This window comes from Stegodyphus dumicola, chromosome 12 (assembly GCF_044657685.1).
Source record: "Stegodyphus dumicola isolate Sdum_Otavi_A_Nest chromosome 12, ASM4465768v1".
Classification (NCBI taxonomy): domain Eukaryota; kingdom Metazoa; phylum Arthropoda; class Arachnida; order Araneae; family Eresidae; genus Stegodyphus; species Stegodyphus dumicola.
Genome location: NC_140779.1, coordinates 107822037 through 108071393, shown reverse-complemented (window position 1 = coordinate 108071393; position 249357 = coordinate 107822037). Strand labels below are relative to the sequence as shown.

The 249357-nt window shown below is 33.5% G+C and overlaps 2 protein-coding genes across 8 annotated transcripts; one reads left to right on the top strand and one right to left on the bottom strand.

Moving 5' to 3' along the window:
* The first annotated feature begins 24262 nt into the window (after positions 1-24262).
* LOC118204959 (cell division cycle 7-related protein kinase-like) lies at positions 24263-118590 on the top strand. 3 transcript variants are annotated; one of them, XM_085806774.1, is made up of 11 exons: positions 24263-24397; positions 24617-24665; positions 24833-24916; positions 40584-40719; positions 60501-60594; positions 62637-62779; positions 68200-68416; positions 87686-87897; positions 95337-95419; positions 107166-107315; positions 116612-118590. In XM_085806774.1, exons 2-11 carry the CDS (start codon positions 24653-24655, stop codon positions 116911-116913), a joined length of 1434 nt encoding a protein of 477 aa, XP_085662900.1. In that variant the 5' UTR covers positions 24263-24397; positions 24617-24652; the 3' UTR covers positions 116914-118590. The 3 variants fall into 3 exon arrangements, with proteins under 3 accessions (XP_085662900.1, XP_085662898.1, XP_085662899.1); XM_085806772.1 differs by having other exon boundaries at positions 24264-24397; positions 87683-87897; XM_085806773.1 differs by having other exon boundaries at positions 24287-24424; positions 87683-87897.
* A 4087-nt stretch (positions 118591-122677) lies between these two features.
* LOC146993724 (uncharacterized) lies at positions 122678-144427 on the bottom strand. 5 transcript variants are annotated; one of them, XM_085806768.1, is made up of 3 exons: positions 139999-144427; positions 129693-137732; positions 122678-124540 (listed from the first exon to the last, which is right to left on the bottom strand). In XM_085806768.1, the coding sequence occupies exon 1, from the start codon at positions 144338-144340 to the stop codon at positions 140192-140194; it is 4149 nt and encodes a 1382-aa protein (XP_085662894.1). In that variant the 5' UTR covers positions 144341-144427; the 3' UTR covers positions 122678-124540; positions 129693-137732; positions 139999-140191. The 5 variants fall into 5 exon arrangements, with proteins under 5 accessions (XP_085662894.1, XP_085662892.1, XP_085662893.1 ...); XM_085806766.1 differs by having other exon boundaries at positions 129693-144427; XM_085806767.1 differs by having other exon boundaries at positions 122678-124537; positions 129693-144427.
* Positions 144428-249357: the final 104930 nt, after the last annotated feature.

Genomic DNA, 249357 nt, shown 5'->3' with positions numbered 1-249357 from the left:
TGAAAGTCAAACCCCTAGATTTATTTCTAAGAGAAATCAACAAGCGCTTCTTTCAAAAAGCTAGGGAATGCGAACATTTTCAATCTCCAATATTTTCCATTACGTCATCCTAACTGAAGATCGATTTCTTAGGCCACACGCCGTACATCATGATGCCTGTAAATATGAACATTCCTTCAAAAAAGCATTCGAACTCTGACATCCATTCAGAAAACACAAAAATGCATAAGTATGCTAGGAAAAAATGATGATCGTGACTTTGACTTCTTGGAAGAATACGATATGTTTTCTTTGATTTCTCATCTATTTTCTCCCAACTCCAAGAGGTTGGTATTTTTTTAAAAAAATATAATATACAATATATATTTTGTTTTCTTCCCAAATCCAAGGTTGGCATACATATATATAATTTAATATATTACGTATATTTATTACATACATAAATCAATACGTATTTATTAATACAGAAAATGTATTAATAAAGAGAATTTTTGCGCAACATACACGCAATGTATTATAAAATTTCATACTACTGCTCGTTTCGTTAAAAGTTGGTTCTCTGTTGGACTAAACTGTAAATTTGCAAGTCTATATTGTTATAATCATCATCGTCATCAACAACAACATTATTAATAATATTCCTTATTGTCATAATAAGGAATGATATTGCAGACTAGTTTTTCCGCGTCTGCACTAGGCAATTGATCCATATTATATTCATCAACTTAATTCTCCAAAAATTGTAAATCCATGTAATCATCTCACAGTGGTGTTGTTTATGATAAATTCGACGGTTCATTCAACGGGAAATTAGATAGGATCATTCTCAATGATTTCACTGGTGTTGTTGACCGCCTTCAGATAATGAATGGATTTGGAATAATTCCTGTTGCTACTGTACGGGGAACATCGGGTCATACATCACTCATTCTCTTGTATCAAAAAAAAAAAAAAAAAAAAAAAAAACATAGCTATTGTTGTTGCAGTTGTTCCTGTTCTTATTCTTGTTGCTTCTGCACACATTCAGTCATAGACCAGTCAAAGTCAAAAGTAAGATCTCCTAAGCTGGATCCATTCGCAGGTTGTGCAGTCAAAGGTATTTACTTCCTACCCTATTTTGTTATGGGAGTAGTGATGGAGTCATAAAAGATGCCATTTCTTCCTGCTGCTGCTGCTGAGAAAATGGTTCCTGAGGTAGCATGATAAATAGGAGAAAGATGAGGACCGTCTTATATTGTAATCTTTGTACTGTTATAAGGTATTTCTCCCGCCTTCTTAGCATACCTTCATGGTGTAGTAGTCAGCACGCTCGATGAGTATTCGAGAGGTCCATGGTTCGAATCCCGGAGAGGGCATTGCTCATTTTTCCCATTTCCTGCTTCCAAAAAAAAAACCTAATGTCTCTTCACTGTTTCTTACTACATTTTGTTAGGATCTGTTGTTCTTGTAAGGTGCCCTTTTTTTCCTCCTCTTCCTGTTTGAACTGTCCTTGAACCCTAAACGATAGGGATGGAGAAGGACCATCTGATATCGTGATGATCGGAACAGTCTTACTCGAATCAATTTCTGGTACTTACGTATTAACGCAACCAGGCCAAAATTCGCATAAATTGCCAAATTTGGCTACCCTACTTACGGCAACCCTACATGTCATACGTTGTTTTGTAAAAAGAGCATGTGGAGATTCACAAAATTTTCCTGCATTTTCGTGCAAATTTTTGTAATTTATGAGAAAATAGCAGTGTACATGGATAAAGTCAAGAGTGTGCGCAATGCAATTTTTGTGCAATTCTGGGATGTTTTTTTAAGTAAAAATAAGTCGACGTGTACATGGTTATGGCGAATACGGTTTTCAATCAGTGCTAAAAGCAAGAGCCAAAAGATTTCCGCCGAAAAAATAATTCTGCAACTTATTCAAATTCGAAACCGGAAGGGTTTAATTGCTATTTGATATTTTAAAACAAAATAATATAAAAACTGTATTAAAAATTATCTGTAATTAATAAATGTACATTTTCTTTCTATTCATACTTTTTTACTCAAACTTACAAATAGCGCCAACCTGGTTGCGATAATACGTAAGTACCCAGTTTCTTTTTGGAGATTTGATAGAATAACAAGTTTCCCTTTAGATACATTATCTATATTCGTGGAATAGTTTTGCGTCTGTCGTGGTTTATTCGTTTTTTACAAATTGTTTTTGGCGCCTCATAACAGTCCCAGCATAAATAGCAAAGCTGAAACAAGTTGAAATTGTTCATGATCGGCGCTATCCGTTTGACGAGAAGAAAAAGGATTCAGCGTCATGAACCAGCGTCATGTATACGCGACGCAACGATTCCACTCCTACCAGCTCAGCGTCCCGTATAGTCGACGCAACGATTCTGTTCCTACCAGCCCAGCGTCGCATATACGTGACTTTATAACGGAAAGATTTATTTCAATTTTTAAAAGCAAGTAAATGGAGCTAAGTGGTAATTGTTCTCACATGGATTAATTCATACGACATTTGACCTTCATGTAATGGCATTAGTTTCTATTTTCTACTTTTGGTTTTGAGAGATTTATTGAAATAAACAAACTGGAAATCACGGCTCTTTATAAGTGTGCCTGTGAATTAAAGGGCAACAGGCGTTTTTGTTCTATTTCGTTAGGATTTTATTTATTTATTTATTTTGAAACTTAACATAAGCTTTCTTGGTTAATTAAAAAGTAACATGACAACATTATTACAGAAGGGGAAAGACTATCAGCTTTCTTAGCCATGGCTAAGAGACCTTACTCAAAAACTTAAAAATTTGCCCAAAATTATCGGACACTCCACCTTTCCATCTAACTGGAAGACAGTTTCCGAAAATTTACGTTGACAGAAAAGGTAAAAAAGGTCGGTCGCGGACACCTAGCCGACGGGACACTTAATTGACACCAGTTAGCCGACAAGACATTTAGCTGACAGGGCCACTTAGCCGACAGGGCATTTAGCCGACACAGACACTTAGCCGACAAGAATACTTAACCGGCAGGACACTTCGCCGACAGGACACTTCGCCGACACGAAGTTAGCCTACATTACATTAAGCCGACAATGAGTCTCGCTCTTCCCAATGCTTTTAGATTTCTAATACTTTCACATTTCATGACTACTTTGCTCAACACATCACACTACATTCATTCCCATATAAAGTCGTTTCGTTCCTCCCACTAATGAAATTTCCTTTCCCTGTCAGGAACTAGAGTGATTCGCGCTACTCCTCGCCACACTGGAACTACTTTTTTATCTAAAATTCTATTTACACCCTCAGAATGCTATTTACAGGTTAGGCATCGCATATTTATTAATCTGGGATAGGGCTCCGGCACGGGAATTCTTACCTCGGGGCCTGCGGCCACCTAACAGAAGTAGGTTTGGTTTATGTAATTACGGCAAGGCCAGAGGGCTATCTGCCTAAGGGGAGAGATACCTTCGTGGAGGACTTTCTAAGGGAAACTGACTCGTATACATGTTTCACATGCGAAAAACCACGAAAACACCCATGCAGCCTGTCTGTTCGCGAGATTCGAAATTCGGACCGAACTGCCAGTGTTCAGTGACTTAACCTCTCGGCCGCTGCTGGGCCTAACAGAAATAGAGTGACCGTTTTACTTAATATATAACCAGTCTCTTCCAATGAAAATTGCCTTTTTAGGCTAGAATTTTATAAATGCATTCAGGAAAGTGGGCACCAAAAATTTCCCTATTACCATGTAGCTAAAACAAAAACGAGAAAGAGAAGGAATGAAAGAGGGAAAAAAATTAAATTAATAAAAAAACTTAAAATGGAAATTTATACATTTTTAACAGATATTGAGAAAGTTACATTTTATAAGAAAAACATGAAACAAAATAACATATTATATTGTAAATTACACATCGCGACTTTCAAAACAGAGAACATAATATTATCTAGTTACATGATTGATCTAGTTAAATCTAGCATCGATAGATGGCACCACATTATGGTGACTTTTCAGAATGTCTGGCTTTGCTCCGCCCTGTTTGGTGCCCCTTCTTCTGCAGATTTCTCCGATTTCTCTTCAGAGATTTTCCCACGCCCTGAATTTCATATCAGCAAAGTTTTCGATATATGAAGAGTGAAAAACGTAGTTTTTGCAGAAATGTATTTAGTTATGAATGAAATAAAACCTTAAAGAATATTTTACTTCTAAATTAAACATAATGCACCAGTTTAGTACTATAAACATTAACCCAAGTAAGTATTTTCAGCGAGATGCGTGGTCAATAAAATGTTACAGAATTTTTATTTCAAGTATGGTGGCATCAACAGCCCATTATAGAGGTCAATAATTTATACCTTTGCTTTTCTTAAAAATTCACTTTTTAAAATTGTTTCTAATAACAAAATAATAGATATTTCGAAACTAACCCTTCACAACCATATGTTTCTATAAAAAGTATAATTTAAGAATAACAATAATTTTTATTGCATTATCCAGATTTTTCATGACAGGGAAAGGAAATTTCATTAGTGGGAGGAGCGAAACGATTTTGTAAGGGAAAAAATGTAACATGATGTATTGAGTATAATAGTAATCAAACGTAAAGGTATTAGAAATTTGGAAGGGCGAGATTGGAAAATTAATATCATTAAGTAAACAAGAAAAATTATTAATAATGCGAAAGTGTTCAAAGGAACCCAGTTGATTAAATGAAGAAGCTTTACGGATAATTTTTGAAGATCCCAAATGTAATTAAGTGACCTCCGTAGTTAGCTAAAAAAATTCTTTTTTCCTTCTGAAATTTAATTCATATTCCCTGATAAGAAATTTCAGCGCTTTTTCAATTTGGCCAATATACACCAAACAGCACGCTACATGTCAAACAATGCTAAATTATCCCAATGATTAAAAGCACATATGACATCTTTAAGAATCGAAAAATGAATTTTACTGATAGGTGAAAAAATAACGTAAATATTGAACTTATGGATAAGTCGAGAAATTTTGTAATTCATAGCAAGTTAAAATAATTATTAGGCTGTCGACATCAGTGACGGCTTAGTGTCCTGTTGACCAAAAAATTTGACAGTTAAGTGTCCCGTAGCTAAATGTCCTGACGGCTAACTCTCAGTGTTGGTCAAATGTCGTGTCGGTTAAGTGTCCTTGTCGGCTAAATGTCCTGTCAGCTAACTGTCCGTGTCGGCTAAATGTCCTGTCGGCTAAGTGTCCTTGTCGGCTAACTGTCCGTGTCGTCTAAATGACCTGTCGGCTAAGTGTCCATGTCGGCTAACTGGTGTCGGTTAAGTGTCCCGTCGGTAAAGTGTAACGGACCCAGTAAAGGTAGGAGAAAATGCGTTGTGTGCGCTAAAACCAAGGAAAAGCGAAACCAAACAACTTATTTTGAGTGCGAATGTAGGAATAATATGCAATGTAGGACTTTGTGTCGATCCTTGTTTTGAATTATTTCACACACAGCAGAATTTTTTAATTGGAATTTAATTACCTATAGCTAATTCTTGTTTACTTTTTTTAATTTTGTATTTTTAATTTTTTTTCATGTTTATGGTATTTATTTTTGTGTGCATAATTATGATTTTATTATTTTGCCAGTTTAATTTATTTCTATTAATGTGATATTCTTTATGTTAATACACATTAAAAACAAGTACATTAAATACGCAACTTCAAAAATTGAAGCCATAATATCAAAATGCTGATTTTATACGATTTTGTTTTTTGTAAAATTAGGCTTAACTGCTGAAAATGCGCGATCCGGTGGCGACAGTCCATTTCAGCGGGTTCGGTCATTGCCTCCTAGATATATCTAGGAAGCAATGGTCCGGTCCTGCGTCTTCGCTTCGTTTTCCCGGTGCTGGTCCTTAAGAGGTTAAATGTGAAAAAACTGTTCCTAATCCAGCCATTTCCTTAATTTGGCTTTCCGGATATTATCTTCCTCCTCATCCTGATCATACTGATACTGCCTTTTCGTCTGCTGCTTTTCCCTCCTTTTCCTAGAAGATGGTAATATCAAAGATTCCTTGTGACAAGTCCATTCCATCATATTATCTAAATAATTCACCGAGGACGGAAGATAGTACGGATAATCGTTGTTTTGTTATTGCTTCTAGGTGTGGTTTTCACTTTGCTATAGCTGTTGCGGTGTTTTCTTTCTTCTTCGTAAGTATCTTCTATCTGAAATGACTGACAGCTCGTAGACTTTCGGAAGACAATATAATAACCGCCTAATTGCCCTTTGTTATAATTCTTGGACGAAGGGTACTGGGCATGGATCTGCTGCAAACAGAGGTTTTTTGCTTCGTCAAGATGTTGCTTGTTCAGAGGCTGGAAACAGTACCCATGCGTCCGCATGAGATATCTTTGAAATTTCGTTTCATCCGTACTAAAACGTTACGTTCAAACAAGGAGGCATAGGTAGAAATTTCCTTAAGTAAACAAGTTCCAGTACCTCAAGTAAACATGATGTGAAGTATCACATAACAGCCAATGGGTTGCCTGTGCATTCACGAGCCCGTCCACTCGGTCCTGAAGAACTTTCCTTAGCTAAACAATAATTTCAGTTCATGTTGTAGAAGGGAATCATTCGACTATCAAAGTCTCAATGGGCTAGTCCGTTACATTTAGTCAGTAAAAAGAACAGTTAAAGCCTGGACTATAGACGAGGGACTATAGACAATTAAATGACCAAACTATATCTGAACGTTACGCGAATCCCAGAATCGAAGATTTTCATCTTATCTTGTAGGGTAAAAGTATATTTTCAAAGACTGATTTTGTAAAAGCATACTATCAGATACCAGTCGCTGAAGAAGACTAATCAAAGATCGCCATAATTACCACTTTCGGGTTATTTGAATTCAATGTTATGAGTTTCGGACTCAGAAGTGTACCAGCTAACTTTTAGCGTTTCATTAACGACGTTTCCTTTGGTTTGGATTTTCTATTCCCATATTTAGACGATGTGTTAATAGCACCATCATGTGAACACGAACAACATCTGCAGATAGTGTTTGAAAGACTGAGCAAATTTAGCCTTCGTATCAATGTATCGAAATCCATTCTGGGAATAAACCAAATTGAATTTTTGGGTTACCTGATTACTGCTAAAGAATCATGTCGTCTGTCTAGCAAGGTCCAAGTCATCTTAGAATACCCACTGCCTGTGACCCTACAAGACTTGCCTACCTTCTTGAGTATGATAAATTTTTATCGCAGGTATATGAGAAATCCTGCTGAAACACAGGCACCACTGCATGAGTTTTTAAAGAGTGAAAAAAAAGAAAGGTAAAAGAAAAGTCCCATAGAACAAAGAGGCAATATAACAATTTGAAAAATGTAATCATGATAATGCTGTCCTTTTATGTTTCCCATCACCTAGACTTCCATTATCATTGTGCACTGATGCATCAGACTGGGCTATTTGCTCGGTACTGCAACAGTTTGAAACAGGAAACTAGAGGCCAATTGCTTTTTACTCAAAGAAATTGAATGACGCTCAGAAATCTTACAGCACCTACGATCGTGAACTCTTGGTTATATACCTTTCAGTGAAACATTTCAAGTATATGATAGAAGGTAGAGAATTCTTATTGTAACGGATCACAAGCCATTGACCTTCGCTTTTAAGCAAAAAAAAAAAAAAAAAATGAGAAAGCATTCCCGAGACAACTGCATCAACTACAACAGATTTCGCAATTCACCACAGATATTCGACATATTAGTAGATAAGAAAACGTGGTTGCGGACACTCAGCTCTGTTATTGATTATGAATTGATTATAGATCCAGAATTGAAAGATCTAATGGAAAGTGGCGAGGCACTTAAATTTAGCCTGTCCGTACTTCCATCTTCAAAAGTTTATGGTGTGTTACTTCACAAAAGAAGATTTGGCCTTGTATTTGAGTTAGTTTCAGGAGAAAAGATTTTTGATCAAATTCATGGCTTTTCACACTCTAGCATTAAATCTACCACTAAACAGAGGAATCTATACTGGCGAACATACCCCGATAAAGCAATGTCCAAGACGCCTACCGTTTGCTGAACAGGAAGAGGTAGGAAAACTTCTAAAGGACATGCTAGAAAGCGATGTCATCAAGGCTTCAGCAAGTGCATGGGCATCTCCCAACGTCCAAGTGAGAAAGAAAGACTCTTTAAGTTTGCGTTGACCATCGCCGGTTCAACGAGGTTACAAAGAAAAATAGCTACCTTCTTCCTAGAATTGATGACATTCTGAAAACTCTTTCTGGAAGCAAGTGGTTTTCGACACTTAATTTAAAGAGTAACTATGTTTGGACTACAAAAGTTATTTTATTTCAGCAACTAGAAAATTAGTGGAACTGGCGCTGCGATCACGGAGGGTGGAGACAGCATCTTAGCATAGCTCCGAAAATGTTTTAATATGTGTTTCAGTAAATGTTTTCATTTCAACAATGTATATACTATGCATAACTACATATATTCTTTGAATGACCCGTTTACTACTCATCGTATATGTCCGGTTTTTATTGCTCATCATAAAGTCGCCAAAAGTAGCCAAATCCCGTGTGCACTGGATACTAGGATTAAACCCATGTTTCGATTATTATTAAGTCTTTTTTGTCACATCTGGAAAGAAAACAACATGACATTGTGATATTTTTTAACATATTTATAAAATTACATAAAAAAAAAGAAAATCAATACTTACAAGTGAATAGTAATCCCAGGAATATTTTTCGAAAATCTATTAGTGCATCCATATGCAACATAAGCTGACATGCTTCAAAACGAAAAGGAAAAAATGTTACAATTACAGACTTCCTTGCACAAGTCACAGCGATAACAGTAACATGGCCGCCAAGCTTCACCGTTTGAGTTGAACCTTCCCTCCTTCTACTCGATATCGCGAAAGCTTTTGACAGGGTATGGCATCGAGGCCTTATTTACAAACTAATCACTCTCAGGTCGCCGCTTTTTCAGATGGCCCAGACTTTCCTTTCCCCAGGACTTAGAAGAGAAGGGCTAGTTCATAGAGCTTTTCCCCCTGAAGCAGACAGTGAGAAGTGATGTTGTAGTCATGATGACACTGAGCGCGCAGATGCAATTCACAGATTGATAATTAGCGTTTTTGAACCAGCGTTTAAAATGAGCTGTGTGTGAAAGATAGCTATAATTTGGAACTGCTTTATGTTACTGCTTTATGCATTTTAGACTGAACCATTAAAAGAATTAATAATACATACTCAATTAAAAAATAATACATAAAATGTGCTACTCTTTTAACATAAAGTTCCGTGGGGTTTTCTTATTTTTATTTGCAGGTTTTTTATTAAATGCACGTTTATTTCTAATCATTTCTTCATCTGCATATTAACTGAGAGAATTTTTATACTGCTTCTAAGATAACTATAATAGCAGCTATTTAAATTTACTCAAAAAACAATTTTACATTGACATAGTTTTAAACATATATGACATATGGCAACATTTCTGCTAACCTACGTTTGATTTTTTTGCCTAATTGTAAATTTTACATTGTTATAATTCTCTTCCGATTCAATATAATAATAGATATTTTTAAAATAATTTTGTAATTTATACTTATATCTATATTACAATTAAATAAATGTATGTAAGATGGTTACCTTAATTTTGACAAAATTTCTTTATTCAGAGTATCTAATACAGTACTTTCAATTTTTCAAAAGTATGAGTAAAGGAAGCAGGTCTTTTTATGCCAATTACTCTGATGCTTTATACTATTATATTTGATCTAGAATGCTAATCTAGCACAGAATCTAATCAATAATTAGTTACAAAGGATACAATAAGAATAACTTTAACAAGTACTTAACAAAATTAGTTTGTTAAATACTTGTTATTCTTGTTGGTACTATTTTGGTACTATTCATAATACCGAAGATATTATCAATTAACTCATAGAAGTCAGATGCTTTTTGATTTCCTGTGGGGTGGAGTATACCTTTTGCGGTACTTTTTGAAAATAATGTTTTCTCTGGAGCGACTTTTTGTCTCTCGTTTCCCTTGGCCATTAAATAATTCGCTTTTAGTTTGTGACACAATTTGATTTCTTCTCAATCTCTATTTAAAACCTCTTTAATAATATCAAAATTTAAAACAGTTCCATCTTCTAAAACAAATCCTTTATCTAAAACGTGGTTTCTCAGTAATTTGAGGCACAGCGCGAAATGAGATCTCTGATTAAAACAAACTGCACATTTTGAAAAGAACCGAGAACTTGGTCCAGTTTAGAGTCATAGCAGAGTTTTCAATCTATATGCATTTCGTCGAAACTGAGAACGCATATTTTTTCTACAGAATACAAATATTCGCCTCTTTCCTTCTTTAGAGTAAGAACATTACTTTGAATTCTTGAACTACGCTAAAATTTAGCGCCCCATTTCTTTAATTTACTAATACTAGGTAAAGATATTCCAATTTTTTTCTGAATTTTTTTTTCTTTCCAAAAATCGTAGCTTTAAGATGACAGGGCTCTTATGACAATGCAACGTGAAATTTCTCCACTAGTCCACCTGATTTTTTCCTTCTTTTTCAGTAATACATTAATCTGCCTCTGTATAAAAACAGGCTTTAGACATTTTTCCAAATTCTCCGATTTGTGCTTCCCCCCCAAAATTTCGCTATTTGAGATTTTAATTTCTGATACCAATTTCTGTCTAGATGTCGTCCACCTTCTTTGCCGCTGAACAAACATTCTAAAATTTTTCTTTTCTCTATTTTTCAATATTTTAATACAATATTTTCTAAGGATATTATTTTGTTCTTCAAATTATCAATGCATTCTTGTTTATCCTTAAACTTAGGGCATTCAGGAATATCTACATTTTTATTTGTGAGTTTTATTTCAAAATCATTAAAATTTCATTTATTATTGTCATAATCAATTTCGATTTATTATTGTCATCATAATTTACTTTCGGCACAGCATTTCATTTCAACAGTTTCTTTTTGTGGCTATCCAAACAAGCGATTTTTCATATCATCCTCATAAAAACTGCATAGAAAATGTTCGCTGCAGATTTTTCCGCTCTTCACATTAATAGAATCTTGTCTTTGACATTTGTGTATCTATTCTTTCGTCAAAAGCAAAATCTCATTTGGATCCTTTGGTCCCATGAAATAAAATATATCATCCTTTCGTACTTCTGTAAGTGCTACGGCACGTTACTACAGCGCAAAAAGCTATATTACGTAAACGATACTTTACAATATAGAATTTAAAATAAAAACTAACTAAAATTACATATATATAAATTATTTTAAATATATACGTTATTAGAAAACAGATATATATATATGATTAAAATTAATTTGGGATATGTAACCTCTAGAAAATCGTCTCGCACCTGAATGAAACTAGTTTTAAACGCGGGAAATCAGAACAGGTGGCATCACAGTGACGTCAGATTACTGCCTGTTAAGTCCCCCCATTAGGCTCACGTCGGCGAGGAGTTGAACAAAGAAATGAGCTAGCCCTTTCTATTTATCTCTGCTTTTCCCCATCGATGACGAATAGCTGATAGCTTTGCGCTTTGTAATCGATTACGAAGTCTCGATACTCTGTTTACGTTTTATGCGGAATTGTGGTAAGGTTGTATGTGGAAAATCTTGCGGAATTGATAAGGGCCGCTCTTCATATTTAATTTTTTTTCTTGCTGTATACGAGAGTGGACGCAATACGAATAAATCTCTATGCTACAGTCAATTATTTCCATTATTCGAATTAATTCATCGTGAGAACTTTAAAAGTCTTAATAAACAGAAACTTACTCATATTGCTGATACAAAAGTATTGATATGCTTTGTTCAATTCTCTTGTTAATAAAAAACAGCAATTGTGCATGTAATGACAGTAAAAAATAGTGAAAATTTATATATATATCTGTATTGTTGTCTAAGTAGTAATAATGCATGATTATAAAATAAATATTAGAATCTATTGAAGTAATAACCATAATTACATATGTTAGAACACAAGAAAAGAATCTAAATTTTTATTTATTTTAGTGATCTGTATTTTTTTAAATTATGTTCACAGAGTTCTATTTTAACCCTCCAGGCGGCAAGGCCGTATATATGCGTTCGAAAACAATGGCTCTCATAGCGGCAAGGCAGCATATATGCGTCCAAATATTTTGGTCCTCATGGCGGCAAGGCAGCATATATACGGCCTGTCTCAGAGTGCCCTCCCCTCTCTGCTCTTAATGTAAACTGACAGGTGATAATTTTTCTCTGCGGGAGATAATTGAGGAGAGGAAACTATCTATTCGCTAGGGGACAAATGGGTTTTATCGTTAGGTTTTGAATAACAGCTCGGAATAAATAGCTCGTTCAAAACTTCCAGCTGTTCTGTGCTTATACCAGCTATAGTAAACTTAAATGTTTATGTTCGTAAAGAGAATTTTCATTTTCCAGCCTAATTATTCTCCAAATTTTAGATGCAGTTTGGCAAAATGTAATTGGAATTAAAATTAAAATTGCAAGAAAGTGCAATAATATTTTGAAATATGTGATTTCAATTATATTGCAATTGTAATTAGCTTCGCAATTACAATTAGAAAGTAAGTACTTTTTAAATGCAACAATAATGTATGTAATTGCATTTTAATTCTTAAGTCTTACAATTACAATGCAATGATAATCACAAACATTATAATTATATAATCTAATTACAATTACAAATTTTATTGCATCTAATCACAACTACGGTAATATTAGCTAATTACAACGTTATTTTAACTGCAATTGCAGTAGGTAATTATAACTAAGTAATTAGGGAAGTAATTGTCTCTGATAATTAGAATTACTTAACATAGTGAAATTATGATCATAATTGTAATTCTAAGTGTAGTATGCAATTGTAATAAAATTATGCAATTACTAAGTAGTTATAGTTAAAAAGAAGCTGTTTTTTTAATTACAATTACAATTTACGTAATTTCATTTAAATTACAGTTACTCTATATTTGTGAAATCCAATTTCATATTCAATGCAACTGCAATCATATAATCTAATTACAATTACACTGTCATTGTAACTCCAGTAAGTAATTATAATAATGTAATTAGGATAGCAATTGTTTCTGATAAAAGCAGTTACGTAGCCCAGGAAAATCATGATCTTAATTGCAAATGTAATTGCAGAATGCAATTGAAAACACATAGTAATTGGAATAATATTATGCAATTATCTTTTAATTAAAATGTAACAATTTTTAATTACATATACAATTTACTCAAATGCATTTTAATTAGAATTGCATTTTAATTGTGAAATCTAATTGAATAAACTGTAATTATATAATCTAATAAAAATTACAATGCAATTGTAATGACCTCTTAATTAAAATTGCGCAGCAGATGATTAACTATTTAATCAGAAAAACAACTGATCCTTATAATTTCAGTGCCATAGGCTAAGGAAATCGTGATAATATTTGAAAATTACAGTCAATAGTATTATATTCGAAATGTTTCTGCATTTTGGATAATGAGTTTTTAAATAATACAACCGGATAATCACCTATAAGAAAAATATTAATATTTTCTGTCATGTCTTCTGAATCATCTTACATATATTGTAGTTTGTGGTACCAGCATAAATAGGAGTTTATTTAAAGGAAATATTTTATATAGACCGAAATGCACATAACGTTAGTAAGCAAATATGTATGTTTATGATCTTCGATATACATGTGAACTTAAATTACAAGATTAAGGGAAAGCAAGCAAAGAGTTTATGCCAGTGCAAAGGGATGTTTTCGCAAAGGATTTGTTACGGGACGCTTGTCTTGTTTACATTACACAAGAAATAAATCATAAAAATTACATTTATCCTTTTCTTTTCAGAAAGGAGATCATAAAGGACTAAACTAAGTCTCATAATTTTATTTAACCTATTGCTTTAGCTGGTAAAAAAGGATTCTGATCAGCAATCAGTATGCTTAATTGCTGTGTGTATTAGACATTTTACTAAATCGATTTATTATGGATTACCGCCCAGACAGTAAAGCGGTTCGTGACTCTGGTTGCCGTACCGAAGAGCCTGGGTTCGAATCCCGGATAGGGCATGAATGTAATTTGTTCGTTCTCTTCATAGGTGGCAACGGTGGCCCACGTATTAGTTCCCTCCTTAATAACATGACCGGCCTTAGTAGGGATCAATGTCTATAAACGGTTACTACCTGCCATTCGAAAAAAAAAATTACGAATTGGTCTTTTATTCAACATAACACCCATTTTCCATAAATAGTTAAAATGCATTATTCAGTTACAAGTGAAAGTACTTGCATGAACTATTTTCCATCATTGTTTCACGTAAGAACAAATAAAAGTACAATTTTCTTATGCACCTGTGATTGTCATATTATTTGGATTACGGTAAAGACTGCAAAGATGCTTCTGTGGAGGACTTTCTAAGGGAAACTGGCTCATGTTCATATCACCCGTTAATAAAAGCAGGAAAAGATCTTTATTTAATTGAATGCAACGAAACATTTAAGAAGAATGCTGTACTCATAGAGAACTTTCTAAAATAAAATGATTTGTATTCATGTTACACATAAGGAAATCCACGGAGCTATCTAAACATTTAGATTGTTTGCCAAAATGGGCATCCGATTTGAACTAGTAGTATTCAAAAGACGACTTATTACTCTGCTGAGCGAAAAATCTAATTGCTTTTGAAGTTATATTGTAATTCGAACAATCATTGTATTACAATTATTATTTTTCCCCAATGGCAGATTGGGAACAGTTACAGTGCAACACAGTCCATTAGTCTATACAAGACCAGAAGTTGCAGTCACTTTATTATGGAGGCATCTAATATGTGGGCCACTATCGCCTCCTATGAAAGGACGAACAGTTAAAGCCATGCCTTCTCCGGGATTCGAACCCAGGCCCTTCGGTATCGCAGTCAGGCTTCCCTAACCACTATACCATCTAGGCGGCATAATTACAATTATAACTGCGTTAGTTGTAGTTTTAACTACAAAGTAACTATAATGAATTACCAGCTTTTCTCAGTCAATAACAGATAGCTTAAACTTTAAAGATAAATGAAAGGTCTTATAATTTGTCGAATGGCAATATTCTAAGAAAGTGTAGTCTCCAGGATGGTCGAAGTTTAATTACAGTCTTACATTTCGCATACTCGCAGCACTTGCCCAAAGGCTGTTCCAAGATTATTTCTGTTCACCTCATCCATTAATTTTGGAGACAGAATCATGTAGAGACATTTTTTTCTGAGGACAGTATTTTATATAATAGAAAAAAAAATAATAATAATGCGTCTCCCTCAAGGTGCAGAAAACAACGAGTACTGATAAATTTAATTGAAATTACAATTATAATTCTAGTTAATACAAATACAATGTTACTTTAACGGTTAGAATTACATTATAGTTCTAATGGCAAAAATATCAAATGAGTGTTATAGATTAGTATACTTTTACTTATCACAATATTAAACTTTTAATACCGTTTTATTTTATTTAGCTTATCACAATATTGAGCTTTTTAATACCGTCGGTACTGAAAAAATGTTTTTTCTACTGTCATAAAATGTATATTCGATAATAGTTTCTCATTGATGCTTTTCTTATATATTTTTCTGCATAATTCATAAATGTTTGCAATGGAAATAATTCTGAGGCTTTTATAATACTTCTAAATTTTCATGAAATAAAGTTCCATTAAGGTTTACTTGAAGCAGACTCTCAGTGCAAGCACTCGAAAAGAAGTTATGCTACATTTACATATTATGAAATGGTTGAATGTACAGTATTTACTTGTAACAGCAGTGCTCAATATATCGCGTTTTCTGAAAGAATGCATATGTTGCCTAAAACCGAATTTAAATCACTATAATCAGAATAATTGGCTAAAGTATTAAATTGTAATTTTTACAGCATCAATCGAATTCGTGGAGTTTATTGAAGATAAAAATGTGTTGATATTGACAAGCTATATTAGTTTTTGTACTATAATGAATGCTAGCTAGTAGCTATATGAATATAATGAATGTACTATAATGAATGCTACCTAGTAGCTACTCTAGCTAATAGCTAGAGTAATTCAGTAAAAATCAGAAAACTAGTACCATACTTATAACAAAGCAGGTTATCTCAGTAAATGAAGGGAATTAAGTACCGGCGATGGCAAGATTTCCCATGGTTTGAAGACTAAGTAATTTATTCCTTTCAGAAAATTTTCTCGGAAAGCAAATCATCACTTACGGATAGAAGAATGTTCTAAGAACTACTGGATAAATTTACAATGGGAATAAAAGAATGAAAGAAATCGGAAACTCTTTTCTAGTAATCATCTTACTCCTCGATATGGTAACTCAGGATATGGTAACATTAAATAAATAAATAAATAAAATTAAAAAAAAAAGAAGAAGCAGAAAACAAAAGCGAAAAGGAACTGAATACATTCGGAAAGAGAAGGCTTACTATGGTGAAACATTAGAAACATGTAGACAAAGTGTTAATACTATATGTGAGAAAATACTAAGGACAAATTGAAATACATCATAGCTACGTTTGGTGCTTTCTATATTATTTGTATCAATATTAATATAAGTACCGAAAAATACTTAAAAAATAGGTATTTTCGAAAATTTAAAGGAACAAAATTGCAGTCTGAAAATTTATAGCAGCGGAAGTTTTGAAGTAATTTGATGCCTTTTGAAGGTCGCCATGAACATAACAATTTATAACTGTCAGCTTTTACAACTAGGAATCAGATAAACTCTATTGTTTGGTAAACCGGACTGTCTAGTAATGTTTTCGGTACTGTCTAGTTTCCGGGAATGGCGATGTATGCAAGGTTTTTCCTCTTTCTGCCCTAAGAATAAACAGCTCATAGGGGAATTCTGAAAAATATATAACCCTTTCATATATGTACTCAACCCTGATATTCACAATAGCGTTTCTTTATTTAGATAGCTTTGAGCATGCAAATTCAGTAAAAATAAGAAAACTAGTACCATACTTATAACAAAGCAGGTTATCTCAGTAAATGAAGGGAATTAAGTACCGGCGATGGCAAGATTTTCCCATGGTTTGAAGACTAAGTAATTTATTCCTTTCAGAAAATTTTCTCGGAAAGCAAATCATCACTTACGGATAGAAGAATGTTCTAAGAACTACTGGATAAATTTATAATGGGAATAAAAGAATGGAAGAAATCGGAAACTCTTTTCTAGTAATCATTTTACTCCTCGAAAGTTGGTTTCAGTATCACCTTTTTAAGGAAATGATACATGAAATGGATTTCAGAAACTGAATCTCGAAATCATCAATAACTATCCAATATTCTGCATTTGTAAAAATTTGTTTAATTTGCATTTCAACCAAATGTTGAAAACAAAGTGGAAAAAAATCTCCTTACAAAAGGAAAAAAAAAAAAAAAAAAGATTCCCATTCTTTTACAGTGATATTCCATTAAATTATATCAGAAAATCATATCACTGTTGGATGCAATAAATACTAATTTCAGACATGTTGCCTGTTTATGTTGTTAACTCTCTTTTGCAACTGAACACAGGTAGTTCTGCCTAAGTTTGAATTCCAGCCAATGCGTTTGTTGCTTGGTATTTTGTTGAATTTTAGGTTGAATATACCAAACCAGTTTCCCTGAAAAAGTCATCTACAAACGCATCCTTTTCCTCAAGCAGGTGCCCATCGTATGCTGCCTGACGAATGTTCAAGAATTTTTCTTCTTTTACACAGCTTTCATAATCACATATTACCCACCAGCGGCCGAGCGGTAAAGACGCTGAACACTGGTAGTTCGGTTCGAGGTTCGAATCCCACGAACGAGCTGGCTGCATGGTCGTTTTCGTGGTTTTCCCCATGTGTAACGTGTATACGAGCCAGTTTCCCTCAGAAAGTCCTCCACGAAAGCATCCTTCAATTTAGGCAGATAACCCTCGTGTGCTTTGCCTTGAATAGTACCATACCAATAATACCGTAATCACATATTATATTATTGAACATTTTTAATTTGCAAAACTATAAGTTATGGAAAACTCAATGACATATTTATTTAGATTAATAAAAAGATAAAAATTAAATGCGTCATCGGCATCATTTTGCTAGTAATATCATTATATAATCTATTGTACTTTTTTTTTTTTTTTTTTTTTTTTTAGTGTACTGGGGAATTCAAAAAAATTTCTCAAAAGTATCATCATGTTTTCGTAAACTGATATGTAGTGTTAAATTATTATATTAATTTTCAGTTTATTAAAGCAGAAATCGTAAATAGCTGCATTCACTGAGCTTTCGGAAGTCAATCTGCGTCCATCCGCATAATCGAGAAGCAGGTCGATTTGTTTCTCAGTGCAATCGCTGTGGGATCTTAATTCTACTGACCGATGTTCTATAAATTTAAAATATTTTGCCCTGCCTAAATTCTGTAGCTCTCTACATTCTAAAACTTTTGCCGTTGTCAAGTGCCAAATTCTTAGGATTTCGCCATCCCTGAATTTTCTTGTTCGATGCCTCTTTAAATTCTAAGAAATTTTCAGCCATTAATCTGTCTCCTGGCCAGACGTGTTTTTCGATGCCACATATGTCACTGAAAAAGGTTGAAAAATCGGAATTTTAAAAGCAAACTTCCTACTTTTCATCAAATAAATTTTATCGATTATGAGTGCTGTGGAAGCATTAAAACATTTATGTAATAAATACACAAATACTTCAGAAACATTTTTTTCTCTCTACTGAAGAAAGGCCTGTCTCTGATTACATGCGAATTTGATTAAGTTTTATCCAAAATCTACGTCAAAGCGTTTCTTTTTGGCCTAATATTAAATTTTACATTGGCATGTTCCTGTCCCTGCTTGATGTTGACAAGGTTTATTCAAAACTTACTGTTCTTATTTTTTATTTTAAAATAAACAATTTAAATGGAAATCCTCAGCTTGCTTTTATTTATTTAAATAATAACATTTGATAATGTGAATTGAGATCTCTAAGTAATTTGCGTATTTGAACCAAAAAAAAAAAAAAATGTTAAACACTAATTTTGAAGTTTTTGTTTTGGTTTGCTTTATTTTTCCTTCAAAGCACGCGAGAGCTATCTGCCTAAAGGGAGGAATGCCTCCGTGGAGGACATTCTAAGAAAAACTTACTCGCGCCCACATTATGCACAGAGAAAACCACAAAAATTCCACTTTGAAAGATAAAAGTGTCTAATTTTTTAGAGCGAGATTTTCCTAACAATTAATTTTAGCAATTTAATACAAGTGCTATATTTAATTAAGAATTAAAACAATGTTCTTTTGTGATTAACATAAGGTAACTTTTTCTGTCAAAAATAATCATATGAAAATGCACCGAATTTCAGTACCATGTAATTTAGTTCGGAAACTGAGAGGTATCTGTGACATCTTGTCTATATGTAGAAAAATTTTAATAAGGTTATTATGACTGAAATTTGTTTCAAAATATTCAATATTTCATAACTTCTATCAACCAATAAATGCGATAAAGGTAAACTCCCCTTTTATAAATATGAAACAAGATAAACGAAATAAATTTGTGGTAAAATGAATTACAAACATTATGTCGAAATGACTGATACTGAGCATGGGTTTGTTATTTTAATAGTAATTTAATTATCAATTACATATAGCTTTCAATAGGAATTAGGTATTTTAAGCCTCTTATAAATTTTTTCTTAGCGTTAAAGCTCGATAACATGAATCAATCATGAAGCGTGTGATATATTTTTGTGTATGTGTACTTGATAATGTTTACATATATATATATTTTTGTTTACCATTGGAAATAAAAATATATGCATTACAAATCTGAGTTATTAAGCACATTAAGGCTGTTTACACCTTTCGTTCCAAAACAGATATTCAAATTAAATACATTAGGCAGTTTGTGTTTATTTACATTTGTTTCAATAATAATGTTTTTGTTGGCATTAATTTCTCTATTGGTTGTTTAAGGCCATTTTTTATCCATTCATTTATTGAAATATTTACATTTATTACTTTTCTTCCATTAGATAATCCAAGAATTTTATATATGGTATAATTTATGGTATAGGCTTGTATATATGCAATATGAATATTTTCTTTTAATTTTCCAGAAGAAAAAAATTCTTATCTTCTATTTGTGATCTCATTATCGGATTGTGCTATAAGGTATTTCTCTTGCCTTCGTATCATATCTACATGATCAGCACACTCGGCACATATTCGAGAGGTCCATGGTTCGAGTCGCGGGGAGGGCATTGCTCGTTTTTCACGTCTCTCAGCTTCCAAAAAAAATCCTAATGTCTCTACAGTGTCTTCTTCAAAATAAACAATCTGATGGAATGAAAATATTTTGGTGATTAAAACTTTTTAATCACTGCTGTTTACATCTACATTTCTTTTTTTTTCGCATAATTTGAAGTTTGCAAGTAGTTTGAAGGTTTTCAAACTATGATTAAGAGAAATTTCATACTATGTTCTTTTTTTCACATAATTTGAAGTTTGCAAGTAGTTTGAAGGTTTTCAAACTATGTTTCAGAGAAATTTTAGTAATGAAATAATGATTTTCTTTTCACTTTCTGCATAAAATCCACAAATTTTGTATTTCAATTCTTTTTTAACATTTATTTTTCTGAGGATGGAAATGCTTCTCTGGAAAAATTTACAATTTTAGAGTTTTTTCTGATTTCACATATTTGAAGACAGTTGGATAGAAAAGCCACAATTTTTGAAATGGATGAATAAATACAGCGTTGGCTTTTGTTATGTTTTATGCATTTAATAAATTTCCGCCCGACTGTTTATTCTTTAATTCTACCTAACACAATCAATCGATACTTGTTTCTAATATAGAATTTTAGCATCAATTCTACATAATAACATGAGCAATCTTTTTTAATTGAATTTTATCATTATTGACAAAATACTTTGGCACTATGAACTGAGAATTTTTTCCTTGACTTTTATCTTTCAATACTTTAGGAACTGGTCATTGATTTACATCTATAATAAAAGATATAAATGCTTGCATGAGTTTTAACATATTGTTAAAAGTGCAATAAACCTTAGCTCCTTTGTTCCGTGAATAATGTTAAACTCCCTGTTAAGTATTTTTTTAGCATCTTCTATGTAACAGTGTAGACTCCATGATTATTCCTTAAAATTGGAAGTATCAGAAATAGATGTAAATATATATTGTCTTCTGCATTAACATTCAAAAATAAAAGTGTGAATATCTGAATGCAATTATATAGAGAGCTACAGGACGCTACGTTTTCATGATGGTCATTCCACTATACTGGAAATATTAAATCAAACAATAAGTGCAGGAAATGATTCAGTAAGAGAATATACTTTCTTCTGAAACAATACATTTTACAGTGTAAAAAAAAGTAGTGGAAAAATGTTATAGTCATGTAACTGGGCTACCATATATAAAAATTAAGCAGTGTTATCAGGTTCAATGTTCCGTCTTACTTTCTTCGGGAACATGCAAGGACCTGACTCGGAACAGAGAGCTTACTAAAGCTATGTTCAATAACTGTGGGAAGTAGACAGGATACACAAGAAGGATATACAAAACCCTTTATTTTTCTCTATTTACAATAACTTCCGTACTTCGGAATACAAAGACCCACTATTTGTGGTCTAAACGTAAAAATATAAAAATAAAACTAAACTCTAATTTAACTTTAAAATAATAAACGTGGAAGATTGGCCTTATATTAACAGGAAGCCGTATGTAGTACAGAGAACTGTGAACACTACAATACGTTTAAAAATTATCAAGAGGATTAAACCTCTGGCCTGGAAGGCAACCAGCAACTGAGTAAAACTTCTAAGGTAAGCGGCCTGCTTCGACTAACTGCTTCCTCTCTCTCGCTTGGCAAAAAGCCACAACTTAAATACTTGGCGCTTGCCAGACAAACTTTGCATAAATACGTTAACGCTTATAATTCTGGCCGGAAGTAGAAAATAAGAAGTGATAGTAAAGATTTAAAATAAAATAAACGTTAGTAAAACTTAAGATCCTTACAGTGTTAAAAGTGTTTTTATCTTAATTGCCTGTTACAACCAAATAACTAGATATGAGAAAGAACATGCAGTGTCAGTACAGCTAGATGATCCCTTTTATAGAGTTGCTAATTTGAAAACAAGTTAACCGGTCAAACTACCCTTCATATTAGTTTGCTTTAGATTCATTTGGTAACAAATATGCCATTAAAGTCTGCACCAATCAATCAATAAATCTTGTTGCAAGCAAGTTTTTGTTGTCAGGATGCTGTTCATAATTGGTTTTCTTTTGGTGGTATAGCAACAGCGAAGGGAGAAAGATTCTGGGTAATTTAAATTCAGCTAACATAGCAAATTCCATTTTTCTGTAACTTTATAATTTGATACAGCTTTATTTTTCAGAATTTTATTCATACTACTATTTCATCCATAGCATACAAATTCCACAAGTGCATATTTTAAAATTAATTTCACATTTAAAAGAATATGATTTGTTTATAAATGATTTGTTATTAAAATAAAAGTGAGTTATAAAAAATCATTGTAACTTGGACAAATACACACAAAAAAGGAAAAAAAAAAAACATACAAAAATGGTGATGCTGCTTATTAAAAACGGAAGAATTTTTATATGCACATACACATGGTTGACACAGTTTGGTGCATATTGCGAAATTTGTTGTGGTAATATGGTAGCAAAAAAAATTTTTTTTGTCATTTTGTATTAAAATTATTAAGGTGTTGATGGCTATGCTAAATTACACAAAGCAAGGTAACGTACAGTAAGAGCTATGTCCCTTAGGTAAAGGGATACCTTTGAGAAGGTATTTCTATGAGAAATTGACTTGTATTCACATAATACATGAGGAGAAACAGGAAAATTCCCATGCAGCTATCCCATTCACCAGTACCTGGATTTGTACCTGGATCAAACATCCAGTGTTCAGCTATCTTATCTGCTAGTCTACTGGTGCCAGTCAAAATAGACAGCAACAGTAATGTAATATTATACAAGCTAAGTAGCATTGACTTATACATCACTAAAGAAATAAATACACTTCAGAAAACTTTCCTGTTTTCCGAAAGTGTCAATATCTTCATTATTAAGGGAAACATGAAATACTATCCTCCACCCCCTGAAATATTTGACGAAGAAATTGACTGGATTAATGAAACCAAATACCTTGGAGTCACCCTTGACCAAAAACTTACCTTCAGAACCCATTTCTGGTCCGTAGTACAAAAATTTTAAATCACCACAGCTACTATGCGACCTCTTCTTGGTAGAAAAAGCAACTTATCTACTACAAACAAATTAATTCTATATCGCTCCATACTGCGCTCAGCTCTCCTTTATGCAGCACCGATCTTGGGACATGCAGCTAAAACCAATATTAAACAATTACAAATTCTACAAAATAAAATTCTACGAGAAATTATCAATGCTCCTTGGTATATTCCCAACATCTATATTCACAGAGACCTTCGAATCGAACTTATTCAAGAGTATATTAAACGATTAACTGTCAACTTCTTTTATTCAGTACAAACTCACAGTAACAACATTATTAGCACTCTCAGACACTCCCCGCATCCCAGAGAAAAACATCGTTACCCAAGTGACATCCTTCCCACATAAGAATCGCAACCTTAATTGACTCATTCACGCTAAACTGACTCTGCGGTTTTAACACCTGCTGCTACATCTCATAACGACACTGAACTTGACACCCCCCTTTTTTTTCGCCGCCGCTAGTGCGGACCTCACTCTCTTTCATCCGCCTCCCACTCTCCTTTCACCCTTCTCTTTCTCCCCCCACCCGATCCTTGTCAGAAGTCGAGTGAAAAGATGTTTTTACATCTTGACAAACGAGAATTTACTCGAGAATAAAATACGATCTGCGTGTGTGTGTTCTAACCTCCTTGATATGAACACAGCTCCCCCCTTTTGTCTACACTCATGGACACAATCGGATTTTAGGATATTTTCTACTTCCTTTTCTTTTCCTTCTACAGGGCCCCCTTTTTTTTCTTATCTCTATTACATTTGGGCCACTTATTTAATTTTATTTTGTCCCATCGTTTCGTCCTGCCCTATCGAACTGATATAAAAAAATGTACGAAATTCCTTTTTATCCTCCTCTGAAATACGAAATTCCTTTTTATCTTCCTCTGAAATACGAAATTGTCCTTTATCGCACCTAAGCTTGATTTTTCTACCCTTTGGGCAAAAAGACGTAGTGGGTGCGAAACAACACATCTGTCTTCTTTGTCCGTTTTTTAATATTAGTTTGTCAATTTTATATTTAATTACCATAATTCAGGTTGTTTGTATCCAATTTTCGCGTACGTATTCGTAGAAAACTGTTAATGGTATTTATTGAAATTTTTGTAATAGATTCTGTGTGTAAAGTTCAGGCATCTTACGTTCTCTAAAAAAAAAAAAAAAATTTTTTTTTTTCCTCATAGATGTAGTCTAACATTTTTAAAATATTCATCTCTTCTTTGTACTGTTTTTTGTAATATTGCCTGGAAGTACTGATAATATCATTCTTTCCATTGCAGGAAATACATTTCACCGTCTGTTTTTAAAAGACACACATGTCTCGTTCAGGCAAGTATTGAATTTTTGAACGGCTTGAGAACTATAATAGTATATCGGTAACTAATATAATATTATAACTACTATAATAGTATATCAGTAACTAATAGTATATCGTTACTGATCCTTTATTTTTCATTATATTATTAATTTATAGTATTTTATATAAATTCTTTCAGATCACTCAAATGAAATCTCTAAAATGCTACAGTTTATTCCTCAGATTGGAGATATATTTGAGGTCAAAGAAAAAGTTGGAGAGGGTAAGCTATAAGTTTTAAAATTTGTAATGAATGAAATTAAGTTGTAATGATATATAGTAACGTATTTTATTTAGAAATTAGAATTTCCTAGATGATAGGGATGGTGCCTGTATAAAAAATTATTATTCATTTGAGCAACCAACTCTAGTGTTGCCTCAATGTGACAGAAGCTGCTATTGATTTATTTTGTCACTCTTCCAATGACTATTTTGTATCTAAATTGCAGGTGATAGCTAAACAGGATCCGGAAGAAGTTAAAATGTTATCCAGCCAGTTTCAGTAATTATCTCCATAGCAAATAATGTAACTGGTACTCAGACTGTTGGCCAGTAGTACGTAACGGTAAAAGTATATTTTAGGGTACCCTTTGGTGATTTTTGGCGGTACATGGATACCAATTTTGTGCAATTCTTTGACTCGTTATTTTGGCTTGTGAAGCGGCGATTTTTGTGCCAAAAATAACAAAGTAAAAAACAAAGCCAAAGTAACAAGACAAACAATTGCACAAACTCAGTATTCGTGTACACATCGACTTATTTTCATTTAAAAAAAAATTCCCGAATTGCACAAAAAATGGCATTGCGCACTCCTTTGACTTTATCCATATGCACGTCGAACTATTTTCACTTAAAAAAAATCCTCGAATTGCACAAAAATGGCATTGCACACTCTTTTAACTTTATCCATGTACACATGACCTATTTTCACTTAAAAAAAGTCCCAGAATTGCACAAACTTGCATTGGGCACTCCGTTTACTTTGTCCATATACACATCGATATATTTTCACTTAAAAAGTCAAAGGAGCACCAAATTCTACAATATAGGCAAACAAAAAATACATAATCTCAATAAAATACATTTTAAACCAAACAATAAAATAACATAAACAAGGAAAAACATGTTATACATTTAAGCACTACCAAAAGCAAATATTCACTTACCATTATTTTCGAGTTCGCTTCGTACCCCCAGAGCTACGTAAAAATCAAAATATCAATCATACTCAAATGACTTTTTTCAAACCAGGTACTCTTTCTGATCGAACACTTCACATAGTGACCATCTGAACCTTTCTTCCTACAAACCCATTCAAATCCATCTAAACAGTTTTTACGTTCGACTAGACGCATATCCTTCCTACGTACAGGACACTTATAATGGCTACTAAGTAAACCTTCATTTACACACCAGTCAATTAAAGCGCTTTTCCCCTTTTGCTCTAAATCAGATAGAAACTTCAAATTTATCTTACTACATTTGGCCATTCTACCGTCTAAAAAATCAAACCAACACACACCACAAAAACGCTTACAAAACATCCCATAATACAAAATTTCCCAGAATCATGCACCCGATTATGTCACAATAGGTTTTCCATAACATTCAACTACTCAGGCTACCATAAATGAAACAATTTGGCGATAAATCAAACAACAAATTCGCCATAATACAAGGGTACCTTAAAGTCTACTCTACCCGTACGTAACATATGGTTAAAGCAGTTTCACTTGCTGCGCAGTAATTGATTCAATTTTTTTTAGCAATTCATGATGGGAACAAAGTGGTCTTTTTTGTCCATGAACTTTGTTGGGTAGATTGCCAAGCTTTTAAATGGGATAGGAAGAACATAAGGATTAATTGTTACATTTTTAGCTGTTAGCAGGGCTAATCTTTGGAATATGGTAACAGGTATTTTGGCGACATTTTGGTAAGGCGATAAAGGTTACTAGCTAGGACTTTAGCAGTGTACATGGATAAAGTCAAGAGTGTGCGCAATGCCATTTTTGTGTAATTCTCGGATGTGTTTTTAAGTGAAAATAGGTCAATGTGTACATGGATACCGTATATGTGCAATTCTTAAAAACGCGGGAAGCAGTGGGCGATTCTGCACTTTCTCCCAATTTCGCGCCTAATCTTCATCATGATTAAGCACTTTTGTTCCATAAAAGTTCTAGCTTAAGCGTAATTCGGTTAGCAGATTGTTGGAAAAAAATGTTGAAAAAAAAAAAAAAAAAAGCCTTTACTTCGTGAAAAAAAAATGGCGTCCAAACAAAAAATAGGAGGTTGCTGTAGCAGGGTTGGTCGCCAAATTTTCGCCAAAAAATCGCCAAGTTACCATAATCCAAAGATTAACCGTTATCAGAAATTACAGACCAAGGTTCTTAACCAGGGTGTAATTTCACGGTTTTAGGCGGGAATGCCGTCAATCTTTTATTTATTGTTAAGTACAGTACAAAGTCTGAAATCTGGATGCTCAAATCCACCAACAATGTTTTTCTCGTAGGCTTTGCGCATGTGCATTTAATTTCCCCCTCCGTGCATAATAAAACATCTGGAGAGTCCCAATTCTTAATTTTACTTCGACACTAAATAAAATAGCTTGTTATTGAAGAAGCAAAAAACCTTCAGAAAGACCTTCTTCAGAATCTGCCTAAGAGGAAAGGCATCTTTCCTCTTAGGCAGATTTCTTTCCCATGCTTTGCCGTAATTTAAACAAACCAAACCCAACTGATGTATGTTGCGAAAAATTTTAAAGTCCACATTTAATAACATTACAAAAATTGCAAATATGGTCTTAGTTAGATCATTTTAAATGCAGGTATTTATATTAATTACACTAATTGCATATATTTATTATATGAATATGGTTGATCTTTACATTATGGTAAAATGGCGTTTTTTTGGCGAAAATTTGGCGACCAACTCTCCTACAGCAACCCTCTATTTTTTTTCCCGCCGCCATTTTGTCTTCACGAAGTAAAGACATGTTTCTTTTCTTTTTATCTACTGAACACTTCTTCCAACAATCTACTAGCCGAATTACACTTATGCTAGAAATTTTATCTAACAAAATGCTTAATCATGACCAATATTCACTGCAAAATTGGGAAAAAGTGCACAATATCATACTCCTTACGCGTTTTTCAAAATAACACATACACATTAACCATGTACACGGCGACTTACTTTTTACTTAAAAAAACATCCCAGAATTGCACAAAAATGGCATTGTGCACACTCTTCACTATATCCATGTACACTGCTTTTTTCTCATAAATTAGAAAAATTTCACGAAAATACATGACAATTTTCTCAATCTTTAAACCCGGTAAAAAGAACATATATGAAATTACCTGATCGCGAAAAAGTATTTACCCTTTCCAAATATGAACATTTCCACATATAAAATAAATAAAATATCCAAAAACTTTTACCTCTAAATCAGCTATTACATTATACACGTCACCAACGAATTCATACCGCAACCATTACAAATACTTATTGTCAGATATTTAAATTATTTCCATACACGTTTACTTCAACTAAAACGTATACCAAATTCCTACAAATGTAAAATTCACAAAATAACATCATTTAATTTATCATTTAAATGATTTAATTAATCATTTAATTAAAATATAATTAAATTCAAAAACACTACTTAAAATATAAATGAGCACATACATTAAATTAATGCATACATAAATACCCATTTCGAATTCACTTTAGTTACGGCCATGGGATCCAAAAATTCACGAACACTGTTTCACACAACACAGAATAAAGCCAAATACAAAATTTCCAGATTTTTTCCGGATTTCCCCCCTTTTCCGATTAAAGAACTGTAATTCGTCCATTAATATCACATGACATATCCCATGATCTCTCATTTCCCTTACACAAAATAATGCGTAATCGGAACTGAGTACTGCTCACGTTATTACCAAAGTGCCAGGTAGTAACCTTTATCGCCTCCAAGATGTCGCCAAACTACCAGTTACCATATTGTAAAGATCAACCGTGAATATTTTAAATGTCTATTTTATCATTAATTATTATAATATATTTATGGACGACATTTCTTTTTTGATTGTGCCGTGCAATTTATCTTTGATTTTAATTTCACTTTTAAATTTTCACACCATAATTTTATTAAAGTCTTCTGAAATTTAGTCACAGTTTCACTCAATCAAATCTGACAGATCATAGATGCAACATACACTATGTCAAATATCAGTCACTAAGGGTGTATGGATTAGGTTTTTCATTCCATCTGTTTTGTTTATTTCATGCTTATGACTGCATAAGAAGACTTACGTGAAACAAATGTTGTGTCGCAAGCAGTGACACCGAGATGTTATTTCACATATAACTGAGAAGTGCAGCACTAATTAGCACTGTAATTATTAAAGAAAGTATCCTAGCTTTTAAAACGCTTTACTGCATGTAATGTGAAATTAATTACTTTATGATTTTAAGAATAAGAAGGATTTTTGTGTTTATTTAATTCAATATGCAAAGCATGTCAGGGCTAGCTGAAAAAGGGCAGGCTTTTGTGAATATATTCTAGGGTAAATAGGCTCATACATACATCACTTAAGGTAAACCATGAAAATGTCACAAAATTCATAAAACGCATGCTGAAAAAAATAAGTTTAATCTTTAGATTATGGTAACTTGGCGAAAATTTGGCGACCAACCCTGCTACAGCAACCTGCTAGTTTTTGTTTAAATGCCATTTTGTTTTCAAGAAGTAAAGGCATGTTTTTTTTTTTTTTTACTCAACATTCTTTTTCCAACAATCTGCTAGCCAAATTACGCTTATGCTAGAACTTTTATGGAACAAAAGTGCTTAATCATGACGAAGATTACGTGCGAAATTGGGAGAAAGTGCAGAATCGCAAACTGCTTGCCGCGTTTTGAAGAATTGCACATACACAGTAACCATGTACACGTCGACGTATTTTCACTTAAAAAAAATCCCAGAATTGTACAAAAATGGCATTGCACACACTCTTGACTTTATCCATGTACACTGCTAAAGTCCTTGCTAGTAACCTTTATTGCCTTACCAAAATGTTGCCAAACTACCTGTTACCATATTCCAAAGATTAGCCAAAAATAACCTGCACAGCCAGCTTGTTTGTCAGGATCTGAGCCGAGATTGAACTACCAGTAATAAGCCGTCTTAACTACTTGTTAAACAAATCTAAAGAAAAACTCGTAATATCATGTAATCAAAAGTTATCTATGTGTTGTATGGTAGGATTGCTTTCTCAAGTACCAAGGTAGGGAATACATAATCTATTCCTTTTTTTTTTTAAGTGTTTGGTCACGGTATTAATCATTACACGTACTTTTCGTAATTCATATAGAATACTAATATTTCTATTAAAAGTGTCTTTTTTCATTTTTAGGTGTTTTGCTTATTGATACTCTCAAAATTGTATCTGATAATTAGAGTAATAGGTATAAATACAATAGACATATGTGATAAATCAGGTGTGGCCCAACTTTATGTCAGTGAGAGCCACAACTGCATATTTACATCATTCTAAAAGTGGTGAAATAGGTTTCAGGCAGCAAGAAATGTCCGAGTCCAAACAATCATTCAGTGACAGTCTTCAATAAGAGCCATGCTGCTGTAATAAATTAATGAATGCATAGCTTTTAATACATCCATTTAACATAAACAGGTTTTCATTTTTTTCCCCTCAATATACTTGCAAACAACTTTAAGCATTTTATGTTAAAACAACTGCCTGCCTTTTTTCATAATATATTTGTCAGTACCAATAATCTTCAAGAGTACTGAAATTCTCTTCAGTAGCATTGTTAATAAAACTAGAAAATTGTACATTTTATTATTTTTTAAGAGTCATTTACACTTGGATTCATTACACAAGTAGTGGTTTGCTAATTTTGATGACTTTGGGGATCCATAAAACTATTTTGTCACTTTAGAATCAAAATTTTTTATTTCAATTTAATCATCTAATTGTGTATCACACCTGAGATCTTCTCAAAGGTTATTGTTGGAAAAGCATTAACAATATGTTATCTGGTTAAAGTTTTAAGCCATCAATATTGTTTTTCTCATTATTTTAGATGACAATAACCAATAATAAAAATAAAAACATTACTTAATTAGTTATTTAACCCTTAGCCTGTCGAGTGCTTTTCTGCGAATCCCTTTAAAACTGTCGCTAGTTTTGGACCGAACTTCCCGTAAAATGTCGCGAAAATAACCCTAAACCTCTGAAAATTGTCAAGCAGTTCTTTTGTTATTTCCCATCCCTCCCAGAATTTTACTTCAATGATTCCGCTAAGTGAGATTGATTACACTAGATATTGTTCGGTAGATGTGAGCTCTCAAGAGAATTGCAAAAGGCTAGACTCTCCGTGATGACCGTCTTAAGGGTCAGGGTACAGCTGCGAAACTTAAAAGTTTCCTTCCCTTAAACAATCTTATCTCTACATATAATAAAAGAAAGAGTCTGTCTGTGTGTGTGCCTTTCGTTCGAGCTGCGCGTAAGCTAATAGACCCACGGCTATGAAATTTGGTACATAGGTACATCTACACAAGAGCCAGTGCACTTTGAAGCGATTTTTTTTAATTCAAATTTTTTTTATTTCATGTTTTGTGACGAAATCGTGTCATTTTGATACATAATGGGCTATAGGAAAGCGAGATTTTACTCTACACACTCCATTTTTACATCGTCATGAAATGTGGGCACTTAGCTATTTTATGAACTTAAAATAAATTTTGTGTTTCAATAAATCGATTAAATACGAATTTATTTAACAAAGGGAGCTTAACACTTTTTCAATGGGATTTTTTCTAAAAAAGTTTATTTTTGAAAATGTACAGTTTATTTTTCTTTGATTTTTGGACACGTTAAACTTTCATCCTTGCGAATGCTTTTACAAAAAGAATTTCGGAAAAATGATAATATTTTGTATTTTTAAAAGATTTTTTAAATGAAGCTTCTGAGTACACTTCTCGCATCTCACGTCTTTAAAAATGTGATTTTGGCAACAATTTTCCTGTCTTAATGTTGTTGATAGATTTTTGATGAAATCGCATCATTTTGAATAGTTTCATTCTTTTAGAAATATGGGTTTGGCAACAATTTTTCATCGTATTTCTTATGTCACTGTTTTTAAGAGATTGGTATATTTCATTTTCATTTTTATATAAATATAATATATTTTTATTGATTTTTTTTTTTTTTTTTGATAAAGTTGTTCTGTGGAGTAAAATTCTGCGCGGAATTTTATACTTTTTGAGTTGCTTTCATGTTATTTTTTGCTTATTTCCCTGTTTATAAGATATTGAAAAGTTTTGCATGATTTTTGTTCTACGGAAAGTTGGTTAATTTTTTAATTAGGATAATTAATATTTGTATTAAGAGATACAGCTTGTTTCATTGTAATTTTTTCCCTTGAAAACATAAGATAAAATATCATTAATTATACTTTGCTTTTCAGAATTTTTTGTTTTTTGCATTCCTTTATTTTATTTATTGCTCATTTCACTGTTTTTAAGATATTGAAAAATTTTGACTGATTTTTTTAGGAAACAAAGTTCTTAACCTCCTTTATACCATTTGAGTTCTTAAGATTTTGCAAAGGGAATTTGGTTAATTTATTTATTAGGATAATTAATATTTGTATTAAGGGATATTGCTTATTTCATTGTAATTTTGTTATACATAATAACTTTTTTTATGAAGTTGTTCTGCAGAGTAAAATCCTATGCAGTTTTTTAATTTAACGTTTGGAGTTCCCTTTAGCCATTTTTCCGGTACATTAAAAAGCCAGACGAAGTCTCGCAGCGAATCTGCTAGTTTTCAAATAAATTGGTTTTAAAATTTACCCGGTTATATTTTAAATTATTACGCATTTTTAACCTAAGTAACCTAAATCTGTATGTCACTGATTATCACATGGAATTTCAATGCAGACTGATTAAACTGCTATCACTAAAATTATATTCTGACAAATATCTGATGCAACTTTCATTCCTTCTAAGATATTGCTGAAACATTTCGTATTATTTCCGATTTTCTGTATTTTTGTCATTAATTAAAAATCTTTAAAACCTTCAGCATTTTCCTATATTCTTCAAATGCATGCAACTAATAATTATTTTAAATAATTTCTTTTTTCCTTAATTATTACGTAGCTTTAAGAGAGTAATAAGCGAAACATTTGGGTGTTTTTTAAGGGAGATATTATTAATATTAAATTTGCATTTTACTTTTTCATATACATTCAAGATATTCAGAAAGGGAATTATAACTTGAAACCGTTTTCAGTGTATCGTAAATTTATTGATTCAAATTAAAAATTCTTGCTTTCCTGTCCAAGAAACACTAGTAAATTTTATCTGAAATAGGAAAGATGAGACTTATTAATAACAAACAAAGCAATTAATTTGGAAGTCAAAGAACAAAAATCAGCGTTATATTTTCAAATTTTCACAGGACTAGTTTCGATGGTTTTACCGAACCATCATCTTCAGCTGCAAAAGCGCAAATAAACGAGATAAGATATAATGAAAATTAGATTGTGAAAATTTGAAAATATAACGCTGATTTTTGTTGTTTTGACTTCCAATTTAATGTTTGTTCGGCTTGTTATTGTATCTTAATTAAACAAAGCAATGTTGTTACTTATTAGCTTACAATATAATTTATTCAATATGGTATTTTTGTAAAGAAAGAGTGTTGCTGTACATTTGGTAAAGTAAAAATAAGGATTTCATTTAATAATTATAAAAGTTATTAATTATTTAATAATTAATCATAAGAATATGAATAATTAAATATTTTTTCGGAGATATATTTTCCGGCGATATTTTTTTCTAGGGATCCCAGCATACATTTTTGAAGCATTATGCTCTAAATAAATGTCTTGTTTGAACATAGCATTTATTGTTGACAAATCTCCAACCAAAGGAAATACCTTACTAGGGAGGATATTCAAACAAAAATTTTTATTAGAATAAATATTTTCGTTATTTTATTACTACTAATAATATACAAACATTAGTTTAAGTTCACTATAGTTGAGTGAATAAGATTGCTGGATGTTGGTAGTTTGTTGTTGGCAACCGAACAGTTTAGATGCTTGTGGTCTTTATGATTTTCCCGATGCGTAACGTGAATTCAAGCAAATTTTATTTAGAAAATTGCCCACGAAGGTGTTCTCTTAAAGCAGATAACCCATGACTTCTTAGAAACTGTAAAATATAATGTGTGGATATTTTCCGTTATATGATAACACGAAGAAAATGATTTCCTATATGAAACATATGATCAGCGCTGTTATTGCACGCCGTTTAATTAAATGCATCCATCTTATTCCTTACAATTAATTTTCCTTTTTCAAAGAAAGTTTGATTTCAGTAAAATGTACTATTTACAATGTGTCATTTTATTTTGCTCGTTTTTCATGCAAATATTCAAATTCAGATAGATATTGCGTAAGTTCAGAAAGCCAACTAGTCTCCAAGCAGTAAGATAGCCGAGCACCGGTAAATTCTAGCGGCTGCATGGGAGGCTTAGGGGTTTTTCATAAGTACAATTGATTGTGAATTAACAGCTTGTTTGCCACAAAAAAAAAAAAAAAAAAAAAAAAAAAAAAAAAAAAAAAAATCTACCCTGAAGACTTCCTTTTTCTTAGACAAATAGGTCCTGTGTGCTTAATCATAATCCAAAATCTTAAGCGTATAAATCTTTTATCATAGCCGATGATGACGATGAAATATTTTCTATCTGATGTGTCAAGTTATCATAATTGTATATTTCTAATGAAAATTGTTTGGCTCATGTTACCCTATATTGAAAAAAAGATTCAAATTGGTTTTTAGCTCAAACAGTATTTTCATTATTAATTATATCACGAATTTTATCAATAGTATTCTTAGTATTTATTGCAGGCATGTATTCAAGAATATAATATACACAAAGCTGTGTCTAATGATTATGGTTAATTTTTATATAAAATTTTATAGTATAAAAATTTAGGTTCGTAGGTCAGCCATATTTGAAAGAGTACTTGTGTATTATAAGAAAAGAGAGAGAGAAATTTAAGAATAAAAATATTTACCACGAAGTAATATAAAAATGCACTAGAATACAAAAGAGTACAATACTATTTCATGTTTTGTGGATATACTTGAAGACAGAAACATGTTTCAGCTGTATTCGTTCATCGGAGAAAAACTTTTCATATGAAGCTATTTTTTTCAAATCTTTCACTATACAAGTAATACAAAAGCAGTATAGGAATTTCTTTTCTTAATACCCAACCGAAGAGCTGAGGGGACGTACAATGATTAACATACAATGGGTGCCTTGAATTATTTTGCTTTACATGCAGTTTCCTTATATATGTAAAACAAAATAAACTTTCACCCATTCCAAGATTTCAAGAACTCACAGGGAGAGAGAGAAATATCTATAACAAATTTTATTGCTGTTTGACTGATTGCTTCGGGAACGTCTTCCAACTCAAGCTTTCAAGCTTCTAGCTATTCAAATATGAACGCTTCTCAGCAAAGCCATTTGGACCGCATCTGCTTTGTTAAAGAAAACCTTTTGGGGGTAAAATCATCCACTTCATCGGGTTTTTCAAACAAAGCAGTCAGTGGTCCTGTTACTACCTGCTGACCTAGAGAAATTTCTCAGAAACTTTTGTTCGAAAAAAAAACGAGTTTTATATTTTTAAGAATTTCCATTCTAACAGCAAAATTTTGTTATTTTTCATATATCGATGAAAAGAAACTAATTTGTTTTTAATAAAGAAGAAAAAAATTAATAAGCTTATTTAAATTTTTTACACAGCACTGAGAAAGGAGACGAAATTTAATTTTCTTTATAAATATTTTTCTCAGACAATAATTTAGTGTTTTTCAAATTACGAGAATAGTGCGTTAGTGCATGCATTTTCAAATCAGATTTATTTAATTAATATATATGGATATGCCGAACAAGCACACTTTCGCACACATACACTGTATATTAGTACATACATAAAAATGAAATAAAATTTGAAAACAAGCAATTTAAAAACTACTGTATTGAAAAATTATTGAAAATTTGTTTTTACCTCATTTTTTTTCGTTATATACATTTACTTCAGTTTTTTTATATGCATTTACTTAATTTTATTTTCTTATATGCATTTACTTGAATTTTATTTTGTTATATGCAACTGTTAGTCTTTTTGAAAAATTTTTAGATTTTTTGAGTATGGCAAAGGAAACGAGACCTATCAGCCGAAGGCAATGAATGTCTCCATGGACGACTTTCTAAGTAAAACGTACTCATGTTCATGTTACACATAGGGGAAATCACAAAATTCAACCAGTTCGTTTGTTTGGGTTCGAATATGAGTCGAAATAGCGATAATCAGATATCTTAGCCAGGAGGCCATTGATTGGGTTTGACAGATTTGGAAACCTAATAAATAGTATTTAATAAATATAATGTTATTAAACGAATCGGATTTATATAAACCAAATAAAATTCTTATATCGAACACAACTAAAACTCGATATAACTTACACTGATAAACTGATGTGTAATAACACTGATAAATTAAAATACTAAACGGAATATACATTAATTCTACATAGATAATTTTTTGTAATGTATTTCGCTGGGAATGTCTGGCCGCAAAATCCTGATTATATATACTCTTATTTTAAGGTTGTCACATATCTGATGGTTTGACTTTTACCTCAAAACACAAAGAATCCACAAAATTCAGTAAAATTAATAACTTTATTTCCCTGTTGAAAATTCTCTGAATCTTTTCAAATATAAAAGCACACGCGCCAAGCAGTTTGCTTTAAATAAATGTATGCAGCAACAAGAAGATACGCTTTTGACAGCAACTCGTTTCGAAAATCGAAAATTTTTCTAAATGTAAGAGATTTGTTGCTTAAATTAATTTTTCATTAAACAAAAAAACAAAATAGAATCGCATATTATTAAAAGAATTTTATTGATAATTCAAATTCTGAAAACAAGAACATTGTTGTTATAAAAAACAAAGAAAAAATAAACAACATACTTCATTCAACGGGGGCCAACTTTGGCGCATAAACTTTTCAACATAAAAATATTTGAAGCATGTTATGGATAAAGGTTTATTTGATTATGGCAAAGTACTCGATAGTTATTTGCCTAAGGTGAAGGATGCCTTCGTTCGAGGACTGCCTAACGGAATTGGCTTGCATACATGTTACGCATATGGAAAACTAAGAATATCATCCTGGCAACCAGCCCGTTTGCCGGTATTCGAACCCCGGACAGAACCACCAGTTGTTCCGTTAGACTCCGCTCAGTCGCTGGTGGGCTGTCCGATAACGGAAAAGTTCAAAATTTCATATTAGAGAAAAAGTGGTAGCATAGTATAGTTCGAAGTTATTGCCATTTCAGTAATGTGAAGAGATTTCAAGAATGTTTAATTATTTTATTTAGCTTATGATAAACTAAATAAAATAATTAAACATTCTTGAAATCGCTTCTCTTAACATACTGGTAGTTTGACCTGCATTCAAACCCCCGTGAACAAGCTGATTGCATGGGCGTTTTTATGGTTTTAACTTTTTGTTGTGCGAGATTGTTTCCCTTAGAAAATCTGTCACGAAAGCATACCTTCCCTTAGACAGATCGCCTTCACGTGCTTAATAATCTAACAAGCCAAACCAAACACAACCGAGCAAGGACTCGTAGTCAAGGCACATCATCATGGAAAGCTAACTAAAATTGGCTCATATTCACATTAAACATGGGCAGCAAAAATTCGCTAAAACTGGTATGCAGGCAATCCATTCGTCAGGATTTGAACCCGCTTCAAACTATTAGCATTCAACGATTTTACCGCTACTTCGTTGGAGGCCTTTTGTAGTATCTATAAGAAAAGTAATCGCAAAGACACAATCATTGCGTACTGACGGATGAATTAAGTTCGGAATTTAAAGAATAACTTTCATTCGTGCTATTGCTGTTAGCATTGACATTTGGACAGATGTTAATTTATTTTAAATTCTTTTAATGAAATTAATTCATATCTTTAAATAATTGATCTTCTGACTGTAATTTTTTGTGCGGAGTATATCTAATCCTTCCGTATACTAACTGTTTTAATTCATTTACACTCCATTAATTTTAAGAGATTTTATATCGATAGATTTCTTTCCAAAAATGTTTCAAGGATTACATATTTTTTCTTTAGATTTCAAAACATTTTGGATTTAAAATCTTAATAATAAAATTTTTAAAACAAATATTTCTAGAAATTCCTTCGTCGTATTCATTTATTCCATTTAGTTGAAGTTTCGAGTAGAATATCTTCCTTTCAACATTCATATAATTTTTATATGTCAGTTCGCCATTTCTACGGAGCATAGAGCCACACATACGAGTGCAAAACTCAGGCATGCTGAAAGCACAGTTTTAACATTTAAGAATGTAAAAAGAAGAATATACCATTATAATAACGCGCATTTGAAATACGAAGGCAAACAAGAAAGCTGGTTGTAACATTTTATATTTTTTCTTGACGAATCAGAAATTGTAATCATTTTTCAATACAAAAATAAAATATTTGATTCTATAACATATAGGCATAAAGGCGTCCTCCGTTACAATTCTCATTTTTTCTTGTTTCTACTAAAATTCGGCAATGTACTATAGCAACGTTGGATCCTGTTTTGACTTTCATTTGTATAAAGTACCACAAGGCAAACAATTGTAAAACGATTTATCTTCTTTCGCAAACTTTTAGTCGGCACACACATACTTGCTGTCTGACAAAGATACTTCACTCTAAGGACTTTTTCCTAAAGTGCTCTTTTCAAAGAGACTTCACACCCTATTAAGACCTTTGTGTCAACTGACAGCCGCCTGCAGAAAGGTAGGGGAAGGAAGACCAGATCGCGTCATCTAAACACGTCTTAAGCAATCTTCGCGAAATTCGGGCTTCGTGTATACACGTCTTGAGCATTTTTCGTGCGATTTGAAATTCGTGTAAAGACGTTTTAAGCATTTTTAAAGAAATTCCAAAAACGTTTAAACACGTCTTAAGCAGTTAAAATGCATATTTTGGCGGCCCACAAAATCAAAATATTTTAGAGGTTGGAAACCTCATGGTTCAGCGTGCTTAACGCTACGTTAACAGCCGTGTTACCAATTATCATTTATCCCCTCCCGCGAACCAGCATTTGTCACCGAAACCTCCTCAATTATATGAAAATATTTCTATTTATTGTTAAAAGTTCATAAAAATAGTGTGAAAATACGAAAAAAATAATAAATAAGTGAAGAATAATTTAAATCGGCAATTGCGAACAACGACGGTCATAATTCAACAAAATGAACGTAAGAGGAATGGTTGCAACTTTCGAACAAGCGAATAGGTTGAATCTGCTGGGTTACCAAGTTTGATCTATTATCGCCAAAATTGGCGATGTTTACATTTACCGGGTTCTTTGCAAAAGGGCTTCCCTTTTTCTTGTTTAGTTTAACGTTAGTTAATTAAAACACATTAAAGTATAAACAGCTTCTGACAATGCCTATTTCGCAAAGACCCACTTTAAAATGGGTTCCCGCTCACACAGGGATTCAAGGCAATGAAGCCGCTGACCTACTGGCCAAGCAGGCAGCCAATTGTACGGATATATTAGAAAGACCAACTAAACTTCCTTGGTCTCATATTAAGCGAACAACTTTGACAAGTCTGCTACAAAATTGGCAAAGTAGATGGACAGAGGCAGAGGTAGGACGAAGGACATTTCGCTTACTGCCAAAAGTTAACATGGAAATAAAGACCCACTGTGCTAGCCTAACACAGTTCTTGACAGGTCATGGACCATTCCCAGTATACCTGAACAGATTCAGACTTAGGGATACTCCTTTCTGCGAATGCGGAGAGGAAGGCGACACGGACCATTATTACTTCCATTGTGTACATACAAGAACCTGGCACTTGAAGAAACCAGCGGACTGTGCCTGGGCAATGTGGACGACTAACACACTCAAAAACGGAATAGCCCTTGATAAAATAGAGAAAATCTCAGAACACTGCCTAAGCAGAAACAACCGTGGATAATATTATAATGTTTCAAAAGTTCAGAACTTAAAGCAGATAACCAGAATAACGCTTAGTGCCTTGCAGTTAACAATATGTAAAAACTGTTATTAGTTTATAATATTCAACCTTGTTACTCTGGAGTCTTCCCCGCCGTGATGGTATATAATTCCGTTTGGTTCATGTCCGTGGTCGGAAGCCATCATAGCGGTGCACTCACTCACTCACTCACATTAAAGTATAATCTAAAATTTAAAGAAGTGTATATGTATTTTTCGAGTTTTTCAAAAAAGGAGGGATGATTGTCTAGCAGTGGTGAAAGAGATGTATGGGGCAAAAAAGGTTGAGAATGTTATAGACATAAAAATAACAATTTAAAAAAGTATTATAACTTTTTCATGAAAATATGTGGTGTATTTCTCATGAAAATATGATAGATATTAGGGTGTGAAAAATGTACAGTGTAGTTCACATTAAAGGGGAAAAAACTGACCATATCATATAACTTGACTGCCAAATTGAAGAATTCTGAACTTTAACAAAAGTAAAGTATAGTAAATTTTACTAATACTCAGAGTGTTAGTAAGTTTTTCTTTTATATTTTCCCTCATTTTCCATGCAATATATTTAATTGTTCTAGAGAGTTTCTAAATGCTATATGTTGATTAAATGTTTTATTAATATCATTTTAAAAATATAAACTTTTGTTATGTATAAGCATTTATGTATTGTATTGAATTTTATCTTTATGTTTGCATGTTTTTTATAACTAGGTACCTTTAGCAAAGTATATCGAGCAATAGTTAAAGGGGACTTAAGTAGAAAGCAAGATTATGCTCTTAAATATTTAGTGCCTACCAGCAGGCCTTCTCGCATAGCCAGTGAACTTCAGTGCCTAAAAGAAGTTGGGTAAGAATTACATTAGTTTTTTTTTTCTTTCAAATATGTAATAATGTAGTGAATGAATAATTTGTAAAGTAGATGAAATATGATAGATATTATTTATTTTGGAAAAAGGGATAATGTTAAAGTCTGATAGATACATAGTATAGGGGAAAATTCATTGTATTTTATAATGTCTGTTTAACTTACTTTTTGTCATCAATTGTAGGTGTGATTCTTTACAATGAGTTTTTCTTTGTATTTATATATTCATTTCTTTATATATGATTCTTTAAAGTCACTCTAGCCTTGTATTGTCTTTTATTACATGTTGTCTTGTTTTGTGTATTTCCTTAAATTTATGCAGCTTCCAATCACAACTTTCTGCTTTGTTTGTCAATGGTTGTTACTATTTGATCATTTTATACTTATTTATTATTATGGCCTCATTATTTAAATAGTAGTGTAAAGCCCTCTTTTAGTTAATTGCATCAATGTGGCAGATCTTAACAACATTAGAATGGAATATGCAGTCCTCACCTCAGTGTTGAGGTATCACCGGAGCCATAGGCTAAAAAAATTTTTTAATCCAGCAATAGCTAAAGTGTTATACAAAATTTTTAGAAAGATTTAAACCTAACATTAATTTTGAGGTTCGCTGACTAGAAGATGTATGGCCCTTGCCAACGTCTTTATTGATATTTAAATACAAAAATTACAATGATCAAACTATATATCAAAGATAAGAGATAATAATCATATAATAATACAAAAATTATACAGATTCAAAAATACAGAAAAGTATGAAATACAAACATTACAATTCGTTACATTTTAGATTAATACAAATTGTGGAATTATGCATAACATTTATAAGCCGTTACATTGTAATGTTATACATAGATTGTATTTTCATTAGAATATAAATATTCCGTAAGTTTAGATAGTTGAATTTGACCTTTTTCCAATAACATTAATTTACACAGAAGATCGAAGTTTAGACTTTGAGGAAATAGTTCTTGTCATTTACTATCCAAACTCGGGCACTCTAAAATCATGTGGAGTGCATCTGCTGAGTCTAAGCTGCAAGGGCAGCGATTTGGTGGATTTTTGATCTTAAATCTGTTAAAATAACAGGGAAAGGCTCCATGATTCGCAAGAATCTGATTAACGAAGAAATCATTAAAGTGTCTTCTTTCAGATATTTTAGGAAGGATCTTGAAGGTAGATCTACCGGTTTCTTCTTCTTGCCATTGGCGTTGCCACAGGATGAGAGCTCGCTCTTTGGCTTTATGCACTATATTACTAAGTGGAATTTTACAATTAATTCTCTCCGTGGAAGATATTCCTTTTTTAGCAAGTTCATCTGCTTTCTCATTTCCTCTGTAACCGCGATGGCCTTTTATCCAATGTAATTTTGCTTTAGTAATAAAGGCGAGCTTTTTAACTTCTATGATTTCTGAATTTAAGATGTCAAACTTTGCCAATGATTTTAATACTGCTTGACTATCTGTATATAGATGGGCTTTATACTTATGATCTTTTAACCATTGAAGAGCTGATTTCATCGCTTGTGTTTCCGCTTGGTATACAGAACAATTTTTATCCAATTTGTATGAATATTCAGCTTGTAAAGTACCTTTCCAGTAGACACAGAATCCTGCTCCTGTGCTTTCATCATTCTTTGATCCATCCGTAAATACTTCATAATCTTTATTAGTTGGAAGATGGTCATTCCATTCGTAGGTCTTAATCCGTGCAGGGTTAGTATACCATTTATGCACTGGGAAGTCGAGAGCTTCTTGGGGAAAATTAATATTTTCAAAAGAGAAGTCTGACCACCCTCTTTTAGTCCTCTGACTTGCACTCTCCTGGTCTAATTTGATGTCCAGGCCTGCTAGAGTCTGCAGGGCCAAAGTTGGGACAGTTTTGTAGCATTTAGTCATGGCTAATAAAGCCGCTCTTTGAATAGTATTGGCTTTGTTACGCATTTTAACTGTTGGTGGATACCACCAGGCTGCACAAGCATAAACTGCAGTCCTTTCGATTGCTCGTTTATAGAGTTCTTTCATGACCGCTTTGGATAAACCAGGAAATTTCATCAAACTATTAATTATTTTACAAACCTTGGTTTTTATATAATCTAGATGGGTAAGCCAAGTCAGGCACTCATCAATAATAATTCCTAAATATTTTATATGTTTTTGACGTTTAATTGTTATGCCATTCAGTTTAATTATGGGGGCAGAGTAAGCTGAGCCTCTCTTTTTAATTGTAATGAACATTGAGCTGGATTTCTCCGGAAAAAAGCTAAGTTTGCTTGTTTTTGCCCAATCTGTAATTCTAGTTAATGCATAGTTAGCTCTATTTTGAATCTGTTGATGTGTCGATCCCGTCACTATGAACAGTACATCATCCGCGTATGCTTGGATCTGAACACCTTCTCCATAATCTATTCTTAAAGCTGTGTTCATTACAATATTCCAAAATAGGGGTCCAGAGTTTGAACCCTGAATACATCTTTTCTCTTGAACATGATGGAAATGCTCAGTGTTAATTTCATAAACTATTTGACGATTATCCAGCATAGATTCAATAACCTTATATAGGTTGATAGGACATAAGAGAGATCTTAGTTCATTTAATAAGTGAGGCCACCAGATATTATTGAACACACTTTAATATCAAGAGATATAATATTCGTGTAACAATTATTTCTCCTATTTTTTTCGACCGTATTTATAATATCTTTGATTGCATCCGTGGAACATACTCCTACTGTAAATCCATATTGTTTTTGGCTAATTTTGCCGTTAGAGAAGAGATAGTAATTTAATCTGTTGGTTATCAACTTATCGTATACTTTGCTCCACGTATTTAAAAAGCAAATTGGTCTGTATGCTTCGGGGAGTGCGGAATTCTTTCCTTCTTTGGAGAACAAAACGAGTTTTGCTGTTTTCCAGCATTCTGGGAAGATGCCTCGTCGTAAGAGTTCATTATAAAGTTCAGTATGCAACGCTGGATTAGCATAAAATGCTTCTAAGATGATCTCTTTTAGAAGGTAGTCCAATCCTGGAACTTTACCATAGTTTAAGGATTTAATTGTATTTTCTACCTCCTGTGTAGTAAATGGGAGATCTTGTTTGGTTCCGTAGCTGCTTTTCAATTGAGTTCTGATTAACATGTGTTTCGAAGAATCTCTACTACTGTTATCTGCTGGAAAGTGTGATGTTCCAGAAGAAGTTTTATGGTCTCGTCAGTTGTTTGAGTTTTGGTATTGTCCGGTTTTTGTAACGCTTTAATTTGAAATGGTAAGGAAATATTTCCTTTTGCAATATTATAGTGCATTCCAAAGGATGATTTAGGATCGATATTTTCTAAATGATTTTTGCAGCATGTTCTTTTGAAATGCAGTAATTTACGTTTGTATTTTGCTAAGTCCTTTTTGTGAATTTGCTTATATTGGGCTCTTAGGTCTTCATCTTGAGTGCATCGCTGATAACGTTTTCTTTCAGCCAATATTCTTTTCCTCATTATAGATAAGTTTTGTGTCCACCATGGGACTCCTTTATGCTGTGTGTTAAGGAATTTTCCTTTGGCTTTTATTGCCATTTCACATATATTTTGTATTTTTAGAGTCCAAGTTTTTATGAGTTCGTTTAAGTCAACCGTATCTTTTATATATTGCGATTTTATAGTTGAAAAATAATTGCCGAGTTTTTCTTTAAACAGTAGCCAGTCCATTTTTTCCAACTTATACTTTCACCGTATAAGAGGATCTGTAGTTTTATCATAAGAAATTTCAAAATAGATATAGCAATGATCACTTAAAGAGAGGTTGTCTAAGACCCTCCAGTCACGAATCACATTTCCCCGACAGGCTGTGATATCGATCCAGCTTTTACCTCGAGAGCAATTATAGGTTGGAGGACCATTTGGGTCGTTTTCTACTATGAATTGTCTCGAAACTAAAAATTCTCGGACCATTCTTCCTCTGGGGTCCTCGAATGGAGAGCCCCATAGTTCACTCTTACCGTTGAGGTCACCTAATATGATATTATCTGATAAGTTTCTCTCAACCAAGTCTAGTAGAGAAGTTAAGTCTGTGAGATCAGTGACTGGTGGGCTATAACAGTTAAAGATCAATAGTGATCTTTGTTCTATTTTCAGAGTTATAATGTTCAAAGTTGGAGTGGTAATAGTATTCAGCACCGTTAGGCGGGGATTCATGACCACTATGGCCGTCTTCGGAAGTCCCTCCGGTGTTGAGATAACTTTAGTTTGTATTGGGAAATCCACTGGTTTATTATTAATGCAGTGCAGTTCTTGTACAAAAACCAAGTCGTAATCAAAGATGTGAGTTTTCAGTTGTGCAGTTGCAACATGAGATCTGGCTAAGTTTATTTGTAAAGCTCTTATGAAATTGTTACAATTGGAATTATACATAATTAATGCGCTTCAAGAGTTCTTCTATTTCTAGTATACGACATGGACAATTTTTATCGAAGCTTGAATGTCCTTCGTCATATTGCTGCTCGTTGTTTGCATTTCTTTCTGCACAATTTATGCACTTAAGAGTTGAGCTATCGCACTCCTTATGTGAGTGGCCTACTTCACACTTGAAACATTGAGTTGGTCGGAGATATTCTTTTAGATTAAATCTTTCCCAATTAATACAAACTTTTTTGATTTTAGTTAGTTGCTTGAATATATTTGGGGTGGTCTCACACACCCAGTGATTCTTATGTTTTTGTTTGATTGGAAATTTTACTTGTAATCCATCACCATCAAGTCCTTTGTTTTGAGCCTTTAAAGCTTCCAGAAGCTCTCCTTTAGAGATATCCTTTGGTATATCGTAGATGTTAATTTTTGGAGAACGTCTGAGTGGTCTCACGATTTGGACTTCCTCCTTTAATTCTGGAGCAGAACTGATTTCTTTTTCTAAAATTTCCAGGTCATTTTCTTTATTTGTTTCAATTAATAGGCCTCCTTTCGAGACCTGTTTAACTCTTTTAACTCTGATGTGGAGTTTCGATGGGTCAATGGTTTTCAATACTTTTTTCTTTAGCGATTCAGATTTATCCCCTTCCTTTGTGGGGTAAAGGATAGTTACAAACTGTTTTTCTGGTTTTTTCCTGGATCTAGATTGATTTCTAATGGGGCGTTTTATCACGTCCGCATATGAGTCCTGTTCTTTTTCTTTGTTTGTTAAAGCTTGTATTTGGCCTTCTAAGTGGGCCATCTCAACACATTGTTCCATTAATAAGTTGAATATCAGTTGAAACTGATGCCTAATATCTGCGGCCACATTTCTATTTCATTCGCTGGCCTTATTTTTAAGAATTGTTTCGAGGTTGGCTACATAGGCCTGACCTTTTTTAAGAATGTCTTTTGAGTCCATGGTTATAGATTGATCACTAAAAATTATACAAATATATACAGAGTTCAAATGCTAGGGTGGCTACTGACTTGGTACCCTAGGGTTCTCACTAAGTCAGCAAAGTAGTAGGCTGGTAAAGCTCAGGATTTCGGCCCTCTTTGATGAGGGAGCCCCCCGACCATACCAAGGTACCCGAGCTCCTGGGAAAGCACAAGAAACAAATATCAGAAAGTATGAATTCTAATCGCAAAAATCATGATTTTATTCACAAATCATTCATATATAAATCACATTTCTAATCGCTTATCAGATCGGGAGCAGATCTTAACAACAGACAGATATAGTCCATCTGTTACAAGAGCAGCTGTGGGTATGCAAGTTATTTTGTCCCTTTGTATCACATGCCTTTGTGGTGTGATTAAAAAGTATATCTGGCTAGCAAATGAAATGTCTGGAGTTTGAATTCTGATGAGGGCATTTGCTCAGTTTCTTTTGTTTTCTGATTGCTAAAAATTCTCAATCAGTCTACAGTGGCACCTGAACTAAATGGTGGCGGACAATAATTAATCATATGAGGTTTTGCTGATTGGGTCTTCACTTCCCCAGTCACTCTTTAAATAGCGGTGAAGGTAAGGTATTTTCTCTCTCATCACGGCATGCCTTCATAGTGTAATTAGAAGTCAAATTTGGCTAGTAGTTGGAAAGCCCAGATTTTCAGATCCTAGCAAGGGCATTACACATTTTGTCGAGTGTTGGCATTGTACTTTTCAGATTCATGGCCTCAGAAAATTATAATTGATGCTACAAACTGCTACTTTGGTGCACCTCATTAAGAAGAGGGCTGTTGGCACCATTTAAGTAATGGGGCTTGTAATAATAAGTGCTGATCTCTATGAAATTAATTAACTGATAAAATTTGAGCTCTTTCAAAATTGGTTATATAATTAGAAAATTACAATTCTGACATTTTAGCAACTTCTGTTATATTTTACTGCTGTCATACCGTGTGGCTTTAGAAATTAATAGTCCATATGGTTAAAATATTGTTCTAACAGTAGAGTAGGCAATTGTAGACTGGTCAAAATACCATTTGTAAATGCAGCAAAATAAAAGCTGCTGTTTATAAACTTTAGTTTTTATGTCACGCCCTAATGTAAACTTGTAATATCACATGGACTAACTTTATAATCATAAAAAGGTACTTACATCTTAATGCAACCAACTTGGTAGAAGTTGCCAAATTTTCAAAATATGCCAAAATCGGCCAACCATGCAGATAACTATTCTTATGGCTATCAGGCTCATAGTAGCCATTCAGTCTAGCAATGCTGCCATTTTTGTACGTGTAGGGATTTTATTTATTTATTTATTTATTATTTTATTTTATTTTTATTTTTATTTTTATTTTTTTTTTTGTATTCTACATTCTAAGAGTTTGTATAAATAAATCATGATAGTTTTGTGCCTTAAATGTAGTTTTAAAATATGAGCTTGTGGAAATTGCCGAAATGGAAGGAACTGCAGTAAAATTTCTGCAAGAATGTAGAATTTTGGTGAAAATTTTCTATAAAGAACAATGAGTAAATGCATTTCCTCGATAGCTGCTTTTGTCGACAGTTGCATTCATCCAAATCTTTGCAATTCTCTGATTATTTTAAACAGATTGCTGTGTGAAAGAACAATCTAATTATGAAAAAGAGAAATCAATTCCAAATCATGGAAAGAGGGGACTTGCATCGTCATCTCGCTAAAAATATTGAACCGAATGATCAGAAACTGGCTCTGAACCATCAAGCACAAATATTCCATAGATTATACTTGATTGTTTTACTGATATTACTCTTTTAATGTGTATTTTGCTGTTCTTTTTTTTTAATAATTTAATTAAAAATAAAGAATTTTTAAACATAAAAGAGCATTTAAGCATTTTTGTTTTTGGCATTAGTCATTTCAGTTTTAATAAAAGGGATGTACTTACCTTCCAGGGTAAAACTAATTTAGTTTGTATGTCAACTGAAAAAATTAATTAAAACTTTTGCTTTTTGTAATTCAGGAATCCCCTGTCCCATACCGTAATTTATAGGATTTTTCGCTCCTAAGGGACGAGACAGCTTTAAAAAGGTTGAGAATTGCTGGTTTAAAATATCCAACGGAATATGACTAAATGTTTAAATATATAGTATTGTTATGAATTTTATACAAAGATAGATGATTTTAGTGCAGTTATTTGTGAAATTGTTCTATTTTTCCCTGTACAGTCAAAAGTCGTTAATTCGGACACCCATAATCCGGAATGATCTATAATCCAGACCTCAAAGCTACAAACTTTCTGCACGTGCATCGCGTTGACGCATGCGCATAGGCGTTTACGTGTGCGCGTAAGACCTTTACGGCTGCGAATATGCGTGTGCGCATAAAACGTTTACTCGTGCGTGTTTAATGTATAACGGACGGTATAAGCTAAGCTAAAATTATCTAATTCAGTTAATGTTGCAGATTGCATTGTTCCTTAATCTTTGAATTGGATCCGGCTTATTATTTTTTGCAGACTGTTAGAGCAATTTTATAAAAGTAAGCTTGAACTTTGGATTATATCAAATAGAATTTTCGATATATATATGCTAATATATAAAGGATCTAAAGCGAAAGTATGTTTCGAAATCTGAAATCTGTTTATCAATTTCACGCTGCTCGGTGGGGGGGAACGCCGCCGCGTGCAATGAATTGGAAGTTGATCTGTCAACACTACCCTTATCTTCAAGGCAGATGTTTTTATTTTATTTGGCTTATAATTCCTTACTAAATGTAGTATTTCATCTCGATGTACTCCATCTTTGATATGACTTAAAACAAGCTCCTCATCATTATAATTCGCTTCCAATAGTGAAGAAAGTGACAGAGGTTATTGAAAATGAAAAAATTTCGATTGACAAATTAGTCGGTATTCTCGACACAGCAATTATAGGACTTGAACAGCGGAACTTTGTAACTAAACAAGAAATTATGTGTGTTTAATAGAATTAAAGAGAAAGTATTATCACATGAAACGAAGCAACTTAACTTACATTGAAAGAAATGTTTAATAAAGTAAACAAATAAATATTAAGCTTTTTCTTTTTGTAAATTTTGATACCCTTTCATAATTGTTCTTTATTTCATAAATTACGTTTTCATATTTTTAATTTTGTAATTTCTGCATGCCATCTTACCAGATTTAAACTGATGATCTATAATCCGGAAAAATCGATAATCCGGAATCGCCGAAGTCCCGACGAGTCCAGATTAACGACTTTTGACTGTATAATGTAACATGAAAATCTAAAGAAATGTTGCTCTGCCAGAAAAATAAGACTATAGGGGCAAACCTATTTAACATTGAGTAAATGGATGTCTTGTTAAATTGGCAAGATATTGCCCAAGCTGGTGATGGTTTTGGTGACTAATTTTTATCACCAAATTTGGCAAGAAATCACCAAGAATAGTTAGACTTGGCGACATTTTGGTCTCGTCCGTGTATCACTGTAATAGGTATTGTAGAGCAGAGGTAACTCTGCCGCAAAACCAGAGGTTAGACTCTATCTGGGGCACATTTGAGCTGTGCTTTGGTGAAGAGTATTTAAGACTATAGCAGGCTTCATTTGAAATCTTGCCAACAGAAGCCCATGGAATTGCTTCAGGAGCTTGCCGCAGATGTTGAAATGCTGTCTCATCTTGCCTTTCTGGACTGCCCATCAGAAACAAGGGAAATCCTGCAGTACTTCATCGATGGCATCTGGGATCCTGAGGTACAAAAAGCACTGCGAATGGTAGATGTCAAATATTTAAAAAGCCCAGCAAGCAACTCGTAGAGACTGCCACTCAGTCAGAGCTGCTCAAATCCAAGAGTCAGTGGATCATGTGACTGCTTGTCTAGACGATTTAACCAGACCAAGTCAGTGCTTTGATACGGAATACGAGTGACCAAAAACTACCCCTAAAGTGTTGGAACAGCAATGCTGAAGGCCGCGTATAAAGGAACTGCAGAATATTTCAAGGCACGGATCTCACAGAGCGGAGATTACCAGATATTGGAGAAGCTATATTTTAAAGTGCTTCAGATTTCTGCAGTGAATGGCTAAAATAATGGATTCTTCATCATGAGACACACCAGTGGAGTTTCTTGCAATATGAGCCAATGTTACCATCATCTGAAATGATTTGGCTCAGGAATTATGAGGTTAAATTTTGTCGGTGCTGCCTTGCATTGCCCTCCAGACTGTGTTCAGGGATAAAATCAACATCTATGGAAAATTAAATGTAAATCATCAGTAACAATGTAACAAATAAACAATCATAAACGTTTGGAAGTGCTCCCTATCATTACATTGCATATGTGGCAATATTACAGACCCTTGCTTACTCGTATTAGATTTTCTATGGAAATATAATTTTTACTTGGACTTTCCTTGGACAGTGGAATAATTATTGAACCAATGGTCTTCCAATCTCTGTTTCTTCGGAAACCATAATATCAGAGTTATTGCAGAATGCACAACTTAAGCATTGAAGAGAGGAGTGCTGCTAAACGTGTCATTGAAGAATTTCAAGTCGTTTTCTCTCATTCATCTTCTGACGTTGTTCCGGCGATTTTTAAGTGGACTGTAACTCTCAATTAAACTAATTTTCAAACTACTTTGTGACATATCTTTATCTTTATTATACTAATTTTTGACAGACGCTCAGGCTCCCACAATCACTCTCTGCTTCGCCATTGAAGCCAACTCCAAAGTAATTCACATTCTTTTCGTAAACAGTAACGAATGCAGCGCCATCTGGCTTCAGAAGGATTTAACACTCGCCTGGATTGAAATTACAAAATTTCAAGAAATTATACAAACATTCTTAAACAAAGTTAATATGCTTATAAACAACATAATATACTATTACTATAACTACAGCTATTAACAATACTATAACAATACAATACATATGCAAAAATATCATTTCAGTTTTCTATCAGAAGAACGGCGATCTTTGTTATCGCTCTTTTCAATTCTCCTGATTTTGTTTTGATTTTAACCATTCTTACTTTATTGTCAGATCCATGATAGACTTTAATAACCCGACCTAATATCCATTTGCAAATTGGCAGATAATCCTCCTTAACGAGTACCATAGTACCAACAGAAATATGGTCCTTCTCTATCATCCACTTGTTTCTCTGCTGCAGAGTTCCTAAATAGTCATTTGACCATTTCTTCCAAATAATTTGAACTACTTTCGTTGTTCTCTGCCACCGGCTTAACCGATTTTCATTTACGTCTATTATCATTGGCTCTGGAATCGTCTGTATTGATCTCCCTATTAAAAAATGACCTGGGGTCAAAACGTCATAACAATCAAAATCATTGGAAATAGGTGTAAGAGGTCTCGAATTTAGTATTCCTTCCACCTGCACAATTATGGTTTCAAACTCCTCATATGTAAAACGCAAATTTCCTATCGTTCTCTTTAAATGATACTTTACGGACTTTACACCGGCTTCCCATAGCCCTCCGAAATGAGGGGACTTGGGAGGTATAAAGTTCCAGTCTATTCTTTCGGATGTGAAATATGAGGCCCAAAGTTTTATCAGGAAAATTAATTACATTGTAAAATTTCTTCAACGGAGAATTTGCTCCTACAAAATTAGGGGCATTATCAGTGAATATTTTTGCACATTTGCCACGTCTGGCCATGAAACGCTTAAGAGTGGCAATTAAAGCACTAGAAGTTAAATCTGACAAAGGCTCAAGATGAGTAGCTCGTGTCACAAAACATATACATACACAAATGTAAATTTTATTTAGCACGCCCTTTCTCTGATGCTTGTAAGTCACATAAAAGGGACCGCATAGATTCAAACCTGAAACACTAAATGGGGGTGATCTATTAACTCTCTTGTATGGCAAATTGCCCATAATCTGTGAAGACAAAATCAGTTTGCATTTAAAGCATGTCACACAAAGATGTACTGTTTTTCGTGCCAAATCTCTACCACCTAATGGCCAAAATTTTAAACGTACTGCATTCAATAATCCTTGGGGACCAACATGCAATAATCTTCTGTGCACACTAGAAAAATAAATCTTACTTAGCTTAGAATTTTTTGGTAGGATTGCAGGATATTTCTGAGAAAATGGTAAAGAAGCTTTTTCAAGATGGCCACCAACGCGAATTATTCCTTTACGATCAACAAAGGGATGTAAATTTTTTAAGTTACCTGTTATGTCCTTTTTACAAAATAGAACCTTCTGCTCATGCTTAATAAGCATTTCCTCAGCTATTCTTACCTCCTCTAGTTGAAGAGGGCCTACCTTTCTTGATTCACCTTTCCTGCAATTACAAATAAACCTAAAAATATAAGAAAGAACATTAATTATTCTATAATAATTGTTACTAATATTCAAGAGTTCGTCTAAAACGTTAGAGTTTATGTCAATCAACATAGTTCTCTCAGAAATGTCATTAATGTCACTAGAACTTTTGCTTTCTTGCACAAAGGACTCCCTTTCATTTGGTGTTAGGTTCTCAACCTCTGGAACTATTGGTTATAAGCACTTGTAGGGAAGATGCGGCTCTGTAAAAAATTCTGCACAAGTCCACCACTTAGAATTGTTCACTAGAGAAGAGGCACTAACTCCACGCGTTAGAAGATCGGCTGGATTGTCTTTGGTTGAACAATAAAACCATGAATCTGGATTAGTCAACTTCTGAATCTCGTCGACGCGATTCTGAACGAAATTCTTCCATCTCCTGCTTGATCCTTTGATCCAATACAGTGTAACTTTAGAATCACTCCAGAAAAAGATATTAGATGAACCTTTACGATCTAAAACTTTATTAACTTCCGTTCCCAATCTTGCAGCAATCAATACACCCAGCAATTCAAGTCGAGGCAAGGAAACGTTTTTGACAGGTGAAACTCTGCTCTTGGAAGCCAGCAAATTCACAGAAATTTTTTCTTGATTCTGTACCTTTACATAAACGGCTGCACCATACAACCTTTGACTTGTGTCAGAAAAAACATGGATCTCTATATTTTCATCACATGAATCCAAAGCAAATCTTGGAACACTAATGTTACTAAGTTCTGAAAGCTCGCTACACCGAGACCACTCGTCGTTCAAATCAGAAGGAAGCTCTTCATCCCATGGTAATTTACGTAACCATAGCTTTTGTAGTAAAAGTTTTATTCTAACAGTGAATGGTGTGATGAGTCCAAGAGGATCATATATTTTTCCAGCTGTTTGGAGGATGAAGCGTTTGGTACTTTTCTTTCTCCTCGAAATTTTCGTCAAACAAGAAGTCTCTATGCTCAAACTATCTTCCTGAATGTTCCATTGAATTCCTAATACCTTCAGTATCCTTTCATTTGAGCTTAGGGGATGAATATCAAAATTTTCTTCTTCCCATTTTTTAGCTAAATGATAATCATTCGTCACCCATTTGCGTAGATTCATCCCAGCTCCACGCATAATTTCCTTTGCTTCCCTTGAAGTTTTTAAGGCTTTTGATACATCATCTGCTCCTGTAACAAGATCATCAACATACATGCATGTATCAAGAATTTGAAAGGTATCGGGATACACATTTCTGTACTTTTGGATATGCAGCTTTATAGTTGCAGCTAACAAAAAAGGACTGGAATTAACACCAAAGAGCACACGCTTAAATCTATACACTTCTAGCTGATCGTCGGTATTCTGCAAAGGTGTATCAATATTCTTAACAAATAAAAATCTAACTGCATCTCGATCTTCCTCAGCTAACACGATCTGTAAAAATGCTTTTTCGATATCTCCTAAGATTGCAACTCTGTTAAGTCTAAAATATATCAGCAAGTGAAATATATTTTGATTCAGATTAATACCTGGCCACAAACAATCATTCAGGGACAGACTACCTATTTCATGTGAGCTCGCATCAAATACAGTACGCAATTTTGTTGTAATGCTTTCTTCTCTATAAACTGCCTCATGCGGCATATAAAAAACTGGCTTGTTTACTGGTTTCGTAGAATCTAATACTCTTTCTATTATCCCTTGATTTAGGTACTCTTCTAAAGTTTCTCTATATTTCAGGTATAATGTATTATCATGCTGCATTTTTCTCATCAGGATTTTTATTCTTTTTTCTGCGACACCAAAATTGTCGCTTAAATGTTCCCAACATTTCTTCCAAGGCAGACTAACAATATAACGACCATCTTTGAAACTAACAGTTTTGTTGAATATCTCTAATGCTTTATCTTCATCGTAAGAATTGGAATCATCTCTGATACCAATTGATTCCAAATCAAAAAACTTCTTCAACTGTGCTTCGACATTGTCATAAATTAACCCACAATGCATTAATTGTTTCTCATGTGGTAAATCTTCAATGCTACCGCTTACCAAATACCCAAATGCTGAGTTTTGTAACACTAAATTTGTATTTGGTACATAAATTTGCCCGGATCTTATCAAATCGAAAAATATTTCAGATCCTAAAAGTAACTGAATTTTACCCGGTTTGTGAAAGTCTGGATCAGCTAACGTAACTCCTTGTGGAATCTCAATATTACAGACTTCAATTTGTCTAGAAGGCATTAAATGAGTAATTTTCGGAATTACGAAAAAATCTAGTTTACGACTGTATGTATTTCCTCTATTTAAAATAACCGCACTTATTTTTGATTTCACCATTGTTGAAATCTCAGATAAACATCCTACTGATAGGTTTACATTTTCTCTTTGCAAATGAAGCTTCTCAGCTAATTCCGATGAACAAAGATGAATCATACTTCCACTGTCAAGCAAAGTTCTGGCTGGAAATATTTCTCCTCCATTTCCCTTAATATAAACAATCGCTGTCGATAGTAGGACTCTATTAACTGCATTACAATTTTTATTTACATTAGCTGTCATAAAACACTCGTTATCCTTATTTATAAATGGCTTTGCGTGAGCATTCAGTTTCGCTACTTCCGTAGACGAACTGGCGTCTGACTTTTGATCCGACAGAGAGGCGATTTCGCAACTCTCTCTATTTTGGGAAATCGAAACTTTTTCTCGCTCATAACACAGTAACGAATTGTGCTTTTTTCTGCATAGCCTACAAGAGTAACTTGAAGGGCAATTTCTCACGCCATGATTTCCAAAACAGCAGAAACATAAGTTGTGCTTTTTAACATACTCGACTCTATCCTTTAAGCTGAATTTTTGAAATTTAGGGCATTTAAATAATTTATGTTTCACATTACACAGTTTACAAATTAAAGCACGTTTTTCAGTCACACATGAAACCATTGAAGAAACCTTTGATTGACTTACTGAAGCTTTTGATTTAGACATTACTGGAATTCTAGAAGCGTTTAATGTCCTCGCGTGATCCTTTAGAAATTCTAATAACTCTGTAATGTTCGGTATTTTTTCTTTCTTTAAATTCCTTTCCCACAATAACTTAGTATTCTGATCAACTTCCGGCTAAGAATAAAGGCAAATATAGCGGATGAAACCCCATCTAACTTTTGTTCTAAACATTCTAACGATCTTGCAACTTCACTTGTAACATCAATTAAATTTAGAATCGCAGAAGCTGACTCGTTTTGAATAACGGGAATACTCATAAATCTTTTAAGATGAGCATACACTTGTTCTCTAGGATTCGAGTATCTTTCTTCAAGGAGAGACCACGCTAACTTATAATTATTATCCGTTATAGCTATCGTGTGGATAATTCTAAATGCATCTCCTTTCAGTGCTGATTTCAAATATTGCAATTTTACAGCATCTGATAAATTTGGGTTTTGATCAATACTCGCTTTAAAAATGTCCTTAAAGGAAAGCCAAGAATGCATTTCTCCTGAAAATGTTGGTAACGAAATCTTAGGTAAATGCACAACAGTATTTTCAGAAATTACTGCATTTTCTACTTTATTTTCTTTAGCAACATTCGACAATCTATTATTTATTTCAAATTCTATATCAATAATACTACTATTGATTTCATCTTGCTCACTGAAGATTTTTTCGATATTTTCTTCACTACTTAAATTGATAATAGAATCAAAAATATTATTGAATTCATTTTGCAGATTGTTAAATTTAGTTTTTAGCAATTCTAAATCACTAACACTTAAATCTGGCTCACAAAGTTTCTTTTGCAACTTCGATAAGATAGTTTTTTGTTTTCTCTTTTTAGTGAGAACATCTTTCAGTTTCGTAGCCATTTTCGCTATACTTATTAATAATAAATTATCACACAAACTTAATTCAGAATTTACTAAACGCAACAGTTAATAATGAATAGAGTTTCAAGGGTTTTTTACTTACCCCTTTCTTTCAGCAACTGGCTATAATCCACAAACACAAATTCCATTGAAACAAAATGGCAAACTCACTGTTTTACACTAGATTATTTATTTAGCTGATATCTCTGCGGCTCTACTGGACCACTCAAATGGTCCGGCGATTTTTAAGTGGACTGTAACTCTCAATTAAACTAATTTTCAAACTACTTTGTAACATATCTTTATCTTTATTATACTAATTTTTGAGAGACGCTCAGGCTCCCACAATCACTCTCTGCTTCGCCATTGAAGCCAACTCCAAAGTAATTCACATTCTTTTTGTAAACAGTAACGATGGCAGCGCCATCTGGCTTCAGAAGGACTTAACAGACGTAGGTTGAACCTGTTTGATACAGCATAAAATTAATACCAGGGATCATCTACCAATCAAGCAACATTCAAGATGTCTACTGATTGCTAAACAGGAAAAGGTAGGAAAACTTCTAAGGGACATGTAAAAAAGTGGCATTATCAAGCCTTCAGCAAGTCCATAGGGATCTCTCATCATCCTGGTCAAAAAGAAAGATGATTCAACTGGATTTTCTGTTGACTATCATCGGTTGAAAGAGGTTACAAAGAAAGACAGCTACTGTGTTCCCAGAATTGATAACATTTTGGACACTTTCTGGAAGCAAGTGGTTTTCAACACTTGTTTTAAAGAGTGGATATTGGCAGGTAAAGGTACAATTGAATGACTGAGAAATGATAGCTTTTGCTACCAGATAAGGACTTCGGTAGTTCAAGGTGCTGCCCTTTGAACAATGTAATGCATTTGCAGCATTTGAATGCCTCATGAAGACCGTGTTGAGAGGTAATTTTCTATGAAGCCTGTGAGGCCAGGAAAGTGATGCACCTCGGACATGTCATCTCTGCCAAAGTTGTATTTGTGGATCCAGAAAAAGTGTTTGCAGGTAAAGACTGGAGATACCCCAAATATGTCCATCAGCTAAGATGTTTTCTGTGTCTTTCCACCTGCTATAGGAGATTTGTGAAGTTTTCTTCCATCGCAAGATCCTTTCATAAACTGTCAGATATCAACCAGAAGTTCTCATGGACAAAAGAATTGTGAGGATGCATTTAACAAATTGAAGGAAGCTTTAATATCTGTGATGGTTCTGACTTATCCTTAGCTCGAAAAACCATTTATTTTTGACAGAGATGCGAGTAACGAGAGTATCGGTGCTGTTTTGTACTAAGAAATAAACAATCAAGAATATGTCATAGCATACTGGAGCAAGTATCTATCTAAACTGAAGAGGAATTACAGTGTCAGTGCTCACCATATTTAAAGCCATAGAACGTTTCTATCATTTTCTATACGGCAGAAAATTCCAGCTCTGCACAAGATCATGCATCATTGTCCTCGCTCTTAAATTTCAACAGTCCCAGCCCGATATATACAGAGACTCCAGGAATAGGACATAACTACCCATCATAGGAAAGTGTCATTGCACGGAAACACTGATGCTCTCGCCAGAAGACCGTGCACAGAAAGCTGCCGATATTGTTCCAAAGTGAAACATGACCAGCTTAGTCTGGTCGTACATCAAGTTACAAATTCAACATTGTTTGATCCAGACCCATGAAGTGGCGATGAAATCAGGTAGGACTTGTTAGGAAATTGCAACATTAAAACCATAATTGATTTAATAGAGTCTTAAAACAGGAAACCTAACTGGCAGGTCATTTTGATCAGTAGTCCTATGACAAAACAAGATTGGGCTCACTAGAACTCACTCCATATTCAAAACAATCAAGGAAAGAAGTTCATTAAAGAACTTTGCAAGCTACTTGCCATCGAAAAATACCCAAGCAACACCTTTACATCCCCAACCAGGCGGCATGATGGAGAGGCTTAATCAAACCAGCCTAATAACCTCTTGCAGGTGGTTTTCAGAAACCAGTAGGTCTGGGACAAAAAGTTATCTCTGTTTCTACTGGCCTGTCACAGTACTGTTCATGAGATGACTGGCTATACCCCATCCCAGATGATCATTGGTCATGACCTTCGTGTGCCTTGTGATCTCTTCTTTGTTTGCCCTCCGAATGTGCCTTCATTGCCTGAGGAGTACATCCAGAATCTCCAGGCATGGTTTGAAGTGATGCATAGTTTTGTGCAAGAGCGAATTAGCTTGGCGATGGAGAAGATGAAGGTTCGATACAAGACAAGAACTACAGGACATCAGTTCAACAAAGATTACAAGGTGTGGTTATGAAATCCGATTCAACGGAAAGGATTCTGTCTTAAACTACAGTCACTGGGGATGGTCCTTACATAGTCCTAAACAAGCTGAACGAAGTTGTAGATTGATCCGTAAATCATCAAATTCTAAGCCTCAAGTCATTTATAGGCTTGCCCCTTATAATGGCCATAATTCGTAATACCCTTAGTGTCCTGTAATGTAAATAGTATTCAAAGACTATGGTCCAATTTGTACATCAGTTTGTAAATTAATACATTTTTTTTTGGGTTAAGATTTGATTTGTTTTATATCATTTATTGTAATTATTGTTTAAGTATTGCATTAATTTGCCTTAATATGGCTTCCTGTCAAGGGACTGTACTGCCTAGAATGTGCAGTCCTTGGGAAGGGGACAATTTTATGAATTTTGTGCATAGATGATTTTAATGCAGTTGTGTAAGAAATTCTTGTAGGTTTTTCTGTATAATATAACAGGAAAATTTAAAGAAACCATGCTCTGCCGAAAAAATAAGAATACGAGGGCACGTTTATTTAACATTGAGTAAATGGCTATCTTGCTAAATTCGCAAGGTGTATTGATGTATTGTATTGAGAATACGGCAAAGCACACTAAGGCTATCTGCCTAAGAGGAGAGATGCCTTCGTGGATGACTTTCTAAGGGAAACTGGCTCGTATACACGTTACACATGGGGAAAACCACGAAAACGCCCATGCAGCCAGCCCGTTCGCGGTATTTGAACCTCGGACCGAACTACCAGTGTTCAGCAATTTTACCGCTCCGCCGCTGGTGGGCCTAAATTTGCAAGACATCACAAAGTTGGTGATGGTTTTGATGACTAATTTTTGTTGCCAAATGTGGTGAGAAATTGCCAAAATTCGTCAAACTTGGCGACATTTTGATCCGGTTCCTAGATAAAGGTAAAAGGTAATGTAATTGTATAACTGTAATTGATCTTCTATGTAGATGTAACTGTATTCAGCCCTCATATGTCTTCCAGTAATTTCAAGGAGCAGAAAGTACTAGAAATATCTTGACATTTGAGTGAAAACTATATATGACCAGAGAGAATATCAGTTTCTCAATTATGAGTTCAAAGCAACTTCAGAGTATTGAGATATCCGTGAAAGCTTTGCCTTTTAAATACACTTTGCATTGCTTTGTTTTTAACTTTCTTAATAATTTGAAGTATAACTACTGATTGTACTCTGTGATACTGTGAAGAATTGTACAACTGTTTTTGTGGAAAGTTCCAGAATTGTGCATTGGTACTTTTGGTAAAACAGAGTGGATTATAGCTCACTGTGTGTATTCAGTTTATTACAAACTTATACACACGCAACAGTATGTTGGAGTTTTTTAATTGTTATATTATTAAATACCCATTTTATTAATTAATATGGTTTATTTATTTAATATCATTTTTATATGTTTTCTTTAGTCCATGTCAATCCATTGCTTTAATTTTTGATGTCACATTGAATTTATAGAATTTCCACATAATATGAGGAGAAAAATTATTCTTTTGCCTTCTTTAAACAAAATTTGGCAGTTGAAGCTGTTCACATAATTTGTTTATTGTTTTATTAAATCAGTATGCAGGATCAGAAATATGCATTGCATTTGGTTACTCTTAGACTGTTCTCTGAAAATATTTTTCAAAAAATAAACTTTAAAATTTATGCTTTATATTTAAACTGTGTTTAAAAATATCTATGTTATAGATATTTTTCTTTTTGCCAGTCTTCTAAAATTAAATGAGAATAAAAATTGTATTTGTAAAAAAAGTATTGTTATGATATACTTTTAAAATAGAAGCAATTTTTTTATGTCTATATTTTTTTTTTATAGTAATGTCTGTGTTTAAATTATAGGGGATCAAATAATATTGTTGGCATTGAATTTTGCATTATGAATGATGGACATGTAGTAATTGTAATGCCATATTATCCACATCAACGATTTTCTGTGAGTATGATTCCTCTCCTTAAAATTTTGTCTGATTAATCCAAATTAATTAATTTTTGACAAACTGATATGCAATTGCAGTGATTTAAAAATTACTTGTATTCCTTACTAGTTTTCTGTTTATGTAGATATGTGTTTGTAGTTCTGCTGTTTTAAATGTACAAAAAGACTTTAAAAATTTTGTGGAATTATTATATTATGTATGATTAGAATTTGGAAATGTTAATGACATTATTCTTGTATCATTATTTTCTTAATCTCAAAACATCAATTTTCTTATGATTTGTATTTTGCATTAAAATGTACCACATGGAGTAGGAACAGTGTCTGGAAAAGTACTGAGGGTAAAATTTGCAATGTTAGAACATATCGCATGTTTTCTTGGTTTATCTTGAATTGATTCTTATTTTTTTACTTGTAATCCAAATTGAACAGGAAGCAGTTTATAGATCAGCGTTTCATCTTAACTGTGACACATCATAAAGCATCAGTTTGTTGAACATGGGTAAAAATGTGTACTATAGAAAGAATTATTTTGTAGGAAATGAAAGTCATTTTACTGTGGGCTGCTTTTCTAAAATAAATTTCAGGAACATTTTTGAAGCTACCTTGTATATTTATGGCTGCCAGTTTCAGAATTTAGTATGTTATGTTTTTATTCATTAAGTTTTTATGTGTGTGATTGAAATAGTATTGAGAATGCACATATCAAAATTCATAAGTTTTAATTTTATAGATAATTTTGCTTATAAACTGGAAAGCACATATATGTAAAATAAAAAGATCGATAAGATAAAATACAAACTTAACTTTGCAGTAGCTCCTCAAATTCTTTTTAATTATGTAATTTCCCCTTCTTGTCCTAAAAATAGTTATAGCACATCTCTGTACTCCACACTATTTCAAGATTGATCCTTCTTACATAATTCTAATGATGCAGATACTTAATACTTCAGCAATATTAATTTTAAATTTTGTAAATTTGAACAATCAATCAAAACAAACTGAAATTCTAACTGTGTAAAACCATCATTTGGAAACTGCATATTCTTTCTCTCGCTTTGCTCCTGCTAACTTTTCGTCAATCTCTGCTGTTCTTTCCATCGAAATTAATTGTTGTAAAGATGCAGAAAAGGCACAGATTTGATAAAAAAAATGAGTGTGCAGAGCACCCATTACTCTATGTAAGTCATTAAGAATGTATTTCTCAATTATAAAAAAAGTGTTAAATCAGCCACTATGATGACTGATAATTTCCATAATCATGTATCTGCATCATCTACCATTGGAAATAATTTTTATTACATACATATAAACAATTGTACTTAAGATTTGTAATGAAAATAGGTACTGTCTGATTATCCACCCCTGAAAAGTCTTATCCATCCCTGAAAGTTCCCCACTGAAAAGTGGGAAAAATGTATTCCTGAAGGCAAAACACCTCAGGAACCCAAATAGTTATGTCATCAAAATAGTTATCTGGCAACCCGCAGTGTCACCAAAATGTATTTACGTAGCAACAAAGACGTGTACATAGCATGTAACTGTTTTGGCCAGTGTGCAATACTAATGTTGTACAATGCCAAGTTTTAGCAGTTATGTTTTTTTTAAAGCGAAGATAGATGGCTGTGTACATAGGGAGGGCAACAGCATAAAAAAGAAGGATTTCTTGAAAAATGTAGGTGTTTTATTCCTAATGTTTTTTGTTTTTTTAATTTTACTGATTGATTGAATGGAATCAATAAACACACTTGTATGGAATTTTTCGCCTGCGATCGTTTTGAAAATGGCAATTGCCTTTAATGCATTAGCTCGGCAAAACATTAGTTGCCAGTAAGTTTACAAATGCTTTTCAAAGTTGGCAAAAAGTTTGCAGCTTTTCAGTGGTGGTGATATAGATAATCAGAAAATGCCAAAAAATATTCAAATATACATTTAAAAGTGGAGAATTGTTTAGATACAGTCCCCCCTCCCTCTTTAAAATTTTGGAATATCTTGTTGGGAAAAGTGAAAATGATGTTGAGTATTTGTTTTATTTTTAGGATTATTTTCGCCTATTGACTGTCAATGATATTAGAGATTACATGCGAAACCTTTTTATTGCATTATCTAAAATACATGCTCATGGCATCATTCATCGAGATGTGAAGCCAAATAACTTCTTATATTGTAAAAGTCAGAAAAGGTGAGCATTTTTGAGAAAAAAAAAAAAAAAAAAATATTATGCTTTCAGAATTTATTTAATTTTTTGAAAATTCTGTACCTTATTATTAAATGTAATGATAATGAGCCTTATTGTTAATTGTAATTTCATGTTTATAGCTTAGGTGATTTTGCATTTTGATAAGCTACAGTACAATCTTTTCACTTTCTGTTCATTATCTTTTATATTTTGTCATTTTATAATAATTTAAAAAAAAATTTTCTGTGATCTCTTTAAAACTTTAGAAGTGTTTTCTTTAGATACAGTATATGATCAAAAGTGTCAACCCCTGTAAAGCAGTGGATGTGCCTACATATATGAAACAGGACAAGCTTATACAATTATGACAAGATTATGTAGGAGTTCACAAAAGTTTGCCATGGAAGTGTAGAATATACAGATTCACTGTATTCAGTAATGTGATTAAATGTGACAGTTTCAAAATATATACATAGAATTTTCATTTTCATTCATATACCCTTTTATATTATAAATGATTATTAAGGAAATAGAAACATATAGGTTTATTAAGAAAATACAAATTGTCTATGGTACAAAAAGCTGTGACCTGGTTGTTCTGTGTCTAGTCACAAAAACAATTTGAAACAAATTTCATAATGCTTGCAGGTGCTATATCTGCATTGTAGCAGTTGGTTGAGAATTCTATATTGGAGTGACAACAGCAGATGGTTCTTCATGGTCAAGCAGCTGCATATGAATCACATATTAACTTTTGTGAACCACATTTGGGGAGTCCCTTAAGAAGACAATTGCTATTTACTGTAGAGAAAAGTCTTACCTTAGAATACAGGTGCAATGTGTGCATGCAACCTTAATAATAATAATAATAATTATAATAATAAGGTATTTTTCATTTCTTGATTTCCAAAATGTGCTCTATTCATTTTATCATACTTATTTTTTTATTATTTTATCATCTTTATTTTTCTCTTTTTACTTCCTTGTACGAAGTAAAAAGGAAGTATTGTAATCGCGAAAGGTTTCAGGCAGCATATTTCAATGAAAATATCCCATTTTGACCTCTATCAAATGCAATTTAACGATATATTTCCATGATATCTGTATGTAAGGACAGAATAAAACACTCTTTTCCTCCAAAATAATTATAAAACAGCTTTAAAATTAATTCTGAAGAGAATTTTTCGTGGCGTCTGTACGAACGTATGTACGTACGTACGTATCTCGCATAACTCAAAAACGAGTAGCCTCAGAACATTGAAATTTTGTATATAGGACTGCTATAACACGCAGATGTGCACCTCGTATTTTGGTTGCAATTGGCTGCACCAAACATATATAAATCTATTTATATATATATCCACTCTGTTACCCGGCTCTGTGATCTCAGTTTCTTTACTCTTATATGTTTGTAAATTGTACATTTTTTGCTTTAAAAATGATTGAATTATGTTGTTCTTATCTTCTGGTTAATGTTTTTATGCCTTTAGTAAATCTCTATGCAATATTTTTCGAATTATCAACAATTTTAAAATTGTTTAAGTGCCGCTAAGCTTAATAAAGATTTTGATGACGGCCATTGCTCTTGCTTACATTTGAAACAGCAGGATAGCGGATTTGTTGCCAATCTAGAGAAACTTAGCTTCGCAATAACAAAGATAACGCCTTCATTTATTATTTAAATCATGTTTAATCCTTTCTGGAATTTTTCTAGGAAATAAGCGTTTAAAATTCACTTTGTAATTTTTAATACAGATATTTTGAGTTTTTATGTATTTTTGCCTTGTCGCGAAGTGAAAACTGAATTAATTGAATGAGAAATACTCAATTGTCTGTGAAAAACTGTTTCTTTTTCGTTTTGTTTGCTTAATTTCTTTTATACATCGTTCTACGAGGGCTATCCAGAAAGTAGATTACGTTTTGGAATAAAAAAATAAACAAAGTATAGGAAACAAATTTTATTATATACAGATGAAAGCCACACTCAAATACTACTTTTCTACATAGTCACCATACAAATTAAGGCATTTATCGTAGCGATGTACGAGCTTGGAAATTCCTTCGTCGAAAAATTCGGCCGCCTGCGCCTTCAACCACTTCGTTACCTCTTCTTGCCTTCCATCTTGCACAAAACTTGTGGTAACCAAGCTTTTCGCTGATGATTTCGTGCAACAAACTTCGCGAAATTTGTGGAAAACTCAAAGAAAGTTCCGTTATTGTGAAATTTCGATTTTCACGGACTTTAGCATCGACTTTTTCGAGAAGTTCGGCGGTCACTATGCTGGGTCTCCCACTTCGATCTTCGTCGTGAACATTGGTTCGGCCATTTTGAAATCTTATGACCCACTGACGCACTCCACCTTCAGTGATAATGTTGTCCCCATACACTTCACGAAGCTGCCGATAGATTTCTATCGGTTTACAGTTTTTTGCAGTCAGAAACCTTATTACTGAGCGCACCTCGCAGCTCGCGGGATTTTCAATTAACGCAGACATTTCAAACCGTCACAGTATCTGAACGGAGCACAGCACGAACCTCTCACTAGCACGGCTAGATGCAGACTGAGCTGCGCAACGCTCTGACCCCAAGATGGTCGCGCTAGCCCCGCCCCTAGCGGACACAGACGGAAACGTAATCTACTTCCTGGATGGCCCTCGTAGCTTTGTTATAGTATTTGAATAGAACATGTGGCAACGATTAGAGAATTCTTCAAATGATATAAATTTTGTGCATTCTGAGTTATAATATGAAAGAAATATAATACTGTTAAGTAAACCTAGCGCCAGAGTGTCGCTGTGGTAAACAAAGTGAATTTTAAAGAATGCATTTATTCTATTGTGGTTTATGCGCTGTCGGCGAAGTATGTTTAATTCAATCTAATAAGTTTAAATGAAATGCAAGAAAAAATGCGTATAATTTATTATTTCGTACAAGGAAGTCATGTGCTGTACACATCAGATTTTTTGAAAAGTAACAACGTTTGTGTTTAAAACATAAAGGGATGTTCACCTCTCCTTTCCAAAGCAGTGTGATATAGTTCTTCTATCATATGTTTCTTTGTTTTGTTATTTTTAAGGAAATATATTTGATTATAATAACCATGTTAAATATCTAGTAGATACTCAGAATGAAAGAGGGAATTAAAAAATTATGTATTGTCAACTGCAAGAAAAAAATTTGTTTTCTCTGAATCAAATGAAGATGGTTTCAGTATATATGACTGGTCACTTGTAAACAATATTTATCCTGATCTCTTAGAGCTTCAAGATTAAATTATTGCATTATATCACCTGAGTTAGGTTTTATATGTTTAGAGCAAATTTTGTATGGCAAAATTTATTAAATACTTTTCAGTTTTATAAGCAATTATTACTTTTTGAAATCTTTCAGCTTTTAGCAGCAATGGGAGTAAAGAATTTATGCCTATAAACACAGTTTTCAGTTCCTTAGAAAGTAAATAATTTTCTAGCATTTCAAAATCGGGAGTTTTTACCATTTTCTTTAAATTATGCATAGTGACAAAAGTTACTAGACAGATGGCAGCATGTTACAGAGTGATAAATCACAGTAAGTTATAGTTATGAATGAGCCTGAAATTTAGAAGTGGAGGCATTATAGTGTGGACCTCGTTTTTATGGTTGGGCTTTGTGAAATTATGAGGTAATAATAAGTGATAATAAATGGCAGCTGTTATAGCAGCCAGTGGACATTTGTCATCTTAATTTACTTCTTCAGAGGAGAAGGCAAGTAGCAGAGATGGGCAAAACCACTCCTTCAAGGGATCAGATCGGAACCTTTCTCTCGCTGAAGTTAATCTGTTCTTTTTAACGATTTACCACTCACTAACAATAACCTTGATGAATGTGTTTGGAACAGGTGTGGATCAAAAGTGATATGCAAATAAACAATAAAATTCTGGAATAAAAAAATTGCTAAATGTTAAAAAGTAATGAAAACTAAACTCATGTTCCTTACAGATTGCATTATTTTATTACTATAATTGATTTTTGTTGCTACTACAGGGTAAAAATTAATTTTTAGATTGGAAGCATATCCCGAAGAAAAGGAAATTTTCTGTTGACAATACCGGCATTTTCCTTTTTTTTTTTTTCTATTTAATTTGACAAAATGATACCAAATATCGCTTGAAGTTGTTCTGTTCGGTAGGATAAATATTTTGTTCTGCAACCTTGAAAAAATGCATTAGATGAGAAAAAATTATGTTTATATTAATTCTAAAAAAGATTAAAGAGAAAGTCACAGCTCTTGATCATAAGATGTTAATAAAATAAGTAAATAAATAAAAATGTAATTTATTATTTTATATAAATATTACAGTAATATTGTATAAAAAAGTTAATGCCTAATATACATAGCTATACTATACACAGTATTCAAAGAATCAAAATGGAACGCAAAGGAACAGCTTCGAGGAAACAAAAAGAGCAAATAATCAAGACTCTGCAGGAGCTAGATTTGAAAGAGCAAAAAATAAAGATTCATCGAAATCAGATCCAATCACAACTCCGAATAGTGTGGGAGTGCTGAGAGAGTGAATCTGAGGAACTATCTAGATTTGAAAGAGTGAATAATGAAGACTCGTTGGAATCAGATCCAATCACAACTTCAGATAGTGTTGGAGCGCTGTGAGTTGGGAATCCGAGGAACTAGTTCCTATAAGTTACATACTTTAAACAGATCCTCGCACTGCCAGATGAGAAAAAAAAAAAAAAAAAAAAAAACTCCATCCCATTTGCACACAGGGGTGATCTGTTTCGCTGAGATGTGTCAGTTTATTTAATGTTTTGTTTTTCAATACTGTTTGGAACATGACAAGCTAAAAGCACACATATATGCATACATAACACACATAAAAAGGTCAGAGACATTTCTGGTAAATGTTTATTATTTATTATAAAGGAAAGACTGCTAGTGTTTACATTAAAAGGAATCAAATTTTTGGCACACTTTCCAATAGCTTTTGCTGAACTTAAAGAACTGCCATTCCATTTTCGCTGGAGTGCTGATCATTCGTTCAGTTAACAACATTGGTTCTTTCAGTGGATTGTGGAGCGTATCGTGCATTTCTAGTAATACCTAGCCATCTGATACTGTTTACCATACAGTGTATATATTATCTGGTAACATTACTTATATATAAACTGTTTTATGTCTTGAATTCAATCTCTTTTTGTACTTTCTTTCCATGCTTAATAAGATTTAATATATTGCAATTTTTAAAACTCTTTTTAGGTTGTTTTTTGTGCCATTTGTAGTAAAGTTACTGAATTTAAGCATTATTATGAAAATGTAGAATTTTTCTATGTGTAATTAAGCATAAAGTTTGGTATCTCACTTAACAGTTAATTTATATTGAGTACTTTTCTTTTTAAAAGCAGTTTTTATTTATTTATTATTACAGTTACATTCTGGTTGATTTTGGTTTGGCAGAACGAACAGATTTTTTCTCCTCTAAGCATTCCGAGACTCGGCAACCTCTATCAGACTCTACAGGTAGACTAAATAAAAGTGTACAAAACATGATTGAAAATTCTGCAAACTTTGATAAGCAAGTGCGAGAAAGTATTCCATCTTCAGTTAATATTAGTAGATATCAAGCAATGAACAGTTCTAAAAGAGTAAGTATCAAAGTAAATAATTATAAAAAAATAATTATTATAATAATAATAGAAGCTCCATATGCTTTAAATAATCCTTCATTATTGGATCACTGTGTTATTCTACATTCTACATTCTACTCTGTTACAGAGAGTAGATCTCTTTTTGGTAATTCAACATATTGTATAAATTTATCTACAAGGAAATACTTTGTTTGTTATTTGAAATTTATACTTAATTTGAAATACATATTAATTATTAGAAAGGGACCAAGCAAATTCTACTTTTTTACATTTTTTTTTTTTTTTCCTATTGGCAGGACAGTTAAAAGTAGGCTGTAACTTCCTTAGAACATTCTTCCACTGCACTCTTCATTTAACCAGACTTTTCCATTTAGTAACTTTAAAATATTTAAAGTCTGAGTGAGGTCCAGAATCTTTTGCACTTTGGCAATTCCAAATTCTGGATTTTAGAATTTTAGATCAGTTATTCAAATCTATTAATATAATGTAGATAAAATTAAAAATATGAAGTGGGTATTTTAGAAATAGTAAAGCTTCAGGTCATTTAAGGAACAAAAATTGACACGTGTTTGCGCACACACACAAAAGGAAAAAAAAACTCATTGTTAACAATTATTTTGTTTTATTAAACATTTCTTTGAACCAGAACTTAAATTCAGTTGGAGCCTAGCTGTGGTACTCCTCAGTTTTAATAATGATAAGTAATATTGGTAATAATTTCAGTTGGAACCCCAAATAAAATGAGCACTTTTATTTCATTTTTTAATTACTTATGGTGATTAATTTATTTATTTTGTATTTTTATTGATATATTTATATTTGATTTCATGTTAATTAATAATTGTGCACACCTGTTCCTCGATTTACATGGAAGATAGGTTCCGCACAAAACCGTGCAAATCGAAATCTTGAATTTTGCTATGTAAAACGAAAAACACACTAAATGTGCATAATTTAGTTATTTTTAAAATGTGCATTATTTAGTTAAAAGTAAGACATCTTAAAATAAATAAAGTTGTATTTCGTTCATAAAATAAGAAATAAATGTAGGTAGTAGAAGTACATATTTAATTTATTTTACGTTAGGAAAATGTGTGGGAACTGTAACTGTAACTAAAATTATGTAAGAGCTCCATCTAGATTAGGGTGTGGTCAGACGAGATGAGACGTGAACGATAGTGAGGACAGACGTGTCCAAAAATGTTTTAACAATGCTTATCATCAATCCTTTCCCATATTTTGGTGTCAGAATTTTCGATTCCATGCCCATAAGTGGATTAAGTTAGATCACCTGTGCTATATCCTGATTACCATCCCATCTGGATTTATAAAGTTAGCCTATTTTCGTAAGGATTACAGTTGAGCAATTAACATTTATCAATTTCATTATGACTGTATAATTGTTTCAAGTAAGAAACATTCAGAAGAAAATTTTGAAAAGTTAAAACGAAAGCATAGTTTTGAAAGAAGCAGTATTACTAAACTAATTTCAAGAATTGATGTTGCTTTAGCAGATGAAAATATTACATGTGATATCTTAGACGAACATCTAGAAGTTTTAATAGAAAAAAGAATAAACTAAAGTCCTTAGATAGTCAAATTGAACATTTTATTGATGTAAACTTAATTGAGGAAGAAGTAAACACTCTTACTGATTACCAAGAAAAATGCCTCAGGTATACTAACAAATTTAAATGTTTATTGAAACGGACAGAGAGTTTTACTAACTCGTCGACATTTGAAAAACTGTTAAGTACTCCGAATGATAGTTTAAATTTACCCTCTTCAGTTAAACTTCCTAAGTTAACAATCAAACCGTATTCAGGAGATCCGAAAGTGTGGAATGAATTCTGGAATTCATTAGAAACCATTATCGATCGAAATGATTCACTTTCGAAAATTGAGAAGTTTGCCTATTTAAAAACATACTTGACTGGAGGAGCTTTAAGTGTAGTATCTGGTTTTCAATTAACTGATAAATATTATGATGACTGTGTAAAGTTACTTAAAGATTGTTTTGATCAAAAAGATATCATCATTGATTCTTGCATGAGTAAACTTTTAAACTTGCAAAGTGTTAAAAATTCTTCAAATGTTCCAGCTTTGAGAAAGTTATATGATGAGCTCAATATCGCTATACAGAATTTAAATTCACTGCAAGAGGATTGAAAATCCTATGGTCAACTTTTGATTTCAATTGTTCTCAATTTATTGCCAGAAAATCTTGTTTTAGATTTTAAGCGAAACACTTGTTCAAAATGCGATGTAACAATATCTGACTTTCTTTCTTTTTTAAAATGCGAAGTTCAATCTTGTGAATCTACATTTTTAGCTTTACATGACGGAAAAGTTTTCTCGGCAAATTCCAGTAATTACCAGTCATCGAAATGTTATAATTGTAATGGATTTGGTCATTTATTTAAATTTTGCCCTGACAAACATCACGGACCCAAATGTTTATCTCGTGGAAATTTCGGTCATAAATCCTTTACCTGTGTTAAGAAAACTCTGAAGCAAATTGTTAAAAACAACACTTCAACATCTGAAGAAAAATTCTGCTTTAAGTGTGTTTCATAATATGCTCACTGGCTTTGGTAATGGCAAAATTAAACCAATAGGTTATTTTACATCTGATATTTTAATAGATACAGAATTATTTACAACTAATGTTTATGTTGTAGACAGTAATGTAATGCCATTTGATGCTATAATTGGCACGGGTATTCTTAAACAAGGTGAAGTTAATATAAACAAAGATGGTGTTCATATTTCTAAACATGTTGGTAAAGAAAATGATCCGGAAGATGTGTACATCAATAATAATTCCTTTAATCAAATATTTGAACTAGAAATAGGTCTTACTGCTACAAAAGAACAAGTTATTGAAAATCTTTTCTTCGATTACAGTCCTTTTAAAACCAAAACTACGAACATTGAGATGACTATTCAAGTAAAAGATAAAACACCTATTTTTCATAGACATGGATGATTACCTTTTGTTGAAAGAGACATTGTAGACAAGCAAATTCAAACTTGGTTAAAAATAATTGAACCTTGTTTTTCGGAATATTCTAGTCAAGTTGTAGTAGTACGAAAAAAAAAAGTTTGTATTGACTATCGGAAATTAAACAAGAAAATAGTTAAAGATCGGTATCCCTTACCCTTAATAGAAGACTTATTAGATAAACTACAAGATGCTCGTACATTCACTACAATCGATTTAAAAAATGCTTTCTTCCATGTTAGTGTCGACAAACACAGCCGACATTACACTTCATTTGTTACACATAATGGGCAATATCAGTTTCTACATGTACCTTTTGGTCTCTGCACTTTTCCTTCTGTATTTTAAAGATTTGTAAATTCTGTTTTCAAAGATTTAATCTTGCAAGGTCATGTTTTACTGTATCTAGATGATATTATAATTTCTGCTAAAGATGAAGATTCAGCATTTAAAATCCGTTTTCTCAGTTGCATCTGCTTATGGACTCGAAAAATTATTTTAATTTTTATTATTTTTATGACTTAAAAATTTAAATTTAAAAATTTAATTTTAAGAAATTTAATTTTTTAAGTCATAGAATTGAATTCCTTGGTCATGTCATCGAAAATGATCAACTGTTCCCATCTCCTCTTAAAACAGCCGCTGTTATTAATTATCCTGAACTTAAAAGTCACAAAGACTTACAAAGTTTCCTTGGTCTTACAGGATATTTTCGTAAATTTATTTTCAATTTTTCCATAATTGCTCAACCATTAACTGATCTCCTTAAGAAAGATAATGAATTTGGTGACAAGCTTTCAATCCTTTGAAACAACGTTTATGTGAAAAACCCGTACTCAGCATCTATAATCAGCGCAGTGATACCGAAATACACACTGATGCCAGTATCCATGGGTATGGTAGCATACTCATGCAAAGATCTATGATTGATAATTGCCTACATCCTATTTATTACATGAGTAAAAAGACATCTGATGTGGAAAAGAAATTCACCAGTTACGAACTTGAGGTATTAGCTGTAATTCAAGCTTTGAGAAAATTTAGAGTTTATCTTTTAGGAAAACACTTCAAAATTATCACTGACTGTAATGCGTTCAAAATGATAATGAACAAGAAAGACTTAAATACACGAATAGCATGTTTGGCATTGATGTTAGAAGATTTCGACTACGAAATAGAACACAGAACTGTAGCACGAATGACACATGTTGATGCATCATTTTGAAAATACGAAAGGCTCAACAGCATAATAAATGATCACATCCGAGCTATCAAAGAAGTCTTAAAAGTTAAACCTTATGATGACTATTGTGTTAAAGCTGATATACTTTATAAATTTGTAGATGGTAAGGAATTACTTGTTCCAGAATCAATGCAGAGTGACATAATTAAGGACACACATTTTCGTGGACATTTCACTTCTAAACGAACTGAAGAACTTGTCAAACAAGAATTTTATGTTCCTAAACTTAAAGATAAAATTGATTCTTTCACAAAGTTTGTATGGCTTTACCCGACAAAATCTACTGATAGCGCTGAAGTAATATCTAAATTGGAAAATCAAAAATTTGTCTTTGGAAATCCTTCGCGTATAATTTCAGATAAAGGCTCAGCATTTACATCAAAAGATTTTCAAGATTATTGTTCAACCAACAATATACAGCGCATTCTAATTACTACAGGACTGCCTCGTGCCAGTGGACAAATGAAAGATTGAATTCTGTCATAATTTCTGTTCTTTCCGAATTATCGATTCAAAATCCGTCAAAATGGTATACACACGTCGGTGAAGTTCAGCAAGTGATCAATTCAACATACGAATGGAGTATCAACACAACTCCATTCGAACTCATGTTTGGAACTAAAATGAAATCTACTAATCATGATAAAATTGCAGAGCTGTTAAATGCAGAGATCCAATCAGATTTCGTCAACGCTTGTGATGATCTTCGCAAGGAAGCTAAACACCATATTTTGAAAGTCCAGGCTGAAAATTGTAAAACTTACAATCTGTGACATAAACCATCCTGTAAGTTCGAGCTTAATGATCTAGTGGCAATCAAGCATACACAATATGGACCTGGTCTTAAACTGAAACCCAAGTTTCTCGGACCCTATAAAATCGTGAAAAATCAAGCCAAATAACACTTATGATGTTGAAAAATATGGTTTTTCGATGAATGTATGAAAACAAGCACTTGCGCCGAATTTATGAAACCTTGGACTTCATTAGAATATATTACCTAAACTTTAGTGTTTTATGGCCAGTTAGTTACTCATATGAACTGCTTTACACCTTTGGACTTTAAATCCCATCCATCTTTTCTTTGATTATGATTACTAACCATTATTTTTTTCTATTTTTCTAAGTGCTGTTATTAGAAGATTCTGATAGAATATTATTTTAATTTATCTCTTTAATTTAGTATTTTCATTTATAGTTTAACAGTATTAGTATTTTTTCTTTTTACTTTTTATATGTTTATATGTTAAATTTGACTGTTTGCTCTTGTCATCTGAGGGCAGATGACTATGTCGGATGGCCGAATTATGTGGGAACTGTAACTAAAATTATGTAAGAGCGCCATCTAGATTAGGGTGTGGTCAGACGAGATGAGACGGGAAAGATAGTGAGGACAGACATGTTCAAAAATGTTTTAACAATTATTTTTTTTTACTTTTCTTTCAATTCTAATGTAAATAAATAAATCCTAGTTTAACTTCATGAGTTGTAGTTATGCTTATCATCAACCGTTTCCCATAAATACGAGGGTTGAAACTTTAATAGTGGCAACACAGCTGAAAAAATGCTACGCAACAAAACCAAAGAATATCGCGTATACCACATGTGAACTACATACCTACCTTACCTCTCAGCAAAAAGACTTGTCTTGCCTACGTCACACGCATGCAGAATGACGCAAAGAACGAATCCTTGTATTAGCTCGCGGTCTAAAGTAAGTGTTGTCAGGATGTTTTCAAAACAAGAACAACGATGTTGGATAAAAATTGAATGTGCCAGAGGTGTACAGCACGACAGTGTCTTCAAGAGGCTTGCGGGGAATCTGCATTGCCTTACAGAACCGTAGCAAGATGGGTAAAAGCATTCAATGAAGGACGCCAAAACGTGGCAGACATGCTGCGGCCAGGTCGTCCGAGTGTCAGCGATGCAGACGTGCAAGCTGTTGCTGCACTAATGGACAGTGATCGCCGCCAAACGATTCATCAGCTGGCCGGACAAACAGGATTAGCGCATACGACTGTGCTGCACATTCTGAAGGAACGCCTGTCCATGAGAAAAATTGCTTCACGATGGGTTCCACATCAATTGACGAAATGCAAAAATGGCTACGATACGATGCTGCCCAAACCCACTATGAGCGTGAAGGAGATGCTCTTTTACGCCGTATCATTATGCTGGATGAGACTTGGGCCCGATCGTACCAATCAGAACTGAAACGGCAATCAAACAAATGGCGTCATCACGGGTCACCACGCCGTTCGAAATTTCGTCAGAACCCCAGCAATGTGAAAGTTATGGTGATTCTTGTGTACGACTGTGATAGTGTCATCCTAATGCATACTGTTTCCCCACAGCATACCGTCACTGCGCAGTATTACTGCTCATTTTTGGAGCACAATATCCGACCAGCTTTGAGGAAAAAACGGCGACACTTTCTGCAGATCGCTCCTCTCATTTTGCATGACAATGCTCAGCCGCATGCAGCGCAAGCTGTGACTGATTTGTTCAAGCGATGGGGGCTGGGAAGTGCTTTACCATCCACCATACTCCCCAGATCTAAGCCCTTGTGACTATGACTTAATTCCTAAGATGAAGGAACCACTTCGTGGCATTCGCTTCCAAACTGTTCCTGAGATTCTTGCGGCAGTAGACTGGTCCATTCAAACTATCAACAAAACAGGCGCTGGTACAGGTATTCTGCGACTTCCACATCGTTGGAAACGGGTTGTACACAATGCTGGCGACTATATTGAAGGACTGTAAAACATGGTGACATAAATCACTTTTGTATTCCTTGTAAATAAATTGTTGCCACTATTAAAGTTCCAACCCTCGTATAAGATCATTAAAAAAATTATTATAAGTTTTATCACTGTCATCATTTTCCTGAACTATTAGTCTTTTCTTCTTGATTGGTATGATGTCATTTTTATCACTTGAGCATTCTTGATAAGATTCTGCTTCAATGATTGACGAATTAGAGAAGATCTCAGATTCACAAGACTTTCTAGTGAAATCCATAATTAACAATTGTCTAGGTTTTTTTTTCTAAATCTTTGTAAACCTCCTCATATTGATTTTAGCACTTACTAAGTTTCATTGGAATCAGAGATCTCGTTCAACATTCATGTCATATTGTATAAAATGATTATCTAATTTTCTTCACAATTCAAGTCCTACGCTGATGACTCTTGCTGTGAACGCAACTGGTTCAGATTGCTCTTCATCAGAATCATTGTCTTCATCATGTTTATTTTTTTCATGAATCATCTTAACTAACTCATCCTCATTTAGTTCTTTATCAGCCATTATGTCTTCAGTATCTGCCTGAGCTAAATCTTCAAAATCTTCTCCATCTATTTTTTGCCAATTTATTTGATCTGAGAATATTCATGCTCTAATGGTAACCTATCATTCTCATTTTTAGCAGCATCTGGCCATATTGATTTCCAGCATACTTTGAGTGTTGATTGTTTAATCTGAGTATATGACAGTCCAACATGCCTAACACAATCTAAGATTGTAAATTTCTTTTAAGCATTCATAAGAGTAAGAGATTCATCTTTCTCCATTTGTTCTAAAATATACCTGAAGGTTTGTTTGATGTACAATGCCTTAAAAGTCGAAATCATTCCTTGATCTAACAGCTGTAATAAGAAAGTTGTATTCATTGGTAAAAAGATAACTTCTACATTTTCATGTTGTAAATCTTGAGTATGACCGTGTATATTATTAATTAACAGAAGAGCCTTAAAAGGCGATCCTTTTTTACTTAAATAATTTTTGGCATCTGAGGCAGACCTGTTACGAAACCATTCATTGAAAGCTATTGCAGTAACCCATGCTTTCTTATTAGCCATCCAATAAATGGAAAGGTTATTTATTGTGGCGACACACTTCCTTTCTGTGGCAACCCTAAAGAATTCGTCTGTCACGAGGATCACGTGCCCAGATGCATCATTACGTCTACGTCTGCTTTTCTGTTTGATAGTTAGTTGCATTTAAGATTTTGTAGAATTAGAAATGGCGTGAAAATAAATGTTGGTGTTTTTAAAACGTGTCGGCTCAGATTTTCGAACCTATGATTTACTTGTTAAGCAACGAATTTGGCGAGCCAGCCAGAATGAATGTCACAGGGTGACATTATCGATTTCGACACTTCGATATTCGACACTTCGATTTCGACACTTCTATCGATTTCGACACTTCGATTCAAAAGTATTACGAAAATAAGAGAAGTTCCTAGGTGCAAACATGGGTGATTTAGAAACACTAAAACAGAAGCGGAAAGCAATTAGGAGTGTATTTACGAAAACAGCTAATAAGTTAGATGAACTGATACAATCAGATTTTCCGGATTTGGACGATTTAGAAATTTATTTAGATCAAATTTCAGAGAAGTATAAAACTTTACGAAATACGGATGACTCTTTTTTGGAACTTCTACAGAAAAAAGGCTGTACTGAAGAAGAATACGAAAGAGAATTTAGTGCAGCTCAAGAATATTACGATAAATTATCTACAAAGCCAACAGGAAAAAGGATAAGTGTTCACAACCTTCTACTGGTTCAACGTGTAGCGGTTCTTCATCCGGAATAGTTACGGCCGCAAAACAGAAATTGCTGGAGATCGAACTGGTGAAGTTCGATGGAGACTCCCGAAAGTGGTTGACGTTTTGGACGAGGTTTAGTAAAATACATGAAGATACTCGCATCGACAAGAGAGACAAGTTTCATTATCTACTACAATCTACGAAACCTGAGACTGCGCCAAGAGCAATAGTGGAGAGTTTTCCTGCTACGGAAGAAAATTACGAAAAAGCTGTGGAGTATCTCAAAGAACGATTTGGAAATGAAAATGTTTTAATTCAAATTTATATTAGAGAGCTATTAAAACTGGTAATCAATGACAAACAAAAGATAGACTTATTAACTCTTTATGACAAGTTGCAAACTCAACTACGCGCATTGGAAACACTCGGTTTAACTAAAGATAAATTTGCAGTTGTTTTATTTCCTTTAGTGGAATCAGCACTTCCTGCTGATTTAATACAAATTTGGGAAAGACAACGAGGTATGTCACCTGAAACAACAGGTAAGAGTGATTTGGAGTCACTGATTGATTTTCTAAAAAGGGAAGTAGAAACTGAATTTAGAGTTAAACTTACCCGTGATGTTTTGGGTTCTGCTAAAGTAAGTAATAAGAAAAATAAGTTTTTTGACACAAAACCTGTTGTTCCAACTGCATGTGAACTAATTAATGCAAATAATAGTAATAGTAGTAAGTGTAATGATAATTTTCAAAAGTATAAAAAGTCTGATACTTGTATTTTTTGTGAAAAATCCCATTTGTCTGAAAGTTGTAAAGATGCATCTTTAATGAGTTTAGAATGTAAGAAAGATATCATTAAGAAAAAGAATGTTTGTTTTGTGTGCCTTAAGAAAAGCCATAGAGCAAATCGGTGCACAGCTAAACATAGGTATACCTTATGTAAAAATCGACATTTTGTGATTATGTGCCCTGTTTTGCCTTCTAACAAAACAAAAAGTGTCACAAAGTTAGGGAATGACGAAAACAAAACAGGCATTCTTAATAACTATGTTAAGGTATCAGATGTATATATTCAAACTTTAATTGTAAAAATTCAGAATGGTTCTAAAGAAATGTTTGTACGAGCAATATAGATAGTGGTTCTATGAAATCCTATTTATGTAATGATGTTGCTCAAAGGTTAAATTGTAAGTGTATTGGTGAATCAAAAATTAAGCAATTTCTTTTTGGTGGAGTTGAGACTTCAGAAAATGTATATAAAAACTATGTTATTGAAGTAAGCAATATATATAGTAAATATAAGTGTAAATTAGAGGTACTTGGTCAAACCAAAATTTGTTCTGAAATTAAGCAACTCTCATCTGGTTCGTGGTTACGCGAACTTAAGTCACATGGTATCAAATTAAGTTATTTATAAAATGGTACATATAAGGTAGATAAAGAGATAAAATTACTAATTGGTGCGGATTTTGCTGGTAAGTTGCTAACTGGAAAAATTGTTCCCCTTACGTGCTGCGTCAGCACGGTGCATACGCAGTTAGGCTGGACTTTTATGGGTAAATTTACTGGAACTGAGCCAACTACGATAAATACTGCATCCCTCCTAATTTCTTCTCTGTTAGTGAAGGGTCAATGTATTAATGATCTCTGGAAGTTAGATGTTTTGGGTATTAGTGAACCTTCCGTAAGTAAAACCAAAACTCAGTTACAGGAGGATACGCAAAAATATTTTGAAGAGACTCTTACGGTAAATTCAGAGGGAAGGTACGAAGTAGCATTACCGTGGGTGTCGGATAGCTTGCTTTTACCCAAAAACAAAAAGATAGCAGAAAAATGTCTTGTAAGTACTAAAAAAAAATTAATGACTACGGGAAATTTTGATGCTTACGGAGACGTTTTCCAGAACTGGTTAGCACTCGGGATAATTGAAAAAGTACCGGATAAGAATAAATATAAGGGTGTACATTATTTACCTCATAGAGCAGTTGTTAAAGAAAATAGTAGCACGAGTATAAGACCGGTGTTTAATGCAAGTTCTCATTCGCTTGGTTACCCATCATTGATTGTTTATCTACTGGACCAAATTTAATAGAAATTATACCTTCGATTCTTAATCGGTTTCGCAAGAATTACGTTGGTGTCACTTCAGATATAGAAAAAGCGTTCTTGCAAATATCTATAAGGGAAAATGATCGAGACTTTTTGAGATTTATGTGGTTCAGTAGGGATAATCAAGAACAAGTTGAACTGTATCGGCATGGAAGGGTAGTTTTTGGTATTACGTGTAGTCCGTATTTATTGGCCGCTACAATACAATATCATTTGAGTGTAGTTCCCGAAAGCTTAAGTCATACAGCGGAGATTTTGAAAACACCCTTTTACGTAGATAACTGTGTGGCTAGTAAGAATTCAAAAATAGAAATGAGAAAGTTTGTAAATGAATCACAAATAATTATGGCTTCGGGTCATTTTAATTTAAGATTCTGGAAATCCAATATAAGAAGTGTTGTGCCAGAGGAAGATTCCTCCACGAAAGGAGATGTGTCGGTTTTGGGCCTTGTATGGCATACAGTTACAGATACCTTATCTTGCAAAATAAGTCAAGATATAAAATTGGATGACCCAGTTACTAAAAGACTAGTTTTAGCAGTAGCTCATCAGGTGTTTGACGTTATAGGGCATACAGCTCCTGTAATGTTAATTCCAAAACTAATTTTACAGGAAACTTGGAATTTAAGTCTTAAATGGGACGATATTCTTCCCGATGAATTAACCAAAAAGTATAGGTTTTGGCTTAAAAAGTTGTGCTTGCTATCCAGTATCCAAATACCTAGATGGGTAGGTCTCAAATCTATTAATGAAGCTGTGAGTATACATCTCTTTTGTGACAGTAGTAAAAGTGCGTATGGTGCATGCGTCTTTTTAAGAGTACAGAGTGGCAAAAAGGTGAAGGTTAGTTTGATACACGCAAGATCGAGAGTAACTCCTTTAAAACCTATTACGATTCCTCGATTAGAACTTCTTGCTTGTAATATTGGTTCTAGGTTATTGTCTTCAGTTGTTAATGACCTTGGCCTACATGAAGTTTGTATTCATTGTTGGACTGACTCCTCGACGGCTTTAAGTTGGATACGGTGAAATCAACGTTGGGGAGCATTCGTTTTTAATTGTGTACAGGAAATCAGGTCGTTGACCTACCCCACTGTATGGCGACATGTCCCTGGTAGTCTCAATCCTGCTGACCTACTTTCTAGAGGTTGTTATGCAGATCAATTAATAGAACGAAAATGGTGGGAGGGACCTGATTGGTTACTGGAAGATGAGGCAAATTGGCCTAAATCTAATGATGAACCAGATGAGGATTTGGTTAATTCAGAAATACGTAAGACAGTTATTGTTACGTTGGCAAAGAGTGATAATTGTATTGGGTGGTACTATAAGTATTTCTCATCATTTAAGAAAATTGTAAGAATGTTATCATGGATATTCAGATTTTTTAATAATGTACTTAAGAATAATAATAACAACCATTCTAAGGATTTGACTGTATCTGAAATAGAAAGGGGAGAAATAGCTTTAATGTTATTTATACAAAAAGAGTCATTTAATGGTGAAACAGATGATAAGCTAAGACGACTCAGACCATTTGTCGATAGCCAGGGTCTAATAAGAGCTAAGTCTAATGTTGCTTATCGTGACGACTCTAACAGTTTTAAGTTTCCCATCATATTACCTTCTGACCATCCAGTAGTCAAATTATTGATATTAAGTGCACACAAAGATTTGTTGCATGCAGGTACTACATTATTGATGTCGCATTTAAGAGAAAGATACTGGATCTTAAAATCACGTAAAACTATAAGGAACTGTATAAGAAAATGTGTAACATGTCAGAGATTTAAGGCTAAAAGAGCTGAGACAGTCCCAGGCGTTTTACCAAATGATAGGGTTCGTGATTCAGCCATTTTTGAAATCGTAGGGTGTGATCTTGCAGGACCCTTGCATTTAAAGGATGGACGAAAATCGTATATTGTGCTCTTCACCTGTACGGTTTATCGTGCTATCCATATGGAACTGGTTACCTCATTAACAACTGAATCATTTTTTCAAGCTTTAAGGCGTTTTATCGCACGTCGTGGACGCCCTACCACCATATATTCCGATAATGGGAAAAATTTTGTGGGTGCAGAGAGAGTTCTGCAAACCATTGACTGGGACAGCCTCTGCTCTAAGGCTGCTGAAAAGAGAATACAATGGAAATTTAATCCTCCATCCGCCGCTTGGTGGGGTGGATGGTGGGAGCGTTTAATACAAATTGTAAAACAAATATTAAGAAAAATTTTAGGTCGTGCTTCTCTTGGTTTTGAAGAGTTTCTCACTGTCTTGTGTGATTGTGAAAGAATTGTCAACTCAAGACCACTTACATACGTGTCTGACGATATTGAAGATCCCTTGCCTTTAACTCCAGAAAAATTTCTGCATGAAACTCCACAGTCGGGTGTACCTGATATTGACAATGTGGACAAAGAAAAATTGAGTAGAAGAGCGAAGTATCTCCAGAGAATGAGAGAATTGTTAAGAGTGAGATTTCGCTCTGAGTATCTAGGGCAGTTAAGACAGCAGTCTACCAGAAATTACAAAAATAAACCTCTCTCTGTAGGAGAAATTGTCTTGCTGGAGGATCAAAATAAAAATTGTGCATATTGGAATTTAGCACGCGTTATTCGAGTGATCCCTGGTCGAGATGGCAACATAAGAGTTGCTCTTGTGAAAAGTAATAATTCAGAGTTCTTGAGATTGTTTAGATTGGAACTGGATAATATAATAGATAATACTCAAAATGATCAAGTTCCTTTCACCACCAGTAGTGGTAGAATTGTAAAATCACGAATAATGTAATTTATGTCTTTGAGTTATTATAATTTAATTTTTTGTGCTATTATTGTCGTATTATTCCTCAGTATTAATTTTGTTTTCAAGTAATATCATTTAAGTATTAAGTAATTTATTTGTTATATAACCATCATTTATATTGATGTAAGTTTTATGTTTTGAGTGTGTAGCCATCCACTCAAAAGGTGGGAGAATTGTGGCGACACATTGCCTATCTGTGGCAACCCTAAAGAATTCGTCTGTCACGAGGATCACGTGCCCAGATGCATCATTACGTCTACGTCTGCTTTTCTGTTTGATAGTTAGTTGCATTTAAGATTTTGTAGAATTAGAAATGGCGTGAAAATAAATGTTGGTGTTTTTAAAACGTGTCGGCTCAGATTTTCGAACCTATGATTTACTTGTTAAGCAACATTTATGTTTATATCTTTAAATGAGCATAGTGTTTTTGATTTGTTAATAACCAATGGTTTCATTCTATAATCGCCTGAAGCAATGCAACAGAAAATAATTGTTATATGACTTTTCGCTACCTTATGACCATTAGCTGATTTGCAAGCTTTAATTAAATAGGTTCGTTCTATTAGGCATTTTTTTCCAGCTCGTCAGCATTGAAGATCTGATCAGAAGTGTAGGAGTTGGCACCAATGATTTCAGCAAATTTTGCTGGATATTGTTGTGCTGCATTCAAATCAGCAGATGCACTTTCTCCTTTCAATATTAGATTATGTAGAGAATGTCTTTGTTTAAATCTTTCAAACCAACCGTGACTTATGGGAAAAGATACCTGTTTTCATCTGATGAAGTTGATGGTGTCTGGTGCTTTAAGTGCTTTGTAAATCTTTAAAGCCTTATTTGTAATAGCATTAGTATGAATTGGAATCCATTTTTGATTTTGGTTTCTTATCGATATCACTAATGCCTTTTCCTTATTTTCCATTGTATCATGTCTTATATATGAAATTGTGCTCTTACTGCTGCACGTTCCAGCTGCTACACTTTTTTCTAATAAAGTCTTTATTTTTTTCTAATTGTCCTTATTGTGGCTTCATTCATGGAGTAAAATTTAGCAACATCTGTTAGTCTTTCTCTATTATGTAGATGATCTAATATTTTGTTTCTCAAGAAATATTTTTTTCTTTTTATTTGATTTTTTTTCAGATCTTTTGACATCATTAAATCTTAGAAAAATTTACGTAAATTATAAAAATACAACAAAAAATATAAATGTTGAAAACTTACCAGTAAACATTCAAATATGTAGATAAAAATTATGTAAGCTGCAAAAATACTGATACTGCACTAGCTTTGCTGCTAAAATACTGATACTGCACTAGTTCACGTGAACCAAATAGCTTTACTGTTGTGAAATACATATACAGACTAAAGGAATTCCTCTTTTACAAGCACGGGGAATCCCCATCCTTGCTGTTGCCACCAGTGTTACCAAAGGAATGAGATTATAGAAACCTTTTTTTAAAATAAAAAATTCAGCAACGAGAGACTTGTGAAGCTATGGCAAAGCATGTATTCTTTAAAATGATTTTAACATGGTTTTATGTAAACCTGATAATTTTTTTATGTGGCTTTAGTTTTTGTGAAGAAGCATAAAATTAAGTGCAATTTTTGTATTTTTATCTTGCATTTTGAAAAATCAGTAAAATTTAGGTCTTGTGCTAAATGGACCAGCATACAACGAAATATTTATGAAATTGCATGGCATACCCTATTACAAGAATTTGAAGTTTTTTATGTATCATTATCTGTAACTTGCATCTTAACTAAATCGAAATTTATTCTTTCGAACCTCTTCTGGAACGAAATTTGGTGAGGGATCTCTGTCAACATTCATAGTCGACATGTTTGATAATTGAATAAGGTACTTTAGTTTCATTTGTTTAAGGCCTATGAAAATATATCTTCTTTTATTTCTGAAATGCATTTTATTATCTAAAATCTAACATAATGTTAAATATAGGATTTTGATATTGAAGCTGATAACAAATAAGATAACTTTTTTTAAAAAAGAAATTTAAAACAGAAATTTCTTTTCCCATTCATTTGGCTTTTCTGCCATGAGTTGCATTTTTACTTCCTTGTACAAAGTAAAAAGGAAGTATTGTAATCTCGAAAAGTTTCAGGCAGCATATTTCAACGAAAATATCCATTTTGACCGCTATCGAATGCAATTTAACGATGTTTTTGCATGATATCTGTACGGAAGTACGGAATAAAAGACTTGTTTCCTAAAAAAAAAAAAAAAAAAAAAAAATTATAAAACTGCTTTAAAATTAATTCTGAAAAGAATTTTTCGTGGCGTCTGTACGAACGTATGTACGTACGTATCTTGCATAACTCAAAAACGAGTAGCTTCTGAACGTTGAAATTTTGTATATAGGACTGCTATAACATGTAGATGTGCACCTTATATTTTGGTTGCAATCGGCCACACCAAACGTATATAAATATATTTATATATATATCCACTCTGTTACCCTGCTCAGTGATCTCAGTTTCTTTACTCTTACATGTTTGTAAATTGTATATTTTTTGCTTTAAAAATGATTGAATTATGTTGTTTATATCTTCCGGTTAATGTTTTTATGCCTTTAGTAAATCTCTATGCAATATTTTTAGAATTATCAACAATTTTAAAGTTGTTTTAAGCGCCGCTAAGCCTAATGAAGTTTTTGATGGGGGCCATTGCTCTTGTTTACATTTGAAACAGCAGGATAGCGGTTTTGTTGCCAATCTAGAGAAACTTAGCTTTGCAATAACAAAGATAACGCCTTCATTTATTATTTAAATCATGCTTAATCCTTTCTGGAATTTTTTTGAGAAAATAAGTGTTTAAGATTTACTTCGTAATTTTTAATATAGATATTTTGAGTTTTTATGTATTTTTGCCTTCTCGCAAAGTGAGAACTGAATTAATTGAATGAGAAATACTCAATCGTCTGTGAAAAACTGTTTTTTTTTTGTTTTATTTGCTTAATTTCTTTTATACATTATTCTAGCTTTATTATAGTATTTGAATAGAACATGTGGCAACGATTAGATAATTCTATTCTTTAAATGATATAAATTTTGTGCATTATGAGTTATAATATGAACGAAATATAATACTGTTAAGTGAATCTAGCGCCATAGTGTCGCTATGGTAAACAAATACTAGAGTGAATTTTAAAGAATGCATTTATTCTATTGTGGTTTATGCGCTGTTGGCGAAGTAGATTTAATTTAATCCAATAAGTTTAAATGAAATGCAAGGAAAAATGCATATAATTTAATATTCCGTACAGGAAAGTCATGTGGTGTACACATCAGATTTTTTTTATACATGATACTATCTGCAGCTTTCACTAGCATTCAGCATTTTTGGACTTTCCTTAAAGCTGAGCTCTTATTCTATGTAAATGTCACAATTAAAGATAAAGGTATTTTAAGACATAAGTGAAGGAAATAGAACTGCTTAATATTTTCATGTAGAAGCCAAGAATTTTTGCAACTTCTTTCTGAAGTTAAATTACAGGGGTCAATTTATATAATCTTGGAAAAAAACATAGGTATTTTTCCGTAAGCCGGGTGCAAGTGATAAATTGCTAAATATCGCACTTTTTAATTTTTTTAGTTTATATTTCTTAAGTTTATAAAAGAAATGAATTTGAAATGAAATGATATATTTGTTTTATGAAATTGAGTTGTTTTATGTACGAAATTTTTTATAACGCTGTTTTCTTGCGGCATCGTCTAGTTCAAAGATATGTTGGCAAAATTTGCGCTTACCTTTCTCCACTTTCAAATTTGTTTTTCATATACAGAGATTTGTCAAGCAGGCATACTTTTGTTAAATTTTCAATAAACGTGATCATGTGTAATTTTCCGTATAAGAATTCCTCTTCCTGCTCGCCCTTCAGACAAAAAATAAAATGGTATAGAAAATAATGTAGCACAGATACCACAGATCGCACAAAAGCAAATGACTGGAATAAATATGCTAGCTTAAATAGGGTTACCAGAATTAAAACTGTTGTCATTGCTTCCTGGCATTTTACTTTGCAACAATTTGATTGGCAAATATTCCACTCATTTTGCATGCTTGGCAACATTCTCACTCTCATGTTGAATGTTGCAAGATTTTTTATTTTGTTTATTTATTTTTTTCATTTTGTTTTATATAAAGATATTGAATTTTGGTTAAATGTTTGTGCAAAATACGCACACTTGGCTTATATACAAATTGGCTTACATTCGGAAATATGCTGTGTTTTACTTATATTCCTACAATTAAAACATACTTTTATCTCATGCAAATCTTTGTGAGGTAATGAAATTTTAATATATTATCAATATTCTAATATCATCATAATAAGATTATTATATTTGTCAAAGAATTTTTTATAAAATTTGATTGAATAACTGAATTAATTTTTTAAAACAAATTGGTCTTAAAATCACCAAAATGTTGCTCACCAGATTTAGCAAATCACAAAAGATTTCGTATGCCAAGAAGGAGAGTGTTTTTGATATAATAAAGTGGACAAATTCAGATGGTAACCCAATATCTGCCAAGAGTATGCACATAAAATACAAATCTGGCAACAAGTTGCTTAACTAGCATAATTTTTGGTACTCTTATAAAAGACTGCAAAATTTACAAGAAAATAAATTTTGAAAAGCTGGTTGATACAAGATAATGTGATAAATTTTGCCTAATTATGTATGTCGGCATGTGCAATAAAATATTCAATGTAGTTTTTTTTTTTTTTTTTTTTAGTAAATCAATAATAATGATTTCATTTTCTAAGAGATAGTTCAGTTGCTACAACATGAAATGGAATCTGTGGCAATTTATATATAAACTAAAGTTTCATGAAGATCTGTCCTAGAAATTTTCTGTAAATTATGATTACTATAATAAAAATCGCAGAAAAATGTAAATTGGTTTCTGTATCTGTAGTGGCTTATTAAAATTGCTATCTCCATTTTTCTAGTGAAAGTTATTTATAATTATGATGTGAGAAATTCAATTGCTGCTTGATAAAATAAATCATAAACCTATGGAATTTTGTATGCATTTAAACAAAGTTGTAAAAATAAAGCTTTTTATGAATCGTACTTTGATAGTTTTGAGCAGTGTCAGTTTTATAAAATATGATTCTGTTTATGATGTTAAAAGTTATAAACTAAATAATAATAATGTGAAAAAAAATTTTTTTAAATCTGTTATCTTTTTCTGAATCCTTCTGAGAAAATGAAAATAAAATTTTAGAAGTGTTATGAAATTAATAATGTTAAATGTTATGAAAATAAAATTTTAGAAGTGTTATGAAATTAATAATGTTAAATGTTATGAAAATAAAATTTTAGAAGTGTTATGAAAACTTTGAAATATTTTACAAAGTTATTTTTGAAGATAATTTATCAAGTTGTTTTAATAAATTTTATGGAATTTAATGTATTTAAAATTATGTATAGTTAATTTAATAAAATTTATTTTCATCTCTAATGATAAGCTTTTTCTCCCGTGGAAATCTTTGAACTATTTGATTATGCTTTGAATTTATTTTAGCAGGAAAATGCATCTAAAAAACGAAAACTTGCACCTTCTACAAGTACAGCCATTAATGAAACATTACCAGTCGTAAATGCTCATACGAAGTCTTCCATTAAGCAATACCCATTACATTCCAAACCGCGGGATGGATCAAAGCATTCTAAGAGTAGTAAGGGAAAAGAGTGTGGATGCTTCAGGAAACCAACTGTATGTAGTATTTGCCTTGGGAGGTAAGGATTTAAATTTTTGAAAATTGATACTCTGTTTGTTAAATGAAAAATGTTATGATGCTTAGGAGTAAAGAATGTGATAATTGCAAGATATGGTAGCTCAAAATTCTGCTGTTCTTAGAACATTTAGGTATTTAACTCCTTCGCAATGGCATGTTGCTGAACTGAAAACCGTATGCAGACAGGTATGCCATATATGCATCAGTCCCAAATGTCGTTAGCAGCTGGGTGACGCACTGATGCATCGCACACTGTGTTGCACTGGTGCAATACACCTTCTCCGATGTGAGTTCCACTAAGTGGCATGCCATCTCGTAAGAGGATTAGCTGCTGATGCATATATGATGCACACGTCCTGAAGGGGTTAAAGGAAGAAGGAATTTATTACTCTCATAGCAGATACAAACTTTCCATTACTACAGCAGAATATGAGGAACTTAGCTTTAATGTTTAGTAAAGATGTTTAATTTACTCTGAAAATCAAATTCGGAACCCCTTTTTATTTTTGATTTCCCTAATAATGCTGCAGAGATTTTGTGCATGTAATTACTTCAGTTTATGGCAATGAAATTTGACATGTCATATTGTTTTTTTAAATTGCTTATTCCTAAGCTGTCAGCTTTTAATCTCTCATCAGTTACTGGCAGGTACAGGCATATAAATAATTTTACTTAGAGCTACAGAAACATGAAATATATATTTTATCTTAATGTTATTCCAGAATTATATTTAATTAATTAATTTCATTGATTTTGAGTTTTCTTTCGTAAAGTAATAACATGATCATTCACTTTTAAGAATGTAACTTCCATTTTAAATTATTACCATAACAAAAATTGCCTAGTTTGGTTACTTTATATATAAAGCTGTACTTGTTTCTTGGCTTTTTTATTGCTGTTAGAAATATTTAAAGAAAGCCTTTAATATATTATATTAAGAAAAATCTGATGTGAATGTGACTTCTTTGTACGCCCTTAAATTTGACATTGTCAAAACATGAATATTTTCATGAGGTAGACATGTCTGTAATTAGAAATGTATGACTATGACCAATGATTGCGAAAATGAAGGTCAAGTAAGGACTTTTAATCCGAGTAATGGAGGTATGTATACATATATATGTATACACATATACACACACACATATACATATATATATATATATATATATATATGTGTGTGTGTGTGTGTGTGTGTGTATATGTCATAATAAGAGCAAAGGAAATGACGGAACACTGTAGATGCGGTGATCTAAAGACCCATATTGAAGAAGATTTTTGCTTGCGTAGTATTTAAAGAACTTGGCAGTCGAGGCAGTTTTAATTCCATTTTTATTTCCAATTGATATTTGTGGCCACAATCACTTGGCACTCTAATCATACCTTTACACAGAAGATTTACATTTTTAATATTGTTGAGATAGAAAGCAAGCCAGCGAAATTACATCTTAGCACAGTATAGAGCTAAAGCTGAAGTGCGTAGTTATGAAAGATGGAAGCATGCGAAGAGAAAAGTTTTGGTTTACAATTCAGTGATTGGTCGTCAAGAGGCATCTGGTATTAACGGTTACGTAAGATCTCATGATTAATTTGAATGACGCAATGCAGATAAGTTATTACGATTTTAGAATAAAGAGGAAGAATTAATGTTTATAGTTATATTATAATTCTGATTAATACATTTTTATCTTACACACACACACACACACACACACATACATATATATATATATATACTTTTTTTACGCATACACACACATACATATACATAGTATATATATACACACAAACACACATATTATATATATAACTTTTGGTACTCCCAATTCCAATGAAGAAAAAAGGTGCACAACTAAATTCTATGGCTACTTGTTTTTGAGTTATGCAGGATACATATATATATATATGTACCTACATACAGATATTACCCCCTCCCCCCAAAAAAATTGGTTTTCAGTTCGTTTTGGAAAAAAAAGTCCTTTATTCTATGCCTGTGTAGCAATGTCATGGAAAAAAATCTTCCAATTGGGTTTGGGAATGGTCATAATGAATATTTCTGTTAAAATATGCTACCTTAAATTGTTCATGGCTACAATACTTTTACTGCATGCAGGGCATTAAAAAAGGGGAAAATACTCAAGGAAATGGATTATGTTAAATCACTCTTACCTAGTTTATAAGATACATCTCATAAAATTTCAGGGTACTTTTCCATTTCGCCGGCGCTAATCTCGCCAAGCAGACTTTATTGGCGACAACAAACAGTATACACCTAAAAAATTTTAACAAATGTTAGTTTTTAAGAATTTTTTTATTTTGAAGGCATAAACATTTTAATATCGTTTAAAATTTTGTAAAAAGCCAATAAATGAAGAATATAAATTTGTAAAAAGGCATTAATTTAAGAATTTACTATGCTTACATGTTTCAACATCTTGATTTGCCGGTTCATATCACGTGACCCCATCACGTAAACTACGCTACAAAAATCTAATTCTCTCAGTAATTATCTACATTAATTTCAAGTTAAATCTTAATTTGGAATACAAGTTTAAATGCAAGAATTATTTCAATTGGTACGAATAGCTTACTCAGAAATTATGTAAAACCTCAGTGCTTTACTTCACTAGTGCATTCTTATTAGAATTAATGAACCCTTGACTTTGCCTTTTCTATATTTTCGCCTTCGGGTGAGCAGTGTAATTGCATCCTAATTGACTTACCACGAATGCCCTTAGGGTATAAAATTGGTAAAAATTCTATGTAATTGTATGCCAGTATTGAAAGAAACAATCAATCTGAGAAGAAATGGCTGTGACTTGTTTTGAAAATGAGGCGTTAAAGGCTACCATCGAGGATATTCCGTTTGGCATCGGTTGTACCATTACTGGCGACTTTATTGCCTGCGCCGGCAAAACGGAAAAGGACAAATTTCAGCTTTGTTTTTGGGTTAAATATAAGGTAATATTCTTCAAGTATTACATGTTATGAATATGTAAGCTTTCTGACAGTTCATGTTGAATGATTTTGGGATAAGGTAAAAAAGTATTTTTTACAAATTAGAATTTTTCTCAAAAAATTATCATAAAAGTAGGAGTACCATAAAAGTAAAGTTTTTTTTAATGAAGTTTTCATTAGTTGCTATGTTGATACTGTTTCACAAAATTCTACACTGGAAAGAAACTTGAATAATATGCATATGATCAGTGTATAAAGAAATGGAAAGCATACTGGCATCTTTTGGCACATTTGTGAATGTGTATACAGTCAAAAGTCGTTAATCCGGACTCGTCGGGACTTCAGCGATTCCGGATTATAGATCATCAGTTTAAATCTCCTAAGATGATGGCATGCAGAAATTCTAAAATTAAAAACATGAAACTGTAATTTATGAAATAAAGAACAATTATGATCTAAAGAGTATCAAAATTTACACACACACACAAAAAAAAAAAAAAAAAAAAAAAAAAGCTAAATATTTATTTGTTTACTTTATTAAACATTTCTTTCAATGTAAGTTGTTTAAGTTGCTTCGTTTTATGTGATAATACTTTCTCTTTAATTCTATAAACAGACATAATTTCTTGTTCAATTACAAAGTTCCGCTGTTCAAGCCCCATTAATTGCTGTGCCGAGAATACCGACTAACTTGTCAATCGAAATTTTTTCGTTTTCACTAACCTCTCTGTCACATTCTTCATGTCTTTATCCATTTTTTGCAGCAATTCCACTTTTTGTTTGATGGACATCGAAACATACTTTCGTTTTGTATGATCCTTTGGGAGCTCCAGAATCGGAAATTCTATTTGACATAATCGAAAGTTCAAGTTAGTTTTATAGTATTGCTCTTACAGGCTGCAAAAAATAATAAGCCGGATCCAATTCGAAAATTAAGGAACAACTCAATCATCAACATTAACTGAAATAGATAATTAGATAATTTTAGCTTATACCATCCGTTATACATAAAACGCTCACGCGAAAACGTATTCTGCACTTGCGCACACGCATATGCGCAGATGTAAAAGGTTTTACGCACATGTGTCAACGCGGCGCATGCACAGAAAGTTTTTAGCTTTGAGGTCCGTATTATAGATCATTCCGGATTATGGGTGTCCAAATTAACGACTTTTGACTGTATAGATAAGTGCTTTCCATAATGAATGGAGTTCCTAATTCCAAGATGGTGCTTAGGTTTCCATTTCTCATAGGGTAATGTAGCAATAATTTTAATAAACCCCCAAGGCCTGTCCAAAACCTCAGAATATTATAAAACAGTTATAATGAGAAGCAATATCAGTGGTGGAAATGCTATGAATTTATTACTTTTTTAGTCATGAAAAGATTTACATACTCTATGTCCAATATTTTTTTATTTAGTTTAGCTTCAATGTTTCTAGTATTTCAGTGGAGGCAGAAGGTTTATCTATCTTTGATTTTCTTGTGCATCTGCTTTTTTTCGGGGGGGGGGGCTGTGTCCAGGTTTCAAGATATTATTTAAAATGACTCATTTTTTCCTCTTCTTTAGATTGATGCTGAAGTAATGAATGGCATTGTCATAGAATAAATCATCCAGTTTGTTAATTCAGCTGGATAGGGATGTCACTATAGTTTGATCTTGTCAAATACAACCTTGGCTGGTATTTGAATTGTGCAGAATGGGTGTTAATTATGTGGCACAGAGTGAGAAGATCACATGAGATTGCCCTTCTCCTGAAAGAAAAAAAATTACTGTTGAAGGAAGGAAAGTCCCTGGGTCATGGAGTGATCCTGTCATTAGTTGTCTTTCACGCCTTCATATTTGCAAAAGCAAATGTGACGATATATATTGATGTGCTATGGTGAAAAGCCAAAAATGTTGAAATTTTTTTCCATAACATAGGAATTTTATGTGAGGAGTGCATATTTTGTTGCTTACTTTTAAATTTAAGATCCTTAAATTGATGGAACTGCATTTTTAGCAGAAATATTCTTTCTATATATTTTTTTAAAATAAAAGGTCAGCAGGTATTTATCACGTTTAAGTGGGGTTTCCTTTGATTGTAATTGATTTAATGTGACATTAGCCAGTACTGTGATCTTTTATGCAAAAATTATTTATTTATTTATTTTTTTTTTTTTCTAAAATAATTTGGTTCCCCCTTCACTTTAATTATGTATAATAATGCACATAGATTTTAGCCAAAAAATCAAAAAGCATTATAATGTAATTAATTGCATACTTTTGGGTTACCTCATTTTGATACATTCTACTAAATTTATATTAGGAGATAATGTAATCAGTATTTCCTTAGTAAATAAATAAATATATAAATGCAAAAAATTAAACTCAGTGTAATCAAACATTTAATTACAAATGATGATCATCATATTAGCTTAGATTTCTTAAAAGTAATTTTCTATCTTCTTAAATCTATGCTGTTTGAACACAGTGAAAAAAATAAGGAAAATATCCCTACTGCATGATTTATGTCTAGCCACCCTCTTTTGTCATTAAATTGGATCGAATGGTGCATGCATGCTCATTGTTGCAACTGGCATGTTTAAACTGTACACACTGTTTCCCAAAAGTTCATAGACCCAAATGTATTACGTGTTTTAGAAAAATGGAAAGGAACACAAACACCAAATGCAAATCTATTTACATCACATTCGACTTACCTTCCAGTAAATATTCAACTAAAATAGCAATTTATATTTAAAAAACAAAAAAGAGTACGCAACTCAAAAGTTTATTGAATATTAGCATTTTAACAACTTATGATCAATTTCAAATTACTTTATACTTTAAAGTTGCTCCATTATTCCATATGACATTGAATACACGTTTCTCCATCAAGAGAACTAAGTTTTGTAATAACTTTGATTCCACATTGTACCATGCACTCTTAATGGCTCCCTTTAAGGCACTCGTAGAAGAAAACTGCCTTCCATTCTCATAAACTCTCGAGACATAATACCCCACACATTGTCAATTGAGTTAAAAGCAGGGCCACTCAAAAACAGTGGCATTTATCATGTCTAAGTAATTTTGTAGCATTAGACGTATGATTGAGAGCTTTGTCATACTAGTACACTCAATTTTGTTCTTCAGTGTTTTCAGCAAATGGCATAAGATGGTCTCTTAGCGTCTCTATGAATTTAGATGAATCTTGCCGACCATCTAGAAAGGTGAAACCCACTTGTCCATTGAAACTGAAAGCTGTCCACAACATAACAGATCAACCTCCTCTGTTCTTACTGGAATAGCTCCAAAGCTCTTTTCACAATTCATGCCAGTAATATGAAAATCTGTCACGACTGTCTAGATTCCTTTTTTTTTCATCACTGAAAATTACAGAGATCCGTTCATCATCATATGGCATGTAGTTACCGGCCTGCTGCAATATCATTCATTTGTGAAGCTTTGAGAACGGTAATGATCGAACAATTTTTTTACGTGAGTCATATAAGCAGATTTTTTTTATTTGCTATGAACAGTGTTTTTGGATATTTGCAATTCACAAGCCCTTGTAATTTGGTGAGTCCACCTTTTCTGTGTCGAAGTCATTTGTATTCGCCCATTGCTGTGACTGTCCATCTCTCGGGTGTCTTTGTGAATGTGCTTTTAACAGACCTACCATGCAATTTAAAATTCAGAATACTATTAACTGCAGCATCAGTAAGTTGTATAGCTTTAGCATACTTAAAAGCAGTTCAAATGATCTTTTTTCTTTTTTCAATTAGAGGTTTGAATGAGGGCATTACCATATAAAAGGGATAAGTTCCCCATCATGATTGTTGCTAACAAATTTGCATAAAATTACATTTATCTGTAAACTTTTGGGAAACATATTTTTCGTGTTTTTATTTTTTCTAAAAGACAAATTGAAATTTTTGTAAAATATTTACTCATATTCAAGGCACGTGTTTTAAATAAACATATTTTAATTGGGTAATTTTATGCATGTCTGTTTTTTTTTTTACATGTAAATTACATGAGTCTATAAACTCTTAGGACAGAGTGTATTTGTCTGTTGGTCTGAACCTCACCCACCTTTTTTAAGCATTGATTATTGGAATACACTTAGAAGTTTCATATTCCCACTAGAAAACTATCTAGATTTTTTCATATTTCTGTTCATGGCACACTTCTTTAGTAGTGTAATATTAAAAAATATCTTTAAGTACTGGCTGTGTTTTTTTTTTTTTTTTTTTTTTTTTTTCTATCACAGATATATTTTTGTCTTTACATTACACCCTGACAAAACAGTCACTGAAACAAACTTGGCTTTGTGTTTAATATTTAATGAACTTCACATATGATTCATAATTTGAGACCAAGTTCATTATGTGGAAAATTTTTTTGGTTAGAATTTCAGTTTGCTTTGTCAGGCATTCATTATATACTGATATGTAATTATAAACACATTGTAACTTTTTGTGAAAAATATATTTTAGAGATCCCGAAGAAGCACCCAGAGGTGGAACACCAGGTTTTAGAGCACCTGAAGTATTATTGAAGCATCCACATCAAACAACAGGTATGCTCTCTAAAATTTGCCAAAAATAAATAAATAAACAAACACTAATTTCTAAAAAGTTAAGGAAAAATCACAAAAATATCAATAACTCGTTCAAAAATAAGCCAATCCATATAAAATTTCAGTATGTTGTTAGATAAGAATTGCTGAGAAAAACTAGTATGCAAATTAGTGGCACTGCAGTCGAAATGCGTCATCTGCAAGGAGCGTAAAATTGCGTGTTTCAGAGCAAGACTGTAAATTTTGCTGTGAAACTGAGATAATAAATCTGAGATAGCCAGGTGTAACAATGACCTCCAGGCATCATTAGACCAAAGAACTGCGATGGGGAGCTGGGAGACTAGAAGCAAGACAGAGTCAGACAGAAGTGGCCAAATGGCTAAATGTGAGTCCTCCTGTGGTTCATAGACTTTAGCAACAGTTTCTAACCATTGATTCGGAATCCAGGAGGTTCATCCAAGAACTGCCAACCTCTACGCCAAGCGCTGATGACTGATATTTGTTGTTATGTGCACGAAGGAATAGAACCTCAACTCAGATTCTTCCTTGCAGCCGCTGGAAAGTTGGTGTCTAACATGAACCATGTTTAGAATGCTTCATGCAGGAGGTCTGTATACGAGGTGATCAGCCATTTGTGTGCCACTTACGTCGCATCATAGAATGAAAAGTGTCAGATGGGCTAAGATGCCCATCGGATAGCTGATCAATGAAGGGCTGTTCTCCTTACGGATGAGTCCAGGTTTAGCTTCCAAGTGATAGTAGGTGTTACTTGATTTGGAGATAACCTGGAACCGTTATCATCCATTAAACATCCGTGAAATCTGGAGGAGGCAGTATCTGTGCTTGAGGTGGTATCTCTTTGGGTAGATGCACAGAACTCTATGCCTTTTCATGTGGAACCATGAATGCTCAGGCCTTTAGAGATGACATCCTTGATGCTTACGTGCACCCTTATGCCGGGGCAGTAAGTGATAATTTTCTGCTAGAATGTGCAGGACTCTAATCGTAGATGATTATATTTAGCAGCAAATAATTTAACACATAGAGTGGCCTGCTTGATCCCTGGGGGCCTGCCTTATTAAGCATGTTTGGGATTCTTTAGGAAGATGTATAGCTGCTCTCAATTCTCCTCTTTAGAGCTTTGCCACACTTGCAGCTGCTTTGCAAGAGCAATGGCTCTCACTTTCTATGGAACTGACAGAATGCACAATTAACAGCATCGCACATTGCTGTATGTATTGTATTGCTTCTGTGGGAGATCATACTCCATATTGAAAGTAATTTTCCTATACCAAATCAACACTTCTGATTTGTTCATTTTATATATATGCTAATTTTTATAACTCCATAATTATTTGGTAATTTCTTTTCATGTTATTTTTTATACCTTATCGTGTATTGTAAACTGCAGGTCAGTTTCATTAAATTCTAAATGTAATAACCATCACTTTTGGAATTTTTCCTTAATTGATTATAACCAGTGTAGTTTTTAGATGCTTTTATAAATTATCCAAATTATGAAGCTAATAATTGTTTGCTTCAGTCCCTTTAATTTACAAGTTTTATGCATTTTAATAGTACATAAAAAGTTTTAAAAAATAAAATTTTGATAGCAGTAAAAATAAAGGTAGTGCTTAAGTTTTTTTTTTTTTTTTTTTTTTTTTTTTTTTTAAATTCAGGATAACACAGTATCCTCTCTATTCATCATTTTAAGTACTAAAACCTAAAATGAAAAGAGCTACTGTTATCTGTTTCTTTAAACATCTAACAGCCATTTTTAACTTAGTTTTCCAACCATTTATTTTGTAAAATGATAACTACATAGTGTTTGATGTTTGCTATAATATATGATAATTTTGGCTTCAAAGTAAGTTGTTATTGTTATTGTTAACAATAACAACTTACTTAATGTTATTGTTAACATCAGCACATATTAACCAAGAAGATGTTGAAAGTAATTTATATACAGCTTAAGTGGAAATTACTCAAATTATTTGTCATGTTTTATAGTTTCAGTAAACCTCTAATTTTAATGCTAATTCTCGAGTAGAATGAAGTAAAGAAACATTTCATTAAGGGGCAGAATGGCATATCACTTTGCATCATAAAACTTTCTGCAGCATAAAATCTGGATGTTCGATTACTAGAATGATCTCCAGACATTCCCCAAACACTCTTTGTTTTCCCATACAGTTCAGGGAGAGAGAACGTAATATTGAAGAAAAAGCAAATATACCATAAATTGATTTTTCTTAGATTCCCCCCCCCCAAGAGACGCTCATTATCAACGATAAGTTTCGAATCATCTTGCGTGCTGCAAACCACAGTTTCACCTCTTGAAGTGTGTGAGGGTTTTAATCTATTTTACCATCCCTGTACATGATAAATGAAGCCTTAAGATATGGTTGTTTGGAGTGGTGTGTTCCACGTACTGGTTTTCTTTTGTTGGCATAGCAAGAAACAAGAGAGAAAGAATTAGGTTCTCAAGAACTTAAGCTTACCTAGCAAGTAAAGTCAGATGTTCCTTAACTTTCTGATTTGATCTAGCTTATTATTTTGTTTACTCTATTATTATTACTGCTATTTTATCAAAATTAAAGTTTCAGTGTTTGTGTTTTTTGATTATGTCAAAAAGGTTTCTAATTCTACAGCTGCAAGAGAATCTACAGAGTGAAAGTATGTTTTTAATGCTGATCAAACAAAATGTAGAATTGTTGCAAAAAAGGGATAAAGCCATATCTGTGGCATAATTAAGTAAGAAATATGGTAATGGAAAGTCCACAGTTTATTACATAAAAAAAGGGAAAAAAATTGAAATTTTTGCAGATTTTTGACTCCCCAATTTTAATGAATAGTATAAAAATATTCATGCTAGAAATGAGAAACAAGTTGAACAAGTGAGACAACTTCATAATAAGGGACTACCATGTATAATTCCAATGCTATTGATTCAATTCAAAATATTTCATGAAGAAATGGGCTATTAAAAATTGACTGTGGGCAGCTTAAATTAATTAACCAAATTAGAAAAAAATCAATGGTATAAAACAGAATGCAATTTTAGGCAGAAAAGCTTCAACTTATACTGAGGTAGCTAAATAATTTTTAGATGAATATATCAAGCTCATTAACATAAAAAAATTATCCTCAAATCTAATTCTCAATGTTTATGAAACTTTTCGTTTACGACAATATGTGCTCTGTAATACCTTGGCAACTTTTACTAAAAAGGCTGCAGCTGATATCAAGAATCTTAAGAAATATTTTTCTTAAGCAAATTCTACTGGAATACACAAATTTCAACTTTTTGTAATGGCATTTAAAAGGAATAAAGATTTTCTCTGTCATCAACCATTAAAATAACTGAACATGAATGTCCTAAATATTGATGAATGAATTATTAGTTTGAGAATCATTTCACACATGAGACTGAGCAACATTTAAAACAGGTGATTTACTGGATGATGCAAAAATATAATCAGGAGATTATAAACAGCTGATCAATTCATATATCACTTAAACTTCTAGTAAAAGAAAATATCTGTCTGATGATTTCCTCCAAATTATAATTAATCTATCATTCAGCTAGTGGATATTGTAAATTTATAAGCACTAAAAGGCAGTTATAATATCTTTTTAAACTGATGGTAAACTTTCTGAACCATCCGAAAATTTTTGAAGTATTTTAATCTTAAGTCTGTTGTATGGAGTATTGCATGCAGATACTTTTGGAAGTTTTTAATTTAATTTATAGCCAGTTACCATACTTCATGATGATGATGATAACAGCTAATCTGAATGTTTTTGGATAAACAAGAAATTATATCTGTAAATTTGGAGAAAATGTTTTAGTGAAAAAAAAATTGCTTTCACATGTTACTTTGAAAGTATGAATAAAATAAAATAATGTTAACACTGAACTTTTTTATATATATATATATGGTGGTTCCCTAAATATAATAAATATTTCACAAACAACAATTTCATATTTTTAACTTTATAATGTTTGTATGTCATCTTATTAAATTTCATGATACACTGGTTTCCAAAAATTAAGAAAAAATGACAAAAATAGCGATAACTGATTAAAAAATAAGCCAATTAGTATAAAATTTGAATATATTGTCAAATAAGAATTGCTGAGTAAAACTGCAGTATGCTTGTATGCAAATTGATGGTGCTGGAATTGAAATACGTCATAAGCAAGGAAAATAAAATTGCATGTTTCAGTATTAGCCTACAAATTTCACTATGATAATGAGATAAGAAATCTGGGATAGCCAATTTGTAATAATGACTTCCATGCATCATTTGCTCAAAGAACTGCAATGGAGAGCTGTTGGGGAGACTAGAGACAGGGCAAAGTCAGACAAAAATGGCGAGATGACTAAATGTGAGTTCTGTGGTTTATAGACTATGGCAGCAAATTCTAACCACAGATTTGGCATCCAGGAAGTTTGGCCAAGGATAACCAACTGCTACGACAAGTGCTGATGACTGATATTTGTTGTTATGTGCATGAAGGAATAGAACCTGAACTCAGATTCTCTCTTACTGCAGACACTGAAAGGGCCAACATCAGTCCTTTGAGAAGGCTTCACAGAGGTCTGTATGCGAGGCAACGAGCCATTTGCATGCCACTCACGTCACATCATAGAAGGGAATGTTTAAGGTGGGCTAAGATGTCCATGGGATAGCTGATCAATGGAGGGCTGTTTTCCTTGTGGATAAGTTCAGGTCTAGCCTTCAGATCGACAGCAGGTGCTGTTTGATTTGGAGAAAACCAGGAACTCATTATCATCCATCAAACATCTGTGAAAATGAGGTCCATATGGAGGAGGCAGTGTGTGTGTTTGGGGTGGTATCTCTTTGGGTGGATACACAGACCTCCATGTCTTTCCACGTAGAACCATGAATGCTCAGGCCTATAGAAATGACGCCTTTGATGCTTTTGTGCACCCTTATGCTAGAGCAATAGGTGATAATTTCTTGCTACAGGATGACAAGGATAGACAGCACGGGACTTGCATCATGGATGATTATATTCAGCAGTAAACAATTCAGTACATGAAGTGGCCAGCTTGATCACCAGACCTAAATCCTATCAAGCATATTTGGGATGCTTTAGGAAGACGTATAGTTGCTCTCAGTCCTTCTGTTCAGACTTTTGTCATGCTTGCAACTGGTTCACAAAAGCAATGGTCTCATTTCCTACAGAACTGATAGACTGCATAATTGACAGCAATATACATTGTTGTATTGCTTCTATGGGAGATCATGCTCCTTATTGAAGGTACTATTCCTATACCAAACTGACACATTTAGTTTGTTATTTTATACCTTACTGTGTGTTGTATACTGTGGGTTAGTTTCATTACATTTTGCATATAGCTTTTTGAGTAATAATAATTTTTATGATTTTTCTTTAATTAACGATAACCAGCGTATTAAGTCTGGAAATTTCTAAAATCTAGAAACACCAAAGTTCAAAATCTTAGACTTATATCAGATGAGACCATATTTGTTTCAGATGGTAAGACATCATATTGAGGAGGGGAGGGAATGGACTATTAAAAATATGAGCAATGGCCAGATATGATGTTTGAATGCGTGAAGTAAATTTAATACAGTATAGTTACCGTGTTTACTTGTTTATTTTCTCCGCTTTTTTACTAAATTTGTTGCTTGAAAATTGGGGGGGGGGAATACACAGTGTATACTAAGTTTTGAAGAGAAGGTAGGTTAAATTATAGGTTCCAATGGGGGGGGGGTAGCAGTTCCAAAGACAAATTGGGGGTGTTAAAAATAATCAGGCAGATGACTGTCGTGAATCTACATATTTAGGAGATTAATTTAGTAAAATACTTACACTTTTCAGGAATAAATATTTTATATAGCTATCTAAACTTTTATTTTATTGTTATCTAGTAAAAAAGCATTAAAAGACATAATTTAGCATTAGGTATATATATACCTAATTTGGTTTAGTATTGTTGGTGACAAGTTTCTGAAGTTGGTAAACAAAGACAAGATTCATACAATCAAGCATGTTTCCCCAAAAATATTGGAGCTTGTGACAATCTGTTTACAGAGCAAGTGAGCTTGACTTGCTCTGTAAATAACTGACTCTGCCTTTGCAAATAAGCAAAGGCATACAAATTGATGTGTGTATGAAATCAAATCTATAAAAAGCAGGGATAGTTATAGGATTGTTTTACTATTTTTGTGCTGTCACCAATAATCCATAAATGGAAAGTGATAGAAATCACAATAGCCATTACTTTTATAACTATTTATAAATTTGTTTAATTATTTAAATTGTGACAACTTTTGTATTTCAAAATTTCTGAATCTAAGAAGAAATGCCAGGAAAGCAATTTTGAAATATGGATTTATGCACTCTCTTATGAACCAGTCATTAACTATATGTTTAATTTGCCAAAGCGTTTTCCAAGTGAAGCCATCTTGGATACAAGAGTATTTGAATAAAATGCCTATTGATGAAAAACTAAGATTTAACCCATTTTCAAGGGCTGAAAAAAAAAAAAAAATTAAAACAGCCAGCTATAATAATAAGTAGTAATAAAAACATAAAAAACCTTCAGATATCATCAGAAAATTTCCTCTGAATAATAATTCAATGCAAAGAAAAATAGGTGAAATAGCTAAAGACTTTGAATCAGTTTATCATATCAGATTAATATTGGTCAACCACTTCTGATAGTGATTCAGCAATGATTGGCATCATAAGTGTTTCATAGCATATTTGAAACAACCAATACCATATTTACTTGCTATATATTATTTATTGTCAGTATTTGGTTGCAACAAATCAGAATGCATGCCTGTATATATCGCTTCATTATGTTATTAGAGCAGTCAATGAAATTAGAAGCAATTCATTGCACAACAAATTACACTCATGTCTATAAATTAAGGATAATTTGGAGTCACGCAGAAATCGAACTCTAAAATAAATATATCACCTGTAAAATCACTACACACATCTTCAAGAATCATATGCAAATTTCAGGAAGTAACCAGATGACACCGATGGTACTTCACAATGACAAGAGTGTGAGAGAGTGATATATAAGGAATAAAGGCAAAGAAGTAAAATTGTTCGCAGGCGCTTTATAAGCATTTCAGTGCAATAACCGAATAGTTATGACACAAAGGACACATTTGGATGATTTTTTACACGGTAGAATTATCGGCCATCTGGAATGTGGGCGTACCCAACTGGAAGTATCAGACGAACTTGGAATTGCCCAGAGTGTCATCTCCAGGCTTTGGCAACAATTTCAAGATGATGGTAATGTGAGTAGATGTTACAGCACAGGTTGCTCCAGAGTTACAACGCCAAATGAGGACTGGTATTTGGCAGTTACTGCCAAAAGAAACAGGCAGAGCACAGCCTCAGACCTGTCTCGTCAGCTCTTCTCAGCCACTGGTACAACAATTTCAAGGCAGACCATGTATAGACGGTTAGGGCAGATTGGTCTATATGCTCGTAGACCTGTCAGATGTGTTCCACTTACTGCAACTCACTGTCTTCTGCAGTTAGCCTGGAGTAGAGAGCATGTTTTGTGGACACCGTAACAGTGGGCTTTTGTGATGTTTTCTGACGATTCCAGGTTTAGCTTGCAGTCTGATTCTCGCCGGACTTTCATATGGAGAGCTCCAGGTACCCGTTACCACCAAGAAAACATCATTGAACGACACCGTTACGGTGGTGCAGGAGTGCTTGTTTGAGGTGGAATTATTCTGGGTTCCAGAACTGACCTGCATGTTCAAATTGGAACCATGACAAGCCAAATCTATCGGGACGTCATTCTGGAATAACATGTACATTTGTTTCGGAGTGCCATAGGTGCACAGTTTGGGTTTATGGATGACGGTGCCCGTTCTCACCGTGCAAACATCGTAAGCGAATGCCTTCAAACGGAGGATATCACCCGTCTGGACTGGCCAGCATTCTCACCGGACTTGAATCCAGTAGAGCACGTGTGGGACATGCTTGGCCGACGAGTTGCAGCCCGTCAACCTCTTCCTACGTGTCTACCGGAACTTTAGAGAGCATTGCTTTTTGAGTGGTGTAATATCCCCCAAGATCAGATCAATAAGAAGAAGAAGATCAGATCGATAATTTGATACTCTGCATGCCTAGGCATTGTACGGACAATATTGCATTGTCTGGGAGACATACAATGTATTAACAATCATACCAACCATGTAATATTGGTTTTTTGAATATAGGTTGTTTTTTGTAATTTGCTCCAGGGAGAAAAAATCGCTAATTACTTCCTTGTATGAAGTAAAAAGGAAGTATTGTAATCACTAAAAGCTTCAGGCAGCATATTTCAATGAAAATATCCACTTTGACCGATTTCGAATGCAATTTAACGATGTTTTTGCGTAATATCTATACGTAAGGACAGAATAACAGACTTTTACTCCAAAAAAAAACTCAAAAACTGCTTTAAAATGAATTCTGAAGAGAATTTTTCGTGGTGTCTGTACGAACGTATGTACGTATGTGCGTACGAACATATGTATGTACATGCGTACATATGTGCGTGCGTACGTACGTATCTCGCATAACTCAAAAATGAGTAGCCTCAGAATGTTGAAATTTTGTATATAAGACTCCTATAACATGTAGATGTGCACCTCGTATTTTGGTTTCAATCGGCCGCGCCAAACGTATATAAATATATTTATAAATATATCCACTCTGTTATCCTGCTCAGTGATCTCGGTTTCTTTACTCTTATATATTTGTAAATTGTACATTTTTTGCTTTAAAAATGATTGAATTATGTTGTTTTTATCTTCCGGTTAAAGTTTTTATGCCTTTCGTAATTCTGGAACCAATATTTGTACAATTATCAACAATTTAAAAGCTGTTTAAGTGCGGTTAAGTTTTAAATAACATGGCGGACATATTTGTTTACATTTGAAACAGCAGAATTGTAGATTTGTTGCCAATCTAGAGACACTAAGCTTCACAACACAAAAATAATGCCTTCATTTATTATTGCGAATTAAATCATGCTTAATCCTTTCTGGAATATTTTCGAGGAAATAAGTATTTAAAATTTACTTCGTAATTTTGAATATAGATATTTTGAGTTTTTATGTATTTTTGCCTTGTCGCGAAGTGAAAACTGAATTAATTGAATGAGAAATACTCAATCGTCTGTGAAAAACTGTTTCTTTTTCGTTTTGTTTGCTTAATTTCTTTTATACATCGTTCTAGCTTGGTTATAGTATTTGAATAGAACATGTGGCAACGATTAGAGAATTCTTCAAATGATATAAATTTTGTGCATTCTGAGTTATAATATGAAAGAAATATAATACTGTTAAGTAAACCTAGCGCCAGAGTGTCGCTGTGGTAAACAAAGTGAATTTTAAAGAATGCATTTATTCTATTGTGGTTTATGCGCCGTCGGCGAAAGTAGGTTTAATTCAATCTAATAAGTTAAATGAAATGCAAGAAAAAATGCATATAATTTAATATTCCGTACAAGGAAGTCATGTGGTGTACACATTAGATTTTTTTTTTTTTTTTAATAATATAAAACATATAGCCTCTTTTTTTTTTTGCTCTTTACCTTTTGTTTAATAAATAAGCTTTACAAATAAGTCAAATTTGTTTTGCTTCTATCTCTTCCTTAGTGTATTTATCGAACTTTGTAGTGAAAATGATGAAGATTACAAACACTTGCTCCTGCATACAGTTCAATGGCTGTCATAAGCCATTTGACTGAATCATTTTTCTGGACTTGAAAGTGGAGATGAAAAACTGCATGGAAACCTGGGTACATTCAAAAATGACATACCTTATTTGACAAACCTATTTAAAATACTCAATGAAATCAATTTATAGTTACAAGTTGATAAGTTGAATTTGATTAAAACAAAAAACGTCATTTTTTTTTTTTTTTTTTTTTTTGTGGTTTTGTGGGAAAACTTCTGTTCAAATGGAATCTCACCAGATGTGAATAAAACTACTTTCTCACATTATAAGCTGTCTCTGCAAAACAGGAAGATTTATTCCCTGCCAATAGTTGCATGTTCTTCATGCTGATTTCACAGTACGATTCCAGGATATTTTAACCATGAATACACGAAGTTGGGTTTTAGATTTTTTTTGCAAATGCAGATACAGCAGAATCACCAAATTTAGAAGACTTGTAGAACTAACAACTAACAAAGAACTAAAAATAAAATTAAAAGATGAATACCATGAATTCTTGCTTCAAAAATACTTAACAGCTTTATACCTTGGATTGTAGGCAAAAGTACAGAAATTTTTAATTGCTTTTCTTTCGTTGTATTTAGCTGAGCGTGGGTATACAGCAGTAGCTATTTTACTGTCTAAGAAAAGGAACAGACTGCATATTACTGAACATCGTAATATGCGACAAACTGTTAAAATTCCACCAGCCTTTTCAACATCTCATTTTTTTTTTATTTCTTAGTAATTTTGTGTTTAAAACTTTTGTGTTTAAAATTTTTAATACATATTTTTTACTACATTTGATGGCCATTTTAATTAATTTCTCCTTTGTGATTCTTGATTGATAAATAGACAAATAAAATAGGTATAGATAATATGCAACAATATTTTGATATTTAGTATAATTGACTATTATAGAAGAGGGTGCACTCAATTTTTTTTTTTTTTTGGCAGTGGTCCAAAAAAGGTTGGGAACCTCTGGCGCATTAAAAAGCATACATAAGACACACATTTCAAAGAACTTATCAATTTCATTAATATTCTTTTAATCTACACCATCATAAGTGTTTCATAGCACTTAATTGCACTGTTTTCCTATTTGTGCATATATTTTATATCACCACCATAAATCAGAAGTTTCTAAATCATATGAAGAAATGAATGCTGAGGGAAGAAGGGCGAAAGTATGCAAAAGGAAGGAATATATGAGTAAAAACAGATATTTTTAGAAAAAATATGAAAAAGAAAATAGAGAAAATTCTCAGTATGAAATGTAAAACAGAAGAGAAATTTTAACATATATTTATTAAATCTTCTTTGCTTAAATGACATGCTATTTTCAAATTGAACTTGAACTATTTAATATTTTGAATCTAATTCCTTAATGATAATTGTTTATTAAATAACAGTGTCCATTGTTATTGTAGACATAGTCATTTGCCTTTCTGGTCTATGTTACTGTGTTTTCTGTTATCTGTTGTTCAGATTACAGTAAGTGTGTTTGCTTCATTTTGCATTATATTTTGTACTATTCACATTACATGGTGCTAAAATATATATTAGTACTGTTGCTGTTGCAATTTTAAATTAACTTTTGCAGCTTAATATATTACATAAGTGCATAAATACTGCTTAATTTCTTGCACTTTTGGATTTAAATATGTATTAATTCTATTGCTTCCTAACAATTATGTTCAAGCCAAAACAGACTTGTGAGTTTACATTTGAAGCAATACAAGAAATACAAGAATGAATTTGCTTAGTAGTGTTTCATATTATATAAAGAATAACAGGTTTTGTTTTGTCAATTACATGCAGTTTTAATATACTCTGATGCATATTTGACATCTTTAAGACCACCATATGATATCATATGAGATATGAAAAATAAATAAATGTCCTATTTATTTGTGGTGTTTAGTTTTAATCACTAGAGACTTAATATGTTTATAATGGTACATATTATGTGATTAATGAAAATGTTTTTCCTTGTCATAGCTATAGACATGTGGTCAGCTGGTGTAATCTTATTGTGCATGCTAAGTAAGAAATATCCATTTTTCCGAGCTGATGATGACATTACAACTTTAGCAGAGATTACTTTCATAGTTGGAACAAGAGAAATTAAAGATGCTGCATTATCTCTTGGTATGTTTTACATATTTTTCAGTTCTTCAGAAATGTCCATACTTTTTTAATTATTTCAAAGCCATTTTCTAATTTGTCGGATATTTAGTATTATGATGAATTAATGTAAATATACGAACTCCTTGTATTAAGATGGAAAGGCTTCAAATTTTTACTATATTTGATAATCTAATACATAAAAATATGTTTCCAAAGCTTAATATTAATATATACCATATATTTCTGCAGATAAGATGCTAGTTGAATCATTAAAAAAAGCCCTCCCCCAAATCCGAGGTCATCTAATAGGAAAGATGAAAAAAAATTAGATTGAAATGTATATAAATCAAAACCATTATAAAATTAGTTGAGAAGCTCATCAAATGGGTCCCATTCTGTATCCAGCAAGTCATTTTTTGCTTCATCATCAGTATCCCATAACAAATCGTCTTCAGTGCCATCCATAGCATTAGAAATTCCACACTTTTTGAAGGATTTGATGACTGTTTCTACTTTCACTATTTTCAACAATTTGATCACGAAATCACACAGCGCATCAAGTGAGCAGCTCTTATAGCTCTACTTTTCCATATATGACTTTTTGCCACTGATCATCCAGTTAGTCCATTGTTCATGCAAGTGACCCATGAATGGTTTATTCAAACAAGCATCTGTGTAGCATCGAAGTTAACCACCAAGTATACCAGCAGTCTTAATATAGTTCCATGCTAAGTGATTTTCAGTGTTCCCAGTTACGTGACTGCGTTGATTTTGTTGGGCACCTGGTTACTTCTGCCACACATTTTCACAGTATTCATGTCTATATGCTCCTTTTCATGAAAATTTCTGCAAGGAATTTTGTTTTAGGAGTAGTTTTCCTAAAACAAAAAATTGATCATGGATTTTTAACTTTGTTCCATCTGCCATGCACATTAATACTACTGTAAATCTGATCTTTTTATAGCCTTTACTTACGACTTAAACAGTTACGCCTTTTGTTTTCACAATTCTGTTGTTTATCAAGTCAAAGTTCATCAGTGTTTCATCCATATTTTCAATATTAAATAATGGAAAGTTATAATTTTGCCTCATAATAAACTTGTGAGAACTCATGATTTTTATTTTCTGTCATGTTACTAGATTTTTTTCTGTTCATGAAACGATTGTGGCAAACTATTGTTGCTTTAAATTCTTTGCCATGCTCTGGATTAGTCCGTTCCCACTTAATGCGTAAGCCCTAATCATATTTATCATAAAAATATCGCTTCTGTTCTTGTATTCATTCTGCAGAGTTATTTTCTAAACCTGGCCAGCAAGCTGTTCCTCTCCTCATACTTGTATAACATTTTTTTAGTAGCATCTTCATTCTTTCTCCTATCTCTTACCATCTTATCTATTTTACTGAAAGCTGTTGCTGCAGCACAGATGTTTAATTCTTTAGCCTGTTTTATTTCTTTTAACTTAAAGATTGTTTTGTATTCCTTCATTTTGTTGGTTCTATGATTAGGCCCACACTTTACAAATGCTGATTACATTTATAGTACAAAGTGTTCGAACCCCCACCACAACCTGAAATGAAACTTGTTAAAGGTACATGTGAGTTTGTGATTTGGCATATACTTCTATAGGCAGGTCTGCCAGATGGGGGGGGGGGAAATAAATTTGTTCCAGATGATGGTCGCTGATTGAAACTAAATTCATGAGCCATTTATACTAGGTAACTAAGAAAGTTCGTGCAGTTTTAGTGATTTTTTTTTTTTTTTTTTTGAAAAAGAAAAAGAGAATGATGATTTCAAATAAGAGAAAGTTATTTACTTCACATCACACATGTTATTAGGTACATATTTTCATTTTAGTTCAATATTTATCTTGGAAAACTATTTACAAAACTACTTACAAATGTGTTTCTGTTTCTTTTCCACCAGTCGAAATTTTGTAGTGATTGCTTTAAGAATAAATTCAAAGCAATGGGAAATCACTTGTTAATTCTTAACTTCAGCTAAATCTGACTGCTGCACTAAATGGCAGACAACTCTTCTCGAACTATTATACTGCTTCAATTGTTAAACTTTTTGATGTTGCATTTTCAAAATATATCATCAAATGCAAATCTGAACATTCCCAACTTTGCTACAAAATATTAGATTTCTACAAAAATATTACAGAAATGTCTGCATTTGAAGGCAAATCCCATAGACACATATTTCAAAATTCAGTTGAAATCAAAAAATATTGCAATTTAGAGCTTCTAATACAATTAAAACAGTATGTACAAAAATGGCAGCTTTGCTTATTCAAACTTACAGTTATCAATATGGTTACCTGAAGAATTGTTACATGCATGGTTGCTGCAGTTTGGCGACTTGTACCAAGGTGATTGCAATAATATCAAAGTATCAATTATTTGACAAAAGTAATATATTTTATTATAGTTTATTGTAAGTTATGGGTTTGTGAATGTTTATTTAAATAATCATTTGATACGAGCAGGAAGAAATGTACAATATCTTGTAAATCAGTAATGACGCAGAGTAAGAAAAATGGCTGTAAAGTTCAGGGAGAATATGAATGTTAGGCAAATCCTCCTCAGCACTTGGGACTAAATTACCACTGTCTAAAATGTAATTCAACTAATATTTTGAAGAGTAAATAATCTGACTGAAGTACTCAGAATTTATTAATAACTGATCTCGGCTGTCAGAGCTATATTTACCTGGTTATGGGTTTCTAAAAGCTTCAGATAAAATTGCTTCAGAAAAAAGTTGTTCCTAAAGCTTTAAAAATGCTTTTTCTAAGAACTTCCAGAAAATTGTTAAGTTGGTGAGAAATTGCCAAATGTTGTAAACTTAGCAATCAAAATTTTCACCAAGGCCCATTACGAGTGTTTTTGTCTATACCCTTAGGTTCTAGTTGAACTGTTTTAATAATTTAAAATGATCTTGGATTCAGAATTAAAAGATTTACAAGATTAATTCGGAATGTAATCTTAGTTTAGCTATAAATAAAAAAAATTATATATATACATAAAAAATTTTCTATGAAATTGTACAGCTTTATTCTATTGACTTAGTTGCCATGTAAATTCAAGCACTCGTCATAACGTTTCAGCATTTTACAAATCCCTTTTGCATGCAACTTACCTGATTGGGATTTCAATCAACCTGTCACAGAATTTTGAAGATCCTCGTTATTAGCAAATGCTGGCCCTCAAACTAACCCCATGCCCTTGCCTGTAATTTTGTGCTTTCACATATGCCACCAAAGTTACCTCAGCAGTTACTGTTCTGTTAAAAAACTCCTCCCCTTCTATGTCATACTTGAAAGAAAGTCTAAGACAGAGCTCATTTGACTGGTTTTGCGAATCTCCATGAAAATTTTTGGGACCCACTAAGTACAAATTTTTTTTTTTTTTTTTTTTTTTTTTTCTTAAGGGACTACATTGTACAAAACAACCCAAGACATATTAATAAATTTTCCAAAAAATTCTGAGATTGTGAATCCACAATTCATATGAACTTTGTTAAAAATATCTTTGATATGACTTATGACAGAAGGCCTACCACTCCTAGGTTCATCATCATAATTTGTTCTTCCTCTTTGAAAAATCTGATCCACTTTTGATGGCTGTGCACATTTTGTGACATAACCATCAAATGCACACCAGTATGATGTTTGCACTAGCATAATTGGAAGCTTACTCAAACACAGATTGTGTTCCAGTTACTATTACTACTAGTGCTGTACCACAACAGCTGTTACTTTCTGAATTATGCCCCATACAAGAAATAATCACTTCTATAAAAACACGGTCTCACTAGAGGCCGAGCAATAAAGTTGCTGAATACTGCTAGTTCAACTGCTGTTCAAATCTCCATGAATAGGCTGGCTACGTGGGCATTTTCAACACCTTCTTAAACACAAGCCTACCTACTGAAGGCTCGTAGTTTAGTGACGTCACAAACTGTTGGCCTTCTCGATGGGGTGCGAAAAATCGCTCCTAAACCAAGGCCATCTAAGGCCCGTTCACAAGAGCAGATTCGACCGATAGCGAAAACCGGTTCTTCCAACATGTCCCATTCACATGGGACAAGCGTTAACTGCCTCGCCAAATTGGAGGTAGAGCTTGGTTGAATGTTCCTTACCTCTCGGGAGCAGGGCAAATAGGGAGATTTCCCGTACTATACTGCACGGTTGACTTAATTTTAGTTATACTGCTCGCTGGACTGTCAGCGAAACAATCACGCTGATAGATGTCTGGGGATGTGATAGCATCCCCCCAAAAATTAGATAGAACTGTACAAGATACGGAAATTATAGAAAAATACAGACAAGGTTATCTGATGCTAGATTCCAGAAATATCATTCAAATTAAAACTAAAGTTAAGACAAGTGCATATCGGCTTCAACGCGAAAAGGGACTCGATGCCTTTTGAATGATTTTTTTAAAAAAAATTTAAGCATTTTCATCTACTTTTTATGAATATTATTAAATAGTTTTGTGAGACAAGATAATTTTAAGCTGAAAAAAAGTTTTTGCTAGTATTTTTTTTAATTTAAATTTTTGAAGAAAAATTTTACATTAAAATGTCTTTCGTCTCCTACAATTTTCAATGTCTCCCCCACCCCAGTTTTTTTATTGTATTTATTAGAGTGTTCTTAATAACTTCAAGGAATGATTTTGCAATTAATGAATTAGTTTCTGAGGGAAAAAAATACACTTTTATCTAAAATCTTTAAAACAAATATGATCTCGGTCACATTTTTCATTTCAAATAATTTTTTCCTTTCAGTATTTTGCAAAACCCATCCTTGTTTCAATAAAGTATATAATTTTATATAAGGAGTAAAAATAATAAAAAACTTAGTCCATACCTGTATATGTTTTAGGACTTTAAGTAAAAGGATTTATTGAAAAAAGTGCAAAAGGTTTCTCAGTTTGCATTTGCAGTTTAAAGAATACAAACTGTCTAAATAGACATTTAATCATTTCAAATCTTAAAAATTTTATTACTGAATTTCAATACAAACATATGTATATAAAACAAACCTAGTGCTATTTATTCAATTGGTAAATATAAACATAAATTACAAACCTTTTTTTTAAAACCTTTATGTGGCCAGAAAAATTGCAAAAACTCATAAAACACAAGCAGAATTTTTCTTTACCTGTTTTTGTTTTGTAAAACACATTCAAAACAATTTTAATACATTAATTAATTATAATATTGTTGCGTGCGTACGGGTTTGTAATAGATTGATAATAGTTCGTAAATGATTGTCATTGTACTCAAATCCGATGATAGCTTAATTAAATTTATTTTTCAACATAAACACTTCAAAGTTCTGGAATTTTTCACAGAAATACTCGTACAAGTGTTTAGAATATCACTAAGTATAATCAGTAGTTATGCTTCAATCTAATAAGAACGTTAAACACAATGGAATGCAAAACGCATCTTAAGAGAAAGTTAACTCAGAAATATCTCCAATCTCACGCTGAACTAACAACTGGTAACAATAACAACTTATATAACATAAATAATGTGATAAAAATAGTGTGGTATAATGAGATTATTACTTTGAAACCGATGTTTCGAATTGATGCCCAAGAAGAACCAATATTTCCCATTCTGCTTCATTGCATATCTTTGAAAAAAGTAAAAAAATCATCCAATTAATTTCCTTTATCATTTTTTTTTTAAATGTGAAAAGTTTGTTTTATAAGCTGTGAAAATGTCGGAGTTTGTAACCGATATATTTTTAGATATGAAATTTTAAAATTAATGGGCGTCAAAAAGTCTAAAAATATGAACAATTTTCAAAAATTCTCACAAAATATTTAAAAAAAAATTATGCTAAAAATTTCATTTAATTTTTTTTTTCTTCCACAGTATGTTGTGGTGCAAACTGTAATATTCTGAGATTCTCAGTTTATTTAATATTTGCAAAAAGTCGTTTCAACTTTAAATTTGAAAAAAATCTAATCCTCTAAAAATCAAAAGCGTGACACCACATCCACAAGCAGTGTATGTACAAAGTTTGAGTTCCATATCTTATCGGGAAGCAGTTTAAAAATCCATTACCATCTTTTAACCATAGCGACAAGCACCAAGAGTGAACTAAATAACAGCTTATAAAATAATAATAATAATTAAAAAGCATACATTTTTCAGGAACCATTACGAAAGTACAGATTACAAAATTAACAACAGTAAACCACGTTAAAAATGTGTGAACAGTATTAGAAATCTGCCAATTCGGAGACGTGATTGTTCACAGAGGCTTTAGGTATAAAGGGGAAGGAAGACGGTGGTCTTCTGAACGGGTCCTAAAGACTAAACTCTTTCATGTCTCCTTTTTCTCCCCTTGCTAACGGCAGTTGTGCGAAGGAGCATTGCATGTGAACGGGGCTCTAGATGGCATTAGCAAGTTAGGGGAAATTCATCCTGGTCATGAGAAGGCACGTGAACCATGTCGCCTTAATCTGATACTGATATTTTTTTTCGATTTCAATCATACCTTTAAAGTGCAGTCTGCCGTTATGTCGAGAAAATTATTGTGACGGTTCTAAAGTATCAGTATATAGATTTCCTAAGCAACAAGATGTATTACATAGATGGTTAAAATCGATACCGCGAGAAAATTTTACCATTTCGAAGTATTTTCGGGTAAGTTAAGCCTAACTTGATATTTTAAATTTATTAAGGTATTTGCTTCTACATTTAAAAGAATGGATACATTAATATTAAGGAATTTCATTTTTATAGAATACATTGCGTATAATATTGTGTAATTACGTGTCGATTAGTATAATTATGTATTAAATTGTATGGTTAATAATTATGTATCAAATTGCATTCTAAATATTCACTTACTTTTTAAAATGTCCAATTTTTTACTTTTTGATTAATTTTATTACTTGGAACTTTTAACTTCATACGTATATGGCAGCAAATGAAATTATTTAGCTTAATATTTAATATATTTCGGTTTTAAAAGTTTTTCTAAAGAAACTGAGAAGGCAATAAATATGCTTATGGTTTTTTAAATTGTAATATAAAGTGCACAGTTTTGCATAAAACAAGAAATAATTTAAATTCCTAATACATGAAAATTCAAATATTATTAAAACTTATGTCAGTAAGAATCCTTTTCTTCCCCCCTCTTCCCGAGTGGGAGACAAACACACACATGCTTGCTATTACCTGTTTTGTTAAAATATAAATTGCATTACTAGAAATCCTACTTTTATTACTTTAAAATTAATTAAGTAATCTGAGTGAGCTTACATCATGTCTAAAAAATGTTAAGATACCTGATGATTTAACAGTTGTGATTAAAGAAAATAGTCTATTTTTTCTCCAGATAAGCACAGAATTTGCTCCTTTTATATCTGTATCAGTCGTTATCCATAATGATCTGCCTGTGGAAGCATACTTTAGAGATATTCCATTAACAAAAATTAGTAACCATAAATTTTCTTTAAAAATTAATGATGTATATAATCTCTGTTCATTGCTTAAAGAAGTTGCAAAAATTAAAGGTGATAATAATGAAAGCAGCTTTAAAATTTTATTATTCGTAACTCAAGGCCTTCAGGAATTAGAAAAAAATGCCCCTGAACATAAAAAGAAAGTAGTTCAGTTTATATTTGAGCAGCTGACATTACTCGTTTTGCATAAAAATAATAATAGGTATAGTTCTGATCTGTTAATATCAAGTTTGATGTTTTCAATTTCTCCACATTGCTACAAATTTTTAAGAAATAGTGCATATGTTACTTTGCCACATCCTTCTACATTGAAAAGATTGTATTCTGAATATAATGTTGATCCTAAAGTGGAGCAAACTCCTGAAATTTTCCTGAATTATGCCAAGGAAAAAATCCGCTTTTTAGGCGGAAACGATAATATGTCACTTTAATGGTTGACGAAATTCACATTAAGCCATTCTTAGATTTCAAAGGTGAAAATATAATAAGAATGTAGCAAAATGTAATTGTGAAAATGTTGCTAATTCTGCTTGTGTTTTTATGCTGCAGAGTATTAGATCTTCGTATAAGGATGTTATATAAGTATTGTCCCAGTAAAATCATTTTCAGCGCAATTTTTGCATGGATATATTGTGAAAATAATAAAAGGTTTAGAAAATTTAGGTTTTTCGTGTAATATTTGTACTTATAAATCTACCCTGCTAAAATTAAAAAACTTCTAATATCCTTAAAAATATTTCCACGCATCCTTCTTATATATTTTTTATGCAGTTAAGTGACTTGAATATTATTAGTATGGAGGGAGATTCCAACATTACCTTACTGTTACTTATCAAAAGTCAACCAGTACTTTAAAGCATTATTTTAACTGTAAACATACAATCTAAGATCATAGAAAAATTAATAATATATAATATATTTTGTGCAAAGGAAAATGTTTCCAATATTATATCCGCTAATGAATTGAAAATATATATTTTCAATATATATAAAGTAAAAAACGAAAAATAATATGTATCTACATCATTAGAAAATACCCTCCTGTTAGTAAAGCTTTAAAAACATATACTTTAAAGGCAGATAGTAGGTGACCAACGGCGATTGTCAGCCGCCAGTTTGTGATGTCACAATCTTGTAGTTGGGCTTCTGTTTAAGAAGGTGTTGGCATTTTCATGTGGTTTTCTCCATGTGTAATGTGGATACAAGCCAGTTCCCTTAGAAAGTCCTCTACAAAGGCATCCCTTTAGGCAAATAGCCCTCATGTGCTTTACCTTTACTACATAAATCAAGCCAAACCTATATACAGATGGCTCAGCGAAGTTAAGCAGTTTCTTTTAGAAAGTCATCTACAAAGGCATCCTTATGCAAACAGTCCTCGTGTGCTTTTCCATTATCATAAAAACCAAACCAAACTTACACAAACATGAGGCCACAACATTAAGTACAGAAATATAAAACCTAAAATTGTTACTCTAAATGCAACAAAATAATATACAAAAAATCTATGCATTTGAATATTTACATCAGTCCCTAAGAATTGCACTTCCCAGGCAGTACAATCCCCAAGAGTGGAGATAACTAATACTGATTACCATAATATAGGTGCAAGTCTATTTTAGTGCTCTAGTCAGGTTTAGAAGCAGGATTTCGTTGTATGTGCACTGTGTTGTCATTCAGTTTTCTTGATCATATTGATGTTTTCTGAATTGCGTGCAAAATTTAATAATGAATTTTAAACATCATGGAATATATTTTGAATAATTTATGTACTGATATACTTTGTCAGTAAGATAAACAATATATGTATAATTTTTCTAAATTCTAGGTAAAGTCTTGACAATGAATTTACCAGAAACTACAGAATCAATTTCTGAAATACGTAAACAGCTCAGTCCTGCTCGCTATCTCCAAGCTCTGTGTACAATGATTCAACATGAACAACCGTGTCAAGTACATTCATATTCAAATGAGAGAGATCTAAATCTGTGTTGTGTATTTTGCCCAGAAATGTCCCAACATATTCCTGAAAGTGCCTATGACTTATTAGATAAGTTATTAGACCCAAATCCTCAGACAAGAATTACAGCATCTGAGGCTTTAAACCATCCTTTTATTTCAGAATGCTAACTTTATATAAATATATTTTTATGCAAATTGTATGATTATTTTGTACATCTGTGTTAGTGAAAAAGAAATTATTTTAAACAGTATATATTTTTTTAAATTACTTTAAATTTCTTACTTGCATTCCCATCTATGCAAAGGTTTTATAAAAGTAAAGGGTGGTCCAAAATTATTGAGCACATTTCATATTTGAAAGAAGAAAAAAAAAAAAAAAAAAAAAAAAGGAACAAACCTGAGGTGTGTACACATTTGTTTTCTTGGAAAGATAATTTAAAACAGTTTCACACACCAAAATTTTAAACATTAAATAATATTCATATGAGGTCTATTTGTGGCATGCAATTCAAATGTGCTCAATAATTTTGTACCACCCTGTATATTTCATGCAGTGCTTACTATTATAACCTTATACTTTTTAAATAAAGTTTTCTATATATGTATGATAAAGCATATATGTGCGTTTCCATTTTGCTATATAAAGCCAGTTTCTTTTTTGCTGTGAAGCAATATTTTTAATGCATATTTAAAATTAGTACGTGACTTCTATTGAGTATTAATGCATCATTTTATATTAACTCTTGAGAAATTGATATAATAATACTGTGCAAAAATATTCCATTAATTGCATATAGCACATAACGTAAAAAAATTCACACTTTTGTGTATTGAGTTTTATAATTATTATAGTTGTACTGACTTCGTCAATTTCTGAGATTTGAAATTTAATAACTATTACTTGAAAATGTAATTTTTCATTATAGCTGGAGAGGGATTCTACCTTATTGTGTTTTCTGTACACCATTCAGTAAGTTTGTCACCGTATCTTAACTATAATATAAACTAAAAATTACACACACACATTTATATATATAATTAATCTCTTTCAAATAAGTTTCTCTGCACATAAAAATTAATGAATTTTTTATAAACACATTAATTTTAAGGTGTTGCTGGTATTAAATGTTAGATGCTAGAAGCTAATTTTGAAATAAATATTTTATACACGTGTGAACACAGGAACATGTAAATTGTATTGTAATATTTATAATTTGTAAAATTTAAGGGGAAAAGATTTTCTGCTTGTTTATGTCAATAAACGTAAATTTATCCAAAAAAAAAAAAAAAAAAAAAAAAAAATTCTGTTTGATTTCCATATTTGTGTGATTTAAATGTGCTCATATTAATGGAAGATGTATATATAATATTATTGTGTTTGTAAAAAAAAAAATATATATATATATATATATCTTCCTAATGTGCATAGGAATTAGAGGTTTGTTTGTATGAAATATTTGGGAATTAAAGGTAAAGCTCAAGCAAAGCAATATAGAACTTTTAAAATTTTACATTTTTAATATGATGGAAAATATTTCATTTTAAGATTTCTTAGAAAAAGTGTCATTATTTAGTATTAATAAAATTTTCAAATGACAAAAATGGTTTAATTGCTATTTCGAAGCAAATATTAAACAGAAATAATTAAATGCAAATAATAGACAGTGTATGTATTCAAAGGTATAACATTATCAAAAGTAAATATTTTAATAATTTTCATTTATACTTTCAAGTGGATGTGTGGAATCAAATTCTTAACAGGAATTATATAATTTCATGCTGCTACATTCAACACTTTTGTAATGTAAACATGCAATTAAAAAAAAATAATTTTCCTGATTTTAATTTTGTTTTAATGCTTTTTAAATATCAGAATAATTTCTATGTTGCTGCATAATAGTATTGAAGAACAGTCACCTCTCACTTAACTCTAAAGGAACCAATAAAAGAAGGCAAATAAGTGAGAGGACCTTATAATTCTGAAATTTTCACTTCCACATGCATAATGAAAAATTGATTAATTAAGTTCAATCATAATTCTTATTTTCAATAAAAGTTTATGTATATTGATTAAATATTTGTACTAAAAGAAAAATTACAAAATGTTAATTAATCTTCTAAAAAGTTTTGCTCTAAGTTCTTAAAGAATATCACTACACTTGATAATACATCAGTATTTTGAAAACAAAGCATGAATGTTTCTAAGCATACTATGAAATGTCACACAGTTGAAATAACGATTTCATCTTACTCTCTCCACCTACCATCATTTGTTTCAACATTCCTTAATACAACTATTAATAGATTTTCATCAACATTGGCATAATCTTGAAAAGCAGTTGAGTCGCACTATTTCATTTTTTATAATATCGGGTTTTAAAGAAAGTTTCTCGCCCCTGCAAATATCGCTTGCGCAGACAGTTTGCATTGGCATTTGAAAGAGAGACTTGCTCTTTAGAACACTATGTTGTGAAATTTGTAAAAAAATATCGATAAGGTTGAATCGATGAAATTGAAATGTCATGCTACCAGATTAGAACAATCATATAGTTTTAGTTGTATTGCAAAAAAGCTTCAGGATGTCACTAAATCACGTGTATAGCTTTAGGTACTAATGTTGTATCATATGAGATTGAAGGTTTCGTACCGAAAGTTCAAAAACAAGGACCACAACATTCTCTGGTTGATGTGATGTTGATGAGGCCTGCCTGCGAGAATTTATAGGTATTGGTATGCAACCACTCGAGAGCTTGCTAAGGAGTTAGATGTTAGTGCCATGCCCATTAATCACGCTATGCATCAGATGCAGCATCTAGCGATTGATGTCAAATTAATGTCATCTAGCGATGCAGCATCAATCGCTAGATGCTGCATGAGCTGACTCGAGCAGATTAGGACAGACATTTTCGGGCATACACTAATCTGCTTGAATATTAATACAAGGGCAATGTTCTAGACCAGATAGTCACTTGTGATGAAAAATGGATTTATTTCAACAACACAGACTGAAAAGGGAGTGCCCGGTGAGCCCATCGGCAGTGTCGCAAAGCGCAATTTCACTAACAAAAAGATCATGTTTTTTTATCTGATGAGATTTTTATCCATAAAGAGTATCTGAAAAAATGTAAAATACTTGACAATAAGGTGTACAGCGAGATGCTAGTCTGTGTTGATGCTGCTGTCAAGAAAAAATGTCGAACTGAGTTCCAGTACAAAAAGGTAATATTTCATCAAGATAATTCAAGACCACATGTTTCTGCATTTACCGACTGGACTCTGTATGGACTTGAATGGAATTTTTTCGCCACATCTACCATATAGCCCCGACATCGCTCCTTCCAACTTCTATCTTTTTTCACACCTGCAGCTACATCTTGCTGGTGCTATCTTCCATTCTGCACAAGATGTCCAAAATTATCTGTTTTTGGACTTGCAGCCACTAAATTTCTGGGCCGAAGGCTTTGAAATGTCGCGGAAAAAGATATAGATCTGGGTGGTGATTACTACCCACACTAAAGATACTATTTTCATGTTTTTTCCCCCTAACTTGAGAACTTTTTCTGGCAGAAACCTTTCGTTACAACCACATATTAAAATCTGTATTGAATTCTCTATCATTTGATAGTCTGCCATTCAAATTAAAAGAAACCCCTGCTTTTTTAAACTGCTCAGATTGTGTGGAGTATCACTTGATTGCAGGATGAAACTGGCATGTGTATGGCACCCAGAACTGAAACATAATATTCTTTATTCTGTCTGAAAGCTGCACAAACTCTTCACATTAAAATTCTTTGTTTTCACTAACCATATAATCCCAAGATCTAATGAGTGAAACCAGTTTGCACTTTTAACAAGAAAAAAATGGTGCATGTGTCAACGATAGGAGGTTTTTTCTATCATTTTATCGAACCATTCGAAAAGTTCATAAAATCCAAAATGTTAACCATGCTTTTTTGGTTGTTTGAATATGAACATGGCAATGTTTTATGTTTTTGAATCAGCTGAGGATAACAATAAAAACCACATTCATTGCAGCTGAAAATAACTTTTATATTATAGCCATCAATTAAACTGGGTATGTGCATCATGCACTTACAATTAACTTTTCAATTATTGCACTTTCTCCATTAACACAATAACCTTTCAGTTCCTGCTTTAAAAAAAATTCCAATATCAAACTCTGAGAATAGGTGTTTTTCATTCATTAACTTGCAAACAATAGGTAAATTTAGAAGCTCACATTTCTTTTAATTAAAAATTAAAGAATGTAAAATCTTTAAAATTCTAGATTATTTCTTTGAATGCATATCATCGCCACTGTAGAATTTTCTGGTAGAACTTTTTATTTCTTCAAGATCCCTTCAGCAACTGGAAAATTTCGGACTAGATTTTTTCAATGTCATTGAACTATGTTCTGCCTGAATAACTTCCATCTTAAACAAGCCTGATAAAGCTTCTCTTATGCTTTTTCTAAAATCTTAATTTTTAAAAAATATTTAAAATTTAAGGGAGGCATTTATAAACACTTTTTATACAATACATCAATAACTTAAATTGTGCCAGAGACTGGCTCCAGTACTTCTCAGTTTCTGAGGTAACTCGTGATGATAGCCGAAGCACATCTCGGCCATAAATAAAAGAGCTCCTGCACTTCTTTTGCATAAATGAAACACAATTTTAGTGAACAAATTTTATTTTAAAAATAAGTATGTGATTATAACTTCCCAAATGCATACTTTTTTCTGCTTCCACATACTTCTTCTGGAGAATAAACACTTTGACAGAGGTGTTAAGACTTTTAAGAAAAGAACCCCCCCCCCCCCAATCTACTTTTCAAAGGCTAATTCACCAATGAATTTAAGGAGCAGGAAAAAGGTTTGGTTCTGAAAGTACTAAAAGTAGTTACTTTGGTCGTGCACATCCAGAGCTCCTGCAGACTTCAATTATGTAACCAAATAAAGGGACCAAGACTTTCACATGTGCAGACCTTATGTTTGTTCTCATATTGTTACCGAATTGGATTTGAGGGAATATTTTTTGCTCAGCTGCATTCTGCTTGACAGCTAGACTCTTCTCTCTTTGTTTTCAAAGCTACACTTCTCCGTTAAAATTGTTTCTGTATGCTCATATTGTTTCTAGTAATCATTCTATTCTCAGTAGTAACACTTTAATCGATTTACTTCTTTCCATTCATGCACTGAAAAATGAATGGTTTTTGTTTCACTCAATCTCTTAAAATAGTACATTATACCATATATTCATGACTTGAATTCAGCTGGAGGCTGACTAAGCCATTGCTTAGTTTTCTGAATGCTCCAAATAAGACGAGGCCCGATATTTTATTTAACTATTTATCATGAATTTAATAATTTATTAAATTTTTATTTACATGTTTATATTTTATTTAATTTTAATTCAATTATTTAATTGTTTTAATTATTAGTCAATTTTATTTTTTAGTTATTTTCCTCCTTCCTATTGCCTTCCATAGGGCTCAGGCAATTCTGATTTTAGAAATTAAGCCTTGAATATATTTAACATGCATGTATTCTCTGCTAAGCAAACTAACAAGTGGCTGGAAAGAGTTAAGTGCAATATTTACACAACTTATAAAGCAGACAGGATAAGGAAAACAGCAGAACTGCCAGAATATTGTGAAAAATTGCTGTGCAGGAAAACTGGTTTCTAGGATTGTTTAATAGATTGTAACACATATATAATATAGTTTTCTAGGATTGTCCAAAAGATTGTGACACATATATAGTTTTCCCCCCCTTTCAGTTCTTGGTTTATTAAAAATTTACAGTATTTCTATGAAATAGTTTTATGTGTTTGAACATCTGCTTTTGATACACATTACATTAGCCCTTAATTTTTTAAACATATCTTTAATAATTATAGTTACATGAGTAAAATATTTAACTTAAAAGTATGAAAATGAAAAATTATGTTTTAATAGGCAGCTTATAATATATACAATGTATTGCAAAAATTAATTTAATATTTAAGTATGTAATACAGCATAAAGACAAATGATTAAACCGAAATTATTACTTTTCAGAATACGTTGATTTAAATAATATTTTTAAAAATTATTTATTTAAGATATATATATATACATACGGTACAAAGTCTGAAATCCAGACCTCAAAACCACCAAGAATGTTTTTCTAGTAGGCTTTACGCATGCGCATTTGAGTCTCCCCTCCGCACATAATAAAACATCTGGAGAGTTCCGATTCTTAATTTCACTCTGGCACTAAAATACCTTGTTATTGAAGAAACAATCATTTTAGCATAAATTTGTACGATCAGTAATTTGGCTCTATTGCTGCATATCTGCTTGCCACACATCTCAAACCGAAAAATTCCACATAGATACATCATTGATCTGACACCAACCTGGCGAATCATTTTTCATTATACTTTCCTTTCATCACCGCATGTTTATCAAAACATGATAACTTGAGTAACGACTCATGTCGCGATGCCTAAACAATTTTTTATGTTAGTAATTTAATAATAAAGGAATATGGTAAACTTTTATGTTGACATGACGCTTGGCGATGATTACAGATTTAAATTAAATGCGCTAAAAAATGCTGACGATGAAAAATTAACTACAAATTTCTTTTCATATGCTAAAAATAGATTTTGTTGATGATACCCAAACTATATTATTGGACTATTTGAATTAAGAATAACTGATCTGTTATTCACATAAAGCCAGAACCAGGGCTCGTATGGTCGCATCGAGTCTCAGAATTTAGGACCCACAGAGACTACATCAGGCAGTAAGATATCTAGTGCCTGCCCTCAATAAGGCTTAAATATATGTGCGAATTTATTTATTCAGAACTCTGATAAGTCTTAAGCATGTGCAAGAAATAGACATAAGTATAATAAATAACTAAACTAATACAATTCAGGATTAGTTACCTTGGTGTGTGATAGAAGCAAGATAAAATTTAACAGAACATCAGTCGCCAAGCTCATGACACAAAGCTAAATATGTATAGTGAAGGATAGCTAAATTTGATGATGATAGCCACTAATTTTAAATATTTTCAGCTATCGCAAAACAAAGGTGAAATTTTCCAATTAATGGATTTTATAAAGAAATGTAGAGAAGCGGTAATAAATGAAGATGATATAAAAGAAGTTTTTCATTGTGATGACAATGCTTCTCAATCATCAATAAATAAATGAATGGCAAAATCTGTAGTATGGTTCTAGATCCAGAAAATACTGATAGTGAAGAAAGACAGAGAAGTTACTGAAAATGAGAAAATTTCGATTGACAAGTTAGTCGGAATTCTCAAGACAGCAGTTACAGGACTTCAACAATGTAACTAAACAAGAGATTAAATTTCAACATGCCATCTTACTAGATTTAAACTGATTATCCGAATTCGGAATTGATCTAATATCCGAATTTGGAATTGCCGAAGTCCTGAGGACTCCAGATTTTGGAATTAGTACCGTTTATATATATATTTACTTTAATTTTGTACATATCAATATTTTTATAAATTCAATTCAGAACAATAAGTTATAAAAAACAATTTAGTTTAAGATAACCAAAATCAATAATACAATAATGTACAATCGGTTAATTAATGCACTATTAAAAAATGAAAATTCAATAAGAAAATAAATGAATGGAGGAGTAATAGAATAAAACTAATTATAGTCTGAAAAAAAAAAAAAAAAAAAAAAAAGGGATTCCCAAGTTCATTGCTTCTTTCTTCAACATTCAAGTTTATACTTGCATCAACAGAAGGATAGTCAGCTGCTGGAAAATGGTGAAAATTATGTAGTCATATAACATGAAAAAAGTATCACAGGCAATGCTATCTGCTTTGCTAAGAATTAGAAAGACAGTTATCTTCTGATAAGGACATTAAATATCTATAAGAATGTTAAACTCAAATGGCATCTGTCAAGTAGTATACCCATATTGAATGTGGGTTTGTGAAACACGATTTCACGTATATGTATTATTTTATTTATCATGTATATGCACACATACTTTACATAAAAAATTAACTTTGTGGAATGCGATTTTGCCATCTGCAAATTATTAATGATGTAAACTCTGTATTCGGCTATTGTTTATTGTACATCATTAGGAAATTAATACTTATCTTACTATTCTTTGCTGAAAGTTGGCTTGCTTTGTGTGGTAGTTCATAAAGCACTGTGGGAAAAGATTTGGAAGGTATGTGTTGGATTTTTGGTAAGAAGTACGTTGTTGTTATTGTGTGATTTACATGGTAAAATGGTTGAATGTGGCAAGATTAATTTGAAGTTTCTTTGCGATTTGGAACGAAAGGGAAAAAAAATATTAATTGACTGGTGTGTAAATGAAGGTTTACTTAGTAGCCATTATTAAGCGCCCCATTTGTAGGAAGGAAATGTGTATGGTCGAACAATCGGACGATACCAGCACTACGGAGGATATTTTTGTGAATTTATGTGGCGAAGACAGTATATAGATTCTAATTCATATAATTTTAGGAAGTTTTTGGATGCTGTTAAGGAATTTTGTTTGACAGAACACACATAAATTCGTAAATAAAAGGATATTTGCTTTGCGTAGTGCTAAGATGAATTTCCTTTTTTATGTTATTTCATTATTTGATTTAAAATATAGTTTACTGAGATTATTTTTTGTTGGCTACTCCTTTGACTTTTTAAGTGAATATAGATCGATGTGTACATGGACAAAGTCAAGGCAGTGCACATTGCCTAGTTTGTGCAATTCTCTGATTTTTTTTAAGTGAAAATAGGTCGATGTGTATATAGATGCAGAGTTTTGTGCAATTCTTTGACTTGTCATTTTGGATTTGTGTAGCACCCATTTTTGGTGCAAAAATCACTGCTACACAAAGCAAAATAACAAGTCAAAGAATTGCACAAACTTGGTGTCCTTGTACTGCCAAAACTCGCCAAGGGGCACCTGTAAATATATTTTTACTGACTGAATGCACAAGTCCCATAATGGATTAAAAAAAAATATTTTTTTTTATCAAAAGAAATATGTCAGGCCTCTGGATTTTTCCTCAGAGATATTTGTACAACTGTTCATAATATCACACAGTATAATCAGTAGTTATACTTTGAACTACTAAAAATATTCAATGCAATAAAATGCAAAGTGCATCTAAAGAGAAAGCTAAAGATTACACGGAACTAAACAGCTTGTAACAACAGTAACTAAGCAACTGAACGTAGATGCTCTCTCTCCAGTCTTTTACAATTCATGCGGAACTAAACAACTCAAAACAAGAATAACTAAGTAACTGAATTCGGATGCTCTCTCTCCAGTCTTTTACAATTCATGCGGAACTAAACAGCTCGTAACAACAGTAACTAAGTAACTGAACTTGGATGCTCTTTCTCCAGTCTTTTACAGTTTTAACCAATCACAAGATATTTTTCGTACCTTCTGTTTCTCGAAATTATGGGAAAGCAATAAGAGGATGGAATTACAGTTACAACTAGCATAGTAGTCAATGATATTACCGAGATATCCATTTACTCAACGTGAAATGCAGGTGTCCCTGTATTCTTGCTTTTCCAACATAGCTTACTCTTAAAATATGTCTTACATTGCATTTCAAGCAGAAATACAATAATTTTAATTATAACTCTAGTGAAATTACCTATCTAACTACAAAATTCGTAAGAATATTATAATGCTCCGGATCTACTGAAAAGTTTCAGCTGAAAGCCGAACTGCACCTTCATAAGCAGAAATTTGATTACCTTGGCACTCCTGCTCCTAGAATATCAGTTTTTTGACAACTCCTTTTGTGAATGCACCAAAGAGACTTAACAAAAATTTCAAGCTCATTCATGATTTATGACTCTCAAAATTCCTCTTCTAAATTTTAGAGACTAATAAATTATGTTCTAGCGAAAACTCCAGTATGCAATTGATTTTGTGAAAATTTTAGAATACCCAATGTAATTTTTTGAAATGATGATGATCGGTGTATAGAAGTCACCTCACTTCTCACTAAAAATTCTTCAGTGACTGAGAGGCTTTTATCTAGCCCTAGCAGATGGTGCCACTTGCATAACTTTGATAATACTAAGCATGTCTTCTTTTTCATCAGATGTCACTGATGTTAACACTTCTATCAACAGTCCCTGCTAGACGGAACTTTTCTAAAAAAACGAGATTCTGGTAGCATTGGATTAAATGGGAGGATTCCTAGAAAAAAGAAATCCCGCATAGCCGCAACATTGTTTCCATAGCTAAGTCCCGCCTAGCTATGGAAATAATGTTGCGGCTACGCGGGATTTTTTCAAACCTCATCGAAAATGTCTCGGCTGGAGCTCTGCCCCAGGTAGAGTCAACTAATCAGATGAAAGTTCTGCTTCTGAAGGATCACGTTATCCTAATGTAAGCGATAATCAATTACTGTTTGACGTTCAAGTCCTTGCAGTAAGTGAAAATGGTAACCTAGCTATTTGGGTTTCCTGGAAATGTGCGAGTTCTGAGAATTGCCCCTTTTGATGTCCAGTCCCATGTAGCCAAAACATAATGATTGGGACCTTATGAAACCTTCTGTACATAATTCCATGCTGATGTTCTGCTTGACACTCAGGATCAAGATCATCTTTCTGCTACTCGCATTAACTTTTAGAAATTTTAACCAGAAATTCAAATTAGCTGTAAGGCCTTACACAAAATTTGAAGGGGTAAGGTGCACTTGCAACATTACATGAAAGACGACGCTGAATATCCTTGATGAACAGAACTCACACATAAAAAAGAAAATTTTCTTTCTAATTACTGGTTGGCATAGATGCGGCCACCTATGGGACAGGCTAGTTTATATCGATTTCCTTCTTTTTAAGCACCTTTTCTAACAATTTGAGATTTGTCTCAATATGCAAACCAATGCTCTCGCTAGTTTCTGCGTGCTTTATCTCTTAACTTGTCAACCTCTCCACAATGTACCTATGAGGTAAAAGTTATATAGTCCAACCCCCCCTTGACGTGAAGCATATTATTACTATGTCTGAAAGTAACTACAATATCAGACAAAGGTTTAAATAAGCCTCTTATTTAAAAAAGAACTTAGAATATAAAGGCATGTTCTGATGCTAACAAAATCAATTACAGCTCATGGTGACATAATTAAACAAGAACAGTCAAATTCAAACTAATAATGTGGACTAGTGCTCAAAGATTATACAATTTAATCTGGCTCAGTAACCCTATCATATGAGAAAACAGAAATGGGAAATTATAGTAAAGGCTGAAATTGTAAACAGTTGGGTAATTTACATAATAATAACTGCACATATCTTTGAAGAATAGCTTTCTTTATGTATTCAGTTTCTTTCTTCAGCATGTTTCCTTTCCATTTTAGAATTTTTGGATTTAATTAAGAATTTCTGTTTTTCTAAAAAGCACTAAATGCATTTAGAACGTATAGAAAAAGTGACTAATTTAATTTCTTTAGTAATATGGAATTCAGAAGAAATATGAAATATATATGGTAAAGGCTAGTTACAGAGCTGGTGTGGCAGATTTTAGAATTTAGTAACACACCAAACAACAAAATGTAGAAATGGCAAAACTTTTAAAATTTAAACAGGCATTGGAAGCAGAATTTAGAAAGGCACTATGCAGTCAAACGTAGGATCCACAGAGATTGCATCAGATGGGAAAATGCCTAGTGCCAGCTTTGTGTATGATGCATTAAGACATATTAGATGGATCTTTTAAATTATAAGTTTTCAATTTCTTTATTAATAAAAAAATCCCTATTTATAATGCCTGCCCAAATGATAAGATTAGAAGCATTTTTGATATTTTCCATGCTTGTGTCTAGTGAAAAGTAGAGAAAATAAAGGGAAGATAAACACGTTAAGAAAAAGATGCATTAAACATGTTTAAATCCATTAAACATGTTAAGAAAAAGATTCTAGTATCAGGAGTAAAGCATTCAAATATTAAGTCTTCATTGTTTTTCCAGACGTTCTCCAAAAAGTAAGAAATTCATCGCAAACTTTCTGTAAAATACATCCATTACACTTTGATACCATGGAGACATTTTTCATTTTGTCACATATTTCTCGAATCTCCTGGAATCGTGGGTCTATAAACCTTGCCTTCAAATCTTTCTAAATTTTCCAAGCTGCAATGTCAAAAATACTACATATTTTGGAGAAAAAAAAAAAAAAAAAAGAGGAAAAAAACTCTAAAATAAATTTTACAGAGTAAACCGATGCATATTCTGAGACAATTACATGGGAAAAACGCTTACTATGAAAAAATTAAAAACAAGATATTTTTAATTAATTACAGTTAATTTTGCTTTTGCTAAGAGCTGTTTCGTAAATTATGCTTTCTAGCATTATACCTTGTTTATTTTTCAGAATCAAAATACTATTGTATAAGTTACCAAAATGAAACTTTATAATATGACAGTGAAAAATAAAAATGTTTTATTTTAATGTTATTTTTTTAATATAATTTATACAATTTAATCTGGCATTATTTTAATGAAAATTACCATTGAATGAAATGAAATTTATCAAAGTTATGATGTTTTAAAAAAAATCGTCAAAAAATTCTCTGATTTCAGAATTAAAAATTAGCGTAAGACATATTTTAAGAATGTAGGCAACGAACTGTAGGCACACCGTAGGCAACAAACGAATCTACGAACTACGCAGCACACCTCGCTTTAATAAATTAACATAACAACAATAAATTTCAAAGAATACCATGTACACAGAGTTCTGTTTCAACTTTAAAAAACATCTACAAATTGCATAATCTACACTAAAAACAAATCAAGAATATAAACTAAAATAAATTTCAGACAATTCAAAAAACAACAATAAAAACGGAAATTCATACCAAAAACAATGAATATAACATTCTACAAAATAAAAACAATAAAATAAAATGCACTTACCATAATGAAAGCTTCTTTTAAAAGCAGAAATATCTTTCCTCCCTATCTTCTCAGATACAGAGCATGCAAAGTCCAAAATACATTCGTTAATAAAATTTCGCCAGTCACACAACGTCTGTGAAGAAAACTTCCACGATTTTGCTATATCACATGCTTTCCTACGATTCAAAATTTCGAAAGTAACAATAAAAACTTCCTCCAACGTTAACTTGCTACACGAAAACCAAGATCCAAACCTTAAACTCCGCTGACACCCACATACTTTATTAGCAACAATTTTACTGCAAACCCACACAAGTCTATCAGAAACACCATTTTTCGTCCGAGTTCCCATATCAGCCATGCATTTCGGACATGTCAAACTCCGTTTTAAAAGTCCCGACTCCCACAGAAATTCTAAAAATACACTACGATCTCCATAAATACATCCGTGAACAAAAGACTCGTTAACAACTCCAACATCGTACCTTTTCATACTAAATTTACTCTGCACATAATCTAAAATATGCAGCTGAAACCTTCCCACCACGTCTGCCTTTCATCGCAACACAGGCCATTTCAAAAACACATGCGACACGAGCCAACTAGCAATTAAGAAACTACTCCACCAAAAGACTTTTCAACGTTGACATGGTTGCCAGACAACACGCAATCGCGCCAAAAACCAGCGCAAAACACATATCGTCACATTTGGTGAAATTAGGGCATTTATCAGAGTTGTACCAAATTTAGAATTTCTGATTGGCGTAGATGAGTGTTTCTTAACCTTTTTGGCACAATGAACCACTTTAAAAATTTTAAATATGTCACGAACCCCTCTGTGAAAAAAAAATTGCTTAAACATCATTTATTACAAAATATATTCTGTTTTATTATTTTAATATTTTTATTTCAATAGTATAAAAAATTTGAAGAAATTAAAATTTTTAATGTGAAGGCTGTTGCTGCTTTTCCTTGATTAACAGATTGAATTGAGGGATGGTTTTTGACAAAGCAACGCGCATATCATCATGTTCAACATTCACTCTATTTCGATGTTTCGTTTTTATTGTGACTAGTGTGGAAAATCACGCTTCGCAAAGATATACTGTAACAAATGGAATAATGGCTGCCATAGCTCGTTTTACAAGCAATGGGTAGGCTTCTCTTAAAGAAGACCAAAACTCTCCAAGAGGTTTTTGAATCGAAATCCATATTTAACTAGGACTTTGTTTTCAAATCAATTAGCTCATCTTTGGCAAGGTTCATGTCATCGATACAGTCAATATCACAAAGGAAAGTACAAATCCACAACTCATCTTTTATATTTATTCCATCCGAATTGAAATATTTTTCAAATGAAACTTGAAGTACTTCTAGGTGTCCACAGATTTCATTTTTCAAGTTATTCAAAAACAAATTATCTTTCCGAGATCCATTTTCATAAAGCACTTCGTCCAACATTTGAAAGTTTGCATATATCCCATTTTGAATTCTAATTTTCCAAAGTGACATTTTCAATAAAAATGCCTGTAGTTCAGTGGCATCCATAATTATTGTATCAGGCCCTTGAATTGAAAGACATATATCGCTCATGTGGTTAAAAATGTGTGCCAGGTAAGCCAATTTACATATAAAATCTTTTTTCTTGAAATATTCGAAGAGTGAGTTATCGTTTTCTTCTAAAAGAAAGTGGTACTTCTGTTTTCAACATGAAAATTCGTTTCAAAACCTGCCCTCGTGACAGCCAGCGCAATTCCGTGTGATACAGAAGTACCTCATGTTCTGCGTTCATTTCTTGACACAGTGTTTTAAAAAGACGATGATTAAGAGCTCTACTTCTAATAAAATTCACAGTTTTAATAACTATTGACAATACTTCTTTTAAGCTGGTTGGAAGAGTTTTTGTATCCAGTGCATGTCTATGTAAAAAACAATGTGTAACAATAACATTAGGAGCCTCTTTTTTTACCAAATGGGCAAAACCAAATTTATTGCCCAGCATCGCAGGTGCTCCATCCGTACAAAGTGAATGAAGTTTTTGTTTCCAGAAGTCGTGTTTGGAAAAGAAAACATTTAAAATCACTAAAACATCAACTGCCTTTGTAGTTTGCAAAAGAGGCTCACAAAATAAGAATTCTTCTGTGATAGTATCAGCAGACGCATAACGAACAAAAACAGAAAGTTGACTACAATTCGAGATGTCAGTAGTTTCATCCAGTTGCATACTAAAGGGAAAAGGCGATGCTTTCAATTCATTGACGATCTGTTTCAAGATATTGCAAGAAATTTTCAACTATTCCTGTATGTATCACATCCTTGGACAATGGAATACAACAGCCTCAAGTTTTTTCCTCTGTTCCGGTTTACAAACTAATTCAACCATTTCCAGTGCACATGGCTTAATTAATGTCTCTCCAATAGTATGTGGTTTCTTACTTTTGGCAATACGATATGCAACTCTGAAAGATGCCTCAACCAAAGGTTTCTGTGAAATACAGTCAAAAGTCGTTAATCTGGACTTGTCGGGACTTCGACGATTTCGGATTATCGATTTTTCCAGATTATAGATCATCAGTTTAAATTGCATAAGATGGCATGCAGAAATTCTAAAATTAAAAATATGAAACCGTAATTTATGAAATAAAGAACAATTATGATCTACTAGGACTTTAGCAATAATCTGAGAAGTACATTCGGCTAATCTTTGGAATATGGTAACAGGTAGTTTGGCGACATTTTGGTAAGGCGATAAAGGTTACTAGCTAGGACTTTAGCAGTGTACATGGATAAAGTCAAGAGTGTGCACAATGCCATTTTTATGCAATTCTGGGATGTTTTTTTAAGTGAAAATAGGTCGATGTGTACATGGATACCGTGTATGTGCAACGTGGGAAGCAGTTTGCGATTCTGAACTTTCTCCCAATTTCACACGTAATCTTGGTCATGATTAAGCACTTTTGTTCCACAAAAGTTCTAGCATAAGTGTAATTCGGCTAGCAGATTGTTGGAAAAAAATGTTGACTAAAAAAAAAAAGCCTTTACTTTGTGAAAACAAAATGGCGTCCAAACAAAAACTAGCAGGTTGCTGTAGCAGGGTTGGTCGCCAAAAAATCGCCAAGTTACCATAATTCAAAGATTAACCATACATTCCATCTTGTATCTTGTGTGAAACAATGTTGCTTAATATTTGGATCCCATGGCCCTCTCTAAAGTAAATTCTAAATTTTTATTGCATTTTATGTGATCATCCAAAAGAGTTGCTTGAATGGTGTACGAGTGTAGGATTAATTGCAGATAAGTATGAATGTTCAACATGTGTGAATGAAATGAGATTGTGTGAAAGGAAGGATATTACAGATAAGTTTGAATGGCGGTGCAAGAAATCTGGTGAAAATGGACTTTCCGGAAAATTCCGATCCCGATTTTAGCTAATAAGCACTCAGAAACAATTTCGCACCTAATCTTTGTCATGATTAAGTACTTTTGTTCCATAAAAGTTCTAGCATAAGCGTAATTCGGCTAGCAGATTGTTGGAAAAAATGTTGAGTAAAAAAAAATGCCTTTACCTCGTAAAAACAAATTGGCGTCCCCCCCCCAAAAAAAAAAAACCCGCACAGGTTGCTGTAGCAGGGTTGGTTGCCAAATTTTCGCCAAAAAATTGCCAAGTTACCATAATCCAAAGATTCACCATTATATGTTATTGGTTTGTTACTTGCAGCTTTAGAGCAGGTCATAATAGCATTTTTAATTTACTCAGAATTACTTTATTTAGAATATATACATTTTTAATAGCCATTAGGCTTGCCCCACTACAAGGTCCGGAAGTGGTGACCATTTCATTATAGAAGCACCTAATATGGCCACCGTTGGCTGCTAAGAAGGGTTGGACAGTTTCAACCATGCCTTTTGCAGGATTCGAACCCAGGCCCATCACTACAGCTATCAGGATTCACGGAAGCACTTCCGCAGAGGATTCGTTAAATGTAAACATCGCCAAAATTGGCGATAACAGTTCAAAGTTGGTAACCCGGTGAATTCGGTGGTCGTAGGTAGCAACATGATTCTTCAAACGCTTAGACAACAAATCTGTTCTCGTATGTTCTGTGCGTGCTCCGTTTTGCCGCTGGCTGCAGGTGAAATTGCGGCGGAGGGGGGGGGGCTTATTGACAATTGGTAACACGCCTGTTTAGAGTAGTATGACTGTGTTCTTAATAATTAAAAGACTAAACACTCAGAACCATAGGGTACCCGAGTCCTAAAACATGATTAACGTGGGCCGCAATAATATAAGGTTTAAATAATTAACTAAAGTTTTTATTTTTATTACTCTTATTTTTATCTAAAATAATAGGAATTACATCACTTTTCATGCTTAAAAATTTGACATATTTTTAATATATCTTAGCAGATATAATCCTTTCAGAAGATGCTAGGTGTTTATATATGATAGATGATTAGAATGAAATAAAGAAGTAATAATGAATAAAAAAAGTATTATTAGTTCTCCGAGATGAGATTTAAAAAAAAAAAAAAAAAAAAAAAAAAAAATTTAAGATTTTTTATTGGTCATCAAAGTTAGTAAACCACTGCTTTGAGTAATTAATCAAAGTTTGACTTTTGAAAGATAACAAAATGTATAATGTTCTTATAGTTTTATTTACAATGCTACTCTAAAGGATTTGAATATTATTGAAGATTCTTGGCAATGTCCAGTTTATTGTGAAAAAGGCAGTTGTTTCAAAATAAAATATTTTAAGCTATCAGCAAGTAAATTCAAAAAATAACTTTGAAAATTGCTTGCATAAAATGGATATTTGAAATGTATTATTCTGTAATGAGTCCATTAATCTATTATATGTACTTAACATATGAAACACAATTTTAGGAATATTGACAAGCAAAGCACTTAATGAAAAAGACACTTTTAAATGTACTAAAATATTAGTATCTGTATGAACAACAGAGAATATATGTAATGAATAATACCATGACCAAATACCTATATAAACAAAACAAAAATTAAGTATTCTCATCCTTGACGCTTGAAAAAGTAATCCTGCTGTGCAACATTTAGTGAATTTCTGATTGCATGATATTGCAAGTATTTTTTTAGATTTTTCCTACTAGTGGTTAAGACCATTGAATACTGGTAGTTTGATCTGTATTCATATCATGGTTAAAGGGCTGGCTGCATGGTTGATTTTTCTAGTTTTCCTCATATGTAATGCAAATACAAGCCAGTTTCCCTTAGAATGTTCATAAAGGCATCCTTCTTCAGGTCAACAGCTGGTATGCTTTGCCATATTCGAATAACCTAAACTTTCCTTCAGATTATACATTGAAAGGTTATATCTGTAGTAAGCAGGACAATGATCATTCAGCTTCAATCCGTGTGGAAGGAGTATATTTAAAACATGTCAGAACCATGGGATTCATAACAAAATCGACCATTAATCTTGAACATTTTATCAAGTGTGCCGTTTTTCTTACGTTATAGGTTTCACTAACAAGATATTTATACTTTTGTTCAAGTTCACAAGCAGTTCAGCAATACAGTGCTGGATACTGGTAGTTTGACCCTAGTTTGAATCTTCAGTACTCAGTATCTTGGGCCATCACACTGTCATGGCCCCTAAAGCTATTACTGCTTGGCATAATATAAGCAAAACATTTACGACTCATTTATGATACAACATTCTGAGAAGTGTTTCATCTGCCTTTCTCATACACCTGAATGCATCATTCAGAAGAAAATGATGTTGCTGTGTTTAATTTCATCAAGCCTGATGAAAGGTCTAGAATGCTGCAAGTGCTGGTTTTTTCCCACATCTGTTATAAGGAGAAATAATTTCAGCGATATCCTGGAACTAGAATTATCCTAGTTTACATATGAATTTGTCAACAGCATATGCTATTTCTTAAAAATCAATGAAAATATTGCTTTATTTCATTCTCATTTTGGATATTCTAAAATGCAGTAATGTATACAGCATTTATTTACGTCCATTTTAAGGTAAATTTGCTGATCATTTCTTATAAGTTTCCAAACATCTTTTTAGAGATGGACTTTCTTCTTTCCAAAGTGAAATGTGTGTCAATACAATTTATTTCAAGTGACTATGGCATGACATCTAGTCTTCACTTTGGCATTCATGTTTGTTTCATTATTTTACGGAGACATTGCTATTTATTTTTAAGTGTTTTTAATGTGTTATTGAAAATATTTGTAATATACGCATTTACAAAACTTTGCATTGACCAGAGATATAAAGTTAGTCTTCAGTTAAAAGACTTGTTTAGGATTGTGTAAAGTTGAACAATTACTTTGTTTATATAAGTTGAATAGGAGACTGTTGTTTTATGATTTTTTTTGTAATGTTGGATAGTTTCGATAGGCTTTGGGAATTTTCTTCATTTGACTATCTCTATGTAGTTGAATAGAAAAATATTTTGAAATTATCAAAATAAATAAGTTATCTATTTTGGAGATTAATTTTGATAACCAGCATTTTGTAACAGCATCATGTTCTTAGCATATGCTAAGAATATCGTCAAAAGAAAAGAGTCAACCAACGTGTGCAGATCTGTGATAAATTTTACTACTTTTTGTTATTCCCATGTATATGTAGTTATATAATGATTTGAACAACTGTAATTTTGGAACACCGAGAAACAACTGCTTCAAGTGATTGTTAGACTGTAACTAAATTACTTCAAGTTGCAAATGTGGTCTCACAGCTTCATAGTTTATATTGCAAGGCATGCTGAAAATTTCTAGTTACATTTGAATTGCATTGAAATCTGTGTTTAAACTCAAAATCAGACTCAAAAAGCAGGTTTTTTTTAAGGCTATCTTCATAACTATTGCATTTTGACATTTAAATTGTTCATATGACAAAGAAATGTGAAAATGCTAAGTTGAAAACCATGCTGTATCAATATAAATTAAATCCTGTGACTAATCACTTACTAGTCCTGTGAAAATTTGCAAATATGACTCTGATTTTTTGATTGCTTTCTAAATTAACTGATGCTATATATTTTAAAATTTCACACTTTACAGAACAATGTTTCTCATTGAAGAATGGCACAATTTCATTAATCAGTTGCCAAACTTTCTCGAAAACACATCTTGCACTAAGCCATCTTACTTTTGTTTTGTGTAATACACCACATGCAAGTATTCAGATTTTAAGGGCTTAAGTAAATCTCGTAATTCCCTGTGGGTACATCAACAAGATTGAATACTATTCCCAAGCCTCATGGTTACATCAAGCACAGGTTTAATGTTCAATGGAAATTTAAACAGGTCACTTGAAAATAGTTAAAATTTCCACATTCAAAAAAAAAAGGATTACCTTTTTTCATTTCGTTACATTATCAGTAATTCTTGCTTTCTGGGGAATTTTCAGTGGGAGATCTAAATCTTGTTATACTTATCTGTGTTCATGATGCAAATAAGTCGATGAAGTGAGATAACAGATATCTATGTGAACTCATGTTATGCGCAAATCACGTGATATTCCTTTACGTTTTATTTATAGAAATACAGTATACATTGTATAGCCAAAACAAAAATGAATATATATTTACAATATACATTATGTATTGCATAGTAAAATCCTAAATATATTTTGATAATTTGCTGAATAGAATAATATATATCTATATAGAAGCTTTAAACAGGTAGCTGTTCACTGGCCATAGTTTGTCCATCCATGAACTCAACTTTCGGATTTGATAGAGTGAGATTGTAACTACATTTTCAGTAACTTATTTGATAAAATTATGATTTGAAAATTCAAAATAGATTTAAAATCAAAAGATGAATTTAAAAGAAATACTGTGCCTAAATATATTATTAATAATAATTAATGAGCCCACCAGCGGCTGAGCGGTAAAAGCTGCTGAACACTGGTAGTTCGATCCTGGGTTCAAGTCCTGGTGAACGGGCTGGCTGCATGCGCGTTTTCGTGATTTCCCCATGTGTAACATGGATACGAGTCAGTTTCCCTTAAAAAGACCTCTACAGGGCATCCCTCCCTTTCCGTGGAGTGCCTAAGGGCGGAGCACGTAATTAGAAAAAATAAAAATAATTAATAACAAAAAATTAAGTAATCATATAATAAATATATGCAATATCACACTTACATGATAATTTATACGAAACTATTCCTACATGTTTTTTCAATGAAATTTTTTTCTTATTCATTGATCACTCAGCATAGTTCTCCAATAACAATAACCGAAATCAGGTTAGGGTTTGAGGGTTAGTTAAGGAATATTTTGAGTTTAAAACTGCTGGTGGCATGTATCTGTTTGGTTTGGTGTGTTTTAATTATGTCAAAGCATGCAAAAAATATCTGCGTAAGAGAAGGTGTGCCTTTGAGGAGAACTTTATAAGGGATTTTTGGCTTTGCATTCCTGTAACATATTGAAGCACCGTGAAAACACCCACGCAATTAGCTGTCTATTTTTAGATTAGGACCTAAATCAAACTACCAGAATTCAGTCACAGAACATCAGTTGGAAAGTAATGAATCATAGTATGCTTGTTAGAGTTACATGCAAAAAAGTTAAATTCTGCCCTTAGTGTTTCTGAGGTTAGCATGATTGTTAATAAAAGTGGATATGTTAGTTTTTATTTTATGACACATGCACACATAAGCACACACTTATATATGCATGCATAAGTAAGAGCAGAATATAATTTATTCCTATACAAACTTTATTTTTTACCTAGTCAAACAGTTGCAATAGTTTATATTTCAATGAAAACATTGTTTATTTCATTTATGTGATGAGAATTTATTTTCACTCATACTTTGGAAAGCATTTTGAAATTACGTAATGAAGGTACAAGTAGTAAAAGTGCCTTTTTGTTTTTCTTGTGTTTTGACAATTTCCCACGAAACTGCACTGTTAAAAACAGGAATATTTTCTAATTTTATATTCTTAAAGCATATTTAAAGAAAGATATGAATTTCACTAAGTTATTTTTCAACAAATTGATAACTTTGCCATGAAAGACTCATTATTTGCTGTGATCTGCAAATATGATCTGGTTCTGTTTTAAATGGAGAAGACATGTATGTATCACCAAAATAGCTAATGACCAGTCAATTACGATCAACGCATTTCGCGGAAATTCGTTAACAGGCTGTTTTTCATTACAAACAGGAAATGGCATACTGCAAGCCAGAGGGAATATGGAGTTAGACAATCTATGGGAACATAATATCCAGTCCTTTCATTGCTATTAACGATTTTCAGTTATTACGGTTAACCTTTTTAAATATCTTGTAACGTAACTGTACACCGCTAAACTCATGGCCGATTAGCCATTGGTGAGTAAATATGCTTCGCCGCCAACGGATCCTCTCCGGAAGAAAACCCGGCTTCACTAACCACTATAGCAGCTGGGCGACTCAAATTGATATTTAAAACTATTAATCTTGGGGAAGAAAAAATAGAATGTAAAATACGGTTGATCTTTACATTATGGTAACTTGGCGATTTTTTGGCGACCAACTCTCCTACAGCAACCCTCTATTTTTTTTCCCCCGCCGCCATTTTGTCTTCACGAAGTAAAGACATGTTTCTTTTCTTTTTATCTCCTGAACACTTCTTCCAACAATCTACTAGCCGAATTACACTTATACTAGAAATTTTATCAAACAAAACTGCTTAATCATGACAAATATTCACTGCAAAATTAGGAAAAACTGCACAATACCATTCTCCTTACGCATTTTTCAAAATAACACATACACATAAACTATGTACACGCCGACTTATTTTTCCTTAAAAAAACATCCCAGAATTGCACAAAATTTCCGATTAAAGAACTGTAATTCGTCCATTAATATCACATGACATATCCCATGATCTCTCATTTCCCCCACACAAAATAATGCGTAATCGGAACTGAGTACTGCTCACATCATTACCAAAGTCCCAGGTAGTAACCTTTATCGCCTCCAAAATGTCGCCAAACTACCAGTTACCATATTGTAAAGATCAACCTAAAATACTTGTTTTTTAAAGGGGCTTAGTTTGGCATAAAATTTTTAAAAAATCTCCAGTGATTTTTCTGCACAATCAGACATAAGTCCCTCTTCTTCAGCAGCAAAAAATTTTACAAACATTTCATAATTTTTTTTTTTTTTTTGCTTGAGAAGGGGAAGCAAACACCTAGAATCAGCCTTGAAATTGAATTGTATGAAAATTCTATGCCAACTAGAGTCGCTTTTTATGCCTAATTTTAACATTAATTTTGTTTAGAATGTAGCAATATAGAAAAAAATAAGTTACAATTCCTCACCTTAATAGGAATTCACTGCATGTTCACTGGGAATGTACATTACTGTGTAAGTGCTTACACTTTGATCCTTCCAAATTTGAAAACTGTTAATTTTTTTTTTTTGATAAATATCAATATTCCTTCCGATAACAACAGCAGTCTGTTTCTACTTACTTAGTAGCATCAATATACATCTCTTGCCTGTCATAGGTAATCATACATTTTTTGATTTCAGAAAGTGTTTACATTTATCATATTTCTTATATAACATACGAACAATACTACGAAAGTTCCTTTCTTTGAAATCTGGAATTGTTGACTTTAACTTGTACCATTTTTTCCTAACAAATGCAAACGATGGAGCACAGTATCTAAACGACTTGTGTATTTTTCTCCAATTAATTTCAGTCTCATCTTTTATATAATTTTCAATTTTTAATATGTATATTAATTTTTCAGAGCAAATTCTATCCCATTTTTGTCTCAATGAGAGATCACAAGCCCATGCAAGATATTCTTTAAAGTGTTTTTCACACTGGCCACTATTTCTTGTTGGAACAAGCTCAGCAACTTTCTCCCAAGATACACGATTTAATTTATCTGATGAAAAATTAGTGGTACCAGCAACTTTTTCTACTGCCTTAATTAAATTACTTTCTTCTTCCTGTGTCCATTTACCTTTGTTTACTTTCTTTTTATACCATTTGTAAGCCGTCCGACAGCTAGCCCCATCCCTCCTCAAAACAACACCAATTTTCTCCCATTTGTTACCAGTAACACTGTGCACCTGAGATAACTTCGAAACTTCTTCTTCATTATATCTAGCACTTCTTTTCATTGGGTTAAAATGGTTTCTTGCTTTTTCATAAATAGATTTCAGAGTCCTATCATTTAAGCCTTTTCCTAATCGTAGGAAAAAATGCTTTGCTCTCAAAAATTTCTGAACTTCATCATTTCTTTCGTATTGGCCAATGCCAAATAAAAGAAATGGATCATCAACTCCAAATTTCTCAATAAATTCCTTATAATTCCTTTTTAGGATAGAAACTTCTTCATTAGACCACCTTCCTTTTTTTATTTTAACACCTTGAGATTCCAACAATTTTATGTTTTCTTCCGACAAACGGCATACACTTCCTCTTTCATGCAGAAGCGGAGGTACAAAATCAAGAGGATCTTCATTTGTATCCAGTGGTACTGAAAGAAAAGATTTTGGTTTGCTATATGGATCAAAACTGAAATTTTCTTTACTTGAATAATCTATTCTGGAATTTTCAGTATCTGATGGAATATTTTCTTCTACTGAAATAGATTTATTCAAAGCATTCTCAGTTAGATCATCAAATGATTTATTTGAATATATTTCACATTCATCAAAATTACTGGAAGCTTCTACATTAGAATTTGCATCAGGAACTGCTCCAAAATTATGTGAATCACTAATATTTGTACTTTCTGATACTTTCAATTTAGAATGCTTTCTTTTTGATTTATGTATCTTATTATTCACTGTCATTATGTTAGATGAAAGCAATACACTTTTATCAGAGGTATCAAATTCATTATTTTTCAACAAATTTGATACTTCAGATGTACTACTATTCATTTCATTATCTTTACACTGCATCTCTACATGAATGTTTTTGCTTAAAGTCACATCAATTTGCTGATATATGGAACTGAATTCTTTTACTGCATTTTTACCAGTTTTCCTTTTATGTTTTGAACTTTTGGCTCTGGTTAATTCTGGCATATCAGTTTCAGTTACATAATGAAAGTTATCATCCAAGGCAATATTATTAGATGTTCCACTATTATTCCTCTTTTCGTGGCCTACACTACCATATCTGCTGCTCTCCCCTGAATCCTTTTCTGCTGCATTAGAATCTGAAGAAATATATAACTCATTTAAAGTTTCAGAAGAATCTGCAGAACAATTATTTACACTAATTTGACTTCTCTTAGAATAACTTTCATTTGTCTCCAATGAAGATAAGTCATACAAAGCTGAACTCTTCTGAATAACTTCTGCAGTATTATTCACATAATTTTCAAGTTTATGCTTTTTACGTTTTTTTCTTTTCTTATGGTTTGAATTGTTGGCACTGACTAAATGCAAATCAGTAAAAGAATCACTGGTACCATTCTTGTCTCCATACCTTATTTTTTTATTTTGATACTCTAAATTATTTCTTTCCAATGGAACAATATTTGAAATACTTTCATCAGTTACAGAATGTGTTTCATTAAATTTTTTAATTCCTGCATTCATAAAATATAACTGTTTCTTTTTTATACCTTTATCAGTATATGACTGCAATGAATACTGATCCAAGTCTTCATTCTGAATATCAGATACCTTATTCCCTTCATTAGAATTCTTACATTCAATTTCTTCAACTTCATTACAAGAAAAAAATCTTTTAGTGTGTTTCAGTTTCCTCATACAAAGATTTACCATCAAAGCACACTCTGATTCATTATCGTCATTTAAAAGTTGACTGTTAAAATTTTTCAAACTTTCATTTTCATCTAATTTATTCTTTTTATGTTTTTTCTTATGTTTCTTTCTCTTACTTCCATCTGAAACTACTTCCAAAAGATCTGATACATCTTCATTTCCATTACTATTATTAATCATAGTATTGTTGACATGAAGTTTATCTAGATGTTCAGCTTCTGTTCTAGCAGATTGGAGTTCAATAGTAATGTCAGAATTAGTCTGATGTATAGCACTAATTTGACTTCTCTTAGAATAACTTTCATTTGTCTCCAATGAAGATAAGTCATACAAAGCTGAACTCTTCTGAATAACTTCTGCAGTATTATTCACATAATTTTCAAGTTTATGCTTTTTACATTTTTTTCTTTTCTTATGGCTTGAATTGTTGGCACTGACTAAATGCAAATCAGTAAAAGAATCACTGGTACCATTCTTGTCTCCATACTTTATTTTTTTATTTTGATACTCTAAATTATTTCTTTCCAATGGAACAATATTTGAAATACTTTCATCAGTTACAGAATGTGTTTCATTAAATTTTTTAATTCCTGCATTCATAAAATACAACTGTTTCTCTTTTATACCTTTATCAGTATATGACTGCAATGAATACTGATCCAAGCCTTCATTCTGAATATCAGATACCTTATTCCCTTCATTAGAATTCTTACATTCAATTTCTTCAACTTCATTACAAGAAAAAAATCTTTTAGTGTGTTTCTGTTTCCTCATACAAAGATTTACCATCAAAGCACACTCTGATTCATTATCGTCATTTAAAAGTTGACTGTTAAAATTTTTCAAACTTTCATTTTCATCTAATTTATTCTTTTTATGTTTTTTCTTATGTTTCTTTCTCTTACTTCCATCTGAAACTACTTCCAAAAGATCTGATATATCTTTATTTCCATTACTATTATTAATCATAGTATTGTTGACATGAAGTTTATCTAGATGTTCAGCTTCTGTTCTAGCAGATTGGAGTTCAATAGTAATGTCAGAATTAGTCTGATGTATAGCACTAATTTGACTTCTCTTAGAATAACTTTCATTTGTCTCCAATGAAGATAAGTCATACAAAGCTGAACTCTTCTGAATAACTTCTGCAGTATTATTCACATAATTTTCAAGTTTATGCTTTTTACATTTTTTTCTTTTCTTATGACTTGAATTGTTGGCACTGACTAAATGCAAATCAGTAAAAGAATCACTGGTACCATTCTTGTCTCCATACTTTATTTTTTTATTTTGATACTCTAAATTATTTCTTTCCAATGGAACAATATTTGAAATACTTTCATCAGTTACAGAATGTGTTTCATTAAATTTTTTAATTCCTGCATTCATAAAATACAACTGTTTCTCTTTTATACCTTTATCAGTATATGACTGCAATGAATACTGATCCAAGCCTTCATTCTGAATATCAGATACCTTATTCCCTTCATTAGAATTGTTACATTCAATTTCTTCAACTTTATTACAAGAAAAAAATCTTTTAGTGTGTTTCTGTTTCCTCATACAAAGATTTACCATCAAAGCACACTCTGATTCATTATCGTCATTTAAAAGTTGACTGTTAAAATTTTTCAAACTTTCATTTTCATCTAATTTATTCTTTTTATGTTTTTTCTTATGTTTCTTTCTCTTACTTCCATCTGAAACTACTTCCAAAAGATCTGATATATCTTCATTTCCATTACTATTATTAATCATAGTATTGTTGACATGAAGTTTATCTAGATGTTCAGCTTCTGTTCTAGCAGATTGGAGTTCAATAGTAATGTCAGAATTAGTCTGATGTATAGCACTTACATCATTAAAAACGTATTTTTTAGTGCTCAGATTTTCCTTACTCATTACTATGAGCTATAACAGCATTTTCCCCTTCTTTGGAATTTACGGCTGTGAGATACCGAGACGCCTGTATAACGGCACAAGCACGAGGAAGAACTAACTACAACAAAACAGTTCACTTCACTTGAGAGAAAAGTACACAGTTTAGTTGCAGCACTGCTATACAAGAAAAAAACAAAGTTAACATTTAATTTAAAAGTTGGTTGCATGGTTGCTGCAAATTAAATTCCACATGTCAAATATTTAATGCTGTTAAGGCAAAGAATAATATTTCTTCAAGTACACAGCATAAAAATAATGAACTTAAAAGTAGTATGTCTGATGTGTTGGAATTTGTGAAAAATAATGAGTATGATACCCATGATAAAGGTATAGTGCGTTCGTCTTCTGTGAAGAAGAAGAAAAGACATAGTGAAAATTCTGTGTATCTCACAAGGAGGGAGGATTCGCCGTTTCCTCCACTATCGGGGATTGAAACCTCCGCCGAACAAGCGGCATCCATGTTTGTGACTTCAAAACATTGCATTACGTTAGTGACATGTACGTGTTTCTAAGCTGTTCCGTGCATGTATTTTCCAGTAAAAATATGTTAAATTTATAATGAAATGCTTCGCTATTGTTGAATTTTTGTTTTAAAGTAATAAAGATGATATCCATAATTTACTATGTACAGCAAATTATTAAGAAATAGTTCGAAATCTAAATGCATGCGCATAACATTAAAGCCTTAGAAAATGATGTTTCTGCATATTTCACGGATTTGCTTAGGTTTCATTAGCAACCTGTTGGGTGTACTTCCCAATTTTTCCTTTAAAAAGTGATAAATCTGATTTATTCACAATATTATCATAATTTATTAAAGAATCATTTCATATACAAAGTTTAAGGTATAGGAGGTGCTCTTCGTTCTGCATTTTTAGGAAACCTGAAATTAATAGCAAATAATTATCTAAAAAAATAGTCACAGGTTGCATTTTTTTAAATGAAAGCTTTAAATAGAAGATCCTTTTCACAACCAACAACCTTATAACAACAAGAAAATAAATCATAATAAAATAAAACAGATTTATGTGATTTCAATTATTTCAGTTTATGCGCATTTCATATTTATTAATCTCAAAGAAACTGCCTTTAATTAAGCTGAATTACAGAAATACACCTATATAAGTTTTTGGATATATCTTTTCACATGTTCATTTGTGTAAATATTTTACATAATTTTATCACTATACTGGCCAGAAATTTGTAAGTTTACGCATAAAATTTTTTAACTTAAAAAAAATGAATAATAATTAATATATAAAGAAAAGCATTGCTTTATTTAACATCTTTACAATTAATAAAAATAGTAATAAATGATTTCTTACTTTTCATGAAAGTTATAAAAGAATTACCTAAAACGTTCAAATTATACAATTTAAATCCTACCATATATCATTGTATCTTAAGGAAGGAAGATACCAGCTATAAACAGAAACATTAAAATGTATTTAACATTTTTTTATTATAGTTATATTACATAACATGTTTTGATTATTTAAGTCCTTTTTTTTCACATCTGGAAAGAAAACATGACATTGTGATAGTTTTTAACATAGTTGTCATATTACATAAAAAAAGAAAATCAATACTTACGTGTGAAAAGTTATGCCCGGAATTTTTTTTGAGAATCTATTTGTGCATCCATACGCAACACAAGCTGACATGCTTCAAAAAGAAAAGAAAAAAATTTTGCAATGACAGACTTCCTTGCACAAGTCACGGTGATAACAGGAAGATGGCCGCCACGCTTCATCGTTTAAGTTGAACCTTCCCTCCTTCTATTCTAACCTCCTTGGTATCTCACACGAAAAGCTAGACTCCGCGCTGTGCCCTCCTGTAGCTAGCCAATTAAATTAGACTTCTCGATAACATCAGATTGTGGGCGTGGTCTTCTGTTACGTTACGCGATGGTCCATTTTGGTCCAATTTAACTATTGAGTATCTATATGATAATTGTATGTTTTGGTACTGATTGAATGCGTACGGCATGTCTTCGCAGAGTTGCCAACTCTCCCGATTTAGGCGGGAGACTCCCGATTTTCGACCGCTCTCCCGCCAACCCGATTTACAATATATTTCTCCCGACTTTTTCTTTTTCTTAAAATTTCTCACGATTTTTATGCAACTTGGCTTAATACTTTGTTATATGTATAAAAAAAGTGCTTTTGTACGCCTGAAAGCAATTGAATTTTCTCTACATTATATCTAAAACAAAACCTTGCGAATCAGATAGCTTCTGCTTTGTGAGTTAAGGCTCCTCTAAACCAGGCTGAATCACCAACGTTTCTCTCTTGGCGAGGGAGTGAACGCGATGCCAATTTTGGCGCGTTTATCGCACACGCTGGCTGAATGTCTGCTGTTTTTTTAAAGATTTATTTTATAGACGCGCGGTATTCAGCGCATATAAACTTTTCGGATAATTTATTAATTCTCGAATAGTATTTAGACGTTTTCACTTAAATAAAAATTTCGCGTATATTTTGTAAACATATTCAAAATAACTTATTCTTTAGATGTTTCAGTTTCGTTAGCAGACTATAATAAATAAGATATGAATAAAAACTTTCAATAGTGTCAAATGGGGAATAGTTAAAGCGTAGAGTGTGCAAATAAATTTATCTTAATGACATTTTAACAAAAATTTCCATAAAAACACTGTAAATTCATACTAAAAAAATAACTTAAGAATATGTTGTCATTTAAGTCTGAGGTACATGGAAATAATTGTGCAAGATTCTGAAGAAACACTTTCTTTTAAATGTGTGAAATATTTCATAACATATATGGAAGAAGAAAGTACAGCATTCTGTGTTTTGGATGCTTTTCATCAAATGTAATATAAATACGAACTAGAAACCGTAATAAAAAGTCCTTCCTCTTCAATCAGATCACCTTTGTGTTACATTGTATTTGTAATACTTCTAAAAATCCAGTTTTTACCTAAATTAAAAAAACAGTTATTCCATAAAAGATGATAACTTTGAACGTATATAGAATGAATTTTGTAATTTGAGTTATGTTACAAAATAATTCATAGTTTATATATTTTATACTAATAATTTAGATAAAACCTGTCCAATTTAAGAATGTGTGTTAACCACATTCTTAAATTGTAAAAGGACGACTTAACCACATGTAATTCATTTCAAAGCATAAAAGAAAGCTTATTTTTTATTTTACACAGCAACAGCATTTTCATGCAGTCAAGTTTTTTTAACTGCTAGTTATTATACATAATACTTAATTTTAAACCCATTCTTATTAGAAAGCATAACTAAGAAACTTCTTTTTAAAGCACCACAGTGATTGCAAAGAATGTCGTTAAATTTACAAAAGTATTGAAGATATATTGAACAGCATTATAACAAGAAAGTACTGTACAAAATATGTAAATTTAGCATAACTTCTTTTTTAATATTTGCATAGTTTCCTCAAATGAACCTTAATGGGAAGTTATCTTGCGAAAATTTAAAAGTATTAAAATGGCCTCTATTTAAGATGTAACTGCATTTATAATTATTTTGTAATTGCGAATAAATTATATTATTGCAATTAGATTATGCACTTACAACATAATTGCATAAAGTAATGAAATTAAGAGTTCACAGATACAATGTAATATAATTACAATGCAATTACCTAAATTGTAATTATAATCACTTATTTCATACCACAATATTATTACAATCACAATGTAATTTAAATTGGGTACTATATTTGCATACCCTCCACTCAAAAGGAGGTACTGATAAGCCTGGAAGTTATTATCAACAAAAAGCCTGTTCAGGACAGTTTGATGACAATTTCCACCGGGCGAAAAGTACATTCTTAAGCCCAGGCAAATCATGACAATAAAAATCATTTAGTCTTATGATTGACTATATTTTAAACCCTAAATTTGAATTCTGCACCAAATTATTTACCTATATTTTAACATACTTTATGAATTATTAGAAGCGATATGGCAAATATCTTCTAAAAATAACTGTAAAATATTTGTATCCATTAATTGATTCAGATACACACTTTTATTATTTAAGTATATCAAAATAACAGTTTCATGTTCCTGAAATACAAAAATTATGGAAAAAGTTAAAGTAATATTCTTAGAAGCATATGATATTAGTCGCCAGATGCAAAATTATAGTTAATTTTTTGCCCTAAATACAATTTTATTACACAGTAGTCAAATGTGTAACTTAATAACATGTTATATAAAAAATTAATGATAATAAGTTTATCAGAAATGAATTAATTCTAAAAATAAACTTTCTGCACTTGAAAATTTTCTACACCTGAGGGGAGGGAGAGATCTAGTAAAATTAGATTTATTATAACTTCAGTTGGACCAAACACCTTCTCTCTCTATATATGCATCACTAAAGAAATAAATAAAATTATCATGCTTAAAAAACAGATATACCATACCAGTTTTTTTCCCCTTGTTACACTTTACATTGAGAAATAACAAACCGTACAACACTGAAAAATACTATCCTTGAAATTTTGTTTAAATGAAGAAACACACACCATCTTTTTATTTAAGCATTACACTTCAAAAACAGATACACATACCAATTTATTTTCACTAGCCTTTATACTGATAACATGCCATATAAAAATGAAAAGAATTATCCTTGAAATTTAGATAAAATGAAGTAACACAATAGGAAAATTTATGCACACGGACATCTTTTTTCTATTGCATGTTGTCTGACATGATCCACAAGTGCCTAAAAATGTACCCAAAGAAACGCATTTCAATATTAACAAAAAATTGTTTACAGATTAAAATTCATTCATTTTATACCAGTATTATAAATATCATGCATGAAACAAATCTGCTTTCCCATACTTTTAAGTAAAACTTTTATACTGGAAAATAGACTATATTTCTATATATTAGAAACAAGAAAATACTAATTTGAATGTTCTGCATTCATTTCTAAATCTTTACTCCATTGCCAAATTGTATACAGTCAAAAGTCGTTAATTCGGACACCCATAATTCGGAATGATCTATAATCCGGACATAAAAACTAAAAACTTTCTGCGCATGCGCCGCGTTGACACATGCGCAGAGGCGTTCACACGTGCGCGTAAGACCTTTTACGACTGCGCATATGAGTGTAAGCAAGTGCAGAATACGTTTTCGCGTGCGCATTTTATGTATAATGGACGTATAAGCTAAAATGATCTAATTATCTATTTCAGTTAATGTTGATGATTGCGTTGTTCCTTAATTTTCGAATTGCATCCGGCTTATTATTTTTTGCAGACTGTAAGAGCAATTTTATAAAAGTAAGCTTAAACTTTCGATTATATCAAATAGAATTTCCGATATATATTTGTTAATATGTAAAGGATCTAAAGCGAAAGTGTGTTTTGAAATCCGAAATCTGTTTATCAATTTCACGCTGCTCGGCGGCGGGCGCGTAATGAATTGGAAGTTGATTTGTCAGCACTATCCTTATCTTCAGCGCAGATGTTTTTATTTTATTTGGCTTATAATTCCTTACCAAATGTAGTATTTCATCTCGATATGCTCCGTCTTTGATATGATTTAAAACAAGTTCCTCGTCATTATAATTCGCTTCCGATAGCGAAGAAAAGTGACAGAGGTTATTGAAAACAAAAAAATTTCGATTGACAAATTAGTCGGTGTTCTTGACACAGCAATTATAGGACTTGAACGGCGGAACTTTGTAACTGAACAAGAAATTATGTCTGTTTAATAGAATTAAAGAGAAAGTATTATCACATGAAACGAAGCAAAACTTAAACAACTTACATTGAAAGAAATGTTTAATAAAGTAAACAAATAAATATTAAGCTTTTTCTTTTTGCAAATTTTGATACCCTTTAGATCATAATTGTTCTTTATTTCATAAATTACGGTTTCATATTTTTAATTTTAGAATTTCTGCATGCCATCTTACGAGATTTAAACTGATGATCTATAATCCGGAAAAATCGATAATCCGGAATCGCCGAAGTCCCGACGAGTCCGGATTAACGACTTTTGACTGTAATACTGTGATTATAAATAAACTTGCACAATCCTTGCAATTATTGAAGTCAGATTATATATATTTTGTCTCACACTATTCAATTTATTCTATTGACTTCAGATGTCAATGTCAAAATTCTGGAAGTTATTTTAACCAAGAAACAGTAGTGGGCACCGTGCATAAACAACTCATCTAACTTTTTAACAATAGTGATTATAAAATAAAGAAAAAATTATATATCATTCCAACGATATTGCAACTATAGTATAATGTTACATATATCTTTAGCAAACATTCAGATTTTATCTTGACGTTCCAAATCATTATTTATTTTTTAATAAATTTCAATATGCTAATGATTTTCATGTTACATTAGTATAAATTCCACAATTAGCACAGGAAAACAAAATCCGCGCTTTATATTAGAAGAGAAATTTCTTTTCCATATTCAAAACATCTACATTGGCGATGTTTGGCGACGGGTACATTAACCCTAGACTAATTTAATTATAGCTTTTATTACAGAAATTAGCAGATACTCAGGTTATTGTACACAAGAATTTCACTTTACTTGCACATTATAAACATCAGAGAAGATATAAACTCTAAATGAAGGCGTAATTAACATTATACTTACTAAGCAAAGTTCAGCGCCTGGACCAGGTTTCCAATTGTCTCTTCGGCAATTATTTACCCATATTTTTCTTTTTTCTTCATTTTTAGGAAATTTTACCAATGTATGACCTTTCCGTGAATGATTTGAACAATTAATAGCTGTACATCCGCCCATTTTACACAAAAAAAAACACAAAAAATTGTTGCACCGTAACCACTCTGCCGCCATTAAATCTCCCACTTGGGAGCGCGAATGCCTGATGATTCAGCCTGGTATATAGGAGCCTTATTGTGAGTGAGAGCATTATACTTATCCAGAAACGTCATTCTCCAGTTCTCCAATGGGCTTCGAGCTCCACTGCGTGTCAGCTGGCATATATTAGCCAATGAGGACAAAGCAAGTTGTTATTTGGACGTTCTTTTTAGTTATTTCGTTCATTTTGTCCTGAGTTGTGTGAGTGCACGTGCCTTAGGGAAATAGTTTTAGAAATTATCATCTTTTGTTACGTCTGCGAGAAAGGTGAAATACTCGTGTACGTTTCAAAAATCGTACACAGTTGACTTTCCTTCCATTATTTCCTCAAGGAAATGTAATAAATTTGCGATGTGTACCGCCTGTCGTTGTGATTTTTCGATTTCGTATGTTGGAAGGGCGGATGTTCTCAAACATGTGCGTACACAAAAACACAAGGATAACATGAGTTGTTTTGAAAAAAACAAAAAATTAAATTTTTCTTCGGAAACAAAGGACCAAAAAGTTATTAATGCAGAATGTCTGTTCTCTGCCTTTTTTACTGGAGCACAACCTGCCACTGAATGCATCGGATCACGCTGCTGCTTTATTTAGAAAAATGTTTCCCGATAGTGAAATCGCTAAGAAATACTCAAGGTGCAAGAATCAAAACAGGTGCAATTGTTAAAGAAATGGGTTTGAAAAATAAATCTTCAGTTATTGATTGCATTAAAACAGCTCCGTTTCTGCCTCTCTACTGATGGAAGCAATAATACCGATTCAAAACTGTATCCAATTGTTGTTTCTTTTTTTGATCCAGAGTCTTCAGAAATTGAGTGCAGTTTACTTTATGTTCCCACTTTAGAAGGACATTTGACAGGCTTTAATATAGCACAGTTAAATATTAAAACTTTAAAAGAAAACTGCAGGCATTCTGGATAATTGCTTAGCACTTGGTGCCGATAATGCACCAGTATTGGTAGGCTTGGAAGGCTGGTGTTGCAGGCATCTTAAGAAAGGAAAATTCAGATTATGAGGTGCACCTGTCACCTCTTAAATTTAGCAGCTGAAAAAGGGTCAACTTCTTTACCAATAAATGTGGATGAACACATTGTTGATATTTATTATTATCTTGAAAGGAGTTCTAAAAGGAAGGAAAAATTGAAACAGTTCCAACAGCTGCATAACAGCAGTTTACAATTAGAAAACTTGGATGAAGTTATAAAATCAGCTACGATTGACACCCAGTGGAGTTTAATTGCAAAACTGAAAGGTGCTGATGGAATTTTAAAATATAGTGAACTGTCTAGAATTGTGTTGGCCATCTTGACAGTTCCCTATAGTAATGCAGAGTGTGAGAGGATCCTCAGTGTTGTTGCGAAAACGAGGAGTAAATTTAGATCTAATATTAGAGATGGCACATTAGAAAAACTTTAATTAGCGAAAGCAGGCCTACGTGGCAATTGCTGTGAACACAATGATGAAGTTTCTTTCTTAAAGAAAGCAAAATCTGCCACTGTTTATAACATTTGTACGAAAACTGATTAAAGTGTCGTTTTTTCTTTTCTTAAACGGTGCGTGTATTAAAATTTTTTTTATGTGTAAGGTATTTTTGTGTTGCTTGCATTTAAGAATTAGTTACTACTTAAAGTTCATTCATTATTAAAAACTATATTTTTATCATTTAAAAAGTCTTTTTAACATTGTGAAAAATCTCCTGATTTCTTAAAAAAATCTCCTGATTTTTGAGTGTCATAGGTTGGCAAGTATGTCTTCGGAAGAGTGTGTCCTTTGCATGTACTGCGAAAAATGTTTTAAAAATAGAGTGCAACTTCGGAGTATACTTTTGTTAATCCACACCGTACATTTATTTGAGTACGCAGTAGAAGTATTACTTTATTTTTTTCTCTCATTTTAAGGAAAATAAAATTATTGAAAAAGTGCTATTTTCTTCTTTGCTATGCTTGAATTAATCGTTGTTAAACTTTTTCGGATCTTAACGATGTGAGAAGTGTTATAAATCTTTCTCTTTATCTTTTATTATCTGTAATACCAAAAGACTTAACCAACATTCCACTTGCAAATTACAAAATTATTGAAACATTAACGTACCAGTTAGTCTTTTTGCATCTCTTGCATATTTAGGCTTCTTGAAAACTACGTTTATGGTATAAATTCATCACTCAATACATAAATTTTAATAACACTGTATATTTTTCAGTTTCATTGTCTTAGTTTTTAAAAATTGGATACTCCTCTATAATTGGAATCAGATTCAGAAATGCACATACATACATTTCTGAATCTGATCCCAATTATAGAGGAGTACCCAATTTTTAAAAACTAAGACAATGAAACTGAAAAATATACTGCTAAATATACATACTTTATATACAGTCATTAAAATTTATGTATTGAGTGATGAATTTATACCACACACATACATCTGTACATGCATGCATACATACATACATTTCTGAATCTGGTCCCAATAACCGAAGAGCACCAGAAACTGGTATCGATACATTAAATTCCCCTGCTAGACATGATGCAGGGAGATTTAATTGTATTAATTCTTTTTTTGCTTTCATTCACTAAAATGTACATACCATTTTACATTGCTTCACAATTTTCTTATCTCATATATGTTGCTTTCTTTTAGATTGTTTACTTATTTTGAATACCTAAAGCTGATCATACTTGGATTTTTGTCATCTGCATTAACTTTTTTTTTCAGTATATTTACCTTTCAGTTAACATAACATGTTTTGTGGATTTTAAAGAATCAAACTGAATAGATATGTTCATAAACCATTTATGGGAAATTGGAAAAATGGTCCTTTTATAATACATGCATTTTTCCTTTTAGTATTACAAATGTGAAGTTAGTGGACTAAAGAACTTACTGTCTAACAAACTTTTCCCCCTTCATATTTGTAATTAAAAACTGAGTTTTAAGTAATCTTAATCTTTAGCATATTTCCAAAATAATCTTTAATGAAAGAAAAATGAATACTTAAGTTTTCTTTCAAAGCATTCTTCCCATTTCCTTGTTATTATATTAAACACACTGAGAACACAAATTTTCTTATATATATTATCTTAATTGTATCAATTTAATTTGTCCAATGTGAGAATTCCAATTACATGCAGCATGTTGTGGAATAATGGCAGCTTTGCAATACTTTTCTTTAATGACTGGTTTGAAAATTCATTCATTAATAAAGTCAGATATTACATAGAATAACAAAACCTGAACTGTAATGTTCTCCTCTCCTATCTTCACCAAACTCCCTTAATCCAAACAATGTATCAAGGAATTATAACAACATTCAATGTGTGTTACATCAGGCATGTTTATATCTTTGCAAATAAAGTACTAGACGAAAGAAAGCACACTAATGGCATTTTTGGAAGGAATTCAACATAAGTCAACATGCGTGTGTGATTATGACAAAGCCTTTAGGGCTATATGCCTAAGGGGAGGGATGCCTTCATGGAGGGTTTTCTAAGGGAAACTCGCTCATATACACGTTACACAAGGGGGAAACCATGAAAACAGCCATGCAGCCAGCCTGTTCGCGGGATTCGAACCTCAGACCGAATTACCAGTGTTCAGCAACTTTACCGCTTGGCTGCTGGTGGGCGAATTCAACATAAGACACTGCATAGAAATGATTGAAGGCCCATGGGAATAAGTGAATTCATCAACCATGAATGTTTTCTAGCTTCTACTTTCGCCAATGAACAATTTTAAAGGATTTCCATTGAGTGAAAATGAAGCCAAGGAAATCATAAAAACTGCAAAAGGAATATTCATATGTGGAAGGAGAAATAGAAAAATTAGTCAAGAATGATAATTCTGAAATAACAAATTAAGAACTGAATGATCTTACTTTGTTATTAACTGAACAGCAGCTGAACTGTGAAAGTAGCAATAGAGGGAAAGATGAAATGCTTTTATGTAAAAGAAGTTAAGCAAATTGTTAAAAAAGACACAGGAAATTTCCGATTTCAGAATACAGATTGACCGAAGTGAAGAAAGAAAAAAAAAAACACTTTGAGAGGAATTCAAAAACTGCACTCCTTACCACAATATGTTTAATAAGTTGCATCAAGTATTGTCCCAAACAAAAATCAGCAGCTATTTAAAAAAATAGTTGTATCATGCACCTACTCATTAAGCAGTGATATAAATTATTTCAATTACCATTTGTTTCATCTTTGCCTTTTAATTACAATAATATTAACGTTTGTATTAAGTATTCATGCTTTCTTAATCTGAAATATACCTAACCCGTTTTTTCCCATTAAAAGTTGGTCTTTGCGGAATGTAATTTTGCTGTATGTGCAGTGTGTTAATGACATAACACCTGTCTTTGGCAAAGCTTTAAAGTATACATATACAATGAACTGTCTGGAAAATTACCACCCATGGCCCCAGATAATTTTTCTTCTGTGTAGGTAGTTAGTTGTCTGAAAGAAACAATGTTCAATATAGATATTGACCTCAGAAATATTCAAAAATCATTTTTCAGTATTAATTTGGATTGATCAGATAATGATAAAGCACATTAGGACTGTCTGATAAAGGACAGAGATATAATCATGGGGCCTCTTAAGGGAAGCTGGTTGTATTCATATTACACATTTAGAAAATTACATGAACAACTGTGCAGTTAGCAATTTTGCAAGGATTTGAACTGGATCAAACTACCAGTGGCTGCTTGGATTTATAATTAGAGAAAAGTTCTTACTGTTGAGTGATAACTACCACCGACGTGCCTCTTGAAACATATAACAAAAAATCAGGATACTTGTTTTGCTTGCTCTAGTTCATCTGCCTTACATCTTAGACACAATAACATTGCTTTAAAATATTTCAGTATTTCTAACATTTCTTAACTGTGAAATATTTTGAAATATGTTAAACAGTATATTGAACAATATTTGGCTTCTAAGTCACCTATAAGCTGATTTCCAGATGAGAAAATGTGAGAATGATGGTAATTACATAAGTTGTTGGTGCTTTCTGTATGAAGTAATTTTAAATTCAGCCACTAAAAATGACAGAATTTTTTTAAATGACCCACTATGTTAAAAACAACTATAGACTTCCTATTCTTTTTTAACATATACAGGTTAAAATTGGTTTTCATAATACTATACAGTGGGTACAAAAAGTATTTGCACACATACATTTTTGTTCACAATTTATAAGAAAATGAATTAAGAAATACAAAAATTGGCATTTGAAACATAGAATAAGCTTATTCATTTAAATTAATTACAAAAACTATAATAATATTAATAAAAAATATTTTTGCAACAATATTAAAATATCTTATGTCAAAAAAGTATTTGCACACTCAACTCAACTTTAGCAAATTTGAGTTTTTATGCTATTATTTGACAGTCCTCCCGCAGTAAATAACATACGTAAGACGACTATAAAAGGAGGTGTTGTAGAAACGTTATCAGTTGATTGTCGATTTCAAACTGTAATGGCACCTAAGAAAACTGAATTGCCGATTTCGTTGCGAGAAAAAATTGTTTCTCTACGTGAAAATGGCCTAAGTTATCGAAAAATAGGTAAAAAAGTACATGTTTGCTTCTCTACTGTTCGGTATGTTATAAAACGTCATAAAGAAAGAGGATCTACATCAAATAACTTGCGCTCTGGACACTCAAAGAAACTTTCACTGCGAATGAAGTGAAAACTCATAAGAGAAGCATCGAAAAATCCATTTATTAGTGCAATTACTTTAGCCAATGATGTCGCTTCAACATCTGGAGTTCAAATCTGTGCTCAAAGTGTTCGAAATGTCCTGCACGATGCACACATTTATGGGAGATCTCCAAGGAAAAAACCTCTCATAACTGAACGAAATAGATTGAAGAGACTTGAATTCGTTAAGGAATATATCAATAAGCCAATTGATTTCTGGAAAAATGTCATATTCTCCGACGAGAGTAAGTTCAATATCTTTAAATCAGATGGCAGGAAATTAGTTTGGAGAAAACCTTGTACTGCTTTTCATACCAAAAATATGTTACCTACAGTTAAACATGGAGGAGGTTCTGTTATGATTTGGGGGTGCATGGCTAGCAAAGGAGTTGGTAATTTGTGTTTCATTGATGGGAATATGACAGCTCGAACCTATATTGATGTGTTGCGAGATAACTTGCCACAAAGTGCAATAAAATTGGGTATCAGTAATTCGTACTATTTTCAGCTAGACAATGATCCCAAGCACACTGCCGGTATAACACGTATGTGGTTGCTTTATAATGTTCCCAGAAAACATGCCACTCCACCACAATCACCAGATTTAACTCCTTTGGAATATTTATGAAATTCTTTGGATTTAAAAATGAGAAAAAGGAAGATTTCAAGCAAATCTGCCCTTATTGAAGAGTGATAGAATACTGATCCTACTGTTACAGAAAATTTAATTAAATCAATGTCAGCAAGATTACAAACAGTAATAGATGCTAAAGGAATACATACTAAATATTAGTTATTTGAAATTTGCTTATATATTTTATTTCTTTTGTATTCATGCAGTTGTGCAAATACTTTTTTGATACGAGATATTTTAATTTTTGTTACAAAAAAGCATTATTATTTATATTATTGTAATTTTTCTGTTTGTTTTGGAAGATTAAACTTATTCTGATTTGGCAATACCAAATTTTTTATTTCTTAATGCTTCTTTTTATGAATTGCAAACAAAAATGTAGGTGTGCAAATACTTTTTCTACCCACTGTATATATTTAACAAGATGCTGATTCAAAATTGCAATATATGTTTATTACATATTATGAAATTAACATATTGTTATTAGATAATGGATTATTAATTCCTTTTAATTTTTATAGAGCTTTTTATGAATGGTTACATGATGAGGAAAGAAATACCAGAACATCCTTTGTATTAAATAGCTCATGGGGGGAAAAATTCAAAATCCCTTCTTCTCTAACTATGACAGGTAGCCAAAGTGGATTTTATAAATCTGAAGGGAAAAGAATATGGCAACTAAAAGCTCAAGGTTTGTGTAGACAAAGCTCAAAGTGTGGACAGACATGTACAGCTAGCATAAATATTAAAATTTATGAAAATAAAATTTCAATACAGTACTACAACACATACTACAAGCACAATTTTAATTTAGGTCATGTTCTTATTCCATCACCTCAAAAAGAAAAAAAAATTGGTACGGAGGTAATGATTTAATCTTTTTTAAAGATTAATTAATGGTAATGATTTTAATCTTTTTTATTCTATATAATGTAATAGTTATTCATTTTTTGTAGTTATCACAGTTTATTTCAAAAATTCCTTCTTAAAATATATTAAAGTTTTTCCGTCATAATATGCATCTGTTTCCCTTTCTCACTTTCTATGCTGCTGGTATTCAAAATGCAATACCATGAATGAAGGATATAATAATCTTAAAATCTTCCTGTTAGATGACTTAGAATAGATTTTGATGGAATATGCAGATAATTAATATTGCAGTGTATACGCATATCACGTACTCCAGTAATGCTATGTAGAAAGACTAAAAAAGAAAGAACTATAGGTTGTTTCAATTACTGGAATTGTATGTTTTGCCAATGCTCCTTTATGTGGGAAGTTTCAGCATTACACAACATTCTTTTCAGACAAATCTCATTTTTGCCTTACCATTACGATGGTCTTATCTTAGTCTGGTGACATTTTAATACCAGATATCATGACCCTTGCATTATGACTTATCTTATCAGTCTATCACTAATGGTTATAGTTTAGGGTACCATTAGCACTGTTACTCATGCCTAATATACTACATTACAGGCACTCTCAGCAGCAATCACACATTACAGGCACCTTCAGCAGCAATCACTACATCTTAAAATTTTGCGCCCGGTTGTCTTCCCTCCCTTTCAAGATAGCCTGCTGCTGAGTTTCAATATGATCGCAATATTCAACAGTTTTTCATTGCCTATTAGGTCATTATGCTGCCTTGGCAAAAAAAAAAAAAAAAAAAAAAAAAAAAAAAAAAAAAAAGGCAAAATTACAACAAAAATCTCAAATACTTATAAGGCCACACAAAGATGCAAAATGTTTACAGTCTGAGAAGATTGATGACAGAATATTTAAATTTAAAAGTAGCTCATCAAGAAGAATCTATTAGGTCAAAAAAAATTCAGAGCATGATTGTAACAAACCACTGTTTGAAAATGTATACACAGTGTAGTATTAGCATGCAAGCATACACTTGTGAATGTATTGACCTTAGTATTCAAAATAATTTGTGCAAACACATTCTTTCAGCAGTAATGTACAACAGACATGAAACAAGTTATTCTGGAGCAATCATTAACTTCTGAAAAGAAGGAGTACAAAATTTAGAAAAACCACACATAAACTTCACTTCTGAGAAATCAACTATCATAATTTTTTTTTAATCACTAGTAAATGAAAATAAAAATTTGCAGACTACATTAACAGACAAAATATTTCAGCAAATCATGCAACATTTAAATGCCACTCAAAAATTATTACAGTTGTCAGAAAATTACAACACAATAAATCAAAAAATATATATGCACTAAACTTGAATCTACAAGTAAAAAGATTATTCTACAAAAAATATTTTTCTCAACAAAAATTTGTAAAAAAATGAAAACTGAACAAACCTACAGCAAATGAAACTGAAAGGTTCACAGATATTTTATTAGGACAGCCTGTCATTAGCAAAGGAAATGATTATAACAATTCAATACAGAAACATCACTAATAAGTGAACTTTATTTTGTTTGATAAAGAAATTTAATCATGCAAGCTGATCATTACTTTTACTGTTAACTGCTCCTGTAAGTTTCTTTCTTTCTATATTATTAATTTAGGACAAACTATGAGAGATTAAATGATTATTTCAAGTGGCTTTAGAACTTTTAAGATGTTTCATCCAGGAAATCTATTTGCTAAATGAAAGTGTGCTATGATTAAAGAAAACATTTGTAAATAATCAAACTTTTGAAAATAACATCTGACTAATGTAATATGTTTTGTCAATTACATCATAACTATGATTTTACTTTTTTTTAAATTTTTTGCTGTAAATATTATTTGTTGAATATTTTAAAGATAATAAAAATTTTGTGTATGCGCTTAATGTTGTAGGTAATTTCGAATGCTTCATCTCAAAACTTTAATTCTTTATTCAGATTTGTGAGAAAAGAAAAGAAAAAGAAACTTAACATTTATTAATAATAATGTGTATCCAACTTTTTATTAATTTCATAGAAGAATTTTATCTAGAATGTTGAATACTTGTAAATGCATTCACAGTCATTTACTTCCTTTTTTTATTAACGAAAAAGCTCATTAAGCTGTTCATTCATAGAATGCTCCAAAAACGTCATCCTTATTACAAACAATGCATATTTTCCTATAGCTTTAAAATTAGTTAAATTATTTCCTTATACAAAATAGTTCCTTATGTTATCTCAAGAACGAAAACAGCAACTTCATACGGCACTGAACTGTAGTTCAGAATTAATCACTTATAAAATTTCATTATGCAATAAATCTTTGTTTTTTATTGTATTTTGATAGTCATTCTGTATAAATTGCATTCATAAACTGATAGAGCTATTGCTGAAGAAATAATAACTAATTGTACAGATATTTTTTATATAGCGCAGATGCTTAAACAGTGTGATGTTCTATAAATTATTTCATGTATGTTAATATAAAAGTTGACGTGTAAAAATATTATTTTTGAGACAACTGGCAAAAAGCCTGCGAATTCACGCAGGCTAGGCCCAGCATAATAACGGTAAATAGAATGGAATAGTATTTTTGAAACTCGAATTAAATAATCAATGATTCAGCAACCGCCAAAATACAAAAACAAGCAGCACCAGGAGTTACTTTCAGAAGGCATAATAATCTAATATAGTATGGAAAACTTGAGATTATAAAAGAAAACAAGATTAGACTATAAAACTATATGACCACATTCATGTTTACAACGTCAGCCATTCACGATTACTCCGCCTACACAGCCAACTCTATAATGGCCTTGAAGCGCAAAAGTCACGTGATCAAGATGGTCGATGTATTTTTGTGGTAGTGTGTGGTTGTGAACTCGTGGTCGTGGATTTTTTGGATGTATATTTTGCTATTAAGTGATTTTAAATCACTTATGTTAAGGTAAATAATATTTTTATCTATACTTCGTTTTATACTTTTTTAATTTTTAGATTTATTTGGGAACATTTGTAGCTGTTCTCAATCCTATTCAAGTATTTCGTTTTAACATAACATCGAATACATTAGTTTGGACGTTTCGCGTAGTGTTGTTTTGAATATTTGTTTGGAATAGTAAATTAGGAATTCCTTGTTTTTATTTTTTCTTTCTAACAGCATATTTGACATTCTGTCCCAATAAAAGAAACTTTATCACCACAAACTTTTCAGTCATTAATAACAATTACAGATGCATTCAATTGATTCCATGTTTGTTTCAAAAGTATGAAGCTGAATATATATTGTTAGGAAAATTTCAATGCTCCTGAATCACGTTTTGAAATGTATCGGCAAATGTCAGGTTCAGATTATTAAATAAATGACCTACAATTATTAGAAAATGAGAAGAAGCTTCGTTTTAAAAAAATATTATAATTTCAATCAAATATGAATGTCCCTTTTACCAGATTATGATAAGGATTCTATCTTTACTTTTGCGAATATTAATTGATTATTCAAATTTACTAATTAATGATTTTTTTATAGAAAATGTTTCTTCTGATATTTTAGCAGTGCTAGTTTATGTTTCAGGTTATGATGCCATGAAAAAATTAAGGGTGATAAAATGCAATATTTGACAGGACTGGTTGGAAAGTATTCATTCAGTAGATACAGCAGATGATATTTTTGGTTTTCTTGAAGAATTAGATAAGGGGGAAATTTAAAATTTTCCATCTGAAGTTACTCTATTAAAATCTTCAATTGTATATTTCTTGTTTGGTGAAATTCTTAAAAACATGGAAAATACATTTCCTATGCCAGGAAAGCAAATGGATATTTTATATAAGTTATCTTGGATACGGTTAGTACACCATACAGTTACTTTAATTTAACAGATTCTTGCACTTGTGGAATGACTTTACAAACTCGGTTAGAAAATATGTTTGATAACTTGTAAAATAATGTTAAATAATTATGCAAAATATAAAAATGACAAAATCAATATAAAATGTTCATATAAAAATGTTAAAAAATTTAATCAATTTAATTTAATAACTCAATTGTTTATTTTGATTTATGCTTTGTTTCTGCATAGATTATGTATAATATGTAGCATGTATGTATATGGTACAGCTTCAAGTTTTATGAATTAATTTTTAATAGTGGAATAGACCTGTAATTTGGAGAAATCACTTTAAAAAAAAACCAAGCCTAATCACTTACTTCTTGGATGGTTTGGAAAAAGTGATTTTGATTGGAATTTGATTTAAATTGGAACTAGTACAAATAGATGGCTGTCCTTTTTTATGAATGCAATTAGCATTCATATGAGGAGTAGCAAGAACTGGAAGAATCTTGAAAGATTTATTTATAGTACAACATGCATGTAAGTTCATCTTTATATTCAAATTTTCTAGCATTTAAGGAATTTTAATTCATTTCACTGTTTTGATAAAATTGAGATATGCAGATTTTATTAGGGAATGGAGTGAAGAGAGATGACTATGGGTATTTGTCTTTTAAAAATTTATATAGCTGATGCGATGGTAGCGGCATGGAGTTTTACAAAATAATTCTTCCCTTAATATTTATTTTACTAGTATGAAAATCTAAATTTTACATTCATAAATCTATTGAATTCCCCTCCCCTTATGTGGATTTTATATTAGTTTGACAATAAATTTGATTCAGATTAAGTAAATGGATTTCATTTTTATCAAAATTACATAAATGAAGTTCGCATGTGGTGATTCTCAATGATATTTTTAGTTACATAAACGAAGTACAAATTGTTTTAAAAATTATTGAAGATATACATTTTTACCGCCTTTAAAAATACAGTATGAAAAATTTAATGTAAATCATACGACCTACTCACGTTTATTAATTTATATTTATTTTAAGACAAACTATTATTTCGGTAAACTTTAACTCCGGGATTAGGGTAAAGAGAAAGAGATCGACTATTTCGATCACGTGACCTTCCGAAACTGATTTCGCTTCAAGGCCATGATACAGTCAGCTGTGCTCCGCCTATAAATGACGTCATTTTCAAGTCAAACATAATTGGCCAACATCAGAAGGGTACGGCGCAGAGTCTAGGATTCCGAGTATGGACGCGGACGAGGACGGTCGCTCGCTATCACCCCTGCACCGGATGATGAACGGGGAAGACTTGTCAGTCAATTTTACGAACTCAAACATCAGTTCGAATCAATTCAGAAGCAGAAAAACTTCATGAGACGAACACCGACTCCTGTGGACACTGCCAGCTACAATCAGCTTGACAATGCTGGTAAAGTACTTTTTCATAAGATCAACGAGATAGCGAACGTGTTAGAAGTTCCTATCTTTCACTTGCCTCCGACCAGAGATGAATTTCTAAAAATCATCGAGACTGAGCGGTTAGCTAAAATGGCCGCTACAGCCGTTGAAAATCCTCTCCCTCTCCAAACGGAGGCGAAAACGACCAACACCGACTCTAGTCGGTGTTGAAACGACCCACGAGATCCGAGGAAAACCTGTTTCTGCCCGTAAGCGCAAGACGCAAACAGTGGACTCTGAGGGGTTTATTACTCCCGCCACTAGAAAAATGGGAAAAACCTCCCATAATTGATTTAACTGCGGATAGTAACAGTAACCAAACTACTATTCAAAATTCAAATACTTCTATTTCAAATTCTCACTTAGCTAGTACTAATATTGTTAGAAAAAACAGTAAAAACAAGTATGAAGCTATTAAAGAATGGCTCATCAACGGCGGTTACCCCGTCAAGGAGCAAACCCCGAGGGAGAAACCAGTTCCGAGCAGGCACGGAGCGTTCCCCCCCCTCCACCACAGCCTCAAAATCAAATCCCGGCTATTCATATGAGAAGTAGCAAGAACTGGAAGACCCAGGTGTCTTTCTTAAGAGAAATTGCCCCAAACCTTAAGAGTACTCTCACTGGACCATATTTAAAAATTTTTGTACAGACTGAACTGGAGTTCAGGGAGGTCACACGTTGGATGAAGCAAGCCGGCATCCAATTCAAAACTTTTGATCTTACACAGGACCGGCCAGTCAAAATTGTAGTCAGAGGCCTCCCTGTGGAAACTGATGTCGAGGACGTCAAAAAGGAAATCGAGTCACTGGGATTTAAAGTGCATCGCTGCGTTCGGCTTTACCAGCCAGGCTCCAGACATCCTATGCCACTTGTTTATGTACAAGTCATCCCACACCCTTTCCTCGACCAACTGTTTGCCGTCACTGACATGTCGGGCACAGAGGTCAGCATTGAGCGTTATCGCGGCCGAAAGGGCCCTACTCAATGCTTTAGGTGCCAGGGATTTTTCCATTCTTCGGAACTCTGCACTTTGCCAATCCGTTGTGTGAGATGCTCTGCACCCCACTGGGCACGTGAGTGCACCAAGGGGCTTGATGTACCTGCAGCTGTGGTGGAAGTCATCCAGCCTCATATAAATCTTGTCCTCGACACCCAGCTAATAAGCGGTGTCGTGGAAAGAAAACCACGCTTAAAAATAGGGCAGCTGCTCAGACAGCCCCCCTCAAGTTTCTTCTAAGCCCCAAGCACAAGCTACTAAAGCACGTCTCATGCCTGCTGCCCCTAACGACGTCAACTCACCGTCGTATGCAACGGCGGTGAAGAACGCCACCGGGCACGGATTCAGAGCTCAGAATCCAAGACTGCCGGCCGCAGAAAAACCTGTAGCCCCAGCAGTATTAACCTCAGCAGAGTGTGCAAATGATTCCGAAGATGTCTTCGCGTCCACACTAAAATGCTTGACTGAAATCTCCCGTGACCCTACGGTAGACAAGCATATTCTGCTCCAAGTCTTCAAAAGAGCTATGCCAAAGCTTAGGCAGGCAGACGCTCTGATGAGGGCCTTTTACTTATATGAAAGCTATATCGAGCTTTCAAATTAATTTCGACCTTCATTAGACCCATGTCTTCTGTTTTTCAGCCAGGAATCTTTTTAAACGGCCTAACATTCAATTGTGTCAATTCAATTTTCCTTCAAAATTCTCCCCCACTTACAATTGTTTCAGCTTACTTACCTCCACAATCAACTGCACGTGGAAGGCCTTTTTTCCCTGTCAGTGATTTTGACAAACTTTTGAATATTTCAAATCACCTGATCATTGCTGGCGATCTAAATTCACATCATACCGCATGGTTTTGTCCTAACAGGAACAGGTATGGCATTAGTCTAAATTCATGGTGCCAGAGTAACCATGTACAAATCATAGCTCCTACCCTCAAAACTTACTACCCTGTAAGAGGGTCCCCTGCAGTACTCGATCTGGCTGCTTTCTATAATATTTTCTTTAGGCATGAAATTGAAGTGATACAAGACTTAGACTCTGATCACTATCCTATTTTGATAACCTTAGATGTTCAAAATCGTTACTCAAAATTACAGGAGCGAGTCTCAACAAATTGGGACGATTTTCGATTTATTTTGGAAAACACAGCACTCCCTCCCATACAAATTTCCAGCAATGTGGACTTTGACAGGCAGATTAAAAATCTGGAGTCTTTACTTAAAGAAGCGAGAGCTGCGGCTTCAAAACCTATTCAGCACCCTGGTGCTAGACTCCCACCTGAGACTAAATTCAAAATTAAGCAGCGGAACTACTTGCGAAGAATATGACAAAGGTCGCGCGATCCCAGTATCCGCATCCAATTTTGCAAGATACAAAACGAGATAAGGACTGAAACCCGCTTATTAAAACAAGCGGAGTGGAAAAATTATATTGAGAGCCTAACGACTGAAAACAAATCGATTTGGCGTGCAGCCGCCCGATTACGCAAACATTACAAGCTCATTCTGCCCCTTGAAACGGCCGATGGCGCACAGATGGCCTACACAGACTCAGAAAAGGCCGAAGCTATTGCTGACAGCCTTGCTACTCAATTCACACCAAACAACGACTCCTACTGTAACCGCCCGGTTACACAGGGGCGCATCCATTAACGGGTTGAAGACTTTCTATCACAACCTTTCACGTCTGACCTCAGGCCAACTGATCCAAGTGAAGTCATGGTTTAGATTGATAAAATTAAACCTGACAAGGCCCCCGGCATAGATTCAATTTCGAATCGCATGATCAAAAACTTCCCCGTAGTGTTTATTGTCTGGATTACGGTCCTTATTAACTTAATGCTCAGGAGAAGCTATTTTCCCGACTGTTGGAAAACTGCAGCTGTCGTGCCCATTCCAAAACCGGGACAAAATTTAAACTTACCCGTCAATTACAGACCAATTAGTCTGCTCTCGTCTTTCTCAAAAATCTACGAGTATGTCTTACTTAATCGCCTGAATGAATTCTGTCGAGATTAAAATTTGATCATCCCGGAACAATTCGGCTTCCAACCTAAACACTCCACTGTACATCAGTTATTACGTGTAGTGGAATTCATTCATGAAGGCTTTCGCAAGCGAGAGAAAACTGGTATCGTCTATCTTGACGTAGCCAAAGCCTTTGATAGGGTTTGGCATGACGGACTTATCTACAAGCTCATGCGGCTTGGTTTCTCGGCTCATTTCATTAAAATTATTAACTCGTACTTGACCGGACGAAGTTTACGTGTGCGGGTTAACCACGAATCCCCACTCCCCGCCCAATTTATGCCGGCTGTCCACAGGGCAGTCTCGTCGGGCCTTCAGTTTTCAACCTCTACGTAAATGACATTCCTAAGGCCCCTAGTATCGATCTTGCTTTATATGCGGACGATACAGCCATCATCGAACAACATTCCAACACCTTCACGGTAATATATACACTACAGAGTTACCTTTCAGCCTTAGAACTCTGGCTCGGTTTGTATAAAATCAAAATCAATGTGCAAATGTGCAAAATGTGCTGCTACTCTGTTCATTCGAAGAAATATCCCCCGTTTAGATAACTTAATTCTCTTCGGTGAACCTATTCCCTGGGTTTCTTCATATAAATATCTTGGTGTATTACTCGATTCAAAATTAACTTGGCAACCTCACATTCAAAAAATCATTGCGAATGCGACGGCTGTCAAATCCAATCTGCGCCCCTTCTTCGCTTTAAATAGTGAAATGTCAATTGACAACAAGATTTTGCTCTACAAGTCTATCATAAAGCCTGTTCTGACTTATGCATGCCCAATTTGGGGCTCATCAGCACTGACTAACAGAAAACATGTCCAAACTTTTCAATCTAAATTGCTTCGGCAAATACTCAAAACTCCGTGGTATATAAGGAACGAAGAGATTCATAATGATCTCAAAATTATGCCCATTAATCGCTTTATACAGCGACTTTCGGAAAACGTTTTCAAAAATATTCAACATGTTGCAAATCCTGTGCTGCATATGCTACCTGTATATGATCTTGCAGTCGCCTCATCTAGGAAGAGACCGAGATCGGTTCTCAACCCGGATTATGCTGGCTGCAAACCCATTTAAACGGGCAAGGTATGCTCACACTGACATGCATGTGAATAGTTACTTCTCGTTCCTTCCCCTTCCCGCCTCTCGAGTCTTGAATGCTTAAGTCATTGACCGGAGGAACCCCTCCTGCTTCTTTAAGAAGAAGCTTTAGAGTCGCAGGCGACTGAACCTAATTTTTAAATCTAAAGTCAATTTACTATTTCTCTACTTCAAAATAGCTCTTTCAGCCCTTCTAAAAGGGCTTTTACTTGCTTTTAGCACCCCCTTAAGAGGTGTCAATCATTTGGCCTTAAAGACCTCACTGAATAGCGGGTGGAAACGAAACTGCTCCCTCCGTCAGCTGACCAACTGACACAGCAACTTTTTCGACGCGTAAGAGCGTCCCCCCGTCCTTTCCCCTCCGCGAAGTTGACGTTCGCAAAGAAAGATCAAGTATCAAGGAAACACCTGCTTTTATTTTCTAGTCTTTAGCAAAAATTTTGTCTAAGATGACTGCCCCTATCTAATTTATTCTGGCTCTTATTTTGGCGCAAAATTAGACCTTCTGAGTTTTTATATTTGTTTTCAGTGTGAATGCACTTATTCTTAAAAGCTTTTTTCGGCTTAACAAAATTTTTACCGTATTAGAAAATTCCCTCTTTTGATGATGACATTTTATTCTTCAGATGATGTGGAGGTAAAGGCGTTTATGCCTAAGAACTCCGTAACACGAACTTCCTTGATCCTTGATCCGCGGAGTCTAGCTTCTCGTCTCAAGACCAGAAGAGGAAAATGCTTATCTTCACTGTCATTGGCTGTATACCACGTGACACTCCCGAAACGTTTTAGGCGCTATTTCTGGTTTTTCGCCAACTGCAATTGTGTTTCTCGCCAATTGTTAGCGGTTTGTTTAAATCAAGGATATTGCTTTTTTTTTAATTTCAAAATGGATATGTTTAAATGTAAATCTTGCAGTTCATCTTTTTATGCGAAAAGATATTTGAAAGCGCATGCACAAAGAATACGCGAATTTAAATAATAAAGTTGCACCATTTTCGTGTACGTATTGTACGAAGCAATTTTGTACAAAAAATTCTTTAGCTAAACATAGGATACGTATCCATAATATAAGGCGAAGTAATATTAAATGCGGCGAAGACGAATGCCGGGAACTATTTCCTACTACAGGAGATTTAAGATCTCACTTAGAGACTTGCCATAATTACAGCAATATGACCAAATGTATAAAACTGGAGTTTCAAAAAAAGCAAGGTATGCAATGAACTTTTTATTATTTTGTTTTCCTAGTTCAATTATAAATAAGCAAAGTATATTGCGTAACTTCTGTATATAGCCCTTAATATTTTTACATTAAAATTAAATAACTTATTTATAAATTAAATAGCTTCATTAAAGCTAGTTCAGCAATACATTTATTTGAAGAAACACCATATGTATGGTATTATTAATTTAAGCTGTTTCAGCACACAAATATGCATTTATTTGAAAAAATTAACAAATTAATGGAAGCACTTCCGCAGAGAACCCGGCAAATGTAAACTTCGCCAACTTTGGCGATAACAGTTCAAACCTGGTAACCCAGCGGATTTATCCTATTCGCTTGTTCGAAGTTTGCAACCATTCCTCTTGCGTTCATTTTGTTGAATTATCACTGTCGTTGTTCGCATTTGCAGATTTATATTATTCTTCTCTTATTTATTATTATTTTTTCTGAATTTTTTAACAATGAATAGATAGAAATATTTTCGTAGATACATTCCGGTTCTCGGTTCGGGATGAAAGGAAGAAAATACGGCGGGAGGGGTGAATACTAATTTGTAACACGGCTGTTCACGTTGTGTTCTTAATTATTAACAGCTCTAAGAACCAGCAATTTAAATAACTAAGTAATGCTTTTATTTTTATTATTGGTTATTGTCATCTAAAATTATGAGAATAAATCAATTTTCTGGTGTAAAATTTTAACAAGATAATATATGGTTAATGCTTTTCTAACAATAACCTTTCAGAGGATGGCAGGTGTGACATAAATAGATGATTGAGTTGAAATAAAAAAGATTATTGATTATCTAACATGACAGAATAGTTTGATGCATCACCATGGTCATCAAAATTAGCAAACCACTGCTGGTGTAAGGAATATATTGTTTTCCGTGTTAACTGGAATTTAAGACAAATTTTTTTTTGTTTATCACGTTTAACAGGTTAATTTCAGTACATTAATACTAATTTATATTTTTCAAATGAATTTTTATTTCCGTTATAAATGCTTATATATTGTCTTATAATTAATATATTCTTTTCTATGCTAACTTGAATTTAATATAATTTTCGTATATCACGTTTAACAAGTTAGTTTTACATCTACATGCTTATTATCTGTGAATTTTTACTACCATATGCTTAATATATTGTTTTGTCTGCTAACTTGAATTTACATGCACTAAAAATCACGTTTACAAAATATCACGTTTGCGGCTCGGCTCATCGCCGATGAACCGCGAGCTTGGCGAGTAAAAATGCAACGGCGCCAACGGGATCTTTCCCGAAGAGCCAACGAGTTCTCTGCGGATGAAAACCCAAATTAATTACTTTGAAACATATAATTTCAGAACACTATAGTTTTAACAATTAAGATTATTTTTCTGTGTGGGTGCAATCTGCATATTTTTATTTACTAATTAGATGCCCTTATTATGAAAATTTATACATTTATTCATTTATTAGACTTTTATTCATGGCTATCGGATGGAGAAAGAAAAACAAAGACTAATTTTGTGGTAGATTCATCTGGGCAGAAACATAAAAATTACACCAGGACGCTGTTTTGCTGTAATAGAAGTGGGACATACAAAGCAAAAGGCAAAGGTGAAAGACAGCTAAAAGCACAAGGGACTTCCAAAACAGGTTTCTCTTGCACAGCTACTGTCATATTAAAAGATTTTGGCAATCGTTTTGAAGCTGTATATTTTAAAGAACATTACAAGCATGAAAAATCCCTTTGTCATCTCCCTATTCCTAAACAAGAAAAGCAAAGTATAGCAGGCAAGTTATGTGTTAGACCGTATTTTGATTGTATTAATTTCTCTTAAATAAAACTATAATTACTTATGCAGTTGGAGCCTTTCCAGCTGTCATTAATATACAGGTGGTTCAAAATTCCAAAAGTGAATGAATTTTAATATTAATGAAGTTGATAATGAAAATCATTCATGGAAAATTCAGATTGGGAGAGAAACACGCGAGTGTGAAATTTAAAATTAGGCTTAACAGCAGAGTTAATTTGCATAGATTTTAAATAAAATTATCAGCTTTGAGGACAATCAGAGACAGGTATCTCTTCAGGAGTACAAAACTTTTGCAAAATGGAAGGAGAGGGTAGAGCAAAGGAAAGTTGAACGTAACACTGTCTGCTGTGGAAAATAATGATGAAGCATGTAAAACCAAGATATTATAATTCTAAATGTGTTATGGAGGAATTAACACATTTATAATTCTAATATCTTAATTTGTTATATTTCATTACTGTTTTATCTGAATGGTGCAATGTTTGTGTTTCTCTGTCAACTGCTTTTAATATAAATTTGGATAATTCTCTTGAAGAAGAGGGACCTTGAAAATGCTGAAGTGTGATTCAAAATCTAGATGAAACTAAGATTAATATTTTGCCTGATTTAAAATTATGGTAAATTGTTTTCTCTTGTATTTATGAACAGCATATTAAATATTTATATAAAAGTGATTAATTATCTATATTTAAGTAACCTGAGATTTGAGATTTGTAACAATTGTTTTTCTTATTGTTAAATTAAGTATCATATTTCTTACTAATCTACTGTATAGGCATGTTAGAACAACATTCACTTTACTATCTCACCACCAGATGGCTGCACTATGCAGGAAGCAGTCTATTCACAGTTTTGAATATGGCTTGCCTGATAGCATGAAATTGTGGGAAATAGTTATAATAAATTGTAAAATAATGATTAATTAGAAAGGAAAAATACTGGTTGATTGTAGATATTGCAAACTGATTTTTAAAAGTGTTTTTTGTAATTTTTGTTATTGTGTTTTTCTCTTGTGTTTTTTTAACTCCAATTCAACTGTAACCTGATGTACTGATAACCATGTGCTCGACCGGCAGTGGAAATAAAGACTTTTGCGCAGGAGGGCGCTGTGATCACGTACGATGGAGGCAGGATCTTGGAAGAGCTCCTGAATTTTCAAAGGTGTTTTCCGGAAAATCTTCATTTATTTAAGAAAATTTTCGCGAATATCCTCTGCATTGTCTCGTTCTCAAGGCCGGGAGTTCTCCTGTACCTGGGGGTCTTGTCTTCCTTGCAATCTTTTGCAGCACTAAGACGGAGCGTTCAGATAAGTAGAACTTCTTTTCTCTAAGCTAAATCAAATATCTGTCACTAAAGTACTTTTAAATTCATTTATTTGTTATGATCATTATTATTATTATGCTCATTTTATTATGTTCTGGCATTAAATACTTAGTAATTGCTTTAAATCATGTGGTTCTTTTTTGGTTACCATCTCGTAGGGACGCTATCCTTATCAGTAGCCCTTATCAGTAGTGTTAGCCCTACCCATTGGGGCCCCTTTGAGGAATTTCTCCAGAGGGAGAAACACGATCTCGGGCCTCAATGAATGTATAGAGTTGTAGTTTTTGCTCCTTTAATCTATATTTCCTATCTATTTAAATTAAAAGCATATATTAATACAGTGTGCCTCAAATTGATAAAATAGTACACATATAATAAATTATGACCATTAACTTAATAAATAAATAAAATGCTTATTTTTTTTAAAAAAATTAATTAATATTAAAAAAAACTCCATAATTTATTTACTTATTTATTTTTGCTGATATGTTCTCGCCTTGTTTTGGATTTATGATTTTTTCTGATGGTGTTTTCTGAGTATATAAAAATGTTGGAAACCGCAATAGATGATGTTACTTAGTTTAATGTATAACTTTGCATGATATTATATGTATCTTGATCTTATGTGTCTTCTATTACTGTGTCTCAAGGTAGAGGCTAATATTGGTTTCCATGTTAAAAAATAAAAGTTTAAATTTAAAAATTTTTAAATTTTAGTTTCCCTGTTATAGCAAAAGTTAGCTTCTAAACTTGACTTATACTGTTATGTGACTGGACCCCCAATATTTATTATTTTATTATTAATTTTCCCCCATCTTTACATCTATTCAGCTTTACAAAACACACACATTACACACACCTGGAAGACTCTATTTAATGTAAATGATAACAACTTGACTACACTCATGAACACAATCATGGTTTTTTTTAAACAAAATTCTCTTACTTCCTTTCCTTTCTATAGGCTCCCCTTTTTTTTCTTTTTAAATTATAAATAAAAAAAATTTTTTTTTCCTCTCCATTACTTTTGGGCCATTTATTTTTTACTTTATTTTGTCCCATCTTTTCTTCCTGGCCTTTCGAACTCGTATAAAATATACGAAGTTCCTTTTTACTCTCCTCTGAAATACGAAATTGCCCCCCTTTCTATATACCTTTCCTTCGCACCTATGCTTGATTTTTCGCCCATCGGTGCAGAAAGACTTAGCGGGTGCAACAAAAGACATCTGTCTACTTTGTCTGTCTGTCTGTCCGGCAGTGGAAATAGAGTGTGTGTTTTGTTCACGTACTGTCTTTGATGAAATTATTATTATTCAAATGGGCTAAGTAACATATTATTTTTTTTTATTCTCAATCCGTGGACATGTGAGCAAATGACGTGATATGCCCAAACATATTATTTTGCATAGCACTTGTGGGAAAAGCTGATATCTTCCAAAATGAGCTGAACGCGTGTAACTATATGTGGTGACCTTAGGACTCTCTTCTGGAACATTTCTTTCATCATGCCTGACGTACAGCCTTCCATGGTCGAGGATAAGGCCGAGGCTAACAGAGTTAGCGTAAAGTTACCTCCTTTCTGGGTTGACAAACCAGAAATCTGGTTCTACCAAGTTGAAGCCCAGTTCGCCATTAACGGAATAACCAGCGAGGAGACGAAGTTCAATTACCTCGTGGCCCAGCTCGAACCACGATTTATTGAAAATATTTGGGACATAATGAAGGATGCCGGAACCAATAAATATTCTGCTGCTAAAGCGCGTTTGATGCAGACGTTTAAAGAAAGTGAAAATCTTAAAATCAAACGTCTCCTTACGGGGTTAGAACTGGGTGATATGAAACCCAGCCAATTACTGCGCAGAATGAGATCGCTCGGTGACACGGATGATATTTCCGACAAAGTGCTACGAACTCTTTGGCTTGAAAAATTGCCCGATGCCGTGAAACATGTGCTGATTGTAAGTGATGAGAACTTGGAAAAATTAGCTACGATGGCAGACAAAATATTAGAAATGCAACCACGAGCGGAACTTGCCAGTGTTAACAAGAATACCGTTCCTGTGGACGAGCTGTTAAATAAGATTTCTGCTTTAGAACTTCAAATAGCGAATATGACTGCTCGTAACTCCCGATCACGATATCGGAGTCCCAGTGGAAATCGCAGTACGAGTCGCAACAGATCTAGGAAAAGGTTCAACCCAAATGCTAAATACTGCTATTACCACTTCAAGTTTGGCGAGAAGTGCTTCCCAGTAAAGTATAAAAAACCTTGCAGCTGGAAACAATCGGAAAACATGAACCAGCAGTAGAATCGGCGGCAAGTCCTGCTGCAATGAGTCCCGATTGCCGCAAATTCCGATTATTTGTGAAGGACAGAAAAACGGGTTTACGGTTTTTAGTAGATAGCGGTGCTGACGTATCTCTCATTTCAGCAAATTTAAAAGCTGAAAAACCTTGCTCCTACACATTGTACGCAGCTAATGGAACTGAAATTCCAACTTTTGGATTAAACACTTTAACTCTCGATCTAGGACTACGACGGCAGTTCCAGTGGCCTTTTGTGGTAGCCAAGGTAAGTAAAGGGATTATTGGTGCTGACTTTTTAAATAGATTTCACCTTCTGATTGATATTCACAAAAGAAAATTGATTGATGGTATTACCAAGTTATATGTCAACAGTGATATTTTGTCTATAACTGATGAACACTGCATTAGCACTTTTGATCAGTCTTCAGAATTTTCTGATTTACTTAAATTATATCCAGATATCACAAAACCTAATATTTTGAGTACCTCTGTTAAGCATAGTGTCCAGCATTACATTACTACCAAAGGACCACCTGTTCACTCTCGTGCACGACAACTAGATCCTGCAAAATTGGCATTAGCCAAGCAGGAATTCCAATTTATGTTGGACAATAATATAATTCGACCATCAAAATCTCAGTGGGCTAGTCCACTGCACCTAGTTAACAAGAAAGATGGCACGCTACGTCCCTGTGGTGATTATCGGCGATTAAACGAGCAAACTATTCCTGATCGATATCCCATCCCTCGAATAGAGGATTTCAACCTGATCTTGCAAAATAAAGTTATCTTTTCTAAAATTGATCTTGTCAAGGCTTATTATCAAATACCTGTCACGGAAGAAGATAAGCCCAAAACTGCCATCATTACGCCATTTGGTTTATATGAATTCAATGTTATGAGTTTTGGCCTACGAAATGCCCCATCTACATTTCAACGTTTTATAAATGAGGTTTTTCATGGCCTGAACTTTTTATTTCCATATTTAGATGATGTGCTAGTGGCTTCCTCATCAAAAGAAGAACACAAAGAGCACCTTAACCCTCCAGGCGGCAAGGCCGTATATATGCGTTCGAAAATAATGGCTCTCATAGCGGCAACGCAGCATATATGCGTCCAAATATTTTGGTCCTCATGACGGCAAGGCAGCATATATACGTAAACGTAAATTTTGGCATGAAACGGCAAAGCAGCATATATACGGCCTGTCTCAGAGTGCCCTGCCCTCTCTGCTCTTAATGTAAACTGACAGGTGATAATTTTTCTCTGCGGGAGGTAATTGAGGAGAGGATATTAGGATATTATCTATTCTCTAGGGGCAAATGGGTTTTATCGTTAAGTTTTGAATAACAGCTCGGAATAAATAGCTCGTTCAAAACTTCCAGCTGTTCTGTGCTTATACCAGCTATAGTAAACTTAAATGTTTATATTTGTAAAGAGAATTTTCATTTTCCTGCCTAATTATTCTCCAAATTTTAGATGCAGTTTGGCAAAATGTAATTGGAATTAAAATTAAAATTGCAAGAAACTGCAACAATATTTTGAAATATGTGATTTCAATTATATTGCAATTGTAATTAGCTTCGCAATTACAATTAGAAAGTAAGTACTTTTTAAATGCAACAATAATGTATATAATTGCATTTTAATTCTTAAGTCTTACAATTACAATGCAATGATAATCACAAACATTATAATTATATAATCTAATTACAATTACAAATTTTATTGCATCTAATCACAACTACGGTAATATTAGCTAATTACAACGTAATTTTAACTGCAATTGCAGTAGGTAATTATAACTACGTAATTAGGAAAGTAATTGTCTCTGATAATTAGAATTACTTAACATAGTGAAATTATGATCATAATTGTAATTCTAAGTGTAGTATGCAATTACTAAGTAGTTATAGTTAAAAAGTAGCTGTTTTTTTAATTAAAATTACAATTTACGTAATTTCATTTAAATTACAATTACTTTATATTTGTGAAATCCAATTTCATATTCAATGCAACTGCAATTATATAATCTAATTACAATTACACTGTCATTGTAACTCCAGTAAGTAATTATAATAATGTAATTAGGATAGCAATTGTTTCTGATAAAAGAAGTTACGGAGCCCAGGAAAATCATGATCTTAATTGCAAATGTAATTGCAGAATGCAATTGAAAACACATAGTAATTGGAATAATATTATGCAATTATCTTGTAATTACAATGTAACAATTTTTAATTACATATACAATTTACTCAAATGCATTTTAATTATAATTGCATTTTAATTGTGAAATCTAATTGAATAAACAGTATAACTGTAATTATATAATCTAATAAAAATTACAATGCAATTGTAATGACCTCTTAATTAAAATTGCGCAGCAGATGATTGTAACTATTTAATCAGAAAAACAACTGCCCCTTATAATTTCAGTGACATAGGCTAAGGAAATCGTGATAATATTTGAAAATTACAGTCAATAATATTATATTCGAAATGTTTCTGCATTTTAGATAATGAGTTTTTAAATAATACAACGGGATAATCCCCTATAAGAAAAATATTAATATTTTCTGTCATGTCTTCTGAATCATCTTACATATATTGTAGTTTGTGGTACCAGCATAAATAGGAGTTTATTTAAAGGAAATATTTTATATAAACCGAAATGCACATAACGTTAGTAAGCAAATATGTATGCTTATGATCTTCGATATACATGTGAAATTAAATTACAAGATTAAGGGAAAGCAAGCAAAGAGTTTATGCCAGTGCAAAGGGATGTTTTCGCAAAGGATTTGTTACGGGACGCTTGTCTTGTTTACATTACACAAGAAATAAATCATAAAAATTACATTTATCCTTTTCTTTTCAGAAAGGAGATCATCAAGGACTAAACTAAGTCTCATAATTTTATCCAACTTATTGCTTTAGCTGGTAAAAAAGGATTCTGATCAGCAATCAATATGCTTAATTGCTGTGTGTATTAGACATTTTACTAAATCCATTTATTATGAATTACCGCCCAGACAGTGAAGCGGTTCGTGACTCTGGTTGCCGTACCGAAGAGCCTGGGTTCGAATCCCGGATAGGGCATGAATGTAATTTGTTCGTCCTCTTCATAGGTGGCAACGGTGGCCCACGTATTAGTTCCCTCCTTAATAACATGACCGGCCTTAGTAGGGATCAATGTCTATAAACGGTTACTACCTGCCATTGGAAAAAAAAAATTACGAATTGGTCTTTTATTCAACATAACACCCATTTTCCATAAATAGTTAAAATGCATTATTCAGTTACAAGTGAAAGTACTTGCATGAACTATTTTCCATCATTGTTTCACGTAAGAACAAATAAAAGTACAATTTTCTTATGCACCTGTGATTGTCATATTATTTGGATTACGGTAAAGACTGCAAAGATGCTTCTGTGGAGGACTTTCTAAGGGAAACTGGCTCATGTTCATATCACCCGTTAATAAAAGCAGGAAAAGATCTTTATTTAATTGAATGCAACGAAACATTTAAGAAGAATGCTGTACTCATAGAGAACTTTCTAAAATAAAATGATTTGTATTCATGTTACACATAAGGAAATCCACGGAGCTATCTAAACATTTAGATTGTTTGCCAAAATGGGCATCCGATTTGAACTAGTAGTATTCAAAAGACGATTTATTACTCTGCTGAGCGAAAAATTTAATTGCTTTTGAAGTTATATTGTAATTCGAACAATCATTGTATTACAATTATTATTATTGTTTTTCCCCAATGGCAGATTGGGAACAGTTACAGTGCAACACAGTCCATTAGTCTATACAAGGCCAGAAGTTGCAGTCACTTGATTATGGAGGCATCTAATATGTAGACCACTATCGCCTCCTATGAAAGGACGAACAGTTAAAGCCACGCCTTCTCCGGGATTCGAACCCAGGCCCTTCGGTATCGCAGTCAGGCTTCCCTAACCACTATACCATCTGGGCCGCACAATTACAATTATAACTGCATTAGTTGTAGTTTTAACTACAAAGTAACTACAATGAATTACCAACTTTTCTCAGTCAATAACAGATAGCTTAATCTTTAAAGATAAATGGAAGGTCTTATAATTTGTCGAATGGCAATATTCTAAGAAAGTGTAGTCTCCAGGATGGTCGAAGTTTAATTACAGTCTTACATTTCGCATACTCGCAGCACTTGCCCAAAGGCTGTTCCAAGATTATTTCTGTTCGCCTCATCCATTAATTTTCGAGACAGAATCATGTCTAGAGACATTTTTTTCTGAGGACCATATTTTATATAATAGAAAAAAATAATAATAATGCGTCTCCCTCAAGGTGCAGGAAACAACGAGTACTGATAAATTTAATTGAAATTACAATTATAATTCTAGTTAATACAAATACAATGTTACTTTAATGGTTAGAATTAGTTCTAATGGCAAAAATATCAAATGAGTGTTATAGATTCGTATACTTATCCCAATATTAAACTTTTAATACCGTTTTATTTTATTTAGCTTATCACAATATTGAGCTTTTTAATACCGTCGGTACTGAAAAAATGTTTTACTACTGTCATGAAATCTATATTCGATAATAGTTTCTCATTGATGTTTTTCTTATATATTTTTCTGCATAATTCATAAATGTTTGCAATGGAAATAATTCTGAGGCTTTTATAATACTTCTAAATTTTCATGAAATAAAGTTCCATTAAGGTTTACTTGAAGGAGACTCTCAGTGCAAGCACTCGAAAAGAAGTTATGCTACATTTACATATTATGAAATGGTTGAATGTACAGTATTTACTTGTAACAGCGGTGCTCAATATATCGCGTTTTCTGAAAGAATGCATATGTTGCATAAAATCGAATTTAAATCACTATAATCAGAATAATTGGCTAAAGTATTAAATTGTAATTTTTACAGCATCAATCGAATTAGTGAATTTTATTGAAGATAAAAATATGTTGATATTGACAAGCTATATTAGTTTTTGTACTATAATGAATGCTAGCTAGTAGCTATATGAATATAATGAATGTACTATAATGAATGCTACCTAGTAGCTACTCTAGCTAATAGCTAGAATAAAACTCAGGATATGGTAACATTAAATAAAAAAAAAAAAAAAAAAAAAAAAAAAAGAAGAAGAAGCAGAAAACGAAAGCGAAAAGGAACTGAATACATTATTAAAGAGAAGGCTTACTATGGTGAAACATTAGAAAAGTGTAGACAAAGTGTTAATACTATATGTGAGAAAATACTAAGGACAAATTGAAATACATCATAGCTACGTTTGGTGCTTTCTGTATTATTTGTATCAATATTAATATAAGTACCGAAAAATACTTAAAAAATAGGTATTTTCGAAAATTTAAAGGAACAAAATTGCAGTCTGAAAATTTATAGCAGCGGAACTTTTGAAGTAATTTGATGCCTTCTGAAGGTCGCCATGAACATAATTTATAACTGTCAGCTTTTACAACTAGGAATCAGATAAACTCTATTGTTTGGTAAACCGGACTGTCTAGTAATGTTTTCGGTACTGTCTAGTTTCCGGGAATGGCGATGTATGCAAGCTTTTTCCTCTTTCTGCCCTAAGAATAAACAGTTCATAGGGGAATTCTGAAAAATATATAACCCTTTCATATATGTACTCATACTCTGATATTCACAATAGCGTTTCTTTATTTAGATAGCTTTGAGCATGCAAAGTCAGTAAAAAATCAGAAAAAAAGTACCATACTTATAACAAACCAGGTTATCTCAGTAAATGAAAGGAATTAAGTACCGGCGATGGCAAGATTTTCCCATGCTTTGAAGACTAAGTAATTTATTCCTTTCAGAAAATTTTCTCGGAAAGCAAATCATTACTTACGGATAGAAGAATGTTCTAAGAACTACGGGATAAATTTATAATGGGAATAAAAGAATGAAAGAAATCGGAAACTCTTTTCTAGTAATCATTTTACTCCTCGAAAGTGGGTTTCAGTATCACCTTTTTAAGGAAATGACACATGAAATGGATTTCAGAAACTGAATCTCGAAATCATCAATAACTATCCAATATTCTGCATTTGTAAATATTTATTTAATTCGCATTTCAACCAAATGTTGAAAACAGAGCGGAAAAAAATCTCTTTACAAAAGGCAAAAAAAAAAAAAAAAAAAAAAAAAAAAAAGATTCCCATTCTTTTACAGTGATATTCCATTAAATTATATCAGAAAATCATATCACTGTTGAATGCAATAAATACTAATTTCAGAGATGTTGCCTGTTTATGCTGTTAACTCTCTTTTGCAACTGAACACTGGTAATTTTGCCTAAGTCTGAATTCCGGCGAATGCGTTCGTTGCTTGGTATTTTGGTGAATTTTAGGTTGAATATACCAAACCAGTTTTCCTGAAAAAGTCATCTACAAACGCATCCTATTCCTCAAGCAGATGCCCATCGTATGCTGCCTGACGAATGTGCAAGAATTTTTCTTCTTTTACACAGATTTCATAATCACATATTACCCACCAGCGGCCGAGCGGTAAAGACGCTGAACACTGGTAGTTCGGTCCGAGGTTCGAATCCCGCGAACGGGCTGGATGCATTGTCGTTTTCGTGGTTTTCCCCATGTGTAACGTGTATACAAGCCAGTTTCCCTTAGAAAGCCCTCCACGAAGGCATCCTTCTATTTAGGCAGATAACCCTCGTGTGCTTTGCCTTGAATAGTACCATACCAATAATACCATAATCACATATTATATTATTGAACATTTTTAATTTGCAAAACTATAAGTTATGGAAAACTCAATGACATATTTATTTAGATTAATAAAAAGATAAAAATTAAATGCGTCATCGGCATCATTTTGTTATAATATCATTATATAATGTTTCGTACCTTTTATTTATTTATTTATTTATTTTTTTAGTGTACTGGGGAATTAAAGAAAATTTCTCAAAAGTATCATCATGTTTTCGTAAACTGATATATAGTGTTAAATTATTATATTAAATTTCAGTTTATTATAGCAGAAATCGTAAATAGCTGCATTATATATAGCTCTTGCTTTCACTGAGCTTTCGGAAGTTAATCTGCGTCCATCCGCATAATCGAGAAGCAGGTCGATTTGTTTCTCAGTGCAATCGCTGTGGGATCTTAATTCTACTGACCGATGTTTTATAAATTTAAAATATTTTGCCCTGCCTAAATTATTCTAAACTCTACATTCTAAACATGCCTCTCTACATTCTAAAACTTTTGCCGTTGTCAAGTGCCAAATTCTTAGAATTTCGCCATCCCTAAATTTTCTTGTTCGATGCCTCTTTAAATTCTAAGAATTTTTCAGCCATTAATCTGCCTCCTGGCCAGACGTGCTTTTCGATGCCACATATGTCACTGAAAAAGGTTGAAAAATCGGAATTTTAAAAGCAAACTTCCTACTTTTCATCAAATAAATTTTATCGATTAGCAGTGCTATGGAAGCATTAAAACATTTATGTAATAAATACACAAATACTTCAGGAACATTTTTTTCTCTCTACTGAAGAAAGGCCTGTCTCTGACTACCTGCGAATTTGATTAAGTTTTATCCAAAATCTACGTCAAAGCGTTTCTTTTTGGCCTAATATTAAATTTTACATTGGCATGTTCCTGTCCCCGCTTGATGTTGACAAGATTTATTCAAAACTTACTGTTCTTATTTTTTATTTTAAAACAAACAATTTAAATGGAAATCCTCAGCTTGCTTTTATTTATTTAAATAATGACATTTGATAATGTGAATTGAGATCTCTAAGTAATTTGCGTATTTGAACCCAAAAAAATGTTAAACACCAATTTTGAAGCTTTTGTTTTGGTTTGCTTTATTTTTCCTTCAAACCACGCGAGAGCTATCTGCCTAAAGGGAGGAATGCCTCCGTGGAGGACATTCTAAGAAAAACTTACTCGCGCCCACATTATGCACAGAGAAATCCACAAAAATTCCACTTTGAAACGTAAAAGTGTCTAATTTTTTAGAGCGAGATTTTCCTAACAATTAATTTTAGCAATTTAATACAAGTGCTATATTTAATTAAGAATTAAAACAATGTTCTTTTGTGATTAACATAAGGTAACTTTTTCTGTCAAAAATAATCATATGAAAATGCACCGAATTTCAGTACCATGTAATTTAGTTCGGAAACTGAGAGGTATCTGCGACATCTTAGAAATATTTAATATCATAGAAAATATTTAATAAGGTTATTATGGGTGAAATTTGTTTCAAAATATTCAATATTTCATAATTTCTATGAACCAATAAATGCGATAAAGGTAAACTCCCCTTTTATAAATATGAAACAAGATAAACGAAATAAATTTGTGGTAAAATGAATTACAAACATTATGTCGAAATGACTGACACTGAGCATGTGTTTGTTATTTTAATAGTAATTTAATTATCAATTACACGTAGCTTTCAATAGGAATTAGGTATTTTAAGCCTCTTATAAATTTTTTCTTAGCGTTAAAGCTCGATAACATGAATCAAAAGCAGAAAATTAGTTAAACTACACTGTCTCACTAGTCGTAAGATTATATTACTGAAATATGCATATAAAAACAAATTAACATTCTATAAACGTACATTAAAATACCGAAACGCAATAAAAATCAATAACATTTATACTTAATAAGCTAATAAGCCGGGAAAAAGGTCAGGCATATGAATCACTAGAAGAGGCTCCAAATTGGCTATACGAATTCGAAAATTACTTTAATTATTAGGGAAGATAGGCTTCGTCAAACTTAAATCAATAAAACAAACCAAAAAAAATTTCAAGAAGACCTGGAAATTAATGCAATATGCATTTCGGTGTTATTTCTTATTTATCAAAAACGAAATTTTTAACGTTTTCATTTGAAAATTATAAATAATTGGCCACATTATTTCTTTGAATTTATAAAACTACGATTAAAAAATACTTTAAAAATTATGGTATAATTATGCTATAAGAGTTATGACATTTTGATATAATGCAATTACTTTTGCTTAATACAAGTGAAGCTATTTTTATATTTATATGGACGCGCATTGACCTTTCTGCCTCAGGTGAAAAAATATCTTGGCACGGCTCTGATAAGCAATTAAAATTAGAAATATGCACAAAATTAGTAACAAGGCAATACAAAACTTCCTTTTCTCTTTTGGATTTCCAGAAAAAATATCTTTTTTCGTCTAACCAAAGCATGGACACAAAACGTGTTCCTTCCTCCGTAAGGGGCAAAAGCAGCCCATCTGCTTAATCGCCTCTAGACGGTAATCAAAGGACAGTAGGAAACCATCACTTAAGTGAAACGACTTGTTGATTGCCTTACAAGGAGGGGGGAAGAAAATCTAACAACGGCCGTTTTCAGGACAATTTTGGTTCACTCTAAATGAAAAAAAAAATTGTAAACATGGTAATTTTTACTGCAGTTTTCCAGACGTAAATAGATTTGAATGCGAGCCGCCCGGTGGGTTAAGTTAGTTTTTGAGAGGCTGAATACTTATGGTCTTCGTATTAACGTAGCAAAATCCATAATGGGTGTTAACCAAATAGAATTCTTGGGATACCTCATAACAGCCAAAGGATCACAACCTCTTCCTGCCAAAGTTCAAGTGATCTTGGATTACAAGTTACCAAAAACCTTGCATGACCTACGTACAGTCGGTCACAAAAGTATTCGAACACCGGCACCCATTCAGAAAATTTACTTTTCCGTTGAGAAACAAAATTGTCTCCAGAGGCCATCTTAGTTCGATAGAAAACAAAAACAAACAAAAGGATGGCTCATGTCCAAAATTGGCTAGGTGCATGAAACAAAATACAACATGACCTATCTGGGTGAGATGGGAAACAAAATGGCTGCTCACGTGATCCATTATTGCGCTCATAGAAAACGCAAAGTGTCGCTGCGGCTCGTCTCGGTTCGCGAAGAGTGAAAACCCAAAACGGTCTGCAGTGTCTATCTTTGTTGGATGAGAAAACAAAAGGATGGCTCATGTCCAATTTATTTAGGTGTGGGAAAAAATATAACGTGACCTATCTGGATGAGATGTCTCCAGCGATCCAGTATAGACTTTTTCCCCATCTGCAATAGGTGACATCTATAAACAATTTCATTGAAATCTCCTGGAAATATAAGAAACAGCTAGCTCGTCAAATTGTAAGGTATTCCCAAAGAATTCCACTTCTTGAAGAAGGAAAAACATCCTAGCTGCAGATGAGGTAGAGAGAGAAAAAGCATGTTGCACCATGGAGGGCCCGCACGGTTCTGAACAGAAAACGTGGAATGCTTTTATAGAAAAGAGTTGAAAGTGAAAGTAAAAGCCGATTGGAAATTTTTCACTTGGTTGCCGACTGGGAAAAAATTTTCAGAGCTCAGAAAAAAATTCTGAGATTAAAAAAAAAAAAAAAAAAAAAAAAAAAAAAACTTTTTGTTAATTTTTATCATGTCTTCTAGACATGATAAAAATTAACCCTACCCCCCTTTTGTGTGGGAATGTTGTCTCACTGTTTCTAAAAATAGACCATGACTCATTCTAGGAATTATATGTTTTAGAAAGGATGAGTCATGGTCTTTGGGTTTCTCCATTCCAAAGTAAACAAAGTGAAGACATCAAATTAATAGAAAAAAAGGAAGAGTTTTTTTTTTTTTTTTTTTTTCAGCTCTGGAAATATTTTTCCCATTCAACAGCCAAGAAATATTTCCAGCCAATACAATTTTATTTTTACTTTCACTTTCAATTCATTTCTTATATCTATAAGAACATTTCATGTTTCTGTTCAGATCAGTGTGGGTTGTTCAAGATGCAGCAACTCTACTCCATCCCACAACCAGGAAAAAAAGATGTTCTTTCATGAGGAATTCTTTTGGCTTTCGAAAACAATGTTGACATGATGATTGTAATACATTTCTGTTCTCATGTCCCATGCTTGAACTCAGAATTATTTCCAGAACTCTGAGAATTTTTCCTAGTCAGCTCGATGACCCAAATTTCGTATATTTATTTTTTAAGCCACTCGAGTTTCGACTTCCCATCCGTGTGTGCTGTGCATTCAACCTGGAGACACATTCCCTGAGCTCTAAGAAAATGTTTCCCAGCCCACTCAATCGCTGAAATGGATTAAAAATAAATTCTTTCATACATTTTTAAACCTCAAGAGTGTTAGCTGTCATGGAAAGAGCTTTTTTTCCCTTGAGCTCTGAGAAAATGTTTCCCAGCAGACTCAATCGCTGAAATGGATTAAAAACAAATTCTTTCATACATTTTTAAAGCTCAAGCGTGTTAGCTGTCATGGAAAGGGCCTTTTTTCCCCAGCCCACTCAATCGCTGAAATGGATTAAAAATAACTTCTTTCATACATTTTTAAAGCTCAAGCGTGTTAGCTGTCATAGAAACTGAAATTTATGTCATGGTTTGTGTCTCACACGTCGTCAACGGTATGGTTTGAGGTGTCTTTCAATATCATGACATCTCCTTTCAAATAGGATTGAAGGATTTTTCTTAAACTATGTTGAAATCTTGTTGCATCCAAAACACGGATGGGAAATTCTGATTCATGGATGGATCATCCAATTTCGCTAGACCCTGATAAACGGTTGCTGATGAAATCCAAACGAGGGGCCCTAGCTTTTCAAAAGGCAAACATTTTCCCCTAAACAGAAGAATGATTTCTATTCTGTGAGACATTAAAAAGTGGAAAGAAACTTGTGTTCACAGAAGCTCTTTCTAGAAGAATGTTCCTGGGTCCAGATGAGATATAGAAAGAGAAAAAGCATGCTGCCCCTTGGATAGCACGCACGGTTCTGAATAGAAAACGTGGAATACTTTTATAGAAAAGCGATGAAAGTGAAAGTAAAAGCCAAATCGTCTTGGCTGGAAAATTTTCACTTGGTTGCCGACTGGGAAAAAATTTTCAGAGCTCAGAAAAAATTCTGAAATGTAAAAAAAAAAAAAAAAAAAAAAAGAAAAAAAAAAACTTTTTGTTAATTTTTATCATGTTTTCTAGACATGATAAAAATTAACCCTACCCCCCTTTTGTGTGGGAATGTTGTCTCCCTGTTTCTAAAAATAGACCATGACTCATTCTAGGAATTATATGTTTTAGAAAGGATGAGTCATAGTCTTTGGGTTTCTCCATTCCAAAGTAAACAAAGTGAAGACATCAAATTAATAGCAAAAAAGGAAGAGTTTTTTTTTTTTTTTTTTTTTTTAAGCTCTGGAAAATTTTTTCCCATTCGACAGCCAAGAAATATTTCCAGCCAATACGATTTCATTTTTACTTTCACTTTAAGTTCATTTCTTATATCTATAAAAACATTTCATATTTCTGTTCAGATCAGTGTGGGTTGTTCAAGATGCAGCAACTCTACTCCATCCCACAACCAGGAAAAAAAGATGTTCTTTCATGAGGAATTCTTTTGGCTTTCGAAAACAACGATGACATGATGATTGTAATATATTTCTGTTCTCATGTCCGATGCTTGAACTCAGAATTATTTCCAGAGCTCTGAGAATTTTTCCTAGTCCACTCGATGACCCAAATTTCGTATATTTATTTAAGCCACTCGAGTTTCGACTTCCCATCCGTATGTGCTGTGCATTCAACCTGGAGACACATTCCCTGAGCTCTAAGAAAATTTTCCGAGCCCACTCAATCGCTGAAATGGATTAAAAATAAATTGTTTCATACATTTTTAAAGCTCAAGTGTGTTAGGTGTCATGGAAAGAGCCTTTTTTCCCCTGAGCTCTAAGAAAATGTTTCCCAGCCCCCTCAATCGCTGAAATGGATTAAAAATAAATTCTTTCATACATTTTTAAAGCTCAAGAGTGTTAGGTATGATGGAAAGAGCTTTTTCTTTTCACAGCCCACTCAATCACTGAAATCGATTAAAAAAAATTCTTTCATACATTTTTAAAGCTCAAGTGTGTTAGGTGTCATGGAAAGAGCTTTTTCTTTTCACAGCCCACTGAATCGCTGAAATCGATTAAAAACAAATTCTTTCATACATTTTTAAAGCTCAAGCGTGTTAGCTGTTATGGAAAGGGCCTTTTTTTCCCCAGCCCACTCAATCGTTAAATGGATTAGAAATAAATTCTTTCATACATGTTTAAAGCTCAAGCGTGTTAGCTGTCATGGAAAGAGCCTTTTTTTCCCAGCCCACTCAATCGCTGAAACGGATCAAAACTAATTCTTTCATACATTTGTTTAAACCTCAAGACTGTTAGCTGTCATGGAAACTGAAATTTATGTCACGGTTTGTGTGTCACACGTCATCAACGGTATGATTTGAGGTGAAAATTGAAAACCCGTTATGAAAAATCTCTTTAACTTCACTTTAGAAGAAGGTGTGGGATAGAGAGATTTCGTCATGGGAAAATGTCTTTCAATGTCCGTGATGGGAAAATGTCATCTCCTTTCAAATAGGATTGAAGGATTTTTCTTAAACTATGTTGAAATCTTGATGCATAAAAACCACGGATGGGAAATTGGATGATCCATGGATGGATCATGCAATTTCGCTAGACCCTGATAAACGGTTGCTGATAAAATCCAAACGAGGGGCCCTAGCTTTTCAAATGGAAATATTTTCCCCTAAAAGGAGGAATGATTTCTATTCTGTGAGACGTCAAATATTGGAAAAAAGATTGTGTTCACAGAAGCTCTTTCTAGAAGAGTGGTCCTGGGTCCAGATGAGGTAGAGTGAGAAAAAGCATGCTGCACCTTGGACAGCCCGCGCAGTTCTGAACAGAAAACGTAGAATACTTTTATAGAAAAGAGTTGAAAGTGAAAGTAAAAGGCCAATCGTCTTGGTTGGAGAATTTTCATTTGGTTGCCAACTGGGAAAAAATTTTCAGAGCTCAGAAAAAAATTCTGAGATTAAAAAAATTAAAATAAAAAAAAACCTTTTGTTAATTTTTATCATGTCTTCTAGACATGATAAAAAGTAACCCTACCCCCTTTTGTGTGGGAATGTTGTCTCACTGTTTCTAAAAATAGACCATGACTCATTCTAGGAATTATATGTTTTAGAAAGGATGAGTCATGGTCTTTGCGTTTCTCCATTCCAAAGTAAACAAAGTGAAGACATCAAATTAATAGAAAAAAAAGAAGAGTTTCTTTTTTTTTTTTTTAAGCTCTGGAAAATTTTTTCCCATTCGACAGCCAAGAAATATTTCCAGCCAATACGATTTCATTTTTACTTTCACTTTCAGTTAATTTCTTATATCTATATAAACATTCCACATTTCTGTTCAGATCAGTGTGGGTTGTTGACGATGCAACATCTCTACCTCATCTCACAACCAGGAAGAAAAGATGTTGTTTCATGAGGAATTGTTTTGTCTTTCGAAAACCGCGATGGCGTGATGATTGTAATATATTTCTGTTCTAATCCGTGGGGTTTGGGGAAAATACATTCTCGGTACGCAATCCCCCACCCAGGAAGAACAGAAAATGTTTTAAAAGGAATACTTTGGCCTGACTTTTGAAAAAAACAATGATCACAGGGCTGTTGGGATAAGATTGAGAACCCATGATGATGTTGTGCGATGGGGCTAATCTTTTTTACTTAAACGAATCTTCTTCTAAACATCCGAGGTATGATTGTTTCCCTAGATGAAAGAAAACAATACCTTTTTTTCTTTTTTACAAGAAAAGTATCCTCAATAATGTTGCCGAAAAGATTAAAGCGATATTTTCTCATGGAACGATTGGACCGCTCGTCTATGTTGTTGTCGGGTGGGATATCGCATTTAATCCCTTTTTACCGACTCACAAATCACGAAAGGAGTGGCTTTCCAGCATCCAGTGCACCCAACTTCCCTTACAGAGTTCCGTGAACAAGGCTCGTGGGTATTGAATTCTATTTCTGTGTGTTGTTTCTCAAAGACCCACAGGATGAAATCCATCTTCCTCCCTCGCGATTGACTAAAAGAATTCCTCTTCTTGAGAAAGAACATCCTAGGTCTAGAGGAGGTAGAGAGAGAGAGAGAGAGAGAAAGAGCATGTTGCACCTTGGACAGCCCGCACGGTTCTGAACAGAAAACGTGGAATACTTATATAGAAAAGAGTTGAAAGTGAAAGCAAATCGCGTTGGCTGGAAACAATTCTGTTGGCTGTCGACTGGGAAAAAAATTCTCAGAGCTCAGAAAAAAATTCTGAGATTAAAAAAAAAATCCTTTTGTTAATTTTTATCATGTCTTCTAGACATGATAAAAATTAACTCTACCCCCTTTTGTCTGGGAATGTTGTCTCACCCTTTCTAAAAATAGACCATGTATACCAATATACTACAAACGGACTTGAACGCCTGTTCTCAGTATGTAGCTATACAAATTTGAAGGTAAAATTAAAAAAAAAGACATCTTTTTGGGGAAAAGGGAGTAAATTTGTATAGGAATATACTACAAACGGAATTTAAGGCCTGTTTTCAGTATATAGCTATACAAATTGGAAGGTAAAAAAAATAAAAAAAGATATTTTTTTTTTCGGGGGGAGGGGAAGGCAGTGAATTTGTATAGGAATATACTACAAACGGACTTTAAAGCCTGTTTTCATCATATAGCTATACAAATTGGAAGGTAAAAAAATAAAAAAGACATCTTTTTGCTGGGAATTAAGTGAATTTGTATAGGAATATACTACAAACTGACTTTAATGCCTGTTTTCAGTATATAGCTATACAAATTGGAAGGTAAAAAAAAATAAAAATAAGATATCTTTTTTGGGGAAAAGGAGTTAATTTGTATAGGAATATACTACAAGAACATCAAGAAAAGAACATCATGGGTCCAAGAATTGAAACTGAAAGTCCAAAAACGAAATGTTAACGACTGGGAAGGAAATTTTGAAAGCTGAAAAAAGATTTTGAAAAAAAAAAAATTCCTTCCTTTTTTTTTCTTAATTTGATGTCTTCATTCTTTTGACCTTGTAGAAATTAAAAAAGTGAAGACATCAAATTAAGAAAGAAAAAAGGAAGGGATTTTTTTTTTTTTTTAATGTGTGAAAATTTTTCCAGAGCTCTGAGAATTTTTCCCAGTCGGTTTCTAGAAGCAACTCGTTAATGTATTTAAACCACTCGCGTTTTGGCTTCAGATCAGTCTGTGCTGTGCACTCAACGTGGATACACGCTTCTCACTCTCCTGGGAAGAGCTTCTGTGAAGGTATGTGAACATTTTTTCTTACTCTTTTGTATTTCATAGACTACAAATATTTATTGAGTCACCCATTTTATAGAAATGTATTCTTATTTCCTTTGAATACTTTGAGGTAGGGTAATATTTTCCCCCCTGCTACTGTTTTTGTTTTTCAAGGCTAGAAATGTTTTACTCAATAGCTGTTTTTATAGAAAACATGCTATTATTTCGTGTACTGATATATTTTGTGAAACTTTAACAAATCCTTTTCAACAAGGCAAGATCATGTGATCCACAGCTGGCTAGACACGTCAGTGTAATCGGATCACGATTGCCCCATCATATACTGATATATTTTGTGAAACTTTAACAACTTCCTTTCAAGAAGCCAAGATCTCGTGATCCACAGCTGGCTAGACCCGTCAGTGTAATCGGATCACGATTGTTCCATCCTATAGTGATATATTTTGTGAAACTTTAACAAATTCCTTTCAAGAAGCCAAGATCTCGTGATCCACAGCTGACTCCATTAGTCAAGAAAAAACGGATCACAATTTTATCAATCGTATACTGATATATTTTGTGAAACTTTAAGAAATCCCTTTCAACAGGGCAAGATCTCGTGATCCATAGCTGGCTAGAGCAGTCAGGATCAACGGATCACGATGGTTCCCTCGTATACTGATATATTTTGTGAAATTTTAACAAATGACTTTCAAGAAGGCAAGATCTCGTGATCCACAGCTGATTAGACCCGTCAGAATTAACGGATCACGATAGTTCCATTGTATACTGATATATTTTTTGGAACTTTAACAAATCCTTTTCAAAAAAGGCAAGGTCTTGTGATCCACAGCTGACTCCATCAGTCAGGATAACGGATCACGATGGTTCCATCTTATACTGATATATATTTTGTGAAACGTTAACAAATGACTTTCAAGAAGGCAAGATCATGTGATTCAATAGAATTGTTCAATCGTATACTGGCATATTCTGATAAAACAACAGAATGATCCAATTTTGAATACGATCCCAATATGTTTTTATAAAATCCATTTCATATTTTGTAAAACGTGAACGACTGACTTTCAAGCTGGCTGCATGGGTGTTTTTTTCGTGGTTTTTCCCCATGTGTAACGTGAATACGAGCCAGTTTCCTTTCCAAAGTCCTCCACGAAGGCATTTCTTCAGGCAAATAGCCCTCAAATGCTTTGCCGTCATCCGAATCGACTTGACGTCTCTCCAACTTCCACGGTGTCATTTGAACGATCGAGTCGGCTGTTGGAAAAAAATGTCTGACAGCTGAAAACAATATCTCCACACAGCTTCACAAAACCTCTTTCCAGGAGGAAGAAGCGTGTATTCAGCTCCAGTGCACAGCACAGACTGATTTAAAGCTGAAACGCGAGTGGTTTAAATAGATGAGAACCCTCTATATAATAATTTGAATATATCTGGTTTTGTGAATCAAGCCGACTGGGAAAAAAATTCTCAGAGCTCAGAAAAAAATTCTGAGAAGTTAAAAAAAAAAAAAAGAAAAGAAAAGAAAAAGAAGACATGATAAAAATTAACTCCCTTCTCTTTTTGTCTGGGAATGTTGTCTCACTCTTTCTAAAAATAGACTATGACTCATTCTTGTGGAATTCTGTTGGGCTTTTACTTTCGATTGGGTTTTGACTTTGTTTCAATTCCCCAGTTATCTATAAAAGCATTCCGCGTTTCACTTCAGATCCGTGTGGGCTGTGGAAGAAGCAACACGTCTCTCTCTTTACCCAATCTCATGATATTCATTAAGAATTTCTTAGCCATTTGTCAAAGAAGGGGACTATAATTGAAGAATTTATGAATTTGGGAACATGTCGCCCATGGCAAATCTGAAATCTTGGAAGTGGGTACTGGAAAGCCCCGCTCTGATTATAATTCAGAGTTCTAGCATGGGACATTTTTAAGATCAATAAGCTAAACAGTCTCATATTCTCTCGTGACTAGGGTTCTAGATTTGGGTAGAGAGAGATATGTTGCCTCATCAACAGCCCGCACTGTTCTAAACAGAAACGCGAAATGCTTTTATAGAAAAGTGAAGAGTTGAAAGTGAAAGTCGAAAAACGAAATGGGATCGGCAAGGAAAAATTTCTCTCAGAGCTCAGAAAAAAATTATGAGATGTAAAAAAAAAACTTTTTGTTAATTTTTATCATGTCTTCTAGACATGATAAAAATTAACTCACCCCCTTTTTGTCTGGGAATGTTGTCTCCCACTTTCTAAAAATAGACCATGACTCATCCTTTCTAAAGAATAGAATTCCAAGAAAAGATTGGGTTCTGGTCTATTTTTAGAAACGGTAGGACAACATTCCCAGATAAAAGGGGGATGAGTTAATTTTTATCATGTCTTAAGACATGATAAAAATTAACAAAAAGTTTTCTTTTTTTTTTTTTTTTTACATCTCAGAATTTTTTTCTGAGCTCTGAAAATATTTTCCCAGCCGATCTCATTTCGTTTTTCGACTTTCACTTTCAACTCTTCTCTTTTCTATAAAAGTATTTCGAGTTTCTGTTCAGAACACTGTGGGCTGTTGAAAAGGCAACACGTCTCCCTCTCTACATTAATTGGGAATCCATGATGTTCTAAAGAAGAATTCTTTGAGAATCTCTTAACCTTTCTGAACTTTAGAAGAGCTAGCTGGATATTTCTTCATTTCTTTTTCAAGTATGGGTTCAAAGGATTCTTTTAAATAGTTGCAAGTAAGACGTTGTATCATTTTCTGTTGATCATGAATCTATTAAAAAATTTCAATGCCTAGTTTTAGGGCTACCTATACCCAACATGATTCATATGTTTTACTCTACGTTTTAGATGAGACCCTCTCTTAAAAACATGATCTTCCTATTCAAAGTTGAAATGATTTTCCAAAAGCATGATCCTTTTAAAAAAACATGTGTGTTTGTGTAGGTGTGGTGGGACGGTTAGCTTTCTTTCTTACGAGATAGTCATCTCCACGAGATGTGTTTTGGATATCTTCTCCACCCTCTCGTTGTCGCTGAAATCTCGTGATGGCTCAAGTGAAAAGGGTTCGTTTATTTTGACTCACAACCACGTTATATTTTTTTTGGATATCTCCTCCAACGACTCGTGGAACTCTTTTCCCTGAAATCAGGTATGTTTAGCAAGCCCTCTGAAGTGAAGCTCGGAATACTTTGACAAATCCTGTCGAGTGGATTCTGAAACCATTTTTAAAGGATCTCAGAGAAACACCCATGAAGACAATAGCAACGTGTCGTTTTTTCGGAAAGGATGAAGCAGGCTCATGGTGAGAGATGTTGCTGTAAAATGTTTTTTTTCTTAGAAATTTGAAAAAAATAGAGAGTAGTAAGACAGTCTCTTTTTTCGAAACTGAGTAGGAGGTTCATTTTGAGATGAGCTGGAAAATATTTTCTGAGAGATTTGAAAAAAATTTTTAAAAATAAAAAATATATATAATATATAATATATATATTATATAATATATATTATAAATACTTTTTGTTCATTTTTATCATGTCTTCAGACATGATAAAAATGAACGACATCTCTCTTTTTTCTTTGAAACCTCTCTCAACCTATCTCGTCCTGTTTCTCAAGTAACATTCCTTTCCTGAAAAGCTAATTTCTTTAGACACCTAAGACAACACAGGTAGAGACATACTTCGAACCAAAAAGAGAGTAGAGATCCTTTTGAATAATGTCGAATAGACAAAACACGAGTAGCCATTTCCGTTCAATGCTTTTTCCTAAGGACGATCCACGAAGGGTCCTGTTTTGTTCACGACCCGTGGTTCACCCATGAATTAAACACGAAGGCTCGAAACTTTCTAACATCTCTACCTCCACGGTGCAGTTTGAAAGGAAGGTGATCCACCCATCACCCCAGCTATGAAATGAAATGTCAAAACAGTGCACACGTCCTAGAATGAGAACCCTTGTAGACATTTGGGGGCTCTACAGCACAGACTCGACAGAAACAAAACGATAAAAACTTTCATAAATCCCAGAGAGTGGATGCTTAAAAATAAGGTGATGTCTCGTCGATCAAATCAGCTGGAAATAAATGTCTAAGAGCTGTGAAGAATGGATGGCCTACCTTCACAAAAGCTCTTTCTAGGAGGGAAAAGTATGTATCCAAGCAGAATACACAGCACAGACTGATGTTAAGTCGAAACTCGAGGGATTTCAATACACAAGTATGAATTCGTTCTAATAACCCTTTAGAGAGATCTCATTTGACTCATCGAGTCGAGGGGAAAAATATTTCTATGACGTGTTGCCTTTCCAACAGCCCACACTGTTCTGAACTGAAACGTAGAATGCTTTTATAGATAAGAGAAGAATTGAAAGTGAAAGTAAAAAAACGAAATCGGATCAGCTGGGAAAATTTCTGAGCCGGAAAAAAATTCTGAGATTGAAAAAAAAAATAATAATAATAATAACCCTTCCTTTTTTCTTTTTTAATTTGATGTCTTCACGTTTTGACTTTCTACAAGGTAAAGAGTGAAGAAATGAGTCATGGTCTATTTTTAGAAACCGTGACACAACATTCCCAGACAAAAGGGGGGTCGGTTATTTTTATCATGTCTAGAAGACATGATAAAAATTAACAAAAAGTATTTATAATATATATTATATAATATATATATTATATAATATATATATTATATAATATATATATTATATAATATATATATTATATATTTTTTGTTTTTTTTTTCTGACTCAAATTTTTTTTTTCTCGGCTCTCAGAAATTTTTCCCAGCCGATCCCATTTTGCTTTTTGACTTTCACTTTCAATTCTTCTCTTTTCGATAAAAGTATTCCACGTTTTTGTTCAGAACAGTGTGGGCTGTTGAAAAGGTAACATGTCTCCCTCTTTCGTTACCCAAATCTGGAACCCACGATGATCTTAAGAAGAATTCTTTAAGAATCTCTTACGATTCCTGAACCTTAGACAAGCTGAATGTTTGTTTTTCGTATTTCGAAGCTATTGATGGATCAAAGAAGAAGATTTCAATGGAATGACTTCATCGTTCTAGGATAGAATATTTTTCGAAATCTGTTCCTACTTTCGTCTACCCAGAAATGCTTTTCACGAAAGTTAGGTCCTCTTTTATATTTCCTTTTTATATAGTTGTTCAAAGGGATTTTCGTTCTGCTGATTCAGGTTTCCCGCTCTTCACGCTACCCATCCTCACTCATTCCTAAAGGATCTCAGAGAAAATTGAAAGGGAGATCGCGAAAAAGAAATACCCTCCAGTGAACACAGCTCCAACGACAGTGGATATATTTTTTCGGTGTCCTTCCAGAGATATCCCCGGTGACCGATAGGTTTTTCAGCCACATGGGTGTCACGAAAAGGCACACCATGCCTGTTTCCCTCCCTAAAATGTTTCTTCGGAAAAGGGAAAGTTTTTTATTCCCAACCTTTGGAGATTCCTTTTCCGAATCGATACCCAAACCCATCGGCCAGAAAAATAAATTTTTTTAAGAACTTGCCGTTTCTGAAATATATTACAAACATACGTATTCATTCTAATATTGTTAACAAATTGGATGAACTAGTCTGTAAACTCTAAATTTCTTAAGTGATTCCAACAACATGAGACTTTAGTGTTATTTCATCAATATTTTAAGTACAATTTGTGTCTCATCAAATCCTTTTTATTTGAGATGGATCATTGCTAAACAAAATGGTTGAAATAGCATGATAAGAAGGAAACGAAACACATGTTAGCAAATATTTACGTGATATAAATATTATCTAATTATTTCCACGGATCCAGCTAACTCAAACTGCCTATATATAAATTTTTTTGGGGAGTTAAACTCATCTTGTCACAGGCTTTAGCTAAATACACAATGTATTAGAAATTCCTTAGAAACTTTAAACAATACAGTTGTAAGAGGTTAGAAGAAAGAAATAATAATACGGTTCTTCCAAGCTACTTTACGTAAGATTCACGAAGCATTGTAAGAAACAATAAATAACCTCGTAAAATACATGTACGCATAATTTATTAAAAATATTACAATGAATACGTATCTTATATTGGGTTTCAAGAGTAGAAAGGTTCTTAAAAAAATTTATTTTTCTGGCCGATGAGTTTGGGTATCGATTCGGAAAAGGAATCTCCAAAGGTTGGGAATAAAAAACTTTCCCTTTTCCGAAGAAACATTTTAGGGAGGGCATGGTGTGCCTTTTCGTGACACCCATGTGGCTGAAAAACCTATCGGTCACCGGGGATATCTCTGGAAGGACCGAAAAAATATATCCTCTGTCGTTGGAGCTGTGTTCACTGGAGGGTATTTCTTTTTCGCGATCTCCCTTTCAATTTTCTCTGAGATCCTTTAGGAATGGGTGAGGATGGGTAGCGTGAAGAGCGGGAAACCTGAATCAGCAGAACGAAAATCCCTTTGAACAACTATTTAAAAAGGAAATGTAAAAGAGGACCTAACTTTCGTGAAAAGCATTTCTGTGTAGACGAAAGTAGGAAGAGATTTCGAAAAATATTCTATCCTAGAACGATGAAGTCATTCCATTGAAATCTTCTTCTTTGATCCATCAATAGCTTCGAAATACGAAAAAGAAACATTCAGCTTGTCTAAGGTTCAGGAATCGCAAGAGATTCTTAAAGAATTCTTCTTAAGATCATCATGGGTTCCAGATTTGGGTAACGAGAGAGGGAGACATGTTACCTTTTCAACAGCCCACACTGTTCTGAACAAAAACGTGGAATACTTTTATAGAAAAGAGAAGAATTGAAAGTGAAAGTCAAAAAGCAAAATGGGATCGGCTGGGAAAAATTTCTGAGAGCCGAGAAAAAAAAATTTTGAGTCAGAAAAAAAAAGAAAAAATATATAATATATATATTATATAATATATATTATAAATACTTTTTGTTAATTTTTATCATGTCTTCTAGACATGATAAAAATAACCTACCCCCCTTTTGTCTGGGAATGTTGTCTCACGGTTTCTAAAAATAGACCATGACTCATTCTTGGAATTATGTTTTACAAAGGATGAGTCATCGTCTCTGGGTTTCATATCTCAGCTCAGAATTTTTCTCCTAGCTCTGAGAAATTTTTTCCCAGTCCACTCGATGATCCAAACAAGATATATATATGCCCATAGTTGCTAGCAGGAATTCATACTTATGTATGAAACCACTCGAGTTTCGACTTCACATCACTCTGTACTGTGTATTGTACCTGTATACCAGCCTATTTTTAAGAATGAACTCTCTGTGATCTATGAATGTCTTTCGCGTTTCGTATTTTTTAAGAATGAACTTTCTGTGATCTATGGATGTCTTTCCCTTATCGTTTCCGTTGAGTCTGTGCTGTAGACCCTGAACAACCTATCGGTCACCGGTAATATCTCTGGAAGGACCCCAAAAAGCTATCCACTGTGTTGTGTTCACTGGAGGCTATTTCTTTTTTGCGATCTCCCTTTTAGTTTTCTCTGAGATTCTTTAGAAATGGGTGAAGATGGGTAGCGTGAAGCGGGGGACACCTGGATCAGCAGTACAAAAATCCCTTGAGACAAAATCAAACCCTTTCGCTAGACCCATTTCAGTAACGACGAGATGTTGGAGAAGATATCCATAAAACATCACGTGGAGAAAAAGAATAGAGGAAGTTTCTCTTGTAAGAGAGCAAGCTGACCATCCCACACATATATCTACGCACGCCCATTTTTTTTTAAAAAATCATCCTGCCTTTTGGGAAACATATTTCAATTCTCTACAGAAAATTCATGTTTAGTATAGCCTCAAAGGATATACTTCCACCCTTCCCCCAAATGCTTTCAACAGGTAACATGTTCCAAATTCGCAAGTCATTCCATTGGAATCGCCTTCTTTGATCCATCCATAGCTTCGAAACACGAAAAGAAACATCCAACTTGTCTAAAGTTCAGAAAACGTAAGAGATTCTTAAAGAATTCTTCTTAAGGTCATCATGGGTTCCAGATTTGGGTAGAGAGAGAGGGAGACATGTTACCTTTTCAACAGCCCACACTGTTCTGAACAAAAACGTGGAATACTTTCATAGAAAAGAGAAGAGTTGAAAGTGAAAGTCAAGAAACGAAATGGGATCGGCTGGGAAAAATTTTTCAGAGCTCAGTAAAAATTATGAGATTGAAAAAAAAAAAAAAACTCTTCCTTTTTCTTTATTAATTTGATGTCTTCACTCTTTTGACCTTGTGGAAAGTCAAAACGTGAAGACATCAAATTAAAAAAGAAAAAAGGAAGGGTTATTATTATTATTATAATTATAATTATTATTTTTCAATCTCAGAATTTTTTTCCGGCTCAGAAATTTTCCCAGCTGATCCGATTTCGTTTTTTTACTTTCACTTTCAATTCTTCTCTTATCTATAAAAGCATTCTACGTTTCAGTTCAGAACAGTGTGGGCTGTTGGAAAGGCAACACGTCATAGAAATATTTTTCCCCTCGACTCGATGAGTCAAATGAGACCTATCTAAAGGGTTATTAGAACGAATTCATACTTGTGTATTGAAATCACTCGAGTTTCGACTTAACATCAGTCTGTGCTGTGTATTCTGCTTGGATACATACTTTTCCCTCCTAGAAAGAGCTTTTGTGAAGGTAGGCCATCCATTCTTCACAGCTCTTAGACATTTATTTCCAGCTGATTTGATCGACGAGACATCACCTTATTTTTAAGCATCCACTCTCTGGGATCTATGAAAGTTTTTATCGTTTTGTTTCTGTCGAGTCTGTGCTGTAGAGCCCCCAAATGTCTACAAGGGTTCTCATTCTAGGACGTGCGCACTGTTTTGACATTTCATTTCATAGCTGGGGTGATGGGTGGGTCACCTTCCTTTCAAACTGCACCGTGGAGGTAGAGATGTTAGAAAGTTTCGAGCCTACGTGTTTAATTCATGGGTGAACCACGGGTCGTGAACAAAACAGGACCCTTCGTGGATCGTCCCTAGGAAAAAGCATTGAACGGAAATGGCTACTCGTGCTTTGTCTATTCGACATTATTCAAAAGGATCTCTACTCTCTTTTTGGTTCGAAGTATGTCTCTACCTGTTGTCTTAGGTGTCTAAAGAAATTAGCTTTTCAGGAAAGGAGTTGTCTTAGGTTTCTAAAGAAATTAGCTTTTCAGGAAAGGAATGTTACTTGAAAAACAGGACGAGATAGGTTGAGAGAGGTTTCAAAGAAAAAAGAGAGATGTCGTTCATTTTTATCATGTCTGAAGACATGATAAAAATGAACAAAAAGTATTTATAATATATATTATATAATATATATATTATATAATATATATATTTTTTATTTTTAAAAATTTTTTCAAATCTCTCAGAAAATATTTTCCAGCTCATCTCAAAATGACCCTGCTACTCAGTTTCGAAAAAAGAGACTGTGTCTTACTACTCTCTATTTTTTTCAAATTTCTAAGAAAAAAAACATTTTACAGCAACATCTCTCACCATGAGCCTGCTTCATCCTTTCCGAAAAAACGACACGTTGCTATTGTCTTCATGGGTGTTTCTCTGAGATCCTTTAAAAATGGTTTCAGAATCCACTCGACAGGATTTGTCAAAGTTTCCGAGCTTCACTTCAGAGGGCTTGCTAAACATACCTGATTTCAGGGAAAAGAGTTCCACGAGTCGTTGGAGGAGATATCCAAAAAAAATATAACGTGGTTGTGAGTCAAAATAAACGAACCCTTTTCATTTGAGCCATCACGAGATTTCAGCGACCACGAGAGGGTGGAGAAGATATCCAAAACACATCTCGTGGAGATGACTATCTCGTAAGAAAGAAAGCTAACCGTCCCACCACACCTACACAAACACACATGTTTTTTTTAAAAGGATCATGCTTTTGGAAAATCATTTCAACTTTGAATAGGAAAATCATGTTTTTAAGAGAGGGTCTCATCTAAAACGTAGAGTAAAACATATGAATCATGTTGGGTGTAGGTAGCCCTAAAACAAGGCATTGAAATTTTTTAATAGATTCATGATCAACAGAAAATGATACAACGTCTTACTGTCAACTATTTAAAAGAATCCTTTGAACCCATACTTGAAAAAGAAATGAAGAAATATCCAGCTAGCTCTTCTAAAGTTCAGAAAGGTTAAGAGATTCTCAAAGAATTCTTCTTTAGAACATCATGGATTCCCAATTAATGTAGAGAGGGAGACGTGTTGCCTTTTCAACAGCCCACAGTGTTCTGAACAGAAACTCGAAATACTTTTATAGAAAAGAGAAGAGTTGAAAGTGAAAGTCGAAAAACGAAATCGGATCAGCTGGGAAAATTTCTGAGCCGGAAAAAAATTCTGAGATTGAAAAATAATAATTATAATTATAATAATAATAATAACCCTTTCTTTTTTCTTTTTTAATTTGATGTCTTCACGTTTTGACTTTCTACAAGGTCAAAAGAGTGAAGACATCAAATTAATAAAGAAAAAGGAAGAGTTTTTTTTTTTTTTTTCAATCTCATAATTTTTACTGAGCTCTGAAAAATTTTTCCCAGCCGATCCCATTTCGTTTCTTGACTTTCACTTTCAACTCTTCTCTTTTCTATGAAAGTATTCCACGTTTTTGTTCAGAACAGTGTGGGCTGTTGAAAAGGTAACATGTCAAAAAAAAAACACTTTTTGTTAATTTTATCATGTCTTATAGACATTTTTATCATGTCTTATAGACATGATAAAAATTAACTCATCCCCCTTTTATCTGGGAATGTTGTCTTACCGTTTCTAAAAATAGACCAGAACCCAATCTTTTCTTGGAATTCTATTCTTTAGAAAGGATGAGTCATGGTCTATTTTTAGAAAGTGGGAGGCAACATTCCCAGACAAAAAGGGTGTGAGTTAATTTTTATCATGTCTAGAAGACATGATAAAAATTAACAAAAAGTTTTTGTTTTTTTTTTACATCCTAGCCGATACCATTTCGTTTTTCGACCTTCACTTTCAACTCTTCACTTTTCTATAAAAGCATTTCGCTTTTCTGTTCAGAACAGTGCGGGCTGTTGATGAGGCAACATATCTCTCTCTACCCAAATCTAGAACCCTAGTCACGAGAGAATATGAGACTGTTTAGCTTATTGATCTAAAAAATGTCCCATGCTAGAACTCTGAATTATAATCAGAGCGGGGCTTTCCAATATCCACTTCCAAGATTTTAGATTTGCGATGGGTGACATGTTCCCAAATTCATAAATTCTTCAATTATAGTCCCCTTCTTTGACAAATGGCTAAGAAATTCTTAAAGAATATCATGAGATTGGGTAAAGAGAGAGACGTGTTGCTTCTTCCACAGCCCATACGGATCTGAAGTGAAACGCGGAAAATGCTTTTATAGATAACTGGGAATTGAAACAAAGTCAAAACCCAATCGAAAGTAAAAGCCCAACAGAATTCCACAAGAATGAGTCATAGTCTATTTTTAGAAAGAGTGAGACAACATTCCCAGACAAAAAGAGAAGGGAGTTAATTTTTATCATGTCTTCTTTTTCTTTTCTTTTCTTTTTTTTTTTTTTTTTAACTTCTCAGAATTTTTTTCTGAGCTCTGAGAATTTTTTTCCCAGTCGGCTTGATTCACAAAACCAGATATATTCAAATTATTTCTATAGAGGGTTCTCATCTATTTAAACCACTCGCGTTTCAGCTTTAAATCAGTCTGTGCTGTGCACTGGAGCTGAATACACGCTTCTTCCTCCTGGAAAGAGGTTTTGTGAAGGTGTGTGGAGATATTGTTTCCAGCTGTCAGACATTTTTTTCCAACAGCCGACTCGATCGTTCAAATGACACCGTGGAAGTTGGAGAGAGGTCAAGTCGATTCGGATGACGGCAAAGCATTTGAGGGCTATTTGCCTTAAGAAATGCCTTCGTGGAGGACTTTGGAAGGGAAACTGGCTCGTATTCACGTTACACATGGGGAAAAACCACGAAAAAAACACCCATGCAGCCAGCTTGAAAGTCAGTCGTTCACGTTTTACAAAATATGAAATGGATTTTATAAAAACATATTGGGATCGTATTCAAAATTGGATCATTCTGTTGTTTTATCAGAATATGCCAGTATACGATTGAACAATTCTATTGAATCACATGATCTTGCCTTCTTGAAAGTCATTTGTTAACGTTTCACAAAATATATATCAGTATAACATGGAACCATCGTGATCCGTTATTCTGTCTGATGGAGTCAGCTGTGGATCAGCTGACTCCATCAGTCACCTTGCCTTTTTTGAAAAGGATTTGTTAAAGTTCCAAAAATATATCAGTATACAATAGAACTATCGTGATCCGTTAATTCTGACGGGTCTAGTCAGCTGTGGATCACGAGATCTTGCATTCTTGAAAGTCATTTGTTAAAGAAGTTTCACAAAATATATCAGTATACAATGGAACTATCGTGATCCGTTAATTCTGACGGGTCTAGTCAGCTGTGGATCACGAGATCTTGCCTTCTTGAAAGTCATTTGTTAAAATTTCACAAAATATATCAGTATACGAGGGAACCATCGTGATCCGTTGATCCTGACTGCTCTTGCCAGCTATGGATCACGAGATCTTGCCCTGTTGAAAGGGATTTCTTAAAGTTTCACAAAATATATCAGTATACGATTGATAAAACTGTGATCCGTTTTTTCCTGACTAATGGAGTCAGCTGTGGATCACGAGATCTTGGCTTCTTGAAAGGAATTTGTTAAAGTTTCACAAAATATATCAGTATAGGATGGAACAATCGTGATCCGATTACATTGACGGGTCTAGCCAGCTGTGGATCACGAGATCTTGGCTTCTTGAAAGGAAGTTGTTAAATTTTCACAAAATATATCAGTATATGATGGGGCAATCGTGATTCGATTACACTGACGTCTCTAGCCAGCTGTGGATCACATGATCTTGCCTTGTTGAAAAGGATTTGTTAAAGTTTCACAAAATATATCAGTATACGAAATAATAGCATGTTTTCTATTAAAACAGCTATTGAGTAAAACATTTCTAGGCTTGAAAAACAAAAACAGTAGCAGGGGGGAAAATATTACCCTACCTCAAAGTATTGAAAGGAAATAAGAATACATTTCTATAAAATGGGTGACTCAATAAATATTTGTAGTCTATGAAATACAAAAGAGTAAGAAAAAAATGTTCACATACCTTCACAGAAGCTCTTCCCAGGAGAGTGAGAAGCGTGTATCCACGTTGAGTGCACAGCACAGACTGATCTGAAGCCGAAACGCGAGTGGTTTAAATACATTAACGAGTTGCTTCTAGAAACCGACTGGGAAAAATTCTCAGAGCTCTGGAAAAATTTTCATACATTAAAAAAAAAACCCTTCCTTTTTTCTTTCTTAATTTGATGTCTTCACTTTTTTAATTTCTACAAGGTCAAAAGAATAAAGACATCAAATTAAGAAAAAAAAAGAAGAATTTTTTTTTTTTTTTTTTTTTTTTCAAAATCTTTTTTCAGCTTTGAAAATTTTCTTCCCCGTCGTTAACATTTCGTTTTTGGACTTTCAATTTCAATTCTTGGACCCATGATGTTCTTTTCTTGATGTTCTTGTAGTATATTCCTATACAAATTCACTCCTTTTCCCCAAAAAAGATATCTTTTTTTTTTATTTTTTTTTACCTTCCAATTTGTATAGCTATATACTGAAAACAGGCATTAAAGTCAGTTTGTAGTATATTCCTATACAAATTTACTTAATTTTCCAGCAAAAAGATGTCTTTTTTATTTTTTTACCTTCCAATTTGTATAGCTATATGATGAAAACAGGCTTTAAAGTCCGTTTGTAGTATATTCCTATACAAATTCACTGCCTCCCCCCCCGAAAAAAAAATCTTTTTTTATTTTTTTTACCTTCCAATTTGTATAGCTATATACTGAAAACAGGCCTTAAATTCCGTTTGTAGTATATTCCTATACAAATTTACTCCCTTTTCCCCAAAAAGATGTCTTTTTTTTAATTTTACCTTCAAATTTGTATAGCTACATACTGAGAACAGGCGTTCAAGTCCGTTTGTAGTATATTGGTATACATGGTCTATTTTTAGAAAGGGTGAGACAACATTCCCAGACAAAAGGGGGTAGAGTTAATTTTTATCATGTCTAGAAGACATGATAAAAATTAACAAAAGGATTTTTTTTTTAATCTCAGAATTTTTTTCTGAGCTCTGAGAATTTTTTTCCCAGTCGACAGCCAACAGAATTGTTTCCAGCCAACGCGATTTACTTTCACTTTCAACTCTTTTCTATATAAGTATTCCACGTTTTCTGTTCAGAACCGTGCGGGCTGTCCAAGGTGCAACATGCTCTCTCTCTCTCTCTCTCTACCTCCTCTAGACCTAGGATGTTCTTTCTCAAGAAGAGGAATTCTTTTAGTCAATCGCGAGGGAGGAAGATGGATTTCATCCTGTGGGTCTTTGAGAAACAACACACAGAAATAGAATTCAATACCCACGAGCCTCCTTCACGGAACTCTGTAAGGGAAGCTGGGTGCACTGGATGCTGGAAAGCCACTCCTTTCGTGATTTGTGAATCGGTAAAAAGGGATTAAATGCGATATCCCACCCGACAACACCATAGACGAGCGGTCCAATAGTTCCATGAGAAAATATCGCTTTAATCTTTTCAGCAACATTATTGAGGATACTTTTCTTGTAAAAAAGAAAAAAAGGTATTGTTTTCTTTCATCTAGGGAAACAATCATACCTTGGATGTTTAGAAGAAGATTCGTTTAAGTAAAAAAGATTAGCCCCATCGCACAACATCATCATGGGTTCTCAATCTTATTCCAACAGCCCTGTGATCATTGTTTTTTTCAAAAGTCAGGCCAAAGTATTCCTTTTAAAACATTTTCTGTTCTTCCTGGGTGGGGGATTTCGTACCGAGAATGTATTTTCCACAAACCCCATGGATTAGAACAGAAATATATTACAATCTTCACGCCATCGTGGTTTTCGAAAGACAAAACAATTCCTCATGAAACAACATCTTTTCTTCCTGGTTGTGAGATGAGGTAGAGATGTTGCATCGTCAACAACCCACACTGATCTGAACAGAAATGTGGAATGTTTATATAGATATAAGAAATTAACTGAAAGTGAAAGTAAAAATGAAATCGTATTGGCTGGAAATATTTCTTGGCTGTCGAATAGGAAATTTTTTTCCCATTTTTTCCATTTTCCCCCCAATTTTTTTTTTTTACATCTCAGAATTTTTTTCTGAGCTCTGAAAATTTTTTCCCAGTCGGCAACCAAGTGAAAAATTTCCAATCGGCTTTTACTTTCACTTTCAACTCTTTTCTATAAAAGCATTCCACGTTTTCTGTTCAGAACCGTGCGGGCTCTCCATGGTGCAACATGCGTTTTCTCTCTCTACCTCATCTGCAGCTAGGGTGTTTTTCCTTCTTCAAGAAGTGGAATTCTTTGGGAATACCTTACAATTTGACGAGCTAGCTCTTTCTTATATTTCCAGGAGATTTCAATGAAATTGTTTATAGATGTCACCTATTGCAGATGGGGAAAAGTCTATACTGGATCGCTGGAGACATCTCATCCAGATAGGTCACGTTATATTTTTTCCCACACCTAAATAAATTGGACATGAGCCCTCCTTTTGTTTTCTCATCCAACAAAGATAGACACTGCAGACCGTTTTGAGTTTTCACTCTTCGCGAACCAAGACGAGCCGCAGCGACACTTTGCGTTTTCTATGAGCGCAATAATGGATCACGTGAGCAGCCATTTTGTTTCCCATCTCACCCAGATAGATCATGTTGTATTTTGTTTCATGCACCTAGCCAATTTTGGACATGAGCCATCCTTTTGTTTTTTTTTTCTATCGAACTAAGATGGCCTCTGGAGACAATTTTGTTTCTCAACGGAAAAGTAAATTTTCTGAATGGGTGCCGGTGTTCGAATACTTTTGTGACCGACTGTCTGATTATACTATTACAACCACGAAATCTCGAAATGGATGGGTTTTACAGTTGACTACGGTAAGAAGCAGGGAGACCTGTCATCCCTAGCTCCTCCTAGGAATTCTGAAGAGACTATTACAACCCCAAAATCTCAAAAATGATAGGATTTACAATTGACATCGAGTCCCGAAACCAATCCAGCTGACCCTAGAGAGATTGGAAAGAAAGATGGATTCGATGGGAGGGAGATTATTCTTTTTCGGGATGGAAACAATATTCGTACTATTTTTCTTTCAAGAGGGAAAGGGGCATCCAGTCCCACAACCTGTCGAGCGGACCCTAGAGAGGTTGAAAAGGCAGACAGATTCGACTGGGGTCGGTTTCGGGCTAAAAAGAAGAGCCGTTCCGCTTTTCTTCCAACATGGAAAAGGGTATCTAGTCTCACAACCTACAAACGCATCTTCTTTCAAAAAGTTAGAAAGGATTTTAAAATAGGTTGAAAACGATTTTCTTCTTCAAAATTCGGGAAAACAACAACATACGCTTGGGTTCCAAACATAGTTAAAGAAGGCTAAATGAACAGCCCGTCTAAAGTGAAATTCCGAAGAGAATAAATGGGTAAGGACACATCCATCGAGTCGGCTGGGCAATGGTTTTCTTAGAAATTGAAACGGTCCACAAATAAACAACATGGTAAACAATATCAACAAAATGGTAAAGCAAATCTATTGAGCTGGTCTCTCAAATCTCACCCCGCAAAATATTCTAAACGTAAACAAGTCAACAACATAGTAAATACCATCAATAGAATAGGATAATAACATCGGCTAGAAGGGGAAAAACCTGTCAGAGAAGCAAAAACACAAGAGTGGAAGAAAAAATGTTAACATACCTTCACAGAAGCCTTTTCCAGGAGAGAGAGAAGCGTGTATCCACGTTGAGTGCCCCGCACAGACTGATTGGAAGCTGAAACACGAGTGGTTTAAATAGCTAAGTGAGAGTTCTTTCTAGAAACAATTTGGAAGTCTTATTTTGATCATCGAGTCGACTGAGAAAAAATTCTCAGAGCTCAGAAAAAAATTCTGAGTCGTGAAGGAAAAAAAAATTATATAATATATATATTATATAATATATATTATAAATACTTTTTGTTAATTTTTATCATGTCTTTTAGACATGATAAAAATTAACTACCCCCTTTTGTCTGGGAATGTTGTCTCCCACTTTCTAAAAATAGACCATGACTCATCCTTTCTAAAGAATATAATTCCAAGAAAAGAATGGGTTGGGATCTATTTTTAGAAACGGTGAGACAACATTTCCAGACAAAAAGGGGGTAGTTAATTTTTATCATGTCTAGAAGACATGATAAAAATTAACAATTTTTTTTTTTTTTTTTTAACATCTCAGAATTTTTTTTTTCTCAGCTCTGAGAATTTTTTCCCAGTCCACTCGATGATCAAAACAAGACTTCCAAATTGTTTCTAGAAAGAACTCTCACTTAGCTATTTAAACCAGTCCAGTTTCAGCTTCAGATCAGTCTGTGCTGGGCAGTCCACCTGGATATAGGCTTTTGGATACAAGAATGGTTTTTCTCAACTCGCAGAAATTTGTTTCCAGCCGACTCGTTTTTACTTTCTCATTCAATTCGTCTCTTATCTATAAAAACATTCCGAGTTTCAGTTCAGTTCGGAACGGACTGTTGTACACGCAATACAACAAGATGCTTCTCCTCCAGACCTGGAAAATACTTCCCTATTAGGAAGATAGAGATACGTAAAAGAATAAGCTGTTACGTTATTATTGATTCCATCTCCTTTTTAGCTTCTTCTCGTATGTGTTTACGATACTTTGTAATTTTCATAGAACGTTTAATGGTGGTATAGGAAGGATTAAAAGATCGATACGGGAAATACTTTCGAAAGAATCTTTTTAACCTTCTCGAGCAACTATCTAATCTTCGAGGGAAAAGGGGGCCGGCAATAACCCAAGCAAGAAATTCATACAAAAATCGATTACGTTGATCCCATATATTGGACGATGCCGATTTCTTTTCTGCATAATGTCGTCGAAGATCTGTTTCGTTCAGAAGTTTTAAAATTTCAGTTGCTTTTAAGTCAGTTTCAAGAATGACAAGAATAAATAAAGCCATCTCTTCATATTCATAGCGATCTATAACTATTTTTCTAAGTTCGTTGAGGTCATCTAATGTAAGCAGAGGACCTTGACATCTTTTAATATTGGTTTGTTTTGGATGTTCCCATTTCTCACTTAACAAGCGATACAAAAACCAGAGTTTATTCTTCACTTGATTGCGCGATTTCTTCTTTACTTCAGTCAGATACTTTTCATATTCCTCTAATGCTCTCTTATAATGATATTTAATGCCATCACCATGTTTTCGATACCAGTCATAGAATTCATTAAAATAAAATTCATAGTTAGTTCTTGTTGCTTCCGAAATATTCATACGTTTAATAATAATTTGACATTCCTCCATTGTCGGACATGGTATGAATATTGTACTGTCATGCTTGTGTCTATGTTTAGGAAGAGAGTTTTCCCAACATTTCCACCGTCTCATTCGTTGGTATTCCCTCTCTTTGAATCGAACATTTGGATCTCTTCTCCTTTCTCGTAATCTCCATCGATTTGCTTCTTTTACTCTTTCCAATGACCAATAATGTTTCATATAGGCCTTCTTTTTCCTTTTCCTTTCAGATAAAATTGTGGATTCCTCATTATTCATCTTGATTCGAACCCTTCATTATTAATTATTATCTATGTTATTTTTGATTCCGTCTTATATTTTTTTTTAATCTTGTCCTTTTTTGGTACCTAAAATTTAAATTGATTAAAAAAAATATAGGGCTTCTATAAACCTTTTGAATATCCTTTAACCGTAAAATAGAAAAGAGAATAAAAACCTAATCCCTTTCATATTACCCCATTTCTCGCTCAAGGCACCTTGATCAAGTAATGAGATAATGATAGAAGGGTTAGGACTTTAGGATCCTTTTTATTTCACTATAAATTGATAAAAAAGATTTATACTAAAGGATTTCAAAATTTTATTAATGATATTAAATTATCATTAATGGTTTTTTGAATGGGTGTCAGGATCTGACGACATTGAAAAAGAAATAACTTTATCAATAACATATATGTTTGAAAAATGAATATCATGAAGGGAGAAAAAACATAAATTTTCCTAATATCTAGCTTGTTGTATTTGATAAATCATATAAATGGTCAAACAAATCACTAATGTAATGACAAATAAACAGTAAAGCTGGACAGTACGAATGAAAGACATAAACTTACCCCTTTTCAATTTGAAGATTTGAAAAAGATAGAATATGTTATCTTCTTTAAGTGGAAGAGATTCCGGCTGTTATATTTCATCTTGAACTGTACGCATAGATTGGAAATCCAAATACTTCTATCGATAACAATGAGTCCATTGTTTTTTTTAAACTAGTAGTGACACACGTCGGCTGGAAACATTTAGCCTTCTCCATATAAACACCTTGCATGTTTAGAAGTGATTTTTCTTTCTCCCATTTTAATAGCAAAAGAAAATTGTTGATGATAATGTTCTCCTCTTTCCAATGTCACTTTAAAGAATATCTTTTGAGATCTTTTACGTATCTTTATCTTCCTAATAGGGAAGTATTTTCCAGGTCTGGAAGAGAAGCATCTTGTTGTATTGCGTGTCCAACAGCCCGTTGCAAACTGACCTGAAACTCGAAATGTTTTTATAGATAAGAGACGATTTGATACTGTCCAGCTTTACTGTATACTTGTCATTACTTTAGTGATTTGATTGACCATCTACATGATTTCTCAAACACAGCAAGCTAGACATTAGAAAAAGAATGTTTTTTCCGTTATGGTATTCGTTTTCAAATATATATATTATTTATAAATTTATTCCTTTCTCAATACCGTCAGATCCTGGCACCCATTCAAAAAATCAATAATGATAATTTAATATCATTAATAAAATTCTGAAACCTTCTAGTATAAATCTTTTTCTTAAATAAAACGAATAATAATGTCCGAACCCTTTAAATAGGACGAAATTACTTGGTCGGACTAGTCCGTCCAAGTAATTTTGTTCTATTTAAAGTGTTCGGACTTTATTATTCGTTTTATTTTATAGTGAAAAGATATTTTAAAAGGTTTATAGAATTCTTATATTGTATCATTTATTTAAATTTTAAGTACCAAGAAAGGAATATATATAAAATAATAAGATGAAGTCAAAAATAATACATAATAACTAATCATGAAGGATGGCCCATCTTTTCGGGTTCCATTTTACATGCATGCTTACTTTATCAAGATTGATTATCCGAACTGAACTGAAACTCGGAATGTTTTTATAGATAAGAGACGAGTTGAATGGGAAAGTAAAAACGAGTCGGCTGGAAACAAATTTCTGCGAGTTGAGAAAAACCATTCTTGTATCCAAAAGCCTATATCCAGGTGGACTGCCCAGCACAGACTGATCTGAAGCTGAAACTGGAGTGGTTTAAATAGCTAAGTGAGAGTTCTTTCTAGAAACAATTTGGAAGTCTTGTTTTGATCATCGAGTGGACTGGGAAAAAATTCTCAGAGCTGAGAAAAAAAAATTCTGAGATGTTAAAAAAAAAAAAACTTTTGGTTAATTTTTATCATGTCTTCTAGACATGATAAAAATTAACTACCCCCTTTTTGTCTGGGAATGTTGTCTCACCGTTTCTAAAAATAGATCCCAACCCATTCTTTTCTTGGAATTGTATTCTTTAGAAAGGATGAGTCATGGTCTATTTTTAGAAAGTGGGAGACAACATTCCCAGACAAAAGGGGGTAGTTAATTTTTATCATGTCTAAAAGACATGATAAAATTAACAAAAAGTATTTATAATATATATTATATAATATATATTATATAATATATATATTATATAATTTTTTTTTCCTCCACGACTCAGAATTTTTTTCTGAGCTCTGAGAATTTTTTCCCAGTCGACTCGATGATCAAAATAAGACTTCCAAATTGTTTCTAGAAAGAACTCTCACTTAGCTATTTAAACCACTCGTGTTTCAGCTTCCAATCAGTCTGTGCGGGGCACTCAACGTGGATACACGCTTCTCTCTCTCCTGGAAAAGGCTTCTGTGAAGGTATGTTAACATTTTTTCTTCCTCTCTTGTGTTTTTGCTTCTCTGACAGGTTTTTCCCCTTCTAGCCGATGTTATTATCCTATTCTATTGATGGTATTTACTATGTTGTTGACTTGTTTACGTTTAAAATATTTTGCGGGGTGAGATTTGAGAGACCAGCTCAATAGATTTGCTTTACCATTTTGTTGATATTGTTTACCATGTTGTTTATTTGTGGACCGTTTCAATTTCTAAGAAAACCATTGCCCAGCCGACTCGATGGATGTGTCCTTACCCATTTATTCTCTTCGGAATTTCACTTTAGACGGGCTGTTCATTTAGCCTTCTTTAACTATGTTTGGAACCCAAGCGTATGTTGTTGTTTTCCCGAATTTTGAAGAAGAAAATCGTTTTCAACCTATTTTAAAATCCTTTCTATCTTTTTGAAAGAAGATGCGTTTGTAGGTTGTGAGACTAGATACCCTTTTCCATGTTGGAAGAAAAGCGGAACGGCTCTTCTTTTTAGCCCGAAACCGACCCGAGTCGAATCTGTCTGCCTTTTCAACCTCTCTAGGGTCCGCTCGACAGGTTGTGGGACTGGATGCCCCTTTCCCTCTTGAAAGAAAAATAGTACGAATATTGTTTCCATCCCGAAAAAGAATAATCTCCCTCCCATCGAATCCATCTTCCTTTCCAATCTCTCTAGGGTCAGCTGGATTGGTTTCGGGACTCGATGTCAATTGTAAATCCTATCATTTTTGAGATTTTGGGGTTGTAATAGTCTCTTCAGAATTCCTAGGAGGAGCTAGGGATGACAGGTCTCCCTGCTTCTTACCGTAGTCAACTGTAAAACCCATCCATTTCGAGATTTCGTGGTTGTAATAGTATAATCAGACAGTCGGTCACAAAAGTATTCGAACACCGGCACCCATTCAGAAAATTTACTTTTCCGTTGAGAAACAAAATTGTCTCCAGAGGCCATCTTAGTTCGATAGAAAAAAAAAACAAAAGGATGGCTCATGTCCAAAATTGGCTAGGTGCATGAAACAAAATACAACATGACCTATCTGGGTGAGATGGGAAACAAAATGGCTGCTCACGTGATCCATTATTGCGCTCATAGGAAACGCAAAGTGTCGTTGCGGCTCGTCTCGGTTCGCGAAGTGTGAAAACCCAAAACGGTCTGCAGTGTCTATCTTTGTTGGATGAGAAAACAAAAGGATGGCTCATGTCCAATTTATTTAGGTGTGGGAAAAAATATAACGTGACCTATCTGGATGAGATGTCTCCAGCGATCCAGTATAGACTTTTACCCCATCTGCAATAGGTGACATCTATAAACAATTTCATTGAAATCTCCTGGAAATATAAGAAACAGCTAGCTCGTGAAATTGTAAGGTATTCCCAAAGAATTCCACTTCTTGAAGAAGGAAAAACACCCTAGCTGCAGATGAGGTAGAGAGAGAAAAAGCATGTTGCACCATGGAGAGCCCGCACGGTTCTGAACAGAAAACGTGGAATGCTTTTATAGAAAAGAGTTGAAAGTGAAAGTAAAAGCCGATTGGAAATTTTTCACTTGGTTGCCGACTGGGAAAAAATTTTCAGAGCTCAGAAAAAAATTCTGAGATGTAAAAAAAAAAAAAACTTTTTGTTAATTTTTATTATGTCTTCTAGACATGATAAAAATTAACCCTACCCCCCTTTTGTGTGGGAATGTTGTCTCACTGTTTCTAAAAATAGACCATGACTCATTCTAGGAATTATATGTTTTAGAAAGGATGAGTCATGGTCTTTGGGTTTTTCCATTCCAAAGTAAACAAAGTGAAGACATCAAATTAATAGAAAAAAAGGAAGAGTTTTTTTTTTCAGCTCTGGAAATATTTTTCCCATTCAACAGCAAAGAAATATTTCCAGCCAATACAATTTCATTTTTACTTTCACTTTCAATTCATTTCTTATATCTATAAGAACATTTCATGTTTCTGTTCAGATCAGTGTGGGTTGTTCAAGATGCAGCAACTCTACTCCATCCCACAACCAGGAAAAAAAGATGTTCTTTCATGAGGAATTCTTTTGGCTTTCGAAAACAATGTTGACAAGATGATTGTAATACATTTCTGTTCTCATGTCCCATGCTTGAACTCAGAATTATTTCCAGAACTCTGAGAATTTTTCCTAGTCAGCTCGATGACCCAAATTTCGTATATTTATTTTTTAAGCCACTCGAGTTTCGACTTCCCATCCGTGTGTGCTGTCCATTCAACCTGGAGACACATTCCCTGAGCTCTAAGAAAATGTTTCCCAGCCCACTCAATCGCTGAAATGGATTAAAAATAAATTCTTTCATACATTTTTAAACCTCAAGAGTGTTAGCTGTCATGGAAAGAGCCTTTTTTTCCCCTGAGCTCTAAGAAAATGTTTCCCAGCAGACTCAATCGCTGAAATGGATTAAAAATAAATTCTTTCATACATTTTTAAACCTCAAGAGTGTTAGCTGTCATGGAAAGAGCCTTTTTCCCCTGAGCTCTGAGAAAATGTTTCCCAGCAGACTCAATCGCTGAAATGGATTAAAAACAAATTCTTTCATACATTTTTAAAGCTCAAGCGTATTAGCTGTCATGGAAAGGGCCTTTTTTTCCCCAGCCCACTCAATCGCTGAAATGGATTAAAAATAACTTCTTTCATACATTTTTAAAGCTCAAGCGTGTTAGCTGTCATAGAAACTGAAATTTATGTCATGGTTTGTGTCTCACACGTCGTCAACGGTATGGTTTGAGATGTCTTTCAATATCATGACATCTCCTTTCAAATAGGATTGAAGGATTTTTCTTAATTTATGTTGAAATCTTGTTGCATCCAAACCACGGATGGGAAATTCTGATTCATGGATGGATCATCCAATTTCGCTAGACCCTGATAAACGGTTGCTGATGAAATCCAAACGAGGGGCCCTAGCTTTTCAAAAGGGAAACATTTTCCCCTAAACAGAAGAATGATTTCTATTCTGCGAGACATTAAAATGTGGAAAGAAACTTGTGTTCGCAGAAGCTGTTTCTAGAAGAATGTTCCTGGGTCCAGATGAGATAGAGAAAGAGAAAAAGCATGCTGCGCCTAGGATAGCCCGCACGGTTCTGAATAGAAAACGTGGAAAACTTTTATAGAAAAGCGATGAAAGTGAAAGTAAAAGCCAAATCGTCTTGGCTGGAAAATTTTCACTTGGTTGCCGACTGGGAAAAAATTTTCAGAGCTCAGAAAAAAATTCTGAGATGTAAAAAAAAAAAAAAAAAAAAAAAAAAAAAAAAAAAAAAAAAAAAAACTTTTTGTTAATTTTTATTATGTCTTCTAGACATGATAAAAATTAACCCTACCCCCTTTTGTGTGGGAATGTTGTCTCCCTGTTTTTCAAAATAGACCATGACTCATTCTAGGAATTATATGTTTTAGAAAGGATGAATCATAGTCTTTGGGTTTCTCCATTCCAAAGTAAACAAAGTGAAGACATCAAATTAATAGAAAAAAAGGAAGAGTTTTTTTTTTTTAAAGCTCTGGAAAATTTTTTCCCATTCGACAGCCAAGAAATATTTCCAGCCAATACGATTTCATTTTTACTTTCACTTTCAATTCATTTCTTATATCTATAAGAACATTTCATATTTCTGTTCAGATCAGTGTGGGTTGTTCAAGATGCAGCAACTCTACTCCATCCCACAACCAGGAAAAAAAGATGTTCTTTCATGAGGAATTCTTTTGGCTTTCGAAAACAACGATGACATGATGATTGTAATATATTTCTCTTCTCATGTCCGATGCTTGAACTCAGAATTATTTCCAGAGCTCTGAGAATTTTTCCTAGTCCACTCGATGACCCAAATTTCGTATATTTATTTAAGCCACTCGAGTTTCGACTTCCCATCCGTGTGTGCTGTGCATTCAACCTGGAGACACATTCCCTGAGCTCTAAGAAAATTTTCCGAGCCCACTCAATCGCTGAAATGGATTAAAAATAAATTGTTTCATACATTTTTAAAGCTCAAGCGTGTTAGGTGTCATGGAAAGAGCCTTTTTTCCCCTGAGCTCTAAGAAAATGTTTCCCAGCCCCCTCAATCGCTGAAATGGATTAAAAATAAATTCTTTCATACATTTTTAAAGCTCAAGCGTGTTAGGTGTCATGGAAAGAGCCTTTTTTCCCCCCTGAGCTCTAAGAAAATGTTTCCCAGCCCCCTCAATCGCTTAAATGGATTAAAAATAAATTCTTTCATACATTTTTAAATTTCAAGAGTGTTAGGTATCATGGAAAGAGCTTTTTCTTTTCACAGCCCACTCAATCACTGAAATCGATTAAAAACAAATTCTTTCATACATTTTTAAAGCTCATGTGTGTTAGGTGTCATGGAAAGAGCTTTTCCTTTTCACAGCCCATTCAATCGCTGAAATCGATTAAAAACAAATTCTTTCATACATTTTTAAAGCTCAAGCGTTTTAGCTGTTATGGAAGGGGCCTTTTTTTTCCCCAGCCCTCTCAATCGCTGAAATGGATTAAAAATAAATTTTTTCATACATGTTTAAAGCTCAAGCGTGTTAGCTGTCATGGAAAGAGCCTTTTTTTCCCAGCCCACTCAATCGCTGAAACGGATGAAAAATAAATTCTTTCTTACATTTGTTTAAACCTCAAGACTGTTAGCTGTCATGGAAACTGAAATTTATGTCACGGTTTGTGTGTCACACGTCGTCAACGGTATGATTTGAGGTGAAAATTGAAAACCCGTTATGAAAAATCTCTTTAACTTCACTTTAGAAGAAGGTGTGGGATAGAGAGATTTCGTCATGGGAAAATGTCTTTCAATGTCCGTCATGGGAAAATGTCATCTCCTTTCAAATAGGATTGAAGGATTTTTCTTAAACTATGTTGAAACCTTGATGCATAAAAACCACGGATGGGAAATTGGATGATCCATGGATGGATCATCTAATTTCGCTAGACCCTGATAAACGGTTGCTGATGAAATCCAAACGAGGGGCCCTAGCTTTTCAAATGGGAAACATTTTCCCCTAAACGGAGAAATGATTTCTATTCTGTGAGACGTCAAATATTGGAAAAAAGCTTGTGTTCACAGAAGCTCTTTCTAGAAGAGTGGTTCTAGGTCCAGATGAGGTAGAGTGAGAAAAAGCATGCTGCACCTTGGACAGCCCGCGCAGTTCTGAACAGAAAACGTAGAATACTTTTATAGAAAAGAGTTGAAAGTGAAAGTAAAAGGCCAATCGTCTTGGTTGGAGAATTTTCATTTGGTTGCCAACTGGGAAAAAATTTTCAGAGCTCAGAAAAAAATTCTGAGATTAAAAAAATTAAAATAAAAAAAAACCTTTTGTTAATTTTTATCATGTCTTCTAGACATGATAAAAAGTAACCCTACCCCCTTTTGTGTGGGAATGTTGTCTCACTGTTTCTAAAAATAGACCATGACTCATTCTAGGAATTATATGTTTTAGAAAGGATGAGTCATGGTCTTTGGGTTTTTCCATTCCAAAGTAAACAAAGTGAAGACATCAAATTAATAGAAAAAAAGGAAGAGTTTTTTTTTAAAGCTCTGGAAAATTTTTTCCCATTCGACAGCCAAGAAATATTTCCAGCCAATACGATTTCATTTTTACTTTCACTTTCAGTTAATTTCTTATATCTATATAAACATTCCACATTTCTGTTCAGATCAGTGTGGGTTGTTGACGATGCAACATCTCTACCTCATTTCACAACCAGGAAGAAAAGATGTTGTTTCATGAGGAATTGTTTTGTCTTTCGAAAACCACGATGGCGTGATGATTGTAATATATTTCTGTTCTAATCCGTGGGGTTTGTGGAAAATACATTCTCGGTACGCAATCCCCCACCCAGGAAGAACAGAAAATGTTTTAAAAGGAATACTTTGGCCTGACTTTTGAAAAAAGCAATGATCACAGGGCTGTTGGGATAAGATTGAGAACCCATGATGATGTTGTGCGATGGGGCTAACCTTTTTTACTTAAACGGATCTTCTTCTAAACATCCAAGGTATGATTGTTTCCCTAGATGAAAGAACGCAATACCTTTTTTTCGTTTTTACAAGAAAAGTATCCTCAATAATGTTGCTGAAAAGATTAAAGCGATATTTTCTCATGGAACTATTGGACCGCTCGTCTATGGTGTTGTCAGGTGGGATATCGCATTTAATCCCTTTTTGCCGACTCACAAATCACGAAAGGAGTGGCTTTCCAGCATCCAGTGCACCCAGCTTCCCTTACAGAGTTCCGTGAAGGAGGCTCGTGGGTATTGAATTCTATTTCTGTGTGTTGTTTCTCAAAGACCCACAGGATGAAATCCATCTTCCTCCCTCGTGATTGACTAAAAGAATTCCTCTTCTTGAGAAAGAACATCCTAGGTCTAGAGGAGGTAGAGAGAAAGAGAGAGAGAGAGAAAGAGCATGTTGCACCTTGGACAGCCCGCACGGTTCTGAACAGAAAACGTGGAATACTTATATAGAAAAGAGTTGAAAGTGAAAGTAAATCGCGTTGGCTGGAAACATTTCTGTTGGCTGTCGACTGGGAAAAAAATTCTCAGAGCTCAGAAAAAAATTCTGAGATTAAAAAAAAAAAAAAGAAATCTTTTTGTTAATTTTTATCATGTCTTCTAGACATGATAAAAATTAACTCTACCCCCTTTTGTCTGGGAATGTTGTCTCACCCTTTCTAGAAATAGACCATGTATACCAATATACTACAAACGGACTTGAACGCCTGTTCTCAGTATGTAGCTATACAAATTTGAAGGTAAAATTAAAAAAAAAGACATCTTTTTGGGGAAAAGGGAGTAAATTTGTATAGGAATATACTACAAACGGAATTTAAGGCCTGTTTTCAGTATATAGCTATACAAATTGGAAGGTAAAAAAATAAAAAAAGATATTTTTTTTTCGGGGGGGAAGGCAGTGAATTTGTATAGGAATATACTACAAACGGACTTTAAAGCCTGTTTTCATCATATAGCTATACAAATTGGAAGGTAAAAAATAAAAAAGACATCTTTTTGCTGGGAAATTAAGTGAATTTGTATAGGAATATACTACAAACTGACTTTAATGCCTGTTTTCAGTATATAGCTATACAAATTGGAAGGTAAAAAAATAAAAAAAAAGATATCTTTTTTGGGGAAAAGGAGTTAATTTGTATAGGAATATACTACAAGAACATCAAGAAAAGAACATCATGGGTCCAAGAATTGAAACTGAAAGTCCAAAAACGAAATGTTAACGACTGGGAAGAAAATTTTGAAAGCTGAAAAAAGATTTTGAAAAAAAAAATCCTTCCTTTTTTTTTCTTAATTTGATGTTTTCATTCTTTTGACCTTGTAGAAATTAAAAAAGTGAAGACATCAAATTAAGAAAGAAAAAAAGGAAGGGTTTTTTTTTTTTAATGTGTGAAAATTTTTCCAGAGCTCTGAGAATTTTTCCCAGTCGGTTTCTAGAAGCAACTCGTTAATGTATTTAAACCACTCGCGTTTCGGCTTCAGATCAGTCTGTGCTGTGCACTCAACGTGGATACACGCTTCTCACTCTCCTGGGAAGAGCTTCTGTGAAGGTATGTGAACATTTTTTTCTTACTCTTTTGTATTTCATAGACTACAAATATTTATTGAGTCACCCATTTTATAGAAATGTATTCTTATTTCCTTTCAATACTTTGAGGTAGGGTAATATTTTCCCCCTGCTACTGTTTTTGTTTTTCAATTCTGGATATGTTTTACTCAATAGCTGTTTTTATAGAAAACATGCTATTATTTCGTATACTGGTATATTTTCTGAAACTTTAACAAATCCTTTTCAACAAGGCAAGATCATGTGATCCACAGCTGGCTAGACACGTCAGTGTAATCGGATCACGATTGCCCCATCATATACTGATATATTTTGTGAAACTTTAACAAATTCTTTTCAAGAAGCCAAGATCTCGTGATCCACAGCTGGCTAGACCCGTCAGTGTAATCGGATCACGATTGTTCCATCCTATACTGACATACTTTGTGGAACGGATCACAATTTTATCAATCGTATACTGATATATTTTGTGAAACTTTAAGAAATCCCTTTCAACAGGGCAAGATCTCGTGATCCATAGCTGGTTAGAGCAGTCAGGATTAACGGATCACGATGGTTCCATCGTATACTGATATATTTTGTGAAACTTTAACAAGGCAAGATCTCGTGATCCACAGCTGGCTAGACTAGTCAGGATTAACGGATCACGATTTTATCAATCGTATACTAATATATTTTGTGAAACTTTAACAAATCCCTTTCAACAGGGCAAGATCTCGTGATCCACAGCTGGCTAGAGCAGTCAGGATCAACGGATCACGATGGTTCCCTCGTATACTGATATATTTTGTGAAATTTTAACAAATGACTTTCAAGAAGGCAAGATCTCGTGATCCACAGCTGACTAGACCCGTCAGAATTAACGGATCACGATAGTTCCATTGTATACTGATATATTTTGTGAAACTTCTTTAAAAATGACTTTCAAGAAGGCAAGATCTCGTGATCCGCAGCTGACTAGACCCGTCAGAATTAACGGATCACGATAGTTCCATTGTATACTGATATATTTCTTGGAACTTACAGATCACGATGGTTCCATGTTATACTGATATATATTTTGTGAAACGTTAACAAATGACTTTCAAGAAGGCAAGATCATGTGATTCAATAGAATTGTTCAATCGTATACTGGCATATTCTGATAAAACAACAGAATGATCCAATTTTGAATACGATCCCAATATGTTTTTATAAAATCCATTTCATATTTTGTAAAACGTGAACGACTGACTTTCAAGCTGGCTGCATGGGTGTTTTTTTCGTGGTTTTTCCCCATGTGTAACGTGAATACGAGCCAGTTTCCTTTCCAAAGTCCTCCACGAAGGCATTTCTTCAGGCAAATAGCCCTCAAATGCTTTGCCGTCATCCGAATCGACTTGACGTCTCTCCAACTTCCACGGTGTCATTTGAACGATCGAGTCGGCTGTTGGAAAAAAATGTCTGACAGCTGAAAACAATATCTCCACACAGCTTCACAAAACCTCTTTCCAGGAGGAAGAAGCGTGTATTCAGCTCCAGTGCACAGCACAGACTGATTTAAAGCTGAAACGCGAGTGGTTTAAATAGATGAGAACCCTCTATATAATAATTTGAATATATCTGGTTTTGTGAATCAAGCCGACTGGGAAAAAAATTCTCAGAGCTCAGAAAAAAATTCTGAGATGTAAAAAGAAAAACCCTTTTGGTTAATTTTTATCATGTCTTCTAGACATGATAAAAATTAACTCCCTTCTCTTTTTGTCTGGGAATGTTGTCTCACTCTTTCTAAAAATAGACTATGACTCATTCTTGTGGAATTCTGTTGGGCTTTTACTTTCGATTGGGTTTTGACTTTGTTTCAATTCCCCAGTTATCTATAAAAGCATTCCGCGTTTCACTTCAGATCCGTGTGGGCTGTGGAAGAAGCAACACGTCTCTCTCTTTACCCAATCTCATGACATTCTTTAACAATTTCTTAGCCATTTGTCAAAGAAGGGGACTAAAATTGAAGAATTTATGAATTTGGGAACATGTCACCCATGGCAAATCTAAAATCTTGGAAGTGGATACTGGAAAGCCCCGCTCTGATTATAATTCAGAGTTCTAGCATGGGACATTTTTAAGATCAATAAGCTAAACAGTCTCATATTCTCTCGTGACTAGGGTTCTAGATTTGGGTAGAGAGAGATATGTTGCCTCATCAACAGCCCGCACTGTTCTGAACAGAAACCCGAAATGCTTTTATAGAAAAGTGAAGAGTTGAAAGTGAAAGTCGAAAAACGAAATGGGATCGGCTAGGATGTAAAAAAAGAACAAAAACTTTTTGTTAATTTTTATCATGTCTTCTAGACATGATAAAAATTAACTCACCCCCTTTTTGTCTGGGAATGTTGTCTCCCACTTATAAAAATAGACCATGACTCATCCTTTCTAAAGAATAGAATTCCAAGAAAAGATTGGGTTCTGGTCTATTTTTAGAAACGGTAAGACAACATTCCCAGATAAAAGGGGATGAGTTAATTTTTATCATGTCTAGAAAACATGATAAAAATTAACAAAAAGTTTTTTTTTTTTTTTTTTTTTTTTTTTTTTCATCTCAGAATTTTTTTTCTGAGCTCTGAAAATATTTTCCCAGCCGATCTCATTTCGTTTTTCGACTTTCACTTTCAACTCTTCTCTTTTCTATAAAAGTATTTCGAGTTTCTGTTCAGAACACTGTGGGCTGTTGAAAAGGCAACACGTCTCCCTCTCTACATTAATTGGGAATCCATGATGTTCTAAAGAAGAATTCTTTGAGAATCTCTTAACCTTTCTGAACTTTAGAAGAGCTAGCTGGATATTTCTTCATTTCTTTTTCAAGTATGGGTTCAAAGGATTCTTTTAAATAGTTGAGAGTAAGACGTTGTATCATTTTCTGTTGATCATGAATCTATTAAAAAATTTCAATGCCTTGTTTTAGGGCTACCTACACCCAACATGATTCATAAGTTTTACTCTACGTTTTAGATGAGACCCTCTCTTAAAAACATGATTTTCCTATTCAAAGTTGAAATGATTTTCCAAAAGCATGATCATTTTAAAAAAAAAACATGTGTGTTTGTATAGGTGTGGTGGGACGGTTAGCTTTCTTTCTTACGAGATAGTCATCTCCACGAGATGTGTTTTGGATATCTTCTCCACCCTCTCGTGGTCGCTGAAATCTCGTGATGGCTCAAGTGAAAAGGGGTCGTTTATTTTGACTCACAACCACGTTATATTTTTTTTGGATATCTCCTCCAACGACTCGTGGAACTCTTTTCCCTGAAATCAGGTATGTTTAGCAAGCCCTCTGAAGTGAAGCTCGGAATACTTTGACAAATCCTGTCGAGTGGATTCTGAAACCAGTTTTAAAGGATCTCAGAGAAACACCCATGAAGACAATAGCAACGTGTCGTTTTTTCGGAAAGGATGAAGCAGGCTCATGGTAGGAGATGTTGCTGTAAAATGTTTTTTTTCTTAGAAATTTGAAAAAAATAGAGAGTAGTAAGACACAGTCTCTTTTTTCGAAACTGAGTAGGAGGGTCATTTTGAGATGAGCTGGAAAATATTTTCTGAGAGATTTGAAAAACATATTTAAAAATAAAAAAAATATATATTATATAATATATATATTATATAATATATATTATAAATACTTTTTGTTCATTTTTATCATGTCTTCAGACATGATAAAAATGAACGACATCTCTCTTTTTTCTTTGAAACCTCTCTCAACCTATCTCGTCCTGTTTCTCAAGTAACATTCCTTTCCTGAAAAGCTAATTTCTTTAGAAACCTAAGACAACTCCTTTCCTGAGAAGCTAATTTCTTTAGACACCTAAGACAACAGGTAGAGACATACTTCGAACCAAAAAGAGAGTAGAGATCCTTTTGAATAATGTCGAATAGACAAAACACGAGTAGCCATTTCCGTTCAATGCTTTTTCCTAGGGACGATCCACGAAGGGTCCTGTTTTGTTCACGACCCGTGGTTCACCCATGAATTAAACACGTAGGCTCGAAACTTTCTAACATCTCTACCTCCACGGTGCAGTTTGAAAGGAAGGTGACCCACCCATCACCCCAGCTATGAAATGAAATGTCAAAACAGTGCACACGTCCTAGAATGAGAACCCTTGTAGACATTTGGGGGCTCTACAGCACAGACTCGACAGAAACAAAACGATAAAAACTTTCATAGATCCCAGAGAGTGGATGCTTAAAAATAAGGTGATGTCTCGTCGATCAAATCAGCTGGAAATAAATGTCTAAGAGCTGTGAAGAATGGATGGCCTACCTTCACAAAAGCTCTTTCTAGGAGGGAAAAGTATGTATCCAAGCAGAATACACAGCACAGACTGATGTTAAGTCGAAACTCGAGTGATTTCAATACACAAGTATGAATTCGTTCTAATAACCCTTTAGATAGGTCTCATTTGACTCATCGAGTCGAGGGGAAAAATATTTCTATGACGTGTTGCCTTTCCAACAGCCCACACTGTTCTGAACTGAAACGTAGAATGCTTTTATAGATAAGAGAAGAATTGAAAGTGAAAGTAAAAAAACGAAATCGGATCAGCTGGGAAAATTTCTGAGCCGGGAAAAAATTCTGAGATTGAAATAATAATAATAATAATAATAATAATAATAATAACCATTCCTTTTTTCTTTTTTAATTTGATGTCTTCACTTTTTGACTTTCTACAAGGTCAATAGAGTGAAGACATCAAATTAATAAAGAAAAAGGAAGAGATTTTTTTTTTCAATCTCATAATTTTTCCTGAGCTCTGAAAAATTTTTCCCACCCAATCACATTTCGTTTTTTGACTTTCACTTTCAACTCTTCTCTTTTCTATAAAAGTATTCCACGTTTTCGTTCAGAAAAGTGTGGGCTGTTGAAAAGGTAACATGTCTTCCTCTCTCTCTACCCAAATCTGGAACCCATGATGATCTTAAGAAGAATTCTTTAAGAATCTCTTACGATTTCTGAACTTTAGACAAGTTGGATGTTTCTTTTCGTGTTTCGAAGCTATGGATGGATCAAAGAAGGCGATTCCAATGGAATGACTTGCGAATTTGGAACATGTTACCTGTTGAAAGCATTTGGGGGAAGGGTGGAAGTATATCCTTTGAGGCTATACTAAACATGAATTTTCTGTAGAGAATTGAAATATGTTTCCCAAAAGGCAGGATGATTTTTTTAAAAACAAAAAATGGGCGTGTGTAGATATATGTGTGGGAAGGTCAGCTTGCTCTCTTACAAGAGAAACTTACTCTATTCTTTTTCTACACGTGATGTTTTATGGATATCTTGTCCAACATCTCGTCGTTACTGAAATGGGTCTCTAGCGAAAGGGTTTGATTTTGTCTCAAGGGATTTTTGTACTGCTGATCCAGGTGTCCCCCGCTTCACGCTACCCATCTTCACCCATTTCTAAAGAATCTCAGAGAAAACTAAAAGGGAGATCGCAAAAAAGAAATAGCCTCCAGTGAACACAACTCAGTGGATAGCTTTTTGGGGTCCTTCCACAGATATTACCGGTGACCGATAGGTTGTTCAGGGTCTACAGCACAGACTCAACGGAAACGATAAGGGAAAGACATCCATAGATCACAGAAAGTTCATTCTTAAAAAATACGAAACGGGAAAGACATTCATAGATCACAGAGAGTTCATTCTTAAAAATAGGTTGGTATACAGGTACAATACACAGTACAGAGTGATGTGAAGTCGAAGCTCGAGTGGTTTAATACATAAGTATGAATTCCTGCTAGCAACTATTGGGATATATATATCTTGTTTGGATCATCGAGTGGACTGGGAAAAAAATTCTCAGAGCTAGGAGAAAAATTCTGAGCTGAGATATGAAACCCAGAGACGATGACTCATCCTTTGTAAAACATAATTCCAAGAATGAGTCATGGTCTATTTTTAGAAACCGTGAGACAACATTCCCAGACAAAAGGGGGGTAGGTTATTTTTATCATGTCTAGAAGACATGATAAAAATTAACAAAAAGTATTTATAATATATATTATATAATATATATATTATATAATATATATATTATATATTTTTTCTTTTTTTTTCTGACTCAAAATTATTTTTCTCGGCTCTCAAAAATTTTTCCCAGCCGATCCCATTTTGCTTTTTGACTTTCACTTTCAATTCTTCTCTTTTCTATAAAAGTATTCCACGTTTTTGTTCAGAACAGTGTGGGCTGTTGAAAAGGTAACATGTCTCCCTCTCTCGTTACCCAAATCTGGAACCCATGATGATCTTAAGAAGAATTCTTTAAGAATCTCTTACGATTCCTGAGCCTTAGACAAGCTGAATGTTTCTTTTTCGTATTTCGGAGCTATTGATGGATCAAAGAAGAAGATTTCAATGGAATGACTTCATCGTTCTAGGATAGAATATTTTTCGAAATCTCTTCCTACTTTCGTCTACACAGAAATGCTTTTCACGAAAGTTAGGTCCTCTTTTACATTTCCTTTTTAAATAGTTGTTCAAAGGGATTTTCGTTCTGCTGATTCAGGTTTCCCGCTCTTCACGCTACCCATCCTCACCCATTCCTAAAGGATCTCAGAGAAAATTGAAAGGGAGATCGCGAAAAAGAAATACCCTCCAGTGAACACAGCTCCAACGACAGTGGATATATTTTTTCGGTCCTTCCAGAGATATCCCCGGTGACCGATAGGTTTTTCAGCCACATGGGTGTCACGAAAAGGCACACCATGCCCTCCCTAAAATGTTTCTTCGGAAAAGGGAAAGTTTTTTATTCCCAACCTTTGGAGATTCCTTTTCCGAATCGATACCCAAACCCATCGGCCAGAAAAATAAATTTTTTAAGAACTTGTCGTTTCTGAAATATATTACAAATATACGTATTCATTCTAATATTGTTAACAAATTGGATGAACTAGTCTGTAAACTCTAAATTTCTTAAGTGATTCCAACAACATGAGACTTTAGTGTTATTTCATCAATATTTTAAGTACTATTTGTGTCTCGTCAAATCCTTTTTATTTGAGATGGATCATTGCTAAACAAAATGGTTGAAATAGCATGATAAGAAGGAAACGAAACACATGTTAGCAAATATTTACGCGACATAAATATTATCTAATTATTTCCACGGATCCAGCTAACTCAAACTGCCTATATATAAATTGTTTTGGGGAGTTAAACTCATCTTGTCACAGGCTTTAGCTAAATACACAATGTATTAGAAATTCCTTAGAAACTTTAAACAATACAGTCGTAAGAGGTTAGAAGAAAGAAATAATAATACGGTTCTTCCAAGCTACTTTACGTAAGATTCACGAAGCATTGTAAGAAACAATAAATAACCTCGTAAATATGTATGCATAATTTATTAAAAATATTACAATGAATACGTATCTTATATTGGGTTTCAAGAGTAGAAAGGTTCTTAAAAAATTTATTTTTCTGGCCGATGAGTTTGGGTATCGATTCGGAAAAGGAATCTCCAAAGGTTGGGAATAAAAAACTTTCCCTTTTCCGAAGAAACATTTTAGGGAGGGAAACAGGCATGGTGTGCCTTTTCGTGACACCCATGTGGCTGAAAAACCTATCGGTCACCGGGGATATCTCTGGAAGGACCGAAAAAATATATCCACTGTCGTTGGAGCTGTGTTCACTGGAGGGTATTTCTTTTTCGCGATCTCCCTTTCAATTTTCTCTGAGATCCTTTAGGAATGGGTGAGGATGGGTAGCGTGAAGAGCAGGAAACCTGAATCAGCAGAACGAAAATCCCTTTGAACAACTATTTAAAAAGGAAATGTAAAAGAGGACCTAACTTTCGTGAAAAGCATTTCTGTGTAGACGAAAGTAGGAAGAGATTTCGGAAAATATTCTATCCTAGAACGATGAAGTCATTCCATTGAAATCTTCTTCTTTGATCCATCAATAGCTTCGAAATACGAAAAAGAAACATTCAGCTTGCCTAAGGTTCAGGAATCGTAAGAGATTCTTAAAGAATTCTTCTTAAGATCATCATGGGTTCCAAATTTGGGTAACGAGAGAGGGAGACATGTTACCTTTTCAACAGCCCACACTGTTCTGAACAAAAACGTGGAATACTTTTATAGAAAAGAGAAGAATTGAAAGTGAAAGTCAAAAAGCAAAATGGGATCGGCTGGGAAAAATTTTTGAGAGCCGAGAAAAAAAAAATTTGAGTCAGAAAAAAAAGAAAAAATATATAATATGTATATTATATAATATATATATTATATAATATATATTATAAATACTTTTTGTTAATTTTTATCATGTCTTCTAGACATAATAAAAATTAACTACCCCCTTTTGTCTGGGAATGTTGTCTCACGGTTTCTAAAAATAGACCATGACTTATTCTTGGAATTATGTTTTACAAAGGATGAGTCATCGTCTCTGGGTTTCATATCTCAGCTCAGAATTTTTCTCCCAGCTGTGAGAATTTTTTCCAAGTCCCCTCGATGATCAAACAAGATATATATATCCCAATAGTTGCTAGCAGGAATTCATACTTATGTATTAAACCACTCGAGTTTCGACTTCACATCACTCTGTACTGTGTATTGTACCTGTATACCAGCCTATTTTTAAGAATGAACTCTCTGTGATCTATGAATGTCTTTCCCGTTTCGTATTTTTTAAGAATGAACTTTCTGTGATCTATGGATGTCTTTCCCTTATCGTTTCCGTTGAGTCTGTGCTGTAGACCCTGAACAACCTATCGGTCACCGGTAATATCTGTGGAAGGACCCCAAAAAGCTATCCACTGAGTTGTGTTCACTGGAGGCATTTTCTTTTTTGCGATCTCCCTTTTAGTTTTCTCTGAGATTCTTTAGAAATGGGTGAAGATGGGTAGCGTGAAGCGGGGGACACCTGGATCAGCAGTACAAAAATCCCTTGAGACAAAATCAAACCCTTTCGCTAGAGACCCATTTCAGTAACGACGAGATGTTGGAGAAGATATCCATAAAACATCACGTGGAGAAAAAGAATAGAGGAAGTTTCTCTTGTAAGAGAGCAAGCTGACCATCCCACACATATATCTACACACGCCCATTTTTTGTTTTTAAAAAAATCATCCTACCTTTTGGGAAACATATTTCAATTCTCTACAGAAAATTCATGTTTAGTATAGCCTCAAAGGATATACTTCCACCCTTCCTCCAAATGCTTTAAATAGGTAACATGTTCCAAATTCGCAAGTCATTCCATTGGAATCGCCTTCTTTGATCCATCCATAGCTTCGAAACACGAAAAGAAACATCCAACTTGTTTAAAGTTCAGAAATCGTAAGAGATTCTTAAAGAATTCTTCTTAAGATCATCATGGGTTCCAGATTTGGGTAGAGAGAGAGGGAGACATGTTACCTTTTCGACAGCCCACACTGTTCTGAACAAAAACGTGGAATACTTTTATAGAAAAGAGAAGAGTTGAAAGTGAAAGTCAAAAAACGAAATGGGATCGGGTGGGAAAAATTTTTCAGAGCTCAGTAAAAATTATGAGATTGAAAAAAAAAAAAAAAAAAAAAAAAAAAAAAAAAAAAAACTCTTCCTTTTTCTTTATTAATTTGATGTCTTCACTCTTTTGACCTTGTAGAAAGTCAAAACGTGAAGACATCAAATTAAAAAAGAAAAAAGGAAGGGTTATTATTATTATTATTATTTTTTTTTTTTTCAATCTCAGAATTTTTTCCCGGCTCAGAAATTTTCCCAGCTGATCTGATTTCGTTTTTTTACTTTCACTTTCAATTCTTCTCTTATCTTTAAAAGCATTCTACGTTTCAGTTCAGAACAGTGTGGGCTGTTGGAAAGGCAACACGTCATAGAAATATTTTTCCCCTCGACTCGATGAGTCAAATGAGACCTATCTAAAGGGTTATTAGAACGAATTCATACTTGTGTATTGAAATCACTCGAGTTTCGACTTAACATCAGTCTGTGCTGTGTATTCTGCTTGGATACATACTTTTCCCTCCTAGAAAGAGCTTTTGTGAAGGTAGGCCATCCATTCTTCACAGCTCTTAGACATTTATTTCCAGCTGATTTGATCGACGAGACATCACCTTATTTTTAAGCATCCACTCTCTGGGATCTATGAACGTTTTTATCGTTTTGTTTCTGTTGAGTCTGTGCTGTATAGCCCCCAAATGTCTACAAGGGTTCTCATTCTAGGACGTGTGCACTGTTTTGACATTTCATTTCATAGCTGGGGTGATGGGTGGGTCACCTTCCTTTCAAACTGCACCGTGGAGGTAGAGATGTTAGAAAGTTTCGAGCCTACGTGTTTAATTCATGGGTGAACCACGGGTCGTGAACAAAACAGGACCCTTCGTGGATCGTCCCTAGGAAAAAGCATTGAACGGAAATGGCTACTCGTGTTTTGTCTATTCGATATTATTCAAAAGGATCTCTACTCTCTTTTTGGTTCGAAGTATGTCTCTACCTGTTGTCTTAGGTGTCTAAAGAAATTAGATTTTCAGGAAAGGAGTTGTCTTAGGTTTCTAAAGAAATTAGCTTTTCAGGAAAGGAATGTTACTTGAGAAACAGGACGAGAGAGGTTGAGAGAGGTTTCAAAGAAAAAAGAGAGATGTCGTTCATTTTTATCATGTCTGAAGACATGATAAAAATGAACAAAAAGTATTTATAATACATATTATATAATATATATATTATATAATATATATATTTTTTATTTTTAAAAATTTTTTTCAAATCTCTCAGAAAATATTTTCCAGCTCATCTCAAAATGACCCTGCTACTCAGTTTCGAAAAAAGAGACTGTGTCGTACTACTCTCTATTTTTTTCAAATTTCTAAGAAAAAAAACATTTTACAGCAACATCTCTCACCATGAGCCTGCTTCATCCTTTCGGAAAAAACGACACGTTGCTATTGTCTTCATGGGTGTTTCTCTGAGATCCTTTAAAAATGGTTTCAGAATCCACTCGACAAGATTTGTCAAAGTTTCCGAGCTTCACTTCAGAGGGCTTGCTAGACATACCTGATTTCAGGGAAAAGAGTTCCACGAGTCGTTGGAGGAGATATCCAAAAAAAATATAACGTGGTTGTGAGTCAAAATAAACGAACCCTTCTCACTTGAGCCATCACGAGATTTCAGCGACCACGAGAGGGTGGAGAAGATATCCAAAACACATCTCGTGGAGATGACTATCTCGTAAGAAAGAAAGCTAACCGTCCCACCACACCTACACAAACACACATGTTTTTTTTAAAAGGATCATGCTTTTGGAAAATCATTTCAACTTTGAATAGGAAAATCATGTTTTTAAGAGAGGGTCTCATCTAAAACATAGAGTAAAACATATGAATCATGTTGGGTATAGGTAGCCCTAAAACTAAGCATTGAAATTTTTTAATAGATTCATGATCAACAGAAAATGATACAACGTCTTACTTGCAACTATTTAAAAGAATCCTTTGAACCCATACTTGAAAAAGAAATGAAGAAATATCCAGGTAGCTCTTCTAAAGTTCAGAAAGATTAAGAGATTCTCAAAGAATTCTTCTTTAGAATTCTTCTTGTTGCCTTTTCAACAGCCCACAGTGTTCTGAACAGAAACTCGAAATACTTTTATATGAAAGAGATGAGTTGAAAGTGAAAGTCGAAAAACGAAATGAGATCGGCTGGGAAAATATTTTCAGAGCTCAGAAAAAAATTCTGAGATGTAAAAAAAAAAAAAAAAAAAAAAAACTTTTTGTTAATTTTTATCATGTCTTAAGACATGATAAAAATTAACTCATCCCCCTTTTATCTGGGATTGTTGTCTTACCGTTTCTAAAAATAGACCAGAACCCAATCTTTTCTTGGAATTCTATTCTTTAGAAAGGATGAGTCATGGTCTATTTTTAGAAAGTGGGAGACAACGTTCCCAGAGAAAAAGGGGGTGAGTTAATTTTTATCATGTCTAAGACATGATAAAAATTAACAAAAAGTTTTTTTTTTTTTACATCTCATAATTTTTTTCTGAGCTCTGAGAGAAATTTTTCCTAGCCGATCCCATTTCGTTTTTCGACTTTCACTTTCAACTCTTCACTTTTCTATAAAAGCATTTCGCGTTTCTGTTCAGAACAGTGCGGGCTGTTGATGAGGCAACATATCTCTCTCTACCCAAATCTAGAACCCTAGTCACGAGAGAATATGAGACTGTTTAGCTTATTGATCTTAAAAATGTCCCATGCTAGAACTCTGAATTATAATCAGAGCGGGGCTTTCCAGTACCCACTTCCAAGATTTCAGATTTGCCATGGGTGACATGTTCCCAAATTCATAAATTCTTCAATTATAGTCCCCTTCTTTGACAAATGGCTAAGAAATTCTTAAAGAATATCATGAGATTGGGTAAAGAGAGAGACGTGTTGCTTCTTCCACAGCCCACACGGATCTGAAGTGAAACGCGGAATGCTTTTATAGATAACTGGGGAATTGAAACAAAGTCAAAACCCAATCGAAAGTAAACGCCCAACAGAATTCCACAAGAATGAGTCATAGTCTATTTTTAGAAAGAGTGAGACAACATTCCCAGACAAAAAGAGAAGGGAGTTAATTTTTATCATGTCTTCTTTTTCTTTTCTTTTCTTTTTTTTTTTTTTAACTTCTCAGAATTTTTTTCTGAGCTCTGAGAATTTTTTTCCCAGTCGGCTTGATTCACAAAACCAGATATATTCAAATTATTTCTATAGAGGGTTCTCATCTATTTAAACCACTCGCGTTTCAGCTTTAAATCAGCCTGTGCTGTGCACTGGAGCTGAATACACGCTTCTTCCTCCTGGAAAGAGGTTTTGTGAAGGTGTGTGGAGATATTGTTTCCAGCTGTCAGACATTTTTTTCCAACAGCCGACTCGATCGTTCAAATGACACCGTGGAAGTTGGAGAGAGGTCAAGTCGATTCGGATGACGGCAAAGCATTTGAGGGCTATTTGCCTTAAGAAATGCCTTCGTGGAGGACTTTGGAAGGGAAACTGGCTCGTATTCACGTTACACATGGGGAAAAACCACGAAAAAAACACCCATGCAGCCAGCTTGAAAGTCAGTCGTTCACGTTTTACAAAATATGAAATGGATTTTATAAAAACATATTGGGATCGTATTCAAAATTGGATCATTCTGTTGTTTTATCAGAATATGCCAGTATACGATTGAACAATTCTATTGAATCACATGACCTTGCCTTCTTGAAAGTCATTTCTTAACGTTTCACAAAATATATATCAGTATAAGATGGAACCATCGTGATCCGTTATCCTGACTGATGGAGTCAGCTGTGGATCACAAGACCTTGCCTTTTTTGAAAAGGATTTGTTAAAGTTCCAAAAAATATATCAGTATACAATGGAACTATCGTGATCCGTTAATTCTGACGGGTCTAGTCAGCTGTGGATCACGAGATCTTGCCTTCTTGAAAGTCATTTGTTAAAGAAGTTTCACAAAATATATCAGTATACAATGAACTATCGTGATCCGTTAATTCTGACGGGTCTAGTCAGCTGTGGATCACGAGATCTTGCCTTCTTGAAAGTCATTTGTTAAAATTTCACAAAATATATCAGTATACGAGGGAACCATCGTGATTCGTTTATCCTGACTGCTCTAGCCAGCTGTGGATCACGAGATCTTGCCCTGTTGAAAGGGATTTGTTAAAGTTTCACAAAATATATTAGTATACGATTGATAAAATCGTGATCCGTTAATCCTGACTAGTCTAGCCAGCTGTGGATCACGAGATCTTGCCTTTTAAAGTTTCACAAAATATATCAGTATACGATGGAACCATCGTGATCTGTTGATCCTGACTGCTCTAACCAGCTATGGATCACGAGATCTTGCCCTGTTGAAAGGGATTTCTTAAAGTTTCACAAAATATATCAGTATACGATTGATAAAATTGTGATCCGTTTTTTCCTGACTAATGGAGTCAGCTGTGGATCACGAGATCTTGGCTTCTTGAAAGGAATTTGTTAAAGTTCCACAAAGTATGTCAGTATAGGATGGAACAATCGTGATCTGATTACACTGACGGGTCTAGCCAGCTGTGGATCACGAGATCTTGGCTTCTTGAAAGGAATTTGTTAAAGTTTCACAAAATATATCAGTATATGATGGGGCAATCGTGATCCGATTACACTGACGTGTCTAGCCAGCTGTGGATCACATGATCTTGCCTTGTTGAAAAGGATTTGTTAAAGTTTCACAAAATATATCAGTATACGAAATAATAGCATGTTTTCTATAAAAACAGCTATTGAGTAAAACATTTCTAGCCTTGAAAAACAAAAACAGTAGCAGGGGGAAAATATTACCCTACCTCAAAGTATTGAAAGGAAATAAGAATACATTTCTATAAAATGGGTGACTCAATAAATATTTGTAGTCTATGAAATACAAAGGAGTAAGAAAAAAAGTTCACATACCTTCACAGAAGCTCTTCCCAGGAGAGTGAGAAGCGTGTATCCACGTTGAGTGCACAGCACAGACTGATCTGAAGCCGAAACGCGAGTGGTTTAAATACATTAACGAGTTGCTTCTAGAAACCGACTGGGAAAAATTCTCAGAGCTCTGGAAAAATTTTCACACATTAAAAAAAAAAAAAAAAAAAAAAAAAAAAAAAAAAAAAACCATCCTTTTTTCTTTCTTAATTTGATGTCTTCACTTTTTTAATTTCTACAAGGTCAAAAGAATGAAGACATCAAATTAAGAAAAAAAAAGGAAGGATTTTTTTTTTCAAAATCTTTTTTCAGCTTTCAAAATTTTCTTCCCAGTCGTTAACATTTCGTTTTTGGACTTTCAGTTTCAATTCTTGGACCCATGATGTTCTTTTCTTGATGTTCTTGTAGTATATTCCTATACAAATTAACTCCTTTTCCCCAAAAAAGATATCTTTTTTTTTATTTTTTTACCTTCCAATTTGTATAGCTATATACTGAAAACAGGCATTAAAGTCAGTTTGTAGTATATTCCTATACAAATTCACTTAATTTCCCAGCAAAAAGATGTCTTTTTTATTTTTTTACCTTCCAATTTGTATAGCTATATGATGAAAACAGGCTTTAAAGTCCGTTTGTAGTATATTCCTATACAAATTCACTGCCTTCCCCCCCCCCCGAAAAAAAAATATTTTTTTTATTTTTTTTACCTTCCAATTTGTATAGCTATATACTGAAAACAGGCCTTAAATTCCGTTTGTAGTATATTCCTATACAAATTTACTCCCTTTTCCCCAAAAAGATGTCTTTTTTTTTTAATTTTACCTTCAAATTTGTATAGCTACATACTGAGAACAGGCGTTCAAGTCCGTTTGTAGTATATTGGTATACATGGTCTATTTTTAGAAAGGGTGAGACAACATTCCCAGACAAAAGGGAGTAGAGTTAATTTTTATCATGTGTAGAAGACATGATAAAAATTAACAAAAAGATTTTTTTTTTAATCTCAGAATTTTTTTCTGAGCTCTGAGAATTTTTTTCCCAGTCGACAGCCAACAGAAATGTTTCCAGCCAACGCGACTTACTTTCTCTTTCAACTCTTTTCTATATAAGTATTCAACGTTTTCTGTTCAGAACCGTGCGGGCTGTCCAAGGTGCAACATGCTCTTTCTCTCTCTCTCTCTCTCTCTACCTCCTCTAGACCTAGGATGTTCTTTCTCAAGAAGAGGAATTCTTTTAGTCAAATGCGAGGGAGGAAGATGGATTTCATCCTGTGGGTCTTTGAGAAACAACACACAGAAATAGAATTCAATACACACGAGCCTCCTTCACGGAACTCTGTAAGGGAAGCTGGGTGCACTGGATGCTGGAAAGCCACTCCTTTCGTGATTTGTGAGTCGGTAAAAAGGGATTAAATGCGATATCCCACCCGACAACACCATAGACGAGCGGTTCAATAGTTCCATGAGAAAATATCGCTTTAATCTTTTCAGCAACATTATTGAGGATACCTTTCTTGTAAAAAAGAAAAAAAGGTATTGTTTTCTTTCATCTAGGGAAACAATCATACCTTGGATGTTTAGAAGAAGATCCGTTTAAGTAAAAAAGATTAGCCCCATCGCACAACATCATCATGGGTTCTCAATCTTATCCCAACAGCCCTGTGATCATTGTTTTTTTTTCAAAAGTCAGGCCAAAGTATTCCTTTTAAAACATTTTCTGTTCTTCCTGGGTGGGGGATTGCGTACCGAGAATGTATTTTCCACAAACCCCACGGATTAGAACAGAAATATATTACAATCTTCACGCCATCGTGGTTTTCGAAAGACAAAACAATTCCTCATGAAACAACATCTTTTCTTCCTGGTTGTGAGATGAGGTAGAGATGTTGCATCGTCAACAACCCACACTGATCTGAACAGAAATGTGGAATGTTTATATAGATATAAGAAATTAACTGAAAGTGAAAGTAAAAATGAAATCGTATTGGCTGGAAATATTTCTTGGCTGTCGAATGGGAAAAAATTTTCCAGAGCTTAAAAAAAAAAAAAAGAAACTCTTCTTTTTTTTCTATTAATTTGATGTCTTCACTTTGTTTACTTTGGAATGGAGAAACGCAAAGACCATGACTCATCCTTTCTAAAACATATAATTCCTAGAATGAGTCATGGTCTATTTTTAGAAACAGTGAGACAACATTCCCACACAAAAGGGGGTAGGGTTAATTTTTATCATGTCTAGAAAACATGATAAAAATTAACAAAAAGTTTTTTTTTTTTTTTACATCTCAGAATTTTTTTCTGAGCTCTGAAAATTTTTTCCCAGTCGGCAACCAAGTGAAAAATTTCCAATCGGCTTTTACTTTCACTTTCAACTCTTTTCTATAAAAGCATTCCACGTTTTCTGTTCAGAACCGTGCGGGCTCTCCATGGTGTAACATGCTTTTTCTCACTCTACCTCATCTGGACCACTCTTCTAGAAAGAGCTTCTGTGAACACAAGCTTTTTTCCAATATTTGACGTCTCACAGAATAGCAATCATTCCTCCGTTTAGGGGAAAATGTTTCCCATTTGAAAAGCTAGGGCCCCTCGTTTGGATTTCATCAGCAACCGTTTATCAGGGTCTAGCGAAATTGGGTTTTTGTGCATCAAGATTTCAAGATAGTTTAAGAAAAATCCTTCAATCCTATTTGAAAGGAGATGACATTCTCCCATGACGGACATTGAAAGACATTGAAAGACATTTTCCCATGACGAAATCTCTCTATCCCACACCTTCTTCTAAAGTGAAGTTAAAGAGATTTTTCATAACGGGTTTTCAATTTTCACCTCAAATCATACCGTTGACGACGTGTGACACACAAACCGTGACATAAATTTCAGTTTCCATGACAGCTAACAGTCTTGAGGTTTAAACAAATGTATGAAAGAATTTATTTTTGATCCGTTTCAGCGATTGAGTGGGCTGGGAAAAAAAGGCTCTTTCCATGACAGCTAACACGCTTGAGCTTTAAACATGTATGAAAGAATTTATTTTTAATCCATTTCAGCGATTGAGTGGGCTGGGGAAAAAAAGGCCCTTTCCATAACAGCTATTACGCTTGAGCTTTAAAAATGTATGAAAGAATTTGTTTTTAATCGATTTCAGCGATTGAGTGGGCTGGGAAAAGAAAAAGCTCTTTCCATGACACCTAACACACTTGAGCTTTAAAAATGTATGAAAGAATTTGTTTTTATTCGATTTCAGTGATTGAGTGAGCTGTGAAAAGAAAAAGCTCTTTCCATGATACCTAACACTCTTGAGCTTTAAAAATGTATGAAAGAATTTATTTTTAATGCATTTAAGCGATTGAGGGGGCTGGGAAACATTTTCTTAGAGCTCAGGGGGAAAAAAGGCTCTTTCCATGACACCTAACACGCTTGAGCTTTAAAAATGTATGAAAGAATTTTTTTTAATCCATTTCAGCGATTGAGGGGGCTGGGAAACATTTTCTTAGAGCTCAGGGAAAAAAAGGCTGTTTCCATGACACCTAACACGCTTGAGCTTTAAAAATGTATGAAACAATTTATTTTTAATCCATTTCAGCGATTGAGTGGGCTCGGAAAATTTTCTTAGAGCTCAGGGAATGTGTCTCCAGGTTGAATGCACAGCACACACGGATGGGAAGTCGAAACTCGAGTGGCTTAAATAAATATACGAAATTTGGGTCATCGAGCTGACTAGGAAAAATTCTCAGAGTTCTGGAAATAATTCTGAGTTCAAGCATGGGACATGAGAACAGAAATGTATTACAATCATCATGTCATCATTGTTTTCGAAAGCCAAAAGAATTCCTTATGAAAGAACATCTTTTTTTCCTGGTTGTGGGATGGAGTAGAGTTGCTGCATCTTGAACAACCCACACTGATCTGAACAGAAACATGAAATGTTCTTATAGATATAAGAAATGAATTGAAAGTGAAAGTAAAAATGAAATTGTATTGGCTGGAAATATTTCTTGGCTGTCGAATGGGAAAAAAATTTCCAGAGCTTTAAAAAAAAAACTCTTCCTTTTTTTCTATTAATTTGATGTCTTCACTTTGTTTACTTTGGAATGGAGAAACCCAAAGACTATGACTCATCCTTTCTAAAACATATAATTCCTAGAATGAGTCATGGTCTATTTTGAAAAACAGGGAGACAACATTCCCACACAAAAGGGGGGTAGGGTTAATTTTTATCATGTCTAGAAAACATGATAAAAATTAACAAAAAGTTTTTTTTTTTTTTTTATTTTTACATCTCAGAATTTTTTTTCTGAGCTCTGAAAATTTTTTCCCAGTCGGCAACCAAGTGAAAATATTCCAGCCAACACGATTTGGCTTTTACTTTCACTTTCATCGCTTTTCTATAAAAGTATTCCACGTTTTCTATTCAGAACCGTGCGGGCTATCCAAGGGGCAGCATGCTTTTACTCTTTCTCTATCTCATCTGGACCCAAGAACATTCTTCTAGAAAGAGCTTCCGTGAACACAAGTTTCTTTCCACTTTTTAATGTCTCACAGAATAGAAATCATTCTTCTGTTTAGGGGAAAATGTTTCCCTTTTGAAAAGCTAGGGCCCCTCGTTTGGATTTCATCAGCAACCGTTAATCAGGGTCTAGCGAAATTGGATGATCCATCCATGAATCAGAATTTCCCATCCGTGGTTTGGATGCAACAAGATTTCAACATAGTTTAAGAAAAATCCTTCAATCCTATTTGAAAGGAGATGTCATGATATTGAAAGACACCTCAAACCATACCGTTGACGACGTGTGAGACACAAACCATGACATAAATTTCAGTTTCTATGACAGCTAACACGCTTGAGCTTTAAAAATGTATGAAAGAAGTTATTTTTAATCCATTTCAGCAATTGAGTGGGCTGGGGAAAAAAAGGCCCTTTGCATGACAGCTAACACGCTTGAGCTTTAAAAATGTATGAAAGAATTTGTTTTTAATCCATTTCAGCGATTGAGTCTGCTGGGAAACATTTTCTCAGAGCTCAGGGGAAAAAAGGCTCTTTCCATGACAGCTAACACTCTTGAGGTTTAAAAATGTATGAAAGAATTTATTTTTAATACATTTCAGCGATTGAGTCTGCTGGGAAACATTTTCTTAGAGCTCAGGGGAAAAAAAGGCTCTTTCCATGACAGCTAACACTCTTGAGGTTTAAAAATGTATGAAAGAATTTATTTTTAATCCATTTCAGCGATTGAGTGGGCTGGGAAACATTTTCTTAGAGCTCAGGGAATGTGTCTCCAGGTTGAATGCACAGCACACACGGATGGGAAGTCGAAACTCGAGTGGCTTAAAAAATAAATATACGAAATTTGAGTCATCGAGCTGACTAGGAAAAGTTCTCAGAGTTCTGGAAATAATTCTCAGTTCAAGCATGGGACATGAGAACAGAAATGTATTACAATCATCATGTCATCATTGTTTTCGAAAGCCAAAAGAATTCCTCATGAAAGAACATCTTTTTTTCCTGGTTGTGGGATGGAGTAGAGTTGCTGCATCTTGAACAACCCACACTGATCTGAACAGAAACATGAAATGTTCTTATAGATATAAGAAATGAATTGAAAGTGAAAGTAAAAATGAAATTGTATTGGCTGGAAATATTTCTTGGCTGTTGAATGGGAAAAATATTTCCAGAGCTGAAAAAAAAAAACTCTTCCTTTTTTTCTATTAATTTAATGTCTTCACTTTGTTTACTTTGGAATGGAGAAACCCAAAGACCATGACTCATCCTTTCTAAAACATATAATTCCTAGAATGAGTCATGGTCTATTTTTAGAAACAGTGAGACAACATTCCCACACAAAAGGGGGGTAGGGTTAATTTTTATCATGTCTAGAAGACATAATAAAAATTAACAAAAAGTTTTTTTTTTTTTTTTTTTTTTTTTTTTTTTTTTTTTTTTTTACATCTCAGAATTTTTTTCTGAGCTCTGAAAATTTTTTCCCAGTCGGCAACCAAGTGAAAAATTTCCAATCGGCTTTTACTTTCACTTTCAACTCTTCTATAAAAGCATTCCACGTTTTCTGTTCAGAACCGTGCGGGCTCTCCATGGTGCAACATGCTTTTTCTCTCTCTACCTCATCTGCAGCTAGGGTGTTTTTCCTTCTTCAAGAAGTGGAATTCTTTGGGAATACCTTACAATTTCACGAGCTAGCTGTTTCTTATATTTCCAGGAGATTTCAATGAAATTGTTTATAGATGTCACCTATTGCAGATGGGGAAAAAGTCTATACTGGATCGCTGGAGACATCTCATCCAGATAGGTCACGTTATATTTTTTCCCACACCTAAATAAATTGGACATGAGCCATCCTTTTGTTTTCTCATCCAACAAAGATAGACACTGCAGACCGTTTTGGGTTTTCACTCTTCGCGAACCGAGACGAGCCGCAGCGACACTTTGCGTTTTCTATGAGCGCAATAATGGATCACGTGAGCAGCCATTTTGTTTCCCATCTCACCCAGATAGGTCATGTTGTATTTTGTTTCATGCACCTAGCCAATTTTGGACATGAGCCATCCTTTTGTTTTTTTTTTCTATCGAACTAAGATGGCCTCTGGAGACAATTTTGTTTCTCAACGGAAAAGTAAATTTTCTGAATGGGTGCCGGTGTTCGAATACTTTTGTGACCGACTGTACATTTCTAGGCATGTTGAATTTTTACCGCAGGTATTTGAAACATGCTGCAAGAACTTAAGCACTGCTACATGAAATGCTGAAAGGTGCCAAAAAGAAAGACAGGAGGCCAGTTTCTTGGACAGATGGTGCCATTAAACAATTTGAACAATGCAAAAGAGATCTAGCTGATGCTGCACTTCTGAGTTTCCCAACACCTGGACTTCCATTATCTCTGTACACAGATGCTTCAGATTTGGCTGTAGGCTCAGTATTACAGCAATATGAAGCTGGAAGTTGGAAGCCAACAGCCTTCTATTCCAAAAAATTAAACGAAACTCAAAAAGCGTACAGCACATATGATCGTGAGCTGTTAGGTGTGTACCTGTCCGTGAAACATTTTAAGTATATGTTGGAAGGCAGAGAATTTGTTATCCTGACAGATCACAAACCTTTAACATTTGCATTCAAACAGAAGAGTGAAAAAGCTTCTCCAAGACAGCTACGTCAGCTTCAGTACATATCTCAATTCACCACAGACATCAAGCATGTTAGTGGGAAGGATAACACTGTCGCTGATGCTTTATCAAGAATCGAAGTAGTTTCTGCCATTGATTACGAGCAAATAGCTCAGGAACAGTGTACGGATAATGAATTTAAAGAATTGTGTACCAATAATACCTCATTGCATTTTAAGCCATATATCCTTTCGTCTGGAAAATCTTTATGGTGTGATGTGTCACAAAATAAAATTCGACCATACATCCCACATAAGTTTCGAAGGATGATTTTCAATCAAATCCACAACTTGTCACATCCTGGCATAAAATCTACTGTCAAACAGGTAGCTGCCAGATTTACGTGGCCAGGAATAAACAAACAAGTTAAGGAATGGGCTCAAGCATGTATAAATTGCCAAAAGGCTAAAGTGATTAGACACACTAAATCCAAATTTGCACAGTTTGAGGAACCAGATGTTAGATTTAGCGTCATACACATTGACATCGTTGGACAACTTCCACCAACAAATGGTCAAATGTATTGCTTAACCTGCATTGATAGGTTTACTTGTTGGATGGAAGCCATCCCTCTACCAGACATTACTGCAGAAACAGTGAGCAAGGCCTTTTATGCAAACTGGATCTGTAGATTTGGTGTACCAAGCAAAATAATCACAGACCAAGGGAGGCAGTTTGAATCCGAATTATTTCAGAATCTGGCCATAATATGTGGAGCCAAAGTTTGTCATACAACTCCTTACCACCCCCAGGGCAATGGAAAAGTCGAACGTTTCCACAGAACACTAAAAGCAGCTATTAAAGCTCATAACAGTGTAAAATGGACTGATGTCGTACCAACGGTGCTTTTGGGATTGAGATCAGCAATAAGGGAGGATACAAACCACTCCATAGCACAAATGGTTTATGGGACAAACAATCGACTTCCTGGTGAGTTCTTTCATGTACCTACTTTAAAAATTGAACCTGATACCTTTGCAAGCAGGCTTCAGGGATACATGGACAGGTTGAAACCAATGAAAGTTCAGCATACAACAAAGCAGACTATCTTTGTTCATAAAGACCTCAGCTCCTGCTCTCATGTGTTTGTACGAATAGACAGAGTTAAAAAACCCCTGGAACCACCATATGATGGACTTTTCCTTGTAGTGCAGAGACACGAGAAATATTTTGGTGTGTCAATTAAGGGAAAGCAAGTCAACATCTCAATTTACAGGCTTAAGCCTGCCTACTTGTTGAGTACAAATATCAACTATGATAATACACCTGCAATGTCAGTGGGCGACAAAAATACTGAAAGCTCAAAGTCACAAATCCCTCAGGTCATAACTAATGATAATAAACAAACAATGATTAGTCGCTGTGGTAGAAAAATAAAGCTACCTGTACGGTTCCAAGATTAAGATATGTATATATATCATTGAAAAGTAATCACTTTATTTTTTAAATCTAGAATAATGCTTTGAAAATTATTTTCATGAATAGGTAAATATGTTCTCAAAGCTTAAAGTATTTTTATTACTGTACCTTATTGATATTGCATTTTATACTAGTAATATGTAAACATCTCAATGGTTAAAGTATTTTCTATTGTATGTCATTGATATTGAATTCTTTACTAGGAGATTTTTAGAAACTAAGTTATTCTGATAATTTTTATTAATTTTAGTGATTTGTCATGTTTGGAAAAGTTAAACCATATAGTATTGACTTTAGAATACACTTGACAGTTCTTTTACTGGTAGCAAACAAGATGTCAAATGTCGTTCTAGTTAATGCATTTTTTTTTCAGTTTCTATTAAATACTTATTGTGTGAAAAAGGGCAAGACTTTAGTTTCCCTTCATAATTTATGGTTTAATAAGTTATCGGCATATGTTCCATGTATTACAAATGAAAATTGAGCAATTTTTTTTAAATAATTGAGAAATTCTATATTTATCTGTTTCTATATTATATCAAAATAATAGTTTTCATCACATTATATATTAAATAATTACCATATGATAGATAAAATAGTGATGTGTATTTATCATTTGCTATATGACTGTAATTGTTATATTCTATGCCTTATGAAGTATCGTAACTTAGTTACTGGGCTCGAGGCTGCGATCACGAAAGCTGGAAGCAGTGTCTAAACATAGCTCCGAAATTTTTAAATAACTGTTTCAGTAAATATTTTCAACTCTCTAAAAAAGTTTAATGCACCTTTCTTATGCAATGTCTCATTCATCAAATTGAAAAAGGAAACTTCGCTTCTTTGAAACTTCAGGTGTTTTGTTAGCTGTTTACTATCAACACGAGAAATCCAAAAGAGGCCCTGACACGGAATATTCAGATAAGTAACATTCTGTTCTCTATACAATATATGTTTCTCTATCACTAGAGTGCAATTAAATTTCTTTATTTATTATTTTTCATAAGATTCTAGCATTATACAATAGTTAGTAATAGTAGCAAGTCATGTGGTTCTTTTCTTCGTAACTATTCCCTAGAGACGCCACATTCCTTATCAGTAGTCCGTTCTTATCAGCAATTCACACCCTTCGGAGGCCCCACTCTTCGTGCTTAGGAAATTCTTGAGAGGGAAAAAATGGGGATCTCTTGACCATCGATGAGTATAGATTGTGATTTTCGTAACTAAGATCTCCGACCTTTTTTTTTCAGGTATCAAACTTGGAATTATGATCAAATATAAATACAGAATGACGAATTTATTAAACTTGTACTATAATAAATTACAACAGTTAAATTAATAAATTAATCTTATATTTAACTAATATTTAAGAAAAATAAACTGTATAATTTATTTTTGTTGATATGCTCTCACACTGTGTATGGATTTATGATTTTGTCAATTACTGTTTTTCTGAAATATATATGAATTTTTTGGGAACGGCAATAGTTAATGTTACTTTAGTTAAAATATTATGTACATCTCTGTGATGATATATGTCTTTTCTAGTTAGGTCTCAAGATAAGGGCATACACATTGCCATGTAGGAATTCATTCATTTATTTTTTTTATTAAACTTAGCTAAAGTTTGCTTCTTAAAGACACTAATTTTTGCAGATGAACTCCTTAACTACACTCATGGACACAATCGTATTTTAGGATATTTTCTACTTCTTTTCTTTCTATAGGCCCTTTTCCCCCCTCTATTATTTTTGGGCCATTAATTTTAAATTTTATTTTGTCCCATATTTTCTTTCTGGCCTTTTGAACTCGTAAAAAATGTACAGTCGGTCACAAAAGTATTCGAACACCGGTACCCTATCAGAAAATGACAAGATGGCGTTTTTTTCTCTTTCTCTCTGTGTGTCGTGTTATTCCATCCTAGGTTTTCTTCTCCCCCCCATCTTGGAAAAAACTGGAAAAAATTGGTTACGATCTCTTTTTGAATGGGGAGATGCCATTTTGAGCAAAAGCTGACGACCCTATCTTGGAGAATGAACATGACCGCTCTACACACCCTTTCTCTCTCTCTCTCTCTCTGAATTGGGAAGCCATTTTGGGAAAAAGCAGACGACCCTATCTTGGAGAATGGAAATGAACGCCTCTCCCTCTCTCTTTGGGAAGCCATTTTGGGACCCTCTATTCTTGGGGAGGGAGAAAACTGAAGTCTGCACTTCGCTGTCTCTGAATGCGGAAAGCCATTTTGGGAAAAGCGGACCCTCTTCTTCTGATCTTGGAGAACTGGAACTGAACGCTCTACACGATCTCTCTTTGAATTCAGACGGTATTTTGGGACCTTCTAATGTTGGAAAACTGAAATGGACGCTCTACGCTTTCTCTCTCTCTCTCTCTCTTTGAGATGAGTAGCCATTTTGGAGGATTCTCCACCACCATCCTAACCTTGGAAAACTGAAATGAACGCTCTACACCTTCTCTCTCTCTCTCTTTCACTGAAATGGGTAGTCATTTGAAAACTCCCTAACTTTGGAAAAAAACAGAAATGAACGCTCTACACCATCTCTCTTTGAAAATGGGGGGTGTCATTTTGAGACCTCCCTCCCCTAAACTTAGAAAAAAAACTGAAATGAACGCTCTACACTTTCTCTCTTTGGACATGGGTAGCCCTTTGGGGACCCTCTCCTCTTGGTAGAAAAAAAGAACTGAAGTGAAGACTCTACACAATCTCTCTTGGAATGGGATCCATATTTCGGGAAACGTAGATCACCTCATGCTGGAAAACTGAAGTGAACCACCAAGATTGGACTCTATATAATATTTTTTTTAATTGACATCATGACCCTCCTCCAATTTGTTATTAAAAAAAATTGTTTTTTTTGTTTTGGTTTTTATCCCATTTCCGATGTGATTTCAGAAATGCAATTCCATAACAGTTCAATTTCATTCGAGGTTAAATGATCTAAACAGTCTTTGACCCACCCATCCGTATGATTATTTTCTTCTCCTTCCTGTTGCACCAAATTTTGTAAGTCCATATAATCATTCCATACGGGAAGGGCTGGATCCTCACAAGGCTGTCTTGAAACACTTGGAGTCTCTTTGGGATGAGTGGAGGGATCTAGGATGTCTGGACCCGGCTGCGATTCTACCTCCATGATTTCTGGACCCGTTGGAACTTGTTTACCCGGCTGAAATTCTACCTCTACGATTTCTGGACCCGTTGGAACTTGTGAACCCGGCTGTGATTCTGCCTCCATGATTTCTGGACCCGTTGGAACTTGTGGACCCGGCTGACATTCTACCTCTACGATGTCGGGACAGGTTGGAGGAGAAGAAGAAGAAGAAGAAGAGGATACTGGAAGAGGTTCTGTCTGTGAGGAGTCCAAAAGAGGTTGCCTGTTTGAACAAGTCGGGGAAGAAGAAGAAGAAGCTTCTGGGTTCTGAAGCGGATCTTGCACGCCAGGTAGGTTCCGGTAAGTCGACCGTTTTTAAGAGGTAATTTTTTTTCTTCCTCCTCATCTTCAATTGTGATGACTTCAATTTCATTCCGTTGCCGGGTCGATTTTGTTTCGGGCCATGACGGTTTGGTCCAGCTCCTCTTATCATCTAAGGAAGGGATGGGTAAAGGTGGCGGAGGGTTTTCTTCTTTTTCTTGAAACATCATCGGCGATTGGAAAGAAATCTCCTCTTTCAATTGTTTCCAAAGAGAGTACGAGCACCGATCGACGAGAAAGAGACTCTTCTGGGTTGTGACGATGAGATATTGCGTTTTCGGGGGAACGACATAGTTTTGAAAAGGTCTTAGAATATATTTCTTATATTTCATCCTGTCGCTGACTTTAAAACTTTTTTCCTTCAGATTGGGGGACGATGATTCATAATAGGCGAGAGGAGCGGCTGTGGTTTGAACAATATGAACTTCGTCCTCAGCCGTCGTTCTCACTCCAAACGTAAAATATCGTTTCGTGAGAAAAATATTCTTCCACCGAAAACTCGTGCGCGGATACGTATATCGCCGGTCTGTTTGAATGGGCCGTCTCAAAACTCGATCCATCCGATTCCAAGAGAAGGGAGATTCCTCTTTCGTTTGTTGCGATTCGAATAAATTTCTGTATATATTCTGAACGAGCAGGTTGGAGGATTCGACATCTTGGTTGAAAGAAACGATCGCTTGATGAGGTGGTAAATGCGGAATAAATGTCGCACAATGACACGCCAAAAAATTTTCAAGTTGGAGATCTGCTTTAGCGTCTTCAAATCCTCCCCGTTCGAAATCCGTTGAGTTGGAAAAACGTCTAATAGCGACATGGCTCCCAATGGAAAAGAAATGATCTCGCCCAGTACTCTCGTCTTTTTATATATATAGACACACACAGACACACATAGAGGCTCTATGACGGCCGTTTTATTTGTTTTTTTGTTTCTCTCTCTCTGTCTCTTCTTTCCAAGAAATCTCATCTCCATGACCTATTTTTCTTTTCTTAAAAGATGAATGTGTGTGGGAATGAGGAAGTGAAAGTAATAATTTAATAAACAAAACATTATCCAACCATGACCTTCTTTTTATTTCAAAGTCACCCTTTCCAATCCAAGGACGTCCAGAGATAGAGGAAGCAGGGAGAGGAGGAGAGAAGGGAAGGTCACACTCTCTTTCTCTCTATAAATAAAAGGGGAGAGCCCAAAAGTCGTATTTTTGTCCAAGTGGATCATGAGGAGGCATCCCCAGCTCACTACGTGTATTCCTTTCAAATATAAATATGTTGATCTTTCCTTTTATATCATCCAAGGAGTCGTTTACCTGAAAGCCTCCGATTTTTCAAAATGGGCGGGTTATCATACCGTGGGGAGTTGTCAAAAGATGCGGGACGAATTTTTGTCCGACGAAAACGTGTTGATGGCTCGTGACATTCCACCTTTGGATGCACAAATTTTGTTAATGAAACGAGCCAAATATTTTTACACGTCCCACTTTCTAACCGTCTCGCAAATGAATAGGATTATGGATCGTCTTGAGAAGACAAAAGGGATTCTCGTTCATTTTAGTGAATGCTTGCACAAATGTTTGCACGAACCTCTCTCGATCGAGAAGACTGGGAAGAATACCTATTATATTCTTCTCGAGGACTCTCCTCCTTCCTCTCATCTTAGAGAGGCCACGACTTTTGAAAAAATCCTCGAGCAAGAAAAAATAGAATGGTGGAACAACTACCCCATCCCTCTCCCCGAGCATCAAGAGGAGCCTGTTCAGAAGAAAAAGAAAAAACCTTTCCAAAAGCCTATCCTCATCCTCCTCGATAATGATGGGGATGAGGAGAAGCCTGTTCAGATTCCTCTCCGTTTGTCAAAACCCGTCGAGGATGAAAAACCTCTCCCTTTCTCAAGACCCCTTGAGGAAGAGAGACCCCTCGAGAAGGAGAGATCTCTCCCATTGTCAAACCTCCTCCAAGATGAAAAACCTCTCCCATTCTCAAGACCCCTCGAGAAGGAGGGACCTCTTCCTTTATCAAACCCCCTCGAAGATGAAAAACCTCTCCATTTATCAAGACCTCTCGAAAATGAGGGACCTCTCGATTTGTCAAAACCCCTCGAGGATAAGGGAACCAAAACTTCTCTCTCTTTCGAAGAGGAGGGACCTCTCAATTTGTCAAGACCCCTCGAGAATAAGGGAACCGAAAATCCTCTCCCTTTCTCAAGACTTCTCGAGGAGGAGGAGGAGGAGAGACCGCTTCATGTCTTAAGACAGGACCCCCCTCTATCTCTTGAGGATCCGAGGGAAACGATTCCTATTGAAAAACCATCTATCGACGATTCCCAGAAAAGGTCTTCGGAGGAGATTAGACTTCCATGTAGAAAACGAATCTGCCACAATCATAATAATAATAATAATAATAATAATAATAATAATATACCCCCTTCTAAACAACAGAATCCTACAACATTTGCAGATAAATGCATTCAAACCAATCCCTTTATAGTAGCCCTTTTGATTGGAGAACCCGTGCATTAGCCTCGAAAAAAAAATGAGATTGTAGACTGTTTCTATGACCAGAATGTTAAGCCAATAGATAGGTCTAGCTCAAAATTTTTCTTTTTAAAAGATAATAAATAAATAATCCAAAGACTATTCGTAAATATAAATGGTAAAGTCTCGAGTCGGCTGGAAAAAAATTTTCAGAGCTGAGAAAAATTCTCCAACTCAAAAAAAAAAAAAAAAAAAATTTATCATGTGTTAGACATGATAAAAATTAACGACCCCCTTCCCTTTTCGTCTTGGAATGTTGTCTCACTCTTTTGAAAAACAAATCGTGATTCATTCATGGAATGATTGCCATTAGCGAAAGGATGAGTCATGGTCTATTTTTAGAAAGGATGAGATATCCTTCCCACACAAAAAGGGAGGGTCATTAATTTTTATCATGTCTAAGACATGATAAAAATTAACCAAAAGTTTTTTTTTTTTTTCATTAGAGAATTTTTATCTCACCTCTGAGAAATTTTTTTTCTCCCAGCGATTCGAGACTTTACCATTTGTTTTTAAGAATGATTTCTCCCTGATCTATCATTTCAAAATTCCAAGTTTCGCTTCAGAACCATCTGTGCTGTTGAAGAAGTAACGTGATATATGTATTTTTTTAATGAGTTCTGTCAAGATTGAATTGTGCAGGATCGACCTTGCGAATTTCTTCTCTGTGTCTTTAAATAATAATGATACCGAACCGCTTTATGTAGAGCGCAATGGAAAAAACCTTTTGTATGGTTAGGACAATTCATGTGTTCGATTCCATTGTATTTGAGAA

Excerpts from the sequence above, each read along its gene's own strand:
- LOC146993724 (XM_085806766.1), bottom strand. The coding sequence starts at position 144,340 with ATGAGTAAGGAAAATCTGAGCACTAAAAAATACGTTTTTAATGATGTA.
- LOC118204959 (XM_085806772.1), top strand. Across the intron at positions 60,595-62,636 it reads ATCCACATCAACGATTTTCT|GATTATTTTCGCCTATTGAC; the intron begins GTGAGTATGATT and ends TTTTATTTTTAG. Across the intron at positions 87,898-95,336 it reads TGTAGTATTTGCCTTGGGAG|AGATCCCGAAGAAGCACCCA; the intron begins GTAAGGATTTAA and ends AATATATTTTAG.